At 34.1% G+C, this 237,500-nt stretch overlaps 3 protein-coding genes across 7 annotated transcripts in view; all 3 read right to left on the reverse strand.

The window, feature by feature from the left end:
• Positions 1 to 50,314: 50,314 nt before the first annotated feature.
• LOC145263890 (cyclin-dependent-like kinase 5) lies at positions 50,315 to 102,353 on the reverse strand. Its single transcript, XM_080120970.1, has 11 exons — positions 102,238 to 102,353; positions 89,886 to 89,974; positions 82,815 to 82,882; positions 79,831 to 79,948; positions 77,210 to 77,305; positions 76,553 to 76,627; positions 68,636 to 68,732; positions 65,422 to 65,491; positions 63,081 to 63,141; positions 62,039 to 62,119; positions 50,315 to 50,957 (listed from the first exon to the last, which is right to left on the reverse strand). The coding sequence occupies exons 1-11, from the start codon at positions 102,272 to 102,274 to the stop codon at positions 50,859 to 50,861; spliced, it is 891 nt and encodes a 296-aa protein (XP_079977096.1). The 5' UTR covers positions 102,275 to 102,353; the 3' UTR covers positions 50,315 to 50,858.
• Positions 102,354 to 114,395: 12,042 nt separating this feature from the next.
• LOC145263888 (tRNA endonuclease ANKZF1-like) lies at positions 114,396 to 176,527 on the reverse strand. Of its 4 annotated transcripts, none has more exons than XM_080120966.1 (16): positions 176,057 to 176,527; positions 160,849 to 161,050; positions 157,615 to 157,712; positions 151,727 to 151,823; positions 149,632 to 149,924; positions 145,562 to 145,677; positions 142,677 to 142,824; positions 139,505 to 139,727; positions 138,368 to 138,574; positions 133,169 to 133,393; positions 130,519 to 131,311; positions 129,744 to 129,852; positions 124,098 to 124,184; positions 120,668 to 120,769; positions 117,342 to 117,412; positions 114,396 to 114,702 (listed from the first exon to the last, which is right to left on the reverse strand). In XM_080120966.1, the coding sequence occupies exons 1-16, from the start codon at positions 176,072 to 176,074 to the stop codon at positions 114,585 to 114,587; spliced, it is 2,907 nt and encodes a 968-aa protein (XP_079977092.1). In that variant the 5' UTR covers positions 176,075 to 176,527; the 3' UTR covers positions 114,396 to 114,584. The 4 variants fall into 4 exon arrangements, with proteins under 4 accessions (XP_079977092.1, XP_079977093.1, XP_079977094.1 ...); XM_080120967.1 differs by lacking the exon at positions 176,057 to 176,527 and adding an exon at positions 175,593 to 175,784; XM_080120968.1 differs by lacking the exon at positions 176,057 to 176,527 and adding an exon at positions 172,257 to 172,391.
• An 11,700-nt stretch (positions 176,528 to 188,227) lies between these two features.
• Positions 188,228 to 237,500, reverse strand: part of LOC145263891 (amyloid beta A4 precursor protein-binding family B member 1-interacting protein-like) — a 50,940-nt gene continuing 1,667 nt past the window's right edge. The window contains exons 1-10 of one of the 2 annotated variants that reach the window (XM_080120971.1): positions 226,829 to 227,384; positions 223,216 to 223,491; positions 221,112 to 221,198; positions 217,104 to 217,275; positions 210,302 to 210,423; positions 209,224 to 209,313; positions 204,251 to 204,391; positions 200,140 to 200,250; positions 191,497 to 191,598; positions 188,228 to 188,472 (exon numbers count right to left, since the gene is read on the reverse strand). In XM_080120971.1, coding sequence (XP_079977097.1) covers positions 188,392 to 188,472; positions 191,497 to 191,598; positions 200,140 to 200,250; positions 204,251 to 204,391; positions 209,224 to 209,313; positions 210,302 to 210,423; positions 217,104 to 217,275; positions 221,112 to 221,198; positions 223,216 to 223,443 — 1,134 coding nt within the window. In that variant the 5' untranslated portion in view covers positions 223,444 to 223,491; positions 226,829 to 227,384 and the 3' untranslated portion in view covers positions 188,228 to 188,391. Of the gene's footprint in view, positions 188,473 to 191,496; positions 191,599 to 200,139; positions 200,251 to 204,250; positions 204,392 to 209,223; positions 209,314 to 210,301; positions 210,424 to 217,103; positions 217,276 to 221,111; positions 221,199 to 223,215; positions 223,492 to 226,828; positions 227,385 to 237,500 lie in introns of those variants that run through there. The other variant, XM_080120972.1, reaches the window with a different exon arrangement.

Below are 237,500 nucleotides of genomic sequence, written 5' to 3' on the forward strand. Positions count from 1 at the left end.
TCTTGTTTTTAATCCTTCAGGGAGACTAGCCACCCTCCTCACCAAACAAGTCTGGTGGGGGAACCAGTTTAGCCGCCGGTGACCCGACCATGAGGCAGGTAGTACTGGGTTACATGGTACCAGTAACATATGACATGACCTGACATACATACATACATACATACATACATACATATATCTAAGAGACATCTCTCCTTATGTAACAGATAATCAAACACTCTAGAGGATTTCTTTCTACAAAATGAAACCGGGAATTATATAATATATAAATATATAAGAACATATATATAGGAAGTTATGGAAATATATATGGTAATTTAACTAAACAGATTTGTCGCGTTTATTTAGTTTCGCGCGATTTCGTCGGGTTACTACATGCAATTAATATTATTGTGATTTTTTATAAATGCATGTGGGGTTAAATTTGTGAATTAGCTAATTAGATTGGTTTTTTTTTATTATTATTATTATTATTATTCCCAGTCACATTTTTAGCAGCCAATGATCGCGCATTTATCAGCAATATATATTTTCGTAACTTACTTATAAACGTATTGCCACATTTGTTTTCCTAAATACCTAGCTCTACTCACGTATACTGAAATAATACATGAAATAATGATAATATATACATTATTTATTTAAAAACAATATTTTACATATTTCAGAGAATTACTGTAGTTTCATTAAGGTGCATTGATCTTTTAAAGGCCATTAAGCAAATCATCAGCGATTTACGAAATAAAAACAAATCGATAAATAGGGTTCAACCGATGAATTCATTTTGAACTCCATTCTTCGGTTTATTTTCATTTTGTGCGTTAGTGATGATTTGAATGCCTTTAACGTCTTTAAAAAGACAATCCATCACAATAAACCATGGTATACAGTAGCGTCCAAAAGTTAAGGAACGGTCGATCATTTTTTTTCTAACTTTATCTATGAAAACAGAAAAAAAATGGTGAATTTTCCAATGTTTAATAATGGTAGTTACATAAAAAAAAATTACTTATAAGCAAATTTAATTAAATTACAGGCGTCCAAAAGTTGAGGAACGGGTGAAATTATTAATGAAAAAATAAAGAATGCTTTCAGTATTTAATGAAAAGCCCCTTGTTTTCAATCACACTATGACATCTTTTGCTGCAAGACTGAACCAATCGGTCACATGTAAAAAAAATTTATACATTCCTATAAATCATCAAAATATTTTTGGGGGTTTTCTGTGAGGTTATCACCAATAATTTTCCAAACATATTTAATTGGATCCAGATCGGGGCTCTGAGCTGGCCAATCCATAACGCAAATATTGGATCTATTTAGCTCTTCTAAAACTATTTTTGCTTTATGGCACGGTGCATTGTCGTGCATAGATATCAGAATCAGAAAGATTAGGAACCACATGTTCTCTCATCAATTCTCTGTACATTCGGGCATTAACTTTTCCATGAATCCTAACAAGGGGAGTAATTCTTTTGAACACATAATGCCCCCATACCATTATACTGCCCCTTTCAAATTTTACTGTACTTTTAACGCACATAGGTAACAGTCTTTCTCCATTTTTCCTTTTGACATGTGGTCTTTTGTCTGATCCGAAAATAGTAAATTTAGATTTATCACTAAAATGGACCTTTTCCCAATTTTTTCTTCATAGAACAAATATTTTTCGGTAAATAACAATCTGGCCTTTTTATTTTTAATATGAATTAAAGGCTTTGAGCATAGACTTTTGGAAAATAATCACACTTCGTTTAATCTTCGTGAGATCGTTTATCGGAAAGTTTTTGTCCAGTTTCGGATTAAAATCCCGGGATATCGAAGCCGTAGTTTGAAAACGATCAGAACGAGATGATCGAGTGGTTTCTCTATCCTCCCACTTAGTTGCTATTCAGGGTCGGCCCGATTTTTCCTTTTCAGTCAATGGTAAATCTGTTTTTTCTATTTTTAATAACCCGAAAAACAAAGCCTTTAGACTTTTTCAATATTTTAGCGATCTCCTCTATGGACTTATTTTTCATCATAATAGTCACAAAAAACCTGGGGGGGGTATAGATAGCTTTTTTCGAATATTCGAGGTCGAATTTTTGTTAAGTTGTTATTAAAATTACGAAAGTTCGTATTAATTTTCCACGTTCTTTAACTTTTGAACGCCTGTAATTTAACTAAATTTATTTATATGTAAAAATCTAATATGTATTCAAAATCAAAAATTAAAAAAAAACATTTTTTATTTAACTACTATTATTAAACATTGGAAAATTCACCAAAATCTTTTTTTTTTCCTTTTTCATATAAAAAGATAGAAGACATTCAAAAAGAAATCATCGACTGTTCCTTAACTTTTGGACGCTACTGTATTTCTGAAATATGTAACATAGTTTCAAAATAAATAGTTTGTGTTTTAGCTTTCACTTTTGTCATCGAACACTTTATTATTTCTCTTTTCAGCACACCTCATATGCGCTCTATACACACACACACATACACACACACACATACACACACACAAACACACACACATTCATACATGTGTACATTAAAATAAAATCAGCATCAACAAAAGGAACGGACGGGGTTTTTTTTCGAATTATCGATTATCACAATAGATTGAAATAATCTTGAAAATGATCGATGATGATCGAAACTACTCAATCATGTGAACAATTCTGACACACACTTGATGTAAAAGTGCAGACGCTTTATGTGGAAAAAAGAGTTGAATTTCGCGAAAACAAGTCTTCGTGTGTCTCACCAGAGATAGAAAGAAACTCCCAGAAAAAAATGTGATCATACGAATTTTTTTTTTACCACTGACCTTTGACCTGCGAAAGTTAATACGAATTTTGGAAAGAATAACTAAAACAGAATGTCTTCCTTTCTATTACATACATACACACAAACACACACACGCACGCATATATATACGTATATAAATATATATACATATATGTATGTATGTATGTATATACATATATATATATATATATATATATATATATATATATATATATATATATATATATATATATATATAAGTTTATAGAATCTATATAATGCAGAGTTGGTGTAATGGGTGGAAACAAACTGAAGCAACTAAAGATATAATAGAGAATAAGCTATGCAGATTCACCTTTATTGATGTTATATATATATATATATATATATATATATATATATATATATTACACACACACACATACACACACGCATATATATATATATATATATATATATATATATATATATATATATATACATATATATATATATATATATATTATTTCTTATTGATCTCAACTTTTGGATGTTTTTAGTTGTACGTTTTCTTTGAACATCGGGTTAATTCCTTTGATTTTAGACATTCAAGCTGCACCTTTTGATACCAAAGTGCAAGAGAAAGGACATTGAAAAATAAATATCAGGAAATGGAATTGGAATTAGACTATGTAAATGTACGCGGCATTCCAATTATAGCGCTGAAAAAACTTCAACCATAACTAGCTCCAATACTTACAAAGCTGTTTAAGAGATGTCTTTAGGCGAATTTATTTCCAACACCCTCGAAAACCTTGTCAGTATACCCTGTATCTAAAAATTCAGGTGATAGGTCATTATCCTCTCAATACAGAGAACAAGTCTCCTGTGCGTCATGAGTAAGTTGCTGAAATCTGTGTAAAATAGAGTAGTCAGCCACCTCAGCAAAAATAACGTTCTCAGTGAGATGCAATATGGTTTCCGTTCTGTTAGATTTACAACAGATGTGCTAACTTATATCTCATAGGATTAGCGAATCTCTCGACGGTGGTTTCCCTTCCAGGGCAATTGCTCTTGACATATCAAAGGCCTTTGATAGAGTAGAGTATGGTATAAAGGTCTACTTTACAAGATCTCCAGCTACGGTGCAGCTGGAAATGTCTTCTCAATTATCAAATCATTTCTCTCTGTCAGGTTCATAAGAATAGTGGTTGATGAGCTAGGGTTCATCCTGGGCCCAACTCTCTTTCTGATTTACATCAATGACCTTCCATATCACATCCTAAGATCATTCTAGACATTTATGCTGACGACACTACTATCTACGGCAACACATCAAAGGTCGAAAATGACCAAGTTCTCTCTGATTCGCTCTCCTCTGACCTTGAGCATATGGTACAATGAGGAAAGAGGTGGCTGATTACTGTTGATGCATCTAAAACCAAGCTTCTATCTTTACATCATCAAAGCTCTGATCCCCATTTGACATCAATTAAAATGAATGGTTCTTGTCTTGGGGAGGTTCCATGTTTTGACAAGCTTCTGGGCTTGACCTTTACTCCTGATCTGAAATGGAACATGTACATCAAATCTGTTTCCAAGATCGCTGGAAAAATGGTGGATCCTTCTACCGCTCCAGTAGATATCTCACTGCTGATACAATTCTCTATGTATAAGAGCCAAGTACGTCCAAGGAGTGAGTAATGTTGCCACATCTGGGCAGGAGCTGCTAGAAAGGTCTTATCCTGCCTTGATAGAGTTCAAAATAGACTTCGTAGCCTAGTGGGGGATGCCCTGCAACCTTTTTCCCCACAGAAGAAACGTTGCGAGCCGGTCTTTGTTTTATCGTTATTTTCATGGCAGGTGCTCATCTGAGCTCCAATCTATGGCCCTCCCTTGCCAAACTTTCATGACAAACACTCGTCTAGCTGAAACCACTATCAATAATTTCCCCTCACTTTTTATCTGTGCCTAAACCTAAACGTAGATTCCATGAACAAAGCTTCTTTCTTAGAACTGCACGCATGTGGAACTCTTCCGTTTGCCTGCTTTCCAGCTGACTACAATTTGATCGTCTTCAAGTTCAACGAAAATAAATTATTGTTGAACCGTTTCCTTAAGTAATCCAATTTACCAAATTTCCACTACTAACGATTACAACGATATTATCCCATTGACTACTGTACATTCAATAACCATTACCCTTGAGTGGCCTCCGGGCCTTGGTAAGTGATGACTTCTATGTAAAAAAAAAACTTAATGCTTTTGCTGTTCCTAACAGACAAGACTTTTCCAAATTGGAGAATAAAATGTCTCATCAATCTGAATAAATCATTTATTGCAGCTTTTTGTTATAGTCCCAAGTGTCCTAAGTACATGGGAATCACCTTGAATTCATTTACATTTCCATAGTCTAATCCCGATTCCATATCTTGATATTTATTTTGTAATGTTCTTTCTCTTGTATCAAAGGGATAGGTCTAGAAGTGTAAGCCATGTTTAGTTTCAGATGGTTCGTTGTTCTAAACAAGTCTTGAGAGGTGACTGGTTTGCAGTAGACAGAACAGATTCCGATGGTTCGTTGATACACACAAGTCCTGAGAGGTGACTTGTTTGCAGTAGACAGTTCCACAGAGCAAAATATTCTTACCGTGTCGAGACGGAAAAAAACATGTGAAATTGCTCCAGAAAAAGTGAAATATTTATGAAGCAATTCTGGTTTCTGATTGATTTGTAGCAGAACGTGAATTAATTCGATTCGTCAGTTCCTAGCAGCATCGTTTATAAATAGAATCGTCCGACTGTGTGGGATACATACCCCATTAGAATTCCTTTATGATGGGATGTGTCTCCTAGCGGCCTCGGCTGCAGGGAGACAGGGTAGTACAAGTCAAGGATTCGTCACTTGACACTCAGCCCAACAGGTGAGGGGCCGGGAACCGGTCCAGCACCTGTTGGACTGAGGTACACCGCCTGGGTAATACCTAGGAGGTCCACCCTCCCAGGCCTTGCCACCGGGCTTTCGGTGGGGCAAGTTTATTGCTTGCTGCCTGAGGCGCCCCGACCGGGGAATGCCGACGGGGTTACTCAGGCAATTTTTAAATTTGCAGGAGTGCCCCTCCTTTAGGGGAGCCTGCGGGTATCCCACTTTCCAGGCCTTGTGCCAAATAATGCTGATTTGGGCAGCATTTAAATAAATACCCCATTCTTGTTCCAAAATATTGCAACAATAGGCTATGTCAGTGAGTGATCATGTTGTCTTGTTATTGTTTAGAATAATTGTTTCAAGTCTGAATTGTTTTATTTTTGTTTTTTTTAGACAGTGATCACCACTTATCAAGGCCCGGAAGCCACTCAGGGATAAGGGTTATTGCAAGTACATTACGTTAGTGTGGAGATTTGATGAAGTGTTTACTTAAGGGGGCGGTTCATTAGGAATTTGTTAACATTGGACTTGAAGACATCCAAGTTGTAGTCAGGTGGGAAGCAGGCAGACGGAACAGAGTTCCACAGGCATGCAGTTCTAAGAAAGAAGCTTTGTTCATGGAATCCGCGTTTTGATTTAGGCACAGATATAGAGTGGGGGAAATTTTTCACAGTGGATTCAGCTAGACGGGTGTTTTTCAAGAAAGAATGGCAAGGGGGGGCAGAGACTGGAGTTCAGACGAGCACCTGCCATGGAAATAACGATAAACCAAAGATAGGCTCGCAACGTCTCTTCTGTGGGAGAGAGGTTGCAGGGTAGAGAAAAAGGCATCCCCCACTAAGCCACGAAGTCTATTTTGTACTCTGTCAAGGCAGGATAGGCTGTTTTTAGCAGCTCCTGCCCAGATATGGCAACAGTATTCCATCCTTAGACGTACTTGGCTTTTATATAGATAGAGAATTGCATCAGTAGTGAGATATCTTCTGGAGCGGTAGAAGGATCCCACCATCTTTCCAGCGACCTTGGCAACAGACTTGATGTACGTGTTCCATTTCAGATCAGGAGTAAAGGTCAAACCCAGAAGCTTGTCAAAACACGGGGCCTCACCCAGACGAGAGCCATCCATCACAAAGATGGGGATCAGAGCGTTGATGATGTAATGATAGGAGTTTGGTTTTGGATGCATTAAAGGTAACTAGCCACATCTTCCCCCACTGAACCACGCGCTCGAGATCAGAGGAGAGAGAATCAGAGAGAACTTTGTCATTTATAGCCTTTGATGTGTTGCCGTAGATGGTCGTGTCATCAGCATAGATGTCAACGAATGATTTAAGAATTTGTTTAGGGAGGTCATTGATGTAGATCAGGAAGAGAGTTGGGCCTAGGATTGACCCCTGAGGGACTCCAGCATTTATATTGCAGGCCTCCGATTTTTGTCCATCTACCACTACTCTTATGAGCCTATCGGAGAGAAATGATTTAATGATTTAATTGTTCAAGAATCTTTTCAATTTATATGCGCATATCCCAAAGAAGTTTAATATTGTGGTTTTTCTGTACCAGTTCTGGTTTAAACTCATACCACTTTTCATTGTGATCCAGTGCATCGTCATGAGTTTCCTGGTCCTTTGATCGAGATTACTTAGTTCCTCTTGGCTCAGTTTATAAAAGGTCCAGAGTATCTTATTAGTGACACTGCCAACGTGTTTATACCTTCAATTAGGTTTCGACTGTTTAGTTTAATTTCGAGGAGTTTTTTTTCCTTCTGAGGTATTCCTTTCCTATTTTCTTTTTCATTTCCGTCGCTTTGATTATTATTATTATTATTATTATTATTATCATTATTATTATTATTATTATTATTATTATTATATCATCATTGTTATCATTTTTATCATTATTATTTTATCATCATTTTATTATTACATCATTATTATCATTTTTATCATTATTGTTATTACATCATCATTAATGTCGCTGTTATCATTATTATTATTATTATTGTTATTACATCATCATTAATGTCGCTGTTATCATTATTATTATTATTATTATTATTACATCATCATTAATATTATTTTATCATTATTATTTTATTATCATTTTTATTATTACATCGTCATTATTATCATTGTTATCATTATTATTAATATTATTATTACATCATCATTATTACCATTTTTATCATTATTATTATTATTATTTTCCTTATTATAATTTTATCATTATTATTATTATTATTATCATTTTATATCCTCTGTTTAACATCTTCACCTAATGTTCATCAAATTAATACACCTTGTTTTTATATACCTGGCTTTCATATCCCTTTGTCACTTAACTAGTTTGCTTGTTATGCTGGTGTTCCATTATTCTACCTTTTTATTACTGTATTACATCATATTTACATTATTATTTTACTGTTCCGTGAGTTCTTTTTATTTTAATGTTTAATCAATGTAATATTTAATATCTTGTTTTATTATTGTTTTATTATTTTTTATTTCTCATATCTTTGCCTTTTATCACTTCCTTTTTCTTATATATATATGTATGATTTTTTTTAGTTTTTTATTATATAACTCAATGTAATATTAATATCGTAATATTTCTTTGTTTTACTCAAGAAATATGTGTATACTTTGTTAACATAATCTTATTTATTTCTTTACAATTTATTGATTTACTTATTTATTTATTATTAGATGATGTACTTGGCTTTGTACGATATTAAATGTAACGTTAATTTCCTTTTAAAAGAAATGAAGTAAAAAACAGAAAGTAACTGAGAAATATGCATGCGAGTATTATAGTTTTTTTCTAAACAGTTCACTTTTTGTAAATAAATGTAATGCTGCTAAACTTCCAAAATAATTAATGCATGCAGTAAAAATAAAATAGTAAATGAGAGCTGTAGAGAAAAATGCGTAAAACAATCATAATAATATTAATAACATTAAAAGAACAAAACAAATAACCACTAGAAATAATAATAATAATAATAATAATAATGATAATAATAATAATAATAATAATAATAATAATAATAATAATAATAATAATAATAATAATAATCCAACCCCTAATAGGAATCATCCAAATAAAAAAATTTAAAATTTATAATGAAGAGAATAAACTGTAACTGCAGAACTCGTACCCTTAATCTACTACAAAACATCTCGTGCAACTTTTTCCATTCTGTGAATCTTGTTGAATCTACCCGTTTGTATGAAACAAACAATAACATAGACTATCATATTTTTGTTGTTTTCGTGTTTTTAAACATAGCTGCAATATACAATGCAGTAGTAAAATAATGGGCGTTAGAAAAATATGTGTAATGTTGTGACCCTTTAGCTGTGATCATAGCGTAGTATCTGTCTTAACTGTGGCAGGCGGTGCCAAGGGTTAAACCATTATTATTATTATTATTATTATTATTATTATTATTATTATTATTATTATTATTATTATTATTATTATTAGTTGATTTGAGCGACGGCAGGTCGCTGGATCGATTATTATGATTAGAAAAATAAACAATTAAATTGGGGAAAACGGGATTGACAACCGAAATAATAAACAACTACAAAAAGAATGTGATTTTAGAAAATACAGGAAAACATAATTTTTGGTTTGGATAAACAAATAGTCAGATTTATGTTACATCAGCGGTTGGAGTCTTAGACACGTGATGAGATGTAGATTTGGGGAGATTCTAGTCAGTCGTTTGTTAAACATCAGAGAGAACGGACGACTCAAGGGGGAGTTGGTCTCTCCATTACACAGGGACCGGCGTTTTCTCAGGCAGCCAAAATGTGAAGACGTTATAATCTCTGAAGATGCCAGCCGGAATCATGAAAATAAATGTTTGTATATAATCCAGGTATTTATTGTGTTATTTACAGTTGTTAAAAAGAACTGTTTGTCTACAACTGTTTCGATGCGTCCACATCAATCGTTTCCTGTTTGAACTGTTGCATAAATGTAAAAATATACACACTAGACGATCAACTAAATGATACGACGTGTATACATAAACACATTTACACATACATGAATATACAGATAAAATATAAACCGCACTATTCAACATGTACGTCGTTATGGAACATATTGATATACACACACAGCGTAACAGATGTTTATTCATTCTGACTGATAACTCTTTAAAATTCAATACTGAAACTGGATCCAATTATTGGTGAGATTTAGTTGTAATCCTTACATGACTTTTTAAATAAGAATCCTAAACAGCCTATTTTCAACAACCTTACGCTTATATTTAAGCTACTTTTTAACGTTGAATTTTGCCTCGTATACGGAACTCTAACGAAATACATTGATGCTATTCCTTCCGAACAACGCCAAGTTTCTTGTCTGCAGCTCTCTCCCTCCCTCACCATAATCTGAAAAGGAGTGATGTTGACGATGACTAGCATTCACAGACAACATTGAATTGAAACAAATACATTGAGGATATTGCCAAGGTTGCTGCAAATAAGGTGGGCTACCTCTACCGTACTAGAAAAATACTCACACCAGAGATGTCCTACATCTTTAAAAGACCAAATTCTAGGCTGGTGCATCTATCACTAATCTCTTCCTGTTAGACAGGGTCAAAAAGTATTCTACGTAATAGATTCCACACTATCAACCAGGCTCCAACCTCTGTCCCATCGCAGCAATGTCGCATCCTGTTTTACAAGTATTTTAGTGGAATGTGCTCTGACAAACTCATAGCATTTGTTTCCACTTGACGGAAATACCTCCTATTAACCCAACAAGCAACAAACCCCATCTCTTCACCAAAGAGTTATCTAATATTCTTCTATTCTAATAGTGTCTTCCTACGAACTACTAGACTTTAGAATTCCCAACTGATCCCCTGCTTCCCTGACTCTACAAACATATAGAAAATTAAATGTGATATAAACAGATATCTCGCTACTCAACTCCTTACATAGTGTCCAAGTAAATATGGCCCCAAATAATAGTCTTACGTCCAAATGGCAATATCCTTTTTTTAAAATAAATAAGAGTATTAAAAAAGCTGGACGTACATATCCGCAGACAAAAAGAAAATTTTCATTTATATAATAAACTAGCAGGCCGCCCGGCGTTGCCCAATCGTAAAATACGCATAAATATCATAGTTTAATTCATACAGAAACTGAGACATGTGCATGCGAGTATTTTTTCTAAACTGTTGATTTCGTGTAAATAAAAAAAAAATACTCGAGCTGGGATCGAAACTAAAACCTAAAGACAGTGAGTCAAATACGATAACCATTAGACCAGCTTGATACGATCTTTAAAAGGTGTTTCCAAACCTACTTATTCTTAACATAAGTAATTTGTCATGTGAGCGATTCACTCATGCGCATTCGTGAAACAGTTAGCAAACATAAAAATCCGATTACCTTCACGTACCAATTTTTTTTACTTTTGAGTCTTTAGCAGCCCTTTTTCTGGATCAATACCAATATAAAAAGTTTTCCACCCTATAATCCGAAATTTCTCGTCTGTAGATAAAAAAAATTCGTTAAGTATAGAGGTTGAGAAGTGATCTCACTTTTTAAACCAGTTGTCAACTAAGCGTAATATTTTACCTTTGCGTGATTTGAAGTGAGAATCCTATAAAGCTTATTTTCAACAGCCATACGCATACATTTTAGTTGTCACTTCATCTAACAAATGTAAATCGATAAAGGCCGCACATACAGTCCTGGTCAAAATCATAAGACCACTTAAGAAAGTAAGCGTTTACGCATATTATCGAATTTTTAATCAAACAAATGGTTGAAACCATTGCCAAAAGGGAAAATATGATGGAAAAAAAATGAAATCTGCTTCATTCGAAACCTTAACCCTGATCTAATAATTATTTTTTAAAAAACAAACATTTTCACCTGGTCAAAATGATAAGACCACTGATAATTTATCTAACAAAAGGCAATTATAAATTACTAAAAAGGGTCTCAGTATTTAGTATAGGCTCCATTATTATGAATTACTTCAAAAATTCTCTTCGGCATGCTTGCGACTAAGTTTTTTATCAGTTGCGAAGGAATTTTATCCCATGTATTGAAAACTGAATCAGAAAGTCCCTTTATCTAATCATATTGGGTACCATCCTTGAACACTTCTTTTGCCATCCATCCCCAAAATTGGCGGAGGAGTTTGGTGGAGTTCTCCAAGGTCAAATCGTTGAACTTTGACCCTTTAATAGCAACTTTTTGACTGAAAATGGATTACAAAGATTTTCCAAAATCTCAATACCCTGTATATCAAATTTCGGGCATGTAGACTGAAAATTGACAAAGTTATTGTGTCGGGAAATGTACACAGACATACAGACACCTACACAGACAGACAGACACTCTCACTTATATATATATATATATATATATATATATATATATATATATATATATATATATATATATATAGAGAGAGAGAGAGGGGGTGGAGAGAGAGAGCAATAAACAAACATAGATGGATGGATGGTTAAGTAACACTTTAAGACAAAAATATAAGAGCCATAATAAAAGAAGAAAAGTAATAACAAAAAAAAATAACAAGGTGCAAAAGCATAAAGTGGAGAAATGAAAAGCGACAAATAGTTTTGATATTTTTCAAAATGGCCGCTGTTCTGGCTTCTTGCGCTTAACCGTGTGCCAAAAAAAAATGAATGAGAAATACGTTTCTTTTTGAAGGGTGCAGGAAGGAAGATTGTTCAACGTAAGAGGCCATATTTGCATGAAAAAGCTTTTATCCGGAGATACAAAAACAATTTTTGTACCAGTGAAATATGTTGAACTATATCTCGAAGTGATAATGTTCAAAAACAATATATAGAATTTTGTACGCATGCGTGTTTGTGTCTGAGTGTATTTTGGTTACTTGTGTTCATTTCAGTTGGTGTGTATTTTTCTGTTTGTGTATTTTTCTCTGATCTGATGCATTTGTACTGTTTACTATGTATGTGTGTTTCGTTGTATTTCATAATATTGTAACGTTACATGGCGTTACACTTTACGTTAGTAATTCATCAAAAAATAAAACTGCAAAGAAATAAATAAAAATCCGGGTCGGCATTTTTTTTCTTTTTTAACAAAAATATTTGTTACCGTTTCTCTCCCATATCGACGCTACTTAAAAAGAGTCTCGTTGCCATATGTCTATCTAACCTGATTAGCGTTTCTCTTCGTTCCGACTGCACGCTGGCTACAGCCGGCCTATTTTCGCTTTCACTTTACACGTGCGTCTTTCCGACTACGTGGTAACCTTTTTCTTCTTTTTCTTCAGATCCAAGCCTGAGCACATTTGCTAATTTGCATGCGCGTTTAAACGCTGATCCTGCTGCTAATACGATCGCTCGCCATCAATCCTTCAGCTGCTACTGATATTTTCATACGGGTGTATATGCGTGCGTATATATTTATCTTCGGTATCTGTGCTACAGTATATCCAGGCCTTGTTCCAAAGTTGGGCTTAGTTGGAAAGTTGTTGCATCTGGGCTGATGCATCTAACACTAGTTCTCTCTTTTGGACGAATACTTAATATAATTAGATCCTTAGACATCTAAAGCAATAACAGAAATCTTAGAAAACGACTTTCAGTTTCTAGTGGAATGGAGCCATAACTATATGGTAACATTTAATGCTACTACGACTAAATTTCTTTCCTTTAACAACTATAATAAATCCTCCTCAACCTCTGATAGCCATGACTAATGACAACCTACCTGAAAGCTTAGGTTCAAACTCCTCGGTTTAATATTCACAGAAAACGTGAATTGGAATAAATACATTGAGGACATTGCCGAGGTTGCTGCAAAGAAGGTGGGTTCTGTTTGCTATGCTAGAAAATTGCTCACATTGGAGAGTATCAAGTCCACAAGCCACTCATGCATGGAGTATTGTTGGCATGTCTGGGTTTGTGAATCTACCACTAATCTCGCCTTCTTAGACACGGTCCAAAAAAGAGTCTCCAACCTAAGTCCCGCATTATCGACAAAGCTCTAACCTCTGTAACATCACCGCAATGCTGCTTTCCTGTGTTTGTTTGCTAGTATTTTAATGGAATGTTCTCTAATGAATTAACAGCACTCATGTCTTCTTGATGTATATACTCCCAACAAACAGCAAAATTCTATCCGTTCACTGTTGACGTCCCAAATGCCGGAAAACCTTCTACTCTAATAGCTTTTTCTCTCGGATTGCTTAACTTTGGAATGTCTTACCTGTTTTCTGCTTCCTTGACTGTACTAACATGCAGAAATTTAAATGTAATGGGATCAGATATCTCGCTGCTGAATTCCCTAGATAGTACCCCAGTAAACATGATCTCAAAAAATAGTTCTTACATCCAAGTGGCAATACTCCTTGTTTGGAATGTAAAGAAGTAAAAAACGAGTAAACATCGAAATCAGAATTGATTGTAAGATCAACCATAATGTATTGGAAACATAAAGCGCATGTGTTAATTTTGGGGACGTGGAGAGAAAGACAGTGTTTAAATGATAGAGACCATTCCGAATAGGGAAAGTTAAGATGACGCAATCAATTAACAAGAACCGTTTATTATTTTTAGAACTAAGGCGAGAATGGGGGAGGGGCATTTATTTGTACTGTTAAAGAGCATCTCTCCTCTCTCTCTCTCTCTCTCTCTCTCTCTCTCTCTCTCTCTCTCTCTCTCTCTCTCTCTCTCTCTCTCTCTCTCTGGCTCTTTCATACTCTCTCTATTTTCTCTCTCTGTGTCTCTATTAGATAGTAGATCGAGAGAGAGAGGGAGAGGGTGGGAGGAGGTCAGAGAGATATTTTTGTAGTAAATCCACGTTGCAGGAAGTGACGTTTCATCTAACCGGATGTCATGTGATGCTACGTGGCAAGGTTGGTGAAACGTTGAGTCTCTCAGAAAATGCCAAGCCGAGCAGAAGTCTAAAATGGTTCTCTCCTAAGTAAGGGGGAGATGCGCGCCCCAGACGTGGGACGTGGTAGGTACCCACAGTGGAGACCATCGATGGCGACATCTGTAGATCATGCCTGGGAGAATAAAAGGTTGAACACCCAACATCTGTCTTCATCTTGTGTATTCCGGCGAAAACAGCAAGAGAGCTCCACCCAGATGAAGACTCTCCCAGAGCAGCAAAACCAGGTATGAACTTCTATATATAAACACATACATCCACAAGTGTCCTAACCACCAGACAAACGGTTTAAGGGATCTTGGGTCCCGTTCTCTCGTCTCTTAACACTTGTAATATCTCTCTCTCATCGTCGTAAACTTTTTCTCTTCATTAGTAAAATGGACACGTCATCACCAGGGTACCAGTATCCTTCAAGTAAAGTGTCCAAAGTCCAAATCCGTTTCTTCTCTCTCCCTTATGTAACAGTACAAGGAATTTAACATATTGGGAATACTCTTTTTTTCTTCTTTTTTTTTTTCGTCTATAGGTATGATAGAGAAAGACACGTTCAGGACAAATTTATGCACAAAATGACTTCGAAGCAGACAATCATGGCTTTACTAGAAAATGTCTTTTGAGCATAAGAATAAATATATTTTCTTTGCAAGATATTTTTTTATTATTTTATTATTTTCGCTTCAATAATAACTTTTATGTGAATTATGAATCGCATCGATGCAAGGATCATGTGGTCCTTGTTCATATTTAGCATCACTCTACGGAGACAATTAGGGAATATATTTTATGTTTTATATTTTTGTACTTATTAGCCATTGCCCTTGCTCCCTTGGAAGTTACCAATGTGAGAGACGTTGACATGACCATAAGAGAAGATAAAGAAGAAGGAAACCACAGTACACAAAATTAGGGTTAACGATTCTTGTCGAGTGTAGAGGGAGTACATCATCTCGCATATACACAAGAACTTTTAACCCATTAAAAACGGGGAGTAATTATAGCCGATTGATTTAGAACGAGTGTTTTATGCCAAATTGATGGTTGAATATGTTTAGATTTGTGCCCATTTTTCCATTAAATGCGAACCCCTATAAATCCTTAATTATTTCATCTATAGTCCATACGTAGAGGTCAAAATATTGAGATTCCTGAAATTAGGAAGTCATGTGATCATGACAAATTTCCACTATCTATTTCTGCATCCCGTGAGTCGGCGGTTTCCCTTAAACTTTTCTGGCATCAAATGGCCTCACATAACACATCATCGCATAACACTTGTATCTGATGTCTGTACACAGCGTTTCAAATTGTTCTTTTTGCCACACGGTGTTCATTTTTAATCGATTCATGGATTTGTGAAATGTAGACGACGTTGCATGTTCGCCGTCACGGGAGTCACCAAAATGTAGATTAGCAAGACATAAAATCGCATTCTAACATTTAATAACGGCTTCATTGATTATCTTCGTTATCAGGTTGTATAGAGAAAGGATTAGTCGTGGAAAGAGTTTCTGTATAGAAACGTTGATGATTATACAGAAAGAGAGAATAATTCATGTGTGTATGTTGAAGTTATGGTGGATTATTTATCTCGTAGAAGTTGGTAGTAGAAGCGCGGATCACGAAAGATTAGAGACAGCTCTCTAGGAAGAGAAAGAGAGTTCGTGTGCGTACCCGTGGCCTTCGTTATAAAGATGGCCGGCCAGCTGAAAAAATGACGTCATCGCCGAGGTCCCAACAAGCAAGATATGTGGAACTCTTAGACTGTCAATAATGAACAGTAATTTTTACAGACAGCGTTACAAAACTTCAAAATTGGATTAAAATAAAGAAAGAACACGATGATTTATACTGAAACTCATCTAATATTAATAATAAAAAAATAATAAAAAAAAACACAAGTTATTTGTTTAAGTATATTAGCAATTGAATATTTCGTTGTATTATAGATTTTAAAGATTAGAATGCGTTTTTAATTACTTATAAATTACATTTTAAAAAAGTGAAGGAACACGATTTGATTTGAAATAAACTTGAAGTTTATTTAATATAATTAAATGAAAATTATGCATGTAAGATTATGAATATTTGAAGCAGAACACAAGCAAAACATTTGATATGAGTTAAGACAATAAACAAATATTAAAATTAAACTTTTTGGGTTTGTATTACTGTACACATAGATTCGAAAAAGTTGTCAAAAAACAAATATATAACAAATAAATGTTATCAAAGACAAGATAAGTTACTTTTCTGCCAAACTGGATATATTTTTTGTGTTTTTATTCAATGTAATATGTTTATTCAGCTCGAAAAACATACAGTGTTTACCGATGTATTCGAAAATTCAAGATGGCGTCTCACACCTCTTTAAGACCGTAAGTTTAGAAAAAGGTGTTATAAATAAAAAAAACTATTCAAAATACTATTAAAAACCCGCCAAATATATGTCAACCTATGTCACGGTAACATATATTGAGCGAGTTTTTAACAGTATTTTATCCGGTTTTTTATTTATAACATCTTTTCCCACACTTACCGTGTTAAAGAGAGAATCAGACGCCATCTTGAATGTTCCAATACATCGGTAAACACTGTATGGTTTTCGAGCTGAATAAACATGTTACATTGAATAAAAACACGAAAAATATATCCAGTTTGGTAGAAAAGTAACTTATCTTGCCTTTCATAACATTTATTTGTTATATATTTGTTTTTTGACAACTTTTTCGAATCTATGTGTACAGTAATACAAACCCGTTACTTTTCTACCAAACTGGATATATTTTTCGTGTTTTTATTCAATGTAACATGTTTATTCAGCTCGAAAAACAGTGTTTACCGATGTATTCGAAAATTCCAGATGGCGTCTGATTCTCTCTTTAACACGGTAAGTTTGGGAAAAGGTGTTATAAATACAAAACCGGATAAAATACTGTTAAAAACTCGCTCAATATATGTTACCGTGACATAGGTGGACATATATTCGGCGGGTTTTTAATAGTATGTTGTATAGTTTTTTATATATAACACCTTATGCCAAACTTACCGTGTTAAAGAGAGAATCAGACGCCATCTGGAATTTTCGAATACATCGGTAAACACTATGTTTTTCGAGCTGAATAACATGTTACATTGAGTAAAAACACGAAAAAATTTTGGTAGAAAAGTAACTTATCTTGCCTTTGATAACATTTATTTGTTATATATTTGTTTTTTGACAACTTTTTCGAATCTATGTGTACAGTAATACAAACCCAATTACGTTAATGAAATGAAATGAAAAGACCACGAGTGAAAGCGCGTTTTTTTTTAGTTTAGTTTCATATATATATATATATTATATATATATATATATATATATATATATATATATATATATATATATATATATATATATATATATATATATATATAAATAAGTATTTTTAAATTTTATCTTTCTAGCTTTAAAAAAAAGTTTAAAAATTTTATCAGCCGGCATAATTAATTTTTAAATATTGAAAAATTTCAGGAAAATTAATTTTTGCTAGATTTTTAAAACACGTGTTTTAAAGAATCGATGTTGTCTCGCATTTTCATTAGTTTTGTATGCTGTAAAAAAATTTTTTTTAATATTAGCAATTTATTTGAAGCTTCTTCTTTTGAATGGTAAAAAATTTAGGATGATAATATTGAATTAAATTATAGTTACATCGTGTTAAATACAGGGGGGGAGCACGTTAAAACTTACTTTGCTGAATGGAGATGGTGTAAAATCTTTTCTTTTTTTTTTACTGCATTATAATTCTTTATCTTTCGGAAACACTATGTTTTTCGAGCTGAATAAACATGTTACATTGAGTAAAAACACGAAAAATATTTGGTAGAAAAGTAACTTATCTTGCCTTTGATAACATTTATTTGTTATATATTTGTTTTTTTGACAACTTTTTCGAATCTATGTGTACAGTAATACAAACCCAATTACGTTAATGAAATGTAATGAAAAGACCACGAGTGAACGCGCGTTTTTTTGTTTTTTTTTAGTTTAGTTTCATATATATATATATATATATATATATATATATATATATATATATATATATATATATATATATATATATATATATATATATATATATATATATATATATATATATATATATATATATATATATATATATAATAAGTATTTTTAAATTTTATCTTTCTAGCTTTAAAAAAAAGTTTAAAAATTTTATCAGCCGGCATAATTTATTTTTAAATATTGAAAAATTTCAGGAAAATTAATTTTTGCTAGATTTTTAAAACACGTGTTTTAAAGAATCGATGTTGTCTCGCATTTTCATTAGTTTTGTATGCTGTAAAAAAATTTTTTTTAATATTAGCAATTTATTTGAAGCTTCTTCTTTTGAATGGTAAAAAATTTAGGATGATAATATTGAATTAAATTATAGTTACATCGTGTTAAATACAGGGGGGGAGCACGTTAAAACTTACTTTGCTGAATGGAGATGGTGTAAAATCTTCTTTTTTTTTTTACTGCATTATAATTCTTTATCTTTCGGAAATGAAAATACTGTCACTTTTTGGTCCTTTATGATAATTTCCTCAGCAATTTGGAACGATGCACCGTGAAGGCATTTTAATAAAAAAAGAAATATTACACTGACTCCAAGACGTTACGAGTGCCTACCGGTGACTACCAGTGTCACCGGTAAGGACTATCCGTGATGACGTCAGCAGATTAAATTATTTTTGCCCACCGGCCATCTTGTCTTTTAGGACGGTCTTGGCGTACCGCCTTTAAGTCTGTGTGTGGAGGTAGCCATATTGGCTTGTTTGCATAGTCGAACCCCGAGCCCGAATGTCGGGTGACTTCTGCTGAGTCCCAAGAGAGAAATTGAGGGGGTCCGTTTCAACGTGAAGTTGTTGTCAGTCCAGTATCTGTGAAGAAAGAGAGGGAGTGTGTTGTCTGTTTAACGTTTTATAAACTCAGTCACGTAACTGGGAACTGACTTCAGATTGGCTAAGCCCTGACGGAAGTGTATTCAAAATCTCCAGCCGCGAGAATTCGCTCCTGCTTGTGTTCCTTGCAATTTCGTTGGTTACAGATATACTGGGATTATCACGAATGGTATTCTTTATTTGCCACATAAATCTAGGTGTTCTAATGCTATCACTGTGTCTGGAATGCATCTAACATTTTGATAACCTTTATTATTCCTCATATTCATAAACGATCTCCCTGATCAAATTTTTGCCGAGATGGGTATATTTGCTGATGACACCAAACTCTATAACAGACACGAGGGTAAAACGAATAAACACATATCCAAGCAAATGGCTGAAACTTTAGAGAAAGGCCTCCAGACTGTAATGCAATGGAGACGTGAATGGATAACATTCAATGCTGCTAAGATTAAGCTTCTTTCCTTTAATAATTACAAGAAACGTTCTTAATCACTCATAGCCATGACTAATTACACTATGAAAGTTTATCGTTCAAACTTTTCAGCTTAACATTCGCGGGAAACATGAATTAGAACAAATACATCGAGGGCATTGCCAAAGCTACTACGAAAAATGTGGGCTCTCTTTGCCCTGAAAAAAAAGATACTTGCCTGAGGGTATCCTATCCTTCTACAAAGCCACTATTTGCCCATGCATGGAGTGTTGTTGCCATGTTTGGGCTGGAGCATCTGTTACTAATCTCATACTCCTAGACAGGGTTCAAAAATGAGTCGCCAACATATTAGGCCCCGCACTGTCAACTAAACGTCAACCTCTGTACAAGCGATGAAATGTTGCATCTCTGTGCATGTTTTACTAGTTTTTTAATGGAGAGTGCTCCGACGACCTCCAAGCCTTTGTATCTTTTGGTATAAATATCTTCAACAAACCCGACATGCAACAAAATTCCACCTCTACACTATAGAAATCCCTAGATATCGGAAAGGCGTCTACTCAAATAGCATCTTGCTTCGTACTGCTTAGCTTTGGAATTCCCTCCGGGTCACTGCTTCTCTGACAGTACTGATATTCAGGACCGTTTTTGATAACATAGCGGGTATTCTTTTTTATCCACAAGATATATATATATATATATATATATATATATATATATATATATATATATATATTACCGTTTCATCTGCTTGGTTACACATGTTTCGGTTAACTAATTGTATCAACGATCCAATAACTTCATTAGACTTTACAGAAATCTTCAGGTTTTTACCAATTACCATTTTTGCTAAATAGGTGTGACATACATAAATATATATATATACATTATGTATATGTTGTGGATAAAAAATGAATACTCGCTGTATATATATATATATATATATATATATATATATATATATATATATATATATATATGTGTGTGTGTGTGTGTGTGTGTGTGTGTGTGTGTGTGTGTGTGTGTGTGTGTGACCATGTTTGTGTGTGCGGAACAGTCTCTACCAAAGTCCTCTCTCAATTTTTAGTCTAACTAAACTTGAAACTTTATATATAGAGGATTTAGATCTGCGGAACAAATACGATTTGATTTTTATTCTGTAAAAGAAGTTGAAAGTTGACAAAAAAAGTGAACCCTAACCCTAACCCTAACCCTAATAATGTTCTCTGGAATGTCATTTGTTTAGAGAAGAACCGTGTTTGGATCTAGAATAAAGCTCTGAGAAACACGGGCATTGATAGGAAAAGATAATTAAGATACACCGTCCAGAGTTACTCGCAAGCTTTTTTTTTTTTACATTTTCACCCCAAACAAGGCACATTGCCACTTTGATGTAAGGGACTACTATTATCAGGGGCATAAGCTACTTGGGTACTATGTGGGGAGTTGAGCAGCAAGATATCGGTCCACGTTACTTCTGTATGTCAGTACAGTTGGGGAAGCAGGAACACGGAAGGGAATTCCAAAGTCTAGTGGTTCTGGGGAAGAAATTACTGGAGTAGAAGGCTCTCTTACATCTATGGATCTCAACTGTGAAGAGGTGGGATTTTGCTACTTGTCGCATTTGTCGACTGTATTTACGTCGAAGGGGTACAAGTGCTTACAGTTCTTCGGAGCATTCACCGTTAAGGTACTTGTAGAACAGGCACAGGGATGTTATATTTCGTCGATGGGACAGAGGCTGAAGCTTAGATGACAGTTCATGACCTATCAGGTTGGCGACTCTCTTCTGACCATTGTCTAGGGGTGAGAGACTAGTAGCCGATGCACCAGCCGAAATAAGATAACAATACTCCATACATGGGCGAATGGTGGCCTTATAGAGGTACAGGATACTTTCGTGCGTTAGTATCTTTCTAGCACGGTAGAGAGAACCTACCTTTTTCGCAGCGATCCTGGCAATGCTCTCAATGTAATTGTTCCAACTTATGTTTCTTGTGAACGTTAGGCCGAGGAGTTTTTCAGATAAAGAGTCTTTGGCCATTGCTATTCGTGGTAGAGAAGGTTTCTTGTAGTTATTGAAGGAAACGAGTTTAGTCTTGGCAGCATTGAATGTGACCATCCATTTTTGTCCCCATTCCTCTACAGATTGTAGGTCATCCTCTAGTGTTTCTGTCATTTCTTCAGATATGTGTTCATTTGTTTTCCTGTCGTGTCTGTTATAGAGCATGGTGTTAATCAGCATATATACCCATCTCACAGAGAATTTTGTCAGGGAGGTCATTTATGAATATTAGGAATAATAGAGGTCCATGGATAGACCACTGAGACACTCCCGCATTTATATCATATTGTTTAGATGCACAACCGTCGAGGACAACCTGGATTTTTCTCTTATCTAAGAAGGATTTAATTATGTTAAGTATTCTTCCACTGATACCGTATGATCTGATTTTCCTGAGAAGACCTTCATGCCAGACCCTGTCAAAAGCCTTAGATATATCTAGAGCTACCGCTCTACCCTCTCCTGCTTTGTCAAGTGAATGGTATATACGCTCAGAGATTACAGTTAGGATGTCTGTCGTAGAACGGGCTTGCCTATATCCATATTGTTGGTCGATCAGAAGTTTAGCATCTGTAAGGTGATGTACTAGAGCTTGGTTATTTATGAACTCAAATATTTGGCGAAAAGTGGGAGGGGGCTAATGGGGTGATAATTTACTGGATCAGTTCTTTCGCCAGAATTCTTGAACACTGCTACCACAGAAGCAGTTTTCCAGCAGGCAGGAAACAAAATTCATTAAGGCATTTGTTGTAAAGTTTGGAGAGGATTGGAGTTACTTCGGTGGAGCACTTTTGTAATAGCCCTGGCGGGATGAGATCAGGTCCACATGCTTTTGAAGTGTCAAGATTCTTTATGATAGCATGCACGTGAGAAGGGGTGATTTTCAGATCGTCTACTGTGGCGTCTGTCCGCAAAGGAAAGTCAGGGAGGGGGGGCGATTAGCAAGGTCCAGTGTGGAGCTGTAGGCAAACCGACTGGCAAGCATGTTAGCCTTCTCGGTTGCTGAGCAAACAACCTCATGATTGTTGAATAGTGGGGGAATAGTTGATTGCCCATTATTTACTACACGGTTGTAGATTTTCCAGAAATCACGGGTTCCTAATTTCTGTGCTTCGATGCATTTTTTTTTTATTTTGGAGTGGTTTCAGTAAATTCTCTCTTAGCTGTCGCTATTTCTTTCTTACAGTGATTTCTGGCTTCTATATATTTCTATCTGTTTGAACTGAACTTATGTCGGTTAAATCTGCGGTACGCATGCTGCCTTTGCGCGATGGCAGCTGTACAAGTAGAAGTAAACCATTGGGGAGAGTGAGGCTTTCTATAAAACTTCCGCGTGGGAACATGTGCTTCAATTGCTGTTTTTAACTATTCAGTGGTCTCATTTGCGCGCGCACTGTTCAGCAGGAAGTGAAAAGATATTTCGCCATGGGGCGTCTCTGATGAGATCCCTGATGGCTTCCCAATCAGCCTTTTTATAATAGCTCGTTGTTTTGAGCAATGGCTCTTCCGTTTTGGCTCTAGAGTTTAGGGCGATTTCGACTATTATCACTACATGATCAGCATTCCCAAGTGGGTTGTGTGCATTCGTAACACAATCATCGGGAACTGTGGTCAGAAATAGATCTAAAAGTGTGGCGTGTTGTTTTTGCTGGTCAGGGAAACGGGTTAGAAACGTAACCATCTGTGATAGGGAATGAGATATAAAGAAGTTATGTGTTGTGCTACCAGTTGCGTCTGATGGTCGGAATTGAAAGATTTAATATTGTCAAGAACCTTATTACTAATACCATAACTTCGAGGTTTGTGTAGAAGACTAGAATGCCACAGTCTCTCGAATACCTTCGAAATTCCAAGTATAATGTTCCCTACCCTCTCCTGAATTATCAATAAACTGACGGATCCGTTCAGTTACAACGATTAATAGTGCAGCTATTAAATGAAAACCACGAAAGTCATCCTGATAATTACTAAAGAATCCCAAGCATTCCAGAAAATTAACAAACCTGAGGTTGTTCAACCATACAAAAACTTTGGTAATAATAGAAAGACTCACAAGATGATACCTTATTTAGTTAGACCGATCGCCAGCATTTTTAAAGATAGGGATAACAGAGGACTTCCTCCAATAAGAAGGGAAACAAAACTCAGAAAAACAGATTGAATAATTTCGAAGGAATAGAAGAAAGTTCAGGAGCCCAACGTTTGAGAACAACAGGAATGGATCATTGATTTATTTAATTATTTATTTAATTATTCATTTAATTATTTATTTATTTATTTATTCAATTATTTACTTTTTTATATTTATTTATTTAATTATTTATTTATTTATTTATTTATTTTATTTGATTATTTAATTATTTATTTATTTAATTATTTAATTATTTATGTATGAATTTATTTATTTAATTATTTATTTATTTAATTAATTAATTATTTAATTATTTATTTATTTAATTTTTTAAATATTTATTTATGTAATTATTTTTTATTTATTTAATTTTTTATTTATTTATTTAATTATTTGTTGAATTATTTTTTATTTATTCATTTAATTAATTAATTATTTGATTATTTATTTATTTATTCATTCATTTAATTATTTACTTATTTATTTAATTAATTATTTATTTAATTATTTAATTATTTAGAAATTTATTTATTTATTCATTTATTTATTTATATATTTATTTATGTATTTATTTGATTATTTAATTATTTAATTATTTATTTATTTATTTGATTGTTAAATTATTTATTTATTTAATTTTTTATTTATTTAATGACTTAATTATTTATTTATTTATTTATTCAATCCTTGGAGGTGAGGCTTCATGATTTTGTGCATTCATTATCCTCATCTTCATAGTTGTTGTTGTTTCACTATGTTTCGAAGAAAGCCAGAGGATGAGTTAGCCGAAATGTGGTGAAACTACAACAACTATGAAGACTAGGATAACAGTTCGCAAAAAGAATAGATCCTCGTGAAAGAAAATAGCGAATGCATGGATGAATCTAAACGGACAAAAGATACATTTCCCTACCAAATAACTCTGTCAAGTTTCGGTCTATAATGATAGAAGGTGTATTGAGACACAGGAATGGGTATGTTTGATCTGGCTGAAAGGTGGTTCATTAAAATTGTGGAGTCTGTGTTCGCGCCTGATCCACAAAGTATGGAAATAAAAAATTTGAAAATTAAAAAAAAAGCGTTTACACGTGTTTTTGATATAGATGTACATAAGAACACTTTGATAAATATGTTTTAACTTAAATAGGGATGGTATAATAAAATTGTGGGGTCTGCGTTCGCGCCTGGCCTCCATAGAATGGAAATAGGCACAAACTTTAATAAAGACTTTTCATATCTATCTGCGTAAGTATACTTTGATAATTATGTTTCAGTTTGAAGAAATGTGGTATAATAAAATTATGGGGTGTTCGTTCGCGCCTGACCTCCATAGAAAGGAAATATGTCACAAAGTTTAACAAGGTTTTTTAATATAGATCCACAGAATATTGTGATAAGTGTTTCAGTGTGAACAAGTATGGTATAATAAATTATGAGGTTTATCTATTTTATTTTTACTCTCATCATATTTTGCTTTGGTCTTGATACCCCCAAATTCGAAGCTATCTCTTTACAACCCTTCCTTTACATAACCTATCATACGTTCCTTTCATAAATCAGAGTCCATTTTCTGTAGGCTGTTTTTGAACCCAGTCAACGACGGGTACTTTTGCTAATATATATATATATATATATATATATATATATATATATATATATATATATATATATATATATATATATATTAGTCAGATAAAATGCTGAAAACTCTAACCAAATCTTTTAAATTGCTGGACGGAAAAGGAATATTCGAATATGAAGTATAAAGACGCCAGATAACTCATGATTTTAGAATTCTAAGCAATGTCTTCGTATTTCAGTAGAATTATGTCCTTCATGACCATCTGTATTTGAGATCTACTGTATTATAAAGAAAGGAAGAAATGTTGTTGCAGCTTAGCACACTTGTTTTCTTCTGTGGTGCTTATAGGCAAGGATTAGAGTCTGGCGGAGCCGCGATTTGTCCAAATGCGACATCGTCTTAACGGTTGAAACGAAGGCATCTAATATGGCTGGACAGCGTTAAGTCGCCGGTCGGTGCTCGCAGAGTTTGCTGATTTCGAAAAGTTTGGCTTTTGACTTTCGTATTAGTATAAAGACAGGAAACACAAAATAAATTAGTATATAAACAAAAAGAAAAATTAGAATTTGTAAGTAATCCAATACTACGCAGAATTGTTTTATTTTTTTTTTTTTTTTTTTTTTTTATCTAAATATTAATTTACTTTTCCGGCATTCGGTGTCACAAAAAAAAACACGTCATCGTCGAAAACATTAATTAATACTACCGTTTATAGTCGTTTTTTATCAGTTAAAGATCATTTTAATTAATGCTACCCTTTATAGTCACTCTTTATCAGTTAAAAATCATTTTTTTTAAATCTCCAAACATTTTTAAAACAAAAAAAACAAAGCATGGCTGTCTGCTTACGGTCTCAAATTGGCTATTTTATTTTATAATCTCTTTTTAATAAGTCATTTTGAGGAGAGACTGATCGTTTTTTTTACTATAGATTTTTTTTTATTCAAAAATAATGTTCAAGTGAATTGATATCTGTTCCTTCATAATTTATAATTAAATTATTCAGAAAGAAAACAATATGTTTTGTGTTGAATTTTTATTGAAAAAACTGCAAAATTTTTAAATTCATTCTTTTTAGCTTAAAAAGTTAACAAAAAAAAATTTACTAAAAAATGTTGTAGATCCGTTGTTGTTTTATTTTATTTTTTTAATTCATTTTATTTATAATGTGTTAAAAAATTTTCAACTACAGTGGAATTTCCACGGATTCTGCTAAAAAACATAAATTTATTTAAAAATCAAATTTTCATTTTCAAAAATATAATCACTAGATACGGAATCAGTTTATGTTTTTTGTCTTTTTCTCTCCCCCCCACCCACCTCGAGGACCGTTGTCATTAGAAATTGAGTTCTTTTAAGCTTTAGATAAATTAAAGTTCGTCAAAAGAAAAATATATTCGGCTTCTTAACTTATTGTGGTTAAAGCAATCAAATGTTGAATTCGACACACCGCTGCCAAAATCTCGCTAGTCCAAATCTCGGAACCAGCTCATTTCCATGTTAGGTGACAATATGGCAAGCATATAAAGAAAAAAGACGAACAGTTTTCTGTTTTCTTCATTATTTTAGTCTACACGGAACTCTAAAAACTGCACATGAACAGGTTTGTACTAATTTTCAAGTGTTTAATTACAGAAGAGCAACTTATTTTGCTTTTGGTAGCATTTTAGACCAGACAAATTCAAATTCCAATTCACATAACACTTAGGAAATATATATATATATATATATATATATATATATATATATATATATATATATATATATATATATATATATATATATATATATATACTCGGGTTTTTTTATATTCAAAAGTAATGGACTAATGAATTCAACGAGGTTGTTAGATAGTGCTCAATAAAAAGAGCTGATAATACTTGTTTATTGTTATATAAACATCCTCACATCCCGCTGCTACAAATAGCCACTTGTTTCAATCAAACAACAGATATCATCAGGCAGCGACTTGACTATTCAAAAGTTCAATGAATAATCTTATTAATCTGATTATTCATTGAACTTTTGAATAGTCAAGTCGCTGCCTGATGATATCTGTTGTTTGATTGAAACAAGTGGCTATTTGTAGCAGCGGGATGTGAGCATGTTTATATAACAATAAACAAGTATATATATATATATATATATATATATATATATATATATATATATATATATAGCCCACTAAAACAAAACAGCTGATTGTGGGCGAGGGGGTCTGTCATAATTTCCCAATGCTTATGATCTAAATTAGATATGTATATCGTTAGTTATCATTATATATTCTTTTGTTTCTTTAAGGGTCGCATTGATTGGCCAAAAGATATATTCCGTCAATGTTCTATTAGGGGTCAACCTATTCAATTTTCACTACAGTCACGGTGGATTTTACTGCATTAGGACAAATAGGCCATATGGGTAGCCTCATACCTGTCGCTTTCTTTATTTTGTTCTATAGTTCTCACATTCCATGAATGATGTTTCTGACAAAGGGAGAAGAATTGCTTTTGTTTCTATGTCAGAATCTATCCATCTAACACTTATCTTCGAATAGTTTTTAACCTTGAAGTAGTATTTTAGCTCGTTACATAAAGTGGCTTCCTGCCTTGCCTGAAGCGATTTCCATAAAAAGAAAACATTTGACGAAGAGTATAATTGTTGGGACTAAGTGTATTCTCCTGTGTCAAATTCACGCGAAAGTACGTATTTGCAATATTTCTCATTCTACATATTTACCATTTTCTGTTGTATGGAATATTTACCATTTACTGTTTGTTGTTAATATATATAAGATTCATATGATTTTTGGGCGAGGCGTTACTTCATCTGATGTCGCTGTTGCATTGAACGCGAAATTCGAACTAAAAGACTCTGACTGCATTAACATGCAGAAATTTAAATTAAATTAAATTAAATCGGATATGTAAACGGTTATATGTCGGTTTGTCTGTCGGTCTGTCTGTCAGTTTGTCTGTCTGTCTGTCTGTCTGTCTGTCTGTTTGTCTGTCTCCATATTTTCAAACACTATCTCCCCCGAAACTAAAAGTCACAGAGCAGCGCTAGGGGCTTCAAATGATTGGATCTTTTACGGCATGTTCTTTTATGAGTTTTTAACCGGTTAAAATTGGTTTTAAGTAAAAAAAAAAAATTTGTCAAAATTGAAAAGATCGTTAAACATTTTGTACATTCATCTCAGTCTATTTTTAAATGTGTAATTTTAAATCGGTTTGAATGCATGTCACGTTGGTACACTGGTAACGTCACCATTTTTGAATGCTTCGGTTTCGACTCTACCTGATGGCACCTAAATACTTTTTTTTTACTTTTGAAATCACGACTCTATAATAATATATACAAAATCTGGACAATTAAAATATCATATTTAAGCGTATTTTACGCCCGGGCAAAACCGGACGTCAATTCCCGCTAGTGTAATATAAGCAAAGATGTCATGATTGAACTCCCTACTTAGACTATCTCTGTAGGCATGATTCCTAATTCACATCAGACCCTTTATCCTTAAGATTATGATCAAAATGTAATATCTGCTTTATCCAAAGATGTTACAGTGATATCTTGGGGTTTGTGTTCACAACAGGTGTCCATAGAATGATAATATGTCACAAACTTCTACAAAAATGTTGGTGATAAACCCGCATAACTGGATATCTTCTGAATCTGAAACTACATTAGCTAAACTAGTAAGGTTAGTATGTTTCAGCTTGAACAAATTCAGTACAAAATATTCTGGGGGGTTGCATTAGCGTTGGACGTCCTTAGATTGAAACTATTTTTAATTACGGCAGGAATATGCAACAAATGAACTACACAACTGTGGAAATTCCACATGTCCCCTAGTTGTAAAATTAATGTACATTGTTGTCATTTCTTCATTTTAAATGCTGTCACTCCTAATTCAAACTTCAGCACTTATCTTTCGGACAAAAATTGGACTCATGGCGATTTCGCGTATTTACCGATCCAAACGAGTTTTGGTTTTGAAACTCGTCGGAGGTACGAGATGCCTTCAATAAGTTTCCATACTTTTTTCGTATCGGAACTTTTATTGACAGTACACACATGAAACTCCTCCGGCTGCAATGCACTTGTGGTACCATTGCAACAACTTCTGGAAGGTCCCATGGAAGTTCACATGTGTGAGCGTGTCAATGACCCTCGTTACAGACTCTTTTATCTCCTCAATTGTCTCATAACGACAGTCTCAAAGGTTTTCCTTGAGCTTAGGAAATAATCAAAAGTAACAAGGAGCAAGATCTGGACAACAGGGGGGGTGAGGAACTGTCTTGATGCCCATCTTGGTCAAATAGTCTGTGACAAGGATCGAGCACCTTTGGGTCAAACTTATCACAAATCCTCCGCATCTTCAGTTCCTCGCGAATAATTGTGTGCACAGTTCCCATTCTGACATCAAACTGTGCACATATTGCTTCTATCGAAACACGATGGTTCTTATCCATGGATTTTTTTTTTTTTTTTTTTTTTTTGCCAATCAACTTTGGTGTCCTGACTTTCTTACTCCTCCCACACCTCTCATCATCATTTACAGATTCCCTGCCTTCTTTATGCCATTCAAGAATTGATGCTCTATTTATGCAAGATGGTCCAAAAGCAGTCTGAAGCATTCCATACCTTTCTGGGGCATTTTTTTTTTTCAAGTATAAAGCACATTGTATTGCAAATTGTTCTTCTAAAGTGTCCTCACGTCCAGATTGGTTTTTTTTTTTATTCATCAGCTGTGGCAATTAGGCGTTAGTAGGGTGTAAATATGCGAAATAACCGATTATTTATTTGGGAGGCAAAAATCCCGCCATTTTCATCGCTAAACGCACAAATTAAAAGGACATATCTCAAGAAAAAATTGAACGGACGCATGTTAAAAGACACGGTTCCGTTTTGTAAATATGTGGGCTAATACCTTTAATCGCCATATCTTCCTATCGTTTTTCTGCTTTCGACTGAAATACGCTCTAACAGAGTTATCTCCCTTGTATTAATTAAGACTAACGCGCCACGTGTTTATAATTAATAGGGCTTGTTTTATGTGTGGAATGTTTGGATGTTTTTATTTCCTGTTTAAAAAAATATTGAGAAGGTTCAAAGTTAATTAATTCTCATGAATTTCTCACTTTATTTTTCTTAATAATTCTCTTTGATGTCCGCTTCTTGGAATTGCGATTTTATTAACGCTAGTTTTTTTTTTTTTTTTTTTTTTTTTTACTTAGACGTATATTCTGTATATTTATTCATTTCTGTAGTGTTTATTCAGCCTTGCACTTATTTAGGAAAACAAAAATAAACAAAAAACTGTATGTTTATACTTACTTGTCGCGGCATAAAAATGTCATATTCCAAAAATCACGTAATTTGGTCAAGTAGTTTTTTTTTTTTTTTTAATTTATTTAAGAAAATCCAATTCTCCGGTTTTTACCGATCAAATATTTTTACTTAAAGACTACAATAAAAGAAATAGCCGACTTGAGTTGTCCCCCACCCTTGTAAGATGTCCTTCGTTGAATTCGAATAAACATGGCCGGTGGGTTTCTCTGTCATCGGACACGTCATAAACTTTGATTTTCTTAAATAAAAAAAAAACTACTTGATCAAATTACGTAATTTTTGGAATATGTCATCTTCATTCCGTTACGGGTATTACACATTGAAGAGTTTTCTGAATTTTCTTTACTTAAAAATTTCATTATACGAGACCCTTAAATAAGCGCCTAGACTTTATTATACAGGGATGTAAAATAGTCGGAGACGTTTGAAAATTCAGTATGTTATTGCTATACATCTTAGGAGATGACTGGCTAATTTTTATGATTTCAAGTTCAAATGAACAGCTACAGCAGGAATTGGAATACACCCTACTAAAGCTTGAATGTCACAGCTAGTGAATTTGAAAACTACAATCTGAACGTGAGGACACATTAGAAGAAGGATATGCAATACAATTCTGTTTAAAACTCGGAAAAATCCCCCAGAAACGTATGGAATGCTTCAGACTGCTTTTGGACCATCTTGCATGAATCGAGCATCATTTTTTGAGGGGCATAAAAAAATTCAAAGAAGGCAGGGAATCTGTGAATGATGATGAGAGGTGTGGGAGGAGTAGGGAGTTCAGAACACCAAAGTTGATTGGCTAAATAAACAAAATCCATGTCTAAGAGCCGTGGTTTGTCGATAGTTTGATGTCAGTGTGAGAACTGTACACACAATTATTCGCGAGGAACTGAAGATGCGGAGGATTTGTGTGAAGTTTGTTCCAAGAGTGCTTGATCTTTGTCACAGACTATTTGACCAAGATAGGTATCAAGACAGTTCATCACCCTCCTTATAGTTCAGACCTTACTCCCTGTGACTTTGAATTATTCCCTAAGCTTAAGGAAAACCTTAGAGGCTATCGTTATGAGACAATTGAGGAAATTAAAAAAGTTCTGACGAGGGTCATTGACACACTCATACAAGCGAAGTTCCATAGGGCTTTCCAGAATTTGTTGAAACGGTACAATAAATGCATTGCAATTGGGAGTCGGGGGAGATTACTTCGAAGGGGACTAGATTTTCATGCGTGTGCTATCAATAAAAGTGTCCATACAAAAAACGGACAAATACCTTTAATAGTTTTATGTGCCAAATATTTGGATGCTTTTTAGTTTTTGTTTAAAAAATATTCAAAAAGTTGAAAGTTAATTAATTTTCAAGAATTCCTCACTTTTTTCTTAATTATTTTCTTTGATATCTGTTTTTTTTTGGGGGGGGGATTACGATTTAATTAGCACCAGTTTTTTTATTTTTAACACCTGTCGTATCAAGAGTTTGTGGCGATTGAATCGCAAAATGATTCGTATGAACGCTAAAAATGCAAATATCTATGATTGCTTACACTTTTTCCTTCTCTGCTCCGTTGTAATTCCCTTTCCTCCTCACCTTCCCAAGGTTAACATGAAGGTGTTGAAGCAAAATATTTTCAGCCAATCGAAATCACCTCAGGCTCCAAAAAAGTAATACCTATACATGAAAATAATAAGCTAATGAAAAGTTAGAAAATCCTATAAAGCAAGGAGACAAACAGTCAAAAACAGTGACTTCATCAACCGACTGAATGAACAAGAGCAACTTAAGAAGGCTACTCAATACTTCACCCGGCCTTTGTGTCGGATAGCAAGACTGAAAAACCCTCCATCACTCATGTATCCAGCCTTTATCACATGCACTATAAGAACAAAGGTAATAGACATACATACACAATAGCTTGCTGCCATGCATGCAGTCGTGAAACAGTTGAACACAGATAAAACTTTGGTGACCTCCACGTACCAATTTTGATTCCTTAGCAGCCTTTTTCCCGGATGAAAACGGATTTAAAAGTTTTCCATGTGTCTGAATATCCTATATACCAAATTTCAAGTCTGTATATTAAAACTTCGTTGAGTATATAGGTTGGGAAGTGTCCTCAAACACATTCTCACTTTTATAGAATATAAGATAAGATAGATAATTATGCCTGCCTGTGTATATATTTGTATATTTTGGCAGCAAGTTATTATTCAAGAACGTCTGATGGAACACGACAGAGTTCTTTTTTCCGATTTTGTTGGATATCTTTTCAATTTGCCAAGCGGTCTTTTTTCATTTCGGCTAGCATGTTGTATATTATGGCACCCAAAGTTGTTGTTTAGCCATGTTCTTCTCAAACGTTTGTTATCGGTACATCAATACCTTAACAATTGCACACGAACACTAAAATCACTAGACACCATACCAATTAAAAAAACTACAGCCCCTTATTAACCGGATCTCATTTAATACCGGGACATAACAGAGAATACATTAGAAAAATACCATATTAGAACGTTTAACACTCATACATAAATAGAGACTCATTATAGACACCTCACACACACACATACATACACACACACACATATATATATATGTGTGTGTGTGTATGTATGTGTGTGTGTGTGAGGTGTCTATAATGAGTCTGTGTGTGTGTGTGTGTGTATGTATGTGTGTGTGAGGTGTCTATAATGAGTCTCTATTATTATTATTATATATATATATATATATATATATATATATATATATATATATATATATATTGTTTTATAAAGGGTGGCCGTGTGTGTGATCGTCTAGTTGTTCTGTCTATTTGTTGTATATTCCTATTTAATTGTTCATCTGCTTTTGTGTGCATGTGTGTGTGTATGTGTGTGTGTGTGTGTGTGTGTGTGTGTGTGTGTGTGTGTGTGTGTGTGTGTGTGGTACATGTATTTTGGGCATACCTTCATGCGTTGTTGATGTTGTCCATCTGGAACTCATCCTGTTCTTGGAGGGAGACTGGGAACCTGTTTTGGACGAAGATTCATTCACTCCAAGACAATGAATTGGTTTTATAGTTTTTATTTACTTTCCAGATGTCGACCGCAGAAGGATAGAAAGTGAATCTCTGGCTTGTGTGGTTTACTTCTAGGTCTTATTTCCATACACATCAGCGTCCCCCCCCTTTCCTTTTCTTTTTTTTTTTTTTTTGACTCTTTTTTTCAAACTGAACAAGGCATATTTCCACTTGGAACATATTTGTGATCAGGTCTAACAGGGGACTGTGAGAATTGAATATCAAGATGTGTGTTCACATTACATTTAAACTTCTGCAGGTTAGTAGAGTCAGGGTAGTAGGAAACAGAGAGGGAATTCCAAGTTTAACAGTCTGAAGGAAGAAACTGAGTAGAAAACTTTCTGGCATCTAGGGACCTCAACAATGAAGAGTGCGATTTTCTTACTTAGTTGGGTGTATGTACGTCGAGAGGGAACAAGTCTTAAGATAAAGAACTACTGCTACACCTGGGGAGGAAATTTCGCTTAGAGCATTTTTTTTGTCTTGACGGAGTACAAAACTGACTTTGCAATCTAGTCAGAGGATGATATCTATTCTTTACAGCAACTTTATCACAGAAGAGACGTTTGTACTCGTTGTCTACTCTATCGTTATTTCAATGAAAGCTTTTTGACTAGTTTCCTGCTTATAAGACATTCGCAGCAAGAACTCGTCTTATTACCACAAGTGAAGAGCACTTTCCTTCTATGTGCCTATCATCAAACGGAATTTTCATGAACACCTTTTCCACCCCAGTCACACAATTTTCATGGACAGAGTTTCTTTCCATCAACGTCTTATCTATGGAACACAATGCCATAGGACAGCTTCCTTGCAGACTACAACGTGGTCATTTTCAAATATGACGTCAACAAATATTAGGCATAAACCGTCATCATAAGTAATCAATTTTTCTTCATTCCAGTCATCATTTTTAATCCTTTCATAATCTTATTCAGCATTCTCATAAACTTTTATCCTCAAGTGGCTTTTGGTCTTGATATAAACTAATCACAGCTTCTCTTTTTTTCTTTAGCATCGATTAAAACTGAGTATCTGAACAGATATGTCGGGGTCAAAATAATTGGATCAAAGTAAAGGGTAAGTATATAATAGTATATACGACACAATCATGTTGACACACAGGTCACCGCCAGATAACTGAAGTTAAGCAATAGTGAGCCTAGCCAGTATCAGATGCGGCGACTATTTGGGAAGGCTACATGTCGTATATACTACGTCGAGTCATAAAAAATTCCCAAGATGGGAATTCACTGGGAGAGATGCACCCCTAGTTTTCGTTAAGATATGCATCTAGAAGTTAACTCTGATGACGTCGGAAGCAGGATGTTGGATGGCCATGGAGGAGGATGAATCTCTAGCAGATCAATGCTTCTATGGTATTAAGAGTTACGTTATTTGACTGCAGCTATGCAGATGATCTAAGGACAACGCATAGGTGCAAACAGGCGAATCAGATGCCACTGTGCTGGGAAAGGTAATGTCAACCCACCACATGTATTCTGTCATGTTCAAATATCATGTGATGTCTTCAGAGGATACCTTCCATCACTGGAACTCACAAATGAAACGTGACTTTTTTGTGGAGGACGTACTGGAACTGACAGGTCAAAGATAAGAGTTAAAAAGTCTAGGATTTGTCGGCAAACTATGCAGACGTGCATTCATACGAGCTCCAAAGCCTTGGAAGCGGGGCTAAACAAAAGTATGTAGAAACAAATTCGCAGACTCCTAAGGAACACTGAGACAATCTGGAATAAATTTATGTATATAAATTATAAATGGTTGTTGTGTGGTCCCTGAGAATCACATGTTTAAAAGTTCCAGTATGTCTCATTGGTAACGCTTATTGTGTTCGTATGTATTACATTATCACAACAACCAGAAGTTGAAGACAGATGACCTCCGTATGATAGAGGTATGAAACTTCTTCCATACCCCCCCCCCAGCTATGTAATATATACACTTTTTGGTACCGTGATTATCTAACAGCCATTCCTTTAAAACAACCCTCTCTTTGTAAACAGAGGGGGTGTCTCTTGGGTTTAGCTGTGATTAATATCTAAGATATTCCTCCATTGCACAAGGGGCGTTTCAAAAGTAATGTCTCCTATTTTTTTTTTACCCAAACAGATCAGATGGGGTTACAAATTGCAATGTTATGATGACTTAACTTATGCTGTTGCATATTGTTTCATTAAAAGAGTCTTAGTGAGAGAAGTTGTATCTTAGAGAGATTTATTAAAAGGGATGTTGATGTACTCAGAGAGATTGTTCATGTTATGATTCTTATATATTAAACGTTCATTCCTTAATGTGTAGAATGGAAGAAGAGGAGAAGAAGCTCTTTGAGTGAGGACATAGTGTTCAGACATTGTGTAGACATGATGTAGATTCACATTGTAATATGAGAAGTCGAGACGTGTATGAAAAGACATTTTATAACACAAATATATAATACAATTTCACTTTACCTTTTTGTAAGAATCATAAGACAAGACGAGCTTTACAAAACACACTTGATGGTTTATTTCGTCACACGGCCGTGTTTCCATCACCAAGAATTCAAAGTTTCACATTTTTTTCTTGAAGTGACGTCTCGCTCCCTAGACGACTGACTCTCTCCGAGTTTTCTCACTGACTGTCTAACTCTAAAGTTTTTTCTCTATTCCTAGAACTTTCTATTTTCCGTGACGCCATACACATGTTAAAACATGTGCCTTCTTTCACGTGCTCTGGACATACGTGTCCAAAACTTTTCCTATTTCTACAAAAGGAATTTTAACCTATATTCAATATGTTAAAAACATTATCTTATAAGCTGCATTCTTTCAATTTAAAATTTCATAACAAACTTGAGAGTTAACATTCTTTCCTTGAAATATTTATCTATATTCTAAACAAATGTTTGTTTTACATTTTTAAATTCTCACACGTAATCTATTTTTAAACTAAATTACGAGGTTCGAATTTGTCTATTGCTATTTCATTTTCATTTTAAACTAAATTCTCCATTTTTATACTTACATGAAAAGGGGACAGCCCTTATCATGTAACAATGCATTCATGACCTGAAAGTTGCATCTCTCTTTTGCAAATATTGACGGCGTGAAATTCTAAGAAACCAACCCGTCATGGACGTGCATCAAAAGCAGAAATGCATCACTGAATTCTCGATCAAAGTGCATTGAGAATGCTGATGACTCTAGAAAAATAAATTCTGGAGCATAAAAGGTCGCTCGCTTCAATGGTACCACTCCCGACTTTGTAGCTTCCGAGTTAAAATATAAGAGGTTTTAGTTTTAGAACGACCCTTATATATATATATATATATAAATATATATATATATATATATATATATATGTTATATATTTGTAGTCATCGACATACAGTCCTGTTTTGTTGTATCACAACTCATCAGTGCCGCTAGACTAGCATCTTCCCCAAGCCAAGGATTGAACCTAGAACCATCGTGTTGACAGTCGGCAGTTCTCCCACTCGACCATGGAAGCGACGCCCGTAAATAACTCGTCGGAATGTCTATTTAAATAGACACCCGCCACCACTTTTATAGTGCTCAAATCGTCTGTTTGTAAGCAAACAAACAACAAGCTTTTCAGCCAATTAAGTAGCGGGTGAGATTATTTACGACAGTGCTCTACCCAAAGAGGAGGGCTTAAAATATATTTCTAGTCATCAACATATAGTCCAGTTTTGTTGTATCACAACTCATCCGTGCCGTTAGACTAGCATCTCTCCCAAGCCAAGGATTGAACCTAGAACCATCGTGTTGACAGTCAGCAGTTCTCCCACTCGACCATGGAAGCGACACCCGTAAATAACTCGTCGGAATGCTGTCTTTATTTTAATTATACATAATTCCCCATTTTTTTTTAATTACTTTTACATTTAATCATGAATATTAAAAATATACAATGATATATCTTTATTTTTAATGAACGACTAGTGGTAGTGAGGAAGGAGAATACACACAGGAATTTGACAGGGTGGTTTCAATTTCAGGTTGATATTATATTACAATTTGTGAAACCTGCACATTCGCCTGCAAACGTCCATTATGCAATTTCATCTTCACTATTAATGTAGCCACACACTCTAAGACATTTATTTAATGATGAGGCATTTTTGTCTGCACCTAACTTTTGTAAGTGGTTTCAATCAACAATTATTTTACTTTTAATAATCGATTATATTGTTTCTTCCGGCCAGGTAAATGTATGTTTATTCCTACTAGATTACCTTTTCAATATACTCAATTTGGATATGCAATGATTTTGCATATACTACTGTTACTGGTATGTTTTAAGTTAGAGATATTCGCATCATAGTTCTGTCAGTGGAAAATATGAACTTACTGAATTAAACTTTTTTACTGATAATAAAGTTGTTGCCTGCTTTTTGTGCAACTTTTCAAGAATTGACACCAGTGTTCTCACTAATATAAATGAGCACTTACCATAAAAATAACGAGTAGAAACAGGATCACAACGTCTCTTCTGTGGAAAAGAAGTTGCAAGGAAGGTAAAGGCATCACCTACTAGGTTTCAAAGTCGGTTTTGAACGTTTATCAAGGCAGAATAGGGTGTGCTGAGCAGCTCCTGTCCAAATGTGACAACAGTACTCACTTTTAGGACGTACTTGACTCTTATGCAGATAGAGAATTGCATCAGGAGTGGTATACTTACTGGAACGGTAGACTGATCCCACCATTTTTCTGCTATCGTGGCAGCAGATTTGATGTATATGTTCAATCAGAAGTGAAGATCAGCCTAGAAGCTTGTCAAACATGGTGCTTCCCCAAGACGAAAGCCATTCATTTCAATTGGGGTCTGATGAGGGTAAGAGCAATTATGAAAGGACAGAAGCTTGGTTTTTAATGTATTAAAATTAAACAGCCACCTTTTCCGCCATTGTCCCACATGCTAAAGATCAGAAGAGAGAGAATCAGAAAGATTTTGGTTATTGTCGGCCTTTGAAGTGTTGCAATAGATTGAGGTGTTGTCTGCATAAATGTCTACAAATGATCTAAGATTGCGATTTGGGAGATCATTGATGAAGATCAAGAAAAGAGTTCGGCCCAGGATGAAACCCTGAGGAACTCCAGCATTGATACGATGAGCTTCCAATTTCTGCCTTTCAACGACTACTCTTATAACTAATCAGAGAAAGGATTTAATAATTGAGAGGATATTTCCAGCTATTTCATAGCTGGAAATCTTGTGAAGTAGACACTTATGCCATACCCTATCAAAAGCATTGTATATATCAAGGGCTATTGCTTTAAAAACGAAGCCCTATTGAGAGATCCACTAATCCTGTGTGATATTACAGTAAGTACCTCAGCTCTATTGATCTAGCAGAATAGAAGCCATATTGCAGGTCACAGAGTAGGTTATTTTTGCTGAGGTGGTTGACCACCTCATCACAGAACTCATGAAACACAGGAAACTGATCGATCTGTTCTGATTGAGATGCAGATAATGGAACTCCAGAATTTTTAAATTAAGTTTTCCAGGGAATTGGGAATGTTTAAACATTTTTATAAGTATGGGAGCTAGTTCCAGTTGAAGATTTTTGTTTGTTTGGAATACCATCGAGATCTTTGATAAGGTTGGCAACATAATGCACAGATATTTGTATGTCGCATTGTGTGTTTTCAGTCACAGAAGGAAATATGGGGTGGCTATGGCTGAAAATATTTTCAAATATTTATTCATGGTGAAGAAAATTTTTTTTAATTACATGATAAAGTTTTGCAATGGAAAAGGGGGGGAAAAAACAATAACATTTGTTTTGTGCATTTCCAGTCAGGAAATCAGTATTTTCAGACAGTCCAATCTGGTAGCTCCAGCTCCTCATTTGAGCTGGTGCACCAAATACTAGCCTCTTCTTGAACAAGGTACAAAAGCCTCTAATCTAATAGGTTCCAAATTATCTGCAAAGCTCAGATCCCTGCCTCATCATTGCAGTGTTGCATCACTAATTGTTTTACAAGTACTTCCATGGAAGATGCTCTGGTGAACTTACTGCACTTGTATCCTCTCAACGTAATATTTCTAACTAGCAGCAAAATTCCACCCATTATCTTTATGCTTTACTGGCAATATGTCTTGTTTAGGGAAACTAATTTTTATTTTAATTATGACAGCCTCTTACTCACTTTAGTTGATGGCGATAGGATTTGCATGATATTTCCATAAAACTATACAAAGGTGAGACCGGTCACTCCTTAAAGGTAAGGCTAGAAGAACACCATAAGACCGTGACACGGGGAGAGGTCAAAAAGTCGGGACAAGCTGATCACATATGGAAAGAAAAAGGAATACACTTTCCTTTGTGGAACAAGGTCAAAATAATTGACAGAGATGCAAGGTGAAGTGTCAGGTAACTCAAAGTGGCAGCACATATGCTAAAAAAAAAAAAAAATCACTAAGCAGACCAAGCTTAGAGATTAGTAGTATTTGGGAGCCTCTAATTGTAGAAGAAAAAAAAAAAAAAACATTGTACTTCTTAAAATTTTGGCAATGGAAAAGAGACAATCCCATCAATCCCATCTTTTGGTTTTTTTTTTTTCAATGAAAAGAAGTATGCACTCTGATGATCATGTATTTTATCGATTCAGATTCGTCGATTGGGGGAAAACAGGACATGGACTTGTGAGTAATGAATTGTGAATAAATTTGAAGACAGAAAATCCAGGGATCAAATAACGCAAAAAAAAATAAAATAGAATTACTCTTTGTCAACAAATTTTTTCACAAATTTGAAATTAACCATAAAATAGAGACTAACTCAAAGAATACAAAAATATTTATGGAGCCAGTAACTTTTCTCCTTTTTCCAAACAACAGCCCACATGCTTGAGGACAGTCGAAGGCCAATCCAACCAAAACGTTGCACAAATAACACTCAAGATGAGAACAAAAGCCTAATCAATACAAATAATATAAACAATCAGCCCTCATCTAAAATATTCAGAACTTTAATTTCTATAAAAGTTTATAAAATTGTTATTTTCGTGCTAGCTTATGGCTCAAAAGAAATAAATAATTACGTAGTATGTAGTAAAAAAAATAAATAAATAAAAAAAAATTAAAAATTTAAAAAAAAAAAACTCCTGGCCTGGCTTTGATTAGAAACAAAAGTTATAAAATTCTCATTTAAAACATTCCTTTAGAAAAATATTTTAATTTTTTAATGAGAAAAAAACAAGTTAAAAATTTCATCTTTTTTATTCCGATTTTTTATTACAAAAAAGAAAAGTGTTGAGATCAGATAATTTTCTTTTTTTTTTTCAATGAAAAGAAATATGCACTCGGATGATCATGTATTTTATCGATTCAGATTCGTCGATGGGGGAAAACAGGACATGGACTCGTGAGTAATGAATTGTGAATAAATTTGAAGACAGAAAATCCAGGGATCAAATAACGCAAAAAAAATAAAATAAAATAAATAATAAAAATAAATAAATAAAATATAAAGACTAAAATGTGTCAAAAATAAAAAAAAAATAAAAAAAAAATAAAAAATTTTTTTAAATTCAAGAGCTTGAAACAAACACTTAGAAATTTGTTTAAACTTAAAAAAAAAATATTTATTCATTAAATCTTTCAAATCTTGGGGATCTCTATTTTTAGCAATAATCTCATTTTAATTTTTACTAAAAAAAGTTAAAAAGGTTTTAAATGTCACCAACCATTACGGTTAGAATTTCAAATCTCACTACGTCCAGCTATCCAGCTACACTGATGAGTCAGCTATCTGTGGTCGACATAAATGAAGATTAATTGAAATAAAAGATAAAATTTAAATTTTAGTTCATCGAATGTCCAAACAAGGAATATAAAAAAATTTTTTATTTTTTCCTTCATGCATGGAGTTTCAAGAAATTAGGCTCTTCTCTTCATAGGAAATAACTAGCAAAATAAAAGCAAAGAATTACTAGTTTGAATAATCTTTAAAACTGAAAAATTTAAGAGTTTGTATTGTTAGAAGTAAGGTTTCGTTTTTTTAGGAAAATTTCAAAATTGTGTAGAAAAACAATGTTCGAAGAAATGATTTAAAAATTAATCATCTATTTATAACATTGAGCCTTCTTTTATGATAGGATCTAAAATTATATATATGCTGCTTTGGTAAAATATGTTTTTTTCAATGATATTTCACTCTTTGTATGTACAAATCCTTCTTGTTTAGAAGCTCAATGTATGTTAAATCTAACAACAGAGCGTATATAAAAGAATAGCAATATAGTTACATTCCAAGATTCAAATATTTGTTTTTCATGCAAGACAGCTCCTCCAGCATGTTCAAATTTCGATACATTTTTTTTTTAAATGTACTGAAATTTTAACATGCTGGAGGAGCTGTTTTGCATGAAAAATAAATATTTTGATCTTGGAATGTAACTATATTGTTATTCTTTTATATATAATACATAAACAAATATAGAAATATATCTGAAAAACAAATAAAAGGTCTTATAAGTTTTAATATATAAAGTGAAATAAACTTCTAAATTCAATGTCAAATTGTTTTTTCTTCATTTATTTTCTAATTTTATTAAAATTTTATGTTTAGGCAATCTCTCGTATTACTGTTACATGTTTGTTCCACACAGGATTTTTACTGTCCTTTATTATTTGGGATGTGCATTATTGTCAAAGTAATATGTGACTATTCTTGACAACAGCGCATTAAACCAACGTGCCGGTAATCTTGGTGAAATTGAAACAAAAAACGTTTGATATTCTATAGGAATTAACAGTATTCATTTTTCAGAATAATTATACAAAGAAAAGAAGTGCTTACAACACAGAAAGAACTTGAGATTACATTGAGATTAATTTTTTGAAAAGTCCTAAATATTATAAAATTTATGAATTTCAAGTGATTTCATTTTCTAATAATAAAAGACAAATAAAACATTTCTTTTCAGTTTTTGTGACTGCATTCTACAATAAAAATATATTCTAACTAGCGGGGGTACCCGGCGTTGCCCGAGTGTTTGTTTCCGGGACGGGGGGGGGGGAGTTTTAAAAAATGTTATGGTAGGTAAGTAGGAAGGATCAAACCCGGAGTCATGAGTAAAAGTAGGAAAATAAAGTGTGAAAAAAAACAAAAAAAAAAAAAACATCTGCAACGTTAACAGTTCGGCCACCAAGAAAAGTCCATTCCAGTTGTTTAGGAAAAAAAAAAAAAAAAAAAAAAAAACGACTACAGTAGGTCGGCGCGAACGTGAAAATATAATGTGAATTGTCCAGCACGCTAACCACTACGCCACAGAGCACTGCAGCTTAGTTTAGTGATTTTAAATAACTTCACATGAAAGAACTACGAAGCCAAACCGGTGTTCTCTTCTCAACTGTTCCTTGTGAACGATCCCCAAACGGTGTTAAGTGGTGGCAGGGGGAGGAGGAATTTATTAGAGAGAAAATATTTTACCACTTCCATTGATCTTAACCGATTTTGGCCATGACTTCTCAGCAGAAAAAGTATAGAAATCTAAGATTATCGAGGAATTTGAGAAATAATAAGCCTATAACACACCTCAGATATTGTTCTGCCGTTTGTGCATATTATATTTGCATGAAATATCTTGATTTTTAATCCTATTAATGTCAAAATCCGACGGGAAAAAATGAGTTCATTTTATTTATATAGAGATAAAAACAAAATGATTAGAATATTTAGCACGGTGTTCCATTTTTTTCGACAAATGTTGCTGAATGATTTTGCTAATTTTTTCACTGTTTTATCGTAATTTGCTTCAGTTTGTGTCTATCCATTACACTTCTAGGTTGTATTGCTTTCTATTAATTTAAATTTCATTTATATATACACTAAACAATGCTTCAAGCAAACTAGATTAATTTTTTTGAAATTTTAGAAATGTGTTCCATTGTGGCTAGTAGGTTTCTTTATTTTTCTACAAAAGTTGTTGAATGATTTTCTTTGATAAAACTTTTGTAATTGAATTAACTTGGAGAAAAAACAGTTGTCATCTGCTTTTTGCTTACATCTACAAAGAAAAAAAGCTGTATTAGTATTACTACAAGTCCTACATAGAGTTTCTATGAATTACATCCCCTTGGTTAAGTGCAGACGCATTGGTGTAGTTATGGTTATGCTAAGAAAGGGAAAAGTACAACTATTAGATCAGAAAGAGAGAGAATATTAAATTGATCTCTAAAAAATAGCTAAGTGGACAACTAAAGTCAAAGACGACCCAAAGGTTCCCTTTTCAGTAGATGGCACCATCCTCTTCCCAGAATTACTCAACTTGGCCTTAATCCTCCCCTTATAATACTGAGTATGTAGCAAGAGGGTATCAAGTGCCATTTTTTAAATCTTTGGTATAACTCAACCAAGAATTGAACCCTAATCTCCTGGCTCATTATCAAACTCTCTTACCTTTAAATATCTGAAAAACTTAGACACCATATAACATGATTAAATGAAGATATTAAAAATAAGTAGAAAATAAAATAAAATTATTCGCTGACAGTTTTTTATGTCATACTTTCAACTCGCACAACAGTATAGATTTTTGTTTTTAAATAAATCGCTCCAGACAAGGCATGAAGCCACATGATGTAATGAGCAAAAATACTACTTCATTAGTCAAAAACTAGCCAAAAATAAGTGTTAGATGGATAGATTCTGACTCACTACAACATGGCCATATTCAAATCCAATGTGAACAAATACTGATAATAAATCATACCTAAAAGTAATGGAATTTTGTTCATTCCATTCATCATTTGCAATCCTCTCATAATATTTTTCCTCAATCAATTGATAATCCATCCAACTCATTCACCCTTATCTTCCAGTGACTTGTGGTCTTGATGAGTGATGACAAATAAATAAAATACTTGGTGTGGGTCAAGATTATTTTTAAAATGTTTGCTATTTAAAAAAGAAAAAAAAGGGGGGGGGGTATCTCTGTATTCATATATACAGTTATTTCTCTGTGTGTGCGTTTGGATTCTTACTCCGGGAGGGGGATGTGATGCGTCTAGTGTGTTAGATATAAGTTAGTGTTAAGTTCATGCTTCCATGCCTTCTTGCTTTCAGCTAACACCGCTGGCTAACCTCACGGCGAAAAGAGAGTAGCTATGCAGGTCTTCCCTGCCAGTACATAGCCTCTTAATAATCAAGACTCCTACAGTGCCTCCATATTGGCCATACACGGTAAATGGGTGCTTTGCGGGCCCCAGGCTAAACTTGTAGGAGATCTCGGAGTAGTAGGGGACCCTAGAGGTAATGCGTTATGACCCACCGATGTGTGGACATACTCTGGCACACTACCAACCCCGACCCCACTGTTTTGTTGGTGCCCTGGGTTGAGCGAAGACTAGGGGAACCAACCCCAAAATTAAACACCACTGCCTTGTGGGCCTTATCACAACAAAAGGCTAAGAGATGAGAACTGACTTCAAATCCTACTGCTGCCTTGCAGTTTTTTTTAAAGGCGTAGTAGCGGACACAATAGGGCAACTGTTTACCTCACTGAGATTACTTTCGGCCAGAAGCTATGGCCTCCTCTGCTGTCAGTCATTGAAGGTTCGCTCCACTGGACATGAGCATTGGAGGTTTAGAGGGTTCTACCTGATGCGCAACAGATACTGCACCTAAACTGCGCAATTAAGTTTGGAGCCAAGTTGGAAAGTCCTGTGGCGATCGAGTGAGACTACACTAACACCGAAGGATAAAGCACTGAGGCCCCGACTAGTCATCATCAAGACTGATAGACTGCATGATGATGATGACGATGATGATGATATTTCTCCTTGATTGAAACAAAATGGGGGGGGGGTGAAGCAAAACAAATTGCAAGTAAATACACTTCCGCTCATGACTGGATCAGAAAAGCAAGTAATTAAATAAAATGTGCATTAAAGAAATAATGTTTTTAGAATTAGATTACATTTTTTTTTTTTATAATTTTGTTTTTAAAGAAAACCAAATTTACTTTTAGAAATCAAACCACAGACCATGTCCTCTTGAATGCTTTTCAAATTCAAATATACACTTGAGCCAAGATTATGATGGAAATCGTTGGGTTAAATGATTAATTTCCAAAATACAATGATGATCTTTAAAGGAAAAAAAAAAAATGTTGATTTTTTAGAAAAAAAAATTGAATGGGTTGTCAATAATAAAAACACAATAAAATATTGTTTTTAAATTATAAATTTCTTTGAGTGCTGGAAAAAAAACAAAGAAAATTTTTATTTAAAAAATTTCTAATTATATTTAATCTTTATCCTGAACGTGTGGAGAAATCTATTTTTTTATACTTGTTTCTTTTATAACATATCACGTTTTTTTGGAGTTATTTTATGCTGAAGCATAAAATCTCTTCTCATTGATTCATTATTTATTTTACATCATATCAACCCTTTTTGGATTATTTAATGTTGAACCCTTTCTCCTATCTCAGGATCACTAAGAGAGAGAGAGAGAGAGAGAGAAGGCTTCGGTCTGCTGGTCACACCTCAAGAAAGAAGTCAAAACCTGTGAGTGATATCCTCCTATGGAATACGTTACGTGGCAAAATATTAATTGGAAGACCTTATCACATCTACATCGGCCGACTTGTAGAAAGCTGTGGATGGCATCTTGATGACCTGCCAACAGCATTGCCTCACAGAGATGATCGAAGAGAATAAGGAGAATCTGAGAAAAATTCTTAATCTGATTGCTGAAATACATTGTACATGTTTCATTGAACACAAGTTGTTGGGATTTATTTTTTGGCAAGTTACACAATTAATATAATCTTCCTCCTAAAAATAAATTCAGTAAATTACATTTGATAAAATCCAAAGAAAAACATGATAAATCAAGAAGGATTTTTGGTATGAATTTTCAAATTGCCATAAAATGTGGAGACATTATTTAAAAACAAAAAATTTGATTCTTGTCTAGAATTCCCTCTATATTAAAAAATAAAAAAAAAGAAGTCTGTATGATGTATCTACCTATGATGAAACAAAAATATCATATTCCAAAAATCACGTAAATTGATTCTGTAGTTTTATTTTCAAATAAGAAAAGCAAATTTTATGAGCATCTAAGGAATGACTGTTTCACTCGCCATTTTGAAAAAATGTCAAGAAACAAAAAGGAAATAACTCAACAATAATTCAAACTTGTAAGATTTTTGTAGTAATGCCTACACATTTCCATTAATCGATTAAAAATTATTTTCTGTATAAAAATAAAACTACTCACACTTTAACTCTTATCTGCTTTGCGTGGACAAAAATGGTTATTAATTTGCAAACGATTCTTCAATTACATTTGTCTTCTGTGTTCAAAACTATTATTTCATTTCATTATACGTTCATAAATAAAGGTTTTATTGTCATTTGAAGTGTGGGTCGTAGAGTGAATTACTGCAACACAACAGCTGATCAGAGCTAGAAACAAAGAACTGCTATCTGACAGGAACGAGGAAACATATTGTGTCTTAAATATGTGTTGGCGATTTGCGTGTGAAACCAAATGAAATAAATAACCTTTTTCTTTCACCTAAAAAGGTTTGTTTCAAAGTTTCATTGTCTTTGCAAGTCTCTAAATATGTTTGATTCATTTTAAAAGTATTAACAACATGTGATCAAAGTCAAAAACTAGTGCAGATACACGGGTCCATTTAGTGTGCATTATTGTATTTGGTAAATAATGCGCAAGTTCTGCATGTTGCATTGTTATATCATTATGTTGGGTATTATTTGTATTTTTCTTTTATTTTTCTTCACTTATGCAGACTAGTGAACTTAATGAATTAAGCAGAAGGGTACTTTATTCGTAAGTCCCCCTCACTTATGTTGATATATTCAGGAGCACTGTGGATTTCTGTGCAGAGGAACTGTGAATACTGATATAGCAGGGTACAAATGTATCCTTTCTAGAACTCAGGAAGGCATACTTGTATACATATATATATGTATATATATATATGTATATTATATATACTTGTATACATATATGTATATATATATATATATATATTATATATACTTGTATACATATATGTATATATATATATATATATTATATATACTTGTATACATATATGTATATATATATATATATATTATATATACTTGTATACATATATGTATATATATATATATATATATGGTTAAAGCTATTCAAGAGTAATTTAATTAGGTCATTAAGAGTACTCCTTAAAAGAAGAGCAAAGTATATTTTTTATTAATATAAAGAAATTTACATGTTCGCAACACTGGACATGCTAATGTTTCACACAAATGGTCAGTTAAAACCAGAAGGCCTCGTCAGACTTAATAAATGATTGCTTTCCACAGTCCTCTAACGTCAGCTGACGAGGACCTCTGGGTATAACTAACCATTTGTCTGAAACATTAGCATGTCCAGTGTCAGGGCCATGTAAATTTCTTTATATTAATAAAAAAAAAAAATTTTTAAATAAAAATAAATATATATATATATATATATATATATATATGATTGTATTTTTGTACATATACATGTTGCAATATATTGATTAATATTTGTTATGTTGCTACTGCATTTTGTATTTTTTGCACGTTTTTTTTTTTTTTAAACAAAGAATAATTAAACTAGAGAGTTGTGCCAATGGGTATTTTATTGATAAATCCCTATTCTCAGTAACATTTGTATATTTTTGTATTTGTAAATAAAGAGGTTTTATTATTTTATCGATTGAAATCAATAAAACAAGCCATAAAAACTAAGTTTGATGAAAAAAAAAAAAAAAAAAAATGAAACAACATTTAGATTCTTTGAACTATTGTTTTCATTGCACAATTTTTGGATCACAAGGATAATGGATAAAGTACTTAGGAAAATTCAGTTGCAAGTTACACTCTTCTACACAAAATACAACTGCAAATTACTAAGAACTTCTACTCAGTCATGGCTGTCGGAAGGAGAGCATGCTACCTTCGTGGATTAAATAAAGGGTTCTGCTCAAAATTATGTGCAGATTCCTAAGTTCGACAGAAAGATTTCCCGAATTCAACAAGCTATACATGAAGAACGTCAGATTACATCAGCCAAAATGCTGTGTGAATAACACTCAAGATAAGAACAGTTGTCTGAATAATCCAAATAATGTGAATTATCAATCCTCATCTCAAAAAAACATGAAACTATAGAGGCAATAATCTTGCAAACAAATATTGTCTCTACCCATATAGCAACATTATATGAAAACTTTAAAAAAAAAAAAAAAAAAAATCCAACAACAAATTAATTGAAAATTCAGTCTCAGCCAATCATAAATAACATACCAATTACTTCAAAACATTTTAGTCTCTCAATATCTAAAATTAAATTTAATTTCTAAAAATAAATACATATGATTAGTTTTTTAGGGGAAAAAGAAATCCAGCAAAGTGCTCAATGATAAGGAAAATCCGGAAATAAGAGTGTATATATATATATATATTTTTTTTTTGTTTACAAAATGTTTTTAGATGAGATAAGTCATTGGTACCGTCGGTTTCAGACCCAACTTTGATGATGAGTATTGGCTGACGAGAGCTTCATATGGGTATCTAAAACGGTCCTAATTATTGGGTTTGAAACTGACGGTACCAATGATTTGTCTCATCTAAAAACTTTCTTGTAAAAAAAAAAAAAAAAAAAAAAAAAAATTTTTAAATAATATATATATATATATATATATATATATATATATATATAAAAAGGTAACTTCTTACTTGGTTTCTACCTTAACATTTTCTTTTAAAATGACAACTTATATAGATTTTCGGGTATGCTGTAAACAAATATTGCATTTAAATTTTCTCCAAATAACTAATTTTCAGGATAGTAAGTAATGTAATTCCTTGTGTTATGAGTGGTGGCCATTGTTGTGTTCATATTGCTTAATATCCGGAAAACTACTTATTTGCAGAAAATTTAAATGTGATATTTGTTTTCAGCATGACTGAAAACCTATAAAGTCATCATTTTAAAGGAAAATATTAGGTGGAAACCAAATAAAAATTTAGCAGATATAATGTTCATGATTGTATTTAATGAGAAGTACACAATTTCTACATGTTGCAACATATTGATTACTATTTGTGTTTTTATTTAATTGTTGTCTTGTATTTTTTGTACTTTCTTTTTTATTCACTTATAATGAAGACCAAGTTTTCTGAGACAGTCATCTTGCAAACAAATATCGCCCGTATCCTGTAATCAAGAATAACGTACCAATGACTCCAACCAACCATTTTAAATCTTTCAATATCTAAAGTTAAATTTAATTCCTCAAAAATAAAACAAAAAATTTTAAATAAAAATACTCATTGGAAGAGGAGATGAAGGGCATTATTTTCCTTAATAGCCGTCAACTCCTCTTTGCCATATTTCTTTGGAAATTGATCACCTTTGATTCTACAAATTTCTCGCTACATTCTTCTTCCCCTCCCCCATTAAAGTGTGAAAACAAGACGTGGACCAGAGTTGTAGCACCCAAAGGAAAATTGAGGTTTGTTTTTTTTTTGTTTGCTTTTTTGATATCGGACAGATTGACATAACAGCATCAGAAGGTGCAGAATGAGCTGCGGTAGAGTCAGGCAGTCTTAACCGGTTGGGAATTAACCTTGCTTGATTGCTGGACTCAGATCAGCAAAATAGCTGTGTTGCATGCCTTCTTCAGAGCACAACCTCTGTGACGGGTTACATACCAACAGTCGCTATAGATAAACAGAAAAAAAAAATTTGTTAACATTTACACCACTGAAATGCTATATGAATAAAATGGGCCATATATATATATGCTCTACGGAATTAGGAATAGGACATATGTAAATTTAAATAATAGAGAATCTGCCATTTCATGCAAGAAATTCTTTAAAAAATAAATTTAAAAAAAAAATAAAGACATTATAATGACCAAAATTTTTGAGTCTTTCAATTATATTAGAAAACTTCTTGATCGAACAAAAAAGGTATTGAAGAAAATAGCATCCAAAAGATTACAACCGGAAGTGATACATAGGAAAGACAAATTCATTGAATGATATGAGTATATTATGGATGTAATCAATACTAAATTATATAAGCTACTTGCTGAGGATATAAAAATAAACCTCGAAATGCCAGTTTAATCTTGTGTGAAAAAGGATTTGATGATATAAATTTACTTAAAATATTTAATAATCCAATAATCACTACCAAATGGACTAAAAATAAAGGAACAACATCCAATAGTTACATATTAACTAGAGACAAAATAAGGCTTTCAATTATAAACAAAAAAAACAAGTGAAGCATGCATGGTCCCCCGTGAGTGCAGTGAATGAGACATAAAAAAAATGACTAAGTTCAGTATTTGTCCTTCTCCCACATTTAACCCCAAAATCTCCAGGGGATGTCAAATCCTGGTGAAAATGAACAAACGGTGCAGTTTTAGGCCTGAACATATGTAAATTTGCATTATGCAAAAAAGGAATTGACTAAGTCCATCATTTGCCTCCCCCTATTTAACCCCAAAAGTCCCTAGGCCTTAACATTTTTTTTTTTTTTTTTTTACACAGTGGTCATCACTTATCAAGGCCCGGAAGCCACTCAGTGATAAGGGTTATTGCAAGTACATTACGTTGGTGTGGAGATTTGATGAAGTGTTTACTTAAGGGGGCGGTTCATTAGGAATTTGTTAACGTTGGACTTGAAGACATCCAAGTTGTAGTCAGGTGGGAAGCAGGCAGACAGAACAGAGTTCCACAGTCGTGCAGTTCTAAGAAAGAAGCTTTGTTCATGGAATCCACGTTTTGATTTAGGCACAGATAAAGAGTGGGGGAAATTTTTCACAGTGGATTCAGCTAGACGGGTGTTTTTCGTGAAAGATTGGCTAGGGGGGACCAGAGATTGGAGTTTTCTACAGTTGGTTCTATATTCCACGAATGGCCATAATTTCCAGTTGATTTTGGTTGTGTACTTGTAATCTTTCCTTTTTTCCACTCATTACTTCCAATAATTTTATATTCCACTATTTTCCCTTTACTCGGCCGTATAGTATTATCTTTCAGTTTCTCCCTATTACCATTGGAATTTTCGTCATGTTCCAAGACTTCATTCGTCTCATTTAAGGGAACTGTATTTTCTTTATTCCTTGGCCTTCCAAGGTCCTTGTTTATCTTCATCAAGTGACATGAATGCATCCTGTAAAATGCTCCTCCATGTCGGATCAATACACATTGACCCTCTTTACTCAAAACTTTGGCAGAGCCACACCATCCTTTATAGTTTTGTCTTCTATAGTAAACGTTTTCCTCAGTCACAAATCGGGGATCCACATACATCTTATATTAAATCGCAGTGCTCTCCGAATTTTTTCACTTGATTCAGCATTCATGAATCTTTTTCTTGCAGAAAATAAGGCATTTAAATTGATTCTAACCATATCACTGGTTGTTGAAGCGTCTAATGCAGATAACTGGTCTATCAAAACCCGACAGCATATTTATTAAATTTATTATTGGGTTATGTTCAGAATCATTCTGAACAGCATTTTTAGCACTAACAGTCCAAGCCAAAGCTATTTATGGTTCACATTTCTCATCTTCCAATGTTTTCTCCAGTGCTTCAGCCAATATTAAATTGTGATGTTTCACAGTGACATTACTGAATGAACTTTCAGCGGCTGTAGAGCAGGTTTGATTATTCAGTTTTTCATTCATCTCTCCGCAATCATCGTTATTGAAGTCATCTCTCCGCAATCATCGTTATTGAAGTCATCTCTCCGCAATCATCGTTATTGAAGTCATCTCTCCGCAATCATCGTTATTGAAGTCATCTCTCCGCAATCATCGTTATTGAAGTCATCTCTCTGCAATCATCGTTATTGAAGTCATCTCTCCGCAATCATCGTTATTGAAGTCATCTCTCCGCAATCATCGTTATTGAAGTCATCTCTCCGCAATCATCGTTATTGAAGTCATCTCTCCGCAATCATCGTTATTGAAGTCATCTCTCCGCAATCATCGTTATTAAATTCATCTCTCCACAATCATCGTTATTGAAGTCATCTCTCTACAATCATCGTTATTAAATTCTCAAGAAGCATTGGATTTGTTTTGTTTCCTCAATAAAATTTTTGTTGTTCCTTTTCTGTTTTGTTTGATTGAAATTTAGTTTCAATTTCTTCCTTACTAGTGGGAACTGCTTTGCATTCCCATGCAGAAATATCTAAAAAATTATCCTTCATTCATAAGTTAAACCTCCACATGTTTTCCTCAGTAATTTTTTTGTTTTCTTCGCATACATTTGATGCATTTAAAACAAAAAATGCTTGGATTCCTTCTGGCAAAGAAATTCCATATTTACTTAATTTCTGGCACAAGAATTCATAACGCACCAAAAAGTCATTTATGCTTCTTCCAGCAGCTCTTTTGGAAGAGTAAAATTCCTTGAATGACATGTATGCCATTGTGTTTTCGTCCCTTAAATATATCTTATCCAATTTGTCTAATTATTTTTAATCCGTCACTTCAGCCGGTTAATTAAAAAATAAATAAATAAATAAATAAAAAAGTCTTTTGTGACGCTGATATTAAAGCTAAAAGTCTTTTCAAATCAGTTTGCACTCTGGAGACGAATGCGTGTTCGAGATAAGTGTATTTTAATTTTGATGTTTAATTTCTAATATTAATAACTACATTCTATTTCAGTATTTAATTTATATTTTTATCTCCTGATTGTTTTATTTAATGATAGCGTTTTCTCGTCATAAATGTTTATTATATCTACCATGTTGATTGCATGAACAGATTAGGAAATTGTATTCATTGTTAATTCGTGAGAGGTGAATCTATCACCATACGTTCCCTTTAAAAAACACGCCAGTTTGACTTTTATTAAGTACAATACTTAATAGATTTTTTTTTTTTTTTTAAAGGAGAGTAGAGAACGTTTTGTGGAAGCATTGTCGGCAGCTCCCGTTACTTTTTTTTTTTTTTTTTTTTTTTTTTTTTTTACAAAGGCATCACCACATTATCAAGGCCCAGAGGCCACTCAAGGATAAGGGTTAAAGAGTGTACAGTAGAAGTTGGTCAATATAGTAATCATTAGTAATGAAAATTTGGTAAATTTAATAACTTATATGGAACGGCTCATCAAGAACTTATTTACCTTAGACTTGAACACAACCATATTGTAGTCAGCCGGAAAGCAGGAAAACGGAAGACAATTCCACAGGCGTGCAGTTCTAAGAAAGAAGCTTTGTTCATGGAATCTATGTTTAGGTTTAGGCACAGATAAAGAGTGGGGGAAATTATTGATAGTGTTTACAGCTAGACGAGTGTTTCTTGTGAAAGTTTGGCGAGGGGGGACCATAGATTGAAGCTCAGTTGAACACTTTCCATGAAAATAACGATACATCAGAGACAAACTCGCAACATCTCTTCTGTGAGATAGAGGTTGTAAGGAGGAGAAAAGGACATCTCCTACGAGGCTACGAAGTCTATTTTGAACTCTATCAAGGCAGGACAAGTCCTTTCTAGCAGCTCCTGCCCAGATGTGGCAACAGTATTCCATCCTTGGACGTACCTGGCTCTTATATAGATAGAGAATAGCATCAGCAGTGAGATATCTACTGGATCGATAGAAAGATCCCACCATTTTTCCAGCGGCCTTGGCAACAGATTTGATATACGTGTTCCATTTAAGATCAGGAGTAATGGTCAAGCCCAGAACTTGTCAAAACTTGAGGCCTCCTGAAGACGACAGCCATTCATTTCAATTGATGACAAATGTGGATTAAAATGTTGATGATGTAAAGAGAGAAGCTTGGTTTTAGATGCATTAAAAGTAACCAGCCACTCCTTTCCCCATTGTACTACGTGCTCAAGATCAGAGGAGAGAGAATTGGAGAGTACTTGCTCGTTTACTGTCTTAGATGTGGTACCATAAATGGTAGTGTCGTCAGCATAAATGTCTACAAATGATGTAAGGATATGATTTGGAAGATCATTAATGTAGATCAGGAAAAGAGTTGGGCCCAGGATGGATCCCTGAGGGACACCGGCATTAATACTGTGAGCTTCTGATTTTTGCCCCTCAACTACTACTCTTATGAACCTATCAGAAAGAAATGATTTAATAATTGAGAAGACTTTTCCAGCTATACCATAGCTAACGATCTTATGTAAACCTTTATGCCATACCCTATCAAAGGCTTTAGATATGTCAAGAGCAATTGCCCTAGAAAGATTGCCACCGTCGAGAGATTTGCTAATCCTATGCGATATAACTGTAAGGACATCTGCTGTAGATCTAGCAGAACGGAAACCATATTGAGTGTCACTAAGAAGGTTATTTTTGTTGAGATGTTTGATTACTTCTGTATTTAACACAGATTCTAGCAACTTACTCATGACGCACAGGAGACTTATTGGCCTGTACTGAGAGGGGGATGAGCGATCACCTGAATTCTTAAATACAGGGCATACTGATGAGATTTTCCAGGGAGATGGGAAACTATTCTCCTTAAGACAACGTTTAAACAGTTTTGTAAGTATGGGCGCTAGTTCAGGTTGAAGTTTTTTGAGTACTATAATTGGAATACAATCAGGGCCAGTTGCTTTACTGGAATCAAGGTTTTTGATTAGCTTGGCAACATCACGTACAGATATACGTATATCACATAGCGTGTTTTCTGATACAGGAGGAAATATTGGGGGTTGGCGGTCTTGGTCGCAAAGGGTAGAATTAGCTGCAAAGTTCTTGACAAAGAGTTTGGCTTTGTCTGATGCTGACGAGATTACCTCAGGTCCATTGATAATAGTTGGGATGGAGCACACGCTTCTGTTCAGGATTCTGTTTGCTATTTGCCAAAACTGGTGGGAACCAAGCCGCTGCTCAGCTACTTTGGACTTAACAGATTGAGCATACAACTCTCTTGCGTTCCTTATTACTTTCTTACAATGGTTGCTGGCAGTCCTGAAAACGGCTTTAGTTTCCATACATCTATTACGTTTGAAGCAGTCGAAAAAGTGATTTCTGTGCGCAATGGCAGCAGCACATTCTGGAGAGAACCATGGCTGGCTGTTAGGTTTTTGCTGAAACTTTTTAGAGGGTATGAAATGGTCAATACCTACAATTAACCATTCAGTTAGGTCTAATACTATAGAGGACACATCCTTTTTAAACATGGAATGCAGAGGTAGATCAGATATAAATGTACGGAAGCTATCCCAGTCAGCCTTAGTGTATCGATATACTGTACGATGAAGTGGTACGTCTGGGGACTTATTACATTTCATTTTTATCTTAATTGATACAACAGAGTGGTCGGAAGATCCAAGAGGCGACAGAACAGAAACTGAACATAGTTCAGGGCAAGTTGTGAGAAAAAGGTCTAGTAGGCTCGCATACTGGCCGTCATTATCAGGCACACGGGTAGGTTCCTGAACAATCTGAGTGAGGTCATAGGCAATGGAGAAATCATGACAGAACCTACCCTCATCATCGGTCTTGTTTGAGTGGGTCAACCATTCGACGTTGTGAACATTGAAGTCTCCACATACGTGAATGTTAGCTGAAGGATAAGTAGAAAGGACTTGGTCAATTTTCTCAGATATGCTTTGAAAGATAGTAACTCCGCTGTTGTGGGGGCGATAGAGAGTAAATTTAAATGCAGTAGTGTGAGCTAAAGCAACCCGGAAGCACATATAGGGTAAGTTAGGATCTTCCCTGGAGATGTCCCTCCCACATGGAAAGCTATCTTTAATATAGGCACATATTCCATGCCCATGGCGATCTTGGGGGGTCAGATTTAGAAGTTAAGTTAGAGTATCCTGTAATTGCAAACTCATCTAGGGAAATAGCCTGTCCAATGCCAGTTTCACTTAAAAATAAAAGGTCTGGTTTAGTCTCCTGTAATTGGGTTTCAACCTCTGGAAGGTTAGAACGTAGACCCCTGATGTTGGAGAAGGAGACATGGTTTCTCTTTATTTGTCACTCAGTCCTCATTTTTTTAATGAGTGATTTTTCTGACAAAGGGAGAAGAAAAAGCTGTATTCTAGGTTGGCAGTATTTTGCGTGAACAGTGGACAGAGATGGCGGAAATTTTCTGTTCTATGTCTATCCTTGTAGCCATGTCACTAGTAAGGGTGCTGGAGGTAAACATTTTATCTGGGCTGACGTTATCCGCCTGATAGTCAGGGACCCGAACCTTGGATTAACCACTAAGGAGGCTGTCCAATCAGCAGGCGCAAAGTACTGGGGCTGCTGTATTGCCATTTGGTGAATGGATTCTGGACCATGCAGTAGTCTCTGGTGGGGCCTCTCGATGCCATACTAATGGGTAATTGTTACGGCTTTACCTTATCATGTGCTACAAAAAAAAAAAAAAAAAAAAATTCTTTGTTACTTTTCTCTCTTTGTTTCCCCTCTCTGTCCTGCTCTAAGCAAGTCTGACCACCTAGTCCACAAACTCCAAAATTCCATCATGACAAGTTTCAATAAAAAATACACGATTAAACCCAGATCTGAAACTTCCAACGTAGACCCCCACTACCATGTCTCCTTCTCCAACATCAGGGGTCTACGTTCTAACCTTCCAGAGGTTGAAGCCCAATTACAGGAGACTAAACCAGACCTTTTATTTTTAAGCGAAACTGGAATTGGACAGACTATTTCCCTAAATGAGTTCGTAATTAAAGGATACTCTAACCTAACTTCCAAATCTGACCCCCCAAGATCGCCATGGGCATGGAATATGTGCCTATATAAAAGATGGCTTTCCATGTGGTAGGGACATCTCCAGAGAAGATCCTAACTTACCCTATATGTGCTTCCGAGTAGCACTAGCTCACACTATGGCATTTATATTTACTCTCTATCGCCCCCATAACAGTGGAGTTACTATCTTTAAAAGCATATCTGAGAAAATTGACCAAGTTCTATCAGCATATCCTTCAGCTAACATTCACATATGTGGAGACTTCAATGTTCACAATGTGGAATGGTTGACCCACTCAAACAAGACCGATGATGAGGGGAGATTCTGTCATGATTTCTCCATTGCTTATGACCTCACTCAGATTGTTCACGAACCCACCCGTGGGCCCGACAATGACGGCCAGTATGCAAGTCTCCTAGACCTTTTTCTCACAACTTGCCCTGAACTATGTTCAGTTTCCGTTCTGTCTCCTCTTGGATCTTCCGACCACTCTGTTGTATCAATTAAGATAAAAATGAAATGTAATAAGTCCTCAGACGTACCTCTCCATCGTACAGTATATCGATACACTATGGCTGACTGGGATAGTTTCCGTACATTTATATTGGATCTTCCTCTGCGTTCCATGTTTAAAAAGGATGTGTCGTCTATAGTATCAGACCTGACGGAATGGTTAATTGTAGGTATTGACAATTTCATTCCCTCGAAAAAGTTCCAGCAAAAACCTAACAGCCAGTCATGGTTTTCTCCAGAATGTGCTGCTGCCATTGCGCACAGAAATCACTTTTTCGACTGCTTCCAACGTAATAGATGTATGGAAACTAAAGCCGCTTTCAGGACTGCCAGCAACCATTGTAAGAAAGTAATAAAGAACGCAAGAGAGTTGTATGCTCAGTCCATCAAGTCCAAAGTAGCTGAGCAGCGACTTGGTTCCCACCAGTTTTGGCAAATTGCAAACAGGATCCTGAACAGAAGCATGTGCTCTATCCCAACTATCATCAATGGACCTGAGTTAATCTTGTCAACATCAGACAAAGCCAAACTCTTTGCCAAGAACTTTGCAGCCAATTCTACCCTTTGCGACCAAGGCTGCCAACCCCCAATATTTCCTCCTGTATCAGAAAACACACTATGTGATACACAAATATCTGTACGTGATGTTGCCAAGCTAATCAAAAACCTTGATTCCAGTAAAGCAACCGGCCCTGACGGTATTCCAATTATAGTACTCAAAAAACTTCAACCAGAACTAGCACCCATACTTACAAAACTGTTTAAACGTTGTCTTAAGGAGAATTGCTTCCCATCACCCTCGAAAATCTCATCAGTATGCCCTGTATTTAAGAATTCAGGTGATCGTTCATCCCCCTCTCAGTACAGGCCAATAAGTCTCCTATGCGTCATGAGTAAGTTGCTGGAATCTGTGTTAAATAGAGAAGTAATCAACCATTTCAGCAAAAATAACCTTCTTAGTGACACACAATATGGTTTCCATTCTGCTAGATCTACAGCAGATGTGCTTACAGTTATATCTCATAGGATTAGCGAATCTCTCGACAGAGGCAACCTTTCTAGGGCAATTGCTCTTGACATATCAAAGGCCTTTGATAGGGTATGGCATAAAGGTTTACTTCACAAGATCTCCAGCTATGGTATAGCTGGAAATGTCTTCTCAATTATTAAATCATTTCTCTCTGATAGGTTCATAAGAGTAGTAGTTGATGGGCAAAAATCAGAAGCTCACAGTATAAATGCTGGAGTCCCTCAGGGATCCATCCTGGGCCCAACTCTTTTCCTGATCTACATTAATGATCTTCCAAATCACATCCTTACATCATTTGTAGACATTTTTGCTGACGACACTACCATCTATGGTAGCACATCTAAGACAGTAAACGACCAAGTTCTCTCCGATTCTCTCTCCTCTGATCTTGATCACGTTGTACAATGGGGAAAGGAGTGGCTGGTTACTTTTAATGCATCTAAAACCAAGCTTCTATCTTTTTTACATCATCAACGTTCTGATCCCCATCTGGCATCAATTAAAATGAATGGCTCTCGTCTCGGGGAGGCCTCAAGTTTTGACAAGCTTCTGGGCTTGACCTTTACTCCTGATCTTAAATGGAATACGTACATCAAATCTGTTGCCAAGGTCGCTGGAAAAATGGTCGGATCCTTCTATCGATCCAGTAGATATCTCACTGCTGATGCAATTCTCTATCTATATAAGAGCCAGATATGTCCAAGGATGGAATACTGTTGCCACATATGGGCAGGAGATGCTAGAAAAGACTTGTCCTGCCTTGATAGGGTTCAAAATAGACTTTGTGGCCTGGTGGGAGATGTCATTTTCTCTTCGCTGCAACCTCTATCTCACAGAAGAGATGTTGCGAGTTTGTCTCTGCTTTATCGTTATTTTCATGGAAAGTGTTCGACTGAGCTTCAATCTATGGTCCCCCCTCGCCAAACTTTCACAAGAAACACTTGACTAGCTGAAAACATTATCAATAATTTTCCCCACTCTTTATCTGTGCCTAAACCTAAACATAGATTTCATGATCAAAGCTTCTTTCTTAGAACTGCACGCCTGTGGAATTGTCTTCCGTTTTCCTGCTTTCCAGCTGTCTATAATATGGTTGTCTTCAAGTCCAACGTGAACAAGTTTCTGATGAGCCGTTCCACTTAAGTTAACAAATTTACCGAACTTCCATTACTATCGATTACTATATTGTCCTTTTGACTACTCTACACTCTTTAACCCTTATCCTTGAGTGGCCTATCGGCCTTGATAAGTGGTGACGCCTATGTAAAAAAAAAAAAAAAAAGCTGATATCTGTGATGTCTAAGTGTCAAACACATTCTTCTATGTTTTGTGGCAATGACAAAAATACTGCTGGGCCCAGTTTTTCCTTAGGTAAATCTTCACAGATTTACCATATACTTATGTCGTTTTCACTTATGTACATTTCTTCACGCGGCAAAATAGGTGGCAGTTTCGTAAATGATGCCATCTTTCTTTCAATTGTATTTCAACATGAGTTGAACAGATAATATCTGTCACATGAAAGAATACGCTCTACTATCAATGCTAGTTCACTTGGTATTTCTCATGATGTAGGATAAACACGTGTTACTGTTGGCCAGACGCCATATTGAATATCCACTTGAGACTAGGGGCATAACTAAATATATAGAAGAAGCCCCCTCCCCCCCCCAAGTTCAATAACAGCAAATTTAACACCCCAGATATGCATTGATAATTTATTTTAACCAGATACTTATTTCTAGGTTAGTAAAACTGTTGTGCTGTGGTGTTGTCACCCCTATAGATAATAATGAAATCTTCTACTTAGTATAAGGACCGGGAGAATATGTCTCTCGGGGTTAAAACATTAATTATGCACAAGTAATATATACTTGGCTGTCAGACTGATGTATAACCATACTCTTTATTTGTTGTATTTGCGTTTCTGTTTAATATATTTTGTTTCTATTAATTACCAAGAGTATCTTTCTTTCGGATCCTTACAAGATCACAACAAAAACCTAATAATCAATCAATTTTGTTATATTTATAAGAAAAAATATCATGAATTTAAAACAAAAGTGGAATGGGGGTCATAAATAGATGGTAACATTTAATGCTAGTAAGACTAAGCTGGTCTCTTTATTAATTACAAGAAGCCTCTCCAACCACCAATATCCATGACAAATAACACCCTACCTGAGAATTCTTCAATCAAACTCCTCGGTTTAACATTCACATGAAATATGAACTGGAACAAATACAGTGATGACATTGTGAAGGCTGCTTAAAGAAGGTGGGTTCCCTGTATCGTGCTAGAAGACTACTCACACCTGAGAGTATCCTGTACCTCTACATTTTGATTTCATTTATTATTTGGATTTCAATTATTTTATTTTTATACCTTCATAAACATTATATAAATTCAAATAAAAACTTGTTTTAAAAATAAAAACAAGTATCTTTATTATTAAAAGTGCAAAACTAATTACGTTATTTTTATCTGTATAAACTGTCATTCTAGCATGTAAAACAGAAATCAAAATTATAAATATATATCATCTCACCTGAAGTAAATCTCTCCCTTTTGAATTTAACTTTGGAACAACCTGGGGCCACGTTGTGCTCACATGATAGATAGGGTATGTCTGGAAAAATAATTTTTTTAATAGTATATATAAGATAGTTAGAAATTAGGTAAGGGTTATGACTAGAATCTTTAACACAAAATAGATTAGTGATCTTAACCAAAGTGACTTTGATGAATTTACAACAAAATGGAATTAGATGAAATTGGAAATTGAAATGATAAATTGAGAGTTTTCGGGATGAAATATTCAACAGTTGATCTGAATGTTGTTTACCTTTTAGTAGGGTTTTATGCAATTTATTTAAAAGATCTGAATTTCGTTAAAAGGGTAGATTCCCAAAAAGACAAAATAATGAGAAAAAATAGCATAAATAAAACAAAAAAAAGAAAAAAAGGGGAAAAATAAATATAAAAAGACCCAAAAGAACACACGAGACAGACACAAAAGAACACACGAGACAGACACAAAAGAACACACGAGACAGACACAAAAGAACACACGAGACAGACACAAAAGAACACACGAGACAGACACAAAAGAACACACGAGACAGACACCAGAAAAACGAAGAAAGACAAAAGAAAAACGAAGAAAGACAAAAGAAAAACGAAGAAAGACAAAAAAAAAAAAAAAAGGAGAAAGACAAAAAAAAAAAAAGGAGAAAGACAAAAAAAAGAGAATATACAAGAAAAAAGGATTTTTTATTTAAAAATAAACCTACCTGATCAATTTATATGATTTTTGGAATATGATATTTTTGTTATATCACAATTACGTACATCATACAGATCTTTCTTTAGTTTTGTTTTTTTAAGGTAGAGGGAATTCTGGACAAGAACCAAAACATTTTACGCCTACAATCACAGTACATAAAGTGCAGCTTTTAGTCTAGATCCAAAATGCGTTTTTCTGCCAGTAGCAGAGAAAAAGATTGCAAGGCATAAATTGATTGCTTTCATTTCTTTTGGTTATAAAAAATAAAGCTGTGAGAGATAAAAGAAAATATTTTATCACTTACTCTGTAATCGGGGAGTTGGGTTACTCCTGGCCAAGTGTCTTCAGTCGGGGTACCAAGTAATATGAGAAAGTAAAGAAAAAATAACTCGCACAATATTTGAAAAAATAAATTAATTAATTAAATTGGTGCACTTGTGCTTTTTAGGTTTGATGGACAATTTTTTGCTATTATTTTTTAAAGATTTCCACTCAGAACAAGGGGAGACAATTCAAAGAGTTGTTAAAGTTTTACATAACTTATTGGTAAAAGCAAAACAGACATACTAAATTAATACAACACAAAATAAAACATTAATTATCTTTTTTTTTTTTTACTGTTTTTTTCACCCCAAACATGTCAGTTCCATTTGGATGTAAGGAGCTACCATTTGGGATAAAATTTGCAGAGATACTATGTAGGGAGTTGAGCAGCAAGATGTTGGTTTACATTATACTTGAACTTCTGCATGTTAGTACAATCAGAAAAGCAGGGACCTGGGAGGAAATTCCATAGTCTAGCAGTTCTAGGGAAGAAACTATTTGAGTAGAAAGCTTTCTGGCATTTGATGATCTCTACAGTGTAGAGGTGGGATTTTGCTGCTTGTTAGGTTAGTTGGGGTATTTACATTAAGAGGATACAAGAGCTTGCAGTTCACCAAAACACTTTCCATTAAAATATTTGTAAAATAGGCACCGGGATGCAACATTTTATTCATGTGACAGATGTTGAAGTTTGGTTGACATTACGGGACCTATTGGGTTGGTGAGTCTTTTTCGAAGCCTGTCTAGGAATGAGAAACTAGTAACAGATGCACCAGACAAAATGTGGCAACAATACTCCAGGGATGGACGAATGATAGCCTTGTAGAGGTACAGGATACTCTCAGGCATATGTAACTTTCTAGCATGATAGAGAGAGAGAGAGAGCCCACCTTCTTTGCAGCAGTCTTGGCAATACCCTCAATGTATTTGTTCCAATTGTTCCCTGTGAACATTTAGCAAAGGAGGTAGCATATCATTAGCCATGGCTATCAGTGGTTGAGAAGGTTCTTTGCAATTATTAAAGGAAAGAAGCTTAGTCTTGGCAGCATTAAATGTTACCATCCATTTATGTCCCTATTCTACTATAGACTGGAAGTCTTCCTCTAAGGTTTCAGCCATTTCCTTAGATTTGTGTTCATTTATTTTCCCTATTGTGTTTGTTATAGAGTGCGGTGTCATCAGAAAATATACCCATCTCAGAGAATTTTATCAGGGAGATCATTTATGAATATGAACATTTATTGAATTAAAATAATTTTTTAAAAATCTTTATAAAATAATTAAGAATTTCAGAATAAATTACAGTTATTTTTGTATTTATATGAAAATGTATGACTTTTTTTTTTAAATGAACTTTTTAATGAACAGTCTCTCTAAGAAAATTCTAAAATGAATGAAAGTGATTGTTATATTACTAAAAAGACAGACTTTTTTTATTTACAAAATTAAACTTTCGTAATAAATCAAAATAATCATTAAAAGATAGTTTTGAAGAGCATCTCTATTGTTAAGAGTGGAGTTCTTCAAAAATAAAAACGAAAAAATTGTCTTTTTATTGGAATCCTTTGAGATGAGTACGAGAGAGGATTTATGAATTTTTTTTTTTTTGACTATTTTAGTCAAAAATGGTTATTTTAGCAGTTTTTTGGGGTGCTAACCAATAAAAATGGCTATTTTTCAAAAATTCTTTTTGATTCAGGTCTCTTATCCCTGAATGCATCCAAAATGAGACAGCACTCCTGTATTTGCAGATAGGCCCTCGTACAGCTTACCTCTATTTATTTATTTGTGTACTGTTATTCTCATCTTCATAGTTGTTGTTTCACCATGTTTCAGCCAACTCAAACTCGTCTTCTTCAAGTGATTAACCACAACAGGATGGGAATGCTGAGTCTCATAACTGTATCTCCAGTAATTTCTGCCTTCCATAGTTGTTGTCTCACCATGTTTTGGTCAATTAATCATCTGGTCTGCTTTGAGTACGATTGAAACTGCTATCTTCAGAAAATGCTCACCTGGAACCATAGAGATTCAACGTTTCTATCCACTGCACCAGGTGATTCAACTCATCCTCTGACCTTCTTCAGGTGCCTCTATCCACTGCGCCATGGGCAGTGGATAGAGGCACCTGATAGAGAAACAACTATGAAGATGAGGCTAACAGTCTGCAAATAAATAAATTCAAAAAATTGTCTTTCAAACCTGAAATACACAAGTATCATATTTTTTTTTTTAAGTATTAAAAGTCAAAAAATAACAAGATATTAAATAAGAAATATTCCACGGAGAGTCCCAAGCACTTTCTTTTATAAAAAGGATACTTAAAAATTCTTTTGAGTTGATCATCAACATCGTTACCAGGAAACAAAGGACGTCCTGCGTTGGCCAATTCTGGAAAATTAAATTTTCAAAATACAATATACATATATGAAAATGACAAAAGAATATATTTTACATTGATATTAAAGTGGTGATTAAACATAACTTTATTAATTCCACCTCTCCATGTTATCCTAGAAAATTTTGATATAAATTAAGAGGCATTAGTAGATTTGAGTGATATTTGTGATTCAAATTTTAAGGCTTTTGACAGGGTATGGCACGATAGAAAATTAGATCATATGGTATCACTGGAAGAATACATAATGTAATTAAATCCTTCTTAAGTAAAAGAAAAATCCAGGTTGTCCTCGACGGTCGTACATCTAAACAATATGATATAAATGCAGGAGTACCTCAGGGGTCTATCCTTGGACCTTTATTATTCCTGATATTCATAAATGACCTCCCTGATAAAATTGTCTCTGAGATGAGTATATTTGCTGATGACACCACTCTCTATAGCAGACATGACAGCAAAACAAATGAACACATATCTAAGGAAATGGCAGAAACACTAGAGGATGACCTCCAATCTGTAGTGGAATGGGGGCAAAAATGGAGGGTCACATTCAACGCTGTCAAAATTAAGCTTGTTTCCTTCAATAATTACAAGAAACGTTCTCTACCACCAATAGCAATAGCCAAGAACACATTACCCAAAAGTACTTCCTTTAAACTTCTCAGCCTAACATTTACAAGCAATATGAACTGGAATAGATACATTGAGAGCATTGCCAAGGCTGCTGCGAAGAAGGTGGGCTCTCTCTACCATGCTAGAAAACTACTTACGCCTGAAAGTATCCTGTACCTCTACAAGGCCACCATTCGCCCATGTATGGAGTACTGTTGTCACATTTGGGCTGGTGCATCTGCTACTTGTCTCACTTCTTGACAGGGTTCAAAAGAGTCGCCTACCTGATAGGTCCTGAACTGTCATCTAGACTTCAGCCTCTGTCCCATCGATGAAATGTTGCATCCCTCTGCCTGTTCTACAAATACTTTAATGGTGAATGCTCTGACAAACTACAAGCACTTGTACTCCCTCGACGTAAACACCCCCGACAAACCTGACAAGAAGCTAAATCCAATCCTTCACAGAAGAGATCCCTAGGTGTAAGAAAGCCTTCTACTCCAATAGTTTCTTTCCCAGAACTGCTAGACTTCCAGGATTCTGCTTTCCCAACTGTACTGTCATGCAGAAGTTCAAATGTAATGTGAACAAACATTTTGCCACTCATCTCCCTTCATAATACCCCTGCAACTTATGTCCCCGATAGTAGCCCCTTACTTCAAAGTGGCACTTTGCCTTGTTTGGGACAAAAATTGAATTAAAAATAAAGAGATTTTGTGAAAGGAGTACATATATAACAAAAGTAAAGGTCATTTGTAACATGATCTATGTTGAAATTACAGAATAACTTCAAAAAGATTTCAAATAAAATATAGAAAAAACTAAGATTAATGTAATTTGCAGACCCCCTAACCTAGTTTGATTACTTAGAATGACAATATTATTCGGACCTAAATAAAAATCCATTCAGTCACAAGCCTGTCAAAACTTTTGAAAGCAAAAAAGCTTCAATTGTTCACTACTGGCCATGGTTCTAACAAAATTAATGTATTCTTTATTAAATAGTGCTTGAACACAGTTTCTATCTTCAATTACCTTTGTACTAGAAAGCTTCAACTTTGAGATATTCTAACTTTTGACTTGAAAGATGTACATGTGTTCAAATTCCATAGCAAAGACAATTCTTTTCCCTGATTAGCTAAAACAACTAGAAATGTTGTCAATGGATACAACTTCTGCTATGAGTATTTATGTGAACACACCCCAACCGCTTATTTGCAAAAAGTCATCTACTGCTCTGCTGGCATGTTTTGTTGTTAATAGTCGGATTTAAATAGTGATTTCTTCGAATATACAAATCACAACAAATATATATAAATATTATTCTTAAGTAAATTTTATTGTGAATCCAGTTATGTAAGTTTTATTTTGATAGACTCCGGAAAAATGTGCTTATTACTGATTTAAAAACTATGACTGTCAAATTAAGTAGCAGTGTGCACCTTGTCCAGCGCTGAACTTTATGGTGTCTGGTATTGCTACAATAACATTTTAAAAAGACAGAACATTGTTTAAACATACTTGCTCTGTCTAGGATATTGAGCACCTTTAAAATTAAAGAGAACTCCAAAGCACTAAAAAAACTAAGTCCCATTCCTATCCAGGATATTGAGCATTTTTAATTAGGACTTATTAGTGCTTATTAATCTGTTAAAAGGGACATAATAAAAAACAGAAACTTAAAAAGTTACCTCCCCTGAATCATATACTGAATAATTTATCAACATACAAAATAATGTTGATATCGATTTTTTTAATTTTTGGCATATTTTTTTAAAATCAACTTGTAGGCAACAAATCTGTGCCCTCAATTTTGAGCTCAACGGAATAAACTAACCCCTGCACACACCAACAGAAACGCCTCCCGATTAGACCCAAACTTACTTAGCTATTCTGTAGATAACTGAAGGTTATATACACCCCCCCCCCAAAAAAAAAAGAATATTGTTTGCAAAAATAAAACTTGGTGACTACATATCAAATTGATGATCAAATAAGAGTAATTTACCCATTAAGTCCCAGGGTATCTAATTTATTTACTATTAAGTTGAAATTGTGTAATGATCAAAAATGGGTTAGAATACACAAGCTGAAAAGAAAATGTACATTTTATTCAGTGAAATATTGATTGTCCTATAACTAGGATACTTTTTAGAAATCAAGATGCTACCCATTCAATATGAAATTTAGACATTATGGCAAGGAACAAAGCAGTTCACACAAATAGTTAAATTGTACTTTTGGCAATAAGTTAGTGGTTTATTCTTGCAAGACTCATTAATATAAGTTCATATATCATTGAACAAATACAATTTTAACAAATTTCAAAAGAATTTTTGAGAGGGTTCCAACAGTTCTTGGAGAGAAATTGATGAATATAGATGAATTTTATCCTTTCTTCAGAGTAATTATGAAGTAAGCAGTACTGTTATATATCATCTTATAGATTTTAAAAAAAGAATTATTTAGTATCCTATTTATAGGACAGGAGGGACGTAATAGACTAAAATAAAAAATGTTACCTGCAAAAATACAGCCTGCTGACCACATGTCAATGGACGTTGAATAAAGTTTAGCACCAAATAACACATCAGGCGGTCGATACCACAATGTAACAACCTGGGAGAAGGGAATAAAAAATTTTTTAAATAATTTAACTTTTGGTAAAAACTGAAAGTAAAATAAATCTTCCCAATTTTGGAACAAACATGCAGCAATTTAAAATAATGAATACTAACAGAATTTCAAACGGGATCCTTTCTTTAATCCAGAGACAATTCACTTTTAGTAAACCATGACCAGGTAGAAATCTTCAACAATTTGTAATTGTATTCTTAGTGTCACTTGAACAAAAGATTCTATTTTAAATTCTGTACCGATTCCAAAGTTAATAAAATCAAATAGAGAGAGTAGTAGTTTGACGGAGCATGGATATTTTGTTTTGTTTTTTTTTTTGATCTGGCGATCCAATTTTGTATCCAAAAGTTAAAAATTAAAATATAAACCAATAGCTACTATGTTATGCATGCATATTCATAATGCTAGCATTCGACCTTTATCTAGAAAATTTCATTTTTTTCTTAATTTTCATTTTTGTACCGATTTTCCGGGCTAAACCCCAAATATACAGTTTTGCATGGCTTCAAATACGTTGTATATGGAGTTTCATTTCATGTCTGTAGACCAAAAACTCTAAGAGTTTGGTAGGCAAAATTTTTTAAACAAAAATATATACATGTACATAAATATATATGGAAAGAGTTTTGTGTTTACAATAAACTTTTTATGCAAATATTATGCAAGTATAAATCATGTAGAATATCTGCATTAATAGAATTACACGTAATAGTTAACTAAAGATGATCATCCCATAAGAAAAACGAAAAAACTAATAGGGAATTAATTAAAATGAATTTTTAAAAGAATATGCAAATTAGCTAGATCTTTTGCTCGTGAATGCAATTCTACGACCCATATATAAGATAGTTGTATTCAAAAAGTCCTAATACTTGAGCTGCTGTTTGCAGACGATGCTGCATTGGTCTTGCACTCTGCAAGAGGACTCCAGCGGCTGCTTGACAAATTGAGCGCTGCTTGTGCGGAGTTTGCACTGGTAATCAGTGTGAAGAAGACAGTTGTGATGCACAAGGGTGACGCATCACCAATCACCATCAATGGCCACGAACTAGAGACTGTTGAAAACTTGGCGTATCTTGGATCCAATATCAACAAGGGAGTATCCATTGAACAGGAGCTACAAACGCACATAGGTAGAGCAGCGTCTACTTTCAACCGACTATGTGAAAGAGCATGGTTCAATAAATTTCTTGCACAAAATGCCACATCTACGAATGTTGTGTTCTTAGTACCCTACTGTATGGAGCAGAGACTTGGACCACGTATGCTCGTCACAAGAAAAGACTGAACGTCTACCATCTCCGATGCTTGCGACATATCATGGGCATCAATTGGTGGGATAGAATCACCAACGAAGAGGTGCTAAGACGTGCCGGCAGCCGCTCCTTGTTCCAGACACTCAAGATACGACGATCACGCTGGCTTGGACACCTGCGCAGAATGCCCGATGACCGTCTCCCTAAGGATATCCTCTACAGCAAACTGTCAAATGGATCAAGAAGCCACGGTCGCCCGGTGCTGCGCTTTAAAGACGTGGCCAAACAGGATCTGATTGCTCTTGGCATCGATGTGAATGTGTGGGAGGAGCTAGCCAAAGATAGACCAGCATGGAGGCGTGCCTTGAGTAAGGGATGTGAAGGACTTGAGAACCTTTGGTTCGAGAGGCTGGCGCAGAGAAGACAAACCAGAGTGAAATGGGTGGTTAAGCATTTCAGACGGGGTTGGGAGAGTCTTACTAACCACATTTTTATTTTATTTTTTCCCCACACCCTCGACACAAATGAAATTTTATTAATATTGTTATCTTTTTTGTATTTTTGATATAAAGAAAGAATGTTTTAAAATCGGGCTTAAATAGGAACACCCACACAGACACAAATTCACATTTAAACAGGGTAATCATGATAAAAGATGCTGGCTGAGAGAGAAATTTTTTTAAGCTTCCAACAGAGACGAGATGGATCAACCAACCTCACCATCCCCCCTTCTTTTTTGAGTTGGCCTTGTGCCTAAATTTTTTGTTTATTTTTCCTTTTTGTATTTCTTTTTTTCGAGTGAATAAAAAATTTAATATCTCAAAGTGTAGTATCTGTTCCGGTGCTACACTTGAGGTAATTTGTCTTGGTCAATGGAGGGGAAACACTCTATACGGAGACAATTATTATTTTTGGTCCCTACCAGAGTGCCCCTTTTGCTTTCCTTTCAGAGAGCTGGTTTAACCACACATTAAAAACGACCTTGTGTCACATTTTGCTTTCATGAGGAAGCAAATAAATATTAATAGAAAAAAGGGTTCTTGGTCAGGTGAAAAAGCAAATTAAAAAAAAAAAAAAAATTTCAAAAAGGAAGTTGTGAAATTGGTGTTTAAAGTCATTTAAATGCTAGGAGAATATTTTCACACTGTTCCAGAAAAAAGGTTAACAGTTTAAATCCCATGATGCCAGAATATATATGAGAAAAGATGGCCACCCACTAGATATTGGCCAATGTGAATTATGTTTGTTTCTTCCTGAATTTTACATATCACATCATTATGCATTTTTCTTTTTTGTGAACTTTCTGTTTTGTCTAATGAGTTCCCAGAAGGGAATATCTAATGTTGACATATTATATTGATTGTTCCCCATGAATAAAACAGATTTCTAAAATGTACGCAAGATTTTATTTTAGAAAAAAATGATTAGTAAGATCACTGAAACACTGGATTTTGGAATAAAATAAAAAAAATTACAATTAAATTTACCAAAATGATCCAAGATGGTAAAACTAAAGTATATTCTAAATATTAAAGAATTAATATTTATAAAGTAATCTCAACCAGATGTAAAAGCTCGATAAAACCAAATAGGATATAGAGCTTATAAGAGCAAATAGTTAATAAAACATGTTAAAAATACACTTTGAAAAAGAATTAAAAACATATTTAATCTTAAAAGGAAACACTTAAAAAGTGGATAGTCCTTAATCTGCGGAATTTCGAATAAATATTTTCCTTCTCATCAGAGGGTAGGAATTAGCAAAATGCGGGATCGGATTTTGCATACAAAAGTATTTGATGAAACTGCAAGTAAGTCAAAGATAATACTTGATAACAAAAAGTGAAGCAGAGGGAATATTGTGAAGAAAAAGGTGATTTCACGTGAATGGATAGTCTGGTGAAAGGTAAAGTATCCAATGATGGTAAAATCCAAAAATCTATTTTCACATTTTTGGATTTTACTGTCATTGGATACCTTGAATGGATAGTCTGGTGAAAGGTAAAATATAAAAATAAAAAATGATATATCCAGAACATATAATTATCATGGTTGTAAGAGATTTATTGACGACCTTATATGTATAAATGATAACAAGGAATTTGAAAAAAAAACAAGCATCTGATATATCCAAAGGAGTTAGAATAAAAATGTGAGTATAAAGAAACACAAGCTACATTTCTGGATTTAGATAAACAATTGAGGATGGAATTTTTGTTTATAAAATATTTGATAAAAGAAACTCCTTCCCCTTTCAAATAGTTTGTATGCCACACAAAAATAGTACCTGCCCTCTATTTATGTTTTACGGAAGTATTATGTCCGAGTTTCTGATAATAGCTCGTTTTACCTTAAAATTAATAATAATTAATTTTATATCCCCCAGTTTCCAGCTTAGTAATAAGGATGATTATACAAGGTGGTGATAAAACTAAAATATGAAACAGTTAAATAAAGCATTTGTTTGTTAACCTGATGTTTTTAAATCATATAAAACTAATCAAAATGATGGATGTAGCTTTTGTAAGGGTATGTTTTAGAGTCTGGAAGCATAGACATCTCTTTGATTTGAGAAAGATGAAAGAGAGAGAAAGGTTATTGCTTTAGAAGTCTCTCGAATTTGGAAAAGAGAAAAAAAAAGGAGAAAGGAAGTTTATTAATTTATAATTTCTGTATGCAAAGAAAAACATGCGATTTTACTTCTGTTCAACTGAAGAGTCCACATCATTTTGAAATAGACTCCAGATTTGAGTTTACTGTCACCAACTAAAAATGTTCAGAACTTAAGAACTTAAAAACCATAAAGTCAATCCAAAAACACTTAGCTAGAAAATATAATTATACATTGTTCTTCCCAAACTAAATATTGTAACATTTATTCAACTAATTATCTTCTTTCTTCTATTATATAAAGGAAAGATGTCTGTGCGTTAGTGTGTGTGTGTGTGTTTTTTTTTGGATTTGTCTGTCTACTAAAAAACTTTCATTGGCCGCATTGGTCTGGGTCAAAACCAATACTATCTGAAAGAGCAATCCCTCAGATTGCATAATATGTGAAAACTAAAAGAAAACGATTAATTCACAGGCAACAAAAAGCGCTCAATATCCAGAGAATAGCTTCTCTTTGTATCCTTTCTGCCAAAATATCTGGTGAGGAGGTTGTCATGTACTTCTTTTTTGGGCAATTCTATTCTTTATTTTTGAAATTGTTGTGGGGGTATTGATGAAAGTGCTCAATATCCTTAGTAAAGCAGGTGTGTCACAACCGAACTTTATGTGGACCCACACAACGCTGGGTATCTATGCTAGTCTATATATATAAAAGCGAAAATGTATGTATGTATGTATGTTTGTGTGCCTGCTAAAAACTTTTGACCGATGGTCTCATATGAAAGCCCCACCCTCCGGACGACAAATATCGAAAAATTGGCCCAAAAGCACCATTAGAAGTGCGTCAACTGATTGATTTTCTGTGGGGGGGGGGGGGAGTGACATTTTAATGTTAAACATTACATATTTTTGAATCGATTTATAACTGCCCCCAAAAATACGGGCGCCAACTCTTCTACATAAAGTATACACGGGGCCGTTTATTTTGGGTCAACTTGTATTTAAAACCTGCTGAGTCATGTCACGTGATCTTGACGTCAGCAAGCTGTAATGGCATCTGAATTTAAAAAACATTGTTGTTATCGGTAAAAAAAAATTTAACCCTCACACAAGCTAAACTATGAATAACGAGCCAAAAATGTGAAGTAAAAAAAAAAAAAAAAAAATACGCTTACAAAAAATATTAACGATCGAAGTTTTTACAAAAAAACAAACCCAGACGCCATTTTCTTTTTTAGTAACACTCTTTAGAGTAAGGAAGACGAAGTGTGAGAGAGAGAGAGAGAGAGAGACACGCAAACAGAGAGAGAGAGAGAAAAACGTTAACTTTTTCACCCCGAAATCGACAATTTTCGACAGGGGGGGGGGGTCAACAACGCATGCGTCAGATGACGTCATGACGTTGTGACCTGATTTACTTTAAATAGTTGAAAAACCGAACAAATTTCATATACGTCGCTTTAGCTCAGGTAGTTAAGGCCTTGGTTCATTATCTAAACATTTTGGGTTCGAATCGTGGTGTGAGATGTTTTTTGTTTTTCGAGTTTTTAAATTTAAATTTGAACCCTGTATTATTTAAGCCATTTTTCACGTAACGTTTGTTTTCCTGTTTTTTTTTTTTACTTCGCTTATTCTTAGCGACACCCGAAAACACCCGGGTACCCACCGATTTTTTAAATTTTAATATCGAAACAGGCTTATTTAAGCCATTTTTCACGTGTTCGTTTTTCTGTTTTCATCATTCGTTTGCCTTACGTTAGTTTTTTTTTTGTTTTTTTTTCGATGTTTTGATTACCCCCCCCCCCCGCTTAATTAAAACGTTGTTTTCTTTTCTTACTTCGCTTATAACAATGCTTACATCGTCGTCATCGTAACGCTCGACGACTTTCAAACATCTTTCAGTTATTCATTCATAACAATGCTTCATTCTGGCTGGCCGATTTTATTTTCAAACTTTGCCTCAGGGCTTCGGCTTTGATCCTACCCCCCCCCCCCCCCGGTTTCTTTTTTATTTAACACCACACACACCTACAAACACCTGGGCAACGCCGGGTACCCCTCGCTAGTATTAGATAAATCTCAAATGTCCCTATGTGAGTAAATGTGTGTCTGATAAAAACTTTTGTCATCTACATCATTACGGCATGGACTTGCTATCATTAGAAAAAGTGATCTCTTGGATATATAATATCAAATAATTGGAAAAAAAAAATCAATTATTTTGTGTAGAAATGTAGTTTTGTTTGAAGAGGGATTCAACACTGTTGAACGATCATGTTGTTGTTTTGCTTTAAAAAGCAAAATTAGCAGTGTTATAACATTTGTGTCATGGTAGTCAGGTAGATAACGTGCTCGGTTACAGTCTTATCTTTTGAGAATTTGCGTTAAGCACATGTCATTTTTTTTTTTTTTAATACCATAAGTTTTTTTCGATCATATCTTAGTATGATAAGTATAAAATACATTTTTTTAAAACGTTTTAAAACTGCGCAACAATCGCATTCTTTTTTATTTTCGTGTTTTCATCCATTTTATATCATGATGCAGCATTTTCAGGTTTTAACCATATCTTTTGTTCTTTAAGTTTAAGTGCATTCACCCCCTCCCTTCCATTTCTTCTCTTTATTATTTCATGACTGTCTGTCTATCTCTTTTATTGCTTACAAATTTTTTTTTTTTTTGGGGGGGGTCCATTCTGGCTAATGGCACCCAAGTCACAATTTATTTTTTTATTTTTTTAATAAATTAAAATATCATTTTTTTTTTTCATAAATTAAAATATATTTAAGCAGATTTTACAACCAGGAAATGCTTCCACCCCACCCCCGACTGTCACAATTTTTTTTTTTTTTTTTTTTTAGAAATTAAAATACCATATTTAAATGAATTTCACGACTGGGCAATGCCGGGCACCCCATCCCTGCTAGTTTTTATATAAAAAAATAAGAACCATCAAATTGTTATTTATTCTTCGTGCTTAAAAATAACCTCCGTTTGTCAGTAAAAATAACTCTGATGACCAACACCGCACAATTTCACTTATGATCTAGATAACATAAGGTGAGTGATAATCTGATGGAACAAGATTCAACATCTGTCTTAATCAGGGCAGCAACCTTTTTGCAAGCGGATACCAAATGATCAACCGGAACACAGGAATCACCAAAGTTGGGGACATCACCACAAAAAGGAAAAAAGGGGTACACCATAAACGTGTCACAAAGAAATACACCAGACCCTGTAGTAAAAGACTGAATTTTGGCAGTGTTAGGTACTTGTAAATCTGTCTCTGAGGAGTTAGAACTAGAGTGAGAACTGTTTACCTTGACTGATAATTCATTTAGAGGTTGTCTCTCGATATAACAAAGACCCCAGTTCTTGTTCAGAATTCCCATTATATTAAAAAAACAAAAATAAAGAAAAATCTATATGATTTTATGTACCCATGTCAAAAAGAAAATATCATATTCCAATTACTTAAATTGATTAAGTAGTTTTATATTTATAAAGAAAGCTATTTTTAAACAATTAACAGGAATTTGTAGATATTACAACATAAATTTCACAAAGTTTGAATTATTGAGTTATTTCCCTTTGTTTTTTTGGATTTTTTTTTTTAAAGATTATTTTCAAAATGACCTAGCAAACTTCTGTTACTCGTAAAATTTGATTTTTTATTTAAAAATAAAACTACTTGATCAATTTACATAATTTTTGGAACATGATATTTTTGTTTTGTCACAAGTGCATACATCATAGAGATTTTTTATTTATTTCTGTTTTTTATATAAGGTGAATTCAGTAACAAGTTGGCGTTAAGGGTACCCAGCTCTAAAAAAGCTGTTCTAAGTCAATTTTTTCTAGAATAACAGACTAAAAACTCAGTTAAAGCTGTCATTTCCTGATAGAGCTGAAAACAGATGCATCTTTACTTACTTCTGCCGAATAACAGCGTACAGGAATACCAAAGGCTCGTGCCAAACCAAAATCGGCAAGTTTTAATTCTCCATTCTGTCAAATAGAAATTAGAATTGGTTTTATTCAAATAAAAGATCAGTAATATTACAGACAGGAGAAAAAAAAAACCCAACTATTTAATGTAGTTAAAAAACAAAAACTGATAAAAGTCGAAAATCGGTTTTAATCTATTATTATATACAAAAACAAAGTTCATCACCATCATCGGTTTAATGTCTGTTTTGCATGCTCAGATGGTGTGAAGAGTAAAGCCAGTACTCATAAAGAAGGGGAACTCTCACCTACTAAATATGCCATCTTATGGCAGGAAGATGTGACACGTCGGTAAAGTGAGATTTGAAAAGTCAGTGCTCTAGAGAAAGAGCACTGACATTCAAAAATATATCTGGACAGCTCTGTCAGCATTCTCCAGTAGGGGTATCTCAAACAATTAGCAATAAACTGACCACTTCTCAAAGGGAGAAGACAACACATAAGAGAGTGGCTATCCTAGAACTGCATAGGATTAGACATACAACAATGGCATAGGCTCTGTTGACTTTGGTGCCGAGGGAGAAGCCGCAGCATTAAACTGAAATCACAACTAAACTGATAGTAATAATCAACACGATTTACCTTGTTAATGAGTAAATTTTGTGGCTTCAAGTCTCTGTGAAGGACATTGTTGCTATGACAAAAGGCCAGCCCTCGTAGCAACTGGTACATAAATGACTGAAATAGAGTAGAAACAAACATTTTTGAATTCATTATAAAAATAAGTAATTTAAGTTAATCAGATGGTGTTGTGTTGCTACAAGGTGCTTTCAATAAGTTTCCAGACTTTTTTCTACAGGCATGTAAAATTGTCAAAATTCAGTACGTTATTGCTATACATCTTATGAGATGACTGACCAATTTTTATTATTTCAGGTGCAGGAATTGGAACACACCCTATTAAAGCCTGATTCTTACAGATATTGAATTTCAAAAATGCAATCTGGATATGAGGACACTTTAGAAAAATATGCGATAAAATTCTGTTTTAAACTTGGAAAAATTCCACAGAAACGTATAGAATGCTTCAGACTGCTTTTTGAGGAGAGGAAAGAGGAGGCTGTCATTATGAGACAATTGAGGAGATGAAAGAGGCTGTGACAAAGGTCATTGATATGTTCACACAAAAGGACTTCCATGCATTGCAGCTGGAGGAAATTACTTCAAAGGGGACAAGAGATTCATGTGTGTACTATTAATGAAAATGCCCATACAAAAAACATCCAGAAACTTATTGAAGGCACTGCGTATATCCATGTTTGTTTCATTTTAATTAAAATGTTTTTCTCCACATATATAGTTAGTTATTACTCCAAAAGCAGAAGCTGCATTTAATTCACACTCATAAGTTTAATTATATGAAATAATTTTTTATCAAGTATATTAAAAAATTTTTTTCAAATTTTTCAAAGAAATAAGCTTTTTAAGATGAAAACATGGAAACTACTATGAAAGAAAAAGTATTTTTCTTTCTCCATTAATATTTTTTTGTAAGAAAAATTTCAATATAAGTTTTTTAACAGCAATTAAACAATTATGATCGAAAACAATATTTTTTCAAGCATAATACCGATAAATTGCTATTTTCTTATTAATGAAAATATTGCTGACAGCTCATTAGCTAATCGGATCTACTTCTTTTCGGCTGCTTTTCCAACAGCTTACTATAAACTACTAGAAGATGCCAATGCGAACTTTGGTCAAATTCTGGATCAGTACCAAGATTGTTTTAAGTATGCGTGATTATATTAGAGTTTTTACAGATAGGTGCAAACAGGCAAGTCAGATACCACTGCACTGTGGAAGATAATGGCAACCCACCCCATGTATTCTGCCAAGTTCAAATCATATGATGTCTGCAGAGGAATCAGACCAACAATGGACCGAAGCCCATGGAGAACAATAACCATGATTTCATCTACGACGAATATGCCATGATAGGAGAAGAAAGAAGCATATAATAGAGTTTTTATTATACCAATTTCAAACTACTGATTACTATGTATAGTCCTCCCTTATGCTGTGCAGATATACCTACACATATACATACACAAATACACATATACATTCAAAATCTTATACAAATGAATAATATATACCAACACACACATACACATTCATGTACTCATACAAATACATATACAAGAGGGGTTCCACTATGTTTTATTCTGCTTGAATGGATCAGAAGGGATTGTTAGTTGTATTGTTATGATAACTGAACTTATACATTCATAACCTGAAATTTCATCTCTCTGCTGCAGATATGGATGGTGCGAGACTTTAAGAAAGTAATCCCTGTCATGAACGTGCATCAGAAGCAGAGAAATGTCAATGAATTCCTGGAAAAAATGCATTGAGAATGGTGGAGACTATGTTGAAAAATAAATTCTGGAGAGCAAAACGTTGCTTGTTTTAATGGTACAAGTCCCGTCTTAGTAGTCATTCAACTTTTAAAGTTGAAAAAAAAAAAAAAAAAAAAAAAAAAACATAGGTTTTACTTTTGATATGACACTTGTATTTCTAGACACACAAACACACACACACATATATATATATATATATATATACTAACAAATTCCAGCATTGCTACAAATATAATTTGCTGATTTCTTTATGTCCTCTGATGAGAAGAATAACAAGAATAGCATTCTTTGAAACTCCGCAGAATAAGGACTTTGTAAATTGTTTTTTTGGAGTATTCAGTCGAACAATAAATTTTGATTGAAAAGTTCAACTTACAGTTTTAATTTTCTTTCTCTATATATATATATATATATATATATATTATATACACACACACACGCTGAAACACATATGTATGCATGTTGATGCATACATGGTCCTAGACATATATACACTCTGAAGAATGCAATATGATAAACAATTACAAATTGAAATAAAGAAATAACAAATCAATATATTAATATGCATACACATATATATATATATATATATATATATATAAAATAATAACAAAACCATATAGTTGCACAGATGTGCATAAATAAAACTTAAAAAATATATATAAAAAATACTGTTTACCTTTTCTGTCCATTTCATAAATTTTGTAAGAGTATTAGTGAGAGTTATGCTATAGGTCCAACAGAACTTAAACACTGAACACCAAGTTCTCAATCCAGATAAGCAAGCAGTGCATCTACGGCCACTTCCAAGAATAAATAATAATTGTTCTGTTTCCGTACCTTAACTGTGTCAGGGTCAATTTCTCCATTGCAACTATCAAAGTATTTCTTCAAATCTTGATCACAATATTCAAAAACCAGCGTTAATTTCTTTTCACTATGCAAAACATCATGAAGCCTAAAAAGATGAGAAGATCAAAAAAAATGCAAGGAAATAAAGAAAAATTTTCTTCAAGAGTGTAATAGTTCAATTCCTAAATTCTGGGTTCATTTCTAGATTAGGTCCTTCAAGTTTAAACAGATTTCAAACATTAATTCCATTAAAAAAAAAATGTTAGATACTGGAACGAGGATCACAAAAAAAAGTGAGCTTATGCGAAATGACATTTTTGGTCAAATCCTGTGACCTGATTTAGTATTTTTACTTATTGCAAACCGTTTAGTCTAAAGTGGTGAAATTTGAGACAACAGTTTAGCAATGCTTGGAATCTTGGCTAACATATTTTAACAAACATGCTTAAAAGTATAAGCTCATATAGCTCTTAAAACCCATTAGCCTTAAAGACAGTATGAGATCATGTGCTTGTTCCCTTTCAACAATTGCAAACCACAACACTGTCATGTTTTCTTTCCTCTTTGTTGTCTCTTCTCATTTTAGCCGTGTCATCTCTCACACAAAGATAAGCATTGGTTGACAAATATAAAAAGTAAAACCCAAAACACAGAAAACACAAACTGATACGTTCCATAGATATCCATTGAACTTTGCGAATATATTTGACATCGTTTCTACATGCTAACATCCACATCTTAGTTTTCTGTCAAGGTCATGTTTATTAGTCAGTTGATTAATTTATTTCAACTCAGCCTCCTAAACTATCTCAATCTGGTCCAAATCACAACCGATCTCCTACTATAAACTGTCACAAAACTCAATCCTATTCTGCATTATGTCACTTACAATGGAAAAAATATGCAATCATTTATTAGATTCGGTAAGTTTTTAATTTTAATTTCAAATTATGTATTTCCCAAGTAAATTTTCATTATAATATTTTTACTATCATTTTAAAGAGTGTTTTTTGCTCTCTCTCTCTCTCTCTCTCTCTCTCATCATTTAAATTACAATCCTTTTAAAACAATTGTCTTCTTTTCAGAACAAGATGGACAAAAAGCAAATTTGCACGATTTTCTCATTTCGATTCAAGCCAGGCCAAAAAGCTGCTGAAACAGCTTGCGATATCAATGAAGTGTTTGGCCCAGGAACCACTACTAAATGCACAGCACAATGGTGGTTTGAGAAATTTTGTGACGGCGACGAAAGTCTTGAAGATGATGAGCATAGTGGTTTCGGCCACCGGATTTTGACAACGATCAATTAAAAGCCTTAGTAAAAGCCAATCCACGCACAACTGTTTGAGAACTTGCTTTTGAATTAGACATAACATATACGACGATTTCCAACCACTTGAGAGATTGGAGAGACAAAAAAACTTGATAAATGGGTGCCTCACAAATTGAATGACAACCAAAAGAAACATTCTTATAAAGTGTCATCTTTCTTTATTTTACACAAGGACCAGTTTCTCAACCAGGTTGTGACTTGCGATGAAAAGTGGGCTCTTTACGACAATCGGTGATGTTCAACTCAGTGGTAAAATGCCAACAGAGCTCTATGACACTTCTTGAAGCCAAAGTTGCACTAAAAGGTCATGCTGATTGTTTGGTGATCTCCAACCAGTTTCATCCATTAGTTTTTTGGAATGCAGGCAAAACCATTACGGCAGAAAAGTACTGTCAACAAATGGATGAAATGCATCAGAAACTTTGACAACAAAACCCAGCATTAATCAACAGAAAAGGCCAAATTCTTCTCCATGGCAATGCCCAATCGCACATTGCTAAACCGACCTTGTAGAGGTTTAATGAATTGGGTTACAAAATTCTGCCTTATCTGCCATACTCTTCAGACTTCTCACCTATAGACTAGCACTTTTTCAAGTATTTCTGCAACTATCTGTGTAAGAAATGCTTCAAAAACCTAAGCAATATCAAAAACGCCTTTAATGACTTCATTGTCACCAGAAGACAAGATTTTTATGTTACTGACATAAATACACTTGCTTTGCGTTAGAAAAGTGTGTTGATTCTGATGGTGCTTATTCCGATCAATAAATTTTTGTTTGAGCTGAGATATGTTCATCTGAATTTAAAAGTTAAAAACCGCAATAACTTTCTTGTCACACAAAAACACTTTATTTACATATCGTGGATTAAATAAGGTTCCGTTCAAAATTCTACAGATTCTCGAGTTTGACAGAAAGATTCTCGAGTTTGACAGAAAGATTCCCAAGTTCAACAAGATATCTCTGAAGAGATCCAAGATTACATCAACCGAAATGTTGTGAAAATAACAGTCAAAATGAGAACAAATATGAATTATCAATCCTCATCTCCAAAATTCAGAAACAAAATTTCAACCAACCTATAAGGTTAAAAATAATTGGATTAAATATTTAATTCAAGACATCAAATGATAATCACATAATTGAATCACAAGTTGAACTTTATCTGAAGTTCAAATGACATTTTCATTATCTGACTGACATCAATACTGACAGATGTTAAAATAAAATAAAAGTAGGTTATACATTATAAATTTTTTTCACCAAATATTGAATATATTCTTGAATCTGAAACTATTCTGCATTATATCAACATGTCACAACGTAAATAACATGGCATCATTTAGTTACAACCCCACACAAAATTTATAATTGTATTTTACTTTCAAGAGGAAAGTGACACCAATTACATGGCTTTAAATGTACAAGTGGAATATTATTGTGTAATAAATTGTAACTTTTGCTTTTAAACATTGTAATTCTTTAAAAAAATCTCACCATTTATCTGAAGTTCAAATAATATGGCAATTTCCTTATTTGGCTGATATTCATATAAATCTATAAGAAAGTATGTTATACGTGATTTCCTGAACAGATGAAAATTATAACATTTGAAAAAAAAAAAAAAAAAAAAAATACCGGACAATATTCTTGTGTTTCAATTCTTTCAAGAGGCATATTTCTCGGAGAGCCGAACTTGGAACACCCTAAAAAAATAAATAAATAAATAAATAAATAAAAAATTTTAATAAAACTGTGAAACTGAATTTGGATTTATTTTTGCAATTCAAATTTTTTTTTATATTTAGCACTCAATTTACATGAAGAGAAGTGACGGGGGGAGCAATTTTTGTATTATATAAGAATTTTGTTAAGTTTTTATTGTAGTTTTTTTAGCTAAACTGAACGCCGTAAAAAAAAAAAAAAAAAAAAAAAATGAATAAAATTTTTTAATAAGATTGTGAAATTAAATTTGGATTTGTTTTTGCAATTCAGATAAATTTGTTTACATGTTGCACTTAATTTACATGAAGAGAAGAGGAAAGGGGGAGCAATATATTAATATTCAAATATTTTAGTTAGATTAGATTATTGTAAATCTGTATCAAGAATTTGGGTAGCTTTTTATTGTTTTTTTTAGGTTATTGAGTTGTTTCATTGTATTTAACCACAAATAATCAAAGACAATATATATATATATATATAAAAATATAAAAAAAATAAATATATAAAAATTAGATGCGAGTGTGTAAAAATAATATTAAAAACGGAATTTTCCACATAAAGCTAGAGTAAGAAGAAATTGAAAAATTCGATAAAACTTAAAAAGTAGAATTAATGCTATATGTCCGAACTGAGATGTAATGGAAAAGATAGTAAAAATATTCCTCTTTAGCAGGTGAGTTGATTGAATTCAGATGCTTTTTTCAAACTTTTATTTGATTTATTTTTTTAATTCAATTTTTTTTTACGTCAAGCACTCAATTTATAGGAAGGGAAGAGGAAGGGACAATATAACAACATTCCAACATTTTGTTGAAATTATGGCAGATTAATCATTTTGTGTTATAAAGGAATTTTTGTGTTTTTTTTAGCTTGTCTAGTTGTTTGAATGTATTCAATTTCAAATATTTGACTGAAGAGAATAAAAGAAATTAGATAAAGATTAGATGCAAGTGTTTAAAAGTAATATTAAAAATAGAATTTTCCATGTAGAGTAAGGAGAATATGTAGGGAGTTAAGCAGTGAGATATCTGTTCACATTACATTTAAACTTCTGCATGTTAGTACAGTTAGGGAAGCAGGAAACCGGGAGGGAATTCCAAAGTCTAGCAGTTCAAAGGAAGAAGCTATAAGATTAAAAGGCTTCTGGCATAAGAGAATGTTGATTTTTGTAGAGATACAGATGTCAGGTAAGAAGAAATCAGTAAATTCATTAAAACATAGTAGAATTAAGACTATGTGTCCGAACCAAGGTATGATGAAGAACATAGTATTAGGTTGGTGCAAAAACAATATTGTTTGCTCACATGTTACTTTTATGTATGATTTTTTAATTAATTCATTGATATATATAGCCATGTTATATATCATTTTGAAGCACGTTTTTCGTTTTATCGAATTGTGTTATTCATTACCATTGTCAATCTCTTCATTTTCTTTTTGTAGGCTTTTCGACAGCATGGACAAAATTCAAATCTGCACAATTTTCTTGTTCCAGTTCCAACTAGGCAGAAAAGTTGCCAAGACAGCTTGTGATATTAATGATGCATTTGGCCTAGGAACAACTAACGCATGTGTCGCACAATTGTGGTTCAAGAAATTTCACAATGATAACGAGAGCTTCAAAGATGAAGACGGTCACAGCCGACTAACTTTGGTTGATAGCGAACATTTGAAAGTCTTAATTGAAGCTGATCTTCGCAAAACCACGAGAAGTTGCTGTTGAACTCAAGATCGCCCACTCAACAGTTGTTTGCTATTTAAAGCAAATAGGGAAGTCAAAAAAGTTAGATAAACGGATGCCGCATAAATTGAATGATAATCAAAAAAAAATCATTGTTTTAAGGTGTCTTCTACACTCTTTCTGTGCAACAAAAATGACTCATTCATTTCACAAGCAGAGTGTGACGTGTGATGAGAAGTGGATCCTCTACGACAACTGGCAACATTCAGCACAGTGATTGAATGCCAGAGAAACTCTACAACACTTCTCAAAGTTGAAATTGCACTAAAAAAAGGTTATGGTGACTGTTTGGTGGTCTGTGGCTGATCTCATCTATCACAGCTTCTTGAATCCAGGTGAAATGATTATGGTGGAAAAGTACTGCCAACAAATTGACGAAATGCACCAGAAGCTCCAATGTATGTGCCCAAAATTGGTCAATATAAAGGGACCAATTCTCCTCCATGACAACGCTCGCCCGCATGTTGCTCAACTGACCTTGCAGAAGCTGAACGAATTGGCACTGCCTCATCCGCCATATTCACAGGACCTCTCCCCACTGATTATCACTTTTTCAAGCATCTCAACAACTTCCTGCACAAAAAATGCTTCAAAAGCTGAGGAATCGGCCTTCAATGACTTCATCACTTCCAGAAGTCTGGATTTCTATGTTAATGGGATAAATAAACTTGTTTCTCTTTGGCAAAAAAAGTGTCGATTCTAATGCTTCTTATTTCGATTAATAAAGTTTATTATGAAAGGAGTTATTATCCTTTGAAGTTGAACGTCAAAAAACATTTTTGCACCAACCTAATAAAAAAATATTCCTCTTAGGCAGGTGAGTTGATTGGATTTCAACACTTTTTTCAAAGCTTTGTTTCTATTCATCACCCATTCCTGGAAGTGAGAAAGGAGAGGCTTACGAAACATGCAACTTGGGTTTGGTTTAAGTTTAATGACCTATCAACCATTGTGGTCATTTAAGGTCAGTATTGTTATGATTTATATATACTAATTTCTTATTTGTTTCACAGAAGAGATGTTGTGAGCCTGTCTCTGCACTATGACTATTTTTATGGCAAGTGCTCGTCTGAGCTCCAATCTATAGTCCCCCTCCCCCGCAAACTTTCATAAAAAAGAACTAGTCTAGCTGAAACCACTATCAATAATTTCCTCCACTCTTTATCTGTGGCTAAACCTAAACATAGATTACATGAACAAAGCTTCTTTCTTAGAACTGCATACCTGTGGAACTCTGTTCTGTTTGTCTGCTTTCCAGCTGATTAAAATATGGTCGTCTTCAAGTCCAATGTAAACAAGTTCTTGATGAGCCGTCACTTTAAGTAATCCAATTTACTGAATTTCCAATACTAACGATTATTACGAGATTGCCTCATTGACTACTGTACACTCATTAGCACTTATCCTCGAGTGGCCTCTGGACCTTGATAAGTGGTGACTCCTTTGTAAAAAAGGAAAAATATTATTGCATGTATTTGAGTGATTTTATGAATTAAAAAGGTCATATATGCAACTTAATTCCACCCACTCTTTATCTGTGCCTTAACCTAAACGTAGATTCCATGAAAAAAAGCTTCTTTCTTAGAACTGCACGCCTGTGGAACTGTCTTCCGTTCTCCTGCTTTCCAGCTGACTACAATCGGATTGTCTTCAAGTCCAACATAAACAAGTTCTGGATGAGCCATTTCACTTAAGTTAACAAATTTACAGAATTTCTATTACTAATAATTACTATATTGTTCAATTGACTACTGTACACTCTTAACTCTTATCCTTGAGTGGTCTCTGGGCCTATGTAAAAAAAAACATGGTGTCATTAAGTATTTGTTAACAATATTTTTTTCTTTAATTGTTGTTACTTCTGCTGACTTATTTTCCATCCGACTATGATGACAACAACAATGGAAAAGAGAATGTGTCACAGAGATAGTGTTTATAAAATGGTAAAACAAACTAGTCCACCTTAATGCTATGGGGTGGAACAATAAAATTGTCACCCTAAAGAAAACAACACTACAGCTTTATTTCAAAACTTTTATTGAAAAAAATCAATTCAGGTAACTTATGTAATAGAGTTGACATCTATTTGATGTAGCCACCTTCAGCCTGCAGCCTCAATCACCACCTCGACACAGGTCCAGAACTGGGAGCATGCCTTTTCCACAAGCGCCGGCAGGAGCTCAGCAAATACTCGGCGGATAACGGTAATAAGGTTGGTTTTGGTGTTGTGGGAGGTCATGTTGGGGATGTTCTCGATGTATGACCAAACAAAGTAGTCCAGCGAGTTCAGGTCGAGGGAGGGGGGGGGGCCAGTGAGAAAAGGGTACTAGGTTGCTTCTGTCTCTTTGGACGTGGGCCAGCGCTGAGGCCTGCTACCACACCGAGAGTCTGCCAGCGGCCACCCAATTGCACCAGAAGATTACCACACTCTTTAGAACATCCAGGTACACTTTGGTGTTGACTTCCAAGCCAACTTCGAAGATGTGAAGTGGTATGATGTGGCTGGCCCTCACTTGAAACCACACCAAAGACCATAAACTTGGCCAGAAACTTTGTTTTCATCACCTTGGGCACATAACTGTTATGCAGATTTGCATTTTGAGGATGCTCGCAATGGTCCTGTTGTCATAACTTGGATCGGTAGAGAGCATGATCTCTAATCTCGCTCATTGAACATTGTGTCACTTTCAGATATGATAGAAGGCTCCTATCGCTCTTGGGATTTGTACACAACTGCCCAACTAATAGATCTGCAACAGAAAAAGAAAACCGGTTTTCATCAAATGGAAATGGAATCACATTGTCTTTTCTAAGGCAACAATTTTATTGTTCTGCACTGTAAATTATTACAAATTAACACATTTTTAATGTAATAGAGAATGATGGACACCATCCAGTACAATAGATCCTCCTTGGACCCCTTCCCAATCAAGAGTGGTGTGATGCAAGAATGCGTCTTTGCATTTTTCTCCACACTAGGAGCAACAGCAACTTATTCAATCTCGCCCATTTCAGAGCGAAGATAAGGATTCACCAAGCGCTCATTAGAGAGATGCTATTCATAGCTGATGCAGTTCTCGTTGCTCTTTCTGAGGAAAGTCTTCAATGACTCATCTCCCGCTTTGCGAACACATGCATAAAGTTCTCCCTCACCATCGGTCTACAGAAAACCAATATCATGAGCGAAGATATCAACACCACCCCTAAAATCACTATTGGCGACCACATCATGGAGGTGGTAAACAAGTTCACATACCTTGGCTCCCACCATTACCAGCAACTTGTCTCTGGACACAGAACTCAACATAAGGATGAGCAAAGCAGCCACTGCCATGGCCTGTCTAGCCAAGAGAGTGTAGGACAACACCTTGCTGACACTAACCACAAAGATGAAAGTATTCCAGGCCTGCGTGCTGAGTACTCTTCTTTATGATAATGAGTCCTGGACTGTCATCATACCAAGAAAGAAAACTGAATGCTTTCCACATGCCCAATCTCAGACGTCTTTTAGGCATCCTCTGGCAGGATCGAGTCACAAACATAGTTGTCTTGTCCCAACCCGGCATACTAAGCATTTTTGCCATTCTAACTTAGACACGCTTGCATTGGCTTGGTCATGTGTGCAGGATGGAAATTGGTCACATCCCAAAGGGCATCCTGTATGGCAAGCTCGTGTTTGGAAGATGGCCAATCGGACAACCAACTCTACGCTACAAGGACACCTGCAACAGAGACCTGAAGCCTTGTGACATTCAGCCACAAGATCTCGAGTCAGAGTCATCCAATCGCACAGCCTGGCGAACAAAGGTCAAGAGTGGCATCAAATTAGCAGAAAAGATGAGAGAAAGACAATGTGAAAAAAAGAGAACACACAGGCAAGAGCAGATACAGTCCATCCCTACCATTGACTATAACTGCAGCAATTGCCTATGCAGCTGCAAATCTAAAATTGGACTATTTAGCCACAATATACACTGTAGTAAACCAAACTAGGTGCAGAATGCTGTTGTCTCAGGAGACAGAAGGTTCCCATCGATTGCTTACATTCAGTATGCCACCATCTAAAATTAACAATAAATATTTTTTTATCATTTGCATCATAATTCATGTCATAAAGGGTTAATCTTCCTCTGAGGTCATCAGAAATAAGTCTCCGTTTAAAGCTCATATTACACATCTATCATATCAGTCCCATATTATACAATTTCTCTCCAGGCAATAAATTAATCTAGCCAAATTTCACTTCCATACATCATAGTGCGTACACATGGCTGATAAACTGTTCCCATAGTCGGCCTTGGTAATATAAAAAGTTAAAAGTGTCAACAAAACAACTGCTCAATGGCTTCACATTTATTAATGTTTTATTCTTTTGCAATACATGTAAAGTTACATAGATGAGCTTCTCTTCAACCAGTCCCTTTAAGGGCAACAAAGAGTTTCAAAAAAGACATCCCAAGCTAGTCAGTTCATCTGCCAAAGAGAAAAACTTTGCAATCTTTCTTTGCTAGGTCTCTCTTCAAACTTCCCCTCCATGACATCATGTTCTGATACATACTAATTTTAAACCGCTAATGGAATTGTAAAATAAGATGAACAGAATAAGCATGTTCACCATCACATTGGGAGTTGTCAAAATGTAGAAATGAGAAGACAAGAAAAAGAGTTCATATGCGTGTGCTGAAGTTATGGTCCGTAGCCATGATGCATTGTCTTCTTAAAGTTAGAAGAAACGTGTGTCATGAAAGATTAGAAACAGTACAGTGGGATGAGAAAGAGTTTGTGCGTGTGTACCACATTGAAGTCCATATATGGAGATGGCCATGTTGGCTTGTTTGTATTCATGTCTTAGTCAAACCCCGGGCCCAAAGGCCAGGTGAGTTCTGTTAAGTCTCAAGAGAGAAGTTGGGGGGGGGGGGTGACAAGTCCATTCCACAGAGTTGTTGTTAGTCTAAGATTTAAAAAGAGAGAGTGTGTGTTGCCGGTTTAACCTTTTATAAAGTCTGTCACAGAGCTGGCTTCTGATTAGACAAGCTCTTGCTTGTGTTCATTGCAATTTCATTTGCTACAGAATTTTTCACTTCTCTCCTTAATCTAATTCTATGTAAAACATTCTGTTTTAACATTTTTAAATACTCACATCCAATATTGCTTTTGTGTGTAAGACAACAGATTCTACAACCTTTTGCTAGAGAAACTGGAAAATATCAAAGCCAAATACGAAATAGAATCCATTTTCTCACCTCATCGTCGTCATCAAGCCGTACTCGTTTTAGTGCGACAATTTCATGAGAATCTCGGTTTTTCGCTTTGTACACAGTTCCATAGGTACCTAATGAGGAAAGACAGAATTAGAAACTGACAAATATGTTAACTAAAAGATTTCAATAAAACAAAATTTAAAAAAAAAAAAAAGAATTATTTTCATAAGAGATTAATGTCATTATATTGTTCGATGCCAAAGTATGAAGATGTTCTCATTTCTTTTAGATGACTGGTATAGAGCAATCAAAATTAAATGCCACATACTCATGAAATCATTAATAAAATTCACAATCCTTTCTGCAATCCAGCCACAAATAAACTATGCCTGACTTGTCTACTAAGTTTCACCCATGAATGTCCAACAGTGTTTATCAAATATATGCAATTCTGAATTTTTGAGACGATATGCAAATGTTTGTATTATTTTGATTTATCAGACAATTATTCTCATTTTGGGTGTTATTAACACAGCGTTTTGGTCCCTGTACCCTGCAACCTTCTTCGGGTGTTGAATACGTTTCCTTTTCTCTACTAAGGAAAAGCGGGGTTAGCTCTGCATTGGAAGAATTCGAACCGTGGGTTTGAGGGTGCGTCCATAGATCATAAAGAAAGTTCAATCTTCAAGGGTCACTAAGATAGTTTTTTAGGGTTTTCCTATGGCTCAATTTTTCGGGAAATCTATGCTAATTGTTAAAAAAAAAAAAAACACAGTGCAAGGGGGACAACTCCAAGAGAAGGGTTTTTGTGTGAAGTTACCTCCCTTGGACTGAGCATGTTTTTTCGTTATTTTTTCTTTTTCTCCTGTGAATTTGTAATTAAAGGGATCCAAATGTGATTAAGTTCTATGCTGGGACAGCTAATGATGCTATTTTTTACCATACGTGCCGCCTCTTTAAATTTTCTAATGTGCCATCTTTTTTCTGTATTCAGTATTTTGACATCATCCCACATTGAGGAATGGTTACTCCCCTCGCTCGACGCTCCACACATGTTCATTGTTCAGCTAGGGCTGATTTTTCGATTTCTCTGCATGTGACAGCTTTTTGGTGTTCTAATCTTACTTTGATATGAGGACAGTGTTTAAGAGCAGTGTTTAACATGTCAAAAATATCTGACGCAAGTAAAACCTCTGACTGAAAAACTCATGACAAAAAACTGTTTATGAGATTTCATGTAAATGTGGGAAACTTTACGAAGGTGAAATATGCCCCCCCCCCTCAAAGATAAAAAAGTGATATTCTCCTGAAGGTTCATTCCTCAGTGTGGGCGACTGAAAGATACACTTGCAAATTACTTAAGACCTCTATCCAGTCATGGCTGACAGAACAAGAGCAAGCAACCTCTGAAGTAAATAAACAGTTCCACTGGAAATCAAATTCCCAAGTTCGACAAGACACTTGAAAAAGGTTGGAGGTTAACTCAACCGAAACGCTGTGAAAATTACACTTAAGATGAGAACAGTAGTTCGATGAATCCAATTACAAATAACCAATCCTCATCTCAAAAATCCAAAAGAGTAAAAAAAAAAAAAAAAAGAAAAAAGATTTTAATCAATTTAATCAAATATTTTAGAGCATTTGGTTTACTAAAATTTTCAAATTAACCTTACAAAATAAGATTTTCTAAAATGTGATTAAACTCTAGTGTTTTTTAATAGAGATTATATAAGTATTTAAAAAAATTATTATTTTAAAACATTAGGTAATGCAAAAGAACGGACAACTCATAATCACAGCAAACAGTGTCAGAAAAAAAAAACTGTATCATAATTATTTTTTGCTATTAAATGCTATTGTTTCATTGTTTTGAATTTGTCTTTAGTAGGCACGTGCAAAATGAATGGCCGATCTCTAAAATGCATAAACATTTTGACCCCTCCCTTCATTTAAAAATTCACAAAAATTCAGGAATTCAACCAATTTTTTTAGAAATTTTCAGTATTTATTAATTAACAATCACAGAATATAATTGACCCATTATTTTTTTTTTAATATTAGTGAAAATGTATTATTTTTTGTATTTAAAAAAAAAAAAAAAAAAAAAAACACCTTTGCTAAAATTAAAGTTTTAAGTATTAAAAAAGATGCATGAATTTCTATTTGCTTTTTAATAAAAATAAAAATTTTAGATGTTAAAAATTAACAAAAATTTTTAATATTTCAGAAACATTACGAAAAAAGATCCCCAAAGTCCATGTTACCGAAATCAATAAACTTGAAGAAAAATTAATTTATTGAACTACTGAATTAAGCATTGTTTATTTAATATTTTCATCAAAAAATAATATAATTGAAAAAAAAATAAAATAAAAAAAAATATTTCATGTGATTTTAATGATAACAATTCTCACAAAAATTTCAAATGTAATATATTTTTCTTGTACGCATGATGGTATAAACAGTGTGAGAATTTTTTTTTAATCCTGAAAATAAAATTTTTTAAATTGAGATCCACGATCACTAAGAAAAATATAATTTTAAAAAATATGATCTTTAATAACAATTGATTTAGACAACTACAGATGGGAAAAATTGTAACAAAGAATAAAAAAGAAACATAGGATTTGCATCCATTCACTAAAACCAAGCTTCTCTCTTTACATCATCAACATTCTGATCCACATCTGGCATCAATTGAAATGAATGGCTCTCATCCTCAGGAGGCCTCAAGTTTTGACAAGCTTCTGGGCTTGACAATTACTCCTGATCTTAAATGGAAGAAGTACATCAAATCTGTTGCCAAGGCCGCTGGAAAAATGGTGGGATCTTTCTATTGATACAGTAGATATCTCACTGCTGATGCAATTCTCTATCTATATAAGAGCCAGGTACGTCCAAGGATGGAATACTGTTGCCACATCTGGGCAGGAGCTGCTAGAAAGAACTTGTCCTGCCTTGATAGAGTTCAAAATAGACTTCGTAGCCTCGTAGGAGATGTCCTTTTCTGCAACCTCTATCTCACAGAAGAGATGTTGCGAGCTTGTCTCTGATGTATCGTTATTTTCATGGAAAGTGTTCGACTGAGCTTCAGTCTATGGTCGCCCCTCGCCAAACTTTCACAAGAAACACTCGTCTAGCTGAAAACACTATCAATAATTCCCCCCACTCTTTATCTGTGCCTAAACCTAAACATAGATTCCATGAACAAAGCTTCTTTCTTAGAACTGCACGCCTGTGGAATTGTCTTCCGTTTTCCTGCTTTCCGGCTGACTACAATATGGTTGTCTTCAAGTCTAACATAAACAAGTTCTTGATGAGCCGTTCCATATAAGTTAACAAATTTACCGAATTTTCATTACTAATGATTACTATATTTTCCAATTTCTACTGTACACTCTTTAACCCTTATCCTTGAGTGGCCTCTTGGCCTTGATAATGTGGTGATGCCTGTGTAAAAAAAAAAAAAAAAAAAAAAAATCCTACCCACCATATTCTCTTTAATTATTAATTGTTTTTTTGCTTAATAAATAAATTATCTGTGTAATCAGTGATTTTAATTTACTTTTTTTCACACTTAAAATGCACTTTTACTTTATTTTAAAAGGGATTAATTTAATTTATCGTTGCAATACATTTGAGAATAAATCGAATAATCATGTAAAAAAGTAAATAACTATTCTAATTAAATAAGCATTTTCGTTTTATTACAACAAATAAGATTTCCTAAATTAATAATCTTCAAAAATAAAGAAATAAAAGGTATAATAATGTTTAAATTCCGTAATAAATTTTAAAATAAAATCGACTTTCTGACATTTTAGGCTTTCATAGAACATGTGCTACGCCTGTTTCATTTGCTTTGATTGCGCAAAGCTGAACCTCTCGTTTTGTGAAGCTAATTAAACTATTTTTTTGTACAAACAAGATAATTTTTTTTATTTAATATTTAATTCAATATCTTGAGACTTTACTAATTATCTTTGAAATGGTCCCCAAAAAATTAATCTTTATCTTTCAAGGGATTTTTACAATGAATTTAACTTCAAAATGTAGTTGAATTTGTCAATTTTGGATATCGCCTTGAAAACGTTTTTCATTATAACTTTTTCCCCTTTTAGAAATTAATTTTAGACTTTAATCTTTTAAATACAATAAAAAAGTAATCAGAAACTCACAAAAAATTATGATAAGTCAGCTTTCAAAACTATGCCCCCCCCTATCTGCCATTAAATTGCCCGTGCCTAGTTTTTAGTATTCTAATAAATATATTACTCTATGAAATACTTATAGATTTTTTTTTTTTTTTTTTTTTTTTTAGAAAAATAATTTTTCATCTGACAACATTAGCTACAAACTCAGAGTTGCCTGTTCTTCAGCATCACTTCCATAATGAATATGTTTTAGTTTAACAAAGTGTCTATTCTTGTTGTAGCATTCAACCAGTTATTAAACTGAAGATTAAGATTAATAACCTTTGTTGGATTAAGTCAACGATTCTTATTGCTTTCTTAAGAAGATAAAGCTTTAGTTAAACCAATTGACGTCATATGAAAAGACTTATTTATAATCAAGCTTTAAAAAAAAAAAAAAAAAAAAAAAGAAACTGAGCAGAATTTTGTCTGAAGAAAGAAATTCATATGAACATTGTTGACACAGATATGCATGGCGGATTCTTTACTATCGCAAAGCCACATTAGACATATATCTCCCCCCATCTTTATAAAGTTAGGAATGTTTATCTGTTTATATATTTCTATCTACAAGATATATCTTTATACATTTCTTTTATTTTTTTAAATATTTAGTAAATATTTTTTTACGTGCACAAAAGTCATCAATGAACACTTGTTTCTAGGTATCACCTGTCATCAGTATGGCTAAACTTTTAACAAGGATCAAACTTGTAACTGCCTAATCAGCAGCCTGATGTTTTTTCCACTGAGCCACAATACCCCGTCAAATAAGTTAGTGTAACAATTAAATAACACAGAATGGTTAATAAAAAAATAAATAAACAATAGGTCTTAAAATTTAAAAGTGATAAAATTATGCATAACATTTGACGGTGGAAAAAACATCAGGCTGCCAATTGGGCAGTTATGAGTTAAAAGTTAGCCATGCTGATGACGGGCAATACCTAGAAACACGTGTTCATAGATAACTTTTGTGCACGTAAATATATTTAATAAATATTTTTTTAAAATATTTAAATAAAAAATTATTAATAATAAAAAAAGGGGGGGGGATGCAAATAAACAAAGAGCAGGTAATTCCCTGTAAAAAATACATAAGACTTTGAAGGTGGAGGTGGGGCGAGAGAAAGTGAGAGACAAGGACTAAAGGGAAAAAAGTGAAATACCAGTAGTCAAAACATGTGTAACTAAGCAGATAAAATGGTAATAAAAAAATATATTTGCTCTGCAATAGTATTGAGCACTTTCTTCAGGCTTTTACTAATTACCGGTTTTGCTATATATATGTACATACACATAAAAAAAAAAAAAAAAAAAATACCTGTCCTGGGACGGCTATAAGCAATATGTATAGAATTGGGGGAGGGGGGGCTCCCTTCTTAAATGGTAGTTTACAAAAAAAAAAAAATAATAATGTAACAACAATACCTACTCCTATAAGATCATTAGGTTAAGAGTTTCCATAATAACAATAATTCCACCTTTGTCTGCGATATATAAATGCATTATTACACTTAGCTAACAACCATAAGATCATTATCTAACCTGCAGACAAAAGTGGGGGCATTGTAATTATGGAAATGACTGAAAACAAAGATAAAATATTTCAACTCCTGCAAGATAAAAATACATATGAAGAAACTAATTCCGAGATAATACAAACAGAAATTGACAAGTCTAACAAAACATACAAGAAATTAAGAAGCAATAATAAAATTTGGTCTACTTATATAAAATATCATCCCATAATCCCGACTCTATATGGGCTACTTAAGACACACAAAAATAACACTCAAATTCACCCTATTATTTCGGACATTAGCAGTGTTACTCATAAAATAGCACAAGCCATTGCTAACTATTAACTGCATTGTTAGGCACAATTAGAAATTCCCATATAAAAAACTCCAGTGATTTACTTAATAAAATAAAAAACCTTAATCTGAAAAATAAAACTATAAACAGCCTCGCCATTGAATCCCTATATACTAACATTCCCACTAAGAAGTGTCTTAACCTCCTTCTAAAACATTTGAACAAAATAAAAATCAACTTACTTTTTTAAACTGATAATATAATTAATATTATAAGTCTACGTATTGATATGACGTATTTCACAGACTATTACAAACAGAAGTTTGGATCACCCATGGGTAACTCCCTTAGTGAGATCTTGGCATGTTTATTTTTGGAATTCACAGAAACTGGGCCCTTAAAATACAAATTGTTCAAGGGCACATTACAGATACGTAGATAATTTTGATTTTCTTCCTAAGTCATCTAAGATGGAGAACATGACTAACAAACTAAATAAAATCGAACCTACCATAAAATACAGTTATGAAAAAGAAAACAATACTTCCATATCTTTTCTAGACATCCAACTAATAAATAATAATAACCAAGTTTTAAGGTCCATCACAAAGTGACTAACAAAAATGATTATATACATTTCTATTCACATCAAATGAGAAAGTGAAAAGAGGTTTTATAATTGGATTTTAGCTCAGAGTCCTAAGAATTTGCAGCAAGGAACAAATACATGAAGAATCTGATTACATAGAATGCACCTTTTAAAATTTGCGATACCCTCAATATTTTTTACTAAACACAAAAAGAAAGGCTCTAAAAATTTACTGTAACTGGAATCGAAAGCGACCCCAAAATAACGAAACACATAGCAGAAAATTAATCCTACTCACTAACAGTAATAACAGTGCAATTTACAAAAATCTAAATAAAATTGACACCCAAATATCACAAAAAAAAATAAAAAAACTCAATTACAGATCTTTAATCAGAGATCTAACCCATAAATCTGTATCTAATACTAAAAATCAAAGCTGGAGTATACTCCATACCCTGCCTTGATTGTGAGAAAATATACATAAGAGAAACACAGCAAAATCTTAAGAGATTATATGAACACAAAAGAGATGTGAAAAATAATACACTTAACGCTATTTTCTGTCACATTATGGAGAATAATCACCATTTTGACTTTAATGTGACTTTCCTAAAACACATACACAATAAATCAACACATTTAATTGAATCTGCTCTCATTTGCCAATCTACTAATACTATTAAGCAAAGATAAAGTTTCTTTCCATATTTCTCCCTATCGGTCAAAATTTATTATCAATGATTTAGATACAGGATAAACTTAAATACTCCCTTTTTTTTTTTAAATTCTTTTATATAATTTTTTTTTTTTTTTTATAACCATCATAAATCTTTCAGGAAAAACACTCGTCTAGCTGAAACCACTGTCAATAATTTTACCCACTCTTTATCTGTGCCTAAATCAAAACGCAGATTCCATGAATAAAGCTTCTTTCTTAGAACTGCATGCTCGTGGAACTCTCTTCTATATGCCTGTTTCCCAGCTGATTACAACTTGGTTGTCTTCAAGTCTAACATAAACAAATTCTTGAATCGCCCCCTTAAGTAATCCAATTTTCAAAATTTCCATTACTAACAATTACTACGTACGGCACAATCACGTTCACACACCGGTTCCTGCCAGATCACTGAAGTTAAGCAACGTTGAGCCTGGCTAGTACCAGATGAGTGACTATTTGGGAAAGCTAGGCGCTGCATGTACCTTCTGGGAAGGTTGGGCATGGGGCCAGCACCCTCACCCTGTAAAAAGAACTCCTCGCTACAAAAACATCTACAAAAAGTTGGAGATGGCCTATGCCTCTCAAGGGTCTCAAGGGCTATGGACGGATGGAACAATTACTACGACATTATCCCATTGATTACTGTACACTCAATAACCCTTATCCTCGAGTGGCTTCCGGGCCTTGATAAGTGGTGACTCCTATGTAAAAAAAAAAAAAAAAAAAACTATATATGTATATAAATGTTTAATTTACATAAAGACTCCCCTCTATTACTACATATAGCCCAATGATGAGATCCTCTCATCATTGACCATCCCTCTTGAGAAAGCCCGCATAAGACGAGCGAAACGTCGAGCCTCTAGGTCTCTCCGCCTTCATTTTAAATTTCATGTACATATATATACACATACATTAACAGAGGGGGGGGGGTCCAGTCATAAAATATGCTTAAATATGATATTTGAATTTGTCCAGATTTTGTATATATTTTTAGAATCGCGATTTCAAAAGTCAAAAAAAAAAAAAAAAGTATTTGGGTGCCATCAGCTAGAATCAAAAGCAAAACTGTAGCATTCACAGCTGGTGACGATTTTTTCAATTTTGACCCAACTATTTTAACTGGTTAAAAAAATCAATAAAAAAAAAAACAATCATTTGAGGCCCCTAACACCACTCTGCGACTTTTAGTTTCGGTAGAGATAGAGTTTGAAAATATGGAGACAGACAGACATATAGCCTTTTATATATAAGATTATAAATAAGCCCCCACTTATCAAGGCTAAAAGCCACCCAAGGATAAGGATTAATGAGATTGACTTATTGTCAGTAGAATGAAGAACTGCTTATGAAAGAATTGAATGAATAAAATTTGATGACTTATGAGTACAGTTTATGACAAGTGTTTGTTGACATTGGATTTCAAGACGACCATGTTGTAACCAGCAGGGAAGCAATCTCATAGTATTGTGTTCCACAGATAGAGAGTTCTTGAAAAGAAACCATGTTAATGGAAATTGAGTTTGACAAATTTTTTTCCAGTTATGGTAAAAGAGGAGTTCTTACTGTGAATGTCTTAGAAACAAGAACCAGAAATTAGAAATAAATCTGCTTCTATAGTGTATCAACCATTTTGGAGATATTTGATGCAGAAACACAATATTTATCATCAACAATTTATTAAAACATGTTGAGGTTTTATCCATAGCTGGGAAGGTGTGTTCACACATATTTCAATGGTATTATACAATATGTGAATATTCAAATTAAAATCTAATATATAAAGTAAAGTCAATCTCTCTATTAATTCTTTGTCTTCAATAGTTTTCTTCCCACAAAATCAATATTTGATTCTGATTTGTCCTTTTAGTGGATCATTGCAGCATGTTGTTAAAATTTTATTCGATTTAATTCTTTGTCACTTATTAGTTTCTTTCGAATTTGTACTACGGAATCAGGGAGGGGGGTCATTTCACACACACACCCCCAGAAAAAAAAGGTATAGAGCCACTTAGTCATGAGGGGTTACTATTTGCGGCTAGATTTGCAAAGATACTATTTAGGGAGTTGGGAAGCAAGATGTTTGTTTACATTGCACCTAAATTTCTGCAGGTCAGTACAGTCAGGGAAGCAGGGACCTGGGAGGGGATTCCAAAATGCAACAGTCCAAGGGAAAAGGTTATCCGAGTAGAAGGCTTTACAGCATCTAGGGATTCCTACAGTGTAGGGGTGGGATTTTGTTGCTTGTTGGGTTTGTGGAGGGTATTTTTGTCGAGGGGATACTAGTGCTTTAAGTTCGTCAGAACATTTGCCATTGAAATACAAACGCCATTAGAGAGTAAGGGTTAATGAGATGGATCGATTGTAAGTTGAATAATGAACATTATGAAAAAATTGAAAATGTGAATGGTATGGACAAAATTTTATGACTTATAATATCGTTTATGATAAATGCCTGTTGACATTCAATTAGAAAAATAAAAAGTGTCTCATAAATAACTGTCTCCACCAATCAAGAAAAAGTTTTTGTTTTTTTTTAAGACTAAAATTATTTAATTAGTTTTTTCTTGCCATTCAGCATTTGAAACATACAATCACTCCACCATTATTAATTGCTATTATTGGATTCCCATTTAAGTATGTCACGGTTCTGTTTGAAACATTTAAGCTAAAATCTAACCGACAATTTAAAGAGGTGGAATGATTGCTTTGTTTTAAAAATGGAAAATCTTTGTGAAAAAGTAAGTTTATAAACTTTATTTTGTAAAACAAAATTTTTTGTAGCAAGTCGTTTTGTCAAAACAAGAAGTTGATATTAGGTTGGTGAGAGAAAGGATTCCTATGTTTTGATTTCATGTTTTGACATTAGATTTTTAAGAAACATGGGTTTTATCATGGCCACCGGGAGTAAGAAGAAGGCCTGTTAACTGAAAAATGTCTGCAGGCAATGTAGGTAAGATTTGTCAGACTGTCAGTACTATATGAGGGCCATTTGAAAAAGAGCAATAAAACATGTTTAAAAAGAAAAAGGAACACAGTTCGATTAATACTTAAACTGAACTTTATTCAATATAAAATATAAATATTATCTATGTAAAATTAAGTAATTTTAATGCAATATACAATTTTATACTAATAAAACTGAACTATGAATTTAGGGAACAAACAAAGAAACATTAAACAAATATTTTTTGGCCTTCGAAACAAGATCAGTGTAGTATCTGTTTTGATGCTACACTTTACCTTTTCTGTCCTCGGTCGGTGGAGGAGAAATATTTCATGACTGAGATTATTTTTGTTCCTATCCAGAGTGCCCCTTATTGGAAAGCTGGATTTTGCCCACAAGATTATATGTTGAAATATTTAAATAACTATTACTTTAAATACAGATTCTGTTCTTCGATGTCTATTTTTTCCCATGTTTTTCATCAAAATGTGTAGCGTATTAGTTGTCTCACAAGCCATCATCAGTGATTGCTCACTGGCAGTAACATGTGGTGTTCCCTGGAGACCAAGTGACAACAAGTCTCCCCAGATTTCCAGTGTTCTCCACCTCTTGACCACTTGTGCAGATGATTGCATGTTATCGCAACAGTCGTTGTCACAGATTTCTTGTTGGCATCGGCCATTGGGGTTTCCTGGGGTTTGGGTGACAAAATGCTTCCCCCAAGGTACCAGATTTCAACTGCACACTTCCAGTGGAGATTTGGTTAGTACTCTCCCACCTCGGTCTTTCCATCCTTCCTGATCCTTCACAACTAGTTGGTGTGGTGTGGCGCCAGTCGATGTCATCTACAGCAGTTTTTTATTATTATTATGATAATAATAAGGGTGCTTGTGCAATGTATGCACGTGTATTTTAAATATTATTTTCAAGTTAAATTAAATTTTGGGTTTGTATTACCGTACACATAGTTGTCAAAAAAAATAAATAAATAAAAATATATATATAACAAATAAATGTTATCAAAGGCAAGATAAGTTACTTTTCTACCTAACTGGATATGTTTTTAGGGATTTGTATTATTATACACATAGATTCGAAAAAGTGGTCAAAAATCAAATATATACCAAATAAATGTTATCAAAAGCAAGATAAGTTACTCTTCTACTTATCTGGAAAGGTTTTTAGTGGTTTTACTCATTTTAAAACGTGTAATCGCTTCGAAAATCATACAATGTTCATCGATATATTTTAAAAAGAAAAATATCGGCATGTTTGGATTATGGAAAAAATACAATTAAAAAAAAAAAATAGCAGAAGGTACAAGCTTCTCCAGGTACGCCTTTTTGTTTTCAATTTAAAAAAAATTAACCACTATAAAAAAAAAAAAATGATAACTAAAAATCCAATGATAAAATGTAGAACAGAAATAATAAATGTTTCGGAATTTTTTAAATGAGGATCGATTATTCGTATTATTTGCATTATTCGGACTGTTCTCATATTGATTGTTTCAGTCGATGCAATCTCCGATCTTTGTCAGGTGTGTATTATTGTCGAACTCGAAAATCGGTCATTTTTTACAACGTACCCCAGCCCAGCGTATTATAAACACCCTAACCTCCCCATGTTAAGAACGGCTTTCGGAATAAACATCTCCCCATGTTAAAAACGGCTTTCGGGGTGGGGGTAATTCGAAAGCCGTTCTTAACATGGGGAGGTTGGGGTGCTTCTGGGGCACGTCGTAAAAATTGACCTGGAAATCTTCAGAGAATTTCGAACGGAATCCTTTATTCAATACACGAAGGTAACATCATGCATGCTCTCGTTCCGTGACTGGACAGAAGTCAAACTCGGGAATCTGCACGGAATTTCCAAATACAATTGTGCATTACTTATGTCTTCTACCCAATCATGGCTGACGGAATAAGATTAAAGAGTTCCGTTCGAAATGCCATGCAGATTCCCGAGTTGGACAGAAAAATTCCCAGAGTTTGATAAGAAGGTTGGAGATAACATCGACCGAAACGCCGTGAAAATAATACTCAAGATGAGAAAAATAGTCTGAGAAATCGAAATACAAGAAATAATAGAATTTAAAACTAGAGACTGATATGTGTTTTACGAACCTTCACCAATTTTTTCCAGTTTCTCGTATTTCTGCATTTTTTCTGTTTTGTTGGTTGGAAAGTCGACGAAAATTGACAGAAGAGAAACGAAGCTAACATTTATAGTTTCGTATTTATAACAAATACAAAAAAAAAATTCTAAAAATAATATTTGTTTTTGATAATAAATATTGACTAGACGTGTTATTAATTCTTTTATAAATTATTTTAACAAGAACGTTGCTTCTAATCATAAACTACTCTCATTAAAATATTGCTTGTTTAAGTGCGAAACTATATGAACGATATTATATCAAATAGTACAAATGTCCTCTCGCCTTAATTATTTCCTATGTGGAGCAAAGCAGAGTATCAGCTCTGGAATTACACTTTATCATCTCTGTCCTTGATCGGTGAATGAGAAATCCTTCTTGACTGAGACAATTTCATTTCTTTTTTCAAAGTGTGCCTTTTTGTGAGTGGAATTCTTCCTCACATTAAAAAGCTACCTTTTTATGTACTAACAAGTCACCATTTATCAAGGCCCAGAGGCCACTCGAGGAAAAGAGTTACTGAGTTTAATATGGAACCGTTAAATTTAGAAATTGGGTTATTTAAGAGGACTGTGCAACCAGAATTTGATAACATTAGGCTTGAAAACAACCATGCTATAGTCAGCTGGGGAGTAACCCTGTGGTATTGTGTTCCACGTGCGGCTCATTCTAACGAATACACTTTGCTCATGCAAGTTTCGATTAGTTTTAGGTACACGGAGGGAAAAAATTACCTATTGTTGTAATTAGACGAGTTCTTGCTGTAAATAGTTTACAGGGGGCAACCATAGATTGGAGCTTAGTCGAGTGCATCTACCATGAAAAAGACCGATAGGGTGGAAAAAGACTAGAAATGTCTATTCTAGAATAAAGAGACTTTAAGAAAAAAAAAAAAGACAGCGACCACTAGATTTCGAAATCATTTTATTCTATCAAGGCAGAAAAGAGTACTTTGAACATTTTACTTGAACGTGATTTTATATTACAACTAGCAGAGTTATCCGGCGTTGCCCAGGGCCATAAAAGTGAACAAAAAAGTACTTATTTGTTAATGAAGCAATTGGATAATATGGTAAATATTATCCTAAATTTTTAAGAAGGGTTTGCACCTCTTTCTCATGATACTAAAAGAAAGTAATTATAGATGTAATTATTTGATGTCCTTCCTGCACCTGACAGTTGTGTTCCAAAATTGATAATGATCGGTCAATTAGTTTTGATATGAATTTTATTCAAACAATTATAAAACATTTAATGCTGAAATTTTATTGTAGCTTTATTTATGATTACATTCAATTCTATTCTGATGGATCGTGCTGAAATAATAACGTTATTGTTTGGAAGGGAGGCTTTGTTAACTATTATGTTGTTGTCGGGACATGCAGAAGACGCCTCGTGATATCTTTTTTTTTTTTTAGATAGTATTTTCAGATTAAATATAGTTCTTATGTTATGATTTGCTTATTAAAATGTTAGGTGAAAGTGCAGATTAGTTAGAAAACTCCTTTCCTTTCCCATGAGTATCTACATATGTTTGTGTGCATGTGTGTGTGTGTGTGTGGGCACATACGTTACAGATTATGCAGGGCATAGGCCAAAATGAGGGATATTACATATAATTTAAAAATAGACTAATGGCTAGTGCCAAAAAAACCGTAACTTACTAAAAAAAATAAAAATATATTTTAAAAAACCCAAACACAATAAAATTGTGTAAGAACAAAAACAAGAAAACAAAACAGAAATGAATTGATAATTAAATAAGTTAAGAAGAAAAAGAGGAAGAAGGAATGTTATCGCATTGTCAGACACATGGTCAACCGAACACAAGCACACAAACACATGCATGCACAAACTATAATAAGAACCATTAGCAAAGGGAAATATGCGTAGTGAGAGAGAGAGAGAGAGAGAGAGAGAAGGGAAGAGCGACCCCTTTACACACAATGTGGACCTCATAGAATAATAAGGGATAGCAGTCCAACAGCTACAAATCTACTATTAAAGTTATTTGTATTATATGCACACACACACACACACACACACACATACACACATGACTGTAATGACCTAAGTATTAAATGAATTTGATGCCGGGCAAAATAATATGTCTCTAAGTGACACCATATTTTAATTTTAATAACTGTTCTTTTCTAAAGCAAAGAATTGGACTCCAGAATATGAGAATTTTCAGAGCTCAGCCAATCAGAATGGCCGGACTTTGCAGAAGTAGCCTTTATTCTTTATGAATCAGAAATTAGAAAGATTATGTGAGGTCTACGTATGTATGAGCCTATTACAGTGGATGTAATCACAGAATCTGTGGAACATATAGAATTTATCCCGGTGACAACTGGTAGCAGTGGTAGGACTAAATATTTGAGAAAAATAGAGACTTCTTCCTCTAAAGATGTTGCGATTGTGATGGTGTTGCTCATAGGATGAAATGTAGTATTTTATTATCACAACAATGTGTCTAAAATGGTGTTCAAAAGCTACATAAGATAATGGCTATTAGCCTAGATGTATTGAATTTGTATGTGGCATCTTTTGTTACAAACCTCTGATACTTTGGTCCAAAGAGGCATTTCTGCAGTCATTTTATTATATATGGAGATGATATCAGTTGGTATATCTCAACCCCTGGTATGAGTTATTGTAAATAAATGTGCGTAAAGAAGCAAGAACGACAGACAAAGAAATTTAAATTAAAACTTTTATTTCAGATGGGTTAATGAGGTTGGTATTGTCCTCTGTTACTTGTCAGGATGTACTACTGTCCACCGAGTCAAGAGAAGTACCCGGTTTAATGTAGATAGTAGCCCTTGTTCTTAGAGCTGTTAATTGTATTGTTGATTGCTGGTGATGACAGTGGGAGCATTGGGGCTTGATTGTTGAGAAGATGATGATGACGGCTGTGCTGCTTATTGTTGAAGGATGTTGTCAGCACTGCTGCTTAACTGTTGAAAAGATGCTGACAGAGCTGTTGTTAATTGTTGCGGAGATATTGATGATGACGAGCGCACTCCCCGAAACCTGGATTTACACCGTAGAGATTCTTAGATGCCGAAAAGCTTTCTACTCTAATAGTTTTTTCATCAAAGTTTTTCCCATCGAATTGTTAGACTTTGGAATTCCTTCCTGGTCTCCTGCTTCCCTGACTATACTAACAAAAGTTCAAGTGTGATGTGAACAAACATCTCCCTGTCTAACTCCCTACATAGTGGCCCCATAGATATGATTCCTGTGGTTAAAAGTAAACCTTACCTCATGCATCGTGTGGCTCATGTTAGGAAAGAAAAAAAAGAGAAAATAAAAATGGCCGCCCCCTGGTATTTATGGACTGAAAATCACGTGATGTGACGAGAGAGGGGAGGGGGTATGCAAATGAGATGTGGTTGGGTCTCTCTATAAAAGAGCCGTCTTCTTTATTTTGGGCGTCAGTGTGGAAAGTGCAGAGAGAAGAGAACAGTTGGATTTGAGTTTGAGACATTTGATTTGAGGTTGAGTTCAAATTTAACGTCAATTCCAAATCGTAGCCCTTACATCAAAGTGCTACTGTATTTTGGGGGGAGTAAATATGATTAAAAACAGGACAAAAAAAGAAAGATAAGTTAGTTAAAGCATTCATTTATACTTATAACAAAGTGGTTTGGTTATAAGAAATACTGAACAAAAAAATAATAGATGAAAGTGATTATATCTGTGGTGGCTGTATCTCAAAGTGATTCCTATGAACACTAAAAAGCAAATAGATTTAATAGCTTACTCTCTTTCTCTCTCTGCTTTGTTTGGATTTGATATCTTTGTCACTTCCTAAAGCAAGCAAAGTTTCACAGAATTGTGTTAATTCAAAGTATTTTCAACTAATGAAAGTTGTTCCAAACCCTAAAAGTGTTTATTTATTTGTCTGTCTTTCTCTCTAGTGTGTACAAAAGTAAGTTGTTGCCTATCTGGTGTTTTTGGTTACTGTTTTTCTATATTTAAATAATTTTTTTTTTCTTAAATCAACATTGGTATCCAAGTCATTGTATTCACAGACAAACAAGATACTGTGATGAATGAATTGCAAAGTGACTCCTATGAACACTAAAAAGCAAATGGCTTGAATAGCTTGCCCTCTTTCTTTGTTCAATTTGTTTGAATTCGCTCTTTGTCACTTTCTTTTTTAAATTGCATTTTCACCCCCAAACAAGGCAGTGTCACTTTGATGTAGGGTGCTACTATCTGGGACATAATTTGCAGGGGGTAATATGTAGGGAATTTAGTATCAAGATGTCTGTTTACATTACACTTGAACTTTTGCGTGTCAGTAGAGTCAGAGAAGCAGGAACCCAGAAGGGAATGCCAAAGTTTAGCAGTGCTAAGGAAGAAACTATTAGAGTAGAAGGCTTTTTTACACCTGGGAATTTCTACTGAGTAGGGGTGGGATTTTGCTGCTCATTGGATTTGTTGGGACTATTTACATCGAGGGGGTACAAGGATTGTAGTTTGTCAGAGCATGTACAATTAAAATACTTGTAAAACAGGCAGAGAGATGCAACATTTCGTCAATGGGACAGTGGTTGAAGCCTAGCTGACAGTCTAAAAGAGAGAGACGAGTAGCAGATGCACCAGCCCTAATGTGGCAACAATATTTTATACATTGGCGAATGGTGGCCTTGTAGAGGTACAGGACACTCTCAAGCATAAGTAACTTTCTAGCACGATAGAGAAAGCCTACCTTCTTTGCAGTAGCCTTGGCAATGCCTTCAATGTATCTGTTCCAGCTTATGTTCCCCATGAACGTTAAGCCAAGAAGTTTCAACAAAGTACTTTCAGGTAATCCATCATTAGCCATAGTTATTAGTGGTTGAGAAGGTTTCTTGTAATTATTAAAGGACAGAAGCTTAGTCTTGACAGCAGTGAATGTTACCATCCATTTTTGTAACCATTCCACTAAAGACTGGAGGTGTTCTTCTAGGGTTTCCACGATTGCCTTGTTCATTCGTTTTCCCCTCATGTCTGTTATAGACTGTGGTGTTATCAACAGATATAGCCATCTCCTAGACAATTTTATCAGCGAGGTCATTTATGAATATCAGGAATAATGGTCCAAGGATTACCCACTGGTACACCCACATTTATATCATATTCTTTTGACAGATGACCATTGAGGATAACCTAGATTCTTCACTTATTTAAGAAGGATTTAATTGTATTCATCCAGTAATACCACAACTTCCAAAAGCAAATGAAGTTTCACAGAGCTTATTAATTCAAAGTATTTTCAATCAACAAAAATCTATTCAACCCCCAAAAATAACACCTATATATAAAAGTAATAGGCCAGCACAAACTTTTAAACTTCTAAGACATGGTCAACAAAATCAGTTTTCTCTAGAATTCTCAAGTCAGCTGCACCTTGAATAGGACTCCTGAACTTCTGCTTAACACCCCTTCTCCATGCTCTTGGCCAGAAGAGATGGAAAGGACTCAATCTAATTTCTGCAACATTTCTCCACTCACACAAACATTAGCAAACACACAGACATACACAGCTAATTGACTTATCGCCTGCCAATTTGCATAAACTTTATTCATTGAAATATTTTCAATCTTTATTACTAAATTTCTTTTCTAATATGAAATCAAATGAACATTGATTCTTATAAACAACTTTCAATGTTATTTTTATTATTGAAATCCTTTTGAGATGAGCAATTTATACATGTAGTGGACTATTATCCTCATCCTTTGAAATAACAACTAGAAGATGAGAATAGTAGTTCACAAATAAATGCATACAACTTTCAATGTATCATAATTTATACCGACGAGCAGAGTTTTGATTATGATTTTTCCTGATGCCTATAACTCACAGCTTTTAATTAATTGATTCAGACTTCTTCAATGTTTCAGCTAAAGAATCCTCCCCATTTTTTTTTTTTTTTTTACTCACGTTCACCTCCTAACAAGGCATATTGCCACTGGGACCATGCCTAGAAAAGATTAACAAGATGTTGGTTTACAAACTTAAACTTCTGCATAGCAGTACAGTCAGGGAAGCAGGTAGCAGAAAAAGAATTCAAAAGTCTAGCTGTTTGAGGGAAGAGACTTCAACAGTGAAGGGGTGTGATTTTACTGCTAAGCAGGTTTATCGGGGATATGTACATCAAGGCACAACTACAACAAGTTCATCAGAGCACATTCTATTAAAATATATAGATTTGTGTACATCCATTCTTCCCTCATGCATATTATAGAGCATTGTATAATCAGCAAATATACCCAGCTTGGACACAATATTATCAGAGAGGTTGTTAATGAATATCAGGAATAAGAATCGTCCAAGTATCAACTTCTGAGTCATTTCCGCATTAATGCTATGCTGCTTGGATGTATGTCCTCAATGACAATCTGGATGGTCTTATTGTCTCAGAAGGATCTAATTATATTTAGTATTCATCCAACTATACCGTACGATTTAATTTTCATTAGTAGCCCTTCATGCTAGATTTTGTCAAAGGCTTTGGATATATCAAGGGCTACAGCCATGGCTTTGCCTGCCTTATCCAGTGTATGGTATATGCATTCAGAGATGACTGTTAAAATATCTACAGTAGAACGACATTGTCTAAATCCATACTGTTTGTCAGATTAGCTTTTGCAAGGTGATGGACTAGTACTTGATTAAGGTCTCAAAGATTTTAGCAAAGAATGAGAGGAGACTGATAGGGTGATAATTAAGAGGGTCAGTCCTTTCATAAGAATTCTTGAACACTGGTACAACAGAAGCCATCTTCCAGCTATTAGGGAAGCAAGATTCAGTGAGACATTTATTGTAAAGTTCGGAAGTATGGGGGCTAGCTCAGCTATTCTTAATTAGTAGGGCTAAGACAAGAGAATATTCTTTTCATTATTTTGATTCTTGAGTATATATCTTATATATTTTTAGGTAGAGTGATGGGGGTTCTTGATTGATTAACTGTATCAGATATATACCTATAGCTCTGTTAATTAGTATAGCAGAGATAATATCAAGCCCACACACCTTGGAGGTGTCTAACGTTTTTATGATATCGCGGACATGAGAAGAGGTCATTTACACATCAAGTGCGGCTTGAGTATACATAGGGATATTTGGGAGGGAGTTGTTTGTTGGCTCTAAGGTGGAATTGGAGACAAATCGCCGGGCAAGCAGTTCCACATTCTCGGTTGCCATACATGCAATCTTCTGGTTGTTGGATAGTCGGGGAATTACTGATTGCCCTTTATTAACTGCACTATTATAGATTTTCCAGAAATCACAAGTTCCTATCTCCTGCGATTCTATGCATTCCCTGGTTATTTCAGCATGCCTTCTTTTGGCTGTCGCTATTTCTCTCTTACAATCATTTCTAGCATCTATAAATTTATGTCTGTTTGTATTATGGCATAAGAACTGCCGAATGTATGCTGTCTTTGTGCAATGACAGTTAACCATGAGGGTTAGTGGGGTTTGCTATAATCCTCCCATGTGGGGACATTTGCTTCAATGCCCACTTTACACCATTCAGTTGTCTCATTGGCACATTGTTCAGCAGAAAGAGAGAAGATATTGGTCCATGGGGCATCTCTGATGTGTTTTCTGATGACTTCCCAGTCAGCCCTTTTGTAGTACCTTGTCATTTTGAGCAATGGCTCCTCACCTTGTGGTTGAGATTTAAGTGTGATATTCAAGGATACTACTAGGTAGCCTGCGTTTCCATGTGAACTGTGGGCATTAGTCACACAATCCTCAGATACTGTTGTAAGGCAAAGGTTTAGAAGTGAAGCCTGCTGGTGTTCACAATCTAGGAGGCAGGTCGGGAACATGACTGTCAGTGTGAAGGAATGGGCTATGGAGAAGCTATACGTACAGCATCCAGCTGCATCTTTGTAATCTGAGAAACCAAGCCAATTTGGTTTTAAAGAACTCTAAAAATATTCATGAGCATTCTGTTTTTCCTATTGCTGTAAATTTCCATTTTAAACATTTAAAAATATCTTGTGAGTATATGCTTTCTGAACTCTTTATTTTGTTTTGTTTACCGTGTATGTCTCGTTTTTCTCACATTTGATTATAAAAGCTCCAAACCATTATAGAGAAATTATTTCTTTGAATCCAACTCATCCCTAAAATACATTGTCCATTACAAAACACCTTCAGGTAAAACCCTAATCATGTGTATGCTTTGTGATAATGTATGAAAGTGAAATTTGGCCAGTGAGGGTTGAGAATATGCATTGAATTGCGAGAAAATGATACAGTAGATGAATAATGGAAGTTTAAAAACAGGTTTAGGTCCTATGAGCTCAGAGGAAGATTAAATTTGGATAGTACAGGGAGATGTGCACTGAACAGGAGCCACAATGATATGGCAACATTGAAAGAATGTTTGAAAGTTGCTTGTTTAGTAGATGTATAACAATTCAGGTGGCAGAGTCAGCACATGGAAGATCAATGAAAATATGAGAAAAAGTGATAAAGATGGACTTGAAAGAAAGAGGAATAAATAAAAACCTGGCCAGAGATAGGTTAGCTTGGAACTCAATTTCTAGAAGCCATTGAACACATGCTAGCATGTAAAACAAATATCAAACCAAATATAATGATGATGATTATGATGATGATGATGACAACCCATGTCATTACATGTTCTCCATCTTATGCGCTTCCAAATAGAATAGCTTGCTATCACCCTATCTCTTTAAGCCATGTAACATTATATCACTTTTTAATAGATTTTCACAGCCAAAGTAATTTTCAACTCGGGTACCTCAAGTTGCCTTTTCTATTAATTTTCAATTAACTAAAATATATGCTAGAGGATCTATATTCCATAGCAAACCCTGAGCAAATATTAAAAATAAAATAGTATTTTAAGCCAAATAAGATCCTCTTGACATGACCATACACGGACTCGTACGAGAAATCTTCTAGTAATGTTACCTCAAGAAACAGTGCTTAACTGAATATTCCACCAAACTAGGAAAATTCTTGTCCTAGAATCCAGTAAGACCAAAAGATATACCATAACACTCAGATATCTGTATCTCATATACGAGAGGCAGTCCAAAAGTAATGCCTGTTATTTATTCTGCTAGAATGGATCAGGGTAGATTGCAAATTGCATTGTTAGCATGGTTGAAAGTTTCATCTCTCTGTTGCAGATATTGATGGTGTGAGACTAAGCAAGTAACTCCCTGTCACGGATGTGTGTTAAAAGCAGAGATGTATCATTGAATTCCTGGCAAAAGTGCATTGAGAATGATGGTAACTATACAGAAAAATAAATTCTGGAGCACAAAAGGTTGTTCATTTTAATGGTACCACTCTATCTTCTGTAGCACTTAAATTTTTGAATAAAAAAAAAATTGCAGGCTTTACTTTTGGAATGACCTTCGTAGATTTGATTTCTAAGAATTAATAGCATTTTCAAGGAAGATTAAATGGAAAAAAGGAGAATAAAAAAAGGGATAAAAGGAAGATAAAAATAAAAAAAAATAAAATAAAAAAGAGAAAAGAGGGCCAGGGAAAAAAGGAGAAAAAATGCGGAAATAAAAAAATAAACAAGAGAAATAGAAAAAAAAGGGCAATAATTGGAAGAAAAAAGAAGGAGAAATAAGGAAAAAAAAGTAGTACAATGGGGAAAGGAGTGGCTGGTTACTTTTAATGCATCTAAAACCAAGCTTCTCTCTTTACATCATCAACATTCTAATCCACATTTGTCATCAATTGAAATGAATGGCTCTCGTCTTCAGGAGGCCTCAAGTTTTGACAAGCTTCTGGGCTTGACCATTACTCCTGATCTTAAATGGAACACGTATATCAAATCTGTTGCCAAGGCCGCTGGAAAAATGGTGGGATCTTTCTATCGATCCAGTAGATATCTCACTGCTGATGCTATTCTCTATCTATATAAGAGCCAGGTACGTCCAAGGATGGAATACTGTTGCCACATCTGGGCAGGAGCTGCTAGAAAGGACTTGGCCTGCCTTGATAGAGTTCAAAATAGACTTCGTAGCCTCGTAGGAGATGTCCTTTTCTCCTCCTTGCAACCTCTATCTCACAGAAGAGATGTTGCGAGTTTGTCTCTGATGTATCGTTATTTTCATGGAAAGTGTTCGACTGAGCTTCAATCTATGGTCCCCCCCTCGCCAAACTTTCACAAGAAACACTCGTCTAGCTGTAAACACTATCAATAATTTCCCCCACTCTTTATCTGTGCCTAAACCTAAACGTAGATTCCATGAACAAAGCTTCTTTCTTAGAACTGCACGCCTGTGGAATTGTCTTCCGTTTTCCTGCTTTCCGGCTGACTACAATATGGTTGTGTTCAAGTCTAAAGTAAATAAGTTCTTGATGAGCCGTTCCATATAAGTTATTAAACTTACCAAATTTTCATTACTAATGATTACTATATTGACCAACTTCTACTGTACACTCTTTAACCCTTATCCTTGAGTGGCCTCTGGGCCTTGATAATGTGGTGATGCCTTTGTAAAAAAAAAAAAAAAAAAAAAAGTATGGCTTAGTATAGCTTACCAAATGAAAATTTCATAAATTCAGAAAGATAAGTATAAATCATAATGTTTTTATGCAGTATAATGACTATCATCGGAATCGATCGGGCGGTTTACAGAAAATGTCAGAAGATGCAAAAATGCTAAGTGCCTTAACCCTAATTCAAAAAAATGATTAAGAAAACATTTATTAGCTATTATTAGTTTATTTATATGTAAAAAACTAAATATTTATCTTGATTTGAACTACAAAAAAAAGAAAGAAAAAGTTTTTGTCAACTTTTGTTCGCTGTTTGTTTTTTCAAAAAATAAATATTCATTCATGAAAATTACCTTAAAATGAATGTTTTTTTTCTTGATTTGAATTATAATTTTCTAAAAGTTTCGTAAAAATTGTTCAATTAGTATTCAAGAATATTGTTTTCATTTTTCAATTAATTTTTCATCAAAATTCTTTTCCTTTCTCAATTATTTTTTCATTGAATTAGCTTTGTATTGGCAGAAATAAAATTTTTCATTAAAAAAATTAGCTAGTGTTTGCACAAAAAAAAAATAAATCACAAATTGTTTGTTTCCAGCATTTTCCATAAACCATCCAGGTGATTCCGACAATCCTTATACTGCATAAGTACCAGCTTTTTTAAAGTAGCGTTTAATTTAAATTATTCAAATAAATGGCTTTCTTCTTATTTTGATAAGCTCCTAGAACTGTATTTCTACCTAGTTCTAAAATTGAGGACTTATATTTAATCTATTGCTAAAAAAAAGTTGGATCATTCTATAACTCCAGAAAGTAGCGACTCCTTATACAATCTTCTACTTATATAAGAGTTAGATACGTCCTAAGATAGTTTACGGCTGCCATATCTGGGAAGGCGCCCCTCAGAACACTTTCTTGCTTTAACAGAGTATAAAATCGACTTCTCAATCTAATTAGGGATGGTCACTTCTGTTCCCTATTGCCCCTTTCTCAGAGACAAAAGGATGCTAGTCTTTCTCTACTCTCTCACTACTTCTATAGAAAATGCTTGACTGAGCTCCACTTGCTGTTTTCTCCTTTGTAAGATATTCACAACAAGAATTTATCTTTCTATGAGGATTGCTAAAGAACTTTCACTTCATCCTCCATCAAACATAATTTCCATGAACAGAGTTTCTTTCCCAGAGCCTCATCAGTGGAATACATGACATGTTTTGGTGCAAACTATATGGTAATCTTTAAATTCAGTATCAATCAAAACTGGTCATAAAACGTTTCTTACAAATAATGAAATTGTGTTCATTCCAATCACCATTTTCAATTCTTTCATAATATTTTTCATCATTTAACTGACCATATCTATCTTATATACCTGATTTAAATTTTATTTTCTGATTGATCTCAATCATAACTGTGACAGTTCTTAAGTTTTTAATGTTATAAACCCAAAGTCATTAGGTATTTCAGTTTTCATGTGTGAGTTCCTCTGTATAGGTATAATGAAAACGAATGATGTATAGCATCTCAGAAACAAAATTTTCATTAAAATATTACATTTTCCAATAAAATAATAATACAAAGATGAAACAAAAAGTAAAAACAAAAAAATGAAAACAAGAAAAGAACAAAGAAATTATATTTTAAAAACAATAAAAGAAAAAAATAATCCCTCCCTTTATAATTACTCATAACAATTAAACCAGGCATAATTTTGTTGATAAATTATCCCAATGTACAATACATACATATTTTTATAAATTTTTATTTTTGGTCAATAAACAGCGTTAATAAAAACCAGTTCTTAGTTATCAACTGAGCCTGGATTTAACGCGATGCTCTTTTAGGCATTTTGGCGTACAAAAACGAAAGTGATAATATTCGTATGGGATGAGTCCGCTAATATCACAGAAGCATTGAGAACAGCGCCTGAAAAAGAAAGAGAGATTGTTTCATTACCAAAATACTCACAAAATTACAATTTCTCAAAAACAGAAAGAAAATTTTGAAAAATGAAAAAAAGCAATAAAAGCAGTCAAATAATAAAATTGAAATTCAGAGAATCTTACTTAATTTGTGTATAATAATGACTATGGATTAAATTTAATGCAAATTTGATGCATTTTTAAATTTTCAAATGACAGCTTGTGCTTATATCATAGTCCCTAAAAAATCCGTTAAATATTCCAATGAAATTGAAATTTGAGGAATATTTGTTAACTTCTTATGACCTGAATTATGATGTAGATGATTAAAAAATATTTTATTGTTAATTTTAATTAGTTTAAAGGGTAATGATACTATGATTTTAAGACTTTTTCACTATAATGATTTTTCATTATGAAGTTCAATAGTTAAACTACCACTGAGAAGTTTTGCATTTCATAAACTTCCTTGATTATTATACATAGTGCTTAAAAAAAGTGTGTTTATGACAACAAACAAAATCCTCCACTCTCTGAGACAGATGCCAGCAGCATACTGAATGTAAGCAATAGACATTTGCAATCGGTGATGCTCATGTCATGTCCCCTAAAAACTAGTGATGGGACGATACCAATATTATTTCCAATTCCGATACAATTACCGATTTTGATTCTTTATAAATATCTAAATATTTAACTATAAAATGGTTATTTTGTCCCGATTACAGTAAAAACAAATCTTAAATGTGCATATATTTTTGTGAGGGGGAGATTTATAGACTTTAGTTTTACTGGAAGTTTAAATCAATAAATATTTATTATTACTACCAGCAGTGGGAGATTTTTCTTAAACCAAAATCAAATAAAAAAGATAATCAAAAGAATCGTTTTTGGCATCGGAAAATAGGCACAAATTTTTCCAATTCCAACACCGATGCTTCCAAAAGTTTCGATTTTTAACATTTTGATTAATTGTCCTTTGCTTGTACAAGCAAACTACAAACTTAAAACAAAAAAATTTGTCTCTTTTCACAATTTTTAATTAATCAGACATGTTTTGTTTTTTCAGCAATCTACATTAACCTCTTATTAGTTACGATACAATATAGATTGTAAATATGTCTTGCTTTAACAAGTTTGATTAAAATAGGTAATGCTAAGCAAAAAAGGTAAATTAAGTTAATTTGAATGGAAATTTTTCTGATTCTGATACCTCAAAATGTTCTGATTTTTTTTTTATTTCAATTAATCATCCCAAGATTAGTTACAATATTATATTAATTATAAATATGTCTTACTTTTAAAAAATTTTTTTTTTATTACATTTTCACCCCAAACAAGGCACAGTGCCACTTTGATGTAGGGGGTTATCATCTGGAACATAAATTGCAAGGATACTGTGTAGGATGTTGAGCATTTGCTATGATACAATAGAAAAGCTTGTTCATAAATATTACAATTGTACACTTGTTGCATAAGCAAATCCCCGTGAGGAGGTTAAACAATAAATTTGGCCAGAAAACATGACTAAGGCTCACATGCTGAATGTTCATGTGGTCAAGTGACAGCAAACAAAAAACATTGGTTACGAGTCTATGCAGAGAGTGGGGAGATGACGTCAAAACGAATGACCACATTTTTGTAAGACAATGTCAATCGGAATGGCGAAGTCATCTAGGCCAAAAACAAGAGACAGCGACCAGAAAAAGGACATAACAACACAAGTGGGATAGCAACACAGTCTTCTACACACCACCACCATCATCCCTGTTATGCGGCCAATGTCAATCCGTCATTAAGCCTTATATGTACAGAAATAAATCACATATTTTTTATAACTAGCTGCGTGTGTTTTATATTTTCACTGACGAGTGTCTAAGTAAAAGAAATGACAAAAATTGTTATTTTTGAAATTAAATAGACAAACGAAATTGATGACTTGGCCATCATCATCAGAGTGAAATGTAACACAGTCTTTAAAAAATTTGCTTCAATTAACAATTTATGTCAGGAAAAATCTAATTGGGTCAGGGAAAATTGGTCGATCATTGAAGATTATTATTACAGAATCTTGCAGTGATGTAAGAGTTGGGAAATAGTATTAATTAATGAAGCATGAATACAATAGATGAAAGCTATTTACCTAAATGCGCTTGCCTACATGATTCCAATCTGATAATATCATGTGATATCTAAAAAAAAATATTTTTAATGTAAAACACACTATGTATAAGTGTGTATATCTTTGTTTATATGAAGTTAAGTAAATGCATATGTTTATATATTTTTATATGATGGTCTTTTTCAATTCAAGAATGGTCTGGGTATTATTTTGATAGACATTACCACAGATAAAATTTGGAGGATTAAGGTGTGAATGACGATATAAGATATTCATGACTGAAAATTAGTGAACAAATCAGACATTAACTCAAATTTATATTAGTTGGGTTATTTGAACTATTCTTCTCATATTGAGTGTTTTTTTCACAGCAGTTTTGCCAACGTAATCTGACTTTCACATGTATCTTGTCTCACTTGGAAATCTGCATGGAATTTCGAACGAAACACTTTTAATCTACAAGAGTAGATGTTCTTGTTTCTGAAATAGGCAATGTTAAACAAAACAGGCAAATTACTCACGCCAGAATTGGTTTGCTTTCACCAGCACGGGATTTTTGATTTAAGAATCGACGTTCTGCTGCCAAGGCTCTCTGTTGTTGAAGGCAAATAAAATGTTACATTAAAATTATTTGAATAAAACTGGCAAAGATTCAATTCAAATTGTATGAAAATCTATCAGCACTTAGAACCGATTGAATCAAAACATTTTCCATTGGTTTAAAATATATGTTTATGGGAAAAATATGCTTATTCAATTAGATTTCACCCTTTATTTATACTAATCCTTTTACTGAACTTATATATATAAGCTATAAAGAATGAGAATTCAAAGTTAAATAAAATCAATAAGGAAAGAAGGAAGAAAAGCTCTTCATGCCATGGTATTTCAGAAGAGGAGGAAAAAAAAAGTCAGAATTATATATATACAAAAAAGCCTGCATAGTGACATTAGCTTAGAAATGAAATACCGTATAAAGATGGTAGAAATAGAAAATAGGTAGGACATGTGGGTACATAATAAAAAAGATACATATAGAAAAAATATACAAATATGTATAAAGTAACAATGATAAAATAAAAGAATGAAAGTAAAAATAGATTAAAAATAAGATAAAATAAAATTAATATATATATATATATATATATATAAAGTTTAGATGAGGTCAGACTCAGTTCATGGAGATGTTTGTTTTATTGTTGAAAAATGATAAGTACAATTGTGCGATACCCCCCAAAAGTATTAGGAATTTAAAAAAAATTTAAAGAGGAAAAACTATAACAAAAAAAGAGGAAATAAGTTTATCAACAGAGAGAGGGGGTGGAGAATAACAGAAAATGAGAGAGGCAAAGTAAGAGATAAGTCACTTGAAGATTATTTGTAAATAATGGGTAATTAGTACAGATGACTTACATGAGGGAGACCCCCATAGTGAAATATGCATCACTATAATGTTGTATGCAGCACATTGTAGGGAGCGTTCATTGATCTGAAAAGAAAGGAAAGAATTTTGGCGTGTGTGGCCTTGTTTTTTTTGTTTTTTTTTTGGCTTGAACTTTGTGCTTTCCAGATTATTTTGTTATGTATTTTTTGGGCTGGATATTTTTTTTTTGGCCGGAGGTTAGTTATTTTTATTTTTTGAATAAAAATAATTATTAGAACAAAATCAGTCGTGTTCTCATCGAGTGTTTTTTTATTCAGGAAAATATAAGGTATTCTTATTATTTAGAAAGACATTCTTAACATGGGGACACAGGAGGGCATTGTTTACCTATTCTGTACTGTCACCTAACAATTTTATAAAAACAGATATCGGCCAATTTTCCTGTTAATCATCATATCTTGTCGCTCTATCTCTTCAACCAGCGGCGTGCGGTTTCATTACCAACACTGAGGTCTTCGTCCGTGCAGTTGGGCCCCAGTGGGCAAGATGTTAAAATGTGCTCGATGGTCTGAACTTGGGCACCACAGGGGCATTCAGCAGTTGTAGAGTAACCCCACATGAGGAGGTTGTCGCCAGTTTTTGCAACTTTTGCCCTTGCTCTATTCAGAGTGACCCACTCCGAACGGGACAGGTGTGTGCCAGGTGGTAAGGTTTCACTGCGCTCTGGCAGTGCTATATTTGTAGACTGAGGGTCTACCTCTCTCCACATCTGCAGCCGGTAAGAGGATGTAGGAGTGTCCGGTAGTTCCCCCACTGTGGCAAAGCTTCGCCGGGACACAAGTCGTCTAGCCACCTCCGAGTAGCCATAGAGAGGGTGTCTGGGGTCTTCGAGTTGTTTAGTTGTTTAGTTCCTGTTAATAATTACCTATAACTAATCTTCAGCCCCCCACCCCCACCCAATATCCATAAAAAAAAAAACATAACAAAATAATCCGAAATGCAAAGTTCAAGCCAAAATAATAATAAAAAAAAAACAAGGCCATACACGCCAAAATTCTTTCCTTTCCGGATTGCTGAACACTCCCTGGAATGTGCTGCGTACAACATCAGAACCGATGTGTATTTCGCCATTAATTCAATTAAAATGAAAATTTTTTTTTTTGTTAAACATAACTTAATCCCCAAACCAAAGAAACACTTTACCAGACATTTTGTGTAATTAAAAGATATAGAGAAAAAAGCCTTCGGGAAATAAATGTTAATTGCCTCAACTTTAATAATAAATAATAATCTATAGACATTGTTTAATACTAACTTTTAGTTTTATTTGACTATTAATAATAATCCAGTGCTTGTGCATTTTAAAATAGAACCAATACATTTCAAGTAAAACCATTTTAAGTAGATATAAAAAAAAAAAAAAAAATGAAATACATTTTAAGTAAAACATTGCAAGTGAATATTTAAAAAAAAAAAGAAGAAAATCGAACCAATACATATGAAGTAAAACCATTGTAAATGGATATTTTTACAAAATCAATCAAATACATTTCAAGTAAAACCATTATCACATATTGACGCGTCATATCAAAATTAGTAAAAATTCCAAAAATTATGAAAAATGATCAAGTAAAAGATCTGCTAGAACTATTTTTTTTTTATAAAAAAACAAGCAAAAAAAAGAAAAACACCTATTCTTGATCCGCCATTTTCTAACTTGAAATGGCAGAATTAACTGAAAGCAAGGGAGGTAAGTCAGCTTTTACATACGGAATAGAAGAAACTTTTTGGCGGTATAAACAACTTTTGAAGAAAAAAAAGAGACATCAAAATCATAGCAATTTATTTAAATAACGAAAATGGAATAAAGAAAAGATTAAACAAAACATATTCGCCATTCAAGAATTAAAATATTTGGTCAAATTAATATACTAGTTACTTCCCCTAGATTCTGAGAACTCTTCAAAGTTAACAAATTGATGTTGGGTTAATTAATAACCTTTGTTAAGTTAATTATAAAGTAAATAAATAAAACATACCTTTTTTCCTTAAATGACTTCATACTGAAAGTTATATGGACGATGATAAAAGAAAAATTTATTAACGTAATATTTTATAACCTTTTATGCAGAGACGCAGAAAGACGTCAGTTTATTTCACATGTTTTAGCAAAATTGATAAATTTGTAACAGCAACATTGATAAATTTCCAAGATATAATAATTGCATTATTTGCTGAATTTTATTTTTACATGTAATTATTTTTCTACTCTAATTTTGTGAATTTGTACGAATTTCGACATGACACATAAGTATGTACTAGTGTTTTTACTTAAAATGTGTTCTTTTACCTTTTTTAAAAAATCCACTTCTAATACACAAGCACCTTATTTTTTAATGATGAAATCAGATTGCCTGGCAAAATGGTCAATGAATGTTCAATAAAACCCAGACCTCAACAAACCTTTTCTCTTTCTGAAAGATTCTTGTAGCGAAGTTCTTCCTCTTCTCGTTTGGCTTTTAACTCTGATACAATCTTGGCTTCTTCATCTACCTGTTTTTTTTCCTGAAAAAAAAAAATATATATATATATATATGAGAGAGAGAGAGAGAGAGAAAAAGGTCTTATCTGTCATTTCAGAAAGATTTTCCTTCACAAAAATCTACAATATTAATAAAAAGATTTAGACAAAATCCAGAAGGTCTCAGAATTTTCCAGAACATTCAAAAAAAGATCAAGAGGGTTCTACAATATTCTAATACAGAATGGTACTCTCTATAACCCAGGTTTTTGTGGTAACTCAGCAGTTATTGGTTTGTCAACATGACGAGTCAAACCTCAGCTTTGGAGTGATTCTAGGTTTATAAAACCAGTTGGAAAAAATTCTCTTTAAAACCTGGAAACAAAAGGTAATTTCTTTAGTAATATTTCTCTGACCAAAGATGATATAAATCTAAAATTTTGAGATTCTCAGCAGGAACCTGGGAGGGAATTCTGAAGTCTAGCTGTTCGAGGGAAGAAACTATAAAAGTAGAAGGCTTTCTAGCATCTGGGGATCTCTAGTGTGTAGAGGTAGGATTTTGTTGCTTGTAGGGAGTATTTACGTAGATGGGGTACAAGGGGTTGTAGTTTCCAGTGATCACTATTTTGCATGAACATTTATCTACGAGAAAAATTGTGTTCAAAGCGAATGTCAAATTTTGTTGCAGCTATTCAAAAACCAATGTGTCAAAAATTGAAAGCATTGTTTGCAACTGTTTCAACGCAACAAAAATTCTTTTACACCAATATATGACAATGGATGAAACAGATTTACCATTTTATTCAAGTCAGATTGACAGTCAGCTGAGTGTATACAAGCAGGTGAAAGCCGTTATATCACCAAAGATGCAAACATCAGCAGAAAAAGTACTGGCCTCCATATTTTGGAATGTTCATCAATCTTGAGATTTATGAACTTATCAATAGTAAATATTATATAGTACTAAACTTGGATAAAAGTTGTGACTGTTACACTTTAACCATGTCATTACATTTCAACCATTCACACAATGTTTGGTACTGTTGCAGGAACAAACAAGGAAGATACAACTCTGCATTTTTTTTTTTATTTAAATACAAAAAGCATTTATTCCAGTAATTTCCAACAACACACTTCACTGTGTTTCAAAATATCACTCACACGTCGAACATGTCTGTAAAGAGACTCTTTCACGCATGTGTCTTTGTCATCACCTGTCTTTCTGCTTTTTCGACGATGCGGCACATTTTCTCTTTTGCCGCATACCAGTCAAAACACGTCTGATCGCTTCTTTTGCTCGATCACATGCTGTATCTTTATTTTCCTTTTTTCCCCATGATGTCAGTGTGTGCACACTTGCTTAATTTGCATATGTGCTAAGACAGCTGCTGCTGCTAATATTTTCGCTAGTCAGCTATCTTATGGCCGCTGATGATTTCTCACACGTACGCCGCTTCATTACGCTAAAAATGAGTGCTTAATGCCAAATGGTTTATTATAGTTAAATTTATGCTCATTTTTGCATTTAATGTTAATCCCTATTAATTCTTTGCATCAAACATATACCATAATACTTATTTCGCCATATCATATCATAATGATCTATACAAAATTTCAGCCAGATTGGCCCAGTAGTTTCCGAGAAAAAGTTGACTGGATAGATAGACTGTGAAATATAATATAGATTATCGGAGGAAGAAACTGCTAAAAGACGGCCACAAAGGAAGAGAGAATAGTGCTCTTTCAATAAGATAATGCCCCATATCACAAGCTGATCACAACAATGGCAAAACTACATGAATTGTATTTTGAATTGCTTCTGCACTGATCTGGCCCCCAGCAGCAACTGATTGTTTGCAAACCTCAAAAGAAATTTTGCTCTAATGGAGAAGTGTTATAAAACAATTGAGATGTCAAAGACAAATCATTCTACAAAAATGGCATCAAATTGTTAGCAAAATGTTTGAATGAATGAATCTGTAACACAAAAAAGAAAAAAAAGTAAAACAGCAAAATCACTCAGTAACACACTACAACAGCCTCCAAGGAGTTTCTTACAAGCATCTACAAGGATTCTTGTACAACCGCCTGTCTGCATTCTCCCCGTGGCCTACTTTTATCTGGTCAAGCAGCAAGATTTTGCATTACTTTGCAAGACCACTAGTTATAAAAGTTGTGGGCATCACCATCTTGATACTTTCTTCCCCGCTCCAGCAGCTGGATTCCACATGACACACATGTGCTGACGCTTTAACAATAAGTCATTTTCTTGGTTTCTACAATTTCCCTACAGTATCACCCTAGAAGAGGACTATCTTGATGAATAAAATAAACATCAATGCTGATTTGCCTCAGGAGTTGATTCTTGGACCTTTATTAATTCTGATATTCATAAATGATCTTCCTGATAAAATAGTGTTTCAGATGGGTATATTTGCTGATGACACTATGCTTTATAATAAACTTAAGGGAAAAATGAATGTATACATATCCGAAGCAATGGCAGAGACCTTAGAAAACAACCTTCAGTCTGGAATGGGGTTGTAAACAGAAGGTAATATTTAATGCTACTAAGATTAAGCTTCTTTCTTTTAACAATTAGAAAAAGAATATTCTCAACCACTGATTGCTATGACAAATAACAACCTACCTGAGAGCTTATCGTCTAAACTCTTTAGCTTAACATTCACAGGCAACATGAAATGCATTGAGGACATTGCCAAAGCTGCTGCAAAGAAGGTGGGTTCTCTCTACTATGCTAAAAAATTATTCATACCTGAGAGTATCTTGTAGCTACAAAGCCACCATTCACCCATGCATGGAATATTGTTGCCATATCTGAGCTGGTGCATCTACCACTAATCTTTCACTCTTAGACAAAGTTCAAAAACAGTCTCAAATCCAATAAATCCCACACTATTGGCCCAGTTCCAACCCCTGCCCCATTGCTGCAATGTTGCATTGCTGCCCTTGTTTTACATATTGTGTTCTGATGAACTCATAGCCCTTGTTTCTCATCGGCATATATACTCCTGATCAACCAGGTCCCCAAATACCGAAAAGCCTTATGATAGTTTCTTCTTTAGGATTGGTATATTTGCAATTCCCTCCCTGTATCCTGCTTCCTCGAGTGTACTGTCATGCAGAAGTTTAAATGTGTTGTGAACAGACATTTCGCTACTTAACTCCTCATAATCCTCTGTTATCCATAATCCCAAATAGTAGCCCCTTATATCAAAGTGGCAGTACACCTTGCTCGAGTTGAAAAACGGTAAAAATCAAATGTTGACTAAAAATTGTTTTATTAGACAAGTCCAGGTTGAGCTACATGTTATTTATGTTGAATGTAAAATAAAAAACAAAAACCCTTACTCTTAAACGTTGCTGTTTAGCTTTTTTACGGAGTGATTCCTTCTGCTTTTTTCCTGCTTCCATTTCTGGAGTTAAAGGTCCTGGAATCTAAAAGAGAAAATAAAAAATTTAAGAAATACAGAATTTATTAACAGTGAATGTATTATTTTACTTACTATCATCATTGGGAGAGCATGACAGATGCACACCAGTGTCTATATGTGATATTATCAGTGTTCCTCCCCCAAGTGTCAGGAAGAAGAAACAAAAGAGGAAAAGTATAATTTAAAAAAAAAAAAAAAAGTTTACTAGGTATACAAAGTATAAGAAATAGGTTTATCAACAGAGCAATGGAGAATAAGTTATAGACAAAAGAAAGCTGAGGTGGGGTTATAATGAATATGTGGTAGATGACGGGAACAAAATGATTGGATATATTTTTAGAGTTAGTTTTTTGTAGTGCCATGTCGCGTATGGAAAGGGACCCTGCACTCATCCCCGGTGGGCTTTCCTGAAGCCACAGTCCTAGTTGAAGAAAGGTCAGCTGATGGTCTACTTGTGATGCATGTCTGATGCTCTGCATAACCTCTTGTTCAGCTCCCCCTTACCTAAACTGAAACTCTTTAAAAAAAAATATGACGACAGTACAATCTAAAAATAAGCTTAAACCAGGCTTACGGGTCAAACAAATCCAACTTGCCTCCTCCCTTGAGGCTTGCATTCACAAATATCCGTGGGCTTAGAACTAATTTAGCTGATGTTGAAGCATTTCTCCGAACAAATACCCCGGATATCTTAGCACTAAGTGAGACTAACCTACACTCCTCCATCCCCTCTAACTACTTTAACATGCGTGGATATCTTCCACTCTGCTGTAAGGACTCTGACAATCACATTCTCTACTTACACAGATGCAGCGGGCAGCACAACTCATAGCTTCTCTATATCTCACTCCCTATCACAAATTGTTACATTTCCAACCCGTTTCCCTGACCAGGAAGAACACGCATCACTTTTAGATCTGTTTTTGACCACAGTTCCTGATGATTGTATAACAAATGCTGACAGCCCACTTGGAATATGCATACCGCAGTTTTAACCGACATAAGTCCAGTTCAAGCAGACAGGAGTACATAGAAGCTAGAAGTAACGTTAAGAAAGAAATAGCGACAGCTAAGAGAGAATTTACTGAAACCACTAAAAAACGCATCAAAGCACAAAAACTAGGAACTCGTGACTTCTGGAAAATCTACAACAGTGTAGTAAATAATGGGCAATCAACAATTCCCCCACTAACCAACAATCACGAGGTTGTTTGCTCAGCAACCGAAAAGGCTAACATGCTTGCCAGTCGGTTTGCCTCAACCACCCCCTACCTGAATTTCCTATGTGGACAGACGCCACACTAGACGATCTGAAAATCACCCCTGCTCAGGTGCATGCTATCATAAAAAACCTTGACACTTCAAAAGCATGTGGACCCGATCTCATCCCAGCTGTGCTATTAAAAATGTGCTCAGCCGAAGTAGCTCCAGTTCTCTCCAAACTCTACAACAAATGCCTTAATGAATCTTGCTTTCCGGGCTGTTAGAAAGCTGCTTCTGTGGTACCAGTATTCAAGAATTCTAGCGAAAGAACTGACTCATTAAATTATCGCCCCATTAGTCCCCTCCCACTTTTTGCCAAAATATTTGAGACCTTAATTAACCATGCTCTAGTTCATCACCTTACAGATGCTAAACTTCTGACTGACCAACAATATGGATTTAGACAAGCCCGTTCCACAGCAGACATCCTTACTGTAATCTCTGAACGTATATACCATTCACTGAACAAAGTGGGGGGAGGGCAGAGCGGTAGCTCTAGATATATCTAAGGCTTTTGACAGGGTATGACATGAGGGTCTCCTCAGGAAAATTAGATCATACAGTATCACTGGTAGAATACTTAACATAATTAAATCCTTCTTAGATAAGAGAAAAATCCAGGTTGTCCTTGACGGTCGTACATCTGAACAATATGATATAAATGCGGGTATACCTCAGGGGTCTTTCCTTGGATCTCTACTGTTCCTGATATTCATAAATGACCTCCCCGACAAAATTGCCTCTGAGATGGGTATATATGCTGATGACACCACACTCTATAACAGGCACGACAGGAAAACAAATGAACACATATCTAAAGAAATGGCAGAAACACTAGAGGGTGACCTCCAATCTGTAGTAGAATGGGGACAAAAATGGATGGTCACGTTCAATGTTGCCAAGACTAAACTAGTTTCATTCAATAATTACAAGAAACCTTCTCTACCACCTATAGCAATGGCCAACGACTTTTTATCTGAGAGTCCATCTTTCAAACTCCTTGGCCTAACGTTCACAGGAAACATGAGTTGGAACAATTACATTGAAGGCATTGCCAGGGCCGCTGCAAGGAAGGTGGGCTCTCTCTACCGTGCTAGAAAACTAACACCCGAAAGTATCCTGTACCTCTATAAGGCAACCATTCGCCCATGTATGGAGTATTGCTGTCATATTTGGGCTGATGCATCGGCTACTAGTCTCTCGCTCCTCGACAAGATTCAAAAGAGTCGCAAATCTGATAGGCCCTGAACTGGCATCTAAGCTTCAGCCTCTGTCCCATCGACGAAATGTTGCATCCCTCTGCCTGTTCTACAAGTATTTTAATGGTGAATGCTCTAACGAACTGCAAGCACTTGTGGCCCCACGACGTGAACACCCTCGACAGACCAGACAGGCTATAAAATCCCACCCCCACACTGGAGAGATTCCTAGATGTAAGATCTTTCTACTCCAGTAGTTTCTTCCCCAGAACCGTTAAACTCTGGAATTCCATTCCAGGTCCCTGCTTCCCCAACTCTACTGACATGCAGAAGTTCAAGTGTAACGTGAACCAACATCTTGCTGCCCAAATCCCTACATAGTACCCCAGTAGTTGTTGCCCCTGTTAGTAGCCCCCTACACCAAAGTGGCAATGTGCCTTGTATGGGGTGAAAATGTAATAAAAAAAACTAGGTTTTACAACAGTTGAGAGTGATGATAGTCAAGTTGAGGAGAGTTGTGAGCTGGACACAGTCAAAGGCAGATCATGGCTCAAAGATGGGAAATGAGTTGATCAACTGACTGATGAACATGGTGTTAACAGTAGATGTAGATGTGGACTTTAGCATGTAGAGGGGTGATAGTGTCATACCCAGACTACAACGAATATTTACAGAAAGTGCTGGAGTCTGTGTTTCCTTTTGAGTTGTTTTTTATTTTATTTTTCATAGTTGTGAACATGTGATGCCACCTTGACGGCCACCAATATGAGAGATGACAACACGGCCAGAACCTAAAGCACAGATGAAGAAAAAAGTCATTCATAGCACACAACATTGGAGTGAATGGCAATGTCATCAAATGGGGTTGTATACATGATTTTATCATAGATATAAGCCTACATTAACATGAGTAAATGTGTCTCTTGATGGCAGGCAAGGCACAACTCTTTACTGCTCTGGAGGGTGGTTTTAGTATATATCAATGGCAAATAATACCTTGGTTCATGCAACATTTTCTTTGACTTGAACAATGAAACTGTAGATTGTGCAGTGTTTAAAATCCATCAATTAAAAATATTTCTTTAAGTTTAAAAGAAAAGAACAATGGATTTGAAGAAAATTTTTGAAAAATTTAACCTGATTTCAAATCCATCTAAATTTTTGACGAATATCTCTCTGTATCATGTTGACACTGATTCTTGTTAGATCATCAAAGCTAAGCAACACTGAGCCTGGTCAGTATCATATGGATGACCAGTTGAGAATACAAGACGCTGTATGTAGGAGGACATTGACACCTCTCTGCAAGAGCTGCAAAAACCTAACATCATCTAACGTCGTCATCTTCCCGAACAGAGATATACATGCAAGTGAATTGTGAATTTCCTGAAGAAGAATATTTTATTATTCGAAAATTTGAAAAAAAAAAAAATTTCAATTTTATTTTGATAAATAGAAATGTTTATTAAAAATCAATTTTGCACTCGTCTGGTTTTTCAACTGTTAAATCTTAAATTCTTAATATTGAGTGCTTTTCAAACAGTAGATTTCCTATTATATATATATATATATATATATATATATAAGATAAAATTTCCTATTATATATATATATATAAGATAAAAAGCTATAGCAAACATCTAAATGACTATTTTAACCACAGTTCCTGATTTCAAAAAAAGAAAAATTAAAAGATTCATCAGCCTTACTTTTAATGCTAGGTTTATTTATGGTGTCTTTTAAATTCAATAAAAACCCTCCAAAATTTGCTGATGAGGAGACCTTGCTTACCAAAAAACTATATATAATTATTCTACATAACTTGATGTATACCACAATAAAAAGCATTGTTTTCCGAAACGATCGTACTTATGAAACGGATTTTTAATTTAATTAAAATTTGATTTTTAAATTTTAAATTATTAATCACATTACTTAATATTGAATTAGCTCTAGGACATTTAACTATCGAGCTTATTATATATCTAAATTACAACAAGCACTTTCTATTTCCTGTATTTTAATTAAACTAGTAATTTCACTGTTACATTAAAATACACCCAGCTCTTTAGACTATTGTTCTAATCTCCTTTAAATTATATATATATATATATATATATATATATATATATATATATATGAAGAAATTTATGTGGCTGTGACACTGGACATGTTAATATTTCGGACAAATGGTTGGTTAAAACCAGAAGTCCTCAGGTGATTTAATAAATGATTGTTATCCACAGAGGAAACTAGTTCTTAATATATATGTCATCTACAGACAGACTATTTCGCTGTATCACAGTTCTTCAGTGCAGCTACTTCAGTACCCATCTCAACCCTGGAATCGAACCAACAACCATCGAGTTGATAGTCAATAGCTCTATTCAGACCACTGGGACAGGCACCATTAACAATGATATCTAACAATGTTTTATACAAACATTGACCACCACTCCCACAATGCCCCATTTGTTTACAAAGAACTTTGCTTTACACTTAAGTAATAGCAGCCAATATCAATTACCAAGAGTGATAGACCCCAAAAAGGTAAGTGTTTATATATATATATATATATATACATATACACTCAGGTTTTTTTATATTCAAAAGTAATGGACTAATGAATTCAACGAGGTTGTTAGATAGTGCTCAATAAAAAGAGCTGATAATACTTGTTTATTGTTATATAAACATGCACACATCCCGCTCAGATATCATCAGGCAGCGACTTGACTATTCAAAAGTTCAATGAATTCATTGAACTTTTGAATAGTCAAGTCGCTGCCTGATGATATCTGAGCGGGATGTGAGCATGTTTATATAACAATAAACAAGTATATATATATATATATATATATATATATATATTACACATACTAATGGTGTCCTGATCTATTCTTTATATATATCAGTACATCATACAAATTATTCTTCCAAAACATAAGATTCATAATATTTTTATTTTTAAATACATAAACAACAATTATCATTTGCATCATAGTGATTCAGGGTATTCACTTTGTTCTTATAAGGTAAAAGAGCTTGAGCAATATCACTTAGAATCTTAAACTTAAATAAAAAAGATCTACGTGAATTACCTGGGCTTTCCGATATCCATATTTATCTGGATATTTCCCCATAAATCTCCGAAATTCATTTCTTGTTTCTTTAGTAGCAATGATATAAGGTGGAATGCCTTTGTTGTTGCTGAAAAAGAAATGAACAATTGTTTTGCCTATTTTTTGGAAAACTTTATGATATCACACATATTTCATATCATATGCTGACTGATTTTACATCCATACATGCATGCATATATAAGAAATATTGAAAGGATGAAAATAAAATTGAAAAATATCAAAATCATGTCCTGTTATTCCTTTAACTAACAAACTCATCTATTTTTTAAAGTCTATGAACTAAAGACAACACTTTCTGACAAAGCTGAGAAGTGACGTGCAAAGGTGCTAATTCACCATCTCCACCAAGTTCTAAACCAATAGCATCAATATCACTTATATCACAGTTTCATGGTTATGAAATTCACAATGTGAGGGGGAGAGCCATTAACTGAGCAACTTTTCAGAACAAATGGGACACTCATGTTCCCCACAGAGTCCGCAAACTACGTCTTGCCACAATGCCTGTGATGAGAACAATATTGTCAGATATTTAACGACCTTTTAAAACATACTTCTTTAATTCAAACAATCTGAGCCCAATGGGTCACCCAATGGATCAGAATTTTTTTTTCTTGCGAAACAAAAAGTTCTTATTTAAAAAAAAAAATGTGAAGCTGAAAGACCATTTACTGTAAAATTAAAATCAAACCAAAAAATATTAAGAAAAGAAAAGAAAAAAGGATACACTTACCACAGTGCTGGATCAGCGCCAGCTTCTAGCAGTAAATAGATTATTTCCAGATGTCCAGCCTGTGCCACGATATGTAATAAAGTCCTTTTATCAGAGCCCCAACGTTCATTTAGGATTTCTGGAAATTTGATATCTGCAGCCATTTTCAGATCAGAAGTGAAATCCAAATCAAGAAATTGTTCTTGGAGGTTTTTATCACATTCAGTATTTATAGGATTGTTACACGAGTTTGCTTGATCAACACAAGGTTCCAAAATTGTTTCGGCAGAGTTTGTGACATTTTCTGAACTTAGTACAGTTTCCCCCAGCCCGCTACAAGAAACTGTCTTTGCAGTAGTCTCAGAAGCATTGACAAAATTTGTAGCATTTTCTAAACACAACAGAATTTCAGTCTTTACAGTTGTCGGCGCAGCATCAACAGTGTTTGTGCTATTTTTTGATTCAAACTGGGTCTCGGCTTGCCTGTTAGAAGATGCTGTCTTCACAGAAGCATCAGCAGAGATTTCAGAACTTTCGGATTGCGAAAAATCTTTGGTCTGTCTGCTAGAAGAAGCCAATTTTGCAGTCATTGCCGCAGAAGCATCATCACAGTTTGTGTGGATGTCGGCGGTGATCAAAGACAACTGATCTTCTTTCTGACAAACAGAATCAATATCATTTTTACAAGACTGTTCCTGAGTGGCTTCTGGTTTCGAAGTATTTTTAGCAAGCCAACAGAGGAGGTCTTTCATCTGCGAGACATTACCAGACTTGCAAGCATGATATATCAAGTTTTTTAAACAATCCTTTTCCTCTGAAAAAACAAAAAAATAAAAGTTCCTGAATTTTTTAGATAAAGATAATTTGTATTATTCGGATTATTGTTTTCATCTTGGGCCCATTTACCCTTATGGGATGAAGTAAAAATTATAGATAGAAAGGAACAGGGAGAGTAAAACGACTCAAAGAAGCAGTGCATATGCTGGGCGACGATTACCTACTAAGCAGGTCTAGTATAGAATTTAATACAATATGGAAAACATCAATTTATATATATATATATATATATATATATATATATATATCACACATACATACATACACATACATACCAGGTTAAAGGTATTCAAGAGTGATAACTAATTAATTTAAAAAGGTTATCAAGAGTGCTCTATAAAAGAACAGCAAGGTAAATTTTTATTAATATAAACAAATTCACATGGTTGCAACACTGAACATACTAATGTTTCAGACAAATGGTCAGTTAAAAACAGAAGTCTTTGTCAGGTAACTTAATGAATCTTAGGTCCAGTTCTCAAAGGTTTGATAATTGTTTTCTGTAGAAAGCAACCATTTATTAAGTCACTTGACAAGACTTCTGGTTTTAACTGACCATTTGTCTGAAACATAAGCATGTCCAGTGTTGTAACCATGTAAATTTGTTTATATTGATAAAAATTTATCTTACTGTTCTTTTATTGAGCACTCTTAATAACCTTGTTAAATTCATTAGTTATCACTGAAATTATTTTTAACACCAATGCATAGTTAAAGCAAAATAAATTGTTTTGAAACATTAAAATCATTTTCAATGTTTATTGGATAATGTTTACCAATTCATTTGTTTTATTTTATCACTTATATTTGAATTCATGTTTTTTAAACTTGATGTAAGTCATAAATCTATAAGATCATACCAATAAAATATAAAATAAAAGAGATCATACAAAAGTTATTTTCAGTAAATCTTCATTTAAGCAAACATGTTTGGCGAAGAAAGTTAAGTTAGTCATTACAACACTTACAACTGTGTAGGTCAAAATGTTCATAGTGTGATTATTTGTGTGTAATATACGTATCTGAGTAAGCATGATATTTTGTATGTATGTTAGTTTATCTTGTTCTTGTTAGTGCACATATAGTTGTGAGTAGCAATTCATTTATTTGCCTGACTGTTGCTAATATGCAGGAAGGTGTGTGTGAGATGAAATAAAGCTTGGAAGTCATTAAGTTCTTTTCACCTCCTCTGACCAAAGACTAGATGGAAGTGTTGAGCAGACATTCTGGAGTCTTTCAATACTGCGGTCAACTTGAGAATTCTGGATAAAACTGATTATGTTGACCATGTCTTATAAAAATTTCTAACTTTGCGTTGGTTTACTATTTTCACAGAGATTTTATTTTTTAGGTTTTAAACAATTTTTATTGGTTGAGACATTTAGCATGTTTTCCATGCTCAGGTTGTCCTCAAGATTCTGCTGACAATGTTCTATCCGATGTAAATTCTACAGATGTGGTGAATCAGAAACCCGAGATTCATTCTCCTCAAAGATCTGAGATTCTGGCACTTTCAGTGATGAGCTACTTCCCCGCTAGTCTAACAGAATTCGCAAACTGGTCGAACAGCTAGATTTATGAATGTGGGGGAGAACGTTATAGTTTTATTAAAAAAAAAAAAAATAATTAAAATGTTATGTTATAATTCTTGCTCATGCCATTTTCTTTAATGAAATTAAGCCCTTTTTATTCTTGTATATATTCTTTTGGCCTTTTGCCTTAGTTAAATTAATTATGAACAAGTCAGTTGAATAAAACCGTGACAAGGTCTTTCTCCTTTTTGAACTACTTACACTACAATACACTACAGAAACAAATCTGTGTTTTTACTTACTGGATCCTTTTTTCACAGGTTTATAGTTGGATTTGTTGATATTTTTATTTGTCTTATCATAATTATTACTGTTTCCATCATCAGCTGTTGGGCATCCAAAATCAACCTCATCTTCCTGAAGATGAAGCATACTGATCTCCTCTTCGACAAAGCATAACTCTCCATCCATCTCATCATCTGAAGAAGAAAGGTCAGATTCTTTCTGCACAAGGTCCACTCTTTCATCTGAAAAGAAACATGACAATTAAAAAATTATTGTTTACTACTTTTAAATGTGTATACGCCATAAACATAAAACAAAAACATTTTCTTTATTAAAGTTTTTAAATATAAATTCCTGAATAAAATGTGTAAAAATCACTGAAAAGAAAAAATCACTTACAATCATGCCTAAACAAAAATACAAAATCGCAAAGTCACTAATAAAAATAAAATAATCATCCCAAATAAAAAAAATCCAAAATCACTCAAATATTTTACAAGTCAGAGAAAAAATGGAAACTTCAGTAAAAAATTAAAATCATAAAAAACTCAGTCATAAACAAAATTTGATGTTTGTTAAGATACAGTTGACTGATCGATTAAAAAAAAATGCCATTTCAAGCAAAAACAATATTGCATACTTAATTATCATGCTGAAAATAGTAATATGTCCAAAAATTATGAACAATCGAGTACAAAATTATTTATAGTTAATAGTAATTTTCACGGAAAATTGGGTAAAAATCACATTTTTCTTAGATGTTATAAAGTAGACAATGAGAGTCTACACACAGGGGATATAACTCCAAAATATTTTAGATTACTTGTTCATAGCTGCAATATTTGTTGTCTATAGCGATAGACTTTTGTTTTACTAAAAACACAATAGCAGTTCTATTCAATGAATTTTTGTAATTTTTGAATATGTTACTATTTTCGACATGACAATTAAGTATATGATATTGTTTTTGCTTCAATCAATCAATCAATAAAGGTTTTATCACTCAATGAGGAACCTTTCCATGGACTTTAGCCATCTATCTCTGTCCCAAGCTATCCACTGCCATGTGGGATCCATGTATTGTATCAGGTCATCCCTCCACCTCATTTTTGGTCTTCCCTTTGGCCTCTTATGTTAATGAGGTGTCCATTCTGTTATAGACCATCTGTTGTCATTCTGTCTGGCTACATACCCTGCCCATTTGTGTTTGAATGTCCTGATGACAGTATTGATATCAATAACTCCTGTTTGTTGGCGGATCCAGATATTTGTCTTTCTGTCTCATAGAGTGATTACCCTCTCCATCTTCCATTGCGCCACTTCCAAGAATTCATTTTGGGTGAGACATCAGGCCTGTAGATCATCATAGGTAGTATATATATATTCACTGAAGATTTTCTTTTTGATTGCCATACTTGCTTTTCAGCTTCTCATAATATCCACTTTCACAAAAGCTGCCCGTCTCAATGCTACCCTTTTCTTTATCTCAGGGAGGAGATTATCTTTCATAATTTTCTTTCCTAAGTAGATGTATCTTTCAACTTCCTCAATAGTCTTTCTATCAACAATTATTTGTGAGTTGGCAGCATGCTGATTCAAAATTACCTTGGTTTTCCCAAGATGCATGTTGAGGTCAACTGGTTTGCTCTTAGAGTGGATGTCATTTAGTTCCTGGGGGGAGTGTACCATCAGTACTATATCATCAGCAAAGATGAGATGTGACAGGTGCTTAAAACAACATATTTCAAAAATCGATTTTTTAATTATATCTTAACAAACACCCAAAATTTAAAAGTCATAAAAAATTTTTAAAGTCATACAAAAATTCAGAAAGTCAAGAAAAAAAAATCAAAAAATTTAGAATAAAAATAAAAGCTTAAAGTAAAAATTAATCGGATTTTTATTTGTTTTCAACTGTTTCATGACCGTCCATGAATATGAATACATCCATGCATCTATAGTATTTTGTTTTATTTCTATACATGTTAAATTTTCGGGAGAAAAAAAATTTTGTTTTTTTTTACTTTATAATTTAGGAATTTATTCAAAGTTTAATTTTATTTTAAGATTTTTAAAATTTATTTTGAAATCTTTTAAAAACATAGCATAAATAAATATAACTCCATATACATATTGGTCTCCCGATTTATCGGAGAGGGACCTATGTTTCCAGTGGCATCAGTCCGTGTGTTAGTTAGTCTGGACAATTGCCAGATAACTGTCCATTAGTTTTTCCTGAAATTTTGCCACAAATTCTATTTCATTTAATAGATTTGCACAGTAAAAAATTTTTTTTGGCGAAAATTCCTGTTGCCTCCCCAGAGGCTCAAAAGAGGTCAAAAATACCTCAAAATGGCCAAAAATGACATGTTTTGCCCCATAACTTTTGATCCAACCATTAGATTTTTCTGAAACTTGGCCCAAAAGTTGGAGCCTATTGTTTTTAATATAAATCCAGTATGGGTGACCTTGGCAAAATTTTGGTTTGCGTTCCCGGGGACTTTCAGTGCTAAAAATGCCCCTTTTTGTGGCTCTCTTTTCATATTTCTCAACAAAAACTTGATATGTCTGCCTATATAGTGGTTTTTCATGGTGGTCAACTGAAATATACATGTGTTAAGGCCTGAAACTGCACCATTATCCACTTACACTGGGATTCGGCATCCCCAGGGGCTCAAAAGAGGTAAAAATGCCTCAAAATGGGCAAAAATGACACTTTTTGCCCTATAGCGTTTGATCCATCCATTAGATTTTCCTGAAACTTGGCCAAAATATGGAGGTCATTGTCCTTAATATAAATTCAGTATGGGTGACCCTGACAAAATTTTGGTTTGCATCCTTCTGGGACTTTTAGAGCTAAAAAGACACGCCTTTGGTGGAGCTCTTTTTTCATACTACTCAAAAACTTGATATGTATGTCTATATAGTGATTTTCCATGGTGCTAAATTCAAATATACCTGTCTAAAGGCATGAAACTGCACCGTTTGTCTATTTTCACTGGGATTTGGCATTCCCAGGCGCTCAAAAGTGGTTAGAAATACCCCAAAATTGCAAAAAATGACACTTTTTACCCTATAACTTTTGCCCCATCCATTAGATTTTTCTGAAACTTGGTGAAAATGTGAAGGCAACGTTGGCCCTTCACACTTCTTACATTCATCATTTCTTCACTATTTTTGTGGCGCCATCTCACATGCAGCACCAGAGGGGGACCATGCACGTGCAGCTGGTTTAAAAAGGTAATATGCACATATAAATCTTATACATAAGTTCCACATTTTTATCAATTTCTTGTTCTCTTTTCTAATTTTTAATACAGGCAACACACACACACACACACATTATATATATATATATATATATATATATATATATATAGTCTTATTTGTAGTATTCCAAATTTTACTGGGTTTATATAATACAGTAATTGCTCATATACCAATAAATTTTAAGCCAAAAAGAGATGGCTTAAAGTGTAAGCTACAAAATTATCATATTTCATAATTGAACATTCATATATTGTTTTAACAAAAACAAAGACTTAAAAGAATGGGTTGATAGCAACAAATACTGTATTTCATCGTTAGTTACAATTGTTTCAAGACTATTCGGACAAATCCAAACATTATGTCATTTCAAAAATGAACCAGAGATGGAAACTAATAGAGAAGGTGTTAATGATAGAAGGGGGGGGGGATGGTACAAGAATCAATATTAGAAATAAAAAGAGGAACACAACTGCATTAGGTGATTGGGTCAGGGAACTTCATAGAAACAAAAAAAGATTTTGAATTGAAATGGTCAATAGTAGATAAGGGTAGTAAGTATAAACCTGGGAAATCAAAAGGTGCAATCTGTGTTTATTGGAAGCCTTCTACATAGTGAATTCTAAAGAAGAAATATTAAATAAAAGGCTGGATGTTATACAGGGATGTCTTCACAGGAATAGATTTTTGCGATCACGTCTTAAATGTAGCTGAGAGAAAGAACATTCTGGAAAAAATAAAGGTTCTTGAGTGCAAGGCCAAAGTTAATATAGAGTTAAATAGCTAAGAATGTTGTAAATTAGACGTGATGAATGATTCAAATCTAACAAGTAAATCTGGAATCTAACATTCTACACTAGAAACACATTTTTAGAAATAAAAACAATGGATTATTAGATAAGAAATTTAGATCTATAATAAGGATTAACAAAGATTAGCAATATTGCTTCAAAACTGGGAATACAATTTTAGTCATATTGATGGTGAAATAGTTGATACCGTTTCTAGATCAATAAAATAGCTTAACAAAAATTAGCAATATGAATTCAACAAAAAAAAAAAAAAATAGTAATTAAAGAATGGGGATTAATTGATTCTGTTTTTAGATCAGTAAAATTTGTAAATTATAATTTCAACTAAACCTTTAAAATTTCGAACTTACAGAGTTATCTCCCTTTCTATATCTAAAATATCCGATAATTGTAAATTTTAATAGAAAAGAACAAAATAAAATAAAAAATAGATTGAGACCCTTAATTTTAAATGAAGAATGAGAATCAACTAAGTATAAGGTAACAGTAAACTTTCTTTCCTTATTGAATAAGTTTTAAACAAAAACTTTTCTTAAATCACATAAATAGGTTAGCCGATATTTTTGTAAACAAACAAAGCAAATTTCAGATACGAAACTAACATAGAATCGTAACAATTTAACTTAGTTGATGAGTCCTGATAAAAAATAATTTAAATTAAATAAAGAAATAAAGAAATTTAATTTAAGAAATCAATGAATAATGTTAATAAAACATTAAATGGACATAGGTAATTAGTGGTAACATTGTATGATTTTTTAAATTTTTTTTATTTATTTTTATTTTTTTTTAATGGAGATACAAATTAGGTAAATATATAAATCTTTAAAAAAATAATTTGCAAGGATGCGTTATAGGTAAAATATTTTCACTGGTTTTCTTTTCCTTATAAGATAAATGGTTTCCATAATGTTTTATTGTTAAAGTGTTTTTATTCAATAAGTCTGAAGAAAGGCTGTTCTTGTGAAAATTTTCAAACGACATAATGTTTGGATTTGTCCAAATAGTCTTGAAACAATTGTAACTAACGATGAAATACACTATTTGTTGCTATCAACCCATTCTTTTAAGTCTTGTTTTTTGTTAAAACAATATATAATTGTAGGTAGTGTGTGTGTGTGTGAGAAAATACTGTACCTTTGGCATTTTTTTCATCCTTTGGTGCCTCTCCAGAACCACTGGGAGGTTTCCCTTTCTGGTTTTTCTTCTTCTTATCGGTCAAAGATTTCCCAAGGTTTCGTTTCAACTGAGAAAAATCAGTGACAATCTCCAACTGACCGCTGTCCACACTAAAATGTCGAGGTGGAGATCGAGGAACAAACTCACGCATTTCGCACTCGTTACCTAAAACAAATAATAAAAATCAGTTATTTTTACCATCTTGATGTGCAAGCTATGGATATTGGTCATGAGACTGAGACCAGGGTGACAATGTACTTGAAGATTATATATATATATGTGTGTGTGTGTGTTTGTGTGTGTGTGTATAAAGGAAATCCATAAAAGGCGATGCAGATGTGTAATGGATAGACACAAAGTGAAGGCATAACAGCGGAATAAGCTATACAGATCCATCTTTATCAATACATACAGTATATGTTTTTATCTTTCTTAAATTTTATACTTGCATTGTGTTCTTACTTGCGCTGGCATGGTCAAATGAAATTTTGCATTGTATAATATTTCGGAAATTTCCTTCGTCAGATATATGTTCTACTTTTGTTCAAACATGCAAATAAAATCCCATTTTTTCTAGATTAAAAAAAAAAAATGTGGAATTCTACTTTTCTAGATTACAAAAAAAACAAAAAAAAAAAACAAACATTTTTTTCTTGATTATAAAAAAGCGGAATTTTGCTAAAATGTGGAGAATGCATATCCCTGAGTTTCATATGATATCCAAGACAAATTTTAATTGTCATGAATCAGCTAATACTTTTCATTTTTTAAAGTACATGAACCTTTCATATGCCTGGCAATATTCTATATCTCTAGAAAGCCACCATTCATCCATGTATTGAGTATCATTACAACATCCGGACTGCTTCACTCGCCACTAGTTTCTCCCTCTTAAACAAGATTCAAAACAAAGCATTTAATCCATTAGATCTCACGCTCTACCAAGTTCAAGCTCCAATTACAACAATTGCAACTGCAATAATGCTGCATTCTTGTTTTACAAGTACTGCAATCAAGTTATTAAAAATGCTCCAAATATTTTGAAATATTTAATCGATTCTAATGTTGTGAATATAACAAAAAAGAACATCTCACCATAACATTCCACTGAAGCTAGCATCTCATGAACACGTCTTGTTTCATTGTGTGTAGGTCGTCGTGTATGGAAAGGCACAATACGAATCCGCATGTCGTTGCGATTCAGTGGTGAAGATTTGCCACTAAAAAGCATTTGTTGATTGTAGCTAGGTGCCCTGACGAAGATCAGGTCACATTTCTTCAGATGATCAGTCCAGCTCATCAGTAATTCTTGAACATCCTGTAAAAATAAATGAAATAAAATAAATTAGAAAATATATTTGTTGGTTTCCACGCTGCCTTTCAAATGGAATCAGAGATAGATGAGTTTGTCTAACAATGAACACATTTTGTTGTGGAAAGTAGAAAGTGGATCTCAGGTTTATTTTCAACAACCTTGTAAAACAGGGTACAAAACCCGCTTTGAAATCTAGGGAGTGATAACCTTTTCACCTCACAGAAGAAATGCTTCGAGTCTATCTCTGCTATATTGTTATTTTTATGGAAGATGCTCGACTGAGCTTCAATTTATGGTCCCCACTCCATAAAATATTCACAAAACACACTCGTCTAGCTACAACAACTGTCAGCAATTTTCCTCACTATCAATGCCTAAAACTAAACAAAAATTCTATGAACAAAGTTTCTTTGCTTCTGTGGAACAAAATACTGTGGGGCTGCTTGCCAGTTAACTATAGCATGGTAATTTTCAAGTTTACTGTATATAAGTTCTTGTTAAGCTATGAAATTAAGTATCTGTCCCACTTGACAAGTCGCCACTGACCCCAATGTTCTATGGCATGAATTTCTCCATCTTCTGCTTATGGCCATATTATCATAGTTCCTCATACTGCCGGCCAGAAAGGGGAACGCAGGGGTTCACAAGTATAAAGACAAAATAAAACACAGGAAACAAAAGGAAAATACAAATTATAATGCTTCACATATATGTTGGTCGAACTCTGGTTATGTACACGCTAAGGCCTACTTCTATGTCCTGTCGAGGCTGGGGTTGTCTGTTGCTGTCAGTTTATTTCTATCTCCCAAAGCTTTTCTGACCTGGCCCAATCTATAATCTGTTTTTTTGTGTCCTGCTCACAACTCATTAAGCGTCCAAGTATCGTCAACTAACTCACAACTCAATTCTGACCGTTGCCAAAAAACGTTTCCAATAGTCGCCAACTGGACAGTGTTGTAAAAACACATTGACTATCACTAACAAACTGCTCTACCACCTTCATAAAACTAATTATCAGTCCTAAAGTACCTAGCAAATCAAATCTAAATATATCTCAGGTCCATTGTTCGATTCTTTTGTTGCCATCATTTGTCACACCCTAATTCAAACCTTACCCTTAGCTCTCTTTTGTGTTAAGGAAGAAATTCCTACCTATTGTCTACTCAAACTTCATATTTCTTTTGTCACCCAATAAACTACTTCTTTTTCTTTTGTTATGCATCTTTTTTCTTTTATCTCCTACTCCCTAGCACTTGGGGGTAGGGAATCATCTATTGTATCACAGAGCCGTCCTCTTATATAATTAAATCCTATCCAAATTCCACCATTACTGATCATTACAGTGTTATCCCCCGGTCTACCTAACATTCATTAACCCAATCTATCCATACAACACTTGTTGGCTAGTTTGAAACCTTGAAGTGATACTTTTTTTTTGTTTTAGCTTTTTACATCAAACAGCTACATGCCTTAAAAAAATGATTAAACACCTTCCAGTCTTCTTTTACTTATACTCTGAAGAAAATACAATAACCAAAAGAACACATTTTGCCTTAACACCATTTTTGTTTTTTACTTTGGATTGAATTAGGAACAAAACAATATAGTATATTTAAAAAAGATTCTATTTACAAAAAAAGTTTCAATCAAACTATACAGCCTAACATTCACACTGGTAAGATGAACTGGAATAAATGCATAGAAGATATTGCCAAGGTTGCTACAAGAAAGGCGAGTTCCCTCTACCATGCTAGAAAACTTCTCACACCTGCCAGTATCATATATCTCTACAAAGCCACCATTTGCTTATTCATGGAATATTGTTTAAAAAAGGCTTTAATAGATTTAATACTGTCTACAAACTTTTTTCCCCGTCGCTACAATGTTGCATCCCTGGGCTTGTTTTAATGAAATGTACTCCAACAAACTTGCTGCACTAGTGACTCCCCAACAAAATTTCATGTCTTCACTTTAGAAGTTGCCAGATGATAGGTGTTTTACTCTAATAGCTTCTTTCCTTAAACTGTTAGCTTTTAGAATTCTTTCCCTGATCCCTTTTTCCAAAACTGTATCACCATGCAAAAATTTATATATAATGTGAACAAACACCTTGCATAACAACTTTCCAATTATGATACCCCTGCTTGGAGTGAATAATAGTAATTATATATATATATTCTTGATATGCAAGATAGAGACTGTCGAGAACTTTGCGTATCTTGGATCCAACATCAACAAGGGAGTATCCATTGAACAGGAGCTACAAACGCGCATAGGTAGAGCAGCATCTACTTTCAACCGACTACGTGAAAAAGCATGGTTTAATAAATACCTCACTTCTCGCACAAAATTCCGCATCTACGAATGCTGCGTTCTGAGTACCCTACTGTATGGAGCAGAGACTTGGACCACGTATGCTCGTCACAAGAAAAGACTGAACGTCTACCATCTCTGATGCTTGCGACGTATCATGGGCATCAATTAGTGGGATAGAATCAACAACAAAGAGGTGCTAACACGTGCCGGCAGCCGCTCCTTGTTCCAGACACTCAAGATACGATGAGCATGCTGGCTTGGACACCTGCGCAGAATGCCCGTCTCCCTAAGGATATCCTCAACAGCAAACTGGCAAATTGACCAAAAATCAGCGGTTGCTCAGTGCTGCACTTTAAAGACGTGGCCAAACGGGATCTGATCGCTCTTGGCATCGATATGAATGTGTGGGAGGAGCTAGCTGAAGATAGACCAGCATGGAGGCGTGCCTTGAGTAAGGGTGGTGAAGGACTTGAGAACCTTTGGTTCGAGAGGCTGGCGCAGAGAAGACGAAACTAGTGACTACATTTACTGTTGCTTGCATTAATCTTTCGTAGATTGCTTGCCATTATTATATATATATATATATATATATATATATATATATATATATATATACACACACATACACACACTTACCTGAATAAGAGCTGACTCATTGTGTCGGCGGAGAGTGGCTCCAGCTGACCGTGGTGCATTGCCTCTGCTATCCCTTGACCCTTGTGATTTGCCCTGCTTAGCACGAACAGTGTAGCGGTGAAAGGTTTTGTGGGCCACAACCTTTCCACTGAAATAAAGAAGTGCAAAATGATTTTATTAAAAGTTAAACAAAATAATGTAAAAAGTGACCATCTAATCTGTATGTTTCGCATGAAAATGCTATTTGAAACTGAAGTGTGATAAATCAATAGTAATGCTATTTCAAATGTAAGCATAACAGACCAATGAAAATGCTATTTCCAATGTAAGCAAAACAGACATAAAAATGCCATTTCAAATGTTTGTATAACAGACCTATGAAAATGGCATTTCAAATGTAAGCATCAGACATAAAAATGCTATTTCAAATGTAAGCATAACAGACTTAAAAATGCTATTTCAAACATAAGCATAACAGACTAATAAAAATGCTATTTCAAATGTAAGCATAACAGACTTAAAAATGCTATTTCAAACATAAGCATAACAAACCAATGAAAATGCTATTTTAAGCGTTAGTATAATATTCACAATGACAATGCTGATAGAAAGATGTATAGAGATGCAACAAGGCCTCTACCTGTGTTTTATCGATTTCTCTAAAGCCTTCGATAAGGTAAGGCATGAAGACCTATTCAAAATGCTAAATAAACTAGACATTGATGAGAAAGACCTAAGAATTCTGAACAACTTCTATTGGAGACAAAAGGCGGTAGTTAGAATAGATGGCGAGTGTGATACTATGAAGGTGACCCATGAGTCACTAAGTGCTGAGAGGGGAACAATAGATAAGAAATGTCATACAAATGTACAATGAAATAGGAAGTAGCAAACAATGTATCCGTAGGTATTTTTAGATTGAGCCTTTTAGATTTGACAATGACAATAGAAGCCTACAAAACAGATTACAAGGGAAAGGCAACTTCCATGTGACCGGGGGGGGGGGTGACTTCAGATACCAATGCAGAGAAGACAGTTAGTTGACAACTAGATGCCGTTTGCGGCAGATGGGAGTTGATAGCAACACCTACGGACAGTTTTAGAGCTGACTGCGAAACAGAGATAGAGCCAAATTGCAACTGACAGACAAACATAACACCGATAGAACAGGGAGAAGACACACACACTCCCAAGTCCAACCGTCAAATATATGTGAAACATGGCGTTGTTTTTCCTGTCTTGTTCGACGACTTATTTTACTTCCACTTTGTGACCCATGTGCATTCCGTCGGCAGCCACCAGCGTGAACCAAAAGATGATGACATGGCCAACGAGAACAATGAACAGATGGATTGGTTGGTTGTTTTTGTTTTACGGCATATCAACCCTTTTCGAGTTATTTAATGCCGAATCCAAAGATTTTGAAGAAAAAATGTTTTTAATAGAATTGTTTTCACGTCGGTTTCTATTTAACCCATAGTTGGGACCCTAACAGGTACTACCACTCCGGGTCAGAGTGGACCAGGGAGCAATGGTAATTAAAGGGTGGCTCCACACTCCCCAAAGCCCACAAGCTGGGGCCTCACCACTGGATATAGTTTAAGGTCATATCCAGGACCCCCATTGAGGGACTTTTACCCTCTGCAGGGGGGTAGTCGGCGTATTCTAATGCCCCACCGACAGGGCCATGAACAGATGGAGGTAGTAATCTATGGCACACAACTATGGGGTCGGTGGTTTGTCACACGAGCAGTGAGGAAACATTAATAAGGAGAGGAGACCGCCAAGGGTGTGTTTTATCACCAGATTTATTCAACCTCCATAGTGAAAACATACTGAGGGAAATTGAAGACATCAAAGGAATAAGTTTGAGATGAACATAACATTAACCATCTTAGGTATGCAGACGACACTGTTAATAGCACAATCTGAAGAAACCCTCCAACACATGCTGAATACTGTGGTGAAAACAAGTAAAAGTAAAGGACTTGCTTTAAACATCTCAAAAATGGTAAGCATGAAAGTATCCAAGAACACCCAAGCTCCAACATGCAAGCTACAAGGTCACAATGTAACAGTTAAACAACTTATTAAACTCAAATATCTTGGCTACTGGATCACATCTGATGGAAGGTGCACTACTGAAATACAAAGTTGCATAGCCGCAGCCAAAGTTACCTTCAAGAGATTGTCATCAATCATGACCAACAAAAACATTAAAATAGATACCAAATTCATCATACTTCTAGCATATGTATGGTCTGTTCTTTTATACGGTTGTGAGTGCTGGACAATCACCAACAGCACAAAGAAGAGACTAGAGGCAACTGAAACTTTGTTCCCGAGGAGAATTTTGAAGATACCCTGGACAGAGAAGAAAACAAACCAAGAGTTATTAGATATGGTAAACACAGAAAGGTCTTTAATAAGAACAGTATGAAAAAGACAAATGAGGTTCATGGGCCATGTCTACAGAAAAAGCGGAATAGAACAGATTAGTTTGATGGGAAAGGTAGAAGAAGTAGAGGACAACAGCAAGAAACATGTTGACAGTCTGAACACCTGGGCAACATCAAAAATGATGAACAACAATGAATTCATGAATGCATCAAGAGAGATAGATGGAGAGCCAGAGCTATCAATGTCTGTACCAGGCAGAACACAACTTGAATAAATGAATAACAGACCAATGAAAATGTCATTTCAAACTTTAGTGTGGCTGACCCATGAAAACATGACCGTGTTTTTTGAATCTTTGATTGGTTGTTGCAACTTTATTTCTGAGATTGTTTTTTTTTTGTTTGTTTTTTTGTTTTTTTTATATAGAGGATGCAAGATCTTTTTTGATTTATCCCTAGAGAAAAGGCAAAAAATGTGGTACTTACTTTTCAAAGATTGTAGCAGCAAAGTGACCACCACCAGACAAAAGGACTGCCCAATACATAGAACCAGGAATATTATTCAATGTGGTGAAAACCGATTTGAGAGAAGTGGGAGGATTCTACAATGATAAGTCAAAGAGTAAAGTGAAATTATTGATAACAGCAAGATATAACAGATGTGATACTCCTAACTTGGAGGACATGTTTTTCTTCAAAAGAAAGCACCCATGGTACGTCTTTATCTGGGTCTCATGGAGACCACAACTTGATGCTGGGATAAAAAACTTCTCAAAAGATATATTTGTTGTTATATATTGGAACCCTATGCCAGTAAGTAGTGATTATATTAATTAGTATGAATTTTGGCAAGGGTTACATTAATACATGTCATGATAACCTGGCAGCAAATGGAAATATACCAACTGCAGGTGGCATGATTGAAACAGAGGGTTAAAGATTAACTCTAGACAAAAAATGCTAGAAATGCAGGCATCGAACAATATGACAGATGGTGTCATGTGTTTCTAGTAAGTCGATTGTTGGGAGCAGTACAGACAAGATGTGCCCAACAGAAATTTAAGGGAATGTTGCCTCAAGACTGCCAGTGTGTAGCCATCATTAAGACTAATAAAATCAAGTGAAGTAATTAATTACATATTGGTCTATCCTAATGAGTAAATTATCTCTCTAATAACACCTTTGAAACCTCAGCACAAGTAATTTCATTAGTGTAGCTAATCCACATCACTTGGTCTCTTTCCTCTTCCTTTAATTAAACTAAATATTTTGAACAGCTGCTTTCTGAAAAATAATGACTCCATCATCATTTTTTCTACAAAGGAAAAAAAAAAAAAAAAAATCAGTGTCATCAATAATGAAATTTCCAAACTAATCAAATCAATCACTTGTTTCTTATGAACATATGTCCACCTCTCAATCTTTACCCAACCCTGAAATATTCCAATTTTAGTCTTTTGCGACCATAATGCCAAAATATGGAAATTCGACCCCAGACGTCCTAAAAATGAAGAAAGTTATTTTTTAAATTCCAGTGCTTTTGGCATAACCATAGCTTTCAAATAAGCTGTTGCAATATTTTTGATATAGTGAGGAGAGTATGATCACCGAAAGTTGGAAGATTCTACTTATAGACACTGGTGATAAGAATTGATGAATCAAATAGAGCCACGTTCAGCTAGCAACGAATCAGAAACCAGAATTGTTCAATAAAAACATTGAATCTTTTAGTATTTCAACACATAATTTTTTCGTGACAACACAAGAAAAATCTTTTGCTCTTTGCCTACAAAATTATAAAGTCCAGGACTTGTATAGAACAGTTACCCACTGAAAATTCTTCATCTCCAGAACTTGTACAAAATAGCTACCCATCAGAAACTCTTCTGAAATTAAACATGTCTTTCAAATCAAGACCAGCCCTTACTGATCTCTCAATTTTTACAAAAAACTGAAATATCACAATCTTAGTGTTTTAGGACCGAAATGCCTGAATATGGAAATTTGGCCCCAGACAGCTGAAAATGAAAATTTTTTTTTTTATTATTATTGTACTGCATTCATCTGAACAATAGTTTCAAAGCAGCCTTCACACAATGCATTTCATAATTTTTATTTTTTATTAATGTACTGCATTCATCTGAACAATAGTTTCAAAGCAGCCTTCACACAATGCATTTCATAATTTTTATTTTTTTTTAATGTACTGCATTCATCTGAACAATAGTTTCAAAGCAGCCTTCACACAATACATTTCATAATTTTTATTTTTTTTTAATGTACTGCATTCATCTCAACAATAGTTTCGAAGCAGCCTTCACACAATGCATTTCATAATTTTTATTTTTTTTTAATGTACTGCATTCATCTGAACAATAGTTTCAAAGCAGCCTTCACACAATACATTTCATAATTTTTATTTTTTTTTAATGTACTGCATTCATCTCAACAATAGTTTCGAAGCAGCCTTCACACAATGCATTTCATAATTTTTATTTTTTTTTAATGTACTGCATTCATCTGAACAATAGTTTCAAAGCAGCCTTCACACAATACATTTCATAATTTTTATTTTTTTTTAATGTACTGCATTCATCTGAACAATAGTTTCAAAGCAGCCTTCACACAATGCATTTCATAATTTTTATTTTTTATTAATGTACTGCATTCATCTGAACAATAGTTTCAAAGCAGCCTTCACACAATACATTTCATAATTTTTATTTTTTTTTAATGTACTGCATTCATCTGAACAATAGTTTCAAAGCAGCCTTCACACAATACATTTCATAATTTTTATTTTTTTTTAATGTACTGCATTCATCTCAACAATAGTTTCGAAGCAGCCTTCACACAATGCATTTCATAATTTTTATTTTTTTTTAATGTACTCCACGCCAAAACTGAACAATTCAGTCTCAGATGAAAGGAAATAAAGTTGGGAAAATTGAAAATCCAGATCAAGCTGATATTGAAAAGATTTATGATATGAGCACTTGACAGGAGTCGTAACCAAACAAATTGTTTGATGGACGAGAGAGAGAGATGAATTTGTATGAATTATAGGAGGACATTTACAACAATCATGTATTGCAAGCGGGTTCTGCTTGACTGTTGACATATGGACCCATTTGGTGGACATCAAAATGTCATCTACTCACTTTGACCCTGTAAATCCAAAAGAATGCTGAATTAATCTCACTTCTTTGCCACATACTTCTATGACGTCATATCTTGCAATATAATCATAATTCTATTCATTTTTAATGGAATTTTCTGACCTTACATTTACTCAGTGTGGAAAGCTTTTATTTATTTATTTTTACACACTTGTCTCTAATCTTGTTACAAGCAAAGAAGTTATTCCCTTTAGCTAAGAGACAGAGAGACAAAGAGAAAAATAGAGAAACATATCTGACTGCTTCATCTCTATATATAATAAAATGACTGCAGAAATTCCCCTCTGGACCAAAGTATCGTAGGTTTGCAACAACAGATGCCACATACAAATTCAATACATCTACGCTATTAGCCACTATGTAGCTTTCAAACACTATTTTAATACACATTCAGTTATGATATTAAATTGCTACATTGCATTCTACGAGCAACATCATCACAATCACAACATCTTTAGAGAAAGAAGTCCCTTTTTTCCTCCCTAAATATTTAGTCCTACCACTACCCCCAGTTGTCACCAGAATGAATTCTACACATTCCAGATTTTGTGATTTCACCTATCATAACTGGCTCATAAATATATAGACCTAACATAATCTTTGCAATTTCATATTCATAAATAATAAAGACTCCCTCACCAAATTCCATCTATTCTGATTGGCTGAACTCTGAAAATTCTCATATGCCAGAATACATTTCTACACTTTATAAACGAACGGTTGCTAAAATTACAATATGGCGTCACTAATAGACAGATTACTTTGCACAGCCTCAAGTTCATTTAATGCTTAGGTCATTACAGTCTTGTGTGTGTGTGATACATTACACTATTAGTTGCTTTGTAGGTGTCAAACTTCTATTCCTTAATATTCTGTTTGTAAAGGGGTAACTCTCCTCCACTTCTCTCTCTCACTGCACATCGCTAATGTTTTTTATTATAGCTTGTGCATGCATGTGTTTATGTGCGGGTGTCCGGTTGTAAAACACTACACTTTCATACAAAAAAAAAAAAAAAAAAAAAAAAAATTGGCTAAATTTTTTAATTTACGAGATTTTCCATTGCATGCTCAAATACATGTCCATAGTAAAATTAAACCCTTATGTTTTCCCCTCTGTCAATATAAGGATGAACGGGCAGCAAACATGCATTGAATGACTTCAACGGATATACTATTTTAATTTAAGACATTGCACTTCACAATTAGCTGGGGATTTGCTATAACCATTAACAAGTCCCAAAACATTGTGTATCCACAAGTATTGAGAACATAAACATAAAGAAACATACATTTTTTGTTTGTTTTCTGTTTAAGCAAAGTGAGTCACAGCAATGGCATGGCTGGGTCCAGCTAGTAAAAAATAAAAAATCCATTTACCTTTTTGTGATACAAAATGCAGCGATAAACTGAGATCAATTCACCATCAGAATTCTTCAGAAAGAGTTTGGGGTATCTTCTGCCATTGGTGCCGAAAGAGAGATTATCATTGCAAAGGCACGGATCTGAGGTGGATCCCTCTTGTTGTGTAACCGGCACCAGAGGGACACCCAATGGTCCAATGTCTAAGCGATTCACATCCACACCGTTCTGGTTATTGCTGCTGCTACCACTTTCGGTTTCGTCGTCTTCTGAATCAGAATCGCTACCAGAAATGCTGCTAGATAAGTTATCTGTGGTTCAAGGGCAAAAAAAAAAAAAAAAAAAGACCATGAAAATCAAGAATGCCGATCCGTATTATTTCAATTTTTCAGACTAATTTTCTCATCTTGAATGTTATTTTTACAACATTTTGGTTTTTCACCTTTCTACTATAACACCCATGGTATAGTAGATAAAGTACTTGATAAAATTCAGTTGTAAAGTTACACTATTCTGGAGGTTGAAGGTTCAATCCTTAGTGTGAACAACACTCAAAATATAATTGCAAATTACTTAGGACTTCTACCCAGTCATGGCTGATGGGATGAGAGCATGCTACCTGCATGGATAAATAAAGGGTTCTGGTCGAAATTCTGTGCAGATTTCTGAGTTTGACAACAAGATTCCCATGTTCAACAAGATACACATTATGAAGGTCAGAGGTTACAGCAACTGGAATGTTGTGAAAATTACGTTGAAGATGAGAACAGTAGTCTGAGAAATCCAAATAATACGAATAATCAATCTTCATCTGAAAAAAATTTGGAAACAAAGAATGCCCATTTTCAAAACTTTGTCTTGTAGGTTAATAAGTGAAAAACAATGGAGATGGATGAGAATTCAGATGTGGAGCAAACATATTCGAATAGCAGAGCTATTAAGAAGACTTGTTATCTTAGTAAACGTAGAACAGTTGAGATAGCAGGTTAAGTTCACAGGAGAAGGTCAAGGAAAACATAAGTGATAAAGATAGACTTGAGATAAAGAAGGATGAATAAAGACCTGGTCAGAGATATGTTTGTTTGAAAGTCAATTTCTAAAAACCGTTCAACCACATGGAAAATGAACTTTCAACTGAATATGATGATAATGATATCACATAGCTGTTTGTAAACAATTGTGATCTACTTTATGACAGCAAAGTGCATTTGTAATCTTACTTTTTAAAGTAAATATATTTATGCAGAGAAACAATTCAGGAAAACATTTGGATTATTCAGACTGATGGAATTGAAATCTAGCCAGTGAAAGTTGAGGACACAAATTGAGAGAAATGATATATGAGAATTATACAATCGATGTGTAATGTGAGTCTTAAAGACAGGCTTAGGTGACATTAGAGAAAGATATCTGGACAATAAAATCCGGGAGACGTGTGCAGAGCAGGAGACTTTGATAGTATGGCCACATTTAAAAGATGAGAATTCTTGGGTTTGTAGATGTAGAACAGTTGAAATAGCATGTTCAGTTTACAGGGGAAGGCAAAGAAAAACATAAAAAAGAATTGATAAAAATGGTCTTCAGGGAAATGATCAATAAAGACTTAGCTAAGGACAAGTAAGTTTGGAAGTTAATTTCTTAAAAACTGTATAATGCTTACCAGCATATAAAATGGACATTAGAAAATGGTGAAAATTTATTTTAAAAAGTTCTTACAAACAATATTTGCAAATTCATTCTCACTGACAGAGACAAAGAAAGAGAGACAGAGAGCGAAAGAGCAAAATGGTGGTAGTAAGAGAGAGAGAGAAAGAGAGAGAGAGAGAAAGAGAGAGAAAGAGAGAGAGAGACAGACTGACAGACAGAACGAGAGACAGAGAGTGAAAGAGCAAGGCAGTGATAGTGAGGGAAAGAGACAGAAACAGATAGACACAAAGAAAGACAGAGAGTGAATGAACAAAACAGTGATAGAGAAAGACGGACACAAAGAGAGAGTGAAATAGCGAGACAGTGATAGAGAAAGACAGAGAGAGTGAAAGAGCGAGACAGTGATAGCAAGAGAGATATAGAGAGATAGACAAAAAAAACAAATCATAAAAAAGAAAATATTTACCAACAATATCTGCAAATTCATTCTCACTGATCGGTAAAATACCACGAAGCTTAAGTTTTAGGTTGTACAAATGCCAGTCAGAACGGAAGTGTTCACTCTACAGGAAAAGAAAAATTGTAAACATATTTTAAAAAAGTAATTAATAATTAAAAAAAAATTGTAAACATATTTAAAAAAAAGCAGAGTCAACATGAAACAACACTTTCCCCATTCACCTAGGGGAAGGGGGGGGACTGAGCTGGCTTCCTCTAAAGGACAAAGTTTCTGGGAAATATCAAATTCAAATGCAGTTCCCAGATGCTTGTACATCCAAGTCAAAAGAAATGTAACAGAGCATCCAGTATCTGAAAATGGTCACCTATTGTACTGACCAGACTTAAGGTTGCATTTACTTCAAACATCTAACATCCACTTCTCTACATTTTATTGTTTTAATTCTTCAAAATACCAAAAATATAACATAAAATACTTGATTTTTCAACTGGACCTTGTCCAAAATCTCTTTCTGGATTTTCAAATGAGGGGGGAGTATTATTATACTCACATAAATTCAGCAATGCATTCCTGTGTGTGTCTCTGATAGCTGTTATACCTTGCAGGGTTGAGTGTTTGTCTCTGATAGCTGTTATACCTTGCAGGGTTGAGTGTTTGTCTCTGATAGCTGTTATACCTTGCAGGGTTGAGTGTTTGTCTCTGATAGCTGTTATACCTTGCAGGGTTGAGTGTTTGTCTCTGATAGCTGTTATACCTTGCAGGGTTGAGTGTGTGTCTCTGATAGCTGTTATACCTTGCAGGGTTGAGTGTTTGTCTCTGATAGCTGTTATACCTTGCAGGGTTGAGTGTGTGTCTCTGATAGCTGTTATACCTTGCAGGGTTGAGTGTGTGTCTCTGATAACTGTTATACCTTGCAGGGTTGAGTGTTTGTCTCTGATAGCTGTTATACCTTGCAGGGTTGAGTGTTTGTCTCTGATAGCTGTTATACCTTGCAGGGTTGAGTGTGTGTCTCTGATAGCTGTTATACCTTGCAGGGTTGAGTGTGTGTCTCTGATAACTGTTATACCTTGCAGGGTTGAGTGTTTGTCTCTGATAGCTGTTATACCTTGCAGGGTTGAGTGTTTGTCTCTGATAGCTGTTATACCTTGCAGGGTTGAGTGTTTGTCTCTGATAGCTGTTATACCTTGCAGGGTTGAGTGTGTGTCTCTGATAGCTGTTATACCTTGCAGGGTTGAGTGTGTGTCTCTGATAACTGTTATACCTTGCAGGGTTGAGTGTTTGTCTCTGATAGCTGTTATACCTTGCAGGGTTGAGTGTTTGTCTCTGATAGCTGTTATACCTTGCAGGGTTGAGTGTTTGTCTCTGATAGCTGTTATACCTTGCAGGGTTGAGTGTTTGTCTCTGATAGCTGTTATACCTTGCAGGGTTGAGTGTTTGTCTCTGATAGCTGTTATACCTTGCAGGGTTGATGGATGGATTGAGCATTATTTGTAGAACTACTCACACCTGACAGTATCCTGTATCTCTACAAAACCACCATGGATGAATATTGTTACCACATCTGTGCTGATGCATCTTCTACAAGTCTCTCCCTCTTAGGGTTAATAAAAAGTCTCCAATCTAATAAGTCCCACACTATAAACCAAGCTTTAACCCCTGTCCCATACCACAATGTTGCATCCATGTGTCCCTTTTACAAGTATTTTAATGGAACATACTGGGATGAACTCATAGCACTTGTGGCCCCTCAACATAAATACCCCTGACTAACCCAACAAGCAGCAAAATCCATCCCCTTCACTATAGAGATTCCTAGATGCGAGAAAACTTTATACTTTAATAGTTCCTTCCCTCAAACTGCTAGACTTTGGAATTTCATCTTTGTTTCCTGCTTCCGTGACTGTACTAATATGCAAAAATTTAAAGGTAATGTGAACAAACACCTTGCTGCTCAACTCCCTACATAGTGTCCCTGCAAATATGATTCCAAATAGTAGTTTCTTTATATCAAAGTGGCAATATACCTTGTTTAAAGTAAATAAGATTTAAACAAAAAAAAAAACAAAAACACTGACTGATCACCTCATCCCAAAAGAAACCGTCATTCTTGTACATTGAAATGTACAGTCATTCTTTTTCTTCTTATTGGTTGTGTTCAATGCAGATCAACAACCCAAAACTTATTTACATATGTAACATTTTCTTTAACAAATAAAAGGTTCTTTTTACATATATGCAGGTCTTTATATAAGCTGGTCTTTTACATGTATTCTGCTTCTTTTCATGAATGGCTGTCGATTGTCTCATCTGTTTAACTAAGACAAAAAATTTTCATAAAGAAAGACATTTGCTGAGTATTCTTCAAGGTTTTATTATTATGGATTTAGGAGAGATAGACTAATGTTATCTTAGCTAGTTACTTCTTAAACTTAACTTTCTACTTAACCCTAAAATAGTTATCAGGGTGGAATTTATTCAATGTAATTAAGGTGGTTGTGTAATAACTCATAAGTCTGGCAGCATGATTTCAGCTTGACACTCCCAGTAGCTGCAATGTTTTGCATGAACATGACTAAGAGTGGTTATGTGGTCCAACTGTTTCCATCAGTTTTTACTCCTTGACTTATTTCAGATGAATTTCTTCCACAGTTACCAATTTCATGTGTTTCACCTGGGTGTTTTTCTCCCGTGTTACTAAATTTGTTATAAATTATGAACCCTGATTCCAATATATTTTTTCAGGTATTTTTAGATAAAATATATTGAATATAAATGAACCATACTAAAACGAAACCACACATATACAGATAAAGAATTTGAGAAAGTAATGACCCTGATTGGTTAACAGTGAATTTGATGAACTTGGAGCTGATATGTGGGATGTACTTTTATAATAGGTGAAGACAGCGATGGTGAGGGAGAAGTATGTGGGAGTAAGATGAAAATGCAGAAAAAAAGGGGTGGGAGTCACATCCACACTAGCCAAGTGCTGAGATGTCAACTTTATTGGCTCATCAGGCCATACTAGACCCCCAACTCCTACTGCTTTGACATTTGATGGAAACCGAGCCACCTTCCCAGTTCCTACTGCTTCGCCCTCTGATACCAGCCATGCCCCATTCCCTGCTGTCAGTAGCAAAAGTAGCGTTGTCGTCGTTGCCAATGTGAAATACCTTCCATTGTCACATGCTTAGCAGTAGAAGTCAGTTTAGGTGGAGTTGCAGGATACAGTTCCAAGTTAGCATTAGGACACCAAGTAGAAACATAATCAGGGTTCATACAAATTTTTAATGTCCATTTTCAAGAATTTTTCAAGGTTTTTTAAGCTCTTCTCCAGACAAAATCCAAGTTTTCACAACAAAATTTTATATATAAAGAATAATAAACAAAAAAACTTAGTAATTGACAACAGGAAAAGTCACTTTCATTTATCGCTTTATTTCATGAAGAAATTTTAAAGAAAGTTTACTACAATAACGCACAACAAAACTCAACTATTTACAACTTAAGCTAACAACTACACTACTGTCTACTTTGTCAGTGATTTTGTATCATTTTTAGTTTTTGTTTGGTTTAAAGCTTTTCTTTGAGCTTAGCCAGTTCAGTTATTTCTTTCATAGGCTGAATTTCTGAAAGCATTTGAATTTGTTGACAAATTTACCAGATTTTTCTGCTTTCAGAGCAAGGTCATCTGCTGATGAAGTTAATGACAAAATATGATTTTCCAGTCTTCATTTTATTCTTATTCAATTTTTCTACCTGTTCAAGGTCTTTCTCTTCAGTTTTTGTCTGTCACTCTTCTCTTTGCTTTTCCAGGTACATTTCATACCTCTGTTTGACCATGGAGCATGAGACAATGAAAAAGTTGGTTATTGGTATTTGACACATGCCTCCTACTACCTTGACCTGGTCACAGATGATCTTCTGCGCCACTAGACTCATTCATGTTCTCCAACTCTATTTCCTTGTTTACTGAGAATCTTCCTTCAATACTAGCCTGCCATTGAGAGAGTACCAGAACAGTCCTCACAATTTAAAGCAGGTTGCTCTAATAGGAGTCAGTCATGTAGGTTGCCAACAGTTAGATAAGCCTGTCATTTTCACTAATAAATGTTGAAATTTCTACATTATATCTATTATTTCTATATTATATAAAAATATACATATATAAATAAATAACATTAAAATTTACATGCTATTAGTATTTACGATTAACTAGAATAAAGAAAAACAAATTTCTTATTTTAAAAATGAAGGTTTTTTGGTCTCATTCTAAACATTCACAAATTGTTAAGGACCAGAAGTGACATGTTTCAGCTTCATCTCATGGAATTTCCTTGTAGTTTTTATATTGTTTTATTGTTACAGTTCATTTACTTTTGGTTTTGTGTACGTTAATTAACAAGTTTAATTATTTTGTTACTTAACATTGTTCCATTTTTAGTTTGTTAATTAATTTGTTTCTTTTTTTTCAATTGAGTAACTGATTATAATTGTTCAGGTATAGTATTTGTGTATTATCATTACTTTACATTTTTAGTTTGTTAATTTGTTTCTTTTTTTAATTGAATAACTGATTATAGTTGTTCAGGTATAGTATTTGTGTATTATCTTTATTTTACATTTTTAGTTTGTTAATTTGTTTCTTTTTTTTGACTGAATAACTGATTATAATTGTTCAGGTATAGTATTTGTGTATTATCATTACTTTACATTTTTAGTTTGTTAATTTGTTTCTTTTTTTTGACTGAATAACTGATTATAATTGTTCAGGTATAGTATTTGTGTATTATCTTTATTTTACATTTTTAGTTTGTTAATTTGTTTCTTTTTTTTGACTGAATAACTGATTATAATTGTTCAGGTATAGTATTTGTGTATTATCTTTATTTTACATTTTTAGTTTGTTAATTTGTTTCTTTTTTTTGACTGAATAACTGATTATAATTGTTCAGGTATAGTATTTGTGTATTATCTTTATTTTACATTTTTAGTTTGTTAATTTGTTTCTTTTTTTTGACTGAATAACTGATTATAATTGTTCAGGTATAGTATTTGTGTATTATCTTTATTTTACATTTTTAGTTTGTTAATTTGTTTCTTTTTTTTGACTGAATAACTGATTATAATTGTTCAGGTATAGTATTTGTGTATTATCATTACTTTACATTTTCAGTTTGTTATTTGATTTGCTTCTTTTTCATAAACTGATTCGACAATTTCTGGGACTAACAATTCTTGTGAAGATCATAGTTCAAGTCTAGTATTCATTTTTGTTATTATTATTTAAATTATAGGTATAGTATTCATGCATTCATTTTTGTTGTTATTATTTAAATTATTATTTTTTATATTTCGTTTGTGAATTTATCTGCTTCCTTTTCATAAACTGCCTTAGCAATATATGCTCTTACGGAGACAGTCTTTTTTTACTTGAAATTTTTTCATTGTTGATAGAATTATTTAGCGTCCCAAATTATGTCATGCAAAAAATGCTAATTTTTGCTTAGTTGATGCTAGCTATCGCCTTTGCAAACTATATAAATGCTTAATATTTTAATTAATATTTAAAAAAAATATTTTAATACTATTTATTTCGATTTTGAATTTCACTTCAGCTACATCTGTAAAGTATATAGATAGCATCTAACAAGTTTCAAGATAAAGGGGCGTAACTCTTGAAGCAACACTACCGGAAATAATAATTTCAAAAGAATGTATTTATTTGGATTTTATTTTTAATATTTAAAAATATTTTAAAAGCATTTTAATTGATATTTAAAAAATATTATAATAGTATTTACTTTGATTTGAGTTTTAATATTTCAACAAAAATTTTTACTGAACATAAAAACATTATTTACATCACTCAATAAAAAAACATATTTACATACCTGTTCATAGCGACTTTCAAACTCCATTGAACACAGGCCACAGCTTGTTTTACCCCCCGCCACAGTAACCACAGCAGGCTTATGGAAAGAGCCAACACCTGAGTAAAAATAAAATGCAAAACATACAGCTTTTAAAATCCACAACAAACTAGTTTAGTTTGTATGTATTATGAATGGTTGTGTAGTCAGCAAAACTTGCTTGACTGATTAAATTAAAAAAAAAAAAAAAAAAGATTTCACGTTAATACAACCTTCAAGAAGATTGTATGTTCAATTTTCTCTTCTAGAGCATCATCACCAAAATGATAAAAATAAAACATATCTTACAAGTTTTCTATGATTACGGTGGCTTTCCCCAAAAGCTTCAGAAAAAAATTAAATAGAAAATGACTTTCGTATTATTTGGATTCATCGGACTACTGTTCTCATCTTGAGTGTGATTTTTATAGTTCAGTCGATTAACTTTCGACCTTCTCCAGGTGTATCCTGTCAAACTTGGGAATGTTTCTGTCAAACTCGGGAATTTGGATGGAATTTCATGAATGATTTTCATTTAATAAAAAAAATTGTCAACATTACTCAATTTTCAATGTTTTCATTAAAAATGTTATATTACAAAAAAAAATGCCTAAAATTAAATTTTATACATAAAAATATGTTGTTGCTGTCAAAGCCATTGTATATTACTCTTAAAAAAACAAACAAAAAAACCCTAGTTTTTTGGGCATATGTATGCAATGTGATGAGGTACGGAGGTAACAACTCATCTATTATATAAAGGGCAGTTGTTTTCATGTGTAGTTGAAAATAAATAAAATACAAAACAAAGATCCACAAAGTTGATATATTTTTTATCAGCATTGCTCCGGATAGAATAATATAAAATTTAGAAAAAAATGATTCATTTTCTGATGGTCAACCGGGTCGGATTTTGTTTGAAGTGGAGGGATGGGGTGTGAGTTTTTCAGTGTTATTATGTACGAATTTTGACAAGAAAATGCTGACTAATTGCATGATGAATTAATTGTAAAAGGAGAGTTGACTGTGTGTATGTGTGTGCATGGGTTGAGTAGAGGAAAAAAGAGGGGTGAGGAGAGGGATTATGGGAAGATCTGACACTTGATTAAAAATAAAACGCAAGACATACTGCCTATAAAACCAACAAAAGATGAGTTTGGTTTTGATGTTTTATGCAGAAAAAAATTGTCAGATTCACACTCAAAAATTTAAAAAAAAAAAAAAAAAAAAAGATTCGATTTTAATACAATCATCAAAAAAAAATCAAACTCAACTTTCTCTTCTAAAATAATTGACTAAACATCACCACCAAAATGAGGGAAAAAACATACACACACACATTAAAATATCTTCTATGATTAGAGTGGATTTTTGCAGAAAATATTTTTCATTTAATAAAGAAAAATTTACCATATTAATTGATTTTCTAATGTTTTTATTTAAAAAAAAATATATTGTATATGGTAAAAGTACATAAAATTAAATTTTATACATTAAAATGTTCCTGTTAAAGACATTGTATATTAATTTGCGAGGAACAATTTATCAGGCATGTGTACACAGTATGATGATGTACAGACTTAAAAACTCACAATCATAATAATATATAATTAATATATAAAAAATATATTATTAATACATACATAATTTATAAATAGTATACAATTAATGTATAATTAATATACAATTAATATAGGATACATAAATAATATACAATTTATACATAATTAATATATAAATAATATTTAATCAAAATATAAATATTTAATCAAAATATAAATATTTAATATATAAATAATATATAAAAATATATAATTAATACTTAAACAATATATAATTCCTACATAAATAATACATAATATATAATATATAAATATATAATTAATACATAAATAATATATAATTAATACAAATATATAATTAATACATAAATAATATATAAATGATATATAATATATAAATTATATATAAATAATACATAATTAATATATAATTAAGGCAAGATAAGATGGAGAGAGAAAAATTGAAAATAGATGAAAAAGAGAAATAAAAGGCAAACTCTATAGATTTAGCAGAAATTAGAATTTTCTTACATAAAAAAAGTAAATTTAAACCCATTCTGGAGAATATATATTAAACAATTTAAACAGAAATCTTTTTCTGAAAGAAAAAAGAAAGCAGAAATCTTTTTTCGAAAGTAAAAATAAAAAAGCGCAGAACTCACATCCCTGAATATTACTGGTATAATTACATGATGAAATTCTTCTATTCAAGTAAAAGTAAATCTTTTATGGACATTGGAAAAGTATTTTAGGCTGCTGCTTCTAACACCAGTCTCTCCCTCTTAGACAGGGTTGGAAAAATAGGTCTCTGCAGTATCGTTTAAACTCCAACCCCTGTTCCATCATGGCAATGTTGCATTCCTGTGCCTGTTTTACAAATATTTTAATGGAATGTGCTCTGATGAAACCACAACACTTGTGCCTCCTCAACGTACATACTTCCAACCATCCAAACAAGCAGCAAAATCCCACTCCTTCATTGTTGAGATCCCTAGACACTGGAAAGGTTTATACTGTAATAATTTCTTCCCTCAGATTGCTAAACTTTGGAATCCCCCCCTGCTTCCCTAACTGTACTGACATGCAGAAATTTAGATGCAATGTGAACAGACATCTTGTTACTCAACTCCCTACATAGTATCCCTCAAGATATGGCCCCAAATAATAGCCCTTCATGTTGAAGTGGCAATATCTTGTTTAGAGTTAATATGAGTAAAAAAGAAATTAAAAAATACCCCTCTCCCAAGAGGTAAAACCTCTGTAATACTAAAACCTACAAAGCAGCTTGCTAGCCATCTTGCTATTGCTTGTCACCTGCTATGTGGCTGCTGACTTTTAGTGCATCAACGTCGCAAAACTGAAAGACATGGATTTGCATAAAATCATGAAGGAAAAATTTGAATAGAATTTGATGGAATGTAGGAGAAATTTAAAATGTACTCAGTGGAAGCAAAATTATTTGACTTTAGAAAAACGAAGTAGAAAAATGATTTAATAACAATGCCCCTACCATCCAAAGCCAAACATTTCGTCATGTTCAGTGTAATTTCTAATAGAAATTCACTCCTTTAAAACCAACCAAAATTCACACAAGGAATACATCTTGTTTTGGGGTGAAAAAGAGTAAAATAAACAAACAAAAAAATATATTTACCAGATTCAGGATCTGATTGGACAGGATTAGGTCCCATGACTTCTCCCATAACCTGTGCTGGACTGACCGATGGGTCACAAGCTGCAAGTTGCAGTCCAAACAGTTTTGGCTTGACTTGGTCCACAGAATAAAACGGGCAGCTGGAATAAACATGGGGTTCACCTTTTGAGAGCTTCGTACTAGGCTTCGCAGACTGCATGGCCTGGAAAAAAAAAAAAGGAAAAAATGGTGGTGTTTCTTGACGTACAGTGCACATTGTTAGTAGTTCTTGTTTAGAATTTTCCCCATATCAAAAAACAAAAATAAAGAAAAATCTGGACAAATACAAAGAATGAATGGAATCAAAACTCATTTTATTTGGTGTGAGTAATTTTCGAGCACAGAAAAGGGAGTTCACTTCCTTTACAGCAATCTTGGCAATATCCTCAATGTATTTGCTCCAATTCATGTTGCCTATGAATGTTATACCAAGGAGTTTGAAGGAGGAGCTCTCAGTTATGCTGTTATTAGTTAGCTGAGAAGGTTTCCATAATTGTTATAGGAAAGAAGTTTAGTCTTAGTAGCATTAAATGTTACCATCCATTTACAGCCCTATTCCACGACAGACTGAAGGTTGTTTTCTAGGGTTTATGCCATTGCCATGGATATACATCCTTCAGGCGTTCATTTTTCTGCATTCTCTGCAGTTTCATTTGATGTTCTGCTTCACATTTAAAATTAAATTCATTGGTTCTTCACTAGAATTTTCCCCTATATTAAAACATAAAACTAAGAAAAATTTGTATGATATACATATCTATGATGAAACGAAAATATCATATTCCAAAAATCACATAAATTGTTTGTAAAGAGCCACACGTTGATGCATATTTTATTTTATTCAAATTAAATTAACGTTCCTATATAGAACTCACACCCTTGACGTTATTCTCGCGTTGCCTAAGCACTGTTTCAACATTTCAAAATACAACCGCTGAGATACAACGTGCAGCTCTTTACAGACTTTTCTTTCTCCAACTTTACAACATAGCAAGAAAGAAGAAAATAAAAAAAGAAAACAACATACTGAGGATGGAGTTTGGCTCCGAAATATATTTATCTTATAAATTTCAAACAAGTAAAATATTTGTTCATTTTCCTAATATTACATTGTGATTTGGCTTTCAAATACACTTGATGTGTATTTTATTTTATTAAAACAATTGTGCTTCAATGTCATCTTGATGCATATTTCATTTATTAAAACAATTGTGATTCAATGTCATGTTGGTGTTTATTTTATTTTATTAATACAATCATGCTTCAATGTCATGTTGATGATTATTTTATTTTATTAAAACATTTGTGCTTCAATGTCATGTTGGTGCATATTTTATTTTATTAATACAAATCGTGCTTCAATGTCATCTTGATGCTTATTTTATTTTAATACAAATCGTGCTTCAATGTCATGTTGATGCTTATTTTATTTTATTAAAACAATTGTGCTTCAATGTCATGTTGATGCGTATTTCATTTATTAAAACATTTGTGCTTCAATGTCATGTTGATGCGTATTTCATTTATTAAAACATTTGTGCTTCAATGTCATGTTGAGAAAAGTTGGTAAAAATTTACAAAGGAGAAGATACAGTAGTCGAGCATGTGTCTAAATTTACTTTAAATTATTGCATTGGTGCATTTATTACTTCACTTGGTATCGATTCCAAGGTCCAGGGATTCTTATTGAGAAGGCAGTCTTCAATCGGCTCGATCAAAACCAGCAGTGAGAAAATTTCATATAATATCTACGTAGTCCTCTTTCTGGTACAGGAGTGAATAAAATGTTCTGAGGTATATTATAATGCCGATTGAGGAGATAGTAGGTTAAAAACAGATTACCATGTAATCCTCCGTGCTCAAAGGAGAAAAGGTTAACCTTTTTGAGTCGGTTATCATAAGTCCGATCCAATAAATCCTGCGCCACTTTAGTCAATCTTTGAACTTTCTCCAGATGCTGGATATCACATATTAGATATGGGGGAAGAGGCTTGGATACCATACTCTAGCAGTGGTCTGACGAGGGAGACATAAAGAGGGAGAAATATTTAGGAGCGAGTTAAGAGAAAGAATGTCATTTGAGAAATAAGATACTCCTTGCTTTGTTAGCAGCCTGAATGCAATGTTTAGATGACTTGAAGGACGAGTCAACCAGACTGGAGCAGAGCAGTGTCATCACCGAAAGTAAGAGACAAGTCAGAAGGAGAATTCACTGCAATATGGTAGCATTTATCAACATTAAAATCTAAATTGCATTCAATAGATCATTTCCATGCACGATTGAAGGTTAGAGTTGAGATTGTCAATTTCGCTTCTACAAGCTACTAATTTGACATTGTCTGCAGTCTAGTTTTAGTATAGGAAAGTCAAGATCTAGATAAGAGTGAGAAGTGATCATCTTGGAGGAGGTCTAAAAAAAAAAAAAAAAAAAAAAAAAAAAAAAAACAGAAAAGGGCTCATTCAGCTAGTAAAAAACTAATTTAGCTGGGATTATTTTTAATGTTTTGATTTTTAAAGATGAAAGATGTTTTTCATAATTCTATGAATAAAAACGTTTTTCTTTTTTAACAATAAATGAAATCTAAAGAATATCATTTTAGTAGAGTAAAATGCTACAATACAATAAAATGCAGCCATCCGTTTGTTTTGAAAAATAAGAAGAAAACTATTCATGCTGCTTTTTTTTTTTTTATCGACAAGATGATTATCTTTGCCGATAGGAAAAACTAAAACTCAAAAACAGCTGTTTCTTTTATTATTTAATAGCGGTGAGTACCTGGCATTCCCGGGGGTGAAGAGGTTGGGGGGGATCAAAACAACAGTAGGCAGCCCCAGTGGAGGAAGGTGTTAAAAAAAAAAAAAAAAAAAAAAAAAGTAAGTAAGCAGGCAGGCAGGCTCGAACCCGTAAGGCGAATGAGGAAAAGAAGGTTGGTTGGTTGGTTGTTTTTGTTTTACAGCATATCAACCCTTTTCGGGTTATTTAATGCCGAATCCAAAGATTTTGAAGAAAAAAATTTTTAATAGAATATATTTGTTGTTTTCAAGTCGGTTTCTATTCAACCCATAGTTGGAACCCTAACAGGTACTACCACTCCGGGTCAGAGTGGACCTGGGAGCAATGGTAATTAAAGGGTGGCTCCACACTCCCCAAAGCCCACAAGCTGGGGCCTCACCACTGGATATAGTTTAAGGTCATATCCAGGACCTCCATTGAGGAACTTTTACCCTCTGCAGGGGGGCAGTCGGCATATTCTAATGCCCCACCGACAGGGCTAGGAAAAGAAGGAAAATAATGTCTTAGCTAATGCGTTCATTGCAAAACTGGAAATTGCAAGCGTTGGAATTAAGGGTAGCCAATCGAAAGGCAAGGAAAATGTTGACAAAAAAAGTGACCCCCTCCTTGTAGAAAACGGCCCAGTTGACGGTGAAGGAATTAATGTTCTTGACCAATTTTTTTATATTTGTTGTCCGAGAGACCGAGCTTTAAAATTATACCGATTTTGTCATATTCCAACACGCCTGTCGGAAGTTTTTGCAAGACATACAAACACACACATTTTATATATTAGACTAGTGGGGGTACCCGGCGTTGCCTGAGTGTGTGGAGGTGATGTAATAAGGAACTCTGGGGTGGGGGAGGAGTGGTAGTAGCGGTGGGGCGGGGTAATCAAAACAACAGTACACAGCCCGGATGGAAAAACCTTGTTGCGTTTTTCGTTTCATATTCCGGCGATTTGCTCTGTAATTTTTAGATATGTTACTATTTGTGACATAACAATTACGTAAGTACAATTTATTTTACTTGAAATTCAATATTTTTTTTATTATAATACAGAAGCACCAGGTTTTTGTTTTCTATTTTTGTTTTTAATTAGGTTAAATTTGTGACCTGCACTATTTTCTTTTTAAATAAAAATAATTGATTAATTTAATGTGTACGTTAATATTTTTCAATAACAAGTAAGCATTTAATAAACTTTTCCCACCATTTTAATTTTAACTGCTATATTTCACAACAGACTACACTCATAAGAAAAAAAAAAAAGAAAATGGGCCAAGAGTGAAAGAAGGAAGAAATCGATTTTCAATATTTTTCCATAAATTTTTGTTAATTTTAACTGAAAATTTCTATTTTGCAGATCATTATTATTATAGCATATAATAATAAGTGGAAAAATTAATCCTAAATATGGTAGGACCGCATCTTGGCGAGGATATAAAAACCGAATTGCAGGAATAAGACAGTCCAAAATGACTTACAAGCAGATTTTTTATATTTTAAGAAAAGAAAAAGTGAAAACATCTTTCTGTAAGTGAAGCGAATTGGTCAAAGGTTTGAAGTTGAATGCTTGGTAAAAGGGAAATCTGGATCTGATCGGCCTAGAGCATTCACTTTGAAGGACGACCACAGGCTTAAATTAACTGTTTTGAAGGATTGAAAGAAAACTTATGTTGATCATAGCAAAGAATTCAAAACAGGGGCTGAAAATTCTCTTTCTAGATATATAATATCTAGACAAATGAAAGAAATGGAATTTTCTTCTAAAAGGTGTGCAAAGAAGTCATTTTTATCTAAGAAGAACATCATTGATAGAAAGAGATTTTTCTCGTATTATGGCAAGAAAGATACAGACTGGTTCAGGAATGTTTTCTGGTCAGAGAGATCAAGATTTTGTCTTGTTATTGATGCTCCCAAATGGTGCAATCAGAGAACTGGAGAAAGATTTTCACCAAGTTGCATAAAAACGACAGTTAAACAGAAATAATGGTATGGGGAACTTTTACTGCAGCAGGAGTTGGGGAACTTATTAGATGTGAGAAGTCAATCAATGCAAAAGACTACATTCGAATATTAGAAACAGGACTGTATCCAGAAGCTGTGAATATTTCAGAACATTATTTTTCAACACATTAATGCTCCTGAACACACTGCTAAAGTCACAAAAAAATGTGATATTTTAGCCAGGTCAAATCCCGATTTAAACCCAATCGAGAATATTTGGTCCATAATATCTCATACATTGGATGGAAGAACCTTTTCGAACAATGGCAAACTGTGGGAAGCAGTGTACAGCAAATGAAATACCATCTCCTCTTCAGTGTTCCATTTTGGTTGAGAGCATGTCTAAAAGGATTGATTTTTAAAGAAATCAAAAGGGAATGCGGTTCCATCCAAAGCATTTATTAAAGTAAATGTCTTGTCCTGTGTTATTAGTCTCGTTTAAGTTTCCTTGTTGAATTGTTCTTTGTTCAATATAGCTTTTAGCGCAATAAAATTTATAAAATTTGTTTGGCCCATTTTTTTTTGCTCACGCAACCCTTTTAATATAATTGGAATTTAAAAAATGTTTTTTTAATAGTTTATTAGTTATTAATCAAATATAATTATATTAGAGTAATAAACTAAAAATAACTACAACAGAAAATACAACTTATCGAATAAAACATTTTTAACGTTTTTTTAGTCTGTCGTATAACAAACTGACTTATCGCCCTTGTTGCTGTCACCATTTTGAATTTCAAAATGGTGGCCCGTTTTGGGTTTGTATTTGTATACACATAGATTCAAAAAAGTTGTCAAAAAACAAATATATGACAAATAAATGTTACCAAAGGCACAATAAGTTACTTTTCTATCTAACTGGATACTTTTTTTAAATGTTTTTATTTAATGTAACATGTCTATTCAGCTCGAAAAACAGTGTTTACCCGATGTATTGGAAAATTCAAAATGGCGGCCGACTCTTTTTTTTTATTACATTTTCACCCCAAACAAGGCAAATTGCCACTTTGGTGTAGGGGGCTACTATCAGGGGCAACAACTACTGGGGTACTATGTTGGGATTTGGGCAGCAAGGTGTCGGTTCACGTTACACTTGAACTTCTGCACGTCAGTACTGTTGGGGAAGCAGGGACCTGGGATGGAATTCCAGAGTCTAGCGGTTCTGGGGAAGAAACTATTGGAGTAAAAAGATCTTTTACATCTAGGGATCTCTACAGTGTGGGGGTGGGATTTAGTAGCCTGTCGGGTTTGTCGAGGGTGCACACGTCGTGGGGGCACAAGTGATTGCAGTTCGTCAGAGCATTCACCACTAAAATACTTGTAGAAAAGGCAGAGGGATGCAACATTTCGTCGATGGGACAGAGGCTGAAGCTTAGATACCAGTTCAGGGCCTATCAGGTTTGCGACTCTCTTTTGAACCTTGTCAAGGAGCGAGAGACTAGTAGCAGATGCACCAGCCCAGATGTGGCAGCAATACTCCATACATGGGCGAATGGTGGCCTTATAGAGGTACAGGATACTTTCGGGTGTTAGTAGATTTCTAGCACGGTAGAGAGAGCCCACCTTTCTTGCAGCGGCCCTGGCAATGCCTTCAATGTAATTGTTCCAACTCATGTTTCCTGTGAACGTTAGGCCAAGGAGTTTGAAAGATGGACTCTCAGATAAAGAGTCGTTGGCCATTGCTATGGGTGGTAGAGAGGGTTTCTTGTAATTATTGAATGAAACTAGTTTAGTCTTGGCAGCATTGAACGCGACCAACCACTTTTGTCCCCATTCCACTACAGATTGGAGGTCTTCCTCTAGTGTTTCTGCCATTTCTTTAGAAATGTGGTCATTCGTCTTCCTGTCGTGCCTGCCATAGAGTGTAGTGTCATCAGCATATATACCCATCTCAGAGGCAATGTTGTCGGGGAGGTCATTTATGAATATCAGGAACAATAGAGGTCCAAGGATAGAACCCTGGGGCACCCCCGCATTTATATCATATTGTTTAGATGTACGACCGTCGAGGACAACCTGGATTTTTCTCTTTGTTGAACACGATAAGTTTGGGAAAATGAGTTAAAAATTAAAAAAACTATACAAAATACTGTTAGAAACCCACCGAATATATGTCACGGTAACATATTGAGCGAGTTTCTAACAGTATTTTGTCTCATCGCTGCAATGTTGCATCCCTGTGACTATTTTTAAGTATTTTTAATAGAACGTGCTCACTGCTCCGATAGGCTCATAGCGCCTGTGCCCACTCGACGTACATGTCATACTCCCGACCAACAAGTAGCAAAATTCAATCTTTTCACTATTGAGTTCCCTTGAAAGCCTTAGTTTCTTCCCTCAGGCTGCCAGACTTTGGACCCCCACCCCCGTTTATACATCGGGTCTGAAGTTGACTTCTTTTTTTTTTCTTAAACAAAAGTGACTTTGTTTGATGAAATTGTGTTTGGTGTACTCGTGAATTATTTTTTCTAAAAAATAAAATTGAATAAAGTTTATTTTTACAAGAATGTTTAGACATTTACCTAGCAAATAAGCATAAAAAATATATATGAAAAACCGCGTTTATTATTTAAAAAAAAAAAAATCCAAATTATACACCGCGTATGAAGTCAGTTTCATTTAAGAAAAAACAAACAAACAAACAAAAAAAAAAAACAACTTCATATCCGATGTATAATTTGGATTTTTTTTAAATAATAAACGCAGTCTTTCCTATATATTTTATGCTTATTTGCTAGGTAAATGTCTGAACATTCTTGTAAAAATAAACGATGTATAATTTGGATTTTTTAAAAATAATAAACACATTTTTTCCCATATATTTTTGTGCTTATTTGCTAGGTAAATGTCTGACCATTCTTGTAAAAGTAAACTTTATTCAATTTTATTCTTTAAAAAAGATAATTCATGAGTACGCCAAACAGAGATTTATCAAAAAAATTAATTATTGACTTCAACTCCGTTGTTGGATATTAAAAATAATAAACGCGGTTTTCAATATATAATTTCATGTTTATTCGCGAGATAAAAGTGTAAAAACAAGTTGTTTTTTTTTCTGTATAAAGTTGTTTTTATGACAATGAAATTTGGCCAGTGGCATACTTTTTGGCGAGCTGGTGTCCCAAAAAAGAATCACCCGGTGGATTGTATTTTTTTTTAAAAACGAGCAGATTAATTGATAACCTATTTTTTCTTGTTCGTTTTTAATACAGTTTAAATGAAAATGTTAAAGAAAAACTGTTATAAGTTACATTTTTTATATGACAGAATACATTTATTTTTTGTATAGAAAAAAAAAATATGATTAATAAATACATAAATGTGCTATTATCAAATTTTTTTTTTAAATCAATATAATATAAATTTTATAGTGCTAATGCTCTTCCATAAAAATTACAACAAACACACGAACTGATGACGTGTTTTTTGTTAAGATTGATGACGTAGTACACAACAGTTTGGAGGTACCTATTGGCCAATATTATATAAAAATTATGTTACGCCGAAAGTTTCACATTTTTGCGAGCAAGGAAATTATTAAAATCTTGCATTTTTTTTTTTTTTTTTTTTTTACAAGGCTCGGAAGCCACTCAGGGATGAGGGTTATTGTGTGTACAGTACGTTAGTGTTGGAGATTTGATAAAGTGTCTTACTTAAAGAGGGGTGGTTCATCAGGAATGTGTTTACATTGGACTTGAAGACATCCAGGTTGTAGTCAGATGGGAAACAGGCAACCAGAACAGAGTTCCACAGGCATGCACTTCTAAGAAAGAAGTTTTGTTCATGGAATTTTGATTTTGGCACAGATAAAGAGTGGGGAAAATTTTTGACAGTGGTTTCAGCTCAGTGGGTGTTTATCGTGAAAGATTGTCGAGGGGGGACCAGAGATTGGAGTTCAGATGAGCACCTGCCATGGTAGTAACGATAAAACAAAGACAGGCTTGCAATGTCTCTCCTGTGGGAGAGAGGTTGCAGGGAAGAGAAAAAGGCATCACCCACGAAGCCTATTTTGTACTCTGTCAAGGCAGGATAGGCTGTTTTTAGCAACTCCTGCCCAGATGTGGCAGCAGTACTCCATCTTTGGACATATTTGGCTTTTATACAGATAGAGAATTGCATCAGGGGTGAGATATTTTCTGGAGCGGTAAAAGAATCCAACCATTTTTCCAGCGACCTTGGCAACTGACTTGATGTATGTGTTCCATTTTAGGTCAGGAGTAAAGGTCAAGCCCAGAAGCTTATCAAAACATGGAGCTTCCCCAAGACGAGTGCCATCCATTTCAATTGATGCCAGATGGGGATCAGAGCGTTGATGATGTAAAGATCGGAGCTTAGTTTTAGATGCATTAAAAGTAACCAGCCACCTCCTCACCCACTGTACCATGCGCTCAAGATCAGAGAAGCGAGAATCTGAGAGAACTTTGTCATTTACGGCCGTTGATGTGTTGCCATAGATGGTCATGTCATCAGCAGAGACGTCAATGAATGATTTAAGTATGTGTTTTGGGAGGTCATTGATATATATCAGGAAGAGAATTGGGCCTAGGATGGACCTCTGAGGGACTCCAGCATTAATATTGAGGGCCTCTGATTTCTGCCCATCAACCACTACTCTTATGAGCCTATCGGGGAGAAATGATTTAATGATCGAGAAAACATTTCCAATTATACCGTAGCTGGAAATTTTGTGAAGTAGGCCCTTATGTCATACCTTATCGAAGGCCTTTGATATGTCAAGAGCAATTGCCCTAGAGAGGAAGCCTTTGTCAAGAGATTCGCTAATCCTATGAGATATAACAGTTAGCACATCTGCTGTAGATCTGGCAGAATGGAAACCATATTGCGTGTCACTAAGGTCGTTGACTACTTCTCTATTTAATATGGATTCCAGCAGCTTACTCATGACACACAGAGACTTATTGGTCTGTACTGAGAGGGAGAGGACTTATCAACTGAATTCTTAAATACAGGGCATACTGATGATATAAAAATTATGCGAAATCTGTAATTAAAAAAAAAAGTAGAAATATTTTTGCTATTATAATTTTTTTGTGTGTGTGAAAATATTAAATAAACAATGCTTAATTCAATGGTAACATTGGCAGTTCGAGAAATTCAATTTTTCATTAATACGGACTTTAGGGTCTTTTTTCGTAATGTTCATGTAAAATTATTTTATTATTGTTTATTATTACAAATTACGATGCTTTATTTATATAAAAAAAAAAGCAAAAATAAATTCTTGCGTTTTTTATTTACTACTGAAACCCATAACTTTAGTAAAGGTATTTTGTTTAAACAAAAAATAGATTTCCACTAAGATTTAAATAAAAAAATAATTATCGCGGAATATAATGAACTAATCATTTTCATTAAGAATAATCAGTTCATTATATTCCGTGATAATTATTTGATAAATACTGAAAATTTTATTCAAATTGGTTAATTTCCTGATTTTTGGTGAATTTTTAAGTAAAGGGAGAGGTCAAAATGTTTATACATTTTGAGCGACGGCATTCATTTTGCCCGTACCTAGTTAAAATGTAATATGACTAACAGATATCTCGCTGTTCAACTTCCCATGATCCCAAATAATAACTCCTTATCTTTAAGTGATAAAAATGCTAGGTACTCCTTGGGCGTTGAGTCCCATAGCGGCTAGCAGAAAAAGAAAAAAAAAACTTTTTTCTTTTTATATTCATAAAGAGTAAAACTTTTTTTTCAAAATAAATAAAGAATGTGACAAATAATCGCGACGTGCATATGCGTCAGGAAGGGAGCGACAGCGACACTTGTTTTTTTTTTTTTCTGCTGGTCGCCATGGAACTCACCGCCAAAGGAGTGCCAAATGCTATAATAATAACCTCTTATTTAACAATACCTTGTTTGACATGAAAAAAATTTTTTTAACAACAACAACAACACCCAGTCAAAATTTCCAAGTTGGCAGCCATAACAAAGTAGGGATTTTCTTTTTAACCCTAAAAATCATATTTACTATTACTTACGAAAGAAAAACGCCAATCGTCCACGTGGAGACAAGTCTTTGTTATAAGAAAAGAAATTAAAAGAAAGGAAGAAGTTGAATGAAAATTGCATCACCAAAATCCATTCATTTAATCTTACATAGTATTTCGTCATATTAGAAAATGTTATAAGAACGCATTTTGAAAAGTAAACAGACAAATAAAAATCAACATTAATCCTAGCAGCTGTTTCTACTTTAGGGTAACAAAGTAAGGGAGATAATTTTGCAACTTATTTTTCGATGCTTTTTCAACAAAAAATGCTTTTAAACAACTAATTTCTGGTAAAAACATTATTACATACTCATGAGTCATAGCGAAATTTGTATAAATTGCGAAAATTTTTACAGTAGATGTGCTAGATGTATTTTTTTAACAGAAAATCATCCACAATTACGTTTTGAAATACGTTAAGAGTCAAGAGAGATAAGTCAGTTATAATAAATTGGATAGGTTTATAAAATAAATACTGAAAGTTTCGGGTTTGTTTTACAATAGATTTAGGTACGAAAAAGTGGTAAAAATAAATATATAACAAATGAATATTCCTATTTACTTGCCTCCCTACGAGGGCAGAGTTAAACACAAGGTCTGTTTTTAATGTGGGGGAAAATCCAGCTGAATTTTCCCATTTCCTTCTCCGCCACAGGCGCCACGGCCGCCACACCTGATCAGCAAGTTGTTGTCGACTTCCTTGCATTATCGATTTTTTAAAGCTCTAATTAATTTTTGGTACTTGTACAGTTTAATCAAGACATCAAAAATGAAAATATCGAAAAAAAAAAGGTTATATTGCACGTATCTGTTATGGAACGAAGTTCTCCGAAAAAATGTTCGGGTTTGTATTATTACTGTACACATAGATTCGAAAAAGTTGTCAAAAAACCAAATATATAACAAATAAATGCTATCAAAGGCAAGATAAGTTACTTTTCTACCTAACTGGATATGTTTTTATCCGTGCTGAAATAATAACGTTATTATTTTAAAAGCCATTCTTAACATGGGGAGGGGGTGTTTTGTACCGATTCTGTATTTTAACTTTACAAATGAATAAAAAAAAAAACATAAAACTTTAATTAAACTTGGAAATACGATTTAAAAAAAAATAGCGCGGATCAGTAAGTGCATTAGCACCGTTTTTTAGTGTTTTTAATGTAACATGTTTATTCAGCTCGAAAAACATACATTGTTTGTTTACCGATGTAATGGAAAATTTAAAATCGCGCTCGAATCTCTCTTTGACACGGTAAGCTTGGAAAAATGGAGTTATAAATAAAAAAACTAGACAAAATACGGTTAAAAACTCGCTCAATATATGTTACCGTGACGTGGCATAGGTTGACATATATTCGGTGTGTTTTTAACAGTATTTTGCATATTTTTCATTTTTAACTCATTTTCCCAAACTGACCGTGTCAAAGAGAGATTCGGGCGCCATTTTAAATTTTCCAATACATCGGCAAACACTGTTTTTCGAGCTGAATAAACATGATACATTTAATAAAAACACTAAAAACATATCTAGTTAGGTAGAAAAGTAACTTATCTTACCTTTGATAACATTTATTTCTTATATATTTGTTTTTTGACAACTTTTTCGAATCTATGTGTACAGCAATACAAACCCGAAATTTCACTTAATTTCATCAAGTAGTTTTTTTGTTTTTTTTTTTTTTACAGCGAAAAAACAATTTGTTATGATACCGAGCAAAAGGTTCGATTTTTAGGAAGAAAAGCTAGTAATAAAAATGGGGAGGGAGTATCGGCGTTTTACATGGAGTTATTTCCCCGTGTCATATCAACAAATTCCATAATGGCTGACCTCAACGTGCTCTCATAAGAACGTGTTTTTTTTCCGATATATATGTAACAAAAAAAAAAAAAAACTACTCGATCAAATTAAATGAAATTTATTTTCGGAGATCTTCAGTCCGAAACGGATACATACAATATAACCTTTTTTCGGCATTTTCATTTTTGAATGTCTTGATTAAACTAAGTACCTATTTTTATTCATTTATTTATTTTTTGGCGCTTGTACAGTTTAGTCAAGACATTAAAAAATGAAAATATCGAAAAAAGTTTAAATTGTATGTATCCGTTATAGAATGAAGTTCTCCGAAAAAAAAATTTCACTTATTTTCATCAAGTAGTTTTTTTTTTTGTTTTGTTTTTTTTTTTACAGCGGAAAAACACATTTTTATGAGAGCGCATTGAAGGCGGCCATCTTGGATTAAAAAAAAAAAACAAAAAAAAACATTTGTTTGAAGTTTAGAAATGCCAAGGGAGATAACTCCAGTTAAAACGCTGACATCCTTCCCCATCTCTAATATATTTCTTGCTAAAAATCGAACATTTTGCTCGGTATCATAAATCGTTTTTTTCGCTGTAAAAAAACTACTTGTGAAATTAGGTGAAATTTTTTTTTTCAGAGAACTTCGTCCCATAACGGATACATACAATTTAAATTTTTTTCGATATTTTCATTTTTTAATGTCTTGACTAAACTGTACAAGTGCCTTTTTTTAATTTTAAAATAAAGTAAAATGTTTCACTTTTAATAGCCAATCGAATTGTGTTACTTAAATATGGCTTTAACTTTTAAAAAATTCTTTTACAATAATTATTTTTTTAAATACTTAGTAATTAAATTCTTTTACAATAATTTCAATTTTTTAAATTCTATCAATATTTTATAGTAATAACGTCAATTTTACGATCCAATCAAGTGGCATTCTTACTACCGCTAGCAGTGACTGCTGTATGCTGTGCTATCCCATTTTCTTCATCATACTTCTGTTTCCCTAAACTGCAAGAGGGTCAACACATTAATTAGGATAGGAACAAAAATTAAAATTGCCTCATTCTAGAAGGATTTCTTCTCCACTGATCGAGGTCAAAAAAAGGTGAAGTGTAGTATCAGAACAGATACTACACTTTGCTCCTAGCATGGTTTAAACTGGTTTTAAAGTGGTTTTTAAATGTGAAACGCAAGTTGTGCTGAACATAGCGCCATGATGCTCTTGCCTTTAGAGTCTCGAGAATCGATCAAAAATCTCATAAAAACATATCAATAGAAATCAATCGGTAGTCATGCACTTATTGATCCGTGCTGAAATAATAACGTTATTATTTAAAAAGCCATTCTTAACATGGGGAGGGTGTTTTGTACATATTCCGTACTTTAACCTTACAACTGAATAAAAAAAACACATAAAATTTTAATTCAACTTGGAAATACGATTTAAAAAATAGCGCGGATCACTAAGTGCATTAGCACTAATCCACCGATTAAAAATCACCGTGACATTTATTCGATGGATTTCTGTTAAAACACCAAAAACTTATACAGGTAGGTAGAAGAGTAACTTATTTTGTCTTTGATAACACTTTTGGGTACTTAAATTACCGTGATGAAATAATGTTATTTTTAAATCTATTCTTAACATGGAGAGAGGAGAGTGTTTTGTAATTATTTTCTACTTTCACTTAACAATTTAATAATATAAAAAAAGATATCGTAAAACTTAAATTTAACTTAAAAACAAACGAAAAAAAAAATCACGGTAACATAAGTGGATAAACACCTTTATTTGTTTTACCACTTTTTCGTACCTCTGTATATCGTAAAACAAACCCAAAGTTTCGATCTTTGTGGCCTCCTCGGAACTAATTTATTATTTAACTGAAAAATTAATGGACTCTGGAGAAGTCGCGCGGACAGAAACCTCGACTTTTCGTTGAACTACAAACAATCCATACCAAACTATATTTTAGTATTGAGCACTATTGGTATTTATTTGCTTCTCCACACGAAAGCAAAATGTGACAAAAGGTCGTTTTTAATGTGAGGTGTATTGAACACTATTGAATCCGATAAATACTAAACTTACCCTGTAATAAGTCTAAACAAAATTCCATACTTCTGTATTGACATTCTTCGTTGAATGCCCAGGAAACGTCACTTCTGATTAATGCTTATCGGTTTTAAAATATGCAAACGAACTTGACTGTTTTTCATAATAACAAAATGTTTTAAAACTCGTAAGCATTAATCAGAAGTGACTTTTCCATAACATTTATATATTCAGGTCAGATAACGAATGTCAACAAAGAAGTACGTAACGATTATATATATATATATATATATATATATATATATATATATATATATATATATAATCGGTTGATGAAAAAGGTCAGGTGGTATCTATTTCAAAACATAAGCTAAAAATACACAAACACAATTTTAGAAAACAAAATTATTTTAGCAAACTGATGTAAATCCTTCGAATAAATAAAACTTTATATTGTTAATTCATTTAACTGTTTTCAATTATTTTTTTTAATTACTTACTGTTGTGTTCGCCGACATATATTCCTTGTTTGATCCGCCCGGTGTTCAGTAAAATGTTGTCCCTTCTCAGAATTAAGTCACGTGACATCCAAGGGATTCACTTTTCATGTGGTTAATCGGCAACGTTTCGATTTTACACAACAGTCTTATTTATTTATGTAGTAGAAGGGTTACTAATCAAGAACATGGATAACAAAATAGAAGAGTTTTAAAAAATGTAACAACTTCAATTTTAACTCCCTCCGCCCTATCTCTCCCCCCTCTCTCTCTCTCTTCGATTTCTCTCCGTTTTTTTTCTCTCTCTCCATTATATTTTGGATCAGTCTCTATTACTTTAATCAGCTCCTTCTCTGATATTTGCAAATCTCTCTTCCTCTCTTTCCCTTCCTCTCTCTTTCTATAACTTTCTCCATTCCCTTTTTCTCTTCTTCTCCTCTCGACATGTTAACGTTTGCAAATCTCTCTCTCTCTCTCTCTCTCTCTCTCTCTCTCTCTCTCTCTTTCTTTCTCTCTCTACCTTTATCTCTCCTCCAACTGTCCTCTGCCCCTTTCTCTCTCTGGCAACTGGCTCAATATACTATAATGAAAGTAAACAAGCAAAAAAAAAAAAAGAAAAAAAAAGCTGACTGACTGCTTAACCTAATTTTAGTAAGAATCAAAAACAGTATACCTTTTCTTTATTTCCTCCTCATGCACTAATTTGGTCCCTGCTGGCTGATCCCAAACGAATAAATATTATAGTACCTTTTTTTACAATACGGAATCTACTGATGCATGGGTTGTAAAGATATTGTGTAGTTTCTGATTTTTAGCCGATTACACACACACACACACACACACACACACACACACACACACACAGAATTAAATATTGTACCTATTTACAATGCCTCCCCACGGGACAGAGTTAGACACCGGGGTCGTTTTTTAACGTGGAGAAAAGGTACAAAATTAAAAATTGTCTCAGTCGTGAAGGATTTCTCCTCCACCAAAAGAGAACAAGAAATGGAAGGGCAGCATCTGAAGAACAGATACTACACTTTGATCTTGGCCAAAAGGCCAAGTAATGCACATGCATATTTCATATCCTAGTATCATCATCATCATCATCATCATCACTTTAATGTCTGTTTTACATACTGACATGTGTTGGACAGCATTTTATTCATTAGGTTGGTGCAAAAATAATGTTTTTTGACATTCAACTTCAAAAGATCATAACTCCTTTCATAATAAACTTTATTAATCCAAATAAGAACCATTAGAATCGACACATTTTTGCCAATGAGAAACAACTTTATTTATCCCATTAGCATAAAATACAGAGTTCTGTAAGCGATGAAATTATTCAAGGCCAATTCGGCATCATCTCGGCTTTTGGAGCATTTTTCGCACAGGAAGTTGTCAAGATGCTTAAAAAAGTGATAATTGGTGAATATCGTGGATGAAGCAGAGTCTCGTAGCCTAATTTGTTCAGTTTCTGCAGGGTCAGTTGAGTAACATGCAGACGAGCGTTGTCATGGAGGAGAATTGGTCCCTTCATATTGACCACTCTCAGGCACATACATTGGAGCTTCTGATGCATTTCATCAATTTAGCGACAGTACTTCTCCATAATCGTTTCACCTGGATTCAAAAAGCTGTGATCGATGAGACCAGCCACAGACAAGTCACCATAATCATTTTTTGGTGCAATTTCAGATTTGAATATGCCAAATGTCGCAAGTTGGCGTAGAGGATCCACTTCTCATCACACGTCACAATCCGCTCGAGAAATAGGTCGGTTTTGTTGCGGAGAAGGAGTTTGATTATCGTTCAATTCATGCGGCACCCATTTATCCAACGTTTTTTACTTTCCTGTTTGCTTTAAATGGCGAGTGACTATTGAATGGTCGACCTCGAGTTCAACAGCAACTTCTCGTGTGGTTTTGCAAGGATCGGCTTTAATTAAGGCTTTCAAATGTTCATTATCAATCGCAGTTGCCCGCCCGCAACCGTTTTTATCTTCGAGGCTCTCATCACCATTGCAAAATGTTTTAACCACTGTTGTGGCACACGAGGTCATTTATGAATATCAGGAATAATAAAGGAACAAAGATCGACCTCTGAGGTACATTTACATTTATATCATATTGTTTTGATGTACAATCATTGAGGACAACTTGGATTCTTGTCTTATTTGAAAAGGATTTAGTTATATTAAGTATTCATCCAGTAATACCATAGGATCTAATTTTCATAAGAAGACCATCGTGCCATACCCTGTCAAAAGCTTTAGATAAATCCAGGGCTACTGCCCTCCCTTCCCCTGCCTTATCCAGTGCATGGTATATACATTCAGAGATTGCAGTTAGGATATCTGCAGTAGAACGGCCTTGCCTAAATCCATATTGATGGTCAGACAAAAGTTTAGCAACTGGAAAGTGGTGGACTAGTTTGATTAATTATGGATTCAAATATTTTGGTGAAAAGAGGGAGGAGGCTAATTTAATGGGTCAGTTCTTTAGCCAGAATTCTTGTAAACTGGTACCACAGCAGTTTTCTAACAGTCAAGAAAGCAAAATTTATTAAGGCATTTGTTCAAAAGTTTGGAGAGGACTGGAACAACTTCAGCGGAGCATTTTTTTGATAGTACAGCTGGGATGAGATCAGGTCCACATGGTTATAAGGTGTCTAGGTTTGTTATGATATCATGTACTTGAGAAGAGGTGATTTTCAGATCATCTAGAGTGGTGTATGTCTGCAAAAAAAACAAGGAGGGAGTGGTTTGCTGGGTCCAAAGTAGAGTTTGAGACAAACTGATGAGCAAGCTTTCTCGATTGCCATGCAAACAACCTCATGATTGTTGAATAGTGGGGGAATTGTTGATTGCCCATTATTTACTACACTGTTGTAGATTTTCCAGAAATCATGAGTTCCTAATTTCTGCTTAAATGCATTTTCTGGTGGTTTCGGTATATTCTCTCTTAGCTGCCACTATTTCTTTCTTACAATTACTTCTAGCTTCTATAAACTTTTGTCTGTTTGTACTGGACTTATGCCGGATAAATCTGCAGTATGCATATTGCCTTTGAGCAATGACAGCTGTGCAAGTAGAAGTAAACCATTGGACAGATTAGTGTTTGCTATAGAACTTCCGTGTGGGAACATGTGCTTCAATTGCTGTTTGGAACGATTTAGTGGTCTCATTTGCGCACTGTTCAGCAGAAAGAGAAAAGATATTTCCCCATTGGGCATCTCTGATGTGATCTCTGATGGCATCCTAGTCAGCCTTATTGTAGTACCTTGTCGTTTTGAGCAATGGATTTTCAACTTGGGGCCTAAAGTTTAGAGTGATGTCTATCATTATCACAGCATGATCAGCATCCCCGAATGGGCAATGAGCATTTGTTACACAATCCTTAGGAACTATTGTCAGAAATAGATCAGGAAGTGAGGCATGCTGGTCCTGACGATCTGGGGGACAGGTTGGGAATGTTACTATCAGTGTCAAGGAATAGGATATAGAAAAGTTATGAATGATGCTACCATCTGTGTCTGTGTAGTTAAAGAAGCCAAGCCAATTTCTGTGGTAGGCATTAAAGTCACCAAATAAATGTATTTGGGCGCTAGTGTCAAAGGAGAGTGCTACATCTATGCTGTCAGAGACATGATTGATTAGAGTACAGTCCTGGGTTGAGGAAGAGAAATAAAGAAAATATACGTAGTTAACGCTATGTTGTAAAGTTAGTTTAAATCACATGAAAGCCTAGTCATCTGATTCTAGTTTAGATTCCCTGGTCATGTGAAGGGTGTTACGAATATAGACTCCAAGTCCATGCACGTATCTGTCAGAGTCCTTATGACAAAATGGAAGATAACCAGACATGTTAAAGTGGTTAAAAGGAATGGAGCAGTGCAAGTTAATTTCACTTAGTATTAAGATATCCAGGGAGTTTGCTTGGAGAAATGATTCTACATCATCTAGGTTAGTTCTAAGACCACGGATATTTGAAAATGTGAGCTTCAAGGGAGAAGGCGAATCGCTGTTCGAGTGTGCGTCTGGTTTGATCATTATTTTGAATTGAGCTATCATTTCATTTTATTTCATAGTTTCAGTTTAGGGTGAGAGATGCTAGACAAAGCAGATGTGCATAGCCACCATTATGCAACAAAAGTAGACCATCAGCTAACTCATTAATGTTAAACAGCATCAGCAAGAATACCAAGTGACTAGACAAAGTTCTCTCAAGACACTATCGTCGCTGCTTGTAATGTCGTTGGAATCTAACTCCGAAGGATGATTAAGGACTACCAAATTTAGACAGCTGTTCCAGCTGTTCCGCATGTCCCAGCTATGATTCCCTGATCTACAGACAATCTTTCGCAAACTGAATAACCGGCTTGAAATTATCACCATGTGTACTCAAATGCTATTACCCAAATTCGCATGGATTAAAGTGTCAAGTAAAAACTGCAAATGAGCGAAATATTCTATTTCTCATTAAGGAAGCTAACACCAGCAACAATAAATGAATATTCTATGCTTACTTTTTCTCCACAGGCTTTCACATTTGTAAAACTTTCTTCGTTAAATTACCTTATTAACTTGATACCTTCCTCAATCTCGAAAGATTTCTTCAGTCATTTAAAAACTATCAGTCATGCATTCACAATTAAGTTAGTTTCCAACTTAAAGGATGTTCCCAAATCTTTGCCTTATAAAAGATACACATCTCACTGTATTATTAATGGACTCCCATCTTTTTAATTTCGTCCATGTGGGGAGACAGCACATTCAAGAACTCTGACTTGCACTTCTAACACATAAAAATGATATTCTTCTGGTTAATAAAAATTGTTCTTTTAAATGTTTGTAATTGTTCCAGAGTCGTACTTGTTTGCTGAAGTTTTTTTTTTTTTTTTTGCTTGTTAGAGAAAGGTGTTTCAACCCACGCTCTTAATTTCATCATGAATTCAGAGATCGGTTGATCCATCTTCTCTCTACAAGTTTACTCTTCCTTCCTTTCTTTTCACTTCTTTTATCATTGGATTTTTACATTGAGAAGCGATTTGAATTAATACTCAAAAGCAATTGATACCCCTTTTCTTTCTCTGCTTCATTTGAATTTGCTTTCTTTATCACTTTCAAAAGCAAGAAATTTAGAAACATGTGAACAAAAAATATTTTCCAACCAATAAAAATAGTTTCAAATTCCAAACCTAAAAATCCAGTGTGAAATTCTACAAACCTATACAACAGTAGCTTCCTGAACAGAAATTCAGAGTTCTTTCTAGACACCTGGTATGCTTGTTGCAGAGGGGTGAATGGCGTGAAGGTGACAATTGATCATACAACTATTAAAGTAGACACAAGGCAAAGAGGTAACCGCAATAGCAAAAAAGGATGACAAACAGATGTTCAGTTTAATATGATCGAATATCATGTTTTATTGTTTATCAAGAAAAGGGTAAAATGTATGGCAATGGATTTCAGATTAGATGGAGCCAGAACGGGTGTCTTGTGCAGTTGAGATGTTTAAGATCTTGAGGTAAGAACTGGTAACTGGACATCAGTGGGCACTGAAACAGGTAGCTGGATGTCAATGGGCACTGGTATGAGTAACTGAATGTCAGTGGGTGATGGAAACGGTTAGCCACACATCAGTGGGCACTGGAAAAAGTAGCTGAATGTCAATGAGCACTGGTACGGATAAGTGGATGTCGGTGAGTACTGTTATGGGTAGTTGGATGTTAGTGAGCACTGAAACTGGTAGCTGGACATCAGTAAGCTGCAGGAGCTGGAAGCACTGGAGCTGCTAGAGTGAGCTGGAGGCACTGCAGGAGTAAGCTGGAGTCACTGGAAGCTGCAGGAGTGAACTGGAAGAGCTTCAAGAGTAAGCTGAAGTTTCTGGAAGCTGCAGAAGTCTACAAATGTGATCTGATCTAATTTGTACAAATAGCTTGCAAAACGATATGGAGCAGACAATTGCTCCATATATCAGACATCAGTAGATTCTTATAGTCATTAGGAGAGAATGTGCACCATTTCAGGGTTTCCTTCTTGACACCTGTTTTGCATACTGCCCCACCATCCTTCACTGAAAATCAGGTTCCACTTTTCAGAAAACAATAACAATGAATGGAGCTTTTTACCCAAAGAATGATGTCGATAGGTTATATGTGAAAAGAAAAGTGGGAGAATGAGGACTAATAGGTGTAAAATGATGGGTAAAAGAATAAAATAGCCTGAAAGTTTACATTTCCAACTGTAAGGAAAAAAATAAATAAATAAATAAAAATAAATAAATAATAATAATTAAAAAAATGCAGGAGAGTGAACTAGTAAGAAGCAAGGAATTTAAGGCAATAAATGCACAGAAAGCAAAAGACAAGTGGATTGAGAAGAAAATGCAAAGCCAGTTCAGTAGAGATCTACCAGAGGCAGTTGACAAGGAAAAAACCTGGTGATGGTTGTCAGAATGTGGTTGAGACAAAAGCCCTAATATGTGCCACATAGGAGCGAGCACTCAGGACAAATTATGTGAATTATCACATTAATAAAATGACCAAAAGTCCCCTGTGTCAATTGTGTGGGCAGAAAGGCCAGAATGTACATCTTGTCAGTAGTTGTGAGAAGTTAGCTCAAAAAGAATACAAGAGACGGCATGACAATATTGCGAGAAAAGTCCATTGCATTCATATGTAAGAAAAGCGGGTTGGAATGCAATAAAAAAATTTACGAGCATGTTCCAGAAGGGGTGGTGGACAGTGATAATATGACATTATTGTGGCATATAAATATCCAACGTGATAATGTGATTGAAGCAAGGAGACTAGATTTAGTTTTGATGAAAAATAAAAAAAAAACACACAAGACAATAATCATTGATATAGCAGTGTACGCTGATGTGAATATGGAAAAAGAAGAAAAGGAGAAGGTTGAAAAATATCAAGACTTAAAAAAGGAGATAAAAAGATTGTAGAAGTTGAAAAAGGTAGAATTTGTATCTGTTGTGATGGGAGCTCTGGGTTGTGTGACAAAAAGGTTTGACCAGTGGATTGAGAAAATTGTGCTCCATTGTAAGGTTGGAGTACTTCAGACGATCGCCTTGTTGGGAACTATAAGAATCTTGCAGAAAATGCTGGAAGACTGCAAAAAAATGCTGATAGCCTACGGTCATTTATTATGATCTGCCTATCAGCATAAAATCGGCAACAACAACAGCCAGACACAAAATGTGATAACAGTAATAATAATAGAACCAAAAGGAATATGGAACACAAAGAAAATCAATATAATACCAATAAGTGTAGGAGCACTAGGAACAGTCCCAAACAACTTTAAAAATAAATTTAGTAGAAATTGGAATCAAGGGAAAAACTGAGACTATATAACAGAGAGTAATGCTAAACCATCTGAACTCTTAAATGCAAAAACTAAGCCAAATGAGCTACAAATGCTAACTGAACATATGGAAACTGCAACAGAAGTAAAAGAAAAAGATAGAGGAACATCACATGGAACCAAAAAAACTGAAATTGCAAAAATCATAATTTAATCGCACCCCCCCTCCCCAACCAAATGGTGGTGTTGGCATTGACTGGTACCACACCAAGCAGTCGTGAAGGATCAAGGAGGATGGAAAGATCATGGAGAGAAAACACTAACCAGACCTTCACTCGATGAGTGCGAAGAAGACTGGGACCTTGGGGAGGCTTGTTGCCACTGAAATTTCAATGAATACATTGCCAGCGAGAAGGCAATGGCAACAGCCTGTTGTAATAAGGCAAAGACATTTGCAACCGTTATTGAAAGAGGTGGAGAGTACTGGAAATCTGGGGAGACTTGTTGTCACCTAGACTCCAGAGAACACCACTGGTTATTATCAGTGAGTAATCTCTGATGATGACTTGTGTGAGAACTCCTAGTGAGTTGCAAATAATAATGATGCTGATGATTATTATAATAATACTCTCACTCTCTTTCTTTCTCTCTCGTGCGCGCACACCACTTCATAGTGCCTGTGAAGCTGTCTATTTTACTGTCTAGAAAAGGTTCTTTCCAAAACTTGTGTCTTGGAAAAAAGATACAATATACATATTACTTGTTATCAGCTGTAAAAACGTTATTTTTTATGCCACTTTATTAAATTGACTGTTTGTTGCAGATTCTTGTTTGAAAATTATTTCTTAATTTCAGGGAAATTCCTACTGTTTTCTTTTTTTTTTCTTTCCTTTTTAATACTATTTGCTTTGTTTTATGTTTATTTATTTCATGCATTTTATTTTTTTTCTTTCTTATCCATATTTTTTTCTGTGTATAATAGCACAACTGTCTTAACTACCTATATTAATTCTAATTTTATTTATTTACGAATCTGAAAGACATGAACAAAGAATCACAGCAAATCAAAGAAGGGACAGAAAAGGAAATCAGCAAGGAAACACTCAAGAAAACCCCCTGAAAAATGGCTAACTGAAAGAACCAGGCCACAATGGAATACACATGTACTGGTTTAAGAAATTTACAACACTACATGAAAGATTAATTTAGAATCTGAAAAAAATGTATTTATGGAGCAGACGTGCCAGAATGGATGACCAAAGGTAGAACTACACTGGTGCAAAAAGACATGGAAAAAGGAAACATCCCCAGTAATTACCGGCCAATAACATGTTTACTTACAATGTGGAAAATACAGCACAACTGAGGAGACAAATTTATCATTCCCTTCATAATCGCAGACTGCTCCCAGAGGAACAGAAAGGACGTTAGAAAGGAAGAGGAACACATGATCTATTATACATAGATCAAAGAATTCTGAAGGAGGTTAAAAGTAGAAAAAAGAACTTAGCCATGGCATAGATGGACTATAAGAAAGTGTATGATAGGATCCTCAAGCCTGAATAATAGAATGCCTGAGAATGTACAAAATACCAGATAAGATAAATAATTTTATAGAAAATAATGCAATGAGAACGTGGAGACTTGAACTGACAGCTGATGGACAATACATAACTGAAATTAAAATATAAAGAGGAATCCCTCAAGGTAATTCTCTATCACCATTACTGTTCATTATAGTCATGATACCCCTGAACAATATACTAAGAAAATGCCAAGCCAGATACAAGTTCACTAATACAGAAGAAAAAAAAATAAACCACCTAATGTACATGTATGACTTAAAACTGTTTGCAAAAATGAAGATAGTACTACCCAATCAGAGATGAGGGCACTAGGTGAATATGATAGCTACAAATATTTGGGAGTTCTGGAAGCAGACATCATCAAAGCAACAAAAATGAAAGAGAAAATTGAAAGGGAATACCTCAGAAGAATAAGAAAATTCCCTAAAAACTAAATTATATAGTAGAAACCTAATCAAAAGAATAAACACATGGGCAGTGTCAGTAGTAAGATGCTCTGGACTGTTTATAAGCTGGACTAAAGGGGAACTAAGGAATCTCGACAAGAAGACCAGGAAACTCATGACTATGCACAATGCACTACACCCAAAGGATGATACTTACCAACTATGTAAAAAGGAGGAAAAGGACTGGTTTGTATAGAAAACTGTGTAAATAACACAAAAAAACGAATTAGAAAACAACATAATGCAGAGCACTGAAAGAATAATTACTGTAGCAAGAGACATAGAAGAAACAAACAAAATAGAAAAAAAGACAAGGAATAAGACGAAAAAAGAAAAATTGGAAGAGAAACGGCTACACAGAAGATTCATAAAGATGAGGCTAACAAAAACACTTAGAAACAGCTACAAAAAGGAAACCTAGACAGGGAAACTGAATCCCTAATAACAGCTGCACAAGATAACACGATTAGAACCAACCATATCAACACAAAGATTTACAAGACAAAGAGACGAAACAATAAAATGCATAATAAGTGAATGCAGCAAACCAGCCCAAGAAGAATATGAAAATAGACACAATCAAGTGGGGAAGGCAGTACACTGTCAATCAAATTGCATCTTGAACATCCAGACAAATGGTACAAACACAAACTGGCAGCAGTACTGGAAAATGAAAGTCACAAGATCCTCTGGGACATGGATATACAAATGGATAAACCCATTGAGGCAAGAAGACCAGATATCATAATACTTACCAAGAAGGAAAAGTTCTGCCAAATTGTAGATTTTGTTATTCCAACAGACTACAGAGTGAAGATCAAAGAGACGGAGAAGCGGAGCAAATATACGAAACTGGCCAGAGAGCTCAAAGGGATATTGAAAGTGAAGTAAAGATAACACCAGTAATAGTAGGAGCACTAGCAACGATACTAAAAAACTTTGAAAAAAGAATGGGAGAGATTGGAATCAAAGGGATGGCTAAGAAGATACAATGGATAACAATAATGACTACAGAAATATTAAGGAAAACTCTTGAATGTGGAGACTAACATACATGAACTACAAACACAAACTGGACACACAGAAACGGCTACAGATGTAAAAGGCAAAGGAACATCACATAGAATTAACGATCAAATTATAAGATGAAGCACCCCCCCCCCTCCTTTTTTTGTGTGTGTGTCACCATAAACTGGCACCACACCAAATAAATAAGGAGGGTCATAGGGGATGGAAAGACCGAGGAGAGAAAGCATTAACCAGACCTCCGCTGATTGAGTGCAAAGAGGACTGGGATCTTGGGGAGGCTTGTTGCCACTCAAATTCCAGTGAAGACCAATGGTCGTTGCCAATGAGAAATCAATGGTAAGTGGCTCTTGCGATAACAGAAATTCTTTTGCAAAAGTTATCAAAAAGAGGTGGAGAGTACTGGAAATCTGTGGAGACTTGTTGTCACTCAGACTCCAAACCACAAGTTGTTCTCAAAGAGCAATCTTTGATGATGTCTTGTGTGACTACTCCTAGTGAGTGAGTAAGTAGTAAATAATAATAATGATAATAAAAATGGAAAGTAACGGAAAACTCATTTCAGTTTTACTGTTGTATCCATGTTATTTTGCTTTAAATTTGCTCATATTTCATACACCTCTGCATTGGAATCGCCTCTTAGAAATTACATGTTAGGTAATATTTAGGTTCTTGTCCAGAATTTCCCCTATATTAAGAACAAAACTAAAGAAAAATCTGCATAATGTACGTACCGGTAATGAAACGAAAATATCATATTCCATAAATCACAAATTTATCAAGTAGTTTTATTTTTATGAAGAAAATCATTTTTAAGCATTTACTGGGTATTTGTAGATATTGCAATATGAATCTAGTATGAATTATTGTTGAGTTATCTCCCTTTGTTTCTTTACATTTTTTTTTTAAAATAGAGGCGAAGCAGTTACTCCTCGAATACTCATTTGATTTTTTTATTCAAGAGTAAAAATATTTGATCAATTTATATGAGTTTTGGACTACATTATTTTCATTCTGTCATTGATACATACATTATACAGATTATTCTTCATTTTTGTATGTTTAATATTAGGGGAATTCTGGACAAGAACACAATATTGCTTTTTTTTTCAATTTTATTGTGAAAACAAAACGAGTGATGAAACGGATGTAAAATTACAATAACAAACTTTTCTTTATTACAATTTATAATTTAAAAAACGTTTTTTTTCCCTAGATTAAAAATTTAGAATTTACTTTTTTTATAAGGACTAGTGCTGTCGTATGCAATACAATATCTTCCCGAAGAGGCATCAACAAAATAAAAATGGATGAAAAAAATAAAATATATAAATAAAAAAATGGATGACAAAAAAAAAAAAAAATCAAATATACAAATAAAAATGGCTGAAAAAAATTAAATATACAACAAATAAATGTTACCAAAAGTAATAGAAATCATTCTTTTATCTACCTGGATAAGTTTTTTTGTGTTTTATCTTATTTTAATGCATTTATTTACTTGTAAGTAAAACTAGTGTAAATTCTGCTGAATTTTAGATGAAAAAAAAGAAAAAAACATTCATTATAGTCATTTGGACTTGATAATTACTCAAAAATCGAAAATTAAAAAAAAATACTGGTAGAAACCCATCCAATAAATGTCATCAATTGTGCAAAAATATAATGTTATATCAATATTTTATTTCATTTACAAATTTTGAATATTTATACTAGCAAACATACCCAACAATATTTACCATTAAATTCATTTTGCAAAAATGTTTAAGAAAAATTGAACAAACAATTTAAGATGAAAATATTTTTAATAAAATCAAAAGTACAACATGTGATTTACATATCTGGAATGGACCATCATGTATTAGTATCAGCATATGCTGCTTCTATAGCAATTACGTTGTTTCACATTCATTTGCAGTTGGAAATAGAGCTTACTCCCAGGCCAGAGTGTCATGATTGACCTTGTAGTTTCTGTAACTGATCTTTTAGGGCGAGGGCTTTTTTGTAGTTTTCACGGAGTCGTTCACCATGCTAAAAAAAAAAAAAAAAATCTATTATATAAAGGGCAATTGTGTATTTGTATATTGAGCTAAAAATCAAAAACTACAAAACAAACATCCACAAAGTTGACATATTCTTGATCAGCATTATGCTGGAAGAATATTTAAAATTAAAAAAAAATGATTCATTCTCTTTGGTCAACTGAACAGTGTTTCATTAGGGGTGACGTTTTTTCTGTGTTATTATGTACTTATCTGATAAGGAAATGCTGACTCATTACTCAAGGAATCTAATAAATAAAAGGGAAAATGTGTGTAAGTTTGTGTGTTGGACAGACGCATCGGACTGTGACAAAATTAGTATCGTTAGAAAGATCAATCTCTTGGATGAAAAATATCTAAAAATTGTCCAAAAAGATTAATTCTGTGCTGGTCAACTGGGCCGTTTTTTGCAAGACGCGATCACTTTTTGCATCAACATTTCTGCATAAAAATTGGTCAGTCATCTCGTAAGATGTATAGCAACAACATACTGAATTTTCAAGAGTCTACGACAATTTTAAATGCCTGTACACAAAATCTGGAAACTTATTGTAACTGCTAAAATCAGTTAATTTTTTAACTATTTCATATCCATCTGACGATAGCTCAAACAGTAATGACTAAGAATATAGCACTATGTTTTGGTTTCAATTCTGGCACATAACTCATTTTTGTTTTACTTTTCAAATCATTACTATACACATTGGGTACAGTACAATATATAATAATCAATAGAATATTGACTCTATAATAATAAATAAGAAATCTGCATAAATTAAAATATCATATTTAAGCATATTTTATGACCAGGCAACACTAGACGGCCAGCTAGCATATTATATTATATTGAAAATATTTACATTGTTGGAAAGAGGCTAAAATAATATTTCAATGATTTAACTGAGTTATAAAAGAAATTTTACTTTAATTAATGTGGTGATTTTAATTTAAGTTGTTTAAACATGTGGTCCCCTGCTGACAACATTGCAGATTCTAACGTTGTTTGCAATAGTCTTATTTTCCTTTGTCTCCTTTCTTTTTGTCGTCATCTCTTATGCATTGGCGACTGCTGAGGTGGTGCATTGGCTCACAAGAATAATAAAATGAAACAAAAGAAAACATCAACACATTTCATATTAGTTGGTGTGGTGTAGCCACAGTGAACGTTGGTAGTTTTTTTGTCAGCCAAAAACAACTCGCAACACAAAATTTGTTTGTTACAAAAATATAAAAATATTTCATTCATTGCCTCATGTGCACACTCCCAAGCTGTAAATGGCGGGGGGAAGCAGGAAGGTGAGGTTTTAACAGCAGCATCAGTTTTGACAGCTGTACACCCATCGCCTAGTGCATTTTGACTACTGACTGTCATGTGTGTGTGCATGTGTGTGCACAGTCTCAACACGTGATATAACAATAAGATATTTTGGCAATTTTGAAGTGGTCCTTCACGTACTTACTCACTATCTTTCTAGAAAGAATTTTAATTAAAAAATATCAGGGAAATGAATTTCGACAATAATAAGCTGCGTTTTGATGTTTGATGAAACAAACGAAAATGCATTCAAAAATTAAAAAAATAAAACAAGATAACATTTCTCTTTCACCAAACAAATTTCCAATTATTTCAACGCTTTTCATTATTTTTTGCTCCAATTTGTGACCAATGAAACAAAAGAAAACATAGACTTCAACACATTCCGTATATATTGGTTGGTGTGGTGTAGCCGCAGTGAACACTAGTAGTTTTTTGTCAGCCAGAAAACAACTCGCAACACAAAATTCGTTTGTTATAAAAATCTATCCTCCTATAATATTGTATTTTTTTGGTATATTTATAGTCATATTAAAAACCTCTTTTTTGTTTATTTAAAAAGAAAATACAACTTTTTTATATATGGATCGTGGAATTGCATTCATCTAGAAAAGACTTAGCTAATTTGCATATTCTTTTAAACATTCATTTTAATTAATTCCCTATTAGTTTTCTTGATTTTCTTATGAGATGATCATCTTTAGATAATTATTATGTGTAATTATATTCATGCAGATGTTTTACATGATTTATACTTGTGTAATAGTTGTGTAAAAAGGTTATAGTAAACACAAACCTCTTTCTATGTATTTATGCATACACATATATATTTGTTTAAAAAATGTTGCCTGCCAAACTTCTCTGTCAGTCTGAAGGTCGAACAATAGCATTATGAATATGCATGCGTAACGTAATAGCTTCTTTCTTAGAAGTGCATGCCTGTGGAACTCTGTTCCGGTTGCCTGTTTCCCACCTGACTACAATCTGGATGTCTTCAAGTTCAATGTAAACAAATCCCTGATGAACCGCCCCCTTAAGTAAGACACTTTATCAAATCTCCAATACTAACATACTGTACACGCAATAACCCTTATACCCGAGTGGCTTCCAGGCCTTGATAAGTGGTGACTACCTTGTAAAAAAAAAAAAAAATAGCTATTGGTTCATGTTTTAATTTTTAGTCTTGCAGCAAACATGTCTTCATAGCTCCAAAATTAACATCAAAGGAAAAAGCAAATCGTAAACTAAATGTTTTGGTTTTGATTCTCAGTGGTGGCGTACAAGTCATTTTTTTTTTAACTTTTTAAATCATTACTATATATTGGGTCGTAATAATAAATAAAAAATCTGCATTAATCAAAATATCATATTTAAGCGTATTTTACAACCGGACAATGCCGGGCAGCCGACTAGTATTATTATATTTCTTGTCTTGTATTTTGTCTTTGTCTTTTTATCATCAATTAGCTTTGTCTTCTTTTTCTTGTTGATTAGTTTTGTCTTCTTTTTCTTGTCAATTAGTTTTGTCTTTTTATTGTCAGTTTGTTTCAATGTTTTCCAACAGATAATAAGAATTAAATTGTGAAAGAAGAGTGAACAGGTGAAGTTGGCTCGTATAAAAAAAATTAAAACGCAATGTTGAATTTCTGACACAGACCTGACATGTCATGCAAATAAGCATGAAAAAATAAATCTCACCTTTGCAAGTCTCAAAGTCAAACACCATTTATCCAAATCATTCTTAGAATTGAAAGCCAAGAATTTTAAATCTTCAAATCCACAGCCTCTTTGGCTATGCATCTGTAAATTAAAAAAACACAAAATGCTGCAATTAAAATATCTGTCACATGGAGAATCTTCAGGAAGCTGTTCCCAGTGGTCTCAGCATTCATTAAAATATTTCTTTGTAAACCTTTTATTTTCATTGTTTTTCTTTTCCAGGCAAGAGGGAGTATTAATAATAAGTACTGATAAATGCTGCAATAATATTTAACAATAACATAAATGTTGACTCACATTTCAGGAATAATTTAAGAAGCATGCAAACCTGCCTGACTACGAAACTACTATTCTTGACTTCCAATGACTGTACATAGTCTTTTTCTTCCCCCTGAAGATGAGATATACCTTGAAAATTTGAGAACTTAACACTACAAATCATGTTGGTAAATAAATATTTTATACTTGAAAATTATTGAAATTTTTAAATAATTGTCATTATTCCTTTTACCTACCTTGTCTTCTACCTAACAGTGGTTTTCTATAAGACTGCATTATCATAGCCTTCAAACACAACTATATATATATATATATATATATATATATATATATATATATATATATATACACACATTGCATATATTTTGGAAACAAATTATTGTCGAGTGTCAAGGTAAGTTTGGTTAAATATGACAGTTTTCTTTTTACTTGATTTTTCTATTAAGTTTCTTGATTTGATGAGCATTTCTTTTGGTCTTAGGTGGTAAATTGTGTAATATGTAACTGAGTGAATTTGTGTCGACCATTTTTTCTCAAACGTTTTCGATCTGTGATTGTCATCAGGAGCAATTTTGATGTGGCTAAAGAGGCTTTTTTCAGTTGCATTTATATAGCTAAATTATTAATTTGTTTTATTTTATTTTGATTTTATTTATTTGTTTACTTTTATTTATTCAGGTAGTTTGACTAAGTTGTTTGTTAGGGAGGGAAAGATGAAGAAGGATGTGGTAGAGTATTTTTTAATTTTAAAAAATTTTATTACTATAACTTTATATATACGAATATGATTACTTCATTTAATCGCATAAATTAATATACGAAGATATAATTTTATACGTAAATTTTTCAGTATTTACTTCAACAGTGCTCAATAAATTGCTAGAGCTAGGTAGTAAGTTATGGAAATAAATATCGCAATTAAGCTACATAGAATATTCCGCTTTTCATTCTCATGAGAATTCGTCAGGCAACTTACTATATATATATATATATTCCGACGAGTTATTTACGGGAATCACCTTCATGGTCGAGTAGGAGAACTGCCGACTGTCAACACGACGGTTCTAGGCTCAATCCTTGGCTAGGGAGCGATGCTAGTCTAGCGGCACTGATGAGTTGTGATAAAACAAAACAGGACTGTATGTCGATGACTACAAATATATTTTAAGCCCCCCCCCCCCTTTGGGTAGAGCACTGTCGTAAATAATCTCAGCCGCTACTTAATTGGCTGAAAAATTCAAAGCTCGTTGTTTGTTTACAAACAGACGATTTGAGCACTATAAAAGTGGTGGCGGGTGTCCATTTAAATAGACATTACGACGAGTAATTTACGGGCGTTGCCTTCATGGTCGAGTGGGAGAACTGCCGACTGTCAACACGACGGTTCTAGGCTCAATCCTTGGCTAGGGAGCGATACTAGTCTAGCGGCACTGTATGTCGATGACTACAAATATATATATATATATATATAGTGTTATAATGGAATAAATCCAGAGGAAATCCGGGTATGAGAGCTCAATGTGGTAAACAGAGCAATAAGATAAAAAATATAACACGGAAATTACATAATTGTCGATGCAATAATTTATTTCAACCTTATGGTATTTTCAAGCATCTAAATCAGACAATTACATTTTTGATACTGAAAAAAAGGAAAGAAAAGATCGGGCTTCGACCCTCAAAAAACCAGAGGTGGTGGTAGTAGCAATTCACTTAATACATTTTATAGAGAGGGTGGTAGGGATTTAAAAAAATAAAAATTAAAAATAACAAATAAAAATATTAGATTAGACACTTATAAGCGGCAGCTCGATGTAACCATAGATACACACTCACACACACACTCACACACACACACACGCAACACATACACCTACACCCACATACACACACACGCCTCTAAAATGTACGTTCTGACATGTAAATGCCTCGACACGCGTTTACTAACCTAGGAAGAAAGGGGCGAAAGTATACGGATATATAGTGAAAGAAATAGAACAGCGCATAATGGAAAAAAGAAGAAAAAAAGAGGAAGAAAAAAAGGAGACAGTGATCAAATGTTAACTGTCATATTAGTCTAGAAACTCTGAGAAAGATAAGGGAAATAAACTGGATGTTATACGCGCGTCCTATAGTTAATTGAGTCATGGAAAGTAGGTCTATTAAAAGATAAATAAAAAATAATAAAAGTAAGAAAATAAAAATAAAAAGAATATTATATACAAAGTTTTAAAACTATCTGTATGTTATTATGTAAAAATTAGTTAGAAATAAATATTATCTTATAATTCATTTAAATATTGTATTTGTAATATAATACTATGAATTTAAAAAAATTGAGTCTTATGTATTTAATATTTTATATATTTTCATGTAAATAATTTTATTGGTGATTATAGCGGTCGTTGTAATTAATATTTCAATTCTTAATTGATTAAGAAGTGGAAAATTGTAATATTGGCCGCCCCCAATTCGATAGGACGTATCTAGTTTCGGTTAATATATACTTTTATTCACTCCGTACAACAAAATTATTCTCATGCACGTATAAAGAAATAAGTAAAATAATTATATTTTTGTGTTGATTTGTATCAAATCTAATAATATCTAGTTTTAGTATTTGGTCTTTTTGACTTAACTCAGTTTAATAACTAATGTATTATCTGCAGAGAAAAATTATTTTCTTCTAGTAATCTTAATCTCTGTCAGAAATCATTTTGCTACTTAATTTTAGTGTTAGTGATTAATATATTTCTTATTTCAGCTGACTTTAGTTTTTATTATGAGAGGTAATATGGCGTTGAATCACACTGTTTTCTGATAAGTGATGTGCAAGATCCCTGGAGAGGGTTTTCATCATATGGACAATATGAATTTGTAGATTGGTTAGGAAGATATTTTTCAAATGGACAAGAGAATTTGTATATTACATTTATTTGGCTGTGTGTGGCATTAATATTATTTTTGTTAGTGTTGGGGTTAGTGTTTGTATGAATAGACTTTATAAAAAGTTTATGTCTTGACTGGCTATTTTGTTAGGAAAATATTTGTTTATTAGAGTCTGTTTTATGATTGTTAGTTCTTTGTAGAATATTTTCTTGGATGAGGAAATATTGTATATGAGTTAAATCAGGTTTTTATTAGGGCTGTTTTGTATTTTTCTGGGCATTAAGGAGGTTAGAATTGTTCTTGGTGAATTTTAATATATATATTGAGGTTATATATTGTGTATGATTGTTAGAGCCTATTAGTATGTTTAATAATGGGATTTTATTGAAGATTCCTCCCAGTACACCATAGTGAGTCTTCAACTAGAGCAGGTAATTGATCAATTTGATTGAAAAATGGGAAATTTCAATGACAAAAATGTTTAAGAGGGTGAAACATTCATTGATCCTCACCAAATCCCAGGAAATGTCAGATTTTCCTGTTAGTATATATATATATATATATTTCCCCAAAACCTCTGGCCTTGATGGCGGGGAGACTAAAACTTGTTACTATGGTTTCAAATGATCTGAAATAATAGCAAGGGGAGACTTGATTCCAAATATTTCTCATATGTTATATCTCCCCTTTTTGGTTTTCATGCATAAAGTAAATTTCACAGTGTATAAGGACTATTTGATATTGGAGATATTCATAATCATATCCTATTTCCAAAAGAGGGGAGATATAACTCATGAGAAATATTTGAAATCAAGTCTCCCTTTGCTGTTACTCTAATTAAATGAAATTATATATTGAAATGCTCAGATCTTTGGTTACATGGGACGAAACTACATAAAAATTTGCAAGCTTTTTGAAGATTATAATACTATTCTGTGGTTAAAATTAATATTTATATTTTCAAACCAATAAAAAAATGCCTAAATTTGCCTACATTTGGATTTATAGTGTCCTGGCAAGCCAGCTTAAGTTTTGCTCCTTTGGATGAATTATGCTCAGGGTTTTCTTTTACTTGGTTGTCTCCCCTGTGTCCTTGCCAGGCCACTAATATATATATATATATATATTTTTTTTTTTTTTTATTACATTTTCACCCCAAACAAGGCAAATTGCCACTTTGGTGTAGGGGGCTACTATCAGGGGCAACAACTACTGGGGTACTATGTAGGGATTTGGGCAGCAAGGTGTCGGTTCACGTTACACTTGAACTTCTGCACGTCAGTACTATTGGGGAAGCAGGGACCTGGAATGGAATTCCAGAGTCTTGCGGTTCTGGGGAAGAAACTATTGGAGTAAAAAGATCTTTTACATCTAGGGATCTCTACAGTGTGGGGGTGGGATCTAGTAATCTATCGGGTTTGTCGAGGGTGCTCGCGTCGTGGGGGCACAAGTGATTGCAGTTCGTCAGAGCATTCACCACTAAAATACTTGTAGAAAAGGCAGAGGGATGCAACATTTCGTCGATGGGACAGAGGCTGAAGCTTAGATGCCAGTTCAGGGCCTATCAGGTTTGCGACTCTCTTTTGAACCTTGTCAAGGAGCGAGAGACTAGTAGCAGATGCACCAGCCCAGATGTGGCAGCAATACTCCATACATGGGCGAATGGTGGCCTTATAGAGGTACAGGATACTTTCGGGTGTTAGTAGTTTTCTAGCACGGTAGAGAGAGCCTACCTTTCTTGCAGCGGCCCTGGCAATGCCTTCAATGTAATTGTTCCAACTCATGTTTCCTGTGAACGTTAGGCCAAGGAGTTTGAAAAATGGACTCTCAGATAAAGAGTCGTTGGCCATTGCTATAGGTGGTAGAGAGGGTTTCTTGTAATTATTGAATGAAACTAGTTTAGTCTTGGCAGCATTGAACGCGACCAACCACTTTTGTCCCCATTCCACTACAGATTGGAGGTCTTCCTCTAGTGTTTCTGCCATTTCTTTAGAAATGTGTTCATTCGTCTTCCTGTCGTGTCTGCCATAGAGTGTAGTGTCATCAGCATATATACCCATCTCAGAGGCAATGTTGTCGGGGAGGTCATTTATGAATATCAGGAACAATAGAGGTCCAAGGATAGAACCCTGGGGCACTCCCGCATTTATATCATATTGTTTAGATGTGCGACCGTCGAGGACTACCTGGATTTTTCTCTTATCTAAGAAGGATTTAATTATGTTAAGTATTCTACCAGTGATACCGTATGATCTGATTTTACTGAGGAGACCCTCATGCCATACCCTGTCAAAAGCCTTAGATATATCTAGAGCTACCGCTCTGCCTTCCCCCGCTTTGTCCAGTGAATGGTATATACGTTCAGAGATCACAGTGAGGATGTCTGCTGTGGAACGGGCTTGTCTAAATCCATATTGTTTGTCAGTCAGTACTTTAGCATCTGTAAGATGATGGACTAGAGCATGGTTAATTATGGTCTCAAATATTTTGGCAAAAAGTGGGAGGAGGCTAATGGGGCGATAATTTGATGGGTCTGTCCTTTCGCCAGAATTCTTGAATACTGGTACAACAGAAGCAGTTTTCCAACAGCCCGGAAAGCAAGCTTCATTAAGACATTTGTTGTAGAGTTTGGAGAGAACTGGAGCTACTTCGGCTGAGCACTTTTTTAATAGCACAGCTGGGATAAGATCGGGTCCACATGCTTTTGAGGTGTCAAGGTTTTTTATGATAGCATGCACCTGAGCAGGGGTGGTTTTCAGATCGTCTAGTGTGGCGTCTGTCCGCATAGGAAAGTCAGGTAGGGGGTGGTTGGAAGGGTCCAGTGTGGAGTTTGAGGCAAACCGACTGGCAAGCATGTTAGCCTTGTCGGTTGCTGAGGAGACAACCTCGTGATTGTTGGTTAGTGGGGGAATTGTTGATTGCCCATTATTTACTACACTGTTGTAGATTTTCCAGAAGTCTCGAGTTCCTAGTTTTTGTGCTTCGATGCGCTTTTTAGTGGTTTCCGTAAATTCTCTCTTAGTTGTCGCTATTTCTTTCTTAACGTTATTTCTAGCTTCTATATACTTCAGTCTGTTTGAACTGGACTTATGTCGGTTAAACCTACGGTATGCATGCTGCTTTTGAGTAATGGCAGTTGCACAAGTCGACGTAAACCATTGGGGAGAGTGGGGCTTACTATAAAATTTCCGCATGGGAACATGCGCTTCGATTGCAGTTTTGAACCAGTCAGTGGTCTCGTTTGCACATTGTTCAGCAGGGAGAGAGAAAATATTTTTCCATGGAGCATCTCTAATTAGTTCCCTGATGGCTTCCCAGTCAGCCTTATTATAATATCTCGTTGTTTTGAGCACTGGCTCTTCAGTTTTGGGTCTAGAGTTTAGGGCGATTTCAACCATTATCACTGCATGATCAGCGTTCCCGAGTGGGCTGTGGGCCTTCGTTATGCAGTCATCGGGAACTGTGGTCAAAAACAGATCTAGAAGTGATGCGTGTTGTTCTTCCTGGTCAGGGAAACGGGTTGGAAACGTAACAATTTGTGATAGGGAGTGAGATATAGCGAAGCTATGGGTTGTGCTGCCCGCTGCATCTGTGTGAGTAGAGAATCCAAGCCAGTTTTTGTGGTGGACATTAAAGTCACCAAACACATGTATTTGTGCGCTAGTGTCGAGGGACAGTGCCGTGTCTATGCTGTCAGATACTTTGTTTATTATGGAGCAGTCCTGAGTCGAGGGAGAGCGGTAGAGAAAATAATAGTAGCTAATACTGTGTTGCACGTTTAGTCTAAAGCACATAAAGGCTTGATCCTCTGTTTCTAGGTTTGTTTCTCTAGTCAAGGGAAGGGTATTACGAATGTAAACTCCAAGTCCGTGCATATGTCTGTCAGAGTCCTTACGGCAGAGTGGGAGATATCCAGGCATGTTAAAGTGGTTAGAGGGAATGGAGGAGTGTAGGTTAGTCTCACTTAGTGCTAAGATATCCGGGGTATTTGTTAAGAGAAATGCTTCAACATCAGCTAAGTTAGTTCTAAGCCCACGGATATTTGTGAATGAGAGCCTCAAGGGAGGAGGCAAGTTGAATTTGTTTGTCCCTAATCCTAGTTTAAGCTTATTTTTAGATTGTACTGTCGTCATATTTTTTTTTTAAGAGTTTCGGTAAGGGGGAGCTAAACAAGAGGTTATGCGGAGCTTCAGACATGCATCACAAGTAGACCATCAGCTGACCTTTCTCCAATTAGGATTGTGGCATCAGGAAAGCCCACCGGGGATGAGTGCAGGGTCCCTTTCCATGCGCGTCATGGCACTGCAAACAACCCGATATATATACGTAAATTGAATTAAATCACAACCTACATGAATAGAAATTCACTTTTTTGGCGTTAAGCTCTTACAGCTGTTTTGTGAAAGGATGTACAAAAAAACGCCAAAAAAGTGAATTTCTATTCATGGAGGTTGTGTTTTTATTCAATTTACGTATATATGCTCTGAAAACTCTTTTGAAAATTCATTGAGCTGAGATTACAATTGAGTTGGTATTATAGACAATTATATTCTAAACTTGCGACAGAAAGGAATTGTTGACAAAATAAAATAATATATATATATATATATATATATATATATATATTACTAGAAGGATACCTGTCACAGAATAGGCAAAATTAATTCTCTGAACAGAACAGTTTTGCATCACTTTCACAGTAATTAAAATCAGGATGTAATGAATCAAAATCTTATATCTAGAATCCTTATTCTAATCAAAATCCATTACAAGATTTGTATTCTAGGAAATGTCTAAACTTTAAGGCTTAAGTTGAAGATATCTTAAGAAAAATTGAAATTTACGGAATTATGATTAATTGGTGTCTAATGACTGGATAAAATTCAATGCAAATCTGCTATATTTAGAATTTTTAATCAAAGATCATGTCCATATTATATTCTCCTAAATCCTCCTTTAAAATACTTCAAAGAAACTGAAAGTAATTTGTTTTGAATCTCATCTGATGTTGCTGTTGTGTTGAACATAAAATTCAAACTAATATATAATTTATTAGCTTTTGGGTTAGGATTAATATATAGCATCTGTTCTGTCCAAAGATGGTAGAGTAATATTGATGCATGCGTGCCAGACATTGACAGAATGGTTATATGCCTCAAACTTCTACAAAGATTTTGAAGAAAGAATTACATAATCAAATATATTGTGAAACTACATAAACCAGACTACTTAAATATGTTTCAATTTTGCAAAAGAGTACTGCAATAATATCATGGTCTGTGTTTGTGCCGGATATCTATAAAATGGATATATGTTTCAAACTTCTACAAAGGAAGTTTTTTACCATGGTAGACGGAGCCAAGTTTCTTTGCAATAGCCATGATAGTATTTTTCATAGCCAACAAAAATAAAGAAAATTTTAAAACAAAGGGATAAGTCTTGTACATATCTTACCTTGATTGCAATACAAAAGTCTGTCGGACATTTCACAAGGTGAAAATGATGCTTAACTGTGTAGACTTCCATGTTGTCATATTTGCATAATGGCTTCAGGTTTTTAGGATCCTTTATTTAAAATAGAAAGCAAAATAATATCATAAATTACCATACCAATGAAACAAGATTATTAATTATAAAATAAAAAATGTACTAGACTTTTTAGCCCAATAAAAACGGGCACATGTTTTAGCCACTTTACTGAGAAATAGTATTTTATGGTGGTACTTATTTTTACATTAAATATTAAACCCTATTAATCCCTAACTGTGTATCAAATGAATACCATAATACTTAATTTGCTGCATTTTACCATAACAAACTTCATCTAAAATTTCAATCAGTTCAGCCTAGTAGTTTCCGAGAAAAATCGGGACTTAAATACAAATCCCTATTAATTCCAAAACTGTATGGACAGACAGACTAAAAGAAATATAATATAGATATATGTGGCTTTATTTGGATTTCCATGTGCAGACCATGTTACCATCTTGAATAGATTCTTTTTACACTATTAGTTTTACATTGACCTTTATAAATTGTAAAACACCTATTTTGGGGGGACTGCAGATTTATTTAGTCTACATTGTCCATAGCTTTGTTTATCAATGTTCTCTAAGAACAAGTGAAATAAGCTAATGTACTCCTGACTTTTATTTAATTTCATAAATGTAATATTACAAAATACACACAATATATTATTGGTTTTTGTAATATAGACGAATTCATATTTTATTAACAATCATGAGGAATATATCTAGAGATGTCTGTTCACATTAATTTTAACTTTGCGTGTTTATACAGGGTGAAATGATAAAAGTGTCACCCTAAAGAAAACAACACTACAACTTTATTTGAAACCTTTTATTGAAAAAATCAATTCAGGTAACTTGCTTATGTAGTAGAGCTGACATCTATTCAATGTAGCTGCCTTCAATCTCAATCACCGCCTCAATATCGGTCCAGAACTGAGAGCATGCCTTTTCCATAAGCGATCAGGCTGGCTTTGGTGTTGTGGGAGGTCATGTTGGTGATGTTCTTGACGTATGACCAAACAAAATACTCCAGTGGGTTCAATTTGGGGAAGAGGGGGGGCAGTGAGAGAAGGGTACAAAGTTGTAGCACTCCTTCTGAAGCCAAGCCTAGGTCTCTTTGGACTGGCGACGAATCCTGCTGCCACACCCAGAGTCCACCTGATTACACCAGAGGATCAACACACTCTTCAACACATCCAGGTACACTTTGGTGTTGACTTTCAAGCCAACTTTGAAGATATGAGGTGGCATGATGTGGCCCTAACTTCAAACCACGCCAAACACCATAACCATGGCCAGAAACTTTGTTTTCATCTTACTGGGCACGTCCCTGTTATTTGTGGCACTCCAGCAATGGTCCTGCTGTCATAACTTGAATCGGTAGAGAGCATGATTTGTACAACAGCACATCCCTGATCTCGATTGTTGAAATTGTGTCACTTTCAGACATGATAGAAGGCTCCTATTGCTCTTGGGATTTGTACACAACTGGCCAACTAGTAGATGGTCTGCAACAAAAAAAGAAAACTGGTTTTCATCAAACAGAAATGAAATCATACCAACATTTATAGGTTGTCAATTTTATCGTTTCACCCTGTATAGTCAGAGAAGCAAGAAAATAGGAGTGAATTCCAAAGTCTAGCAGTTTGAGGGAAAAAATTATTAGAGTAGAAGGCTTTCTGGCATCTAGGGACCTCTAAAGTGAAGGGGCAGGATTTTGCTGTTGAACGGGTATTTTTTGGGTATATACGCTGAGTTTATCAGAGCACATTTCATTAAAGTACTTGTAAAAAAGATACAGAGATGCAACACTGTGGTGATAAGACAGGAGTTGGAGATTGCTTGATAGTGTGAGACCTATTAGATTGGAGACTTTTTTGGACCCTGTCTTAGAAGGAGAGACGAGTGGTAGATGCTCTGTTCAGATGTGACAACAAAATTTAATGCATGGGCGAATGGTGGCTTTGTAGAGATACAAGATACTGTCAAATGTGAGTAATTTTCTAGCACAGTAAAGGGAGCCCACCTACTTTGCAGCAGCTTTGGCAATGTTCTTAATATATTTGTTCAATTCATGTTGCCTGTGAATGTTAACCTGAGAAATTTGACAGATGAGCTCTCAGCTAGGGTGATATTAATCATGGCTATCAGTGGTTGAGAACGTTTCTTGTAATTGTTAAAGGAAAGAAGATAAATTTTAGTAGCATTAAATTTTACCATCCATTTACAGCCCCATTCCACTACAGAGTGGAGGTCGTTTCCTAAGGTTTTTGCCATTGCCTTAAATATGTGTACATTCATTGTTTCCTCATAAGAATGTATACCCATCCCGGACACAATTTTATCAGGGAGGTTGTTTATGAATATCAAGAATAAAGGTCCAAGGATTGCCTCCTGAGGCACTCCTGCATTTATATCATGTTGTTTAGATGTACATCCATTGAAGACAATCTGGATGTTTTTTTCTCATCTAAGATCTAATCACTAATATGTTAGTATTTATATTGTTCTCTATCACAAATATGTTAGAAAAGAAGAAGAAAGAACATTTACATAAAGCCCTGCAACCTATGTCACTCTCTACCCCTCTCTCTGTCATCTATAGACAATACATAAGGTGTGGAGAAAAAGGACAGATAACGTGACACATTATGCATGATTCACTCTCCTCCTTCTCTCTACACAATTTTTTTTTCTATTATCTCGTAGTTTTCACTTCCTCTTTTTATTGACTTAAACAATAAAATTACCATTTAATTATTTTATTTGTTTTTTTCATAATTCACATTTTGCTCTCAGCACATCAGAAGATGCATTAATCGCTTGAAACAAGAGAAATTAGAAAGACATGAATTATTCCATTGTATTGAGTGTGTAATGGAATCATTGAATGTTGTTTATCACGCCAAAAAAAAAGGAACATTTAGAAATAAACAACAAATAAAGAAATGCTCACTAAATGTGTAACTTACAAACCGGGTGAATTTATTATGGACAACGAATACAAAACATGTTCACAAGAAAGTCAGGAGGTTTAACATGTCCATTTAGTTTAGCACTCCAGGTGTGTGAGAGAGAGAGAAAGGAAAAAGGAAGTCGATATTGCCACCTGTGGACTGAAATATGCAACTGCTAGAGCGATAACCATATATGTTTAAAACTTGAGTGTTGTGCACTGTGTCCATGTGTGCGCTGCGTGCAAACTAGGCTGGATAACAGTTTGACAATACGTCTGTAAAAGTGAAATATATATATATACTAGCATGGGTGCCTGGCATTGCCTGGGTGTTTGTCGGTGTGTGTGTGTAGGGAAAAAAAAAGTTTTGGTAGGTAGGTAGGCTCGAACCCAAAGCCTTGGGGTGAAGGCGGAAAAGTGAAAGAAAACTTGATAACTTACCGCGACACTATGAGAGCAGAGAAGTGAAAATGGTTGAAATTAAATGATTAAAAAGTTAAGTGACAGGTGTGCAAATTTAATGAGGTCAAACATCACAAGATAGGGGAATGGAATCCTACACTTAACTTTGGCTGCAAGCCAGTTTCTGCATATTTGTTTGTTTCCTCAAGATGTTGGGGAAAACCAGCTCCCCATAAAAAGGGGAGTGTTCAAATGAATAGCAATTGTCTGATATGATGGGTTTTCCCCACATTGATCAAAGCTCATTGCTTTCTGGACATCCCTGCCATGAGTGCCGGGGAGACGCATTTGCTCCAAATTTAGTTTCACTTTTCTTTTTTTTTTATACGGAAAAGCCCAACAAACACACGGATAGTAAGAAATAGCGCAAAAATAGCATGTAAAAGTCGCTCAAATAAAAGATAGATGCAACCTCCTTTCGTAAATCGGAGATATTATAATCTAGGGAGTATATAAAAAGTGCTAAGGAACAGCCCTCTCCCACCTCCAAAAGCCTTTGCCGGACATATACAAAAAACGCACACACTAATACACATTTTCCCTTTTATATTATAGATATATATACATGCACATATTCACAACATTGAGACAACAAATGCTCTTGCATGCAACTGACCTTTATTTGCCTTCTGGGACAAAAATAAACTCCAGATCCACGGATACAGCAGATGTATTTCTTCCAGCCAGATTTGTCACCGTTATGGATTAAAGCTGGACCTTGCAAATCTGGAAATCTCTGTGTATCTTGTAGATACTCCTATGAAAGAAAGAATTAAAAAAACATTTGACACATTTTTTCTGAGATGCACTTCTTATTTGCATTATTATTAACATTCTTATTTGCATTATTATTTACATCCTTGTTTACATTATTCATAAGTTTCAAACTTCCTAACAATTTTATTTTATCAGTATATGAACATTTATGATTAAAAGAGAAGAATAAATTGAAACTGTTTTTGTTTTTTTTAAATATTATCCACAAATTTTTGCACTCTTTCATCATTTTGTTTGCTGTGTTTTTAAAACAAAAGTCTGCATCAGTCTTGCATCATTGTTTTTATTTTCAATTTTAATTGAACGATTTTTCCTATTATTTTTTCCATTACATTTATGATAAATTACCTGACCCACTTAGCAAAACTATCTGATTTCCATTGACCATCATCTGTTGATTCATATTATACAAAAAACTTCCTAAACCAGAATTTGACAACAGCATTTAAATAATCATTAAAATTTTTAAAAAATTTGTCACCCCCAAAATGGCATATTGTCACTTGGAACACAAGGAGCTATTATTTTGAATTGTGTCAAACAGGCACAGAGATGTAATATTTTGCCAATGCCACAGAGGTTGGAGCTTGGTTAATAGTGTGAGACTTATTAGATTTGAGACTTTTTTTTAAAAGCTTGTCTAAGTGTGAGAGACTAGTGATAGATACACTAGCCTAAATGTGACAACAATACTCCATGTGTGGGTGACTTATGGCATTGTAAAGATATAGGGTACTCTCTGGTGAGAGTAATTATAAAGCATAGTAGAGGGACCCATCTTCTTTACAGTAGTCTTGACATGTATTTGTTTCAATTGATGATAAGCTAAAGAGTTCTTCTATCATCATACTATATCATAAATTTTTTTATTACATGGTTTTAAGTTAAATCTTTAAACTAAACTATCAATTCTCATGACTTATCTTGCTACAGCGAGGCAAACTTCTCAACATGCCTGTATGTGAGGAGTCTTCTGTGTACAAGCTTTCTGATACTGGCAATAAGTGGTTGGACGAGGTAACTGTTTAAAAGAACTCTTATTTTCTCTCTCTGATGAGAAAATACTAGAAATAGCTAATTGTTAAACATCTTGCATGTGAAAGGTTTCTTATCAGTCATCATTTTATTCACTAAGTCTTCCTGTTTTTGACAAACACAGTTGCATGCAACTTGAGGCAAACTTCTCAACTAACTTTTTGTAATATGAAGGGTGAGGGCATGATACTAATTGTATGCAGAGGAAGGGTCAAGTTTAAAATTTAAAGAAGAATGTGTTGATTGGATGCAAATTAATATTGAGTGCTTGTGCATTATATTAGGTTAACAAGAAAGTTTTTGCAAGATTTTAAATTTTGATTTCAAATAAGTTTTTGTTATAATACCTGTCGTTTGATATGCAGTTATTTGCATGTCAATGAGACTTCACATCAAAATGAGGTGATAAAAACCCGAAGTCAAGATGGCAGGAATCGAGTTCGGAGAACCGAACTGAACAGGTTAAAATTTGCAATGTCATTTGAATGCTGACAAGAATCCATTTTTTTTCTAATTACAATTCATTCACTTTATATATCATTTTAAAGAGTTTTTTTTTTTGCTCTCTCTCTCTCTAATCATTTAAATTACAATCGTTTTAAAACAATTGTCTTCTTTTCAGAACGTTGAATACAAGATGGAAAAAAGCAAATTTTCACAATTTTCTTATTTCAATTTAAGCTAGGCCAAAAAACTTCTAAAACAGCTCACGATATCAATGAAATGTTTGGCCTAGGAACCACTACTGAATGCACAGCACAATGGTGGTTTAAGAAATTTTGTGGCATTGATGGAGTCTTGAAGATGATGAGTGTAGTAGTCAGATGTTGACAATGATCAATTAAGAGTTTTAGTCGAAGCCTATCCACATACAACTGTTTGAGAACTTGCTTCTGAATTAGACGTAACATATATGATGATTTCCAATCACCTGAGAGAGATTGGGAAGACAAAAAAACATGATGAGTGCATCACAAATTGAACGACAACCAAAAGAAACGCTGTTATGAAGTATCATCAGTTGTACAAGCATAAGATTTCACATTATGACAAAAAAATGAAAACATTGACGACAATTAATTCACATACAGCCTTATAATTTTTTTTCTTTTCGTCTTATTTGAAAATTTCAGTGAATTATTACCAAATTATTAAAACAAAAAATTGGAAAAATATTAATTTAAAGATCGTTAGAGGGTGCCCAGTTTTATATACTGCTGTTCTAGTAAATCGATCCCTCATATTGAAAACACTCGACGAAAACACGAGAACTGATCTTTTCTGAAAAAAAAAACGTCTTTCTTAACCTTTTGTCTTAAATATTCAATTAAAAGACGTAATAATTCCCTTTATGGCAAACAGGCTTGAATTAGCTCTGTTGAAGCTACGAAAGCAGTGTCCTATCATGCAGTCTGTGAATGAATGTCTACATTTGATATGGAAGACATACCACTTCAGCCCAAAGAGCAAAAGAGAGCCAAAGATCATTGGAGAAGAACTTGAAACAAGAATTTACTCACCAGCACCAGTGAAGACAGGGCAATGAGAGCTTTTTTACAAGGAAAAAAAGATGGTCATTTGGCTGAGGATCATGGTCAGTATGCAGCAGTCTTCACTCATATGGAAAATCTTGCAGCAACATCACCAAACGCAGATATTGCTGGTAGAGCTAGGAAAGTACGAAAGCAGTTGAAAGACCTTTTATTCATCGCATTTTGCCATTTTGTATCTGACCTGTTTGGTGAGCTAGCTTTACTCAGTCTAAAATTACAGGCAAACAATGTGATTCTTCCTGTAGTAGTTGGATCAATTAACAATTGTATGGAAACTATTACAAGTATGAAGGAGGAATACATTCCTGGGGGAATGTATGAAAAGTTTATGAATTGCATTGAAGATCAACAGTTTTCAAATTTGCAGGATAATCCTAAATTTCAAGGAGTTGAAATGACTGGAAGTCCTGTTTGTGTGGCCAAAGAAAAACTGAAGAAACATGTTGGCTCTACAGTTGACCTTATATTGAAAGAACTGGAGTCAAGGTTCAAAAATCTGTTGGGAACAAACACAAGTGTAGATGCTCAAGCTGTGGTGAAAAGCTTCAAGGTATTTAATCATGAGACCTGGCCAGAAGGTAAAAGAGAACTTCTCCATTTTGGAAATCACGAAATAGAGGTGATTTGTAACTGGTTTGAAAAAAACTTTTGTGACTGCATGATGCAACGTGGAAGTTGTTCAAACAGAATGGAGACAAATGAAATTCTTTGTTTCTAATACTTTCAGGGACAAGTTTTATTCTGATCTGTGGCAAATTCTACTAACCAAGGATCCATACAAAACTGACTTCTCCAATTTGTTACATCTTCTAAGGATAAAGCTGATTCTTCCTATTAGCTCTGCAGAGTGTGAGAGAGCCTTTTCTGTACAGAAAAGAATAAAGAGGGACATACGGAGCAGCTTGTCTGTACAGAAACTGTCAGATTTAATATTAATTTCTTCTGAAGATCCAGATCTGGCTGAATTCAACCCAGAGAAATCCATTGAGAAGTGGATGGCTAATGGCAGGAGAAGGATTGCTGGGGGGCCAGGACAGTGTGACTGGCCAGCTAACATTATTTCTGTAAATCAACAGAGTAGTAATATTTAAAAACAAAAAGATTTAAGCTATTTATTCAAGTTATATTTGATAAAATTGAAACTGAATAAAATTTCTGAATTTCCCCCTTTTAATTTTGTCTATCTCATAATTCGAAAATTAAAAAAACATCACCTAATATTATTGGTTTATTCATAACAGTGAAATAGCATTACATTGGTTTAGCTAGTAAATTTTCTATTTGGCTAGTAAATTAAAATATTTAGTTGTCAAAGGTCAACTAAAATTAAATTTATCCATAGAGCCCTGTACAACTAAGGGAACTATATCAGTTGGAAATTAATTTTTCAATGAATTGATAACAGATATTAGCTGTGTTTTTGTTTACGTTTTGATTTTTGAGTTGTTAAAGATACAACACCGAAACTTCACTTCAAGTAAAATACAGGAGTTATGCTGAATTTGTCAGGTTTACAAACCTCTGCAAACAATACATGGAAAAATGTGAAAAAATATTGAATACAATAAACAATGAACATTCCTTTTGTGTTTTTGAAGGCTTCAATCATAAACCAGCCTGCAAGAGAAAGATCATTCCACAAAGGCTGGAAGAATTCTCCAATAGAAGGACAAGTGTTCCCCGTTTTTTGACTTACATAATGGCAGCCCTATCAAGGGGGGATAACCATATTTACACCTATGTTAAGAGTCTTTCAATTCCAAGACTTCTGTGTTTAAGTAGTATTAATTCACTTTCAACTCGCAAATCATATCTTCACTTAACTTTGTAAGTATATTATGTGCCATTATACAGGGTGTCCAAAAAGTCACTGAATGGTTGAAAATCTTTGTCATTTTATTATTAATGATTATTTTTTTCTCTATTTCAGATATTTTACAGATAATATTTTGGAAATTAATTATGGATAAGTATAGCATTGAACAACATACGCAAGTTGTGAAATTGTTTTACCAAAATCAGAAGTCAATTATTTTGACTCAAAGAGCTTATCAACAGCATTTCCTTATAAGAAATAGCCCAAGTCACAACACAATTCAAAACATTGTGCAAACCCTGCAAGAATTGAAGGAAAGCATCAGGACATAAGCAACAAACAAAGAGATTAAATTTAATTGTACCCAAGAAGACAGAACATAATTGGGTTGATTGGAACAATTCTTACTCGTAGAAGATGGACCCTTGCTTTTTGAGCCTCTTCAGGAATATCAGCTGCATCATCTTTGTCATCCATGACACTAGCTGAATATGCCAACTGGAAAAAAAAGAGACAATAGTGTTAATGAAAGTCATCATAAAAATGTGAACAATAGATATTTTAATGTCATCATTAATACGTTCATAAAACATGTTTTAACTTACAATTAAAAGGTTTAAATGACAAATTTAATTAGCTGTAAAAATTTAATGGTATTGAAGAGTGTTTTAATGGTATAATTAAATTTTTTCATGGTGTCTTCAAAATGCTTACCTGTAATACAGCATTAAACATTTTTACAAGATCATTAACATTGCAAATAGATTTGCATATTCTCTTAATATTAAGAAATATAATAGATATACATACATGTGCACAGGGTGTCTAAAATAACATTCTGATAAACTGTTGTAAAATTTTCATCAGATTTTATTGAAGTTGAATACAATTATATTGAGATTGAACATGATTATATTCAAGTCAAACGAGATTATATTGAAGCCAAATACGATTATATTATATATCATGTACAAAAAGCAAAAAATTTGTCTTAAAGTTATAGTTAAAAAAGTGCATTTCCACACAGACATTAAAAAATTTGGCCCTTCTACACTATTAGGACAACATTTCAGAAATTGTAATACTGAATTTCACATGAAAACAATGGTATCGCCATATTCCTCGTATTTTTAAGATGATTATATCCAAAAATTACGAAAATTATTTATTAAAGAAAATAAAAAATAGAATTTGATGAAAACCATCTGAAGACACAGGAGAATTCAAAAGGGAGGTAATTTTTTTGTTTCGATTTAAACAAGATGGCGGCAATTTTTCACCTGCTATCACGATTAAAGTTGTTTTTTTTAATAATTCAATAATATTCAGGTAATTCCGACTGCATAATTTGGAAGCTACCATTGTAACTTATTAGGATTGACAAAAAATCAGTTGAAGCCATTGTTTTTTTTTTTATCAGAAAACCATTTATTGACTACAAAATCTCATCCTAATAGTGTAGAAGCGCCAAAAATTCTTTTCTTACCTCTGGTTGGAGAACTGGCTGATGCTTATTGGAATCTGTGCGAAAGACAAAGTAACCATTGCGGACTGGGTCCCAATTGTGACAGACACTTCTGATTGTTTCATGGTCTTCCACAAGACGTTCTGAAAGAAAAGACAATTTTGTGTCAGGCAAGCTTGAAACTAGTGCAGTATCGGTTTGCTCACAGGAGGCCAATCCAATTCATGCATTAACTCAACATTTCTAAGAGTGGGATGGGGGTTTATGACCTGTCATCTATGTTTTTTATTATGTTTATACCACTGGGGGATTGACCAGTGCTAAATATACATACATATTCCACTGGTATAAGAATAAAAAACATACTTGCAGAAAACCATATATAAAAATATCAGTTTTCTAGAGGTTAAGTAACCAATGGAGTATAACAAGGTTAATACAAGAGTGCTCAGTACCGAAGTAGAGTAGGGTATATTCTTTGTTTTTACAGCTTGTACGAAAGCAAAGCATTTGACGGAATCTCCTAATATTAACTCCCGGTGACAAAGAAGACCTGATATTTTCATTGCAAACTTTGTTTTCGTTAAGCTGTATCACCTGAAGAGATCTCTAGTTACTGAAAACTAGCTGACCAAAACATGCTAATGACTATGTAGCAACATATTACTGCTTATGTAAAAACAAATAAAGAGTGTATATATATAAATGCGTGTGCATGCGAGAGAGTTCTTTCCGTATGGACTCAAAATGGACGGGCTGATTTTTATAAAATTTTGAATCAAAGTATTTTATGTGCCTGTCAGTGTTCTTGGATAGGTTTTGTATGAGAATGTCTTTGATAAATATTGATAATCAGTAATCGAAATGAAAGAAGGAACAGGTGATTTTGACCAAATGTAACACATAACACAGCCTAAGATCACAAGTGCATTTGAGAAGTTTTATTACTACACATGCCAAAAGGCCTGAGATATAAAATCAACAATAGGTTCTTTAATATGACAGGGGCTGGTTTAAAATGAATATTTCTGTTTAGAGTACAATTGAAGCATGATACTTAACGTTTGCATTTTAAACTTTAATCAAGCCATTATATAAAAAATAATTTATAAAATCAACAGTAGTTTTTCTACTGTGCAATTTAGACTACAATGTATTGTAGATTGTGGCACTGGCCCACAAGTCCAAAGAGACCTAGGCTTGGCTCCAGAAGGAGTGCTACAACTTTGTACTCTTCTCTCACTGCCCCCCACCCTCCTCCCCTGACCTGAACCCACTGGACTACTTCGTTTGGTCATATGTGGAAAACCTCAACATGCCCTCCCACAACGCTAAAGGTAACCTGATCGCCGCCATTCACTGAATATTCACAAAGCTCCTGCTGGCGCTTGTGGAAAAGGCATGCTCCTAGTTCCAGACCTGTATCAAGGCAGTGATAGAGGCTGAAGGTGGCAACATTGAATAGATGTCAATCTGCCTGAAATTTGGTATAGACCTTTGTTATAAGATACCGCAAACTAAATATTATGGTATATGTTCGATGTACAGTTAGCGATTAGTCACCATAGTATCACATTCAATTCTCAAAAACTACTGGCTGATCTGGCTGAAGTTTTGTACAGAATTTTATTATGATTAGGTGAATTAGACTAAGTATTATTGCATTCGTTTGATGCAAAATTAAGGATCAAAAATGAGCACAGATTTAACCATATTCAACCTTCAACATCGCATAAAGCAATCATTCTAAGTCAAAGGGCTACAATTTTTGCTCGTTTTTTAACAGACCAAAAAGTCAAGTCTATATTATGATTTTTTTTGTCTGTGCATTCCACTTTTTCTCAGAAACTACTTGACCAATCTAGCGAAAATTTTGTATGGACTTTTGTTATGATAAGGTACAGTTAACTGAGCATTATGGTATCCATTTGATTAATACTTTGGTATCAATAGGGATTAATAGGGATTAGTATTTAATGAAAAAATGAGCACAATTTAATATCTGATTATCAATTTAGTATAAAGCACTCATTCTAAATCAACAGGCTATAACTTTTGCCTGTTTTTAACAAGCTAAAAGATCTAGTCTATATTATGTTTCTTTTAGCCTATCTATCTGTTCCATTTTTTCTTGGAAATTACTGGGCTGAATTGGATGAAATTTTGTATGGATATTTTTATGATAAGGAGAAGTTAATTAAATATAGTATCCATTCGATGTACACTTAAGGATTATTAGGGATTAGTCATCATAATGCCACATTTACACTATAAGTTTGGCATAAAGTACTCAGTCAATATGCTATAACTTTTGCCTGTCTTTAATGGGCTAAAATGTCTAGTTAGTCCATATTCTTAAAAAGACAAATTTCATTTTATTTTGAATTGATTTCATTGATTTTTACATTTAATTCTAAGGATTAGCTTTTAGTCATCTTTACAGGAAGTGGACAGGATTTTTACTCCCTACATTAAATTTACTTCCACTCTTCCAATGGATACTGGAAAAAAAAAAATCATAAACCACATTTTTTCAGAATCATCAGAAAAAATGAAAATAATCAATCCCTATCTATATCTATATAAATGTCAAAGAAACAAGTGAAATTTTATTTTCAATTGATTTCTATATTTAATCCTCATCAATATTTGTTCTTTAATAATCTTATTTTAGTTTTTAAACAAAATTAAATGATTTATAATTAATCCTCATTATTATTTTATAGTCATACTTAGAGGAGGAGTCAGAGATTTTACTCTCTTCATTACATTTACTTCCACTCACCCAATAGACGTTGAAAAAAAGAAAATGAATCATGAGCCATATTTTTTCAGAAGCAAAAGAATGAAAATAGCATATTTAATCACTGCCTGATGAATATTGAATAAATGTCAATGAAAATTTTTTTTTATTTTCAATCGATTCTTATATTTAATCCGCATCAATATTTGTACTTTAATAATCTTATTCTTGTTCAGTTTTTAAATAAAATTCAATAATTCATAATAAAGTCAATTTAATACATGACTTATAAGACAGCAACTTTTCAACAAAATTTGACTTTATTCATCAACATAGTCTCTTTCCAATGCGATACACAAATTCCAACACTTTCCTAACAATTCAAGGCCCTTTTTTTTAGAACGATTTGTCTTTGGCTTCAAAATACATCTGTTTTCCACATCACTACATTGGAATGACCTGTTGGCAGAGGTGTGGGTGGGTCACAAATTTGTCAACTGCAACCACATGCAGAGGAATAAACAGCCTACATTCACTGCCCTTGTAGATTAATTAATAATCTTTGTTAATTAATTATGAAGTAAATAAAGGAAACTTACATTTCTTCCTTAAATAATCTTCATACGGAAAGTTATATCAACGGTTGACAAGAGAAAAATCAATTAACACTTAACATACACAGAGAGATGCAAAAGATACGTCTGTTTATTCATATGATGACACACACAAAAAGAAAAACATGTCATACACGCGTTTTTATATACAGTCAAAGGGTAGATAACTCCAATTGTTATGTTGTTAGTCTACTGGAAAACACTGGTAATTATTAAAATGGTTGATTATTTTGATGAAATTAAAATAGTTTATTATAATGATTGGTAAAGGTATAATTGTTAGATAGAAATATGTTATTGATGTGAAAAGTTATGTTAAGTTGAAATATTTACATTTAATAGTTCTCAGGAATATGAATTTGATATTAATTTGACAGAATTTAAGCTAACCATAATATAAGCAAATATATGAGACAAAAACCCAGCAAGGATCTTTAGGCTACGTGTAATGATGACATGATAAAAAATATAGATTTTGAGATGTAGAGTAGTAGTTATGAGGGAGAGCAGTTTGATACGCAACGTGTTAGCAGACGGATGGTTTATTATAACAGGACGCCCATATAAGTCAGAAAGGGGTGACTTAGAAAAAATGTAATCTTATAAAAAGCATGCCAACTCTGAAAAAAAACCTAGCAAGGAATAAATGATTATATCAAAATATAATTCCCGTCTGGGCGTTTTCACTTTTGGAGAGAAGCACCGTTAATTTCAGGACACACGGAAGGGACGTATTTGAGGTAAGATTTTGCTGGTGTTCCAACTGACAATGATATCTATAAACTGTTAATTTATGTGTACACACATCAACACACAATAGAGAATACACAAGAAAAATCACATATTAGAACGTTAACACTCATAAGCTAAAAGAGACTCCTTATAGAAACACATCTGTTATATGTACACCCATACGAGGGGCGTGCAATAAGTAATGCCTCTGACCCACTTCCAGTTGTCTGATCTAGCTGAAATTTTGCATGTGCAATGATTTATATCTCTACGAGTTACGTGGCAAATTACAGCTCTGAACTAATGGTGGTTTCTGTTTTACAGGTGTTTGAACTGAGTTAGGTGTGAAATGGAGCCTGTTGAATGTCGAGTAGTGATCCGGTTTTTGTATTTGAAAGGACGCATACCACAGGAGACTTTGGATGAAATGAAAGAAACTTATGGTGATAATGCCCCATTATATGACCTTGTAAAATGCTGGCATTGTGAATTCAAACATGGCCCAAAGTCTGTGGAAACAGCTCCCAGACCTGCCCCCCCACTTCTGCCATTGATGAGGCATCTGTCCATCAAGTTGAGGCTGCCATTTCGGAGGATCGGCGCATTACTATTCGCCAAATAGCCAAGATGCCAAGATTAGTACAGGGTTTGTGGAAACTATCATTCATGATAATTTGCATATGCATAAGATGTCTGCTGGATGGATTCTCAGGTTGCGCACACCATTCCAGAAGCGAGAATGCGTCAAGTGCTCGAGGATGAATTTAGAGATATGCCAAGAAGATGAGTCAAAGTTTTTCAAAAGACTGATTACACAGGATGAAACCTGGGTTCTTCACTCTGATCCAGAGACCAAAGCCCAGTCAATGCAGTGAAAGCACTTGGACTCACCATCTCCAAAGAAGGCAAGGGTGCAGCCCTCCGCTAGCAAAGTCATGCTCACAGTCTTCTGGGACCAGGACGGAGTAGTGATGACAGATTTCCTGGCAAAGGGTACCACGATTACAGGAGCCTATTATGCTTCACTTTTGAAGAAATTAAGGGAAGCTATCAAAATCAAGAGGCGGGGCAAGATCAGCAAAGGTACCCTCCTCCTGCAGGTCAACGATCCGGTCCACAACTTGCATGTTGCCAGATCAGAAGCACGGGTGTGTGGTTATGAAATCCTCCCTCATCCTCCCTACTCTCCTGACCTTGCACCCTCTGACTTTCACCTCTTCCCAGCCATGAAGTTGTTTTTGAAAGGAAAGCGTTTCCCAGATGATGCAGCCTTGATTTCTGAAGTCACGTCGTGGTTGGAGGACCAATTTGGGGTGTTCTACAAAAACGGTCTCCAGAGCTGCATCAAACAGTGGGAGAAATGCATAACTCTGGGTGGTTCCTATTTAGAGAAAGACTAATAACTGTGCCATGTTTCGTTGCTCTACTGCTAAGGGAAGTGGAGCAGGGGCATTACTTATTGCACACCTCTCATATATAAGACAAGCATATACGTTCATTATACAGCTATACTGTTTATATACACTCCTAGTATACTACATATAGCCATTTGATACAGTTTCAAAACCCCCTTTATATTACATAACCCCGTTTTGATACTCTGCTATTCAACACAAGTTACCTTAAATCACACGTCATCACAAATCAGACAAGGAAAGGCAACTCCTCACATGGTTCAAAGGACAAAACTCTTTTAATCTTCACAATATTAAAACCCGACTTAACATTGACAAATTACCAATAACCCCTGCCACAAAGAAAACAGTGCCATCTGTAGAGTGTATATGGCAACTTGTTATGCCTTAAGACAGGATCCTGGTGGCCAAGCAGTTCATGGTCTGGTAACTTGCAGCACTTTACTTCAGCTAGACAGGAGATCGGTGCGATCTGATCTGTGAGTTGGTTACATCATATAAGGTTTTTTTGTTTTTTTTACATAGCCATCACCACATTATCAAGGCCAAGAGGCCACTCAAGGATAAGGGTTAAAGAGTGTACAGTAGAAATTGGACAATATAGTAATCATTAGTACATTAGTAATGAAAATTTGATAAATTTGATAACTTATATGGAACGGCTCATCAAGAACTTATTTACGTTAGACTTGAACACAACCATATTGTAGTCAGCTGGAAAGCAGGAAAACGGAAGACAATTCCACAGGCGTGCAGTTCTAAGAAAGAAGCTTTGTTCATGGAATCTACATTTAGGTTTAGGCACAGATAAAGAGTGGGGGGAATTATTGATAGTGTTTACAGCTAGACGAGTGTTTCTTGTGAAAGTTAGGCGAGGGGGGACCATAGACTGAAGCTCAGTCGAACACTTTCCATGAAAATAACGATACATACGAGACAAACTCGCAACATCTCTTCTGTGAGATAGAGGTTGCAGGGAAGAGAAAAGGACATCTACGAGGCTACGAAGTCTATTTTGAACTCTATCAAGGCAGGACAAGTCCTTTCTAGCAGCTCCTGCCCAGATGTGGCAACAGTATTCCATCCTTGGACGTACCTGGCTCTTATATAGATAGAGAATTGTATTAGCAGTGAGATATCTACCGGATCGATAGAAAGATTCCACCATTTTTCCAGCGGCCTTGGCAACAGATTTGAAGTTTGTCCTCAACTATATTATTGAATCCAATTTTAAAATAAGCACTTTATTTCTCCTTTTTATTTAAAAAAAAAAAAATTTAATGATACATAAGTAAAAAAAAAAAAATTTTTAAACATACCAATTTTTCCATTAAACAGACATTCTAATAAACACCAGTTGGTCACATCGTTGATATTGTAATTGTATTCCACAGCAACATCATTGCAGATATCCACAGCTGTTGTATTTGATCCAAAGGATAAATCTAGCGGATGCCCACCAGATTCTGTGTAGACCGTGATGCTTGGAATCTATAAAAAAATAATTTAAAAAATATTTTGAGATATCAGCTAACCACAAGATAGATAACCACAGCAGAATGTTCTAGCGAAACCTGTGAAAATTCCATGGTTGTTTTTAAAATTGAAATTAAATTTTCTTAAATAAATTCGAAAAAAAGTATGAATCTTAGATGATAGTTTCATTTTAAGTTTATGTCAATAAAATTATGTTACAATTTTGTGTTGATAATTCCATGTTGAATCATCCAGGCTACAGATTTTCTTCAAATTTTAACCAATGTTAAGTATCATTATGATACTATCATCGTTCCTCCTCACCAAGTGTTGGGAAATGGAAAGAAAGAGAAAAAGAATCATGACAAAAGAAAGGAGAAATGGTTTATTGACAGAAAATTGTTCACAAAACAGCACAAAAAGGAAACTGAATAAATTGTTAATCAAGGTGTGGCAAACAAAAGACCAGACATAAAAGGTTGATATATTTAGAGTTTATGAGCAGTTTTAAGTGTAGCTATGAGTTTTGTGACAATTCATGACAGTTTATTTCCAAAATCTATTAGTCCTAGGGAAGAAACTATTAGAGTAGAAGACTTTCCTACATCTGAGGATTTCTACTGTGTAAGGATGGGATTTTGTTGCTTGTTGGGTTTGTCGGGTGTATTTACGTTGTGGGGGTATAAGGGCTTGTAGTTCGTTGGAGCACCTACCATTAAAATACTTGTAAAACATTTTGTCGAGGGGACAGCAATTGAAGTTGGGAATGGTTTGCGGAGTCTTGGGTTTGTGAAGATTAATGACAGAGTTGAGGACAGTTGCAAGTTGGACACAGTTGAAGGCAGGTTGTGGCTCAGAGGAGATGTGAATGTAAACCTTACTGTTCAGACGATTGATGGTGTCACACATACGCCTAGAATGCAACTGATATTTGCAGAATGTGTGAGAGTTTGTGTTTTTTATATCTTGTTTTATTTTATTATATATACTTGTGAACCAGCTGCCAATGTGTGCAAGATGACGACATGGTCATAATCAAGAAAGAAAATGAAAGAAAAAAGTCTATGGCACACAATGTTGAGGTTGGCAATTGTTGTCGAGTGGAGGACCACGTGGTATCACATCATGCCAAAATGTACTTACATTTTTGCATAGCTCAAAATAAGTTGATTTTAGATGTTTTGGATACATATTAGGCACCTACATGAATAGCAATTAAGTTAGCCAGTGTGAATTTTGACAAGGTTCACACTCAGTCCATAATAATAATGTCTGTGGAAGCCAATCAGGAGACATCAAATAATGCGAATCTGCAATGGGTTATATAAGGCAATTGGCTAATAATGTAGAAAACTTTAATAATCACTAAGTATGAAATGTTACACTGACCTGACATCTGTCTGCATATTATGATTTGTTAAAAATCTTATTATATAATTAGCTAAGAGAATGTTAATCTCTCTCTCTCTCTTTAAGTCAATTTAACGATATTCAACCATCAATTTGGCATAAAGCATTTATTCTAAGTCAACGGGCTATAAATTTTACCCATTTTTTAACAGGCTAAAAAGTCTAGTATGAAATAATTATTTTACCTATAGAATTATATTTCATTTAATTTGGTATTAAATTACCCACAGGTGGTTCATATGCTATAAAAAAAAAAAGAAAAAACTTTATTTGAGCCAAATGTCTTTCCCTGGGATACTGTTTAAGATCTGCAAATAGCCAATAGTTGCTGGCAGCCATATTTGAAGAATATGGTGGGTGCAGAAGTAATTTGAAGTGAAGTAATTTGAGCTTTGTCATCGTTACTATTACCTTGACATGGTTCATTGGCTGGCTGAAAAGGCATTTATTTCTTCATTTGTTCCCATTTTTTGGCAATTTCTTACTTCAACCAAATAATGCTATATAATATTCAATATTGATGTTTTTCTTTCTTTCTCAAGATAATCAATGAACAAAATACTTAGTGAATCCCAAAATACAGAGGTCAAAATCTTGTGTGCTAATTGCATTTTTAACTGCTTTGGACGGCTTTCAACTGATGGTGTCCACCCTGCTACTGCTGATTTGACTCTAGAGTGATTTGGTGGATCCATGTTTCATGCATTGTCATGTTTATGCAAAAATATTTGTTGCACGGAAACAGTTGCAACAACGCTTTGAATTCTTGATGCATTATTGTTTTTCATTTACTGTTATCAAATGCATTTCATTATGGGATATTGTTTGATCAAATATATATATATATATCCACCTTCCAAACTACTTCCCTATTCCTTCTATTTGATAAAATCAAAAGTAAAACCCTTAAACTTTTTGGCTATGTCAAACGATCAACCACTGGCGCGTCAAAGTTATGCTCCAGGATGGATGAACTCTCTTGGCTTGTGGCACACGGCATCATGTCCCAATTTGAATATTGGAGACAAAATGCTGCCCGCAGACCCACAGATTGAATGGGTAACCAGATAACAAGCACAAAGCACACAAACAAAATAAAATGTAATATTTAAAAAAAAATTTGCATCATCATAATTTTCAACAATAAATGTATCATATAACACATTACCAAATGAATCCTGGATGTTGACATACAGATAGCGCTAATAAACAAAAATCTATATGATTTTTTTAGTCTTCAAATTGCACGTCTCAAAATTTGAGCATAGTCAGATTATTAGTTTACAAATTCGTAATATAAGTGAAGCTAATGTTGCAAATTTTCAAAACAAAGAAAAAATCTAAATTTCGTATTATTTGGATTCTTCAGACTGTTGTTCTCATCTTGAATGTCATTTTCACAATTCAATAAAAAAAACAACATATAAAACTTTCATTAAACGTGGAAATACGATTTAAAAAATAGTGCGGATCACTCTCTGCATTAGCACCATTTTTTTAAAATAAAAAATGCAGACAAAATGGTGAGAGATATATCTCCTTATGTATTTTGGTTCAAGAACAGAGTTTAATCTAATAAAAAATACAAAACAATCTTTATTAAATACCTACCAGTCACTGGGTGAAAATTTCATATTCCAAAAATCACATAAATTGATCAATTTCTTTATATATATATATATATATAGAAAATCATTTTTTACAATTTTTAATGATTTTAATAATAAAAGATTGATTTTGATTACAGCTGTTTGACTTGGGTTGTCTCCCTTTATTTTTCAAATATGGCCTATCAAGATACAACCGTCTCACTTTCTCATAAAATATAATTTTCTTATTTAAAAATAAACTAGATCAATTTATATGATTTTGGAATGTGTTATTTCTGTAATGAGTATGTACATCATAAAAAGTTTACTTAATTTGAACTTTTAACTTGCATCATTTTTTTTATTGTTATACAGTTGGATTTTATTTCTCTATCTTTCTCTTTTATTTCCCTGTTTTTTCTCTCTTTCTCTTGTCTTGCTGATTTCTTTTTAAATAAAGAAAAGCTTATTATTGCCAAATTGCTAGTACCTTATCTCCTAATTGTTTTGTCGCTATATTTTAATATTTAGCTGAATTTTATTTCTCTTTGTTCCTCTCTTTGTTTATTATCCTTTCGCTTTCCCTATATTTTTCCTTTCTCCCGTCTTGCCACTTTCTTTTTAAGGATTTCTGCTAAACTGCTAGAGACTTATTTCCTTATTTTTTTGTTGCCATTTTCACATTTAGTTAGATTTTATTTCTTTTTCTTCCTCTCTCTCTCGCTCTCACTTTTTCTTTCTTTCTCTTCTGTTTTTCGCTTTTCCTCTCTCCATTTCCTCTTGTCTTCCTTTTTCCTCTTGTCACAAATCTCTCTAGAAACTGAAAAGAAATATGTAGGAATCATGACTTACTCTCGGCAGATCATTGTTTTCACATGACCTCAAAGGAGAATGAGGGAAAGAACTGCTGTTTTTCGCTGGTAAGCAGGAAAATAGTTTCTGGAAATAAAAAAGAAACAATAAATGCAATTATGTTGCTAAAATTTTTAAATGAAGATTGACTATTTGTATTATTTGGATTCTTCAAACTACTGTTCTCATCTTGAGTGTTATTTTTTCACAATGTTTCATTTGATGTAATCTTTAACATTTTTCAGGTGTATCTTGTCCAACTTGGGAATTTTTATCAAACTGGAACAAGAGCATGCTACACCAGTGGATTAAATAAAGGGTTCCGTTAAATTCTATGCAGATTCCAGAGTATGACGGAAAGATTCCAGAGTTCGACAGAAGGGTTCCAGAGTCCGACAGGAGGATTTCAGAGTTCAACAGAAAGATTCCTAGAGTTTGACAGAAAGAGTCCTAAAATTTAACAGAAAGTTCCTAAATTTGACAGAAAGATTTCCAGAATTTGACAGAAAAATTTCCAGATTTTAACAAGATACACCTGAAGGTCGCAGGTTACATCAACTGAAACATTGTGAAAATAACATGCAGATGAGAACACTAGTCTGAAGAATGCAAATAAATATAAATGATATGCAAATAAATGTAAACAATACACATAAATGCAATATTAACAAGCATAAGTCATAACGAAATAAAAAAGATAGAAAAATAAATTCATTCATTTCTTTGCAACACAAAATTTTCTATGAATTATAAACTGTTTGCTCGTCTCTTTCTTAAAAATACTAAACTTTTAGGTACTTGTGCCATGTGCAGTATATAATGGTAATCTTAACACATGTGTTCCATGTAAAACACTATCACACATGTACATGTCACGTAAAAATGAGTATAAATTCCAAAAGTTACAAAAAAATGATCCTGTAGATCTATTCTTCAAAAAAAAAAAAAAAAAAAAAAAAAAAGATCAGACACTAGCAGTTGGACATTTTCTATTTTGTCAATGGCAGATTTCTAAGAAAACAACAGAGATAAGTAAGTTTGGCATACAGAATTGGTTGCACAACTCTTCCACGTTAAACGATACAATAAAACTTGATAATTTGATAAATCCTATTTTTATTTGAAATTATTTTTTACTGTATGATTTGTTATTATTTTTTTGGAATTTACATTAATTTCGACATGACATATAAGTATGCAATAGTGTTTTTATTTGAAATGCATTTATTCAAAATTCCATTATACTGCACAAGCATCAATTTGTACTACTTCCCTTCTCAAATATCAACAATATATCATTCAAAACATGAGAGAATACTTTCAGAATAAATTTGTAATTTCAATCAATTTGCATTATAATTATCATTTGAACCAATTTACTGTAGAATTCTCATTTGAACAAATTGATAGTAGAATTATCATTTGAACCAATTTACTGTAGAATTCTCATTTGAAACAAATTACTGTAGAATTATCATTTGAAACAATTTACTGTAGAATTATCATTTGAAACAATTTACTGTAGAATTATCATTTGAACCAATTTACTGTAGAATTCTCATTTGAAACAAATTACTGTAGAATTCTCATTTGAAACAAATTACTGTAGAATTATCATTTGAAACAATTTACTGTAGAATTATCATTTGAAACAATTTACTGTAGAATTATCATTTGAACCAATTTACTGTAGAATTATCATTTGAACAAATTTACTGTAGAATTATCATTTGAACCAATTTACTGTAGAATTATCATTTGAAACAGTTTACTGTAGAATTATCATTTGAAACAATTACTGTAGAATTATCATTTGAACAAATTTACTGTAGAATTATCATTTGAACAAATTTATAGTATAATTATCATTTGAACCAATTTATAGTAGAATTATTATTTGAACAAATTTACTGTAAAAATATTTTAACCAATTTTACTGTAGAATATCATTTGAAGAAATTTATTATAGAAATACATTATGAATTTATATACTTTAGAAATATAATCCAAATTAATTTGCTGCAGAAACTTGCGATAGATATTCAAAAATGTTGAACGGTTAGGTAACTAAAATTTGCGAGATATGATTAAATGGGAAGCTCACCTGGGGAGATACTGTATTAGCTTGAGAGGTGCAGATTAAGCTATTCCATCGACGAATATTTTGACGTCTTCTTGAGGTTGCTTGATTTGGTGTTAGTTTTCCATTTTCTTTAATCCTCTCCTTGGCTTTACGAATCGGCGTATTTCGACTGACGTAGTTTTGGCGCAGAGAAAATGCCCTCCGAATAGAATAACCTCGTTTTACTGGTGAACTTCGGGCAGGTGCCATTTTTTTTAATGATTTCTATTGATCTGGAATAAGCAAGTTTACTCTAATCTGAAAAAGAAAAAGATGGAAAATATATACAAATGGAAATAAATGTTCTATGCTATCTTTATCAAATAATCTTATGAAAAAATTCCATTTTAAATTTTGATGAAAGTAATTAACATTTTCTTACAAAATTATTTGAAGTGATTACTTTTTACTTTGATATTTTTTGGATTTTGTGAGTTAAATTTTTTTTTTTTTACAATTCTGTTGATTTTTTAATATTTTTAATAACTTATTGTATTCTTCCGGATGATTAAAAAAATTTCTTTGATAACTTAAAAAAAAGTTTTCTATGGTGACTTAAAAACTTTTCCTCCAGGGAATTTAAAAGAAAAAAATTTCCTCTATTTACTTTTTTTTTTTTTAATTTATTACCACTGACTTTGTTTTTAAATTTTCTTCTGGGAACTTTTTTTTAATAAATTTCTTTTTAGTAACTTTCAAAAATAATTCTGTTAACTTCTTTTAAAATTTCTCACTGATAAATTTTTCTTTTTGAAGTTTGTCTCTTATGAATTTTAAAAAAAATTCTATCTTAAGTATATTGAATCAATATATTTTTAAATCCTATATTTGTAAACAAATAGCATAATGTGTATAAGCAAATAATTGCTTCAATTCTAGAAGCGTGTTTGCATTTGGGTGCTTAAAAGAATTTTTGTCTGCAAATGTAATTGTAAATGGTCACGTGAGTTCTTATTTTTTATAATTTGCTTTAATCTGGTTGGAGCTTTTATTTGTCCAAAGTATATATTTTTTTATTATTTTAAAGCATAGGTCGGAATGAGTAAACATTTTTTTATTTCCAAAATTGCCGCTATTAAAAAAGTTTTTCAGAAGTATGACCTTATTTATTATATATATATTTTTTTTATATTCCAAAATAATTGTTTACTGAAACAAGAAGAGTTGAATACTTGGTTTCTGCATTTTCGCTCCTTACTCGCTTCCATCCCAGTTAGGTTTTTACTCAATAATTATTTACAGTAAAATTATATTTGTCATGGATATCGGTGGTTCACCCACCTTATCCAGTGCATAGTAAATGCGTTCAAAGATGACTGTTAAAATATCTGCAATAGATGACTGTTAAAATATCTGCAATAGATGACTGTTAAAATATCTGCAATAGAATGACATTGCCTAAATCCATACTGTTTGTCAGAAAGAAGATTAGTTTTTGCAAGGTACTGAACTAGTGCTTGATTGATTAGCATCTACAAAATTTTTAGCATAGAGGGGAAGGAGACTGCTAGGGTGATAATTGAGAGGGTTGGTCCTTTTGCTAAAATTCTTGTACACTGGTACCACAGAGGCTATCTTCCAGCTAGGGAAGCAGGATTTATTGTAGACTTTGGAAAATATGAGGGCTAGCTTAGCTGAGCATTTCTTAATTTGTACAGCAGGGATGAGATCAGGCCCACACACCTTGGAGATGTCTAAGATTTTTTATGATATCAAAGACATGAGAAGAGGTGATTTGGGCACTAGGCTGATCATGGCTTAAGCTGCTGGTGTGTAGATTGTTCCCAGCTGACGACTGTGCTGCTGGTGACAAGTGGGTCGTTCTTGGATTGCTGCTACTGCTGGCGGAATGAACCTCGCTGCTTGACGAGCTGTGGTTATTTGCTTGCTTATCAAAAAAGTGGTCGTATTTATACTTGTGCTGTGGACGTAGTTGTAGACAAAGATAGCTTTCAGCGCTGGTTGTTATTTTCGTTTTTTCTTTGTGTTTTTTTTGTGTTTTAATGTACTGTAGGGAGTCTATCTGTTTGAGGTTTGTATTCATGTGTCATATCAATTTAAAGCTAAGAAAGTTGTGAATGTGTTTTAGTAGGCATTGTACTGTTACAGTGTTTTATGAGCTAATTATGTGTGTATATATGTTGCCTAAGTTGTGTCTGCTGTGATGTTTGTATGGATTTTGATTTTTCTTTCGATGGACGACTTCCTCTGGCAGTTTTCTTTGTTGAGATGAGTTATTCCATTGATGTGGGTATATAAAGAAATGGGCTTTGATGTTTTCATATGCGTTTAGTGTGATCATTTATGTTGTCTCCATTAGCGTCACCATTATTGTCACTGTCACTGTTCATGCTTGTATCTTACGGAAGAGAGGGGAGGTATCCTGTCAATGTTAAAGTAGTTAGAGGGGATTGAGTTTGTTTTACTTAATGCTAAGATATCCGGGGAGCTTACTAAGAGGTAAGACTACATCATCTAGATTACTTCTAAGCCCACGGATATTTCTGAATGCGAGCCTTAAGGGATGAGATGAATTGGTTTTGTTTGGGTGGTTGTCTGGTGTGGTATTTGTTGAGCGAAAGGTGTATTACATTTTTTTCTCTTTAAACCAGACCAGGCCATAATGAATTTTTTTTTTTTTGGGGGGGGGGGGGCTTTCTGATCTTATATCTAACCTTGCCCTGTGTGTGGGGGGGGGCACAAAGGTAAGCAAATCCGACTAGGATAAACGTGCTTTCAAGTGAATAAACTATATGAGTAAACGTGTAATATCTTTTCAGATTAAGAAGGTAATTCTACCGGGCATTATCACCCCCCCCCCATTTGCAAAAGGGGATAATTTCGTTCAGTTTTTCCTTTTGGAAATGAGTGCATTCTCTTATCATATGAGAGCCCCTCCCCCACCACCACCACATCGTTGAGAGAATCCCGAGGAGGCGGACCCAGGCTATTTTGCAGTCGGCCCAGACTACCCTCCTTTTCCTTTGAGTAAAAAGTGGATTCTCCACTATTAAATTGAATCTGTGTCTAACCTTGTCAATTTAAAAGGCGAGTCAACAAGCACTACCACACGCATTCGATCTTTATTTATTGAAACTTGAAACAAACAAATAAAATAACGTTAACATGAGACAAAAAAAAAAACTTATACAGAATACGGAACGTGCTATATAGTATTTTCAAGTTAAATTCAATGTTTATTAAATTGTTAAGTGAAAGTACAGCCTAGTTACAAAACACTCTTCCCTTATTTCAGCATGGCCCGTATTCTGTACAAGTACCCTCCAAACATATTTTTAATAAGTGGTGAATCAGAAGAACAGGCGACTCCGTAGCAAACAGTGTCAGATAAAAAATAATTATATTTATCTAAAATAAAATAGATAAAGGAATCAATAAATATTTCATAAAGCAATATATTTTTATAATACTAAAACAAATTCAAAATAGTATGCAAAATATTAAGTTTAAACGTGAATTGTTTTTATCTGACAATGTTTGCTGCAAACTTCGAGTCGCCTGTTTTTCTTATTCATCTCATTCTAGCATCAAACAAAAATATTTTAACTTCAAAAAGTTTTTGACAAAAACTTACACGAACACGAGGAAGAGAGAAAAGATTATGGGAATCCATTTCAAAATGCCCGCCCTAAAAATACGGAAACGAGTCGACGCCCAACAACAACAACGGCCGGACGGACGTGTACAACGACACTCCTTCGTGTTAAAAACAGAAAAAAAAAAAAAAAAAATGATTCAAAATAGGATGCTAATCAACCAAGCATTGCCCCCTCTTTCGGGAGATTAGAGCTGCGGATTGCAATGCTGACGGATCCGTTCTCAGCTTTTTTTAAATACCCAATTCGCCATACGCCACACAAGTTTTATTGAGTAGAGTGGGTCTGGGTCTCCTCGTTGCATGGAGACTTGGGTAGAAATACAGTCAGCCCGACAAGTGCTGCTGCTGCTGGTCCATTTACGTGACTCAGTACTTATCGAACTGAGGTATACCGTCTAGCGTCTGGGTAGTACATAGGAGGTTCATCTTTCCAGGTCTTGCAACTTGGCTTGGAGTAAGCTCATTACTTACTGCTTGAGGTTTTCCTACCGGGGAATGCTGATGATGCTGTCCGGGCAATTTTTGCCAGGTCAGAGTGCTTCTTCTTTAGGGGCGCAGACTTGACACTCCCCACATTTCAACCTTGTGTCACATCATGCTGCCTGGGAAGCAAGCATCCAACCAACCTGTTTCCTAACTTTCTGGAATTTTCCAAAGTCTTATATTAAAAATATATATATACTTAAATAAAAATAAGAAATAATAGAAAAATCCGTATGACATATGTGTCTGTGTCTGTGATGGAAAGAAAGGTGCTTGTCCAGAATTGAATGAAGTTCTCCGAAAAAGAATTTCACTTAATTTGACCAAGTAGTTTTTTTTTTCTTTTTACAGCGAAAAAACAATCTTTATTTTATGACAGCGAGCTGAGGGAAGCCATGTTTGAATACAGAAGGAAGAGAAGCTATTATTTAACATGAGGGGGGGTATCGGCGCCTTAGACTGAATTATCATCTCGTGGCGCCCTCCTTTCCTCGTGGTCTAAAAATTCAAACATGGCTGCCTTCAGCTCGTGGACAAAAATAAAAAAATGTTTTTTCGCTGTAAAAAAAAAAAAAAATTTTGATTAAAAAAAATAAAGCTACTTGATCAAATTAAGTGAATTTTTTTTTTCGGAGAACTTCATTCCATAACGGGTACATACAATATAACGTTTTTTCAATATTTTCATTTTTTTTAATGTTTTCATTAAACTGTACAAGTACCCTGATCGCAATGCTGACGGCTCAGGTCCATTATCAACTATTTTTAATACACAACCAACCTGTAACTTCGAGAAAGCTTTTTGGGGTGTTTGTTTAGAATTTCCCATATACTAAATAAATAAAATAAAGAACTCTCTCTCTCTCTCTCTCTCTCTCTCTCTCTCTCTCTCTCTCTCTCTCTCTCTCTCTCTCTCTCTCCACACGAATTGATAAAGCTAAGACGAAAAAAGAATTTGCAAAAAAAAAAAAAAAGAATTTTTTTTTTCATTTCATTAATTTAGTTTCCGTTCTTACATAAAAATGGTAAAATCCAAAACGGTCGAATTTAAAATTTCAATCCAATGGGTAAATTCCAAATGGTTCAAAATAATCCAAAAGGCAGAGTTCCTTGGAAAAAAGTGCAAATAGAATGAATTCCAAATCATTAAAAGAAAAGTACTGGAGAGAATATTTAAAAACACGTCTGTCAAGGCTGGATGAATCAAAAAAATTCAATTTTTGATTTAAAAACACGTCTGTCAAGGCTGGATGAATCAAAAAAATTCAATTTTTTTGATTCATCCAGCCTTGACAGACGTGTTTTTAAATATTCTCTCCAGTATTTTTCTTTTAATGATTTGGAATTCATTCTATTTGCACTTTTTTCCAAGGAACTCTGCCTTTTGGATTATTTTGAACCATTTGGAATTTACCCATTGGATTGAAATTTTAAATTCGACCGTTTTGGATTTTACCATTTTTGGATTTTTACCCTTCACCGGACTGTCCATTCATGTGAAATCTTTTTATTATTTTTCTTTTGCCTCCTGTTCCCCTTACCTCACCCTTTTTTTAACCAAGTAAGATCTGTGACTTACTTGTAGTTTCATTAAATACTTTTATATGCAAAATCCGATCCTGCATTTTGCCAATTCCTGCCCTCTGATGAGAAGGAGAGTATTTCTTCGAAACTCCGCGGATTAAGGACTATCCACTTATCTTGTGTTTCCTTTTTTAAAATTAAATATGTTTTTAACTCTTTTTCAAGATGTCTTTTAACATGTTTTATTAATCATTTGTTCATATATATATATATATATATATATATATATATATATATATATATATATATATATATATATATATATATGAGCAAACAGTTAATAAAATATGTTAAAAAACACTTTGAAATGAGTTAAAAACATATTTAATCTAAAAAGGAAACACTAGATAAATGGATTGTCCTTAATCCACGGAGTTTCGAAGAAATACTTTCCTTCTCATCAGAGGGTAGGACTTAGCAAAATGCGGGATTGGATTTTGCATGCAGAAGTATTTGATGAAACAACAAGTAAGTCAAAGATCTTGCTTGAAAACAAAAAAAGTGAAGCAGATATATATATATTATTCATTGAACATTTGAATAGTCAAGTCGCTGCCTGATGATATCTGTTGTTTGATTGAAACAAGTAGCTGTTTGTAGCAGCGGGATGTAAACATGTTTATATAACAATAAACAAGTATTATCAGCTCTTTTTATTGAGCACTATCTAACAACCTCGTTGAATTCACTAGTCCATTACTTTTGAATAAAAAAACCCGAGTATATATATATATATATATATATATATATATATTCTTCAAAATAAAATTATCTAACAATCAACTGGTACGGAAACCTGTGATTATAAGTCTTACAAGATATTACTGGCAGTAATATTCTATAAGTACTATCCCACCTAAATAAAAATTGCTCGATATACAAGATAGAACAAATAAATCAAATTTTAGTCATTCAATAAATTTAATAATTTATGCCGTGAAATATTTAAATTTCATGTCATAAATTTTTTAATTTATTGAATGACTAATATATATATATATATATATATATATATATATATATATATTTAAGCGAATTTGAGGGTTTGAAATGTCCCAATTTTAAGAATGATTTTCTAAAAATCTCACGGTCGAATTATTTAAAGTTCTCTCTCTTGTTTTCAGCTTATTTCAAAATGACGTCACAATATCGTCGCTTTTCATTTAGCCACAAAATTTGATTTTCTTATTTAAAAATAAAACCACTTGGTCAATTTACGTGATTTTTTAATGCATGCTATTTTTTGTGTTACAGGTACATACATCATACAGATTTTTATTCTATAATATGGGAGAAATCTGAACAAGCACCGTTTCCGGCCTTGTGTCACATCTTTCTGTAATAGGTAGTAAATAAATATCTCCTGGCACATCAGACCTAGCTTGTGAAACGCAGAAAAAGGTATGGTTTAGTTCGATCATAGACCATCCCAGGTATTATTTCCTCATTTGGATGCAGAGGAGATGAGTTCGTTTTTGGAAATATTTTGTACCTAATAAAGTGCCTCCCTTGATGAAGCTGGCACCACCCTTGTTAAATTACTTTATGTGACACATTGCATTTAGGAGAACAAATACATTGAGGATGTTGCAAAAGCTGCTGCAAATAAGGTGGGTTCCTTCACACCGGAGAGTATCCTGTACCTCTACAAAACCACAATTCGCCCATACATGTAGTTTTGTTGCCACATCTGGGCTGGTGCATACACCATTAGTCTCCTCTTTTCAGACAGGGTGAAAAAAAGTCTCCAATCAAAAGTCTCTCCCTCACCATTACTGTTTATCATAGTCTGATGCCAGTCAATAACAGACTCAAGAAATATGATGTTGGATAAAATTTTCAGACACAGAAAAAAGTATAAACCACCTTATGTATATCCCACACTATTAACCAAGCTCCAATCCCTGTCCCATCACTGTAGTGCTTGTCGTACAAGTACATGAATGGAATCTACTCCGATGAACTCATTTTACCTGTAGCCTAGTGGAGAGATGCCCTTTTCTCTTCCTTGCAACCTCTTTCCTACAGAAGAGACGGTGCAAGCCTGTCTCTGCTTTATCATTATTCTCATGGCAAGTGCTCGTCTAAGGTCCAATCTATGGTTTCCCCTGGCTTGACTTTCATAGAAAACACTCATCTATCTATCAATAATTTCTCCCCCACTCTTTATCTGTGCCTAAACCTAATCGTAGATCCCATGAACAGAGCTTCTTTCTTGGAACTGTATGCCTGTGGAACTCTGTTCCGTTTTCCTGCTTTCCAACTGACTACAATATGATTGTCTTTAAGTTCAACGTGAACAAATTCTTGATGATCCATACCGTTAAGAAATCCAATTTACCTAAATTACTCTATTATCGATTACTACATGTTCTCATCGACTACTGTACACTCATTAACCCTTATCCTCGAGTGGCCTCTGGGCCTTGATAAGTGGTGGCTCCTTTATAAAAAAAAATCCTCTCTGTGTACGTACCCCTGACACTGCATAGTAAAAGTAGTAAACTGCTTTGTTTCTATTCAGTGTAATCCTATTCCTAAACCAACATAAAAATAAAAGGAAACTTTTTTTTTTAACCTAAAGGAAAATACAAACCATGTTAACTCCTTCCAACAGACCTGTTTGCAAATATAGCTGCTTTCACTGCATGAACTCTTACTCAGCCTCTCCTCCAGTAACAAACAATAAAATAGCAATGCCCTGTAATCACTTTGAGTAAAATTTTTCAGTTGATATATAACCCTTTTAAACTAACCCGTTAACATTAACCACCAATGTGGGGGCGCAGAAATACCTGGATTAGGACCCAGGCACGGGGAAAACTTTCTCGGTGCTGATGAACCTGTAGATCATCCCAGGTCATCCATTTAGGAGAAGGAAAACTCTGAAGCTAAACCTAAGGGGAGGAAGGCCTCTCCAGTCTTGGATGACAACCTTCCTAGAGCTGGTGACTCAAACAAATTACCGGTCTGCAAACCTAAACTGCTTAAGGAGTAGATAGGCACTGTCTATTGCCCGGCTTCCATACTCCTTCTTTGCCTATTAGCTAGGTGTAGAGGTCGAATCACAGGGAGTTGACAGACCTTCAGTGGTTGATCTTGTTTCCTGACTAGGGTAATGAATGCCATTTTCCCCACTCCCAACACATCCCATCCCGTAAACTGGGCACTTGGGAGTGCTTGAATGCCATAATGCCAGTACAAGTAGATTGGGTTGACCATCGTCTGATGGGTTGAGGGTACCGGATAGACAGTTCCTGGTTGCTGATCCTGACTGGTAGTACAGGCTTGGATTCTCTACTTACACAGATGCAGCGGGCAGCACAACACATAGCTTCACTATGTCTCACTCCCTATCACAAATGGTTATGTTTCCAACCCATTTCCCTGACCAGCAAGAACACGCATCACTTCTAGATCTATTTCTGACCACAGTTCCCGAGGATTGTATAACAAATGCTGACAGCCCACTCGGGAATGTTGATCATGCAGTGATAATGGTCGAAATTGCCCTAAACTCTAAACCCAAAACTGAAGAGCCAGTGCTCAAAACAACAAGATATTATAAAAAGGCCGACTAGGAAGCCATCAGAGATCTTATCAGAGATGCCCCACGGGGAAATATTTTTTCTCTTCCTGCTGAACAGTGCGCAAATGAGACCACTGAATGGTTCAAAATGGCAATTGAAGCACATGTTCCCATGCAGAAATTTTATAGCAAGCCCCACTCCACAATGGTTTACTTCTACTTGCGCAACTGCTATTGCTCAAAGGCAGCATGCATACCACAGATTTAACCGACATAAGTCCAGTTCAAACAGACAGAAGTATATAGAAGCTAGAAGTAAAATTAAGAAAGAAATAGCGACAGCTAAGAGAGAATTTACTGAAACCACTAAAAAACGTATTGAAGCACAAAAATTAGGAACTCGTGACTTCTGGAAAATCTTCAACAGTGTAGTAAATAATGAGCAATCAACAATTCCCCCACTAACCAACAATCACAAACTCCACACTGGACCCTTCCAACCACCTCCTGCCTGACTTTCCTCTGCGGACAGATGCCATGCTAGACAATCTACAAATCACTCCTGCGCAGGTGCATGCTATCATAAAAAACCTTGACACTTCAAAAACATGTGGATCCGACTCATCCCAGCTGTGCTATTAAAAAAGTGCTCAGCCGAAGTAGCTCCAGTTCTCTCCAAACTCTACAACAAATGCCTTAATAAATCTTGTTTTCCGGGCTGTTGGAAAACTGCTTCTGTAGTACCAGTATTCAAGAATTCTGGCGAAAGAACTGACCCATCAAATTATCGCCCCATTAGCCTCCTCCCACTTTTTGTCAAAATATTTGAGACCATAATTAACCATGCTCTAGTCCATCACCTTACAGATGCTAAACTTCTGACTGACAAATAATATGGATTTAGACAAGCCCGGTTCCACAGCAGACATCCTCACTGTAATCTCTGAATGTATATACCATTCACTGGAAAAAGCGGGGGAAGGCAGAGCGGTTATTCTAGATATATCTAAGGCTTTTGACAGGGTATGGCATGAGGGTCTCCTCAGGAAAATCAGATCATACGGTATCACTGGTAGAATACTTAACATAATTAAATCCTTCTTAGATAAGAGAGAAATCCAGGTTGTCCTCGACGGTCGTACATCTAAACAATATGATATAAATGCGGGAGTGCCTCAGGGGTCTATCCTTGGACATCTATTGTTCCTAATATTCATTAATGACCTCCCCAACAAAATTGCCTATGAGATGGGTATATATGCTGATGACACCACACTCTATAACAGGCATGACAGAAAAACAAATGAACATATATCTAAAGAAATGGCAAAAACACTAGAGGATGACCGCTAATCTGTAGTGGAATGGGGACAAAAATGGATGGTCACATTCAATGCTGGCAAGACTAAACTGGTGTCCTTCAATAATTACAAGAAACCTTTTCTGCCACTAATAGCAATGGCCAGTGACTCTTTATCTGAGAGTACATCTTGGCCTAACATTCACAGAAAACATGAGTTGGAACAATTACATTGAAAGCGTTGCCAGGGATGCTGTGAAGAAGGTAGGCTCTCTCTACCGTGCTAGAAAACTACTAACACCCGAAAATATCCTGTACCTCTATGAGGCCACCATTTGCCCATGTATGGAGTACTGCTGTCACATTTGGGTTGGTGCATCTGCTACTAGTCTCTCGCTCCTAGACAAAGTTCAAAGTAGAGTTGCCAATCTGATAGGCCCTGAACTGGCATCTAAGCTTCAGCCTCTGTCCCATCGACAAAATGTTGCATCCCTCTGCCTTTTCTACAAGTATTTTAATGGTGAATGCTCTGGCAAACTGCAGACACTTGTGCCCCCACGACATAGACACCCTCGACAAACCCGACAGGCAGCTAAATCCCACCCCCACACAGTAGAGATCCCTAGATGTAAAAGATCTTTCTACTCCAGTAGTTTCTTCCCCAGAACCGCTAAACTCTGGAATTCCATTCCAGGTCCCTGCTTCCCCAATTGTACTGACATGCAGAAATTCAAGTGTAATGTGAACCGACATCTTGCTGCCCAAATCCCAACATACATAGTATCCCAGTAGTTGTTGCTCCTGATAGTATCCCCCTACACCAAAGTGGCAATGTGCCTTGTTTGGGGTGAAAATGTCATAAAAAAAAATAAATAAAAAAATTAAATTCCTCGTTACAATACCACGTGCATTTTGTCTCTTCAATGAATTTTTCCCTAACAAATTACTAACATGATTCTAACTAATATTCACCTGTATCAACCCATAATATAAAATGGTGTCAGGATAAAACATCGAACCATCAACACTCACAATGGTATATCAATATGTCCTCAAAAAAAAAAAAATGGAATTTTACCACATCCAAAAGAATTAAATTTTTCTTCAGATAATCTCCGACAGAAAATGGGAAACTTGGAAAAACCAATTTCTATCCTCCTGCAAGCTACAGAGTCAGACAAGAAACCGGAGAAGGTGAAAACTTCAATATTGCTGACCTGTATAGGAAATGAGGGAAGGAAAATATATTATATGTTCAACTTTGAAAATGACGACGAGAAGCTAAACTTGAAAAAAGAATTAGAAAAATTTGATGTGCACTGCCAACCAAGAAAAAACCTGACATTTCTCACATATCAATTTCTCACGTGCAAACAGAAAGAAACACAGAGATTTGATGAGTATGTCACGGAATTATGACAAAAGGCAAACAAATGTGAATTCGGTGACCTCACTGAAAGATTAATAAAAGACATTCTAATTTGTGGCGTTAACGACAAGATGTTGAGAGAAAGAATGCTCAGAGAAACTTCACTGGACTTACAGAAGGCAATACAAGCAGGCCTGAGTGCTGCAAAAAAGGAAGAGACACTCCAAGATAATGGCTACATGCGAAACAGAAAATATTTCAACAATTCGCAATCCAAAGAAAAACAAGCTGTCTTACAACGTTGTTCAAACGTGAAGACAGAAAGCCCGCCAAAACACAACAATAGATTGATACATGTACCTACTGCGCTGGGTCACATCAGAAAGGAAACTGTCCAGCATACAATAAAAACTGCACAAATTGCGGTAAAAATGGAAATTTCGCTCGAATGTGTCAAACGAAAAAGAAAAAACTATACAATGTCGGACATTTATACAATTCAGACCACGTGGTGCAAAACCATTTTAACATGGACGCCACATTGAAAAAAATGTAGACGCACTACAAACTGACAAATGGAAAGTAAAGATTCGAGGCAACGAAACACTCATCAACTTCAAAATCGATACAAGTGCTGAAGTAAACGTATTATCAGCAAAAATATATAAAACGATTGAATCAAAGCCAGAATTAAAGAAAACGTCTATAAAATTAACCATCTACAACTGTACGCAAATTCCCACGATAGGGAGCTGTGTAATACAATTGCAAAATAAAAATAAGTTCGCATTTCATTGTGGCGAATACAAATGCAAACGCAGTAATTGGCACAGAAACAGCGGAAGAGCTAGGACTGATAAAAAGAACATATGAAAGTAGACAAGACCCATACCTAGCAATGTTAGTATTTCGGACTTCACCATTAAAAGATAAAACCCCATCACCAGCCCAACAGTTGATGAAAAGAACGCTAAGGACAAATCTTCCAAATATTATGCATAACAAAACAATGAAAAAGCATGAAATAAATAAAAAGTTCAAAGAATTACCAGAACTAAAGAAAGACGATACTGTCAGTATTCTTTCACAAGAAAAATGGAACCTAAAAGGTAAGATTGTTAAAAAATTAAAAGAGCATCGTTCATATCTGCGCGAGCCTTTCCTAGTCTCACACAAAAACACACATTCACATTTCAAGCTATATTACTTGTCGCATACATACGTGCACACAAACATATGCGCCCACATCCACACACGTACATATATTCATGTTAGCGTACATACACTCACATTCATGTGTATATACACACACGCTAACGTACACACATGTACTCACACACGCGCACAGAAGGACAACGTCACTTACTTTCAATGGAAATCCACACATGCGCAAAAGACCACCGGAAACACCTATAAAAGAAAGAGCAACAAGCGGTTTTTTCCTTTTTCCGACCTGCCTTTCCTAGGTGGTTGGTCAGCGCACCAGCCACCGCCGTTTCGGCATGCGCATGCGCGTACCTCACACCATTTGCTACTATGTGGGATAAAAGGCCAACAGACAGAACGTACACCCTTTCTCTCTCTATCTACTACTGGTCCCTGAGAACACCTTCGCGTAGCTGACTGCTAACTGACGTCAACCCTCTATCCTTTTCTTTGTCTACACGATGGACTGCCATTTCTCATTCCATTACATTACTCACTTTTCTTCCCACGCGCGAACAAACGATAGTGACCCAAACTTGAGATGAACACACATTTCCTTTTCTTTCTACAACACCAGTCCTGCAATGAACGATGGTTACACTCGCGCGGACATGAACACATGTTATATCTAAAACATCCATTCTTTCAACAGTAAATAAACGACGTTTATCTTATCCATCAATTGAGTTTTTGTTTCCTTCAATTCCATTCATTTCATTGTTCTTTTGTAACGGGATTAGGATTTATATATCCTAGTCCCTACATATCTAATAAAAACAGAACAAGGAAAAAATGTACGGCGTAACAGACGTCATATTTTAAAAACAAAAGAAAATCAAAAGTTTAACATCAGACATGACTATGAAAACATATTTAATGTAGAAAATAGTCAAAAACAAGTCGTATCAAAAACAAGCTCAGAAAACAAAATAATACCAAACTCCGCAAAGAAAGGGAGACCAATTAAACGTCCAGCAAGATACAGAGACTAAATGAGAAAACTTTAAAAATAAAAATACTTTTATTATTCAGTAAAAAACCCCCGGAGATGTTACATATGGAGTAAACACGGGTTATCTCCCGTTGACTTAGTAACTGCCACCGTCACTCTTGACTGCAACCTCCCACTACCGTTGAGTGACACTCTTTTTAGTAGTAAACTGCTTTGTTTCTTTTC

The sequence above is a fragment of the Euprymna scolopes genome, chromosome 39, assembly GCF_053919585.1.
Source record: "Euprymna scolopes isolate OS-2025 chromosome 39, ASM5391958v1, whole genome shotgun sequence".
Taxonomy (NCBI): domain Eukaryota; kingdom Metazoa; phylum Mollusca; class Cephalopoda; order Sepiida; family Sepiolidae; genus Euprymna; species Euprymna scolopes.

What these genes read in the sequence shown, in the direction of transcription:
- LOC145263890 (XM_080120970.1), bottom strand. Translation starts at nt 102,274, where the DNA reads ATGCAGAAATACGAGAAACTGGAAAAAATTGGTGAAG. An exon ending in AGCAGGCTGTATTTTTGCAG is followed by an intron (nt 65,492 to 68,635) that starts GTAACATTTTTT and finishes TTAATTTTCCAG; the next exon opens with AATTGGCCAACGCAGGACGT. An exon ending in CAACTCAAAAGAATTTTTAA is followed by an intron (nt 63,142 to 65,421) that starts GTATCCTTTTTA and finishes TTACTTTCTCAT; the next exon opens with ATTACTTGGTACCCCGACTG.
- LOC145263888 (XM_080120966.1), bottom strand. An exon ending in ACCTGTGAAAAAAGGATCCA is followed by an intron (nt 131,312 to 133,168) that starts GTAAGTAAAAAC and finishes TTGTTTTTTCAG; the next exon opens with AGGAAAAGGATTGTTTAAAA. An exon ending in GGCGCTGATCCAGCACTGTG is followed by an intron (nt 129,853 to 130,518) that starts GTAAGTGTATCC and finishes TTTCTTTTTCAG; the next exon opens with CAACAACAAAGGCATTCCAC.